The sequence below is a fragment of the Haliotis rufescens genome, unplaced genomic scaffold (genome assembly GCF_023055435.1).
Source record: "Haliotis rufescens isolate VD_foot unplaced genomic scaffold, xgHalRufe1.0.p SCAF_11, whole genome shotgun sequence".
Taxonomy (NCBI): Eukaryota; Metazoa; Mollusca; class Gastropoda; order Lepetellida; family Haliotidae; genus Haliotis; species Haliotis rufescens.
In genome coordinates this window covers 18,766,968-19,006,729 of record NW_025963791.1, presented here as the reverse complement: position 1 = coordinate 19,006,729, position 239,762 = coordinate 18,766,968, and the positions used below count along the sequence as shown (strand labels likewise).

The 239,762-nt window shown below is 42.5% G+C and overlaps 9 protein-coding genes and 1 long non-coding RNA gene across 12 annotated transcripts in view; 8 read left to right on the top strand and 2 right to left on the bottom strand.

Moving 5' to 3' along the window:
• Positions 1 to 1,449: 1,449 nt before the first annotated feature.
• Positions 1,450 to 18,673, top strand: LOC124120476. Its single transcript, XM_046483307.2, has 5 exons — positions 1,450 to 2,332; positions 8,107 to 8,142; positions 8,595 to 8,704; positions 16,417 to 16,473; positions 17,117 to 18,673. Exons 1-5 carry the CDS (start codon positions 1,822 to 1,824, stop codon positions 17,810 to 17,812), a joined length of 1,410 nt encoding a protein of 469 aa, XP_046339263.2. The 5' UTR covers positions 1,450 to 1,821; the 3' UTR covers positions 17,813 to 18,673.
• Positions 18,674 to 21,593: 2,920 nt separating this feature from the next.
• On the top strand, positions 21,594 to 25,508 carry LOC124120464 (caspase-3-like). The gene is made up of 2 exons (XM_046483286.2): positions 21,594 to 21,899; positions 23,549 to 25,508. Exon 2 carries the CDS (start codon positions 23,566 to 23,568, stop codon positions 24,880 to 24,882), a length of 1,317 nt encoding a protein of 438 aa, XP_046339242.2. The 5' UTR covers positions 21,594 to 21,899; positions 23,549 to 23,565; the 3' UTR covers positions 24,883 to 25,508.
• Positions 25,509 to 34,199: 8,691 nt separating this feature from the next.
• On the bottom strand, positions 34,200 to 37,260 carry LOC124120462 (dextranase-like). The gene is made up of 2 exons (XM_046483285.2): positions 36,323 to 37,260; positions 34,200 to 35,335 (listed from the first exon to the last, which is right to left on the bottom strand). The coding sequence occupies exons 1-2, from the start codon at positions 37,226 to 37,228 to the stop codon at positions 34,808 to 34,810; spliced, it is 1,434 nt and encodes a 477-aa protein (XP_046339241.2). The 5' UTR covers positions 37,229 to 37,260; the 3' UTR covers positions 34,200 to 34,807.
• A 3,310-nt stretch (positions 37,261 to 40,570) lies between these two features.
• LOC125377985 lies at positions 40,571 to 42,775 on the bottom strand. The gene is made up of 2 exons (XM_048392378.1): positions 42,641 to 42,775; positions 40,571 to 41,263 (listed from the first exon to the last, which is right to left on the bottom strand). Exon 2 carries the CDS (start codon positions 41,216 to 41,218, stop codon positions 40,730 to 40,732), a length of 489 nt encoding a protein of 162 aa, XP_048248335.1. The 5' UTR covers positions 41,219 to 41,263; positions 42,641 to 42,775; the 3' UTR covers positions 40,571 to 40,729.
• On the top strand, positions 42,454 to 45,643 carry LOC124120479 (dextranase-like). The gene is made up of 2 exons (XM_046483315.2): positions 42,454 to 43,396; positions 44,642 to 45,643. The coding sequence occupies exons 1-2, from the start codon at positions 42,485 to 42,487 to the stop codon at positions 45,179 to 45,181; spliced, it is 1,452 nt and encodes a 483-aa protein (XP_046339271.2). The 5' UTR covers positions 42,454 to 42,484; the 3' UTR covers positions 45,182 to 45,643.
• A 2,953-nt stretch (positions 45,644 to 48,596) lies between these two features.
• LOC124120461 (NADH dehydrogenase [ubiquinone] iron-sulfur protein 6, mitochondrial-like) lies at positions 48,597 to 53,265 on the top strand. The gene is made up of 4 exons (XM_046483284.2): positions 48,597 to 48,743; positions 50,012 to 50,065; positions 51,090 to 51,209; positions 53,003 to 53,265. The coding sequence occupies exons 1-4, from the start codon at positions 48,621 to 48,623 to the stop codon at positions 53,135 to 53,137; spliced, it is 432 nt and encodes a 143-aa protein (XP_046339240.1). The 5' UTR covers positions 48,597 to 48,620; the 3' UTR covers positions 53,138 to 53,265.
• A 5,747-nt stretch (positions 53,266 to 59,012) lies between these two features.
• LOC124120480 (D-beta-hydroxybutyrate dehydrogenase, mitochondrial-like) lies at positions 59,013 to 109,333 on the top strand. The gene is made up of 5 exons (XM_046483316.2): positions 59,013 to 59,390; positions 87,784 to 87,996; positions 91,379 to 91,561; positions 103,211 to 103,343; positions 104,449 to 109,333. Exons 1-5 carry the CDS (start codon positions 59,180 to 59,182, stop codon positions 104,828 to 104,830), a joined length of 1,122 nt encoding a protein of 373 aa, XP_046339272.1. The 5' UTR covers positions 59,013 to 59,179; the 3' UTR covers positions 104,831 to 109,333.
• A 6,144-nt stretch (positions 109,334 to 115,477) lies between these two features.
• LOC124120465 (zinc finger ZZ-type and EF-hand domain-containing protein 1-like) lies at positions 115,478 to 227,850 on the top strand. Of its 3 annotated transcripts, none has more exons than XM_048392376.1 (76): positions 115,478 to 115,614; positions 117,490 to 117,526; positions 122,588 to 122,672; positions 124,475 to 124,556; positions 125,198 to 125,269; positions 126,523 to 126,667; positions 127,141 to 127,205; positions 128,373 to 128,496; positions 128,663 to 128,771; positions 130,583 to 130,648; positions 131,418 to 131,564; positions 132,812 to 132,864; positions 133,000 to 133,078; positions 133,732 to 133,863; positions 134,750 to 134,866; positions 135,386 to 135,489; positions 136,110 to 136,190; positions 137,157 to 137,261; positions 144,592 to 144,677; positions 145,061 to 145,116; positions 147,166 to 147,255; positions 149,312 to 149,374; positions 149,627 to 149,669; positions 150,044 to 150,160; positions 150,966 to 151,064; positions 152,392 to 152,489; positions 152,988 to 153,081; positions 154,999 to 155,104; positions 156,100 to 156,170; positions 156,310 to 156,417; positions 157,589 to 157,811; positions 158,570 to 158,640; positions 159,302 to 159,358; positions 161,354 to 161,482; positions 162,806 to 162,910; positions 163,088 to 163,155; positions 169,871 to 170,033; positions 171,271 to 171,382; positions 173,183 to 173,316; positions 174,345 to 174,430; positions 175,931 to 176,055; positions 176,974 to 177,047; positions 178,511 to 178,571; positions 181,272 to 181,345; positions 181,533 to 181,604; positions 181,841 to 181,917; positions 183,500 to 183,608; positions 184,358 to 184,539; positions 184,834 to 184,900; positions 186,485 to 186,548; positions 186,866 to 187,020; positions 187,855 to 187,996; positions 188,611 to 188,665; positions 190,895 to 191,008; positions 192,234 to 192,277; positions 193,896 to 194,114; positions 194,957 to 195,084; positions 195,688 to 195,758; positions 197,266 to 197,347; positions 199,378 to 199,490; positions 199,588 to 199,759; positions 200,310 to 200,441; positions 201,798 to 201,909; positions 203,059 to 203,246; positions 210,020 to 210,313; positions 211,537 to 211,637; positions 213,449 to 213,490; positions 215,161 to 215,274; positions 218,046 to 218,394; positions 221,110 to 221,303; positions 221,427 to 221,545; positions 222,360 to 222,510; positions 223,559 to 223,675; positions 224,880 to 225,048; positions 225,283 to 225,354; positions 225,802 to 227,850. In XM_048392376.1, exons 1-76 carry the CDS (start codon positions 115,579 to 115,581, stop codon positions 225,898 to 225,900), a joined length of 8,271 nt encoding a protein of 2,756 aa, XP_048248333.1. In that variant the 5' UTR covers positions 115,478 to 115,578; the 3' UTR covers positions 225,901 to 227,850. The 3 variants fall into 3 exon arrangements, with proteins under 3 accessions (XP_048248333.1, XP_046339246.2, XP_048248334.1); XM_046483290.2 differs by having other exon boundaries at positions 115,478 to 115,635; XM_048392377.1 differs by lacking the exon at positions 213,449 to 213,490 and having other exon boundaries at positions 115,478 to 115,635.
• Positions 227,851 to 228,002: 152 nt separating this feature from the next.
• Positions 228,003 to 230,598, top strand: LOC125377984. Its single transcript, XR_007219951.1, has 2 exons — positions 228,003 to 229,573; positions 229,679 to 230,598. It is a non-coding gene; the product is annotated as an uncharacterized LOC125377984 (long non-coding RNA).
• An 8,094-nt stretch (positions 230,599 to 238,692) lies between these two features.
• LOC124120477 overlaps positions 238,693 to 239,762 on the top strand; it is a 5,946-nt gene continuing 4,876 nt past the window's right edge. The window contains exon 1 of the mRNA XM_046483309.2: positions 238,693 to 238,781. The gene's annotated coding sequence lies outside the window, so the exon portion shown is untranslated. The remainder of the gene's footprint in view (positions 238,782 to 239,762) is intronic.

Sequence of the window (239,762 nt, the reverse complement as noted above, 5' to 3'; positions counted from 1 at the left end):
CAGACCGCACTGTAACGGCGACACCACAGGAGAGATTGAACTACCCGGGCTTTACAATTCCTATATATACCCCTCAGGGTTGCGCCCTCTACCGTGAATAACCTCCCTTTATATCTGGCTTTACTTTCAAGAGAAATCAATTTCAGTCTAATTCACTCCGTTCAACCGAATGAAATTTCATTGAGTATAGTTGAACGCCGCTTTGAGCAATATACCGGCAGCATCACTGCTGGGGGAAACAAGAAATGTTATTCACATATTGCACCAATGTGGGCAATCGAACACGGTGTGCTCGGCATAAGGAGCTAACGCTTTACCCACTAGGCTACCACACCACTCTCGAGATACAGTCAGTACAGGTGGATTAAAACAGGTGTCTGAATTCTTTAAAAAAGGCGAGATCTTGAATATACAATATTTAGATTCAAGTGAATGAATGAGTAGGTTTTACGCCGCTTTTAGCAATATTCCAGCAACATCACGGCGGGGGACACCAGAAATGGGCTTCACACATTGTACCCATGTCGGGAATCGAACCAGGGTTTTTCGGCGTGACGAGCGAACGCTTTAACCACTAGGCTACCCGACCGCCCTTAGATTCAAGGAAACCAAAACATAAAGGTAGTTGTAGGAGCCAAGACGATGGAACAATACGTGTTGGAGGCAAAGCTGAAGCTGATAAACAGAAATTCGCTTCCATACGAAATTGAAAATTACTAACGAGTTTAGAGCCAAAAAGGATTGTATTCATTAATTGTGGACTACATGGTAAGAATGTGTAGACAAATGCTTCAGATGAACGTCGGGGCTGTGGGGTAGCCTAGTGGTTCAAAGCTTTCGTTCGTCTCGCCGAAGACCCGAGTTCGATTCTCCACATGGGTATAATGAGTGAAACCCGTCTCTGGTGTCCCCCGCCGTGATATTGCTGGAATAGTGCCAAAAGCGGCGTACTCACTCACTCACTCACTCAGATGAACGTCACATGAAGACAGATAACCAGTCTATCGTTACCATGTCACGCAATGAACAACGGTCTTCATCACATCACCGACATGAAGATTCGTAAACAACCAAAATCGTTTAACCAGGGAGCCTATACATGTATATAATTTTTTGTATGGTCTCCCGGGTTTAACAGTTAGAATGAATTGATTTTTTTAGAAGTGAAATGTTTATTATTTATAACAACCCTTTCTGTATTGAATGAGCATCGAGGTACAGTGTATAACTGTGGACCTTAATCATTTCCTGGTTGCCCAAACAATTCTCACCGCAAGTGCTAGCTACAAACATGTTTTGTTAATACTGACCAATCAGATTCAGTGATAAGCGATATTACAGATTCCACATTATAGGTGTAATGGCCTACCAGTCCATGCACGCGGTCAGGCGACACAGCCCTGCACCCACCAGGCATGATGCCCTTTGTAGATCAACCATGTGTCGGTGATTCTCCTGTACGAGTAGACGAAGGAAGTGTTTTATTAATAGATTTTTGAGTGAATTACAGGGCAATTTGATGTTTTAAATTAGACGACGTGTGAATACATAAATATCCGGATCGTGATGTCAGATTGCACAAGACTGCCACCGCTCAACAGATACTTGAACATGACGAGGGTTCAGGATATCTAAAAACTCGACAGATTCCAAGACCATCGAAGGACGAATTTTACAGTCTCAACTCTGTATGGATCAACGCTTGTGGATTTTACCACGTTTACCAGTACTGACTTCCCAGGTGGGCCCAAGACGAGTATTGCAAACCTATTCGCCGAGCAGACGACATTCTCTGACAGTGTTTTCATTACCGATGTGGCAATGGCAACTCTTACAGTCTACCTCCGCAAATCAGGAGACAGTGTTATTCCTCAAGGAAGGGATCCAGGACATCAAGACAGTCAGGGCAGTAAGCATGTTCCTAGATCGTTGAGCGACTCGAAACAGTTCCACGCCTACTTCTGTCAGGATAATCTCGATTCCATTTGGACGAGAAAGCTCATTGATGAATTGGAAGGGAGTCATGGCTTTAAATGTGCCGAGTACCACAGGGACTTGGTGGTAGGAGAAAGGGTTCTAGATTTAATGACTATGTTCATTTTCACATCGGATAGAATCGTCTTTATTCTATCTGAGAATTTTCTTAAGTCGAATTATGCCATGTATCAACTTCAGCTGGCCGTGCAGTATGACATTGACCACGACACAAACAACATAGTGGCACTCCACGTGGACGAGTGTAGAGTGCCGTCAGAGCTGTTGACATTTCAGATCATTGACACAAAGTCTGACGGGTGGAAGGACATATTTATGGACTATTTGAAGAAACCGGGTAAGTCATCCTACCTTTAACACAACACGCACTGTACACCAGGTTAGTTCGCTGCTCAGTGAAAATACTCGAACATCGATATAAGATTACATTAACATATTTAGACCTATGCATTGATACATTTAAGCAGTGTTGAGTAATTGAGTAAAGATTGCCAGGAAATCAAATATATACGTACCCTACTAATCTATGCTATACAATATACACAAGACGTTTTACTCTATATCGTTCACACAATATACACAAGACGTACTACTCTATACCGTTCACACAATATACACAAGACGTATTCCTCTATACCGTTCATACAATATACACAAGACGTATAACTCTATACCGTTCACACAATATACACAAGACATATTACTCTATACCGTTCACACAATATACACAAGACGTATTACTCTATATCGTTCACACAATATACACAAGACGTATTACTCTATACCGTTCACACAATATACACAAGACGTATTACTCTATATCGTTCACACAATATACACAAGACGTATTACTCTATACCGTTCACACAATATACACAAGACGTATTACTCTATACCGTTCACACAATATACACAAGACGTATTACTCTATACCGTTCACACAATATACACAAGACGTATTACTCTATACCGTTTACACAATATACACAAGACGTATTACTCTATACCGTTCACACAATATACACAAGACGTATTACTCTATACCGTTCACACAGTATACAAACGACATATCCTGTTACTCTGTGCTACGTACCCGTGAAGATCCGGGGTAGAACAGGTCTTCAGCAACCCGTGCTTGCCGTAAAAGGCGACTATGCCTGTCGTAAGAGGCGACTGAGGGGATCGGGTGGTCAGGCTGATAACTTGGTTGATGCATGTCAACATGTATCAACATTGCGTGGATCGATGCTCATGATGTCAAACACTGGATTGTCTGGTCCAGAGTCGATTATTAACAGACCGTCGTCATATAGCTGGAGTGCCGCGTTAAACAACAAACAAACTCTATGAATGAAAGCTAACCACGATTGAACATACATACTCGCATAGAGCAAGGTTATGAAAAAACCGCACCAAAACATTATCTAATTAATGTGTTTGTTGTTTAGCGCCTCACTCAGCAATATTACAGCTATATGGCGGCGATCTGGACCATACAATCCATGGATTAATATCATGAGCATCATTCAACGCATTTAGGATAATATGACGTGTATGCATGAACCCAGTCAGCGAGCCTGACCACGGAATCCCGTCAGTCGCCTCTTACAAGTACGGGTTGCTAAACACAAGTTCTTACCCGGATCTTCACGGGGGTATTTTATCATACTTATCCAGGTAATTTCATTGGTTCATTCCAACACTACATGGGAGCCTTGCTTTATATTTATATCATACGAAATAACCAAATTACTTCCTTTTTGCGGGAAAACACGATGCGGGCGGAAAATAGCCGACGATCAATAGTTCATGAACAAGACACCCTCTCTGGATGGCATAATAGACAGTCATGGCAATGAGATGTTTAAGGTTTTAACTGAAATCATATATAACTAGTTCATACTATTTTTAATAGTATGCTAACCAGGCCACTTGTTGTTTTAACAGCTGGTGATCCATTCATATAGTTTTCATAATTATTTTGCCTTTTACGCCCAAAGGTGAGGTGAAATGGGGTTAACGTCGCGTCCAAGATTATTGCACTTATATAGCGACATGCATGCACGTGTGTGTGTGTGTGTGTGTGTGTGTGTGTGTGTGTGTGTGTGTGTGTGTGTGTGTGTGGCTGCTTGTACTAGTCCGGAGTGAAGCCGATTTATAGTGCTAGCCCACTGAGATACCATGCCGCAGTTTAACATGAATACCCCACTCAGACACAGTATACTGACTCCGAGCCGACCAGTCCTTCTTTTAGCCCCTTAATGCCGAGCGCCAGACAGGGTAACAACAAGTACCATCTTTTAACGTTTCTTGGTATGACGCGGTCGGGGATCGCTCTACCACTAGACCACGGAGGCGGTCCTACGTACAATGGAATCTGTTCAGCACATAATTGACTGTTTATTCTCTGGCGTTGACGTTTTTATGTAGTGGCATTTTCAAACAGTCCAGGTTGAGATGAACTTTTATTACCCTCAAGCATGCTGACTATTTACACCAATATACATAGGAAGCTCAGAGTGTGTTGGGCATTATTCGTTGTCCCCTGTCTTTTCAAATAGTTTAAACCTTGGTACAGATGTCATAATCAAAGGTCAAGGTTCCCCGCATTCATCAGTGAACTGACTACGCTAATTACGTCAATGCAGTATACATTCGGAAGTGAAATCTGCAAAAATCTCCCTTTAGAGAATTGTTTGGTCAGTGTGCAGTGAGTGTTTCAACTAATACTAAGGTATAGCCCGAATGCGTAATGTGAGAGAGTGAGTGAGTATGGTTTTACGTCGCTTTTAGCAATATTCCAGCAATATCACGACAGGGGACACCAGAAATGGGCTTCAAACATTGTACCCATGTGCCATGTGGGGAATCGAACCTGGGTATTCGGCGTGACGAGCGAACGCTTTAATCACTAGGCTACCCCACAGCCCTCAATACGTAATGTAAATCATTAAGTTAATGCGAGCATGAAATTAATGCGAGAAATACGAGTGGCGCATTATCATGCCGCATTGGACGTATATGCACGTGAGTCCTGCAAAACACACAAACATATATAAAATCTTTGTTATGGTAATGAAATAATATGATAATAAAAGCGACAAAGCCCTTTCTATAAGAAATATCTGCCAAAGTCAATTTACGATTTACTATATCATGATCACGTGTTCATGAATCACTATCAAATAGTGATGATGCCAGGTGTTCGCGAAAAGGTGAGCGCATCCTGTGCCACCAATGGCACCCGTCACAAACACATGCAAAGGCAAGTCAATTCTTCACCTAATAACACAAGAAGATATGGTACCAAATAGGGAATTGCATCGGACATAATTTGTGTCACTGATCCGTCAATTTTGGAAATGTCCTCCACATGTCTACCTTAAAGGGCAAGTTCACACGGAAATTAACCTATTTTGTACTTTTTCCACATTAAAAGTGTTAACCTAGAAGTGTCATAGACAAAAATATAAAAATATCACAATTAATTAACATATTTATCGCATTAAAACGATTTATATTTTTCACATTTACCAAGTGTTCTATTTCCACAACAAAAACACCATGGCTTATGCCCCTTGCAATATGACGTCATTGGTGCCAATTAATAAACATTATGACGTCATCATGCTTTGTTAGAGCCGCTTCACGTGGTGTAGGTCTAGGTGTGTGATTCTAGCGTCTCAGATGCCAGCCAGCATAGTGTTATGCTGAGTCACCACTGCGCCGGAGTGTGTCGTAGGCCATGTTGTTTTACCGCAAACTGGTACTTGATATCTTTTGCGTTGAGAATAGACAGGGACCCAGTTGAATTGGCACCAATTACGTCATAATCTAAGGGGGATAACTCAGGCCTGTTTAGCTCGAAAAACGAAGGCCTCATAACGGCATATCATTTTCACACTATTGTGAGCTTCCTACTTTCACTGTGAAAAAAATGAGTGTATACTAATACTAATTAATTCTAAAATTGCGTTTTGTTTAGAAAAAGAAAGAAAGTGATTTTTGCGTGTACACTTCCCCTTTAAAACATTTTGAAAGCTTTACTGAGGCCTGGAATGTTGTGATGATGATACACCTTCTGAGCAAGAGACGTTTGACGCTCTTTGAAATCTTGGTAGAAAGAGCATGCTCGGTTGTATCTCAAAAGTTGTGAAATGTAGACTCCAAGGGCTGGAGCTTCAGGAAGATAGTTCGACATAAAGGAACGTTTACCATTGGAAATTTGCACACCCTTCTTGTCACACAGTCTTGTGGGGAGGGTTTTGTCACTCCGAATCTTTATGCATAGATCTAAGTATGAAACAGATGAGGCGGTCTCACTGGTCTCCTTTATTTCAAGTTCAGGTGGGTAATAACGTGGAAAGGAATTGGCTATTTGATGGTTATTGAACGATATCAGATTATTAATATTCTGATTTGCCATTTCAAGCAGAAATTCTGAAATGCCTGAAATTCTGATTGGCGCCCATGGGAATGCCTACTTCTTGCCTAAATGTCTTACCCCCAAATTTTACATAGATAATATCAATGTCCAACATTTCACAATAGTGTTTTCTCAGTAAACGTCAGATGGCATTTGCTTTCATTTTGGACAAATTGACCTGAACCTCTGAACATAGATAACTGTATGTATGATCACAACGGTTTGTGAAAAAAAATCCCATGGCCCAAGGAATGAAATTTCCCCTTAAGTTTGTCATGTGGGATAGTGGTGTACAAATTTGAAAAATCAAATGTTTCGACACAATTGAATCCGGTTCTTTTTTGAGATTGTGAAATGGCAAGCAAATCCTTTGAGTTTTTGAGAACCCACGTGGTATTAATTCCACTTGTCTCAGATACTCTCTGACCCGTAAAGATCCGCGGTAGAATAGGTCTTCATCAACCCATGCTTGCAGTAAAAGGCGACTATGCTTGTCGCAAGAGGCCACTAACGGGATCGGGTGGTCAGGCTCGCTGACTTGGTTGATGAATGTCATCGTATCCCAATTGCGTGGATCGATGTTCATGAAGTCAATCAATTGATTGTCTGGTCCAGTCTGGATTATTTACAGACCGCCGTCATAAAGCTGGAATATTGCTGAGTGCGGCGTTAAACAAAATGAAACAAACAAACGAAAACAGATACTCTCTATAAAGAGTGGTCTAGTGGTAGAGCGTCCGCCCGGAGGGGTGAAGGTCCGGGGATCGATCCCCGGCCGCGTCATACCAAAAGACGTTAAAAGATGGTACTTGTTGTTACCCTGTCTGGCGCTCGGCGTTGAGGGGCTAAATGTGATGCGTACGTAAAATGGTTATGATACTTTGAGGCCTTGTCAGTGGGAGCAACTACAAACTTTTCATGCTGGGCAGAATGGGTTTTGTTCCATTTTTGTATCCTCTTTTGCACTTTGTGCATTCTACCTAAAACAACATCACGCACTGACTTAACCATGGTTTATTTATTCATAATGGCATCATAACAATGTGTAATAGTTTGAACATGTACGGAAACGCATTTTGAAAACTGATACCATTACTTATTTTGACATTTAAGCGATACTGATTTAACAATCCTCCCTGTACATAATAAATCATTTCTCAAGACGCTTTGTAACGCCGTTTGACGCGTACTGAGACAAAAGGAAACCAACACCTCACATTGTCTATTCCTTTCAAACTGCTTTGGGAACAATAACCAGACATCTCACCAAAGCTTGTGTGCAGAACATAAAAACTGCAAGAAAACACTTGTTTGAATTAAGGTAGATATGTTTTTAGTAATACAAAAATTGGCATCTTCAGAATACTTCCGCGTCTTTATCCTAATTAAACATCAGGTCTTTTAAAATCATGGAATGAGGTGCGTCAAGTAAATATGTTTAGGAAGAAGGCGATCACAGTTACGTTTGCCTTTTGATATGGTTCATGGAGTGAGTGAGTGAGTGAGTATGGTTTTACGCCGCTCTTAGCAATATTCAAGCAATATCACGGCGAGGGACACCAGAAATGGGCTTCACACATTGTACCCATGTCGGGAATCGAACCCGAGTCTTTGGCGTGACGAGCGAACGCTTTAACCCTATGTTACATGGAATGTGGATAATTGTAGCGTATATTATGTTCCAGCACCGATGATGCCAGCCAAAATATGCACTAATGGATGTGAGTAGACATTTTACGATGTGATTTTTCTTCATATATATCTAAGGCCACACATTTTTTTATTTTTCGTTTCACGGGCCCGCCGCTCATACTGAAGAGCAACCGGAAAAGAAATCAGTTATACATAATTTATGTTTAATATATCTCCCGCTAGTAATATAGAACCTCACTAAAAAGATTTTCTTATATAAATTCCATGTTTACATCACTATCGGTGATTCAAGAAGCCAGCTGCAGTAACTCCACAGCAGAATGATTTTCATATAAATAAAAAAATAAATGATAGGCATAGCTATTTAATTTTTCTTGACCGATCTTGTGTGGAAAAGCTGGAATAAATCCGCGAAACATATAATTTAAAAGGTGTGGCCTAAAAGTTATAAATCTTAATTCACGCCATTGTTATGTATGTAGCACACCCCTCTCAGGTGTAATTCTTTTTATCGTTGTAGCACATGTCAGTGTTACAGACTTATGCAAAACTAATAGGTCAGTGATGTCAGAACCACCAACGCTGAGAGCAACTCTCCGTATCCCTGACAACATCAGACGTAGGATCAAGGTATGGTGCCAAATAACGAGTAGTCATCAAATACACAAGTCACACATATTGCGTAAAAAATGTATTTGCTCTTTGCTTTTGTTGCCATCAGTCACACACCGGTACATATACTGTTGTATCATTCGCCTAACCTACCAAATTATATCTTGCATAATATCAGTTTTATTCACAGTACTTATAGGTGTCCGCCACATTTGATTCTGGATAGCATTGCGTGATGAATATTCATTGAACGTGTGGGTAGTGTGAACTAATTATTTGTGAGTCAGTACGGTTTTATATGTAATCTTACGTACCAAGAAACACTGAGCAATGGACTCGTATCTATATTATGTATAGCCATGTAGCAAAGGATATGACACTTGTTTACAAGATTAAGCGTGTATTACTTACGTAGTGCGTTCTCCATTGAAGTTCACATTTAATAAAGAAGTTATTAAAGCTGCTCTAACGTCTTGAAATCACGACGTTTACGTTAATCACATTCGGATCTGTTCTACCGATGTTATTAATTTGGGGAAAATTCATATGTCGATCCTATTGATGTTGTGAAAATGAAAGTTACATAGCTGCACATACGCGTTGAATCCTGTGTAAGAATTCTTTGACAATACTGACAGATAGTGTTGTGTACTGTTAGATGTTATTTCAGTCAAAAATGTCATTGTATTCTCAAGAAGAAGATTGCTATAACATCGCTTTGTACAGCGCTGTTTTAATATCAGAGCAATATCATACCCAGCATATGAAGCATGCATATATAAGGGTGTAATATTCTTTGGACCTCCTCCGTAGTGTAGTGGATAGAGCGCTCCTGGAAAGCGGATGGTTGGTGGTTCGATCCCCGGCCTCGTCATACCATAAGACGTCAAAAGATGATACGTGTTGTATTCCTGCTCGGCGATCGGCAATTTAGTACTCAGGAATTTGAGTTGAGTTTATGGTGACACACAACATTTGCTATGACATGTATGAGTACGTACCTTAGGATGGCATGTGTCTTTTATACACTGCATCTAGTCTTTATTTATTGTTAAGTATGTTTCTTACAGTTACAGAGTCACGCAATTAGACTATAGTAGTTATTTTTAGAATGTAAGGGCAGTAACTCGCACTGCACACCTCATCTGCGCATTGTGATGCGCAGGTTCCTTAGTGGTTTTCGTGCACAATCGCCATTGTTTCTGTTGACATCGTAAGCTACGTTAATCGACTTGACACACTCACTACGTCAGTTTCGTTTGCTGTAAGTCGGCTGGAACGATCTTTTCTCGTCAAAGATCATTTTCATCGAATGATCGTCACGCCATGGCTACTCGTCGTCCAAAGAGACATCGAAGCAGAAATAGGTCATCGGCGCACACTACGGACGACATTGCGATCCAACATGGCGGCCCTGCTACTTCCGACCACGAGCAAACATCTATCGACAGCGCACAATCTGTAGACGCAGAGACTTTCCGTGCGAGGTATCGCCACGAAAATCCGGGGATTTACGACGGAGATCCCAGGAACTGGTATGTGTCCCAGCTGAGGGCACGAATTGCCAGGGACATCGGGATTCAACATCTTCCCCCGAGTCTCACCAAGGCTCAACTTCTGGCGTTGTATTTACGCAACCGCCCATCAGAGTCGGCACGGGGACAGTCAGGAGAGCCTGAATCATCGGATGCCACTGAGGTGCACAGGACTCACTTGCCTAGTAGGACTGTCTCCTCCAGTGCCACCATTACCTCAGATGACCACAATGGGCCCAACTCGTGTGTGACCGACCTTCAAGGTTTATCCATGACAGTCAATCAACTGGTGGCAACAGTGGCTGCACTAGCAGAGAAGGTCAATTCAACCACCAATAACCATGCCAATCTCACTGTGCCTCCAAATATCATAGACAGCCAGTTTTCTCTGCAGACTGCCTTACATGACAGACTTCAACAGGGTCAAGGGCCACCAGGCTTCTCCACCTCACGTCCCTTCACCCTCGATACTGTTTATGACAACACAGCCTCAAGCACTACCCATCATGTTACAGGTAATTTTGGCTTAGACCCTAATTCCCTTCCCCGTATAGATACAGTGTCTGCGAGTTTACGTCAGCACATAGTGGAAGGTAGAGATGTCAACCTAGCACTGCTACTAGTTCCAGATGATATACCCACTAACCCTCGTACAATTGAACTGGGGAATGGTGAATTACGACTAAAACCAGCCGGAGATCCCAGACTACAGAAAACCCTCAGTCTCAAACACTTCATCACTGCTTTCAATCGCTACAAGAGAATTATGTTGACCCGATGGCCTCAGAGAAGTGTAGAATTGGACAGATATCTTGATCTTATTTTGGGCCTTAGCAACGAAGGTGAGGAAAGTGATTTCTACACCTACCATAAGATGTTTTCAGCCAAAGCCGCTTCAGCTCTTCTGCAGTCCAATGTCAAAGTAGATTGGAGCAAGTTGGATCAAGAGTTATACCTAAGAGTTTTCAATTCTGACAAGAACAATAGGTGTCAACACTGTCATGGAATCAACCACCCCACAGAATTCTGCCCTTTAGCCATCCACCAGGCTAGTGCCAACAAACGAGATAAGAATCTCCCACATATGTTCAATCGTAGCCAAGCCCGACCTCGAAACCAAGATGCTCAAGGTCGTCAAATTGTGTTTCATGAAGGACGTCCAGTGTGCAATAATTTCAACTACGAATCGTGTGTACGTCCGAACTGTAGATTTGCTCATGTCTGTGCTGGATGTCAGAAGAATCATGCAATCAAGAAGTGTTCGAAGACATCAGACAAATCAACACGTTCCAAGTGACTACCCCTTAATGCAGTCATATCTCCAATTAAGGTAGACGTGTTACAGCAACAACTGGGAAAACATCCCGATAAACATTTCGTGCAAGAACTGGTTTCGGGGATATCAGATGGGTATTTTACAGGCATAGATCACCCCCCCTACTAGGACATATGAGTGCAAGAATTTGTTATCCACCAGAGGACGCAAGAAGTCGGCAGCTGTCGACACTCTTCTGCAACAGGAACGAGACAGGGGCTATCTCATTGGTCCGTTTGATATATCACCCTTCCCAATTCACCGCATCAACCCCATTGGACTGGTCGAAGGGAAGTATTCCAGAAAGCAGAGACTGATTGTGGATATGTCGGCTCCTCACGACGATTGTGTGAATCCCAGCCTCAATTCCTTGATCGACAAGGACAAGTATTCCTTGTCATATGTGACAGTGGATGATGCCATCAATGTCATCAAACAACTTGGGCCAGGATCTGTTATGTGTAAAACTGACATCACAGATGCTTTTAAACTTATACCCATCCACCCTGACCTGTGGCATCTTCACGGTATTAAATGGCGCCAACAGTTTTACTACTTCACTAGACTAGTGTTTGGATGTAGGTCCAGTCCAAAAATATTTGATCAGTTGTCCATAGCCATATGCTGGACAGCCCAAAACTGTTACCAGATACCACTCATTCTTCATCTGTTGGATGACTTCATATGTTTCGCCAAAGACCATTCTCTTGGACAGACTATTATGAACAATATGCTCACTATGTTTCATGACTTGGACATTCCCTTATCTAAAGCTAAGACAGCTGGTCCTTCGGAATGCCTAGAATATCTTGGCATCACCCTGGATTCTTCTCGGATGGAGGCCCGCCTGCCTACGGAGAAAGTGCAGAGAATTGTCACCTTGATCGACCATATAATCAAGAAAACCCATGTGACTAAGAGGGATCTCTTAGTGATTCTGGGACACATGAACTTTGCCATGCGCATCATTAGACCAGGCAGAAGTTTTATTGGATACCTATTAGGGGTAGCTCACTCGGTTTCCAACCTACGGGACATTGTGCATCTCTCAGCTGACTGCCTGCTGGATTTCCAAATGTGGCGCTACTTTCTTCAAAATTGGAATGGTGTCTCCATGTTTATTACAGACACTATCAACTCACCTGATTTTCAGTTGTACACAGACGCGGCAGCATCTCTTGGATATGGGGGTTTCTTCCAAGGCAGATGGTTTTCATCCACCTGGTCCACAGAACTGTTTAGTTTGGCAGGAGTAAACTTGTCAATAGCACTCTTGGAGTTATTTCCCATTGTGACAGCTGCCCATTTATGGGGACCCTTGTGGTCAAATAAGTGTGTGTGTTTCTACTGTGACAACCAGGCCACTGTTGCTATCATCAACAAAGGCAGATCCCCTATCCCTCTTATCATGCGTTTTATGAGACAATTAACCTTACATGCTATTCAATGGAATTATGTGTTTTGTGCTAAACATGTTCCTGGTGTGGATAATGCTATAAGTGATGCTCTCTCACGATTGCAGATAGCCAGATTTCGTCACCTAGCACCAGATGCAGAGTGTCACCCAACCCCGTGTCCTCAGCTGACAGACCTGATGTACCCGTAACCCATGGAGGAAATATCGAGGCAGACATCGAACTTTTGTGGTCATCAGCTGTGTCTACCAGAACATATCAGGTCTACCAATCAGGAGTTAACGCATTTCTCACCTTCATGACTATGCAGGGGTTCGTGTGGACTACTACTTTACCTCCTATCTCGGAAGACATTCTCATTAGATTTGTGGCTCACTGTTACCGTAGAATGTTGCTACGATATTCTACCATTAAATCATACCTGTGTGGCATTCGGTTTAGGTATTTACAAGTAGGTTTACCTAACCCTTGGACATCCGGTTCTTTAATTCGGTTGCAAACTATTGTGCAGGGGGTAAAAAGACATCAAGGGCTGTCCACATCACCCCGCTTGCCAATAACAACTCCTATCTTAGCTAAGATTGTTATGGCTCTAAATCATGGTGTTTTTGATCCCTACACCTGTGGACTATTGAAAGCAGTGTGTTGTCTGGCGTTCTTCGGCTTTCTCCGTTGCGGAGAATTTGCTTGTGACACTGACAACTTTAATCCAGTTTACAATCTTACCCTTAGAGCTGTGCAATTCTCCAAGATCTCGGCTTCATTCACCTTGCTGTCGGCAGCGTCAAAGACAGATCCATTCCGGAAAGGAGTAACCATCACCTATACAGCCACGGGCAATTGTGTATGCCCTGTAGCTAGTATGCAAGCCTACCTCGTTCAACGCCATCGCTATGCCGTGCATAGTGCTGATCCTTTATTTGTTACGGTAGATGGCAAGGTATTATGCAGGACATATTTCATCGTGCAACTGAAGAAACTATTAAGACTGTGTGGTTATGATGACAATGCCTACAATGGTCATTCCTTTCGAATAGGAGCCGCTACATCAGCAGCCAGTGCTAAAGTACCAGATCACCTCATACAAGTCCTTGGTCGGTGGTCATCTTCTTGTTACACCAGATATATACGTACACCTCAAGATGTTTTGTGGCGGGCTCAAAAAGATATGGCCTTTTCTTTGTTAACATTGGCCATAATACCCTTCTCCACAACGCCCAGTGTATATATTCATGTTAAATTCATCTGTAAACCTTTTCTTCAAGTGTAATGTATTATCATGATTATTTAGCATATTTCTTGACTCCAATACACATGTTAGTTCACTACATATTCTTATGTTTGTTGTTTGTTCTCTTGGATACAGGTTAGAAATAGTTACCACCTTGGTTATAGGGCATACATTTGTTACATCCTTGTACGACTATGACCAGTTTACTTCTGTGTAGTTAGTTTTGGGGGGATTCTCATTTAAAAATTAATCATAGGCATATTTCTTAATTCTTTCATGTTCATTTGGCAGAGTATCCGCCGGTAGTTGCGGATATTCATGGCCCCAAAATGTTAGTATTTTCACCACTAGGCCTGGTCATCTCAGCACTTGACACTGCAGGGCGTTTCCCCTCAGGATGGGGTCAAGTGGTTTGCTGTATTACATAAGTAATGGGAATCCCCCAGCCCAAAATAAATAAATCATTATTATTTGTATGTTGCTGTTCTGTTGTGTGTCAGTATAAATTAGTACTCAGGAATTTGAGTTGAGTTTATGGTGACACACAACATTTGCTATGACATGTATGAGTACGTACCTTAGGAAGGCATGTGTCTTTTATACACTGCATCTAGTCTTTATTTATTGTTAAGTATGTTTCTTACAGTTACAGAGTCACGCAATTAGACTATAGTAGTTATTTTTAGAATGTAAGGGCAGTAACTCGCACTGCACACCTCATCTGCGCATTGTGATGCGCAGGTTCCTTAGTGGTTTTCGTGCACAATCGCCATTGTTTCTGTTGACACCCACCTCCATCCCCTGCTCCACCAGTTCTGTGGTAATCAGATCTTGTCTACTTAGTATAACAACTATTAAACATGCATGTATAAGGCTTTATACTGGGGATTCCCATTCTTGTGTTAATATATTATCAGAGTTAATAATATATCTCATCAATTACTTAAACACTCTGTCCATGTGCTTATATCCATTAACATTCACCCATGTAACTTCTTATTCTTATTTAATATTTGTCATGCTAACCTCTTTTGCCCAGCGCTTGGGTACTATAATACACTGTCAAGGAGTTTCCCTCCATAGTTATGTATTTTCAAATCACCATGTAATGCATTTTCCCTTCGCAGCTGTTATAGGTAATCTACTGTCGAGGCGTTTCCCTCCAGTTTTATCTGTAATCCACTGTTGAAGGCGTTTTCCCTTTGCAGCTATAATCTGTAATCTACTGTTGAAGGCGTTTCCCTTCACAGCCATAATCTATAATCCACTGTCGAAGGCGTTTCCCTTCGCAGCTATGTTATCGTTAATCCACGGTTGAAGGCGTTTCCCTTCACAGCTTTATCTGTAATCCACCGTTGAAGGCGTTTCCCTTCACAGCCTTATCTGTAATTCACTGTGGCAGGCGTTTCCCTTCACAGCTTTATCTGTAATCCACTGTTGTAAGCGTTTCCCTTCGCAGCTATTTTATCTGTAATCCACTGTTGAAGGCGTTTCCCTTCTCAGCTACATCTGTAATCTACTGTTGAAGGCGTTTCCCTTCTCAGCTACATCTGTAATCCACTGTTGAAGGCGTTTCCCTTCGCAGCTATGTAATCTGTAATCACTGTTGAAGGCGTTTCCCTTTGCAGCTATGTCATTGTAATCTATTGTTGAAGGCGTTTCCCTTCCCAGCTATAATCTGTGGCAGAGTATCCGCCGGTAGTTGCGGATATTCATGGCCCCAAAATGTTAGTATTTTCACCACTAGGCCTGGTCATCTCAGCACTTGACACTGCAGGGCGTTTCCCCTCAGGATGGGGTCAAGTGGTTTGCTGTATTACATAAGTAATGGGAATCCCCCAGTATCCGCCGGTAGTTGCGGATATTCATGGCCCCAAAATGTTAGTATTTTCACCACTAGGCCTGGTCATCTCAGCACTTGACACTGCAGGGCGTTTCCCCTCAGGATGGGGTCAAGTGGTTTGCTGTATTACATAAGTAATGGGAATCCCCCAGCCCAAAATAAATAAATCATTATTATTTGTATGTTGCTGTTCTGTTGTGTGTCAGTATAAATGGGGGATAAAACAATGACTGGTCGGCACAGGCAAGGACGCACGCACGCCATATAAGTGCAATAATCTTGCTAAAAAGTGCAATAATCTTGAACGCGACGTGTAACCCCATTTCAACTCACCACAACTTCCAATGGTTCTCTAGATCCTGGGTTCTGATGTTTGATGCATGTATTACAGATCTGGCACAGATGCCAGGCCCTGGACGACACCCAGCTGCGGAAAGCAACAACCCAAGTGAGTATTCTCATCAGTTGGGGTAAGTGATTCATTCACGTGTAACTATTCCACATATCACTTCAATCAAAGTCTACAGAGTCATGACACGGTTGAATTGTAACATGTCCCAAGCGCTCTGAACTCAACGGATTTCGAGGGGTATATAGTGTGATGTACCCCGTGCGTGATCCCATGTACCCCGATCCGTTAGGCGAGGGTACAAAGTCTCACACACAGGGCACATCACATCATATGCCCCGAGAGATCGGTCGACAACGAATTTTTCTCCCCAACATTCATTCAAACAGGTCCGGAATATAATTTTGTTCCCAGTTTCTCCGAGTTAGCAAAACCCGTGTCAGACGAAACGAGTAACTTCCCTTTACCCAATGCATTCGGATAAACATCGGTTCATTTCACCTGTGGGCTGCACGAAAAAGGCAAACTTCTACGACCTGCATCGAAGTGACGCACCTTGATATAACTGCAATAATGTTGCATCCTCACTCGCTACTCTTTTAATGTGGACTTAAACAACGCTCAAAGTAAAGCCTGACTTCTAAAGTCAACAAGTAAACCCATGGGAGCTGAGATATTACATTTTTTGTAGAACAAACTGTAAACGTCCCCGCATGTACTGACCACTTATCTCATTTATCAGAGTAGCAGCCCTGTCAGCCTGACCACTGAGAGCAGTACCGACCTAGACGATCAACAGATGGAGGATGCTGTGTTAGTAGGAGCTGAGGATACCGTGAATGTACAGTATTCCTTGAAGCGGGTGACCAAACCACAGGCTACATTGCTGCATGCCCTCAACATACGCGTGAAGGGGGGATTCGTGTACGAGGCGAGAGAGTCACGGCTGACTGACAATGAGGATGAACTTAACGTTGAAGAAGGAGACGTGTTGGAAATGTTACACGATGAACCCACTCATGGTAATATGTACAAGTGTAAAAATGCTCATGGACATGTTGGTTTTGTGCCTAATTCGCTGATGTCGCCATCTTTCTATTTGCTCCCCTCTCAAATTGTAAAACAGTTCAAACAAACAATATCAAATTCTGAAAATGAAATGTTCAGAAAGGAACTTGAACGACTTGGAATTTCCTACTTCGTTGCCACCGGGGAAAATCGGGGGGATGCTGTGTACTTATCTGTCAAAAGGAAGGATGTTTTGTTACAAGTAGCAACAAGAAACGCAGGTCGAGCTGTTTTCAAAAACTGTAGAAATGAAATGGGTTACCTACCCATTTCGCTCACTGAATACGTAAATGTCGAAAAACCCAACTTAGAGTTAGGAATCTCGGCTCTGTTCAACATGGGAAGGGAGAGTTTTGAATCAGAGGCGTAACACAAGAGGGACAGCATAACGAATAGCTGTGCCTCGTGCCCATCTGTGTTACGATGGAGTAGAGCTCTGCTCCTGGTCAATCTATTACGATGGGACATAGTTGTGCCTAATTCTCATAGTGGTACCATGGTTCATAGCTGTCTTCTGCTCAGTGGTGTTACTATGGCACGTGTCTGTTCCTCGTGCTCAGTAGTGTTTTCGTGGCACAGTTTGTTGCACTTATGATATTTGTGCAGCTCTGACAAAAGCTTTTTTCCTGATTGAAAATACACCGACTGTCAAATCTGATGATGAGAATGGCAGTGACAACTCTCCCACCTATAACATCTGCAAATTAGGAGAAGTGTTATTCCTCAAGGACATCAATACTGTCAGCGCAATAATCATGTTTCTAGATCGCTAGACGACTCGAAATGATTCATTGCTTACGTCAGTCAGGATACTCTCGATTGGAGAATTGGAAGGGAGTCATGGGTTTTAATGTGCCGAGTACCACAGGGACTTGGTGGTAGTAGAGAGAGTGTTCTAGATTTAATGACTATGTTCATTGGATTAACACGTAAAGATGTCTTGTGCTTGTTCTATCAGCGTGGGAGAATACCGCCCGTATCATTACGCTCTCACTGCCATATCCATCGATCTCTCGAATGCGGTTTGCGGAAAAACGTTCATGGCGCCGTCGATACACACTGGCCCTAAAGTCAGATCTTCGAAATCCTGGAGTTGTTGCTGTATGGCTTAGCCAAGGTAGATGATGTAACTCTTTCGCATATTATTTATGTGTTAATGTCTTTCATCTTATTTTTCGCAGGGGCATATTTTGACAGTGATCAATGAAGTCATCCGTTTATAAGAAATTCGAAAATAACAAAACTCATAATTGCACAACTACTGTTCAATAAATACGTCATTGTATTCCGGTATGTTTGTTCACCTATACTTGCCGACCCGTGAAGATCGGGGTAGAATTGGTCTTCAGCAACCCATGCTTGCCGTAAAAGGCGACTATCCATTTTAGGTATATCAACCGTGAACTATGCAAAATACATCCGGCGACTAACGGGATCGGGTGGCCAGGCTCGCTGACTTGGTTGATGCATGTCATCGTATCCCAATTGAATGGGACGATGCTCATGATGCCAATCACTAGATTGTCTGGTCCAGATTCGATTATTAACAGACCGCCGTCATATAGCTGGAATATTGCTGAGTGCGGCGTTAAACAACAAACAAACAAACCTGTACTTGTCACCAGTATGTCTAAGCGACCGCCTCCGTGGCCTAATAGTAGAGGGTCCGCCCGGAGAGCGGAAGGTCGGGGTTCGATCCCCGGTCGCGTCATACCAAAAGAAGTTAAATGATGGTACTTGTTATCCTATCTGGCGCTTGGTATTATGGGGTTAAAACAAGGACTGGTCGGCTCGGAGTCAGTATTCTGTGTCTGAGTGGGGAATTCATGTTAAACTGCAGTATAGTGTCTCAGTGGGCTAGCACTAACGCGTGCATGCACGTACATATACTAACATAACGTTCCCTTCCATAAATACGCGTATATCTTTAACCATCTGTATAATTTGCTTCAAAATACCTCCCTTGTCCAAACGTGTGTCCTTTCTATAATTTGTCTGTAATTCTTTAATTTGAAACATAGAACGGATATCATTTGTAATAATAAACAAATATTCCAGTTTTCTATTTATTGGTATGATGAAATATGTATGATAAACCACCACTGGCTCAGGCTGTTCGCGGCGGAAGTGTTGATTGTTTTTTATCTGTGAGCTCAAAGAAGTAGAAGTGAACACAATAAAAAAATAATACCGTATTCGACGTAATAAGCGCCCCGCTCTAATCAGCGCCCATGGCGATATTTGCTAATATATTGACTAATGAACAATCCCATTTAGCACCCCTTCGGATTGATCAATGTACACAAGACTTATTTATTCGCGTATAATACGCACTCGTGTGTTATATGCACCCTTAATTATAGGCAATTAAATTCTGGAAAAATATATATGTCGTATATAAACATTTCAGGCTGTCAGCATAGACCACGAAATTTATTTTTCAACTCGGTTTTTTCCATTAAAATAATATTCTAATAAGAGCCTCCTATTTCTAATTTTGAGAGTGCCCTGGGCGCTTATTACGTCGAATACGGTACCCCAGTGTTGTTTCGTCAAAACACACTATAATGGGAATGACTGAGTGAGTGAGTGAGCTTTAACCTGTATTTCAACACTATAACACCTGAAGACACGTCTCTTCAAATAACCGAAACAACAATACATGAACCCAATTATGACAATCGTGGGGTGGGGGTAGGGAGTTCGAATTCGCGAACGAAGTATTATGATCCACCAGGAGACGCAACTCAGCACAAGGAAAAACGACCCCCCACGCTGGTATGCTTTGCACTATTAGTCCCTGCATGCAACTAAATGATGAAGTTCTGACAGTTTTCAAATTTGATAAGGAGCCACACATCTCCCGTATGACTAAAGACATATACACGCCCACTACCATATTGCTGTTTCTTTTGCGCCGGCGATTGGCCAACTTCAGCAATGGCTGACCAAGGGTCAAGGACATTTGTAGTGTGCAGGCGTCCCGCATCATCACGTGTTCCCGGAGTCTTACGTCTCATCTTTTCTTCAAATGACTGTGGCATCAAAACATCTGTTTGGTGATGTGTGTATTGACTTTCTGGTTTCCCCCTTACAAAAACAAATAGTACCGTCTTTGTTTGTGTTAAGATAATCCCGTAAACTGACTGTTAACGGCAAGAACCGTGAATATCCGGGGTAGAATAGGTCTTCAGCAACCCATGCTTGCCGTAAAAGGCAAGGCTCGCTGATCTGGTTGATGCATGTCACATATCCCAATTGCGTGGATCGATGCTCATGATGTCAATCACTGGATTGTCTGGTCCAGTCTGGATTATTAACAGACCGCCGTCATATAGCTGGAATATTGCTGAGTGCGGCGTTAACAACAAACCCACCAACCAACTGTTAACGGCAACACAGGTCATCATCATCTACAGAATAACATGTGACCAAGCATGAAATAAGGGACCTTATAGGTGAAAAATCACATTTTGTATTCTTACTATATTTTAAAACTACGGTATCGTAGGACCATAAAAATACAGTTGATAAGCTTTAATTAATATATATTACACATATACATGCCATCACATATTTGGACTCATTTCCTGCAAAGTCCCAATTTTCAGACTTATAATGTTCATACCTGTCTGGGCTGTTCAGTTAAATCACCCACCCTACAGACCAGACTTAGCCCCCAGTGACTCTTTACTGTTCCGGCAAATGAAATCTGCCCTACGTGGAAGACGCTTCCAGGATGACGAGGACATAAAGGCTGCCACAGAGGCGTGGTTAGAGGGCCAATCTGCGGATCTCTATAAAAGTGGTATTAAAAGCTTGAAGGACAAATGGAATAAGTGTATTGAGGTGAATGGAGATTATATTGAAAAATAAAAGTGCAAAAGATATGCTGCGACTTGGTCTTATATTGAAGTTGCAAAACTTATTGAACGCCCCTCGTTTATCTCATGACTTTATATGCCAGGGCTTAATAACGGACCTTGCTACTCTCATGACGTAACAGAGCCAGGTCAACATGACCTAGCATGCAGCCCCCTCTATTACCCGGAAATGTTCCTTCGCTTCATGGTGTTCTTTGAAGGGAAAACACATCAGCTATTTATAGATTGTTATGTGTGTAGTGTTGCGATTGTTTAGGAAGCCGTAAACTTCAATCTCAAGTGTCTCAGAACATTTGGAAACTACATTCAGTATAGCCACTAGGCAAAACAGTCAAAATAATAGAAATAAGGTAAGGATTGACTTCGTCAGTTCATAGTGAACATCATCTATTCATGTACCGTTTGTGTCTATTATCAAACGGTACAGCAAAAACGCAACCAAGCAGCCATTTCAGCCAACAAGGACGGGATTGTGACCATTCTCGCAACAAACCAGCTTACAATCACAGCAGACAAATGATAACAGTTCGAACGAATACCTGACGTTTGGTGGATAGAACAAACACCAGTTTTGTGAGTGAAATACTTAATAAATTTTAAGTAAGGATAAGAATTTATGGATGAACTACTCAAGCAAGTGATTTTCAGAGTGTGGTTGGCAAGTACTTGGTTACTTGCCAACCACACTCTGTAAATCACTTGCTTGATAACGGTGTTAGAACCTACACCGAAACGTTGCTCTTAATTGTAATAAAGAAGTTGTTCATCCATAAATTCGTATCCTTACTTAGTACTCCAACTTCTAAATGCCTATCAAAGAAGTTTATGAATGTTGTTTGGCCACATTATCCCTTCATATCTTGAAATGAAAACATGTGAGACCTGGATCTTGTTTGAGCAGTCTAGTATCCAAGTATAAGGCTTGTATCTACAAGTCATACCCAATAGTGTCTACCATTTACCAGAAGTAAAAAAACCCGTCTAGGCTTTATATGTGGAATCTTTGTTTAACATGTGCCCTATTTTTAATCGTGGCGGGGGGCACGGGGGGCCAAGTCGTCTAAAGCGCGGCGATTCGGCGTGCAGCGTTGCGTCCCTTGGGCACGCCAGAATGCTGGTTCGCCCCGATTATGTTTCTAGGTTTGTCAGCACCATACCCGAGCTCGTGGGTTTCACCGAAGTGGTTAACGTCTGAGACCTGCATCACTTTCTCACACATTAAGCGGACACGCCGTGATATAACTGGAATACTGTTAAAAGCGGCGTTAAACCAAACTCTCACTCACTCACTTTAATCATGGCCTACATTTCGCTTCACAATTGAGTATGCTTGTCATCGTATCCAAATAGCGTAGAAGGATGCTTACTGGATTGTCTGGTCCTGTCTCGACTTCATAGCTGGAATATTGTTGAGTGTGGCGTTAAACGACAAGCAACCAATCAATCAACAATAGAAGGGGAGTTTTAGGTTTTCATTTAAAAAACTAGATTTTGACTTCTAAAGGAAGATTTTACATGTTTACAACGGATTATCATTAGTATTTGCAAAAATATATTCGTAAACAAAATGCAAGTTACAAACATAGGGTCGGCAGGGTGTTTTGAGTAGTAAATTTCCATAATTCCTTTTTTCCTCATTCCGATTTATGACAATAAGTAAATAAAAACGACAAAACCCCTTCAAAAAGCAAAGTCGATTGAACGATTACATAAATAATTAGCATGTGTTTTTGAGTCATTATCAAACACTGATGGTCTCCTGCCCCACCGATGACACTCGTCACAAACACATGCAAAGGCAAGAATTGTTTACTTGAAAAAGATTAGCAGATTAGCTGCGTATTTGCGTAAAAATGTAGTCCTATTCCGACTGTTCAAGACCTCCATCATTGCTGCTTTAGCCAGTTGGTATTCGTTCATGAGTAGATAAACTGTAGTAATTTTGAGTATAAAAACCCCAATTGATAATGTTTATTACTGAATCTCAAATCCGGGTATGGATGGATGGATGGGTGGGTGGATGAATGGATGGATGGATGGATGGAAGGACAGACGGACGGATGGATGGATGGATGGATGCATCTATCCATCCATTTGGGTGGGGAAGGCGGTCGAGATAATGATACTCTTAGGATGATATTCTGTGACTAGTTATGATGCAAATGTCAATAAATTGACCATGTGTTCGCCTTGTCAAGAACTATCTGACCCTTATTTTGTAGGTCCAAGGAGAGGTTGTATGATCCTGATGGCCGAAGGTAGAAGGGTTGTGTCCCTGCATGTTCTCGGATCTAAAGGATCGGGCAAATCTCTCTTCATACGACAGCTGGCTGATACACGACACTGCAAGAAGCTCAAACTTGGTAAGAGGTGTTATGTTGTGGAACTGGATCTAGAGAATATCATTGGAGTTCCAGTTCTTGTAAACATCACGGAGTACAGAGGTGTGAAGTCCAATGGAGCTCTTGCCTTTGCGTACCATAAGGCAGATGCGTGTTTACTGTTCTATGACAGAGAGGAAGCTTCTAGCTTTGATAGAGCACAAATGGGTTATATCTGGTGTCATTATTTCATGATAGGGAATCCAAATACTTTTGTTGTGGGAAACAAATGTGATAGGTTAGACAGGAACGACGTTCGACAGGAGGCTGTAGATGCATTCATCAACAAGTTCGGACCAGTTAAGGGCCACTTTTCTGTATCAGCTAAAACTGGCTACAATATCAAACCGATGTTGGTTGATGTTCTTCAACAAGTTTTGGAAGAACGTTTTGTAATCAACAGTAGCCCAGCACAGCTAGAAGTGGCCCTTCGGAATAGTGATCCCCACTCGGGAGTACAAATCTATCCAGTTGAAGAAACAGCTGGTTTGTGTGTTATTGTTAACAACGACACTTTTGAAAACTTGCCGTATCGAGACGGGGCTGTTAAGGACGTAGAGAACATCGAATCTACATTTGGACCACTTGGATTTGATATGAGGTACATTGAGAACAAAGATGTTTCATCACTCATCAGGAGAATGCACGATATATCTAAAATGGATCATACAATGAACAGTATGTTTGTCTGTTTCATCATGTCTCATGGATCACGCAACAGTATTCTGGGAGTAGACGGCCTGACAATCGACCTTGACAGACTAACATCGTTGTTTTCTGCCCAGCACTGCCCTAGTCTAGCGGGGAAGCCCAAGCTGTTCATAATTCAGGCATGTCAGGGTTCCATGGTCCAATCACCAGCAAACGCTCATTCAGACTCTGCAGCAATTCCTGAAGTCACTCGAGAGAGCCCAACTGTGCCGGAGTTTGGAGACCTTTTAATAGCACATTCTACTATTACAGGATTTGTTGCGTATCGTTACCCGGACAGAGGTTCTCCGTTTATATCGACGCTGTGCAACAAAATTCAGAACTTTCCTGAGAATCACATGGTGGATATTCTGACCATGGTTAACGGGGAGGTTGCTGCTATGAATTTTGGTGGGTCATTTAAACAAATGCCAATGTTCCAGTCACGGCTTCGAAAGCGCCTGTACCTGAAGAGGTTGTCATGAGATGTGACAATGATGAAATTGGAAATATATTGTCAAGGCAACAGACACCCATGAATGTCTGTAATCTGCGAACGATGAAACTTGGTGTGTAGTTAGATACGTGTGTTGTCAAGGGAACATGAAACAATGACCGACTGTAATCTATGGGTAGTGCCCCGTACTTCAGACACCGCGAAGAAACATGTGCAGTGACAAAAAGTACAGGCAGTTATGAGATAAATGTCCAGTTACACGTTTAGTTACCGGCACAGGACTTTACAAGACTTAACACATTTCATGGCAATGTGTCTCTGTAGTTTCCCTATAGCTTGAATGTAATTTAATGCATCGATATTCTATGATTATGTTAAGGTTGAACGAGTCAACCGAATACATTTACAGAGATGTATATTTGTATCATGACTGCCTCTATTATTATAAAATCCTGAAATAATAAGGGACATTTGTGTCTCGCCATTTCCATTCACGACTGATGAAAAAGATGTAACTATATCTATGATGAAAACGTTTAGTGACAAATGTTGCATGAATTAAGAATGTGTTTTTCCCGTTATGTTTCTCGTGTGGGATAGCTGTGTACAAATTTGCAAAATCAAATGTTTTGGTTATTATCTGAGATAGCAAAACAAAAAAACAACAACAAAAAACAAGCAAATGATCTGAGTTTTTGAGAATTCACATGGTATTAATTCCACTTGTCTCAAATACTTTCTGTGAATACTAAGAAAGTATTTCCTTGATTGTATTAAGGATTATTATTAATCTTCGGGAAAGGGATTTGGTTGTACACATGCTGGGCCTAGCAATATATCACTCTTTGTACGGATACATTTATTTATTTTACAAAGCACTACATTTCAGAAAATAAGAAAATATTGTTGTATATCGTCATATTTTTCTAGGCTGAACCCCTTTAGTGAATCTAGATTAATTCTACAATCTCAGTTGTGTTGTGAGATGAAAGCTTTCACTGAGTTAAATCCAGAAGGGAGAGTACTTATCGTTTCAAGTGAGTGAGTGAGTTGGGTCTAACGCCGCTTTTAACAGTATTCCAGTTATATCACAACATGTCAGCTTAATGTGGAAGGAAAGCCCGGAGTGATGCAGGTCCCAGACGTTTACCACTTCAGTGAAACCCACGAGCACGGGTATGGTGCTGACAAACCTAGAAACATAATCGGGGCGAACCGGGATTCGAACCCACAATCATAGGTTTCTGGCATGCCCAAGGGACGCGACTCTGCACAGCGAATCGCAGCGCCTTAGACGACTGGGCCACCAGTGCCCCCTCGTTTCAAGAAGTCAAGAATATTCATTGGTGCTTGCAATGTTGAGCCTTCTCATTATTTCATAATTTTGGGGCGGTCGGGTAGCCTAGTGGTTAAAGCGTTCGCTCGTCACGCCAAAGACCCGGGTTCGATTCCCGACATGGGTACAAATGTGTGAAGCTCATTTCTGGTGTCCCCCGCCGTGATATTGCTGAAATTTTGTTAAAACGCGGCGTGAAATCAAACTCACTCACTATTTCAGAATTGTGAGGCTTCATACATACTGTTGGAGGCCAGAAGGGTTCTACTGAAATGTGGAATGTAACACATGTAAACTTTGCTGCCCACCTTAAGTGCAGGTATGAACCTGGGACACTGAGTGCTATTCAAGATTCTTTATTCAGTATTTTGGGCCTAGAGTACAATTACAATTACAATATTTGCTGCGTCACGTGATGTCAGGAAAATAAATAAAAGTAGTCTTATTTCACATTAAATACATGATTTAAGTATAAGGCCAAAGCCTTTACAATGTTGATATTTTTGGAGTTGAGTAGATTACATAAACTGTGATTATCATGATGGACATTGGATGACCAAGGCAAATAGTGGTTTCTGACAGAAGAATATTTTGAACATATAAACAAAACATGAAATTCATCCTCTAATTGCCTCCCTTTACAGTGGGTACACAGATATAGACTCAAGTCTTCATTTGTATGTTTTGACTTTCGTAGCATGTTAATCTTAAAACCGTGTAGCGATATTCTGAATTTACAATATGCTCTCCTGAGTGATTTATTCGTGAGAGTACTGATGTAAAATTCTGGCTGTAAAAGTGATTTCAAATTTGCATAATGTGACAGATATTTTGATGAAGAAATCGAGTCATGCCACTCTTGAGAATACATATCACTCAGCCTTTGTTTTATTTTTAGCAAAAATAGATTTTCATCGCCAATATGTTGAGAGATCCATACAAATGAAAAGCCTGAAGAAAACAAAATATATCTTACATCAGACACCCAGGTGTGTTTATCATTATCATCTAACTGTTTAAGTAGATTGTAACATTGTTTTGGATATCGACATTGATTCATACGTAGCAATCTCAACCAGTATTTAAGTACCCTTATTTTGCTAAACACGAACATATTTAATCGCCCAGTTTCACCAAGAATAGCTTTATTAGAGGCATATTTTCCGATACAAAGATAATTTTTAAAATAGGACGTATGTACTTTTTTTATACATTCATAATATTTTGCCCCCCAGATTTCAGCCCCATAAAGTAATATAGGAGCAATCTTACAATCAAACATTGTACAAGCTGTTTCGAATGTTATATAGCTATTTCTTTTGAAAACATGATAAATGGCTTTAGAAACCTGTGATGCTAGGCTTTTACAGGCCATTGACCAGATTAGCCTTGAGGGGAAAAATACTCCAAGATACTTGTAGTAAGGGACAAGTTTTACATTTATAGAACCATAGAACCATTTTTCATTTTTTCGTATAATGCCACCGTTTCGGAAAACAATTGTTTTTGTTTTATCAAGATTCACACTTAGGCCCCAGGTAATGCAAAATTTTCTTAAGATATCTAATTGTCTTTGTAGACCAATAACTGTATATGAGAACATAGTCACATCGTCGGCAAAAAGTAGTAGCATAATATCTTCAATACTTTCTGAAACAAACACACCATGACAGCACGTTTTATAAATGTCAGTTACAAGCTCATTAATAAAGAAGATAAACAGAAGTGGGCTTAAGATACAGCCTTGTCTTACACCGGAGCTAGTTGTAAACAAATCTGTTCTGCCTTTGTCTGTTTTTACACAAGCCTTAACAGCAGAATACATACTAGCTAAGACATTATACAACTTGCCATGGCAACCTTTTTGTAAGAGCATATATAATAATTTTTTCCTTTCCACAAAGTCAAAGGCTTTCTTGAAATTAATGAAAGCACAATAAAATCGCCCCCCTCGCTTTGATAAATATTTAGTACAAAGAGCCTGGAGTGTGAAAATGTTGTCTGTTACTGAATAGTTTGATCTGAATTCAGCTTGTGCTTCATGTATTAAATCGTTTATATCCATCCATGATCGTAGTCTTTTTTCAAGTATTGACGTGAATAATTTCCCAGTTGCATTTAGCAGGGATATTCCTCTATAATTGTTGGGGTCAGAGGTAACACCAGATTTATGTATAGGTATTATAAGTCCAATGTTCCATACTTCAGGAAATATACCGGTATCTAATATTTTATTAAATAAAGGTCTCAATTATTTAATAAGAATTGTTTCTGAAAGTTTAAAAAATTCTGGAGGGATTCCATCTTCACCAGGAGATTTCCCGAGTTTTAATCTTTTGAACGCTTCAGCTACTTCATCAGTAATAATATCTGATAACAACTCATCTGTAATGGGTAAGCTATCACAATTATCACAAGAGTGACTGAATTCATTTACAAGTACATTAAAATCTTCATTCACTTCTGTTTTGTTAGAGTTTAACAAATCTTTAGAATATAACTGAATAGCATCAGGAGATATTGCACATTTAGAGTGTTTGCTACATAAAACCCGTTTAAGGGTGTTCCAAAATGTTTTACAATTACCATGTTTTGCAGCATCTTTCAAATCTTCAACTATTTTACCATCAAATTGTTTCTTTTTCTGACCACAGCATATTTTGAATTTTCTTTTGGCTGCAACATATTTTTGCAAATTTTCATTACATTTGAACTGCTTAAATAAATTAAGATACCTATATTTTTCCTTTTTCAGTTGAGTACATTCATGGTCAAACACTGAGTGCTATACTACTGTTGGACTGCTATACATGTTGCAAATCATGCAGTGAAAGCAGTAGACATATCTGAATTGCTGTCTCACGATTTATATTTTGACATTAAACTGTAAATATGATAATTGTTTGCCTATGTTCGTTTGTTTGTTGTTTAACGCTGCACTATTCCAGCTATATGACGGCGGTCCAGTGTTTGACATCATGAGCATCGATCCATCAATTGGGATACGATGACATGCATCAACCAAGTCAGCCAGCCTGACCACCCGATCCCGTTAGTCGCCTCTTACGACAACCAAGGGTCTGTTTGCCTGTGAAGTCTACTCCTCCGACATCAGCATGGATGTAAACTGTGACAGCAGATGAATGAAATGATATTTCACTTTACAATAAGTAAAATTACGTGGACCAAGGGTCGTAACTCTGTAAAGAAAAGTAATTGACGGGACTAAACGGACGGACGGACGGACGGACGGACGAACACTTCGTGACGGGGGGGATTTAGGATGACAACAGTGTTAAACACCTTTCACTCTTGGACACGAGACGTATTACCATTGGAAACTGTTTTCAGGAAGGACATGTGATCGTCTGTATGAGACAATAATTCTGAAATGGATAACTTTTCACGTCAGGGACTATCATAGGTGTAGAATGACACGCCATCCAAGTCCAAGATCCCTAAATTAGTCCACTACGACAAGCATGATATACTAGGGGCCTATTCTAAACTGGCCTCCAAAAGAGTGGTAAAAGTGAAAGAAGACTGCACAATCCTGGTGCAGTAAAATCAAGGAGAAAGATTGCACCGTATTCAGAATAACGATACAACAGCGATATAGGACAGCCAAGCGTATGTCTGGAAGTGTGGTCGATAGATACATTTGGGATATCAAAGTTATCATGACGTCAGTTACCTCCTTATTAGATACCACGATAACGATACCACTTGCGTTTACATAGCATAGTAGGGTTATATTCCGGCACAAAGGTCATAACCGGTACAAAGGTCACGGCTGGAAACCTTGTGTTTACCAAAAACTGACGTGAACATCAGCGAACAGAATATCTGGCGACTGACAGTCTCTAGCCTTTGACAGGTGAGGTGAGGTAAGTGAAGTCAACTATCAACCAAGTCAGCGAGCCTGACCACCCGACTCCCTTAGTCGCCTCTTACGACAAGCATAGTCGCCTCTTACGGCAATCATGGGTTGCTGAAGACATATTCTACCCCGGATCTTGACGGGTGGTGTGTTAGTTACAGAGTGGATCTCCGCACCGAACTGAGTAGCCCCCCCTCGGTACGCGTTCTGCCACGCGATTACCAACGTGTACCGTCCGACTCAGCCTTTATCAGCCTTAACAATAAACTGGCTTGCTGCAATCTTAAACTTTACCCCTGAGTTTTGTCCTCCGCCGTCAACTCTGAGCTACCACCCGAGGGCACTGATTCCCTTGGGTACAAGGGTACATGATAAGGTCAGCTGCACTGACAACTAGTATCAAGTCAATATTAACATCACAAACATCTTTCACTATTAACAATAGTGGGTGTATCAGTTCGTTTCTAGCTAATTTAGGGGCGGTCCGGTAGCCTAGTGGTTTAATCCTTCGCTCATCACGCTTAAGACCCGGGTTCGATTCCCGACATGGGTACAATGTGTGAAGCCCATTTCTGGTGTCCATCGCCGTGATATTGCTGGAATATTGCTAAAAGCGGCGTAAAACCATACTCACTCACTCACTCTAGCTCAAATAAAAAAAAATGATACGAATTTTCACATGGTTTGCCACATCGGTATTTTAGATCCTCGTTTATACCGATTGAATTTTTAATTCACTGTCACGATGCCCTTATTTTGTATGTATTATGCTATAATCAGATCATATGAGAAATAAGATGGAACTGTAGATTTATCAGTTGTTAGACCGGATTTATATCTGGAAAAGGCTTCAATATTCCGAATTACAAGTTGCAACATTTGTTAGGGTAGAGCGCTAAATCTACAATTTGACATGGCAGCCACGATGGTACACAATGTAACGGTCGTTATGTATATCACATGCTTAATGCATACCAACTTACACAATGATGAAAGCAGACGTGGCTGAGAAAGGGACACTAATGTTATTTTCCGACATCATAACACAGAAATTCAGCTTCATGGACGATGGCTTCAAGGCATAAATCGTTCATTCATGTAAGAGAATAACCAGTCTAGATTATCTACCATTTAGCGCAAACGGGCAAAGTAGCTGTGCAAAATATGTGAATGGACCACTGAAAATCAGAGATGACACCAGGTATCGCGAAAAGGTAACGATAAAGTTATGATAAACGTCTTATTTTTTGCACTTTACACAAAGAGTGCCAAAATCTATTGGAATATCATGTCTGTGTTTTCACATGTCATTTAAAGCCAATAAAACCTTAAAGCTAAAACACATTTTTGGAAAAGAAAACAACATCAGACAACCTATTTAACACTAGGGTTTGCCAGCCATTACACGAATCTGTTTCTTACAAGACAAGGCGATTATTGGACACATCTTTGGCGTCTTCCCGAGGCAAGAGAGTTAACTGACTTTAAAAGTCAAGTTCCCACCCTTGCCAAACTAGGCTGGATTTCCAGGGCTCGATCGTAGCGCCACCAGTGGCTATTACGAGTTATGTCCCTTCTATGCCTGTCCTATTGACCAATCAGATTCCACCTCTCGTATCACTTGCGTTTGCTTCACACAAAATGGTGGCACCCAGTCAAAACGATCTGATCGATAATCAAGATCTATATTGTGATAGAACGGGTCTTACATCGCGAAATGCATCAAATCACGTGAGCACCTCGATTAAAAACATGAAACGATTTGGAAAATATCAACTGACAACAAGTTGGCGGTGCACATGCTTTGCAAATCCTGCAATCGACCAAAATCAGCACGACAGTTTACGAACCGGATTTCGATTTCGGTGCGCGAATTTGATTGGACTATGCATAGACTCGTTGGTCCAGCCAATATGTAACTCCATAATACCAGCCTAGTTCGGCAAAGGCGGAAACTGGACTTTTATAGTCAGTTAACTCCCTTGCCTCGGGAAGATGCATCTTTGGTTGTTTTTTATATAACTTCCTTAGATCACCGTAATGGTCAGGCTTGCTGACCTGGTTGATCCATGTCATCGTATCCCAATTGTGTAGATCGTTGCTCATGATGTCAGTCACTGGATTGCCTGGTTCAGACTTGATTATTTACAGACAACAGTGATATAGCTGGATATTGCTGAGTAGGGCGTTAAACAACAAACAAACCACAGATATATTGATACAATGTCATATGTCAAGACTTACGTAACTGTAATATTTCATCCAAGCCAGTGCCTTGTATCAGCTAGCACATGCCTTGCAGAATCACATTCACGTTTCTTATCTTTCCTATCTTTAACCTGTCAATATAAGTAAAGAACTCACCACTAACCCCAGAAAGTAGAATGTCAACGATCGCTAGCACTATGCCCAAATTCCGGAATTTAGAGTGAGTGAGTGAGTGAGTGAGTTGGGTTTAACGCCGCTTTTAACATTATTCCAGTTATATCGCGGCGTGTCAGCCTAATGTGGGAGGAAAGCCCGAAGTGATGCAGGTCTCAGACGTTTACCCCTTCGGTAAAACCCACGAGCACGGGTATGGTGATGACAAACCTAGAAACGTAATTGGGGCGAACCGGGGTTCGAACCCACAATCAGGTATCTGGCGTGCCCAAGGGACGCAACTCTGCACAGCGAATCGCGACGCCTTAGACGACTGGGCCACCGGAATTTAGACACTCGTGTCGTAAACATAGTATGACATGAACACTCATATAATATCCTAATATATATATGTCACAAAAGATATGAGATACAAAACCACAATCAAGCCCCCACTAACATTGTGAGGCGACGTTCTGATCAAACTATGACGTCACACTTAGCAAAACACTCACAACAAGAACAAGTCTGGTAAACGTCACATTTGATTTCAGTTTTATCAAGGCATGCTAACTTTGATGATAACCACAGACATGAATAATGAGCATTGTGCTGAAAAACAAGGACCAACACGAATATCGAGTTCGCTTCAACGATCAGCAGATCCTGACACGAATAAGGGACGTAACTCTTAAAAGTGAATTCCGGCGCCGTCAACAACTGTGTGTTATGTGCCATTCACCGCAAAAAGGAGTTTACACTTGACAGTAAGTATTTCGGTACAATATTATAACGAATATTTGCATGTTTGTGCATCGAATGTTGACTGGGCGGTGGGGACACTCGTTGTTATAACGTCGGCTCGTTTAGCCGGAGACCTGAGGTCGTTACCCTGCATTAGTAGAAAACAAAGTTGTGTTGAACTCGACAAATCGAAAAACGTGCAGGCCAATATAGTCACCGAACTGTCTCGCACATATCCTCTTCCATACACTTCCAACGAATGGAGTCGAGCAGACTAAACTAAATATGGGAGTGGCCATAACGATGACTCAAAAACTTATTCTTGTAATTATGCCTTTTCATATCACAAGTCAAAGATCTGTCGCACCTTGTGGAGTTCCAATTCGTGCAAAAGTTACATAATTCTAGGTTGTATAAGCAATACAGGTACAACAAGTACCTGGTCCACCATTACTGGTCACGTGACTAAATATTGTGCAGGACACAGATAACATATACTTACATAACGGCGGTCATATAGGTCGCAACAGGGGTTGGGGTGAGGTGAGGTGAGGTGAGGTGGGGTGGGGTGAGGTGAGGTGGGGTGAGGTGAGGTGATGTGAAGTTGGTGGGATGGGGTGAGGTGAGGTGAGGTGAGGTGGGGTGGGGTGGTTTATTGCCGAGTAATACGTCTTCTGGTCAGCAGGCATATGCTCTGTGTGTGTGGTTGAATATGAAAGGCGTTAGGGTATTTAGCTGATTGTGCACCTTGGCTTAATGGAGGTACTGTCGGACAGATCTGTCACTGTGCCAGCACTCCACTGCAGATGGAAATCGGCTTTCCCTGATTCTATAGACAGACCTGGGCTGACAGCAGCGTGATGCTTATGGGTACATATAATATTTACATATGTAATCATATGAAGAGAATGTATTCCTAATCTAGTTCATTAACATGCTTATCCCAATGAGAAATAGAATGACAGAGAATATTGAATGTCACTTCTCTCTTAACGTTACTCGATACATGACAAAAGCCACAGCATGATTGTGGGAGCAAGGTCTTTATGAGACATCAGCATCAACACACACAAGCTAAACTGACCGGCAAAAAAATTATACCGAGTTTGTTTTTTATGTAACTTAAAATTAAAAGAACTGTTGTTAAATTGGATTATGTCTGATCAATCGTTCCTGTAAGTTATCCCCTACCATGAAATGTAAATTTGTGCGAAAAACTATAAAATATAAGATGTCTAAGATACCCATCGGCAGTTGTCTACTATCCGAATTTTGTTTCTTAATTTAAGAAAATTTAAATCAAATTATTGTAAAAAAAAATAAAAATCATCTAGAAGTATTCTTTGAGTGCTGACTAAGCGCAAATAAAGTCACCTTTTTATATATAATATCACTAACTAGAGATATTAATAAATGAAAATCAAACATATAATACAATTGAGAGCTATAGTTTCTTTTGCCCCACAGTTTATATGTAAGAATAATTTTAATGATGGTTTATTAAGGCCACGTTAAAAAAACAGTATTAATTAACATGACATGCGAACAGAATCAACAACTATACGCCTGAAACACGTCTGGATTATTTGTATCATCATTTCTTTTAATCATTTCTAATTCTAAGTAGCATGTCTAACACGAAAACTTAATATTTGATGTTGTTGAATTATCAATTACGAATCTCCCAGCGTTAGGTGTAGCAATACATCGTCCGCTTACAGACAAATTAGCAAATAGCCAATCGGACACATAGCCGTTGGGTTTATAACCTGATATTTCATTCATGAGCTGGCCACTACTTGGCTGTGAACCAACCGAGACATCTATAAATCGTACATTGGATGAAGTTCCATTGATCCCTGCCGGCATGGTCCAGAAAACAAAACGAGGACAAAAACCTTCAAGACGAATGTTTTGAAACGACACATTATACATGTTGATGACCTTGACGTTTCCAGCCAGATCGAACACTGCATTGTTTCTACTAAGCATACCACAGTCGGGGTCGTGGAATGTACACCAGTCCGTGTGAATGACGTCGATGTTGCTGATGCTGACTCTGTGAAGGTCACGTTCCGTCCACCAGCCGGTTTGGAATACGGCACCATTTTGCATTTGCCAGATGACCACTCTCTGTATCGTCATATCGTTGTTGTACACCTATAAGGAAAACTAACATTAAGTCGTTCCAGATATTCAAGGAACCATCGAGCAAGACTGGAATCTCTGAAGTAAAACGTGACTTAGCGTCGTACGACTCTTGCTCAGAAGTTGTTTGATCACCGTTACAACATTCAAGGATTCAGTAAAACTTTCAAAAAGGTTTATGGAGGACATTTCCAAATTTGACGCATCAGTGACAAAATTGATGTCCGATGCAATTCCCTGTTTTGACTTGTTCCATATGTTCCCGTCGTTTTCAGGTGAACAATTGACTTGCCTGTGCATGTGTTTGTGACCGGTGTCACCGGTGACGGGTGCCGCAGGATACGCTTCGCGAACACCTGGTATCATTACTATTTGATAGTGATTCACAAATACATGCTTATGTTGTAGTCGGAATCGTACAATCGACTCTGTTTTATGCGGAGGTTTCTATTGGATATGGAAAGGGTTGTGTTGCTTTATTTACATGTGCAATCGATAACTAAGTGTGCGATGGTCTTTGAGTGAGTTCAAACTAATCCTAAGAAACCAATTCTGGATTATACTTAGATTATAACGTTTGTTTGTTTGTTGTTTAACGCCGCACTCAGCAATATTCCAGCTATATGACGGCGGTCTGTAAATAATCGAGTCTGGACCAGAAAATCCAGTTTTTGACATCATGAGCATCGATCCACGCAATTGGGATACGGTGACATGCATCAACCAAGTCAGCGAGCCTTTCCACCAGATCCCGTTTGTCGCCTCTTACGACAAGCATAGTCGCCTTTTACGGCAAACACGGGTTGCTGGAGACCTATTCTACCCTGGATCTTCACGGGTCAGATTGTAATGGTTTTAGGGGCTACAGTAATGTTTAATCTCTAGAGCTATTAACGAAACTAAGACATAAATAATACAGATGGAATTGATGAATTGATAATTGATAAGCTATCATATCTGAAACACACAGAGTTGTTAAAGGTTAAAGTCTGGCATTACCTTGAGTGAGTCGTCATTGGCCATAATGAACACGTCCTCCACCAAACCACCAACGCCCATCTCAATACCGTCAGTATTGTAAGGCCAGGCGCCCACCATCTTGACCTGTTTAATGATGTTGTTGGGACTTTGGGCGAATATGAAAAACTGTTGGGGATCACTTAACGTTATGCCTTCAATTGTGTGATTAGTGCCTTGTGCAGTGTTGATCAACGACCACTGAAATCGCTTGTCATGAAATTTGTACTTGCGGCCTGAACAGATCCCTCTTCCATGGAACTTGACCTTTGTGTTGTCCGTGGTGATGAACCCTCCATCAACGAAAGCTCCAGCACTGATGTAAACTTCTTTTATACTCGAGTTTAATCTGACTTGACCGTCAAGATAATGCACACCGACGTCAAAGAACATTACCGAGGGGTCACTCTTAGAAGGAACATCTCTCTCCAAAGGTTCTGCAAATATCAGCAGCTTGTCGACTATGTCGGACTTCCAACTGCCGTAGTCATTATCAAACTCTACAGACATCATAGTAGAATTCCGAGTCACTGTAAACCTAGCCGTCTTGTTCCCCACCCTACTGCAGGCGTACTTGTAACTTACCGGGCGAACCAGACACTGACTGAAGTCCTTCTGCGTCCTGACCTCAACGATTACCGGACCACGACTGAATGCAAAAGACGACCAGGACACGGACCGGTTGGGATGGACGTAGTGGTTCTCGATATGTCTGTGGTTCGAGGTCGTCTTGTAAGTGAAGGTACCCAATAATGGATCCCCGAGACCTACCAATACCTCATACTTATCTGATGACTCCATGGTCGGAGGTGCAGGGTATATGACCAGCTCGGCCATACATCCGCCCATCATTGTCATTACTAGGTAGATGACTGGACACACTTCCATGATGTTTTAGTACACTATGGTGAATGGCTACCTGTTATGTTATTTATCAAACGTTTACACTCCACGATAGCTGTTATCGTGTTGCTTGATATTGACAGGATCAGATAACGAATATATCATGTCATATATGACGTACATTTCAACATCTCAAATGTACTGTGTCTGTTGATAGGATATGAGACATATGGGTATATCTCGTCGGCCAAAATGTTTCGTGGGCTCCTGGAAGAAAACAAGACACAAAGATCACACTGTCAATATTTGCTAGATTTGAAGACGTGTGTGTTGAAGCAATATCCTAGGATGGTTGGATAATATTCTCATTTATTAAAAGAAACGTTGTTCCCTTCGCTGAAACCAAAGAATATCAACACTGAATGAGTTGGTTTAGATTCAACATTTTTAGCTATACTGGAAGGCAAAAGAAAGTCGCCATGGGCATTAATTTAGCATATACCTAGCCGTAGTCTGAAAGCTGTTTTAATGTACAGAGAATGGTCGATATGCGTTTTGGCGACCTGTTCAGAAATGATTTCTGGTGGTATGACCTTGGACATTCACACATAGTGCAGTTCGAGCAAATCATGAAAAATGCGCATGCAAATTGTTGCTTAGCCGACATGCTTTCTCTTGTGTTCACATCCAGCAGACAGTTGAGGCAATAGCTGCCAATGATGCTGGCTGCTGCACTGCCATTGTATAAACAATGTCATGTTTGACGGCAGTCTGCAAATATTAGAAGTTAGTCCGTATGGTTGATTCCTTGCTTCTATAGTCGCAGTTGTCATCATATTCCAATTGCGTCGATCGATGCTCATGATATCAATCACTGGATTGTCTGGTCAAGACTCGATTATTTACAGACCGTCGTCATATAGCTAGAATATTGCTGAGTGCGGCGTTAAACAACAAACCAACCAACCAACCATAGTCGCACTGATATCCTGATGGAGTTTCTTTGGGTGACGATTTGGGCTGTCATGGGACCCCTGTCATGTAACCTGTTACCGTACAATGCATTGTAAACTCTGTCTTTGTTCTGATCTCGACTGTCACGGAACTGTCTGAGAAAGACGATGTCCTATTATTATTAACAGACTACGCATCTTTCACTCTGTAATATAAGTGAATTGTGATGCATCGACGTGGACGTTATGACCCAGGGACGCCAGATGTGGATGGGTACATATCTAAATCGCAAACGGTTTCGGAAATGTAGATAACTAACATCAAAGCCGTGAACGTGTGACAAAGAGCAGCCATTGCATTGGGAGGGATCACACGCTGTCATAACTGAAATTGCTCGTTGTCTCAACTGAAAAGTCTCGTCTGCCAAAATCATACATCGGTACTATCCACTTTTGACATGACTCTTTAACCTGAAGATATGTCCATGACATGTACTGGATTCCAAAGCTCCATAAAGATCCGTACAAAGAGGGGTATATTGCTGGGTACAACAAATGTACCACCAAATCCCTGTCTCAACGATTAACCACAATCCTTAATAAAATCAAGGAAGGACTTTCTTTTCATTCACAGAAAGTGTTTGAGACAAGCGGAATTAATACCATGTGGATTCTCAAAATCTCAAAGGATTTGCGTGACTTTTTACAATATCAGAAAAGAACTAGGTTCAATTATGTCAAAGCATTTGAGTTTTCGGTGGATGACTTTGTGTGCTGGCGATTGGTGCCTCAATCTGGGAGTTTGGGTTCGAATTCCGGATGGGACTCAACCACAAAAAGTGCTAGAATTTGTACTTCACTAAGGAAGTGTTATCCCAAATATCACAAATGTTACCTATGACGGTCGTACAAGGCGACTGAATAGATTGTATGGACAGGTTCAGTGAACTGGTTTGTATTGTGTCATCGTACCCAGACAGCTTGGATCATTACACTTAATATCAATCACTGGACTCTCTGGACCAAACTCCATTATTTACAGGCCGTCGTCACACAGCTGGAATATTGCTGAGAATACGCACTCGCTACAAACAATAACTATAGTTTAGTCATCTGTGATGGCTGAGACGACGAACGTACAACCTTCTGTCCGTAGTGATCACAACCCAAGATCTACCCTGACCTTCAGTCTGGCCTGCCCTTGCTCTAGTATCCTATATCTCAACCCTAATCACTGTGGCCTTAACGGTTGTATCTGTGTTCTCTCTGATGGCAGTCTGTAGTAAACCGGACATTACTGTTCATCTTTATGTCTTAGGACCTGGCGGTCGGATAGCCTAGTGGTTAAAGTGTTCGATCGTCACGCCGAAGACCCAGGTTCGATTCTCGACGTGGGTACAATGTGTGAAGCCCATGTCTTGTGTCCCCCGCCGTGATATTGCGGGAATATTGCTAAAAGCGGCGTAAAACCATACTCACTCACTCACTTATAGTAGGACCGTATAAGTGATGTGGCTCAATATATTCTTCTGTATACTATAATGCAGAAGTCATACCAGAGTGTTACATTACAGTTTATAAAGAATAACGGGTTAAAAGGTGTTTCATTTCCATGTTAATGCGGAAAATATCATCACTCATAACATGATTTTAGTCATGAAGCCTAACATGACAGAGGTCGGCATCCCATGGGAACCATTGGTTACTGGTAGCCTATCGCCGATGTTTGCAACTTTATAGATAATATTGTCTTGCCCAAATATGTTTGACAAATTTGGTTTTAAATAGAACTGTGTATTCATTCATGACTCACTTGTGTATATATCAACTTCTTCTCGTCGCTATATGGCTGAAATAATTCCTATGCGACGTTAAATTATAACTCCCTCACTAACACATGGGCAACGTTTGTGCTCCCCATCTTTATACATATGAATCGGAATTTCTGCTCGGATTGGAAACGTCAAAACAAGGGAATCTGGCCAAGATGATTATCTTAGCTTCAGGTATATCGGCGATCTGATATCGCTCAATAGCCATCATTTAGCCTGTTCCCACCACCGATTTACCCACCTGAACTAGAAATAAAGGGAGCCAGTGAAACCGCCTCATCTCTTTCATATTTAGATCTATGCGTAACTGTTCTGAGTGACACAAAACTATCCACAAGAATGTATGACAAGAGGGATGACTTCAACTTTCCAATGGTCAACTTTCCCTTAATGTCCATCCTTTAAAGAGCGTCTTACGACTCTTGGTAAACAATTTTTATTCGGTGTCAGCATTCAAAGCCTCAGCAAAGTTTTCAAAAAGTTTTATGGTATACATGTGGAGAATATTTCCAAATGTGACGTATTAGTGACAAACTTAATGTCCATATTTTGACCTGTACCATATATTACCCTGTTTTGTTCAGATGAACAACTGACTTGTCTTTCCATGTGTTAGTGACGGGTGCCACGCGTGGTATCATCACTATTAATATCGATTCATAACACATGCGGAATTGTACAGTGGCTCTGCTTTTGCGACTTTTGCAAATATTCCAGTGTGTTTTGATGTTTTAAACGACAGTGTGTACTTTCCATTAATATCATCCAATGATAGGACCAGTACCGCATACAAAGTTGTTGTGTGTCGTATGCGAGTCAACCGAAAAGTGCCCTGCACCTGCGTTACAGACACAGTGGCCGCCATACCGGAGATTGATAAACTGCCAGTTCTGGATATGAGCTCCTGGTGTGCCTGCTATAATGTTATGCATGCTGCTCGATACGGATCCAACATAGTTGTTCTCGAAACGCAGATTGCTAACTTTTCCCACAGCTCCGTTGTAGAGTTTCCGCTCTACCAGTCTCGGACATTCTCCCTCAATTCGGATCTCCTTGAGAATGATGTCATCAACGTGAAACTCGTGGGTGTGGCCGGACACCGTGAAGACAGCAGCATTAGGCTGAAGATGACAGTTATCTCCCTTGTACGCGCACCAATCCATATGTATAATGTCCACGTCGGAGACCCGGATGTCATGAACGTTCCTGGACTTCCACCATCCCAACTGGAAGATGGCTCCGAACTGCATCTGCCACACGACTGTTCGCCTGATAATCAAGCCGGTATGGAACACCTGAAAAAAATGATATATATGATAACAAGATGACTTTATCATGATCTAAAGGCAAATACCTAAGGGGTTTTTAATCAGGCACACTCGCCTATTGATAAAATATGTTGTAGCAGGCCCGTGAAGATCCGGGGTAGAATAGGTCTTGATGAGCCAAGTTGATGGTCAAGGTCGTCTCCAAGGTCAGCCTGAAAACAGTTTGTTTATATCTTAACTCGACAAGGAATTGACTGTTAACAATCTTATGATAACAGTAGTAGGTTATGTTGAGGTCATGCAGCATGTGCTGTATTTACATACGTTGCTATATTGCCCTCAGGAATGTTCTTGAAATACTTGTCATTGAGTTTGGAAGGTCGGATTCACGCTCAATGTCGTACACTCAAAAATGAACAATTTTCATAATAACTCAACAACTATCTAGAGTTTATTTCAGTCCGATCAAATTTAGTAAATACCTTCCTTAGTGTGGGGCATCGACTCTGCTTGGTTTTAAGAGGCCTTCATTCAAAATCAAGGCCACACGGTGATGACATTAAACCGGACGTGCATATAACATTCTTATTAATGTAGCTAGCGGTATGGGATTTGCTGTTTTAAAGTCGTCATAGAACGTGTGGGATGAATTGAAACGACGTTTTCACCGTCTTCGAAGTCGTGTGATGTTGGCCAAGCTGCAGCAGGCAAATCTGGAATGACGTCCCCGAGGCTTCCTGAATTCTCTGTTTTGTCCTTATTCGGAGTCATTGCCAGGCAAATGTCTTTGCAAATGGTGGTCACTTTGACTTTGACTTGTTAACTATCCGAAACCTACTTCGAAACCTTGGTCGTGCACGTGCACCTGAGTTCACATTCTTATTCCGATATCCTGCTTTTTGAATATTACATATTGATATGACTCAATAATCGATGTGTTTGTTTATTCATTTCACTTGGGTATCAGTGATGTATGGGTACTTTCTTCCAAAATTAGACCACCCTCACGTACCACGTGACAGTCGAGACAGTAACTATATTTGAATAGAAAAAGTTCCGTTTATCAGACAGATAGAGCAAAGTACCAGATGTTTCTTTTTATCTCTACAGAATGTAGAGACAATATGTTTTGAATAAGTGAAAAAATGTTATGGTTGCACTGATTAGAAGGGATGGGTCTCATGCGTCACAATCTCTGCCGATTCATATTAAGTTATTAGTGCCACAGTCAGCCGGTGCCGCCACAGCATGGTCGGTCTCTGTGTTTGGGTCGTTCTCGTCATCCTCGCCAACGAGGCGACGGGAAACGTCATCATATACCCACACGCCAGTGGTCCCCCAGCTTCCAACAAATTCAAGGTGTATGTGAGTCAAGGTGGAAGAAAACATGACAGTTTCACTTACATTACCACCTCTGACAAACGTTCCCACGAAACATCATCTGCACACCCAGGACGATCGATGTCGTTCACGTCGTTTTCCTTCACTGGCGGTGCCGTGACAGTGGAGGTCCACACCCAGCGCGACTTCCACAACTGCATCGTCAGACCCAAGAGCTACACCTACCACTGCCGCAGAACAGGAACCAAGGTTGCCCAATTCACCGTGTCCAACACCAAGAAGTGGATGTCCGTAGAATTTGACTATGACTACGGCAGCAGTGATGGAGGCCCAGACATAACAGACAGGCTCCTTGTGTTCGCAGATCCGCCTGAGACACATAAGCCAAACAAGAACGACAACTCTGTTCTGTATTATGACGTAGGGATACACAATCTGCATGGCCCAAAACAATTGGATTCTCACATAAAAGAAGTATATTTAGCACCAGGGGCGTATGTTCAAGGAGGATTTAAGACCACCGGGAATCAACCAGTGAAGATCTATGGCAGAGGAATACTCTCCACTGCTACATACACGTGGCACGATCCAAGATTTCAGTGGGCCATGATCGACATTGATAAGGGACATTCTCACGTAGTTGAGGGTATCATTATGGTTGATCCTGTGAAATACTTCTACCGCGGACTGAGCGATCACAATACCGTCCGTGATGTGAAGATGGTTGGGTCGTGGGCCTATAATTCCGATGGTATTGGTATTGGTCATGATGGACTGGTCGAGGACTGCTTCATCTCGGCAAACGATGATGCCCTGAAGGTTTGTGATTTTTGTTATGTCGACATTTCTTGGATCTCTGCTTGAGCAGTAAATTAGCATTGGCAATACCGAAGGGGCGTTGATAGGTGTCTCTCTCACATAATGCAAATCGTGTTCTGTTATCAAAATCAAACAATCTCGGGAATATGTGATAGTCTGGAGACTCAGAATTATGAAGTAGTGTGAGAAACTTTTACATAATATTAAATATCTATTTTGTAGCGATGATTGGTGAAGTCGATATTTTAACGTATAGATAAACAGGGTTTTACTTGAAACAGTACTGACGGATCAACATGGGTTTTCTGTTAAAAGTACTCACCAAGTGAACCTGGTTTTACTGGGAAAATAAACGACAGGTGAAAAGGGTTTTACTGGGTAAATAAACGACAGGTAAAAAGCTTTTTAATGGAAAAATAAACGACAGGTCAACAGGGTTTTACTGTGAAAATAAACGACAGGTGAACAGGGTTTTACTGGGATAATAAACGACAGGTGAACAGGGTTTTTTTTTGAAAATAAACGTAAGGTGAACAGGGTTTTACTATGGAAATAAACGAAAGGAGAACATGGGTTTAACTGGGAAAATAAACGCCAGGTGAACATGGTTTTACTGGGAAAAGTACTGACGGGTGAACAGGGTTTCACTGGGATCGGTACTGGTGAATAAACATGGGTTACTGAGAACAGTAGCGACAGGTGAACTGGGTTTTACTGGGAAATAAATGACAGGTGAAGAGGGGACGTACTGGGAAAAATAAACGACAGGTCAACATGGATTTACTGGGAAAATAAACGACAGGTGAAAAGGGTTTTACTGGGTAAATAAACGACAGGTCAAGAGGGGACGTACTGGGGGAAAAAAAGACAGATAAACAGGGTTTTACTGGGAAAATAAACGACATGTGAAGATTGTTTTACTGGGAAAATAACGACAGGTGAACACGTTTTTACTAAGAAAAGTACTGATGGGTGAACAGGGTTTCACTGGGAAAAATAATGACGGACAAGGATGGTTTTACTGGGATCGGTACTGGTGAAGAAACATGGTTTTACTGGGAACAGTAGCGACAGGTGAAATGGGTTTTACAAGGATAGGCACTGTCAGGATGACCAGGGTTTCCCCTATCTTCAATTAATTTCAATTACACCCAACAAATAATCTAGAACATGGGATGGTGTGGCAAATGTAACTCCCATTCGAGTAATTTAGAAACCAAACTGGAGCGTGCTTATTGTATTCAGGTATATACAGACAACATGGTGGCACGGAGGGTCGTCATCTGGCAGATGCAGAACGGGGCTGTCTTCCAGAACGGATGGTGGAGCGGCAGAGATATGAAGAAAGTCAGGATCAGTGACATCGACGTCATTCACACCGACTGGTGCACTTTCAAAGGTTCCAACTGTCACATCAGCGACAACGACGCAGTCTTCGACCTGGCTGGTAACACAAAGCATTTCGCCATGAGTGATATCGTCTTCACCAACATTAGGGTAGAAGGGTCTTGTCCACGTATTGTGTATTGGAAGATGGCCAACGGGGCATCGGGGACGGCTTCCAACGTCCACATTATAAACCTGTCTGTGGACTCCCAGCCTGGCCACGACAGTCTCCATAACGAAATAGCAGGGAATTCTGGAGCCAGAGTCACCAACTGGCAGTTCAACAACTTCAAGATTGGCGGCAAATGCATCTCCAGCGCAGCTCAAGCAGACTTTCATATCGATGCCCACACCACCAGCAATATCCGGTTTAATTGCGGGGGAGCTATCATTGGATAATGAGATGATGGTAATGAAACAAGGTTTGAATACATTTGGCTGCAACATTTCAGGCGTGAGTAAAGCTTTCAAAAAGTGTTACGGAAGACGTGGAGGATATTTCCAAATGTGTCGCATCAGTGACAAAAATTATGTTCGATGCAATTCCTTATTTTGATTTGTACCAGGTGTTTCCGTGTCTTTCCAGGCGGACAATTGACTTACCTTTGCATGTGTTTGTGTCGAGTGTGCAACCGGTGGACAGGATAGGCTCACCTTTTCGCGAACACCTGGTATAAACACATGCTTGTGATGAAAACAATGGTCAGAATTATACAATGGACTCTGCTTATAGCAGAGATTTCTTTTGATTATGAAAATGGCTTAGTCCATTTTTATTTATCTGAATATAGAATTGAATATTGAAACCTTAAAATTGAACTGTTTCACTAGTTTGAGTAAAGAATTATGAGGTTCGGGTTATATGTCATCGTTATTACTTTACAGGTTTGTTTACACTATGTAACTCCGTGAAATATTGATGATGGTTGACATTGAATGTCACAGAGTGGCATTAGAAGGCACAGTGCACCGCCAGTACATTGAAGTAATAAACATATAAGGAGAGATTAAGGACCATCCACCCTGTGGGGATTCCTGGTCAGAAAATGCCCTCGGTGCTTCATGCTGTCCATGATCAGATGGACAGGTTCTGTTGCATGCCATGTAGCTGGTCATCGTGACCCCCGCTGGCGTGGAGTGTTGCTCAAACTTTCAATCACTGGTTCGTCCTGTCCACACTCGAATACTTACAGACCGCCGTGATATGACTGATATTGGCGTTAAACAGCTTTCACTCACTTAAACACCAACTACCTTATTGCATGTGAACTATTTCATTTTTATGTTGTAAACACTGAAAAAAATCTTACCAAATCGTTTATCTCATAAGGCTTTTTTGAAAATTAACTTCTGAAGCATAATACCATGGTGGTCTTTTGTTTTCATTTCAAGATGACAGACGCCTGGTCAACAACTCATATAACGTTTTCAAACACTTCCGTCAGGCGTCCAACGTCACACGAATTTCTAGGAGTGAGTGAATCGGGTTTTACGCCGCTTTTAGAAATATTCCACTCAGGTGTCGCAGCCTAATCATGACATATTGTCAATATATAGTTTTCAATTTAGGAGTGCTAAGCATTTGCTAAGGCGTATAATAGAGGCGTATAGTGAGGTGAAGGTAAAATGGGGTTTTAACGTCGCGTCGAAGATATTTTCACTTATATAGCGATGTGCATGCTCACGTGTGTGTGTATATGTGTGTGTCTGCTTGTACTTGTCCGGGCTGGTGCCGATTTATAGTGCTATCCCACTGAGATACCATGCCTCAGTTTAACATGAATACCCCACAGAATACTGAGCCGACCAGTCCTTGTTTTAGCCCCTTAATGCCGAGCGCCATCTTTTAACGTCTTTTGGTATGACGCGTCCGGGGATCGAACCCCGGACCCTACGCTCTCCGGGCGGACGCTCTACCACTAGACCACCGAGAACCCCGAAGTGATGCAGGTCTCGGACGTTTACCACTTCGGTGAAACCCACGAGCATGGGTATGGTGCTGACAAACCTAGAAACATAATCGGGACGAACCGGGATTCGAACCCACAATCATCGTCTTTGCACATTGAACAATACCTGAAGCGAAACAAATTCATATTTTTCAGAATTAATGACGATGAAGCCGACAGAAAGTGATGGCTAAGTGTCGGGTGTTTTGTCTGTAACATTTTCTGTTTTACCTCTATTGTGTCGCAATATTACGATGTCGATTCATTCTGGCTGTGCCTGGTATCGTTATTTTGGACACACAAGGGACCATTATACTTGGTATCTTTACTGATATATGATTATGATATTATGTAGTATTTCATCAAAACTAGACAACTTTCATTCTTCAAAATCATAATGGTTCGTAAAAAAATAGAATAATCCCCGGTTTCACCCGGGATGCGCACGTAAAATCACTATATGTCTGCCTGTTTAAAATCGTGTTTAATTATGAAATTCTCATCAATATCGTTCGTCGTTTTGAGAATGAAAGACTTCTAAATTATTTCTTACCAGATGTTAATATCTCTTTACGGATAGGGGATAGATTCCACACATTCCTTCACCAGCCTTTTTAAGGCAAGTTAATAAAATTAGCAAAGTAACATGACATTATGCGTGTACATGTCAATAATACCAGTTAGCGTGTTTTATGTGTAAGCGTGTTCATCGTTAAATACTATTCCTAATTTCTCTTTTTTTTCTAGATATTGGAATTAAATTTTCCAATGTTAATTTTTATCATTGTAATTTTAAACAGATATATCTAGAAATATATCTTGGTTCAATAATCCCCATAGACCATGCTAGTGTTGGCGCGGCTAGCTAGGATGGAGATAAAATGTTGCTTATTTTAAAGGAGCCCTTGAAATACAATTCGGAAACAAAGATGGGTGTGTGCTTGGGTGACATATTATATTAGACTGGTTCCCGGATCCTCCGCTTGGTGTCGCTGCACTTGTTCCGCTTTTCAATCAAAGGAACGAACGGGAACCAGTCTACATATTAGATAAACAGTGTCACTAAACATATTACATCATGTACACGACACAATACTGCATATCCTACACCTACAACCATGACAATACATACAATACAAGAGATTATACAGTTGGTCGTGGAACATCAGGGTGGCGAGATAGTTCTTGTGGTAATGGCCCCGTGGAGATTCCAGATTAGATGGATCCCCAGCTACTTACATTATTTTGTTTGCTGTGCGAGGTAACGAAAGGGATATGGTTGATTGTGTGTCACTATGCCAACACGGTGTGGGTTATTGCTCCTAATATCAATCACTTATTGTCTAGTCCTGACCTGGCTATTTACAGACGTCCTTCAGTCATGGCAATATCTGGAATAGTATCGAGTGCGGCGTTAAACATCAAGCAAGCAAATATGATTCTGTGAATCTTCCCTTCAACTAGTGCATGTAAATGTGCTAAATGAACATATTGCTAAGTAAGTAAACGTCTGCATTGGGCCTGTTCAGCCAGGATATGTATTTCTGCTTCAAATATAATATGAAAAGGCCTAAATTGAGCTATTAATGCAGACGACAACAGAGCGTGGTGGTCTGAATCTTCACATTTCTAGCAGCACCGATATGAAAATACAATCGCTAAGAACATTGAATGGTACATTTGAACTTTGATAAACATTGTAAATATCCGTATGCTTATCTACTTTTATTGTTTTACACACCCCATACAAAAATGTACCATAAAATATTGCGCTTGCTCTTTTGTTGTCACCCGATTCGAACCTGAGATTACATTGGCTTGCTCGGATGAACAAAATACGTGTACATTAAGAAATCAGAGTTACTCCCCTTCGTTTGACTGCATTCAAAATGGCTGCCTTGTCAAGGGCAGGACTGAATGTCGGTCGACAAATCGTTTGTCGGGCATTCTCATCCACTCCAAAAACTCTCGGATCTCAGTCTCACGTGGATGAAAAAACACACACAGGACAGGTATAATGAATACGATATGATCTTAGATATTCATTTGTGAGAATGCAAACGTTCCAGTAACAAGTCAGGTGAACTGGGTTCGAGAATGTCACTGTTCAGTTTATATATTCTGATTTTAGTTTATAACCTTTTAACATTTAGCGTATTAACGTATACGTGCATTCACACATGTTCAACTCCAACATATATACATAGATATAATTAAATGAGAATGTATAGCTAAAACTAAGCCTGTAAACATGGTATTTGCTAGGTTTTTAATTTCTAGCTGTTTCTCAGCGAAATACATGTTTACACAAACTTCTATGTAAAAAACCTGATTGAAATATTTACATTGTCCTTGGAATAAAGTAGGTACTAGAGCTGAAATTCTCCACACAGGAACTAAATGCTGTCAGTGGTTACCCAATAGAATATGACCCTCCAACCTCATTCTGTAGAGGGAGTTTTTAATTGAATCACCAGTCAGCTTTTAGGTGATCTGGGTGATTGTTCTGTCATCATCCTACACCAGTGTCATGGGATGTTGCACTGTCAGGGTTAGAACTTAGAGGGACAGGACGTCAACCGTTCTGAAGTTTTGTTTGTAAACTAGCCAATAACCCCTCCTGGCCACACTGAACTCTGGGTAGGAAAGTGATTGGCTTCATACGACCAAAGCATATTTTAATTGTAACCTGGGCTTCAATACACACTGGCACTTACACATGTTACAAGCTGACATTTAGTAGTTTTGTAACTCAGACATAAAAAAAACATACACAAGCTTTCTCTTCGATTTGCCTCTATTAAAAAACAAGACTGAAGCCAGTTTACTCTGCACATCGCTCTATTGTTTTGGAATGAGAATTGAACCAGGCATGTGACATCACACTCAGAAATTATTTCATGCATGATTTGGTAACTAACACAACCGTTGATGTGCTGTTCCTTTAACACTAGCCGTCTAACCCGCGGCTAGGTACAAATTGCTGCAGGCTAGTACAAATTTTCCCATTGTTTTAACACAATATGCATTCACCGAAGATTCTTGCATCAGTGATTACATGTATTGTGTCAGTATGTCTGCAATAATGTCAGTGTATTCATCATTCTTCAGATTGATATTCGTCACGATATGGCTAAAATATTGCCGATGTGACGTTAAACTTTAACTCACTCACTCAGATTGATATGGTTTAGATTTGTTTGTGGTACGGATATGTTTAAGACCGTTCCTTGAGCATATTTAGCCATGTTTTTGTTCAAGACAGTGTTGTATGTTTCAGGTATGGGAAAGGGGAGACTACCGGCGTGTGAGATTTGTTGACAAGGACAAGATGGTAAGATAGAGAAAAATCAAACATTTAATTTCTGTGAGTTGACACTTAGCATGATGTTGTACCTTATGCTACACTCTTGCTGATATAAACTGATCTTGCTGATTACAATACATTGAGCATGTGATCGGTGATACACAGTTAAAAAGCTTACTGTTGAAAAGAAAAAAAGGTAAAGAATATGGTATGGTAGAAATATAGAATGAAACAATGAAATCTTTCTCAAGTGGCTGAAACTGATCAAACTGTCGATTGGTGCATGGCATTTATCCGTATCATGATGATTTGTAGTGTCATTTTGTGAGATACAAATAGTATTTGAACATTTTATAGCATATCCATATGTATATCTTCAACATTTTTCTCTTTAATTCATAAGTAAACGACGAGGGGGAGCGTTTATTGTACATTGAAACACTGCAGGGAGAATAAACCATGAGGGGCACAGCCCTCAGTTGTTTATTCTCCCTGCAGTGTTTTTTTGTATGATAAACAACGACCACGAGTCGTTTCTTCCTTACAATTATGTACAGCCCCCCTGAATAGAATCTGACCTCGGACATGTCAGACAAGTCCATATTACCAACAGGGGGATTATGTTTGGTATTTCCTGCATATTCTCACAATCCTCACGTCGATTATCTGTACCTTTTCTCCTAATACCAATTGTCAAATCTCTCCCACTTTGGGATGCGATTGTACGGCCACTGTGTTATACACGTGGTGCAACTACACCTATGGGGAACAACTTACCAGATACTTCCCTCTCAAAAATAACGTCATCCAATATATGGCGTCATCAAGTTGCAAGCGCATATTTGAATCTGTAGCAATGAGGTCATGATGGTCATGCGGTCACAATGTTTTATAGTGAAATAAACCATGCTTTGTTCTTTATTGTTCTTTACAATGTATCGCATAGCTATCTAAAATTGAATATTAATAGAATTGTTGAGGTCATTTTGAAAATCTGTCCTATTTAGCATGTTAAGTGTTGAGTGGTGCACTTCTCTGTGTATATTTCCAGGTGAATGAGCAGTTCGCTGTGAACCTGATAGCGGAAGATCCTGTAGTGGTGGTGGAGGCACGCAATGTGTGGAGCGACAGTGGTGGAGCACTGGGACACCCCAAGGTCTACATTAACCTGGTCTGTGTTTCTGGTCTTTAGTTATTCTCATATTAGGGATTCAAGGTTAGAATAGGTCCCCAGCAATCTATGTTTGTTATAAGAGGCGACTAAATGGAGCGTGTGGTCATTCTTGATGTCTTGTTTGATTTTGTGTCATCGTGCCCCGATGGTATGAGGCATTATAATAATATTCACTGGTTTGTCTGGTCCAGATTTGATTACTTACAGGCTGCTGGAATATAGCACAGTACAGTGTTAACGAAAAACAAAGAGCATATTCTTCTCATGTTATATTTCTTGTAATCATATTGGGATAACTGGGCAGAATAGACTGGGACCCACTTGCACAAAGCAATCCTACTGCTAAGATGATCGTAACTCCCATACTTTAACATAGGCTTACGATAGTCTTAGGGCTAAAATGTCTGTGCAAGTGGGCTATGTTGGTCTGACGTCTTTGTCACGCCCCTGGCATGGCATCTGTCATCACAAACCTGTATAGTAGCTCATGCTATCAACCTATGGTTTGCTTGCCCCAACTAACGATGTACCAGGTTTCATGATATAGTTCATAAGTTGGAACAGTGTGATGAAAGACAACATTCGCTCACACTTACACTACAAGAAGGGGTGATTTGACTTGCTGTCATGGGAACATTGAGTGAATTTGAGTTCACGTTATTTTGTGGTATTGGTGGCAAGATTGTGAGAAATACTTCAATGCAGGAAATGAAATAAAGTCGGAAGTATTTAATAGACCTTTATTGGTCATTCCCAGTTTCTACATAGACTCTTGAAAACATTATTTGTGATATTTCTGGTCCATTTTTATGTGGGCCAGTGAAACCTTGGAACTATCTACTTCATTGGTTTTGTGTGCAATGTTTGAAATATGTTTAAAACCCCAAAATACGGTCGTGCAGGTGACTGACCCATAAGTGTTGCCTAACCATCTTCAAACTAACCTGGGGGGCACGGGTGGCCCAGTCGTCTAAGGCGCCGCAATTCGCTGTGCAGAGTTGCGTCCCTTGGGCACCCCAGAAACCTATGATTGTGGGTTCGAATCCCGGTTCGCCCCGATTATGTTTCTAGGTTTGTCAGCACCATACCCGTGCTCGTGGGTTTCACCGAAGTGGTAAACGTCCGAGACCTGCATCACTTCGGGCTTTCCTCCCACATTAAGCTGACACGCCGTGATATAACTGGAATAATGTTAAAAGCGGCGTTAAACCCAACTCACTCACACACTCAAACTAACCTGCCCTCATTCAGACATTATTAATATTGAAAGATCGCCACCAGAAATAAGAGGTAATTCACATCTTGATTCAGTTGAAATAACACAAACAATTACTTGAGAACCTACAAGGAGTTATAATAAAACTGAATATGTAAATAGTCTTAATATTATCTGCCAGAAAGGTTGAGGAAGATTCCATGCAGCCTGGCAGAAAGGTTGCAAGCCACAGGCAGGCTGGCAAGCAGTTCTTTTCGGACACTGTATGTGTGTCATAGGTACTGGTTACTGTATAGCACATTAGGAGTTACTGTTACTGTTGCCTTTTTGCAGTGTTAGAACATGAATTGTATATAATTTTTATCATACAGTAACTGTAGGAATACAATATCTCAATGGAACACCCCATGTATAATATAATTCCAAATTATTTACAGCCATATTTGTTTGCCATAAGCACTCATACATTGGAAAGAACCTATCAAATGTTTTTCATTTGCATAATTTTTGGATGGTGGTTAGATTGGGTTATATTACACAATCCACTATATGGTAAGTCTTTATATTTTTGCAGGATAAGAATGAATTTGGCGTGTGCGGCTACTCGGGAAGGAAGTTTATCCAGAAGAAGTTCTATGATCCGGCCAAGCATGGTCCCAGTATAACATATGCAGAGTACCTGGCACAGGTGCAGCCCAGCAGTGACTAGTGTGTGTGTGCGTGTGTGTGAGACTATAAGGAAGCCCTCTTCCTATCTGTGAATATGATGTGTAGATGAACATTGAACATTGATGTTCTCTCCTTGTCAGGAGAAAATAAACCAAGTGTTAAGTATCACAAGTTTTGTTTTTTATCTTTGCTGGAGCAGTCAGAGCAACGCAATATTAACCATATGTAATGTCAAATTACCCTTTTCAATGTGGGGTATTTTGTGTTTTACTTGATGCAAAATATTACGTTTCACACCATTCAAACTGGGAATGGTACTTCACACTAATGGAGCACACCAGTATTGCTATTTGAATAATTATACCTATCAAAACTGTAGATTGCATGTTATGCATCAATGCATAATGCAGATTCTGGTAAGCAATACTCTAAAAGTTCATAGTGTCATTGCTTAAATGTCTTCAATCTAACATTGAAATGCCCATTTATGGTAGGTTTAAGTCTTGTCCAGGTGCAGTGATATGAGAGTAACATTCTTGGAAATTAAGTGAAGCATGTCACATGTCACCATCCTGGCAAGGGCGGGAGTATATAGTTATACAATGGAATTATGTCCATCCTTCCGGGGACATTTTTGTGTGCAACCTATAACTTGAAAACTACAGCATAGAATCTTTTCAAACTTGGTGAACACTTTCTATATCAATGGGAGAGGTGCAGTGCCAAGTTTGATTTGATATGTGGATTTTCTGAGAAAATAATATTGCTGGTGAAGCACCACCGACTGATAGAACAATGTCAAAGCTACCAACATGGGCTGGTGTAGCACTACCCACCGATAGATCAATGTAAGCGTTACCAACTTGACTGGTGAAGCACCACCGACCAAAAGATCAATGTCAGAGCTACCAACATCGGCTGGTGAAGCACTACCGACTGATAGAACAATGTCCGAGCTACCAACATTCCCTAGTGAAGCACCACGGACTGATAGAACAACGTCCGAGCTACCAACATTCCCTAGTGAAGCACCACGACTGATAGAACAACGTCCGAGCTACCAACATTCCCTAGTGAAGCACCACGGACTGATAGAACAACGTCCGAGCTACCAACATTCCCTAGTGAAGCACCACGGACTGATAGAACAACGTCCGAGCTACCAACATTCCCTAGTGAAGCACCACGACTGATAGAACAACGTCCGAGCTACCAACATTCCCTAGTGAAGCACCACGACTGATAGAACAACGTCCGAGCTACTGACATTGCCTGGTGAAGCACCACCGACCGATAGAACAAAGTCAAAGCTAAAGTCTCAGAGCGGAGACAAGGAGCCCGGCCCTTTGTACGTCTGTCGAAATAATGCCATTGATCAATTCCCACGAAATATTCTGTTTTTCAAAACCCACGAGATTTACAGATGCGGACAACGACCCAAAGCAACTAAGATGAAACTCAGTAAACTTAGATTCTAGAGCCTGACCCCATTGGACTGAACACAAACGAATGTTGGATTCTTTTCATCCATGTTCTACATCTTCCCGAGACAAGGGAGTTATAACTGACTGTAACAGTCCAGTGTGGAAACAGGACTTTTATAGTCTGTTAACTCCCTTGCCCCGGGAAGATGTCAGTTCTATTACTCTGTAACTTGGCTCAAAGCAGTTAAGTCCAAAAAATGCTCAAAAATATGCTTTTGATATTTAACATTATAAACACATAAAAATGTGTTAAACGTCAAGTGCTTATCAAAAAGGGTAAACATCACTAAAAACATAAGTGCCCAACTTTAGTTGTGGGTAGGCATTTATCGAGAAGGATACTTTGCGGTAAACAAACCAACATATCGCCTATGCAAGCAGCTCAACGCGAGATCACAGCGTGAGGTGCTATATAGACAAGAAAAGGACAAAAGCACTCAATATGATTATCCATTTTGAAAAAAAGCGTTAAAACCCCCCAGACAATTAATGTTTACAGGAAAAAAGCCTGACTGCTACTCTGTTTTGCTCGCCATTGGTGAATGTATCAATATATAATTGTTGTTATCGTGTAATGTATTAATGTCGGTTGATTGATGTAGGTTTCTAGATACAACCCGTTGGGTACAATCCAACCACGGAGGAAGGGTCATGAAAAAAATCATGTGATTCTTATTTGAATTTTCAACCAGTGCTTTTTTCATTATCCCAAACGTGAAGCACATACTTCGTTCAATATTACATCGTTAACTTGACGGAGAAGGCTGGCGGGTCTCCGTATTGGCTGACCGATGTGATTCCCCCGTACGTGTAGCCAGCCCCCTAGCAGCATTGGGCTCCATAATGGTACTGGCCAGTAGCGCCTGCTTCAGTGTCTAGTATCACGTTAAGGAGAGTCTCCCGACCAACCGGGAGATATCCTTGTGGAGTAAACGTGGAAATCGTTTAATGAAATCTGTTGTGCGAGAACAAGTACCCTTCTCACCCTCGGGTTGAACACATCCGTTCAGATGAGGTTATTGCGGCTGGACGGTGATGTTCATTCTCATATTTGGAAACAGGCGTTATCGGATTTGAATCACCTTCACGGTATACAGTAACACCATGTTTTCGACAAAGTGTTTTCTCTTTGTGTTTCAGTTCTCCTTGATAATGTGAGGCGGTGGGGTAGCATAGTGGTTCAAGCGTTCGCTCGTCACACCGAAGGCCCGGGTTCGAGTCCCCACATGGGTATAATGTGTGAAGACCATTTCTGGTGTCCCCCGCCGTGATATTGCTGGAATATTGCTAAAAGCGGCGTAAAACCATACTCACTCACTCACTCACTAGGGATAATGCAGTGACATGAGCAGGTTGGTGTTATGCCTTTTTCTGCAAGTACTTGATCACTGCTCGTTTTTCAAGTTTGTCCATTTTCCACAGATTCTTGCTTATTTTACTGTCGCAGCGAACAATTTACTGAAATGACTAACGATTTTGTTGATATGCCCCTATGACATCATGTAATGTCGATTTTCACTATGACGCGATTCCTTCTATGTGAGGTTCAGAAAATATCGATCAACCCCATGGTATCAACATTTCACTCCAGTGAAATGACATGTTTGTATTATGGTTTTGTTTTCTCGTGATCTGAAAAATGAGAAATACAGATTTTTGGTTAGATATTCATGTTATTATATCAGACAAAAATATCCTCTATATATTTTGAAATGAAATTTGTTCTAAAATCTTGAAATGAGGAAAAGATCGAAAATATAAAGGCATGATTCTTCTATGGTTAATAACGCCTTTATTGTTTGTAACGGCGTTTCGGGGTTACTGCCTGTGCCGTCACCACCACTGAAACGTCGTTAACTTCTGTTGGTCAAAGACAGCATAATATAAAGTGCGCTGAAACTAATCGAAGCGGCATGTCAATCACGCTAACTTTCAAGCTTCTCCAGGATGTCACTAAATCTTGTGTATCGTGGTCCGTAGTGAAGGTAACTGGCGAAATACACATCTTATGGGAACATAAATTAATACCATGATAGAATATGTCGATATCACGAACATCAAAAGATCTACATGATATATACGGTGTATATGAACTATATATCATAATGTACACGGCTGTGGTCTGACACATGATGATGCTAGTTGACATCCCGGACTATTATAATGTACTAATATGTACATGGCAGTGTGTGTGTGTCTAGTGTCCGCTTATATGGAAGTGGAGCTACTGTTGGAACTGCACCTCTGAATACACCTCCGGTTAACTGGTCTTGTCCTCGCTGTCGCATCCTCGCTGTCGCATCGGACAGAAAATCCCAGTCAGCTTTAATTTCGTGTCTCAAAACACAGCAGTGCACTTGACTAATAAACTATAGCTAGATCAAATAAGGGACGGTGCTCAGTAGGTTGTATATAATCTTGCTTCAGTCAGTTTATTTACTTTCTTTGTGAATGTCTTTCTCTAGGCGGATTGTTACCTTGTATGTTGACGAGCAGGATGATGAGTCGGTTGCAGTGGTGGTGAAATGGGGTTTAACGTCGCGTCCAAGATATTGCACTTATATAGCGACGTGCATGCCCGTGTGTGTGTGTGGCTGCTTGTACTAGTCCGGACTGATGCCGATTTATAGGGCTAGCACACTGAGATACCATGCCGCAGTTTAGCATGAATACCCCACTCAGACACAGAATACTGACTCCGAGCCGACCATTCCTTGTTTTATCCCCTTAATGCCGAGCGTCAGACGGGGTAACAACAAGTACCATATTTTAACGTCTTTTGGTATGACGCGGACGAGGATCGAATCCCGGACCTTCCGCTCTCCGGGCGGACGCTCTACCACTAGACCACGGAGGCGGTCGTTGGTTTCAGACGGGCAGCCAATATAAAAATGCAGATCGTCACAAATTTTGGAATTGTAAAGAGCATACCCACATGGATGAGAAGCACATGTTGATATGACTTGTGAAATAAAAATCACAGATCCATGCGGGGAAATGTTTAAAGTTAATGTTTTACAAAATCGAGTGCTTCAAGCTGTGGTAGCAATCTGAAACACGTGTATGTATATGCAGTACACAGCACATGACGGATATGTAAGTAGTCGTCTAATGTGTTTTAATCAGTGTTTTATTACTATTTTATTATGCAGTGTCTCATGGGCATGGTGCCTGGAAGTCCCCGTTATTTCATGCTCTTTTATCTGTGATTTATGCAATGGGTGTCTTCTGTGGCACACACATAAACCAGATTTTTTCTTAAAACACAATGTTTTCGCATAAGCCTGTATTGTCCACGGATACGGATGAGCGTCGTCGTTTCTCCATTACCCCTGGGGTGTTACTGCACATTAGCAGTTAAAATATGCGGCCTGTAGCACATCTCCTACATACATCGTGCATATCAGAAACCAGTACCAGTTTCTCTCTCTCTCTCTCTCTCTCTCTCTCTCTCTCTCTCTCTCTCTCTCTCTCTCTCTCTCTCTCAATGATTAATACTGATAACGTTTCTAGATTTGTTATCGCTCTTTCTCTCTCTTGATGATTAATACTGCTTGCGTTTCTAGATGTGTTATCGCTCTCTCTTCCTCTTTCTCTCTCTCTCTCAATGATTAATACTGATTACGTTGCTAGATGTGTTATCGCTCTCTTTCTCTCTCTCGATGATTAATACTACATGTACTTATAAATATACGTTTCTTGGTGTGTTATCGCTCTCTCTCCCCTTTTCTCTCTCTTACTCTCTCTCTCGATGATTAATACTGCTTACGTTTCTAGAATTGTTATCGCTCTCTTTCTCTCTTGATGATTAATACTGCTTATAAAATATACGTTTCTAAATGTGTTATCGCTCTCTCTTCCTCTTTCTCTCTCTCTCAATGATTAATAATGATTACGTTGCTAGATGTGTTATCGCTCTCTCTTTTTTTTTCTCTCTCTCTCTCTCTCTCTCTCTCTCTCTCTCTCTCTCTCATTTAAGACATTGCTCAATCGTATGCTCCACACCTTGTTGTGACAATGCAGGTGCGGACGTTTAGGTCCGAGTTCTATTCTGTTGTTGACTTTCCTACTATTGGCTTCGGGGCATCAATGACGGGAGTGTATTAGAAGCCTAGTCCGGTATCTACGTCCACGTTGGTAGCGCTCCCCACCGTGTTGTGCCTTTATGTGCAGTCAAGCTCGGTATCATTTATCAAAGACTTGCACAATCCCCCTTTACCACGAAGACAAATAAGGATACCAAACTTCCCTCGGCATAATCTAGCACGTATAGGTACTAACAGGCCTTCCCAATACATCAGATGCAGGGATAATTCCTTGTATTTACTGCAGTACTAAATAAATGCCTCGCGAGGCCCATCAACCGTGTTGAGTAACGGTAAACAACCTTCTCACCCCACCGCAGCTAATGGACTCGTCTTAAACCTAAACACAAGCGTCAGCTCTGTAGTCCCATTCATGAACGCTGTGATCACATTCTACAGTTGTCGGGAGTTGGGGGAACGGATATAAATAGAACTCTACACTTACTTAAGACCCATTTCTCAATAGTATACAAACATTTTGTTGAGCGCTGCGATACTGTACGGTGCGTCCCAATGGAGAACCACACACTTCTTGGACTGATTACTGCAGCCTTTGGACTGCTAGTATATATGGTTCAACCTGAGCCCCTGCGATCTGTTGTGTTAACGAACGAAATTACTTCAATTGTTTTCTATGTTGCGATTGTGGCGCTAACGCTTGTATTGATGAGGAAGGCCCCGGAAGAAGATGTGGACAGCGGGGGAAAAGCAGTTTTCATCACAGGTGAGTGGACTATTTTGAACGCAGGACATTTTAACCACCCAGGTGTTTTAACTATCAAGTAGATAGCTAGGTAGCTTCAGGTGACGTTTTAGACCCCGGCTTTGCGGTTGTGGTCTAGCGATTTCTTTCACTGAGAGGTAAATGCTGTCATTACACGTACACTGAAGCAAGCCTGTGTGTAGCCCAAGGGTTTGTTATGTCAGCCATCTGCTACCTCCTGTGATCATTAAGCGGTTTAGTTTCATATCTAAGTTATAAATCAGTATGTACATATGTACTATTAAAATAATATTAGCAATATTTAATACCGTTACTTCATATGAATCGCCATCACCAAATCAGACGATTATTTACTGTATATAACACTGCGGGGTGTTTAAAGAAAAATCAATCATCCTTTTTTTGTATCCTGGGTCTTTTTCTTCTTCTCCAAAAGAAAAAATACATTTTGTATAAAACGTATGTGAAATAATAGGAAATGAAAATCAATAATGAACTTCTGTTTTGCTCGTTGATTAGACGTAGCTTATGACACATGTCAAACTTCACCTGTCATATGAAATGTATTACGACCAGGCATCTAGGAAGTTAAACCATTTATACAACATATGTGCAACACCTCGTTTATAACACGGGGTTCATTTACACACGAGCTATCAATAAACGTGGACTTTTGACCCATATCAGCCTCGACAGATATCCCTATAACGACATCACCATACCACAGATATATATATTGCAAACTGGTCCAAACGTATGTGTTGAATGTTGTTAATCTATATTAGCCTGGGGCCTCTCTGCTCAGGACTACGGGCCACGGTCATTAGACCCAATGTATTTTGAAGTAATTGACATATATGTTACGACATTCTGCCTGGTATCTGTGATATCGACAACAGATGGGCTTTTGCTGAATAGCTGGAACGAATTGGGTTAGCCTGGGTACGGGTGTGTCAACATTAGCCGTTGACCCACTAAGAATGGGCAAACATTTGCAAGCTTTTGTAATGGTAGTTTACGAAATTTGTGTACGGTTTACAGCGTCAAATGTAAAACTTATTTAACTATAGCATCCTGCTTGAAAAGCGCACACCATGTCCCACCTTGGAGGGGAAAACAGTGTTGGGTTGACCAAGTTTCAAGGTCGTATAGCCCGTATTGTTAATGTATGTGGAGTTTTAAAGTGAAAACCGATAATGGATGTCCAACTGCAAGGTATTAGAGTTGGGTTCTACACAGTTTCCCTGCTTCTGTTGCCATGTCAAGATCTGACTATTTCCCCATTGTCCACAACGAAACTGTTTCCTCGTTGTACACAACGAAACTGTTTCCTCGTTGTACACAACGAAACTATTTCCCCATGGTACACAACGAAACCGTTTCCCCATGGTAAACAACGAAACTATTTAGCTATGGTACACAACGAGACTGTTTCCCCGTGGTCCACACTTAGATTGTTTCCCATGGTACACTACAAAACTATTTCCCCATGGTACACAACGAAACTATTTCCCCATGGTACACAACGAAACTGTTTCCCCATGCTACACAACGAAACTTTCCCCACGGTACACAACGAAACTGTTTTCCCATGGTATACAACGAAACTGTTTCCCCATGGTACACAACGAAATTGTTTCCCCATGGTATACAACGAAACTATTTAGCTATTGTACACAACAAGACTGTTTCCCCGTGGTCCACACTTAGATTGTTTCCCATGGTACACTACAAAACTGTTTCCCCATGGTACACAACGAAACTGTTTCCCCATGGTATACAACGAAACTATTTCCCCATGGTATACAACGAAACTGTTTCCCCATGGTATACAACGAAACTGTTTCCCCATGGTACGCAACGAAACTGTTTCCCCATGATATACAACGAAACTGTTTCCCCATGGTACGCAACGAAACTATTTCCCCATGGTATACAACGAAACTATTTCCCCATGGTACGCGTCGATGAGCTGTTACCACGGCTGTTGTGTCGTTATTAATGAAACAAGTCTGCAGCTATTCTACCCCGCATCTTCACGGGCCTCGACACACGTGGTTGATTACGACGATCCTTGGCGTCTCGGTACAATGACAAACTATCATCCTGACTACCAATTACCACCTTAGTGGGCTCTTTTGATAAACGTGAAGTACCGGGGACCTCTCATCCGGTACCCAACGGAGACTCGAATATACGTGCTGAGGTGCCGCACTGCTCCCAGATCCCTATGGGGTCTCAAGTCTTTTTGAAACCAAACAATGTTATACAGTCAACTTTATTTGATCAGATCATGGGTTCGAATCGCGGTTGGATTATGTTTCTTTGTCAGCACCATACCCATGGATCTCACCCAAGTGGTAAACGTCTAAGACCTGCATCATCATTTCGGGTTTTATTGATCAGAACAGCGTTATTCATAGAAGTACACGTTCCGGTGTCTCTGATTTATCCCAAGTTTCATATTTTACACCCTGCGACACTCTTAATTCTCGACCAGTGATCACCAATACATTTAATATATCCAGGAACCACCACTGTCTAAATGAATACCAGCTCACTGTGGTATGCCCACATGCACGTTTATTTATATCTATGTAATTTCTCTTTGTTAATGTACACATTGGCGTTATAAACATGTCAGCCGTTTTGTCGTAAAACTGAACATCCAGTTTCTGTGGCGTAATTGTTGGTCGAAGCGTTGAATAAATTTAAATTTGAATTGTCCTGCCAGGCACAGGTTCCTTACTGCTAATTTTGTTTCTTGTTTTGTTGTCCGTCACGGAACACCAGACACGATCATTCTTTCAAATAAATTATGTTCAGTGCACACGGGTCTTACAACGGAGTATGTTACAAAGGTAGCAAGCACCCTTACAGCACAGCTTATACACGCTATGCAAGAACACACGTGGGTATATTGCTGTCAGTTGTTACACAGCACCATGTACAGATATGCTCTTGTGTAGTGCTGTCGCGCTGTCCCTACAACATCAGCGGAATGGTCAGGTTGAAGTAACTGACAATGTTCAGTTACAGTATCACGATATCAGTTTCAGTTGTAATATTCAGTTACGGTTTCAGAATCGTGTGCTATTCAGTTACAGTTTTAGAATCGTGTGCTATTCAGTTACAGTTTTAGAATCGTGTGCTATTCAGTTACAGTTTTAGGATCGTGTGCTATTCAGTTACAGTTTTAGAATCGTGTGCTATTCAGTTACAGTTTCAGAATCGTGTGCTATTCAGTTACAGTTTTAGAATCGTGTGCTATTCAGTTACAGTTTTAGAATCGTGTGCTATTCAGTCACAGTTTCAGAATCGTGTGCTGTCCAGTTACAGTTTTAGAATCGTGTGCTATTCAGTTGCAGTTTTAGAATCGTGTGCTATTCAGTTACAGTTTTAGAATCGTGTGCTATTCAGTTACAGTTTTAGAATCGTGTGCTATTCAGTTACAGTTTTAGAATCGTGTGCTATTCAGTTACAGTTTTAGAATCGTGTGCTATTCAGTTACAGTTTTAGAATCGTGTGCTATTCAGTTACATTTTAGAATCGTGTGCTATTCAGTTACAGTTTTAGAATCGTGTGCTATTCAGTTACAGTTTTGGGATCGTGTGCTATTCTTCAGTTGCAGATGTAATAATCAGGTACAGTTACACAATCGGGTGCTATTAAGTTGAAGTTACAGTGTCGTGTGGTGATATCCACCAACAGCGTCGTGTGACAATATTCAGTCAGTGTGGTTACAATCAGGTACAGCGTCGTATCGTTATTTTACGTTACAGTCCGGTGGAAAGCGGGACTCGAGATATGGTTAGAATATTGTAACATGGTTGTTCAAACCCACCTCACTCCCCACCATCGTGTCTCACCTTACAATGTAGCATAGCGCCCTATTCTGTCATACACATCGGTTTGGTTGACCCGCCACAGACGGCATTGCATCTTGAGTAGATACAGGTTTTCTCAAGGAGGATTTTACTGTCAAACAGAACACATTAAATACATGTGAAATGCTCTATGCCGGTATACCGCGGTCTGTGCAGCGACTCTCAGTAATTAAAGGAAAACCTGCAGGAAGAGAGTAGAGCACTTCCGATACATGCCTACGGGTCTGTCTGTGGCGTGTTCTTGTAGGGGGATAAGAGAAGAGCTCTTTGATTCTGTGCATGAATACAATATCAAGCCTTTTCCTGTTCTTGCTCCAGCGGTAGAACTTCCTGGTGTGTGTGTTCATAGAACAATCCGATCTACCTTGATATATCTCTACATGCGATGCACGTGTAAACATTGATATAGTGGAGTCGTTCCCACGACATTTAACAGAAGCTTAAGCCAAGAGAGCACATAAGTGACTACTATTTCATTTGATGTTAACTCGGGGCGGGTCTCCACACTAGATTGGTCGACGCTTTATGCCAGTGTGTTATTCTAGTTGTGCTATACATACAGACATGACGAGAGGTATTCAGGCACACTGTGACGGTGCAATGTCAACGAGAACACCGACATAAGCCAATGCTCCTCTGTACTTGCGAGGCTCCGGATCAAAGGAGAGAAGCCATTGCGCTTACGGTGTCTCGACTCAACTGCAGCAGCCATATGTTGCAGTATGGGATTACACCGACTTCAATTCAGCGAGGATATTTTTCATGAGAAATATTAGAGCTGGCTACGAATTGTTGTTATCCTTTTCATGGACAATCGCAGTTATTATACATGAAAATAGAAAATCAGTTTAGAAAAGCTTTCTTCTTAATTACACGAATACGTGAGCTTAAGGACGCCATAAGGCCAAGTACAGACGCGTGTATACCTGTATTCACAACACCCCTAATATTACGAACTCTACCCAAATAAATCAGACCGGTTCCTTTTCATTCATCGAACTGAACAGTTTGCACCACTGCTCGGGGATTACAGGTGTGTTCGGTATAGCCAGTGTTTTGTTATAGCCGGAGTTGTAAGTAATGTATTATTCATACCTGTATGGTGCCATGAGGATAAAGGTACATGTAATACTGTATGGGGATATAGGGAAATGCCATACCTTATGGCGTAAGAGCGTAGTGCCCCCGCCTGCTACCGTCACACTCCCCCAACCTCCATGTTGGATGTTATAGTGTAAAGACCAGATGGCTGCTCTTTTGTTGGGTGCAGCGGGAACACCAAAACCTGGAACCAATATCCATAAAAAATGAAAGGTGAAAATGGCTGAATAACAATAAGCAATGGATAGAATAAAACTTGAACCTTTTACCAACCTATTTTTTTCTTCGGTGTTATATCATGTGGATGTTTGTATGTCTATGTCAAGGTTCTATAAGATATGTTTTATGCCTTACAGTAAGTAGTTGCAATTCAGATAAAATTCGATTGTAAGAAATACTGCGTGAGCCCAAAGCCGTTCGTAGCAAATCGTAATGCTCAATTGTGTCTTTGTTTGTTGTTGAACGCCGAACACTTTAATAGTCTAGCTATATGTAGGTCTTTCATAACTTATGTTAAATTAACTTTTAACAAAAATATTGTAAATTAGTTTTTAAAATGCGTTTTCACATGGTACCGTCAAGAAACTTTGACCCAAATAATTTAGTTATCCTCGAATCTAAACATATTTATCCTCGTTATCCTTGACATCAAAAGCAAAAGTAGTTCCACCCGTGTCTCAGTATGTGAAGTAGACATAACAATAAGTGAACAATGCGACCGCTGATGTGAATGTTTGTGGTTAACTAGGGGTGTAGGTGTGACCCGTTGTGTGCACAGGCGGTTAAGCTACCGCAGCCAGATAGTAATGTCCACTCAACTCTCTCGTCGTGCTGGGGCATTCGTCACCACTCGCCTATTTCCGTAACCTGCAAGAAGATCGGGAAGGTCACGAATGAAACCGAGTATGTATAGTTTCATAACGATTCTGCATAAACAGTATCAGACGTAGTCGTAGTGTATGGCATGTCCTTATTAAATATACATGTATCACTTTGTATCGCGATGCATCCAGCCACGTGTTCCCCACTGTCCTCTATATCACCATGGCAACGTTTCAGTACACAACAACACATCCATGAGATATCTTTATATCCTAAACTCTTTGACATTCAGTTCTGCAAAAGAGCAAAGAATGGGTTTCGATGTACCAAAGCAGGGAAACGAACGCTTTAACCACAAGGCTATCTGATGTCAGTTTGAATGTGTAAATAATGCGTGGGCTATCATACTAGATACTGTATCCATATGCATTGGTGAATGTCATTTATTTTGAGCTCATATCTTATAAAACTTCTACTTATTATGAACAGGGGACACGGGTGGCTCAGTCGTCTAAGGCGCCGCGATTCGCAGTGCAGAGTTGCGTCCCTTAGGCACGCCAGAAATCTATGATTGTGGGTTCGAAACCCGGTTCGCCTCAATTATGTTTCTAGGTTTGTCAGCACCATACCCGTGCTCGTGGGTTTCACCGAAGTGGTAAATGTGACCTGCATCACTTCGGGCTTTCCTCCTCACATTAAGCTAACACGCTGCGACATAACTGGAATAGGGGGCACAGGTGGCCTAGTCGTCTAAGGCGCCGCGATTCGCTGTGCAGAGTTGCGTCCCTTGGGCACGCCAGAAACCTATGATTGTTCGGTTCGGTTCGCCCCGATTATGTTTCTAGGTTTGTCAGCACCATACCCGTGCTCGTGGGTTTCACCGAAGTGGTAAACGTCTGAGACCTGCATCACTTCGGGCTTTCCTCCCACATTAAGCTGACACGCCGTGATATAACTGGAATAATGTTAAAAGCGGCGTTAAACCCAACTCACCCATCCACCCACCATGAACAGGAAAACAACAGCACCTACTGACACCTACTACAGTTTAATATACGAGTGATGATGCAGTTGACTACTATACAACTTATTGCGACATAGCTTTGTATTGTATACAACGTTACCGTGGTTAGATGTCACCCTGACCAATTTGAAAGCAGAATAAGGACGGGGGGTATTTGAACATTCGAACGCTGTGTCATACCTGAGTGAGCTTCTTGGTGTACGCTGGTCCCAAGGCCAGTGCTACTGCGCATGTCGGCCGTGTTAATACTGGTATGTGTGACGCAGAAATTGTTGGTGAAACATCGCTTGATTAAATATGCTATAATTAGATCTCTCTTTAACTTTAATTGAACGTGGAAATATTATCGTGAAAGAGGCAAATGCACCTTGAAAATCAAGAAAACACATTTTAATTTAAAATTTAAAATTTAAAATTTAATTTATGAAGTTCGGATAGGTTAACATGAAAGCAGTCACGCGTCCTCTCCAGATTAGAAAATTTACCTCCTTTAATTTGGGAAGATAGGAAAATAGTTTCTAGGTAACGATTACGTTTTAATTCTGGTTCGTTGCTTTAGAGTAGAGTGTGAAGTGTGGTGGTGAAAGACTCTCTGCAGACACGTGCCCGCATCACGGAATGTACTTTCACGGCTTGAAGACCTCTGCTATTAAGGCAACATGAGATTTTAAACTGAACACCTCTTAACGTGTTATACTCACAAAAGTAAAATTTTCGGAATTTGGGGTAAATGAATTGCCATGCAGAGAGAAAACTTGGAAAGTTTGTTTTTTTATTTACCTGTCATCTTCTGGTAATAGGCCTTAGGAAAACACGTTTAAAGGCGAATGAGTAACGTGTCAAGTAGTTTTTAGCAATCTTAATGTTTATTCAGTAGTGCGCTCATGAACAGTTATGAAGAACGCACGCACTGTTTTCAGAGAACATCGCGATAATGGGACCGGCTGGCAAATTTTGCTTCGTGTAAATTAACCAGAACGTAGACTTCAGAAGGTCGGTTTCTCAGCAAAGCAGAATTATTCATAAAAATCCTCTTTCATACTAACATGTCAACAATCCTTGTATTCATCCACATTCATGATCATCGCCGTCATATAAACCCATAATCATTATCATCATCACCATCACCACATCCGACATCCCGATACAAACGGCCGGTGACGATTCCGGGGTAGAATAGGTCTTCAGCTACCCATGCTTGCCGTTAAAGGCGACTATGCTTGTCGTAAGAGGCGACTAACAGGATCGGATGGTCAGGCTGGCTGACTTGGTTGATGCATGTCATCGTATCTCAATTGCGTGGATGGAAGGTCATTATGTCAATCACTGGATTGTCTGGTCCAGACTCGATCATTTAGAGACCGCCGTCATATAGCTGGAATATTACTGAGCGCAGCGTTAAACAACAAACAAACAATGTAAACAACATTACCATTACCTATCTCTTCCCAATCACCATGACCATCAGTGTCACGACCACAAGGATCATAATCGCCCACCCCGCAATATTGATCGTCCGAAATTCTTTTATTTTTATGATCATAATTTTATATAATCCGAGTGTACAACCCCGTGAAGATCCGGGGTGGAATAGGTCTTCTGGGACCCTGCTTGTCGTAAGAGACGAATATGATTGTCGTAAGAGGGGGGTAACGGAGCGGAATGACAGGCTCGCTGACTTAGTTGATGCATATCATCGTATCCCAATTGCGTGGATCGATGCTGATGATGTCAATCACTGGATTGTCTGGGCCAGACTCGATTATTTACAGACCGCCGTCATATAGCTGGAATATTGCTGGGTGCGGCGTTAAACAACAAACAAACAAGCCAATAAACAAACGAATGTATTAACACTCGACCGTCAGTCACTTATATATCTTGTGTCGGTAAGTTAAGACCCGAACTAGAACCAGACAGCGATCTCTAAGTTGAGTAGTAAGATTAGAACGGCTTCCGGAAGTGACCACCGGAAGTGACCATCGGAAGTGTTTAACCAATATGTACATCTTAGTTTACATGCCGTAGCTGTTGGAGTGATTAGTAATAGATATGTACTTATTTGTATATGAACCGTGAGAAGCTAATCGACACGCTTCCGTATGCATGACCAGTAACATTCCACTGAGCGGTTGTTAGCAAGCGTCTGAGGTGACTTGTGACCAGATTGCTGTGTGCCCGTGTCTCGCCTCTGTCTTCTACAGTCTATGTCATCAGCTCCCGATAACTAACTCTCAATTTGCCAGACTCAATTGCGGCCAAGGGGGAGAGTCTGTAAAGGGATGTTAGAGGTCAAGATAAACTCATTCGCTCATTTAATGAGCTGACAGACATTTGAACTACGACCCCCTGCCATAAGGACTGGTATTTTGCATGGAGACTGGATAGTGTTTCAGCTACAGCAGACTAACACTTAGTCAATGAATTCATGCCTTTTAAAAAATTCTTCGAAAGAACCTTTCCTCTTCTAAGCAAACTAGACTTGGTTAGTTTGATCTAGACTTGCCTAGGCTTTTAGTGATTTTTTAAATAAATTCCACAGTCATGGCGCAGGACTACAGCTACAACTGCAAAACTAGATATTGTTTTCAAATTAAAACTAAGTCGGGCCTCCCATGGGTAAACATTATTTGTTCGATGGAATCGAAGCCTTCTTTTTTTACAGATATGTATTTTTCTAGTGGTTTCCTGACTATGAGCATATTGCTGGGTTTTTTTTCAAAATTGCCTACTTTGTCTGTAACGGCTTACAGATATCATGTGACATAAGAAATAAAATATTTCAAAAGTAAAAGAAAACAAGACCGAAAATCTTGATCAATTTTATTGACAGACAGACAGACAGATAATTTATTAAAGTCACACCCCAATAAAATACAGCAATATACATACACCAGGTAGGGCCACTCTATATAGAGTTACGAGAGACTGTAAAATACACACACACACACACACACACACACACACACACACACACACACACACACACACACACACACCTCTCTTATGCAGACTTTTTGCTGTATCGACCAAGCTCGATGTTTATTGGGGCTGTTCCACTTCTAAATTTAGAACGTGCACTCCTGTGTGATCTGGGCTTCAGGCGCGTAGTATTGGCATATGAACGGTATTCATGTTTAAAAGTACAATATAATTTTAACTTATTACCCCCCTTACCCCAAGCGCTATGTGATTGTAAATTAATATGTTTCCAGTCAGTTTTAAATCTATTAAATATCACACGTTGTACTTCAGCTGTAATAAAACATATGTTAAAATATATTTTATATTACTTGTATAAACATCATTATCTGCAAAAAGAAATACACAATAATCGTTCAATCTAAGCAAATCATCCATATTCTTTAGTGAAATAAAACATAACCGTCTACCGTAACTTCAATGTGGATGAATATTCGTACAACAAATAATAAGTTTGGAGTGACCTAACTCCTATAAAACCTTCTCAAGAACTGTGTACTTTAGTCTGATACGGAGATAGCCGAGTCCCTGGGGTCACTCGTGTCACGTGACAAACAGTGTAAGCCATGAGACCAATGGAAGTGTGGTTATCCGGGCGTTTGACCCCAAGATAAGCGGAGTCGCGAGAAAAGGGGTGTGGTGGTGATATATATAGGTGTAATCCGAGTGTTTGGTTGATCTGCTGAACATACCGTAGATCACCGTCATGGAGGCACAGAGAGTGCACTATGAGGTATTCCTCAGTGATGGCGTAGGACGGACGTCGTCGTAGCAGCAGGACTACTTCATGCATGCACTTCAGTCTAGTTTATAACAAACAATGGTATAGTAATATGAAGTTAACATACCAATTACGAGTGCTTTCTTCTAGAGAAGAATACCAAATACTAGACTGAGTGTTTTATTATAGAGAAGAATACGAATTAGTAGACTGAGTGCTTAATTCCAGAGAAGAATACCAAGTACTAGGCTGAGTGCTTTATTCCAGAGAAGAATACCAAGTACTAGACTGAGTGTTTTATTATAGAGAAGAATACGAATGACGAGTGCTTATTCTAGAGAAGAATACGACTTACCAGACTGTGTGCTTGATACTAGAGACAAATACGTATTACTAGACTGAGTGTTTGATTCTCGTGGTTATTCTGAAGTAAACGTCGTGTGTTTAGGCATTGTCTTGTTTCCGTTTAATTAACCTTACGATATTAATGAAGTGTTAGCCCTCGTGTTGCTGAGTGTCACCATAAATCTCCCCCTCTTACCATCTGACCTTCCTCGTCGTCCTGGAGACAAGCCGGACGCACGTAGCAACACTGGAATTGTTAACGTGAGGGAGTTTTGTCAGCTGATTCAGCATAAAAAGCCCTTATCGTCATTATTGACATCCAACCAAACGTTTGTCATGACTATGCAATACATTAAAAGCTGCAAGAACACAACTATTTGATTCTCGGGGGAAGGTGTGTGTGTGTGTGTGGGGGGGGGGGGGGGGGGGGGGGGGGGGGGGTCTTTAAAAACAATACAGTACAGGAAAATATATGATGTGCCCTTTCTCGCGGACAAGTGTAAAAAAATACAGTTCTTTATTTTATTTTTTTTAAAACCAACACAATAATTGAGCACCTGTTTTTGTGGACGAAAACCCCAAACCACGCCCCTATCCCCTCCATCTTGCATTCACATTGTTCATAATCTGTCCGTTTTATATCACAATGAATGACCTAGTCCTTTTTAACTATTTTCGTTTCGTTTTTTCGTTATCGACAATCGATAAATCTGTGTTTTTGTACACTCGATATGTTGTGAAATAAATAATGTATGAAAGCAGAGCCGACGTGCGCCAGGGGAATATAAGCAGCCATTGTATGACATGACATTGGTGTCGGCAGCAGGTATCAGAGGTTGTGTTGGATATTTCACACCATTCTTCCAAGTGTCTGGAGCCCCAAACACTGATACAATCCATCTAGTTGCGGTTTCACGTTGACCGGTTGCCACTTTGTGACTTTTAGCGGTTGTCCCCAAACAAGGACGTAACAAGGGATGTCAGGTGTTAATCAGGATTTGTCATAACGCCTCATAAACCGTTACTGAAGCGTCGATTATTGAGATATAAGGTTTTAGTGACTAGCTTATGGCTGCTGGGTTTACAGTTTGTCAAAGCGTGAATCTGGCCATTCCAACAACAATTGAAATGAACCCAAATCAAGTCTAGAATCATTTGGCAAGTCTTGATTGTTGCAGCTCTAGGCCAGAAATCAAGCATTGTATTGGGATCCATTTGGATTTTAATTATTATTTAGTAGATATAGAGTTTTAGGTAAGGTCATTATATTTTTGGGACTAAGTGTTACTGTATTCCCATTGTACCTATTCTCAGCACCAAAAAGCAATCAATGGCTTCTCTGTGTACGTAGACACAATGCCTCAAGTGAAGAAAACTGAGTCATCACAACATCTTGATTTACATTGTAATAGGTATATCATATAAACATCCTCTGGTCACTCCAAACATCCGGGCTCGATTCCCCACAATGGACGATTACTGGCCAAGCGTCGTCGTATTGTTACAGTGTTGCTAACTAACATAATCTCACACGGAGGGTCGTGATATCCTGAAGTAGTGTGGGGGCACGTGACCATGTGTACAGGTCACAGGTCACCACAAAGCAGGTGCAACGTCGATCGCGAATGTTGGTTGGTTGTTTTGTTGTTTAACGCCGAACTCAATAAGCAATATTCCAGCTCTATGACGGCGGTCTGTAAATAATCGAGTCTGGACCAGACAATCCAGTAATTGATATCATGAGCATCGATCCAAGCAGTTGGGATCGATGACATGCATTAACCAAGTCAGCGAGCCTGACCACCCGATCCCGTTAGTGGCCTCTTACGACAAGCACGGTCGCTTTTTGCGGCAATAAAGCATGGGTTGCTGAAGACCTATTCTACCCTGGATCTTCACGTGTCAGACATTACAATGGAATACAAGGGCTTAAAAGCTTTCCCTGACAAAGGTCTACGCCGTGAAAATGACAAGCAGCCGTTACACTATTACTGTGTATCAGGACATGCAGTGGCTCAACTGTGTACTGTGTTGTAACTATGTACAGGTGTACAGATAGCACATGACACAATGATACAAAAGTCCCTCTTATTCCACCGAAGCACGGCAACCTTTTACGGCAAACACAAAGAATATTATGTAGCACATGTGGTGTCTTCTTATGCAAGTGACTGTTCGAAATATGCCTCTGTCTACCAAGCCGTGAATGGGTACCCGGTAGGATGGGATGAAAATGAGACTGTGAACCTAGCGACTCACATTCAGCTTGAGCTATATGATCCCTAGGGAGCTGAGAATGAAAAGCGAATGTATACTGATTCATTGACCGGGATCAAACGACCGTGAGCCATACCTTTTTAATAAATTATATATATTGTTTGTTATTATTTGTTGTTGGTTAGTTGTTATTACTAGACATCATTGTGTTAAAATGTACCAAAACTAAAGTCAGTATACTAGAACATGTCATATCCCTCGCCTACCCTTGCCTGATCAAGATGTTCTACATGAAGTGTGATGCATGTTTGCAGTCATGGTTGTTAGGGCACGTATGCATATATTAGGGCTGAAATGAAAAGCAAGTGCTCTAATAAGCCGTCGGAGAATGCTTCATTGACATTGACAGAAACGCCCATATGAAATGACTTTCGGTTGTTTTGGGGCGTGTGCTTGAAACTTGAATGCTTTCAACTAATCTGATTTATTTTGTCTAATGTATGTGTGGATGGCTATTACGAAGGTACAAGATGCTATATGTGCACGCAGGGGTGGGGTGGGGTGGGTGGGGGGTGGGTGTGTGTGGGGGGGGGGGGGGGGGGGGAGGGGGGTGATCTCAATACATGAAAGGTGATTTCATTATTATTTTAACATAATTTGCTGAAAAGGTCTCAAGCTGAAAGCCTTTGTATTTGACGTTATGCTGTGATGGGGTCGATGCTTGTCGAGACTACATACTCACACTTCCTCCCAAAGCACAAGCCCCAACCATACCCTATCACTCCACTAGGTTTGCCCTAGTCAAGATTCGCGTCCACAACACCTGCTCCCCTGGGTCGGCGTATGACCACCACCACCCTGACCCACCCGTCCACCTCAACCCTACATCTTACCTCTCCTTACACAGCTATACCACCCTGACATCTTACCTCTCCTTACCCAGCTATTCCACCCTGGCATCTTACCTCTCCTTACCCAGCTATACCACCCTGACATCTTACCTCTCCTTACCCAGCTATTCCACCCTGGCATCTTACCTCTCCTTACCCAGCTATACCACCCTGACATCTTACCTCTCCTTACCCAGCTATACCACCCTGACGTCTTACCTCTCCTTACCCAGCTATACCACCCTGACATCTTACCTCTCCTTACCCAGCTATACCACCCTGACGTCTTACCTCTCCTTACCCAGCTATTCCACCCTGGCATCTTACCTCTCCTTACCCAGCTATACCACCCTGACATCTTACCTCTCCTTACCCAGCTATACCACCCTGACGTCTTACCTCTCCTTACCCAGCTATACCACCCTGACATCTTACCTCTCCTTACCCAGCTATACCACCCTGACGTCTTACCTCTCCTTACCCAGCTATACCACCCTGGCATCTTACCTCTCCTTACCCAGCTATACCATCCTGACATCTTACCTCTCCTTACCCAGCTATACCACCCTGGAATCTTACCTCTCCTTTATATCCACCCTGTCCCACCCGTCCACTACCACCATACATCTTACCTCTCCTTACCCAGCTATATAACCGCCCCCCCTCCACTAAAACCCTGCCCCACCCGTCTACTACCACCCCAACGCCTCCCACTTCCCACAATACGCTATCTTCCTCCCCTCTTATTTAAGCATACTTCGTGGTTTTCTTGCCGCCTCGTATTGCCGCCCTTTCCACATAGCATCCCATTATGTCGTCAGTATGTGAATAATGCGATCACAACACACTTAGGGAGTTGACTTCTGAAACACAGAACGAAACTAAGGCCATATGTGCCTATACGGGGGATATAAATACATTCTTCTACCCACCAGCTGATTTGTCCTCGTACTTGACAGTTTTGGCGTAGTTTCACGTATCGCCCGTATTTTCTGAGATAACACTTTAGCCACTGTATGTGTATTTTCTTTACAAATCTAAGTGAAACATGACGAGGGTCTATCACTGAGAGAGTGGGCAGGCAGACAACAGAGAGAGATAGGGGGGGGGGGGGGGGGGGGGGGGGGGCAGATATGTTCGAGCTGAGGGACAGGGTAGGGTTAGTGCAGAGTGTGGAATCAGCACGCATGCCAATTGTAATTTAAAGGTCGTGCTCTTCTCTGAAGAAAGAATGTCGATGACTCGTTCATGTAATTGAAAATCATGCATCAGTTAACGTCTTGCATATATTCGTTTGACTACGGAGTTAGGACTGGCAAAGTGTTGAAGTATCGTAAGCGTCATGTTATCGTACACTCCGTAGTGCTAGTATGTGGCTATGACCAGTGAGTCACAGGTATGTATACAGTATTACGTATCAGCCTGTTTGATATAAGTAAGGTAACAAAACTTCCTGTTTGTCATTGGTATGTGGGGGCACGGGTGGACCAGTCATCCAAGGCGCCGCAATTCGCTGTGCAGAGTTGCATCCCTTGGGCACGCCAGAAACCTATGATTGTGGGTTCGAATCCCGGTTAGCCCCGATTATGTTTCTAGGTTTGTCAGCACTAAACCCGTGCTCGTGGTTTTCCCAACGTGATAAACGTCTAAGACCTGCATCACGTCGGGCTTACCACCCGCATTGAGCTGACACGCCGTGATATAACTGGAATACTGTTAAAAGCGGTGTTAAACCAAACTCACCCTCGGTGTTATATAACAACACGAACATCTATTTATTACTATAAAAATATTATAGTCCTTATTCCATGGAAAGAAGAACATCCGTGTATTGTTATTAATGTGGTTTCACGGGTAAAAGGTCCGATGATAGAAAGTATAGCCGTACACTAACATCTAGTCTCTGAAATGAACATATCGTACAGAAAAAACAGTTGTTAAGTTATCTTAATAAAAATATAATAAAAGGGAGCCCAGTGACTCTCTTCACTTCCTGATGCTGAAGTAATCTAGACTTGCCAAAAATTATAGACTTGCATGGGCTGTATTTGATATATATTTGTATCAGGGTCTGTAAGACAGACTAGTATAGCCGCAGCACCATGCAGTGATCATAGATATATATATGATCAGTGTACTCCTATAGCTACCAGCCCCTGTACAAGGCCAGGTCGTGGCGCTACTCTGATCAATAGCGCCTGTAGCGAACATCACCAAGACTAATCAAGCCCTGTCAGTGTTCGGCACCCACTTACCGCAATTTACGACGTCACTGTCAGATGGGCCCATTTGTAATAAATCTTGTTTACTCAGTGACACATCATTACTGCGCTGAAGTAGCTGGTGGATTGGTGTCCCGAGCATGGCCGCGGTCGCTGTCTTGCCTTGACCATGTACTTGACCTACTGCCTGACATTTCAACAGCGGCATCACAGTGATGCGTGTCCACATACCAAATACGTGGTGTCATGTGTCTATACAATAAAAACATCACTTTATTGTGAATGATCTTAAGATTTATGTTGTCAACACGGCAGGGATATACTCTTTGTTATTTGAAGCCACAGAATTGCTGGCTTGAAGACAAAGCGTGTTCTTTTGTAAGGTGGAGGGGTATACGAGCGAGTCGCGTACGGCAACCTTTGAAGTATCTCTTCAAATATGTGATGAACACCCACTCCCAATCAGAATGTCATCAGTTTTTCGATAGTCGTACATAAACACATGCTTATGATATCGTCGAAATCCAATAGACCATTTTCATAGATTGTTTTTGTGAAAAGGTTTTGTCGCTTTTAATTACACATATAGACCGATATATATTATCCCGGACGGGACTCAGCCCAAAGCGTACGAGAATTTGTACTTTACTGAGAAAGTGATATCCCAAATATAACATGTGTTACATTTGACCAGTTTCTAAATGGTATAGTGTGTTCATAGCTTTCGGCAATGGGTGAGTGAGTGAGTATGGTATTACGCCGCTTTTAGCAATATTCCAGCAATATCACGGATGGGGACACCAGAAATGGGCTTCACACATTGTACCCATGTCGGGAATCGAACCCGGGTCTTCGGTGTGACGAGCGAACGATTTAACCACTAGGCTACCCGACCGCCCCTTCGGCCATGGGAGCCATGCCAATTTACGCTTGTCAGAGGGGTACACTAAGTATGTGATCTAGACTACCTGTTGTCGGATTTCCATTTTTTTGTGGAAGCTTCGGTGCCTGAGTCAGTCAGACTTTGTGTGCTGGCAAGTAGGTGCCTCACTCTGGCAGTGTGGGTTTGAATCCCGGACGGGACTCACCCCCAAAAAGTACGAGAATATGCGGTGACATGCACTCGTGTGCAGTAGCACATATGATTACTTCTCCTTGAAGATAAAGCTGAAACGTGCAGGAGAACAATCCGTGTTGTGCCATTATTTTGTGAATGTCTTTATATATGTGCTACTGTACACAAGTGCATCTCACATATGTATATGATCCGGGGTAGAATAGGTCTTCACCAACCCGTATAAGGCCACTATGCTTGTCGTAAAAGGCGACTAACGGGATCAGGGGGTCAGGCTCGCTGACTTGGTTGATGCATGTCATCGATCCCAATTGCGTGGATCGATGTTCAGGATATCATTCACTGGATTGTCTGGTCCAGACTCGATTATTTACAGACCGCTGGAATATTGCTGATTGCGGAGTTAAACAACAAACCAACCAACATATGTATATGGTGAATTTTTTTGCAATTGAATAATAACTAAGTGGAGTTTAACGCTGTGTCTTTAGATTGGGGCCTTTATTAAAAATCAGTTTGATGGAGTAGAAGAAGAAGATGGCAGGTACTGAAACTGGAGGCGGATGGAGCCTCCATTACAATGTTTATGGCATCAGGGCTGTGTTAAATACACTGACTTGCAATGAATGGTATCACGGCGACTTGGACTATTCCGCTCACGGCTATGAAGAAACGTGGTTATGAAAGTCAATACTATTCGATAACAATCCACCGCATTCCCTTGAGTCTCTCATTCCGAAAATAACCGAAGACTATACTGAAAGTTCACCCCACAACCGCGACAGGCAATAAAGTGATACACGGATGACGTCCTCTGTGGAGACCAAGTCATGGCTTGTCAGAACCTAACCAGATTCAAAAACAGCCGAATTCAACATGTTTATGTTGACATACAGTGATTATCTAGGAGTTGATCCCGTGTACTTACATGTGGCAAACGGGTGACGCTTTCTTCAAGTGCGATGTGCGATGTCGGCGACGCATTACTAGCCTTGTTTCAAGGCTGTAGTGGAAGATAAGTCCATGGATGTGTAGTAATTCCATCCTGCTAATAGGCAAGTCTAGATATGTAGACTTCAGTCTTATTGGGACAACTTATTCTTATTATTTACATAATCTAGAAATCTAAGATTTAAACTAATAATTATTGCCTTAGAGACTTGTGTAAGTCTAACGCATTACGTGCGCTGGACTGGGCTCGTGGTCACAACACCTGTGCGTATGAAAATTGTGATATACATATAGTTAGTAAGCATCATATAAACTAAATGATTAAAATACCCTGTCATTGCCTGTCATAGTCATGAACAGAAGACACAAGTTGGGAAAGTTTCAAAATCTTAGCAATGGACTGGATCGCTGTTATATCCGACACTTAATTGTAGTACTTATACTTAGCTACGCGTTGCTCGTACAATAACATTGTGTTTTTTTCTGCTTTTAAACTGGACTGTCCCGAGAGACGTTTCTTTCATTTCCGTTGGTACATATAGGTGCGTGTGGTTGATGACAGTCGCTGGGGCCTAGGAAAGTCTCTGGGGTCTAGGACAGTCTCTGGGGTCTAGGGCATTCGCTGGGGTCTAGGACAGTCTCTGGGGTCTAGGACAGTCACTAGAGTCTAGGACAGTCAGTGGGGTCTAGGACAGTCACTTGGGTCTAGGGCATTTGCTGGGGTCTAGGACAGTCACTGGGGTCTAGGACAGCCGCTGGGGTCTAGGACAGTCTCTGGGGTCTAGAACAGTCACTTGGGTCTAGGACAGTCACTTGGGTCTAGGACAGTCACTGGAGTCTAGGACAGTCACTGGGGTCTAGGACAGTCACTGGTTTGACACATGGGATGCGGATGCTGTGCGGCTGGTGATGTGGTGTCTGCGATAAGGAACTTGACACGTTTCACTATCGCAGCCTTGGTCGTTGTTGGTACAGTATTATTTACACTTGTCATGCCACATCAATCTACATTGAAACGTCACTATATGCAATAAACCAGAAGTTGTAATCCATAAAGTTGTACGTTTGCATGTTTGTGTATAGAAGAATACATATGTACACTTTTGGGACGCGATAGATACTTCGACATCCACATATACTTCGAGAAAGATGGAGGTAAAAGTGCTGTGTAAGGCCGGGTGTTCCACTGGGGTAGCACGCGCTGCGGGCGTCGCACCAGGTGCTGCATAACGTGTTGACTCTGTGATACCTGTAATTGATTACCACGGCGTGTTTACCTTGCACTAACCACGTGACGGGCTACAGGCGGTGTATTTCTCTGTGCTGTTGGTGACAGGTAGTCGGTGGTACATTTGAAGGATCATGATTGGAACATTTCGATTTTCAATTAGTAGTGTAAACATAGAATGGCTTAACATGGGCCAGAACTAATGAAAACCATTGTCAGACATAAGGGATATGATTTAAAGAGGAAAATCAAATAAATCGTTGACAGATCTTCATGTCTCGTTAAAGACGACATCTGTCTTTAATATACAGTAAACTACGGCAATAACGGACACGTTTATAACGAACTGACGGATATTACGAACTTATTTTTTTGTCCCGAACTTTTGCTGTACATGTGCTGTATATGCTTATAATAAACTACGGTTATAACGAACAGACATTAGTGGTCCCTTTGAGTTCGTTATAACCGTAGTTTACTGTACATGCATATAAGTTTATGTATTGCTGTGTAAAATGCTCCTAAGTGCTAGTCGTGGTACGGACGAAGCGTGAAGGAAGGGTATTCAAACTAGTGGTACATTTGCTCACCTAAGAGATACACTGAGTGACTGCACGTGATGCACTTGGACTCTGTTCTCAGTTGCACTGGATCTATTGTCAAGAACATACATTGAAAAAACACAGTTCAGTTCGACTTTGTTCCTTCAAGTACCTGTTCACCTTTATTCAATACCCTACAGCAGCGCGATGGAGAATACCCAAGGGATAACTTTATTCCTGAACATGGATGAGTTCATTTTCCCATAGGGGTGTATGCATGTCATTGTAATGCAACCACGTGACAGATAGCATGGCGGACACGGCCTACTTCTGATATTGACTTGTACCCAGATAACGAATGACAACGTCCATATGGTTTCACATACTTGTCCAGGGCTCATAACTCACACCACGTGGCCCAAATCACGGGTGGCGGCCATGGCATCGAAAGTCAGTGCTGCTGTAGGAGTGGATTAACTGGTGTGTAAATTATCGATTTCCTGAATTGATCTGTCCCGAGGTGATCGAAATAAGTAGTGACAATCGAGGACGATGGGTGGATATCCCTAGGTGTTATTTGTCCCAGTGTAGAGTCTGAATGATGCGGAATCCAAAATGATGATTTGAATATGTTGGGTTGAGCCAGCAGTTATATCTGTCTTACTACAACACTGTATCCTGCCTATCGTCACTACATAACAGTGCCATGTACAAGTAGTCCTACCTACAATATATTATCCTGCATTTACTTCAGCCTTAATTACTTCTTCACTACAATAACGGTAGTCCGGCGATTCAGTGTATCGGTGTCCTTTTATTTCAAGGTGGCGCGGTCGGGTAGCCTAGTGGTTAAAGCATTCGCTCGTCACACCGAAGACCCGGGTTCGATTCCCGACATGGATAAAATGTGTGATGCCTATTTCTGGTGTCCCCCGCCGTGATATTGCTGGAATATTTCTAAAAGCGGCGTAAAATCAAACTCACTCACTCACTTATTATTTCAAGGTACGATATATACGTCCACTGGCAAGTCCTATTGGCTTCCAATGCCGCCAGGCTTACCACTATATGGGCACCAACGATGCCATTACACCGAGCGGGCAGTCCAACCTGAACTACACCCCCATTCTCCATTTATGCATTTATGATGTTATTCAACAACGACACAATTCAGTAAAGTAGATTAACTCCTCAAGATTTGAATAACTTCTAGGGGCCTACTGCCTCTTGACCTTGAAGTTCACCTTCGTCCTCACCGTCTACTGATATGACAAGACATAGTCACCCGTTTCGTAATCATTGTAACTTTAGAGTGGTTTGTTAGAGTATGGTTATTTATCGTTTTGGGTTTCAATTCTGTTCAGAGATTATTCAGGCAGGATATTATGGCAGAAATCCGAATATGAAAGCGCCTGGGTCATAAAGCTTTTAATTCAACGTGTTTAAGCAACAAAAGACTAACATCTAGTCTCTGAAATGAACATATCGTACAGAAGAAAAACAGTTGTTCAGTTATCTTCATGAAAATATAATAAAAGGGAGCCCAGTGACTCTCTTCATTTTCAGATATACTGATACTGCAGTAATCTAGACTTGCCAAACATTAAAGACTTACATGGGCTGTATTTGATATATATTTGTATCAGGGTCTGTAAAACAGACTAAAGCAACAACTGTCGCAGCAAACTAAACAGATATCCTGAACAACCTGCCCGTGTTGTCAGTATGTGCACCGTTGTGTAGCCTAGTGTTTACAAACAGGCACCATAGCTGAAATACTTCAAGTAAAGAAAAAACATTTGCAGACGGAGCACGTTGGACGTGTGTGGAAACATACACCTGTACTAGTAATCTCCCACCTTTTTCATGTCTGTTAACATCACCAGCGAGCTAACGAGCACAATCTGTACCGTGTACTCTCGGTGCAACTAACCCGTTACTTGTTACCCATGCTTCCTTATAATGTACTCTCGGTGCAACTAACCCGTTACTTGTTACCCATGCTTCCTTATAATGTACTCTCGGTGCAACTAACCCGTTACTTGTTACCCATGCTTCCTTATAATGTACTCTCGGTGAAACTAACCCGTTACTTGTTACCCATGCTTCCTTATAATGTACTCTCGGTGCAACTAACCCGTCACTTGTTACCCATGCTTCCTTATAATGAACTCTCGGTGAAACTAACCCGTTACTTGTTACCCATGCTTCCTTAGAATGTACTCTCGGTGCAACTAACCCGTTACTTGTTACCCATGCTTCCTTATAATGTACTCTCGGTGCAACTAACCCGTTACTTGTTACCCATGCTTCCTTATAATGTACTCTCGGTGCAACTAACCCGTTACTTGTTACCCATGCTTCCTTATAATGTACTCTCGGTGCAACTAACCCGTTACTTGTTACCCATGCTTCCTTATAATGTACTCTCGGTGCAACTAACCCGTTACTTGTTACCCATGCTTCCTTATAATGTACTCTCGGTGCAACTAACCCGTTACTTGTTACCCATGCTTCCTTATAATGTACTCTCGGTGCAACTAACCCGTTACTTGTTACCTATGCTTCCTTATAATGTACTCTCGGTGCAACTAACCCATTACTTGTTACCCATGCTTCCTTATAATGTACTCTCGGTGCAACTAACCCGTTACTTGTTACCCATGCTTCCTTATAATGTACTCCCGGTGCAACTAACCCGCAACTTGTTACCTATGCTTCCTTAGAATGTACTCTCGGTGCAACTAACCCGTTACTTGTTACCTATGCTTCCTTATAATGTACTCTCGGTGCAACTAGCCCGTTACTTGTTACCTATGCTTCCTTATAATGTACTCTCGGTGCAACTAACCCGTTACTTGTTACCTATGCTTCCTTATAATGTACTCCCGGTGCAACTAGCCCGTTACTTGATATCTATGCTTCCTTATAATGTACTCCCGGTGCAACTAACCCGTTACTTGTTACCTATGCTTCCTTATAATGTACTCTCGGTGCAACTAACCCGTTACTTGTTACCTATGCTTCCTTATAATGTACTCTCGGTGCAACTAACCCGTTACTTGTTACCTATGCTTCCTTATAATGTACTCTCGGTGCAACTAACCCGTTACTTGTTACCCATGCTTCCTTATAATGTACTCTCGGTGCAACTAACCCGTTACTTGTTACCTATGCTTCCTTATAATGAATCGGCGATCGAGTAGTTACAAGGTTTAATCGTTGGTACGTCACAGGTTCTATTCCCTAGGTACAATGTGTGACACCATGTCTTGGTCTTCCCGTCGGAATCAGGCGCCATTGGTAATGGCGACGGAATATTATTTTCACTTACTCACCCTTCAGTAATCCAAACTTCGTAAAGGATCAATACGACTTCGGTAGAAGGGGCACAGATGGCCCACTCGTCCAAGGCGCCAAAATTCGCTGTGCAGAGTTGCGTCCCTTAGACGTGCCAGAGACCTATATGATCATGGGTTCGAATGCCAGATTCGCGTTGATAATGCTTCTAGGTTTGTCAGAACCATACCCATAGATTTGGGAAAGGTGGTAGGCATCTAAGCATATTCACTTGTAGAGAAGAAGTGTTTGTACAAGTGTGCTGATGTCACCAAACGTCTCCACACCAATGTCTCTATCCCTAGGTTAACATTAAACTTAACCGATCTAAATATTATTACTATTGTGATTCTGCGCGTGGCTGAATGGCATGGTCAATCAGACATTCAATATCCATAATCGGATACATTGAGGTGTCCTGTTGATTTACTTTATCAAATTCAAGGGACTGAAAAGTGCAGATTCTATATGTCGACAACGAATAATTTTACAGCAGTAGAAACCGACGGTATAAGTGTCCATGTTTTCCTGTTGGTACACTGTTCCGTGTCCGCGTTCGATGTCCTTTCGCTGTTATCTTATCTTGTGTAAATCTCTGGAATGTCGTCAGTAGGTTTAAGGGACCGACCATTTGATATTCTTGGGGGAATGGGTCAGCGATTAAAATATATATCGTGATAAAAATGATTATGCTTCAGACTGTTGAAAAAAAAGAAATTGCCTGTCACAAAAATAACATTGTTTCAAGGTGTTTCTCTTATATAAAAAATCAGGCTAACAGATCTAAATAAAACAATATCTGATTTTGTAGCTGTAGCTGATAAAATATCTTATCTCAATACAAAATCCCACCCCATTCCCCCAGAATATAAAATGGCCTTTCCCTAAGAGGGAATATTCGTAATAACCCTTACTGCTTTCTTTTCATGCAATGTAAAGTCAATATGATGACGTCAAACGTCATTCGTCTTGGTTTGTGAGACATGCACCTGATGTTTAACTAATACACTTTTTGTATGCTTGGTGTACCAGACCCGGTTTAATGTACGTTGAATATATCATGCATGTGTTGGGCTTTCGTGGAAAGGAGTAATCGTGACGAAGATGTCCCCTTTGTCAAACAGTATCAAGAAAGGATTGGCTTCAGGAGTCACCCAAACTGCCACGTAGACACCCCTTTGGTCAAGGTCATTGTAGCACTTAATATCCTGTTCACAACATTTCCATTTGGATCGATTTCATTCACAACTACTTAATTCGTGAACAATTAGGCGTTTAGAACGTCATGATTACGTCACAGTCGTTGACAGGACAAAATAGGAATAAAGGCTTATTTATCCATATATAGAGGCGAGGATTGCCGCCAAGTGCTCCTGTGTGACGTGTGTCTGACGGCGGTGGTTGCGTCTGAGCTATAAACAGCGGCCAAGGGGTCAAGTGCCCGTCAAGGGGAACTGTCCATTGTAGATAAGGGAATGTCGTCTAATAGTAAAATGTCGGATATCATCTCCTTGTGCAAGGGAGCACTGCTTCGGTGGAATAAGAGGGACTTTTGTATCATTGTGTCATGTGCTATCTGGTAATGTGTTTTAACAGGGCCGTCCTGGCATACAGCAGAACAACACCTATACATCATTAGTACATAGTTGAGCCACTGCATGTCCTACACCACAGTAATAGTGTAACGGCTGCTTGTCATTTTCACGGCGTAGACCTTTGTCAGGTAATGCTTTTAAGCCCTTGTATTCCATTGTAATGTCTGACACGTGAAGATCCGGGGTAGAATAGGTCTTCAGCAACCCATGCCTGCCGCAAAAAGCGACCGTGCTTGTCGTAAGAGGTGACTAACGGGATCGGGTGGTCAGGCTCGCTGACTTGGTTGATGCATGTCATCGTATCCCACTTGCGTGGAACGATGCCCATGATGTCAATCTCTGGATTGTCTGGTCCAGACTCGATTATTTACAGACCGCCGTCATATAGCTGGAATATTGCTGAGTGCAGCGTTAAACAACAAACAAACAAACATTATGTTCTTCAGTGCGGGGCATGAGTGAAGCCCAAGAAACTCTCAGGAGTCAAGCAGCCGAACACAGTCACTGATTCGCGACCGCCGTCATATAGCTGGAATATTGCTGAGTGCGGCGTTAAACAAAAAAACAAACATTGTAATGTCTACGGTTATCCGACGACACCGTGTTCAGTGAGTTCTACACCGGGGGAGAGTTAACGGGGAGTCGCCACACAGTACAGGTAGGATGTGCAGGTTGACTGGAGCAGGTCCGTCACGAGTCCAGTCATCACCTTAGCACAATGAAAACATGCTATTAACTTGAAAATAACACCCATGGTTTGACAGGAATGTTCCGACGCCCTGCCTGGCAATGTTGCATATGAAATACAGCGGCGTGTTGCTCCGTCAGTCATTCCTGGTCAGGTAAATAGAAAGAATTAATGTGATTTAACGGTCATGCTTGGATATTGTGGATATGTGCTACATTCGTTGTACAATTGTATTATACTTCGTAATGTATGTTCTCTTTTCGACCATTGTGTGTTTTTTTTAGAATAAACCCTGTTCTGTTCTGATATTGGCTATGTTAATTTGAAATATTGTTATGTAAGCAATTATATTTTGTTTGAGAAACAATATTTATTTCATAAATAGGAGAAGGGCTAGCACAGGTGGTGTTTATCGAACGTTGGTGTCAACGATTGCAAATCTGACCTGTTTTTTTCTGAGCTGTTTGCCTGTGTGTGTGTGTGTGGGGGGGGGGGGGGGAATATAGGAGTGAGTGGGTGTACTTTAACCCCATCCAGCAATAACCAGTACCACACTCAATCATACTGAGTCACCAGGTTGGGAAACAAACCCGGGTACGACGAGCGAGCGTTTCAACCACTGGGCTACCTTAGCATCCCTTGGAATGAGCAATACACCTTCAGTCAGCAAACCCTTCAAGTCCCCACGTGTGGCTATTCTCGACCTCTCCATTCATAAAACACATCGCAAATGACGTACATCTGTTTAAAAAGAGATATTTGATATTAAGCCTACATATGTTTCAAGGAAGAATTACAAATAGAACATAGCAATCTTCGAAAGAGTAGAAAAAGGGTATGTGGCATTCGCAAACCTCAGTCATATGACACTGTATTCTTAATGTTAGACATCAATGTTAGGGCGTCAGTTATTTCGAGACGACAGTATCACATCCTAGCACCTGCAGACCAGGCGAATGTCTGTTGAAGGTGACGCAAAACAATATTCCTCTGTCAAGCAGTCACAGGAATTAAGTGTTTCTTTCTAATGTGATTCATGTTTCCTCCAACTAAGTGCTCCTGTGGAGCGGGGCATGAAAACATGTCATATCTAATTAAAACAGTTTCATCTTCAAGTAGCAAAGTGGGAGCCAGGGCAATTGTTGTGGTTACCGCAACACCGAAATAAATGTCTGCTCATTATTATTAAGATCAAATTCAGTTTCATGTTCGAATTTCGTCATGAATCGAAGATCACCGGGAGCGAGTTTTATTACTAACCGTTACTGGATGCTTCGTATTTATTACATCCCGGGTCTTAGCTGTTTATACTTAAATATAAACACAGGTGCGACCTGGTCATACACCGGCAAAAAATACACCTACAATTGCTAACTTTTCTTTGTAACAAAACATTCATTTATAGAAATTGACCCAGAATTGAATTGTTTGATAGGCATGACTTAGAAGTTGACGGATGGCAAAACTTTACTTCTTTAATACTGTAACGGCGACGTTTGGGTATAGATCTTTATACCGTTGTCAAGCAAGACTAATAATGACTTACTTACTTACTTACATTGGAGATTTAACGTGCGCTTTCCGACTGATGCGTATTTCGCACACGGGCCCGGCCAGGCCATTTTATGTGTTTCCGAAAGGGGCGAAAGTGGTTTGTGCAACCCAAGAGTGGGGCTAAATAATGGGCATGGTACAGAATATATATAGTTGGTGGAGGATTAACAGTAACAACAACTGCTTACATCAGAGAGATTAACGTGAGTAGGTTAAACAATGACAACAGAAGGATAAAACTGTAACACCATGATGGACAGAGAACACGTGATGAGGAAGCCAATAACACAGGAACCTAATGGAACAGGATCAAGTGTACATAGGTGGGGTGCTTATTGCTTTATGAGTTCATAGTAGGCGGATGGGATGAAATAGCCTTGATCTCTGTTGATTGGCAGTTTGAGGTGGCGAATGTGGACTGCTTCTGTAAGTTTTCTTTTAGTGAAGTCATGGAGGTTGTTAGGGAGGATTTGGACGTCTTCCCGGTTGATGTGATTAGGGCAGTTGCTGATAAGGTATTTGCTAAAGGAGTAGTTTATAAAATTGACTGTAACTGTGGAAATCCTACGTTGGTGAAAACATCCCGCCCCATCAACACCAGAATCAAGAGAACAAAACGTCAACCATCAAATCAGACAGTAAATCAGCCATCTCAGACCATATCAGCAACTGCAATCACAGTTGCTGTAGGGCCATTGTAGAAATATACCCACAATTGCTATCTCTTCATTGTAACAAGACAGTCACAGATGCTGAAGGGTCATTGTAGAAATATACCCACAATTGATATCTCTTCATTGTAACAAGACAGTCACAGATGCTGAAGGGTCATTGTAGAGATACAACCACAATTGCTAACAAGCTATTCCTTGTAGAAATATAATCACGAGTGCCAGATGTTCTTTAAAGCAACAGCCAGGCTTTCCTCTCAAGCCAAGGTGACACACCGTGATTTAATTGAATTACCGTCCACAGCTGCGTTAAAACAAACTTATTCACTTTTTCACAAATACGTCGATTGCAATGACATACCAATGTACCAAATTCACCACTAAAATTACAACGACACGATGCTAGGTTTCCAAGTTACACAATCACTCAATACAGGTCCATTATTTGCATACCGTGATGAGAAATCACTTGTAACTGGCGTTATTATAAAAGGGCAGTATTTGTTCTTTAGATTAGAACCTCTCCCTTCCTCTTCCAGGATGTGACAGTGGGTTCGGCTACAACCTAGCAGTCAGGCTAGACAAACTGGGCTTCACTGTGTTCGCGGGGTGCCTGATGCCCGACAGGGAGGGTGCACGGCAGTTGAACGAGGACACGTCGGACAAACTACACATCGTCAAGGTTGACGTCACTGACGACTGGCAGGTGCGCGGCGCCCTGAAATACGTCAAAGAAAACCTTAAGGAAAATGGTAAGAACATTAATGGGAACTGTATACATTGCTTAAACTAACATCTTGTCTTTGAAATGAACATATTTTACTGCAAAAATACAGTTGTTAAATTGTAGTTATGAAATATAATAAAAAGGAGCCAAGAGACTTTCTCCATTTTCAGACATTGCAGTAATCCAGACTTGCCAAATATTATAGACTTACATGGGCTGTATTGAATATATTTGTGTCAGGGTCTGTATGACAGACTATTCTTTGCTATAAAACCTGTGTATCATTTGTAGCTCACGTGACTGAAAGTCATTAACTTGTCAGCATCTACTCAGAAACTACAAGTCACATGGAGCTGAAAGTGTGAATGAATGATTCTAAGCTATGATGCGTCTAATACATGCTCACAGAAACCGCGATCACGTTTGAAACAGGGCCGTCATGGCGACCATATTCAAAGTGTCATTTTTTACCATTACTGGAATCATATATAATGATTTTTTGGCATAATATAATTATTTTGTATCCCGCTGCTATATTTTCTCGCGTCCTCTAAATTTTCAAGGCCTATGAGGATGAAGTTTGCAAGAATAATCTTAGTTTAGGTGCTCACAAACAACCAATCCGATCTTATTTAAAACCCATCATTGGCTTTTAAAAATAGTTGGTATATCAAAAGTGAAAATGATATCATGGGTTATAAAAATCAATGTAGGTGCAAAACTGGAAAAAAACATACCGTAGACTCCATAGCACACTTACCTGCCACCATATTTCATCAAATTATCTGCATCCATTTGGATTCAATGGCAAAAAGTTAAAAAAAATTGCATGTGGTTGCCATGGAAACTAAACTTGACGTCGAAAAATAATGATTATACCCCCATTAGGAGAAGCTGTATGTAGGATTGTCCTGGCAAAGTCTCCGAAACCCTTTTAAATAGTAGAATATAGCAACACAAGTTCAAGCAGGCCCAAACCTCCATGGAAGGTGGGCCAGCATATGGCGTATTTTGACTAGTGTGCAAGCTACCCTTTGAGCGGCCAAAGCCAAAACAGCCATTGCTGTGGCCCTAGAAGCAGGGGCATGTGACCTGTATTACTTAGTAGATATCTTTCTTGTGACGGTTCACTTAAATGGTACATGACTCTGACCCCAGAAACCCGATACTGACCGTTGCAGTCGTTAGTGAGTGAGTGAGTGAGTATGGTTTTACGCCGCTTTTAGCAATATTCCAGCAATATCACGGCGGGGGACACCAGAAATGGGCTTCACACATTGTTCCCATGTCGGGAATCGAACCCGGGTCTTCGGCGTGACGAGCGAACGCTCTAACCACTAGGCTACCCGGCCGCCCCTGCAGTCGATAGACATTTACACCTTTACGTTGCCCTCAAATATTTCTCCTCTGATACTGCTTCCCCGATGAAGCTGAAATTTGGCATGCAGGTTCCTCCTTACGAAGACAAAGATAAAATACGATTCTATTGTACCACTAATTTAAGTTCGTAATAACCGTAGTTCGTTATAAGCATATATACAGCATGTACACAACAAATGGCCAGGACTAAAACAGAAGTTCATTGTATCGGCCAGTTCATTATGAGCGTGTTCGTTATAAACGTAGTGTACTGTATTTTAAATGTACAACACGTTAAAATATCATATTCTTAAGCAACCCTGTGCTTTAGCTTTGTTCCAATGTAATGCAGGAATTACACCGGGAACACTGGATGAAACAATTTTTTACAATTATTCAGCGTATACACGTCAGCAGTGAAATCAACGGACACAACTGACAATAATATCCAAGTTTGTTCTAGGCATCACTATATAACCTTTTTTCTTTTTCCTAGAATCTTTGTAACAACTTTTCTTTAACTAAGTAAAGATGTTTCTTCCATAATTGGGTGGAAGTGTCATACAATTATGTCTCCGTGCGTCAGGTGAGCTACAGTGCCCCGCGGCACTGTCTACAAAACCACACATAAACATGCTTCAAGTGACGACCACACAGATCGTGCCTCAAGACATATAGACCTTGCTTCAAGGAATACTTGTGTATACGTTGGTCTAATCAAACTTTTACAAGCCTATATAAAATGTAACATGATGCTTTCAACTTTGTATACATTTGGAACATGCGCTATCGTCCCATCTAATGCTGAAGGTGGTCACGTGTATCCTGCTCTAGCGTTACCCTGTGCACTCGGAAACTGCATATTCTATTCAACGTTGACCTAATCAGAACTTTTAACACAAAAAACACTATTGGTGGATGTTTAGCTCGTTCTTCAAAAATTGCGTACAGTCATGATAATATCGGTAAGAGCTAAATATAACGAGCCAAAATAAACAACGCCGAAAACCGAGCGATCCGGCATTGCCAACGAACCCATTCCAGCAGTCGTTACACAATAATAAGACGAGTATGTTACTACCAGGCCAAAACAACCGAAGTTTATGCGCTAATGAAGCTATGCGTTCATGATTCCAGTTCCGCGAGACTCCAGACCTAGACCAATTGTTTGAAATGTTTCAGATTGTGTTCGCAGGACGTACATTACTGCGATATTTCCTGTTTAAAAGACCACGTTGTTAAAAAGAATGGAAAACACGTGGTCTAAAATAGTGTTATCGACGTCAAGCATAAATGATCCGATGAAACACTACTGTAAGATTGTATGTTTGTATACTCACGATGTGACATAGAATAGTATGTCGGGCTCTGAAATGTTTTTATCACTCCTGGTTATTGATACTCAGAGAAGTAAACAACTGTAATTAAGGTATAATTTGTTTGTGTGTTGTTTAACGCCGCACTGAGGAATATTCCAGCTGTTTGACGACGGTCTGTAAATAATCGAGTCTGGACCAGACAATCATGTGATTGACATCATGACCTTCGATCCGTGCATTTAGGATACGATGACATTCATCAACCAAGTCAGCGAGCCTTATCACCCGATCCCGTTAGTCGCCTCTAACGACAATCATAGTTACGGCAAGCATGGGTTAGCGAAGACCTATTCTACCCCGGATCTTCACGGGTTAATTAAGGTATAACAGGCGCATAACACGACGAGATTAGGCGATTGCGTGTGTTTTTGTAACTTCTGAAACTGTTTCTAGTGTGTGCATATTCCATAGTCTGGTAGTTCTCTGTTGGATTTCTTTGGTAGGCCTGGGTTATATATACTGACCATTAATCTCCTGTTATTTTGAACCATATTACTATTAATCTATGATCAGATATTGTGCATGAACACAGAGTTATCGGGCATTGAAACATATTTTGCAAACACATTGGTTCTTTGGCCTAGTGTAAGGGAATAGCTGACGAACCTGCCCCACTTTCTACTTTGTGCAGGAAATTGTAACACATTGTTTCGACAAATCTGGTTTCAGTGCTGTGGGCCCTGGTGAATAACGCTGGCATCGCCGTGTTTACGGAGATAGAGTGGTGTTCCGTGGACCAGTTTCAGCGGGTCATGGACGTCAATGTGTTTGGCGTCGTGAGAGTCACCAAAGCATTTCTACCTTTAATACGTCCGTCTAAGGGACGAGTGATTAATGTGGCCAGTTTGGCAGGTAAGTGATTTAAGACAAATATTGATACAGACTATAACCGTGGTATTAATTACGCACGATACCCCCAGCAACTGGTGCAGCAGCTTCTTTGAAATATTATTTTTCATATTCCAATAAATTGGTTACTTATACTGTGTATATCACAGAAAGTGAATATTTAGATGCAAAATAGTTGTTACATAAAATACACAAACTGCGTATAAGACGTATACACATGGAAATTGACCAAACAAATACAAACGTTATCAAAGCCGTATTAGTCTGAAAACAGTTGCCGAAACACTGCAAGCTTAAAGACCAATACACTACTATGATACCCGCTCAAATACATAACCATCGAAGAAACATTTTTTTAATAGTATATACTTATAGAGAGTCTAGGGAAACGTGGTGTTCGTTCACCTTATGGCGTGTATTAAAACCGACATGTGAAAATTGCAATAGTGAGTGAATGAGTATGGTTTTACGCCGCTTTTAGCAATATTCCAGCAATATCACGGCGGGGGGACACTAGAAATGGCCTTCATGCATTGTACCCATGTCGGGAATCGAACCGGGGCTTCGGCGTGACGAGCAAACGTTTTAACCACTGGTTCGTTTTTGGAATATATGGAGAGGCAAGGTTCTGAGTCACCTTCTTACTTATAAAGTTTGAATTTAGCTGTCAGAAAGCACTTTGGAAGGTGTGTTTTTCTCGGTTTGTTGTGCTTGTTGCACAGTGTGATATTCAGATGGGTCTTTGATGAGAAGTTGAGTAATTGCTTTAAAGTAAAAAGTGTAAAACTAAGATCATGCACCTGCCAGATGTTAATTTGATCTCACGCGCATGCCGCGTTGTTGGCAGACCGTCATACGCTGTCTCTTGAACGTAGAGGTTCATCAATCTCGGATTTTCAAAGCCGCCAACACTTATAACACAAAAACACTCCATTCGGAGTATTTCATGGACTTTCGGTGTATCCAGTTGTTTCGCGCATTAGTAACCGGTATTGTAATTGTAAGTTTGAGTTTACATGTGTCAAGTTCAGGTGAGGTGAAGTGAAATGGGGTTTAATGTCGCGTCCAAGATTATTGCACTTATATAGCGACGTGCATGTACGTGTGTGTGTGGCTGCTTGTACTTGTCCGGACTAATATTGCAACTATAGTGCTAGCACACTGAGATTCCATGCCGCAGTTTAACAAGAACCCCACTCAGACACAGTAAACTGACTCCAAGCCGACCAGTCCTTGTTTTAGCCCCTTAAAGTTCACTCAACACGAATGTCTCATGAATGTTCTAATAAATAGGGCATTCAGAAAGAATGAAAAATGATACCTGGTGTGTTTTAAATACCATTAATTCTTTAATTAAAGTGCATTAACTAAAAGAATTTTAAGAAACAATTTGCCTTGAGAGAAATGCCCCTCCTAAAACGAACTACAGTTACTGAATAATTCATTCCGTTATCTAAGGGGCGGCGGGGTAGCCTAGTGGTTAAAGCGTCCGCTCGTCACGCTGAAGGCCCGAGTTAGATTCCCCACGTGGGTACAATGTGTGAAGCTCATTTCTGGTGTCCCCCGCCGTGATATTGCAGGAATTTTGCTAAAAGCAGCGTAAAACCCTACACTCACTCACTCCCATTATCATAATTACCCTTTACAAAGATATGTCAATGATTCCATTATCTAGGAAGATATTCTTCATGCAAACATTTCACAGTCGACAGTGTTGTATTATCAGGCTTGCCTTTGCAGAAATCTTATCGTCTCTGCAGGTTTTACGGTTTGAGATAGAGAAATTAATATGATTTTACCGTTTGAGATAGAAATATTATGATTTAGCGGTTTGAGATAAGGATATCCTAGTTTTATGATGCTCTCGAGAAGCTGGCAGTCATCAGAACACTGATTACGACACATAGTTACCGGTATTTATCACGGAATATATTAGCAAGGGAACTAGCCGGAATATTTCGTCTGTTGAATGTAAGCAGTGTGGGATTTATCAGTGCCAAATGCTTCATAACTGGTTACATGTTGACAGGGTAAAAGTGTGTTTTTTTGTGTTCAAACAAAGTCAGTAAATGGGTTACCGTGTGAATGTATTCCTGGTCCATCACTTGATTGTCATGTGACACCGTCACATGGTGTCACGTGGTGTCAGGCAACAAACACATGCTTATTTGTGCAAATTGTGTGAGTGGCGAGTGCTTCCGGTAAGGTTAGGACATTCTTACCATTTTCGTGAGCACCTGGTGTCGTCACTGATTTTGAGTGATCCATTCATGTATTTTTCACCGCTATTACGCCTTTGGCGCCCGGTATGCTTCGTTGGATAATCGAGCCTGCTCGTTCTTTGATGCTGACGTTTTATTTTTGTATATGTCGTAACTGATGTGTATATACAATATTTGAGTGTAAAGTTTATTGCTTTTGATAATCATGTCTCCAAAACAATTTATTTGTTTTGTTATAAGATATTATTTGTTTGTTTGTTGTTTAACGCCGCATTAAGCAATACCCCAGCTATATGATGGCGGTCTGTAAATAATGGAGTCTAGACCAGACAGTCTATATGATATAAGATGGATTGGCCATATGGTAACACCGGAAACTACTTCCTAGTTCGTTTAATTACTGTTGGGGAATATATGGGTTCTTCATGTTCTGCTTTTGGAAAAAGAACATTATTGTTATTTTATACAATGGCTACTGGAACATTGTCGCTTGTCCATACAATGTTTTCTCGAACATCATGTGTATAATTTTGTCATAAATACATATTTACAGGTAAAAGTGCGATAAACTTAGAACAAAAACAGTGGTGTACCAGGGTGTATGAAATAGACTTTAATTACCGGTGACAGCAACACTCCGGTGTCCTGACACCTGACACGTGCACAGATGACCCAGATATAACCACAACAGTCGATGCATTGGGGAGACTCTCAAAACATCAAATGCAAATTTTTCACGTGAGGGGTGAATGGGAGTGAAGATAGAAAATATGAAGTTATGATTTGAAAGTGTAAACACTGTAGCCCTTGAAAATTGGTCTACGCCAATAGAAAATTGTACTTTATCTTAATGATAGGATAACGTATTGTTCTTGGAATATTCAGTTACTGGTTGAATGAGTAATGTGAGATTTCATTTGAAATAAGCAATATAGTTTCAGTTCAAAATATTAACTGCTCCTATGTGATATGTAGAAAATCAGATAGCATAAAATTAGCATAACACGTCTTGAAATATACATTGTACTTTTAATACTGACGCCAGAGCAAACGGTTTCCTTTGGGCGGAACTGAACGGACAAAGTTCCTTTCAATCACACAATTATCACTACAGCTCAATATCTGATTCGTCAGAGGAAGAATGTAGCTCGGTCGTAGTGCAATCCAAAGAGATGATGACTGGGGCGACGAGGCTGGTATAAACACCATCACATTTGCGGTACTGATGTTCAGTGTCAAGGATCTTCAACCTTTTGCCAAACTTAGGAGTAATTCTTGCAAAAGAAGTATAATGAGGGTTTTCACATCCTTCAGCTTGAAGGTTGTGTTATTCTTAGCTATAACCCCTTTGCAGTTGGCCCAGATGAGCTATCGGATTGAGCTCACGGTGTCTGACGGGCGAACGTAGGACGACGTGGCCATGATGCTCTACTAGTTTGTCTACCCTGTATTGAAAGGCAGTATTGTTCAGTCGGATCTTTTCCCTAACCTGTATCTTGGTATCAGATGGTTAACATGCGTCATTACAAGAAGTTAGGTAACTGCGTGCAAACAAAGTGCTCATGGCTGGCGTGCCTGTACCGTTCTCGCACGTTGTGATAACTGGCGTCATCAAGGACAATAACACTGGGGTTATGCAGATTAGAGAGAAGCTGGTGTTCCATCCGCTCTTATAACATCCCCATTCATTTCCTGATGATAATCGCCGCAGCCTGTTTAGTCTCAAAGACTGAGTCACACTCGTCAATGAGGCCTTTCTCACGGGTTCCAGCCTGCAATACAAAGACGTTTACCTTCTCATGACGGTACCATGGGTGCGTTAGGCCTATCTGACGGTACCCCCATGTAATCAGTAGAATGATTCTTGTTGACCCGTGGTCTAGTGGTAGAGCGTCCGCCCGGAGAGGCGGAAGGTCCGGGGTTCGATCCCCAGCCGGGTCATACCAAAAGACGTTAAAAGATGGTACTTGTTGTTACCCTGTCTGGCGCTCGTCATTAAGGGCCTAAAACAAGGAATGGTCGGCTCGGAGTCAGTTTACTTTGTCTGAGTGGAGTATTCATGTTAAACTGCGGCATGGTATCTCAGTGTGCTAGCACTATAAATAGGCATCAGTCCGGACTAGTACAAGCAGCCACACACACATACACGCGCATGCACGTCGCTATATAAGTGCAATAATCTTGGACGCGATAGTCATGAATAGTACACAGATAATTTGAACTCATGGATATTATAGAATACTTATAGAGAAATATGGGAAAAAAACAAAAAAAACCAACATAATTATGTATTATGTATTACGTCACATGTCATGGAATAATTGTATAATTATGAATTGTGTGAGATCCACAAGTAAATTGGATATAAATATATTGTACTCTTGGCCACGAAGCCTCCAATACTGAAAAAAGGAATCTTGTAATCTTGAATACTTTTCCCTGAACACCCCCTTGTCGTCCACGCGTGCGGTGTTATAGAATCCAATCTCATGTTGAGCTATGATGTGCGTAGTACGTGAAACGTTTCTCTAATTTCATATGGAATCCGTTTACATGTCGGAGGAACCCTCTGCTCGCACAACTGTAGACCGTGCGTCTTATCAATCCCTTATCAAAACTATCACGTTTTTCTTTTTCTACCAGATGAAACTTTTGATACGGACCCTACCATCTTTTATTTATTTATCAAAACATAGACTTGTTGGTGTGAGATTCCAAGTGCTTGGTATGCTCGGCAGTACACCCATCAACACTAATCAGGGGTTTACCCGTCTCTCTCCTTTACAAAATACTTGTAAATGTTTGCCACTTTCGACTCTGAGTCATGAACCATGATTGCGCTCTACACGTGCAATGCTATATGCATCATGGGAGTTGTATTCAAATATTACCTGATGTAATTAAACACAAATACCTAAATATCATCATGTTATACCAATTCCATCGCAACATTCGTATTAACAGGCATTAATATACCATTAGGTTCTCAAATTTTAATTATGGGATACAAAACATATTTGCATCATACAACATAGTATGTTTCTGATTTCCTTCATTGGACACGGTAAAAATAATATAATGTCTATTTGGGATGAAATTACCCTGTAAAATTGCATATGGACATATTTAAATTATTCAAACTCTACCTTGAGCGAACCTTTATAATGAGGTAGTTTAATAAAACATCTTTATAATCTGTTTTATTAATATTTCACGGCAAAATATCAATTTCCCAGCATTTCCGACAGTATTATTTTTTTTTGGTAGTTATTTTTCACAATGCTAACAGGAACAGTTTCCGGCTGATTGACAAGCTAGGCGTGCTGGAGATCAGAAGCTGAGCGTCATACAGCAGTGTCTAGTGTAACTTCATTCTTTACTCGGCCGAACACGCGTGCAGCAACAAAGTGTTATTGTAACTGAAGCTAGTAGATAGACCACCAGGCCCCTGCAGGCGGGAGGAAACGACTTATTATAACAAACAATTGGCTAAATGGGATTCCATAATCACGGAAGTCTGGTATACAGAGTATTTTATGATAGTATGGTCTACTTATGGCCAATAGAAAAACGTGCTTGAAAGGGAGACAGGCTCAGCGTAGAGGCAACACGTTCTCACCAGTTTACCATCCATTATTCAAAGCTGTATGATTAGATCTTCGTTAGTTCTTGTTTTGCTTGGATGATGTGTGTCTTTTCGAGAGTGATGTAATCACAACGTTCGTTAAATATTGATAGCGTTTTTAAAATAGGAAGTATTTCTGACGCTATTTTCTTCACCTAGCGAAGAATGAATTTTGTAAGAAATACCGACACAAGCGGTCGGTCAGAACCTGACACACAAATTCACAGCCTTGATATTTCAGCGCGCTTGTGTTGGCATCAGACAAGGAGGTATAGCTGTAGCGTGGGTTTTTAACGCACAGACAGGCTGACTTTTTTTAAGCTAGCATAACGCGAAAGACTAGACTAACATAGTTGTGTTTTGGACCTTAAGTTTGCAGTGTTTCGGGGACTGATTTCAGCCTAGTCACGTTTTGATACCGTTTCAAGTGTATACTTTCTTATGCCCGGCAGTTTGTGACAACACCCAGCCTGGTCATTCCTGGGTCTATTTTGCCATTGCAGTATATCATTCATATTCACCAGCCAGTGTGCCTCCTTGATACCCGTTTACATTGCCTCTTCGATAAGCATGTTGAACTTTGTTCCCCTTCTGTCCATGGAGTTCCAATACGTCTGTTGTGTGGTAAATGTGGAGGGTATTATTTGTAAAGCACATACACACAGAGGAGGTGTTGGCATGTGGAATGTTGAATGCCTCTCTAACATTTAAACATGGGATAAATGTAGGGTATAACATTTTATTTTGCTCAGTTGCCGTGGTTACATATACACGACTCTGGACATTCGTGACTACTCGTTTCATTCCGAGACAAGCCGAATGTCCTCTCGCAGGTGATAGGAGCGAGTGGTGACGAATATATTAGGGCAGTATGTTTGGAGATATTGAAACAATATGTATAAGAACTAAAAGTAGTTGACAGTTGACCTATATTGCAGCTGTCTCGCTGTAGTTGTACCTGTATTGTAGTAGTCTCGCTGTAGTTGTACCTGTATTGTAGTAGTCACGCTGTAGTTGTACCTTTATTGTTGTTGTCTCGCTGTAGTTGTACCTATGTTGTAGTAGTTGTACCTGTATTGTAGTAGTCTCGCTGTAGTTGTACCTTTATTGTTGTTGTCACGCTGTAGTTGTACCTATGTTGTAGTAGTCTCGCTGTAGTTGTACTTATGTTGTAGCAGTCTCCTTGTAGTTGTACCTGTATTGTGTAGTCTCGCTGTAGTTGTACCTGTATTGTAGTAGTCTCGCTGTAGTTGTACTTATGTTGTAGCAGTCTCCTTGTAGTTGTACCTGTATTGTGTAGTCTCGCTGTAGTAGTACCTGTATTGTGGTAGTCTCGCTGTAGTTGTACCTGTATTGTAGTAGTCTCGCTGTAGTTGTACCTGTGTTGTAGTAGTCTCGCTGTAGTTGTACCTGTATTGTAGTAGTCTCGCTGTAGTTGTACCTATGTTGTAGTAGTCTCGCTGTAGTTGTACCTTTATTGTAGTAGTCTCGCTGTAGTTGTACCTTTATTGTAGTAGTCTCGCTGTAGTTGTACCTGTATTGTAGTAGTCTCGCTGTAGTTGTACCTGTATTGTAGTAGTCTTACTGTAGTTGTACCTGTATTGTAGTAGTCTCGCTGTAGTTGTACCTGTATTGTAGTAGTCTCGCTGTAGTTGTACCTATGTTGTAGTAGTCCCGCAATACAGTTGTACAAATTACCAAAATAGTCATCCATGATATTAACCAATTTTCAGACATTGCAACACGTTTACAAATTTCATAACTTGTGAGTTTTATAATACATTCCCATTAAAGAGTCAATGATAGTCATTTGACATTTGTAGGAACATGATACACTTGTTGCACTGGTTCTAGTATGCACACGGTGTAGTGTTGCTGAAACACAACCATGTTCGTCAAACAGGAAAGCGTGGGCCAAGAGCCCCCAGTTGGACTCATCCAACGACAAGGGCATGCCGCGTATCCCTTCTCATTATATGCCCACGCACGGGACTTGACATCTGCAGTCATCATAAACATCAAGAATTGAAAAGCTCGATGCAAGCGCTGAAATCACGACAAATCATGACGAAAAAAATCTTCACACAAAAAACTAGATATGTGTAGGAGTCTGGTTTTCTATAAAGTTTCTTTTCCACTAGTGCATTAATTATAGTGCTGGGACTGCGCGAGGACACCTAGCATGTAGCTGGACGTGTTCTGTGAACAGTGTTTTCTATACGTAAACCCACACACTTGACGTGCTAGACAAGTATTGAGAATGTCAGCGTCGAGTATACATAATACTTCAAGTACCATACACCGAGCATGTGAAGGGTTCAGTCAATAGAACCTGAACGTTATTGCTTGTGCTATATTTTCAACCGTTCATGTGGCGCCAAGCACGCCCTACGTCCATTGTTGTTGCATAATACTGCAAAACTGTCTGCAACTTTATACATGTACAGTAAAACTGTCTGCAGATGAGATGCACAAGTTTATACATGTACAGTAAAAACTGTCTGCAGATCAGATGCACAAGTTTAAACATGTACAGTAAAAACTGTCTGCAGATCAGATGCACAAGTTTAAACATGTACAGTAAAACTGTCTGCAGATCAGATGCACAAGTTTAAACATGTACAGTAAAACTGTCTGCAGATCAGATGCACAAGTTTAAACATGTACAGTAAAACCTGTCTGCAGATCAGATGCACAAGTTTATACATGTACAGTAAAACTGTCTGCAGATCAGATGCACAAGTTTAAACATGTACAGTAAAAACTGTCTGCAGATCAGATGCACAAGTTTATACATGTACAGTAAAAACTGTCTGCAGATCAGATGCACAGGTTCATACATGTACAGTAAAAACTGTCTGCAGATCAGATGCACAGGTTCATACATGTACAGTAAAAACTGTCTGCAGATCAGATGCACAGGTTCATACATGTACAGTAAAAACTGTCTGCAGATCAGATGCACAAGTTTAAACATGTACAGTAAAACCTGTCTGCAGATCAGATGCACAAGTTTATACATGTACAGTAAAACCTGTCTGCAGATCAGATGCACAGGTTCATACATGTATAGTAAAAAGTGTCTGCAGATCAGATGCACAAGTTTAAACATGTACAGTAAAAACTGTCTGCAGATCAGATGCACAAGTTTATACATGTACAGTAAAACTCGTTAATCCAGACAGTCCCATATGTCCGGATAAATGGAGCATGGGTAAGGAATAATATCGCCCTTTTTGTTTGTCTGTAGATTCTCCTAACAGTTATCATGTTCTTGAAATATATCGTATACTAGTATCATACCCCTGAAATATATCATATATCCCTGTAATACTGAGACCCTGATTTCTGAAATGGGTCAGTCGTTCAATTATAGTGATGAGTTTGTGTTTTACCCCGCTTTTGGCCACAGAGATACAAAGTATGGGCTTTACGTGTACCCGTGTGGGACATCGAACCCGGGTTGTCAGCGTTTTGTGATGAGTCATCGCCTTTACCACGAGGCTGTTCCATAACCCCTCTAATAGTTAGCTATATGATAATGTTGGAAATCACAGTTTAACTAACCTAGCAGACAAAGCAAACAAGCCGCACTGGTGAAAACGAAGACCCTATACAGTCGTGTATGAAGTGCTGCTCAAACAATATGCAACCCTCTAGTCCTGCGCCATGACCGTGGATATTATCGCCTAGGCAAGTCTAGATCAAACTAAAACAAGTCTAGTTTCCTTAATATGAAAACAGCAGAAGAGGAAAGGTTCTTTTGAAAAAAAAAGTTACTTATTTTTTAGAAATGTTTTCATAAATGTGTGTTAATCTAGCCAACCTCCATCGTTCGTCCCTTGACATCCCCAGTCTTCCAGGGATCGCACCACCAACGACATGACGCTGTGAGATACAAGTGTTTGAGACATGACGTTAGGAGATACGAGTTTTTGAGATATGACGTTTTGAGATGCGACTGTTTTAGACGTGAAGTTATGAGACACGACTGTGTGAGACATGATGTTATGATACACGACTGTTTGAGATATGAGGTTTTGAGATACGACTGTTTTAGACATGATGTTATGATACACGACTATTTGAAATATGACGTTTTGAGATACGACTGTTTGAGACATGATGTTATGATACGCGACTATTTGAGATATGACGTTTTGAGATACGACTGTTTGAGACATGATGTTATGATACACGACTGTTTTAGACATGACGTTATAAGATACGACTGTTTGAGATATGAAGTTATGAGATACGACTGTTTGGGACATGTTATGATACACGACTGTTTGAGATATGACATTTGAGACACAAGTGTTTGAGACATGACGTTAGGAGATACGAGTGTTTGAGATATGACGTTTTGAGATGCGACTGTTTTAGACGTGAAGTTATGAGAAACGACTGTTTTGGACGTGAAGTTAGGAGATACGATTGTTTGAGACATGATATTATGAGATAAGACTGTTAGACATATGGTTTTCTACAACCTTCAGCAGTCCTGTCGACGTCTGACATTCCTCGGCACAAACGGGGTCTCATTATCTCCCCGATTCCACTGTTAGTATACAGTTACAACAACAAATTCCCGACCTTCTCCCTCTAGAGAGCTTCTCGCTGTACCGGGGAGGCATTTACTACATACTAAAGGAAACTTGTGACCTACTGACCTTGAATATATCATAAGAAGAAAGTACTATCCAATCAACTCGTAGCAGCACCGTGTTTGTATATTCACGCGATCATGTAGATCCAGTGAAACATTTTTGTGGAAGCATTGGTGGTTATTAGTGTGTTAGATCGCTGACTGTGCTGGCGATTAGGTGTCACTCTGGGAGTGTGGGTTCGAATCCCGGATGGGACTCAATCCAGGAAAGTACTAGAATCTGTACTTAACTCAGAAAGTGTTACCCTGAATATAACATTTGTTACATATGTCCACTTTCTAAATGCCATTGTGTATTCAGTTGTGGTAATGGTTGATGTCACCATTCTGCCATACCAATAACCAATAACTAGAACAGATTGTATGCTTGCCGGTGTGTTCCCATTTTGTAACCATTGCGTTGATCAGTAGGAGCTGCCGCGCGGCATTCCTGCGTGGGAACATGTATTCTGAATAGTTAAAACGGAGACATGGAGGCAAATATGTGGCCCTTCACAAAGAGACTTAGATGAAATGACTTCACATTCAACCTTGATTTTTTACCTCTAGGTCATTAGGACCAGCGCTTACATGTCGATTTATCCGTACTGAGTGATAAGCAGTGTAGCCCCCGAAGACCATGGTTCCCTCAAAGATTCACTCGGGACCGTAACGTTACATCGCCTTGAATAACATACCAGTTTATGAAGAGCGCGCCGACGAGTGGTTACTGTACGCCTTTTTATTAAATTCTGAATTATGAACTTTGTTCAATTTCCTGTTTGGAAAACATCCGACCAATGACATAAAACACTTTTGTGGATAACCTATGTTGTTGTACACTCGCCTCCCCTACACATCTTATCAGCCAGTGTCAGACAGTGGGTTCCCATGTTATCAGTATATAACAAGCTCGGCCTCAGCTTTCTGGAAATGTGGTGCACCTAGCTTACAACGTTAAGATGAAAGAATGTGAAAGCGCATTCATCGGGAATATGAGTCAATCAATTGTTGTTTTTTGTTGAAAACATGTCACCCAAATGATTGAGTTAAATGTTTCTATACGTTTACATGTAAAGTATGTTTGAAAACGGGTTGAGCATCCTGCACCCCCTGGGTCCGCGTATAGTAGGCCTAATGGTGTCTGTCTGTTGCAGGTCGCTTCACCCTCCCAGCCTTCTCAGCCTACTCCATGTCCAAGAAGGCTTGCATTGCTTTCTCTGACGGCCTGCGTCTTGAGATGGCCAAGTTTGACGTCAACGTGATCACCATCGAGCCCGGCTTGTACAGGTTCGTCCGACATCTACAAACAGCATTGCTAGCTCAACTACACTATTAGGTTTCCTCGCGTTATAAGCCACCTGGCCTGTTACTTCCGGTAGAGCGGGTCCTACTGGTAGAACAAATATGGTTACTCTTGCCGCGAACACCTGGTGTCATCACTGCTTTTCACTGCCCCATTCATATCATTTTCACCACTATTTGGCCTTTTAGAATTGCGTCCAATGGAATATGTTTTGGCAGATATTTGAAACTAATTATTTTCTGGCGTTGTTATGTGTTATATTTTCTACAATTATTATAAATTAACATTCAGTCTATAACTGGCATTTTTATTTCACAATTGATTTTTCGGTTTTAAAAAAAAATGTATAATGCCGTGTAAATTTAAGCCTGAAATTTAATTAAATACAGATATTACACAGTCATTGGGAAGTACTGCTTCTATGGCTGTACATATAACGACATGTGTCGTTGTTAGGCTGTCTCAATGTGCCTAGTGACATGCTCATTATTGTATGGCAAGGGCGTAAAGGTAGGACATTACCCTATTACCTGAAGTAGATTCATATGACACTTTTCAAACAACGTATTACCGAGGACCAGGAAGTATCAAACATTCTTCTACAAAAATACACGTGATATTTTTGTGGCGCAATATAAACAGAGAATGTCGTGTATATGTAGCCATTTATGTTTCGAGTATTATTTTTCAAATGTTGAAGGTCAGGTATATGTTGAGATAAGATATAAAATAACGATACTGATAATCATAAATAGACGTGGGTTATGTCATATCATTTATGTATGCCTCAGCATTATAGTATTGCTGTTGCTTATGCTGCTGGGGACATTATGACATATATATATAGATCATAATGTCCCCAGTTCCATAAACCAATATACTCAAAAGGGTTATGTGTTTATATATATAAATATAATATTCTGAAAAGTCGTATATCATTTTTGCTCTCTCTTTCTCCCTATAAATATTATCCAATATTCTGAAAGTAGTATTTCTTTTATCTCTCTCTCTCTCTCTCTCTCTCTCTCTCTCTCTCTCTAAAATCCAACAACCAATGTTCTTAAAAGCATTATTTCTTCTTTCTTGCAGAACGCCTATCGCTAGTGAAAATTACTTGATTGATATGAATCGCAAATCGTGGGCAGAAACTCCGAAGGAGGTGAAAAATGACTACGGAGAAGAATATTTCGACGCCTTTTTGGAGAACATAACACAACAAATGAAGCGGGCGCGACCCAACACCAATGAGGTCGTGGATCTCATGGTGAAAGCTGTTACCACCGCCAAACCAAAACAACGCTATGTTCCCTATTGGAAGTCAGATGTGCGCGCGCATATTTTGATGTCACTTCCGGGGTCCATCACTGACAAACTATTCAAAGCGTATACTGTTAAAGTTGAGGTGGAGTCTAAACGGAGAGCATCTGACAGGGAAAAATCTAACGGAACACCGTCACCCATTGCCAAGTGAGGAAGGATTTCCCAGTTCAACAATAGATCGTTTTGATAAGAAGCCCTCGCGCGGCTCCTTAAAGGCGATGCGTCAGTTCTGGCGAGAACCGATGACACTGATTGACATTAATACCTCAGCGAAGTGTAAGGCAATCAGAGACAAGTGTCCCTTTAATATGTGTAAGAGTTCAGGTATTGAACAGCCATTGTGCAGCGTGCGTAGTGCATGTAATGCGCGTAGATGAACAAACGAGGGACACTAGAGAAATTCTATGATTGTTTCTACTTTGCAGAATATTGTCGAAGAAAATCTATGCTGTTAAGTGATGGATGTTGTCCAATGAAAGTGTAAATTGAACAGCTTTGACAAATTGCGACTCTAAAACGTTCTTCTTTGTCAGTGATGTTAAAGACAGCACTGTGACATATTGATCCATTCTCAGTGCAGGATTCTGTCGTGCGATGTTTCACCATTGATCTTTTGAACACTACATATTCGAGAAATTAATTAACAGACCCTGTATGATAAAATGTAGCTGGAAAGAATAAGGATCGATTGTTGCTCAGCTTCAGTGATTTTATGCTGTATGACACGGGTACTAAAAATGCCAAATGTGTCAGCAAGTTTGAAACGTAACCCTCTTGTAAATATGTCCAACATAGTTATCTCCCTTTATTAGATGCATTTGTCATTTGCTGTTGCATAGAAGGACGCCGAATATGTAATTCCTCTCATCAATTGGATATCTACATTGTTTTATCATTTCAATATTACCGATTTGCGTGTTGTCAGTACCTTGGATTTTTTATGCTTTAATAGTAATGATGATACGATATCTCTCTGTGAAGAGGGCCGGTCCGGTAGCCTGGTTAAAACGTTCGCTCGTCTCGCCGAAGACCCGGGTTCGATTCCCGACATGGGTACAATATGTGAAGCCCATTTCTGGTGTCCCCCGCCGTGATATTGCTGGAATATTGCTAAAAGCGACGTAAAACCATACTCACTCACTCATTACGTGAAGACATGAGGATACCTCTATAGAAGGTCACATCAGGTGAACGTACAAATCAGCCAATCAACGTCGAGGCTTCTTAATTCTCGGCACGACTAAGTCAAGCAACCATGCAGGTATATCTGATTTCTGTATCTCAAAAACGAAAACAATCGGAGAAATCCGAAGGCAAAATAATAAAGCCGAGGAAATATATTTTTGTGAATATTTTATCAATCCTGTCGTTTCTGAGCGCCATGCATCTACACCCTATACAATTACGGGTACACTTGTGTTCAGTGGTGGTATTCTTTTGTGAAGATCGAAATTATAAAATTGAGGCGGTAAAATAACGCGACCTTCTATGGAGATGTCGTCAGATCTTGACGTAGAGAGGTATTATATCTGTGTAAAAGATCTGATTTTAATGAGGACTGGATGTTAAAAAAAGTTGAAATGGCAGCCTTAAGTGATTTAAAGCTGTTGCCTGTGTATGATAATTTCGCCTCCCGCGACAAAGATGATAGATTTAATAAGAGTGTTTTAGATTTAACATACTCAAGCTTCACCTCGGTACGATTGTAAATACATTGACTCGGAGGTCAATGAATATGCACTTGATTTAATGCAGTGGTCGATGTCCAATTGACAGAAATTTTAATTATTTTTGTTTTTTGCCATTCAATCATAATAATAGTATATTGTTGTTACATCTTTGTGTGACTGTATTGTTGTGAATTATGTTAATCAGGGATTATCTTAAAATCTTATTCGCGAGATATTTTTTGTCACTTATCTACTTTTATTATTACTATTATTACAATAATACTGTCATTGTTATTATTGATATCATTGTTTTAGACACATCCTAATGTCTCGGTAATCCATGGTTCCGTGTTGCAGCTACAGGTTTCAATGCTATTTTCTGCTGCACAGAAATGGTCAGGTTCTTGGCCACCGTGATACTAAAGGTTACAGTCGGTAAACAGAGATCACCAATGAGGTCAAGAAATAAATATGTTATATGCCGAATTATATCTAACCAAAATACCTGTCTATGCTTAATATACTTCGAAGCACACGAAGCTGATCAATGAGTTCATATTTCAGTGAGCATTGAATAATAGGAAGTGCAAGGGTCCATTAAAAATGACAAATATATCCCAAATCCCCTAATAGTGAGGTTGGTTTACGGTCGCTTTGAAAGTCTTTCATTTGCGTCATGGCGTGTCAGCTTGGTGTAAGAGGAAAGCCCCAAGCCAATGCAAATCTTAAACGTTTGAACCCACTATCACTGGTATGGTTCTGACAAACCTAGAAACATAATCAGGGTGAAGCTAGAATGGGAAGCCATGGTGATAGGTTCCTGGAACGCCTAAGGTAAGCAACTCTGCACAGCGAATTGTGTCACCTTGGACGACCCCACCACCTGTATCTACTGGGCTCCACAATTTGTGCATTAGAAGCTGCTTCCCGCTGTTCCTTACACCCGACGTCATCATGATGAGAGGGGATAGATATGTTTTTGAGGATTCACACTCTCAATGTACAAATAGTGCCTGCAACGTGTGAACTATTGATTCATCTTCAAAGTGTCCATTTATCAAAATATTGATTCATCATCAAAGTGTTCATTTATCAAAATATTGATTTTTTTCAAAGTGTCCATTTATCAAAACATTGATTCTTCTTCAAAGTGTTTATTTATCAAAATATTGATTCATCTTCAAAGTGTTCATTTATCAAAATATTGATTCATCTTCAAAGTGTTCATTTATCAAAATATTGATTTTTTTCAAAGTGTCCATTATCAAAATGTTGATTCTTCTTCAAAGTGTCTATTTATCAAAACATTGATTCTTTTTCAAAGTGTCCATTTAACAAAATATTGGATCATCTTCAATGTGTTCATTTATCAAAATATTTTCCGCAATTGTTCTGTATTTTTGTGAATGCGTGTTTCCCAAATAATACAGATCATTAGAGTATCATTATTGATATTATTACCATCTTTGTAATATAATCGATATATTAATCGAAACGAAAAACCAATCCGATCACGATCCGAAAAATAAATATATACATATCATGTAGATGAACTACTTTCGGCAAGCTCTATACATCGATGCTATGCCTAGTAGCTACAAACCGGTTGTGTGAGTGCCTGGGCGGTTCACACAGGCATTGTATTCACACAGGCATTGTATTCACACAGGCATTGTTAAAGAACATATCTTTAACTTCAATTATTTCAATCGATAAAGAGGTTATTAGCCGAGTGTGTTTTGTATGGTAAATGTAAATCAAGAATAAGAATTCATTTGTATATTCGAGCCTTTGGCGTTTATCGTACCTTTTACTTTTGTATTTGGGCAGTAGGGGACCAATACGCTCATCAGTGAGCAGATCTGTACTATTGTTGTAATTGTAACTAACTGTTCATTTTTTATTTATGTCAGTCGTGCAGCAAAATCTTATACCATCGTTGTTACTTAAGTTTGTGTCTACTCGTGGTTTTTCCGGCACAAAACGAATGAATCATCCGCACTCGCGCCTATCCGTAACCTGCCATTCGGCATGTCACGGAACCTCACGATTCCGTCACCCGAGAAGCGTATGCCACACGGGTGACTTTAACACAGGTACACACACGTCTAGGGAGTCTTTGAATAGGTATGATAATAGTGCTGAATATATATTACATATTTGGTTTAAGTGAATGGTATTAGTACGTCAAATGGATAGGATTATATTGCAGTTTGTCATCCAAAACTTGCTCCCGCGGGAGATATCTCTTGGTTGAGATCAAGCATTGCATCACAATGCTTTGCAGACCATTTTGACTTGATTGGTTACCATGACGTCACTCAAATGACATCACTAATGGCTCTGCCACTGAAGCTGTTAGCAGTACTTTTTACACTTAAGACACTGCTTATTACTGTCTGCAAAAAGTTGTAAGAATGATGTTGGATGATAAGTAGAATCTCACCCTTGTGTCTTTTGATATCAAATATATCAACACTCGTCGATAAAAGTTTAAAATCCCTCGGACAGCCTCGGAGTTTTGAACTTTTATCGACTCGTGTAGATATATTTGATATCAAAAGACACTTGGGTGAGATTCTCCATATATACATATGTAGAAGTGCTTGGGAAACAGTTTGCATAACAAGAAGTAAATATGTATATTTAAGTACCTGTTGTTAGTGTTCGCGGGGCCATTTTACTGGTCTCGGGTAGATGCTCACAACACGATATTGTGTTGTAGTTATTGGTTATTAATTTCAATATTATTATATAGCATGTAATACTTAAGCATTGGTTGTGTAATTATTGCCTGTACATTATTATTGTGACAAACAAATTTGTTCTATATGTAGTTGCATAATCGTAATAGTTTGTAAAAAGTGATTACGTGAATAGCATACAGTTATGTTTCTGCTCCAAGTATACGATATGTAATACTGTAATGTGTTAATGTATTTGTTATTTTTCCGCAAAATAAATTACAAGTTTATTCAAATAAATTATGTTATATTTTTGTGTGAATAAAATTACAGTTTTTCAAAGACGTCATACTTGTTGAGATTGGCGGAGGGTTGCTCTGGACATGGGGCTTACGGATGTGAGTACAGACACGGCCCAGGGGAAAATGGATTAAGGCTATAAATGTCATAATGTGAAATGCTGTGTTAGACAATGGTACAACTGACCGCTGTTACGCATGGATAACATCATGTTAAATAGTCCAGATTTCCTAAACGATATGTTCTCAACACTATACAAAAGGGATATTGTTCAGAAGCTACAATTATTTAACATTGCGTTGTCCAGAGTGCTGTTAAGTCACTCTGTGACATGACCAACGTTCAGATGATGGCGGATAGAACTGCCTTATGGCCAACGTTTAGATGATGGCAGAAAGAACTGCCTTATGGCAAACGTTCAGATGATGGCGGATAGATCTGCCTTATGACCAACGTTCAGATGATGGCGGATAGAATTGCCTTATGACCAACGTTTAGATGATGGCAGAAAGAACTGCCTTATGGCCAACGTTTAGATGATGTATATAGAACTGCCTTGTGACCAACGTTTAGATGATGGCAGATAGAACTGCCTTATGACCAACGTTCAGATGATGGCGGATGGAACTGCCTTATGACCAACGTTCAGATGAAGGCAGATAGAACTGCCTTATGGCCAACGTTCAGATGATGGCGGATAGAATTGCCTTATGACCAACGTTTAGATGATGGCAGAAAGAACTGCCTTATGACCAACGTTTAGATGATGGCGGATGGAATTGCCTTATGACCAACGTTTAGATGATGGCGGATGGAACTGCCTTATGGCCAACGTTCAGATGATGGCGGATAGAATTGCCTTATGACCAACGTTTAGATGATGGCGGATGGAACTGCCTTATGACCAACGTTCAGATGATGGCGGATAGAATTGCCTTGTGGCCAACGTTCAGATGATGGCGGATAGAACTGCCTTATGACCAACGTTCAGATGATGGCGGATAGAACTGCCTTATGACCAACGTTCAGATGATGGCGGATAGAATTGCCTTATGACCAACGTTCAGATGATGGCGGATTGAACTGCCTTGTGACCAACGTTCAGATGATGGCGGATAGAACTGCCTTATGACCAACGTTTAGATGATGGCGGATGGAATTGCCTTATGACCAACGTTCAGATGATGGCAGAAAGAACTGCCTTGTGACCAACGTTCAGATGATGGCAGATAGAACTGCCTGTGACCAACGTTCAGATGATGGCAGAAAGAACTGCCTTATGACCAACGTTCAGATGATGGCAGATAGAACTGCCTTGTGACCAACGTTTAGATGATGGCGGATGGAATTGCCTTATGACCAACGTTCAGATGATGGCGGATGGAATTGCCTTATGACCAACGTTCAGATGATGGCAGAAAGAACTGCCTTATGACCAACGTTTAGATGATGACAGATAGAACTGCCTTGTGACCAACGTTCAGATGATGGCGGATAGAATTGCCTTATGACCAACGTTCAGATGATGGCGGATAGAACTGCCTTGTGACCAACGTTTAGATGATGGCGGATAGAACTGCCTTATGACCAACGTTTAGATGATGTATATAGAACTGCCTTGTGACCAACGTTTAGATGATGGCGGATGGAATTGCCTTATGACCAACGTTCAGATGATGGCGGATGGAACTCTTATGACCAAACTTTCGATGACGATGGAGGGAGTTTCATTATGACCAACCTTTACAGATTGACGAAGGGACTTCCATTCCTTGAAGGTTGGATCAGTTCATGTTAAATCGTCTGAAAACTCTTGTTTTAGGATTCAGCTTAAGCGAGCAATGAAATATTACCCTAATTTAGCAACATAATGTTTCGTTTGACCTTCACTGTGCATGGACAGCAGGAGAGATGGTATAATAAAGGGGTGGTCTGACGACCGTGCAAGTTGCCTACTTGTTACAGACCCCCAATATGGAAACATGACAGTTGGTATGGTGGATATACATAACAGCTCACTTCAAAATGGGAGGTGTGTGTGTGTGTGTGTGTGTGTGTGTGTGTGTGTGTGTGTGTGTGTGTGTGTGTGTGTGTGTGTGTGTGTGTGTGTGTGTGTGTGTGTGTGTTTGTGGGGGGGGGGGGGGGGGGGGGGGGGGGTATTTTGTTATCACAACTTAACGATTAATGCGAATAGACCGCGAATTATATATGAAATTTGGAGACCCAAATTTTTTTGTTATGGGTAACCACTTCTTTATTCTTTACAACGTTTCAGGGATACTTCTTGCCCCTTCATCGGTATTCAAAGACTTTAGAATTGTTAGCCATAAAAATGTCACGTCTATATGTTCTTACAACTTCTAAATACCCATCAAAGACTTGCTAGATATGATTTATGGTTCTCACCAAATGAGTTCTAGTGTTGAAATACGTATATCCGAGAGCCTATACAAATCCCTCGTCTGTGTGTGCGTTTGTCCACTAGAACAAGGTTATGACGGCGATATAACTGGTTATGACGAATATTTGACGACACGCGACTAACCTACTATTTTTTATCATGTAAACTTCTCAGGTTTCAACCTCAACAGATAAAAAAGTCAATATTATCTTGTGTGAGTAACGAACTCATTTACTGTCACAAAACAGTCCGTGTGTGCGTGCGTGTGTCTGTATCGTAGAACATGGTTGTAGTGATGTGTCTCAGAAAGTGGGACATGGCGGTATTTTACATGACACAACATTCATGTCATCTTACAACAGTCGTGATAGTAGCAGAAAGAATTGAGAGGATAAAGCCAAGAATATATTATTTGACACTTGGGCCCCCATGCCACTCGTCCACATCGTCTGCGTATTACATGGCGTCAGGAGTGAAACGGGATTGGACCTTTCGGAAGTTAAGTTAAACATGATTTCATACACTTTTATATGACTGTTAGAAATTGATTGAAGCAAAAGTGTGGTTTTGCCCGGATGTTCGCAAAAAGGTTATAATAAACGTAACTGAGAGTGACATGGTGGATGTTCTAAAAATAATGTACTTGATGATGTGTGAATAGAATGTTTGTCTGGTAATGCAAAGTTCTCTCCACCTATGTCATACGCGAAATGTTACGTTTCAATACAAATGGTATTCCAATGTCGTAACCCGTATAACCAGCCGTACTCGTGTTTTTTTGTTTGTTCGTTTGTTGCTTAACGCCACACTATATATATCGACGGTCTGTAAATAATCGAGTCGGGGCCAGACAATCCAGTGATTGATATCATGAGCATCAATCCACGCAATTGGGATTCTATGACATGCATCAACCAAGTCAGGGAGTCTGACCACCCGATCCCGTAAGCCGCCTTTTGCGACAAGCATGGGTTCCTGAAGACCGATTCTAACCCGGATCTTCACGGGTCATACTCATGTCACGCACCTTTATACCCCATGTCACACCAGTGCCATATCAATGCCATTGCGGGGAGGTCGGGTAGCCTAGTGGTTAAAGCGTTAGCTCGTCACGCCGAAGACCCGGGTTCGATTCCCGACATGGGTACAATTTGAAAACCCCTTTTCTGATATTGCTGGAATATTGCTAAAAGCGGCGTAAAACCTCACTCACTCACTCACTCACTCACTCACTCACTCACTCACTCACCCACCCACCCACTCACTCACTCACTCACTCACTCACTCACTCACTCACTCAATGCCATTGCCATGTCATCTCCATGCCATACTCGTGGCACACACATTTGATACTCATGTCATACCAATGTATAATCCATGTCATACACATTTAACCCATGTCATCTCCATACACATTTGATACCCATGGTATACCATTGCATTATCCATGACATACTGATACTCATATCATACCAATGCCATATCAGTGTCATACTAATATCTTCCAATAGCATATCAACGTCATATCAATGTCTTCCAGTGGGCATGGATGGCCCAGTCTTCTAAGTTGCCGAAACTCGCAGTGCATAGTTGCGTCCCTTGGACACGCCCCAAACCTAAGATTGTGGGTTCGAATCCCAGTTCGCCCCGATATCAGCGCCATACCCGTGCTCGTACTTCAACTGCAAAACCAGATGTGTTTTTTTTATTGAAAACTGTGAGCCTGAATTATTTTTAAGATAAACACCTTGCAACAATGCATTTTTTGTGGCAGGAATATTCTGTTCAAAGGTGTGAATAATAATTATCAAAAAAAAAATTTCGATAATTAAAAAAAATAAAATGAATCACGTCACTATATAAGTGCAATAATCTTGGAGGCAACGTTTAACTCCGTTTCACCTCACCGCGTATGTGTCTCCCAATAGCGATTCGAGGGATTCTGTCCCAACCCCCTTGCAGCGCCTGTCCAAGGTCAGCCCACGGCCTGTGACGTTGACGCACACGTCCCCCTATCATGCATGTCCCAGACGTGTTCAGTGAAAGAAAGGTCTGGGCTCATTGCTGGCCATGTCATTCAAAGGATTTCATGGTATTCTATGGTTTCGGGTCGATCGATGGCGTACTCTTGTCGTTGACCTGGGACGCCCTGAACGGGGTCGATCGTCAACAGTTTGGGTTTGTTGGTACCTGTTCCATCGTCTTCTAATCACAGACTGTGACACATTGAACGTATTGCCCACTCCAGCATGCAGACGCCGCATTGCTAGTTCATACGCAAACAATCAATGAAATCAAATAAATCACAACTGTATGATAAGCAGAATCGATAAGATTGAAATAATAATGTTCCACAAAATCAGGAATGGCACGTGTTTGGTGCTACTGGGTGAGGCTATAGGATATGTTTTAGTGTTAGTTTAACAGACAACATAAACGTTCTTGTCGTCATCACATATGTTTGTTATAATACTTGGTATTAACATATATATTTCATGATCTTCTACACTTTTGAAGACTATATTTACCTACGACAAAAGCATATGCACGGACCGCAGGCGTTGTCCAAGCAACAGCCAACCGCATGTTAGCATGTTGGGGGCGGTAATATGTAGGAATTAACATGATGCAAAAATAAATCCATTTTATGCTGTTTTAATAACATGGGAATACGTAATAAAAGGTTATAAATAATAGATTTATGATTAACGTGGTACCCGCGCAGATACAAACATGTTTAAACAGTTTAATGTCACTAGCCCCGACTAGATTAGGTGAGTTAGGTTTAGTGCCAGTCTGTGGAATATATACAGGTGTTCAAGTGTGTCCATCGGACACGTTGCCCATTAGGCCACCCTAGCCCACATCTGGACGGTGGGGGTACATGCTGCGAACGCTAAAATGTTACAGGTAATGTTATCAGTCACATGATATTCGTGGTATTTTTAATATTTCATAACACAATAAGACCTTTCGATTCCTGCTAGATGATGCTTTAATAACAAATATTATAAATCATGGAAGAAATTCGATTATAAATAATATATAAACTTATTAATTGCAATTTGTTTCATGGTCGAAAGTCAAAATGATAGAAAATGCCATTTCGCACTTAAGTGAACTTTGGTAACGAATTGGTAACGAATTCTTTTGCTTTATCGAATGTGAATAATTTAACTTAAAACCCGTGAAGATCCAGGTTAAATTAGGTCGTCAGTAACCCATGTTTGCCGTAAGAGGCGACTAACGGGATCGGGTGGAAGGGTGTTTGACTTGGTTGATGCATGTCATCGTATCCCAATTGCGTGGATCGATGCGCATGATGCCAATCACTGGATTGTCTGGTATAACTCGGATATTTACACACCGCCGTCATATAGCTGGAATATTGCTGAGTGCGGCGTTAAACAACAAACAAATTAAACAACGGACTTATGGTTACTGAATAGAGCTTCTGTGATTTATGACTAACGCTGAAATAGCATATATCCCCGTGTCTTCCCCGTGTTGTTTTATTCTGAATTGGGCGGTATGAAATAGAACAGCAAAAATATGTTATTGCATTGTAGTTTAATTTATTTTATATCAAGTCAGAAAGTATATGTTACATCATTAAGATATGATACATGTCTACGTGAAACAAAAGTAGGAATGAAGACGCGTACAACAGAATCGTAATTCCTTACAGGCAACCAACGCGTAGTGTTTTCAGAGTTGTCTCCCGTTCCATACATCTTTGTTGGTGGAGATTCATAAACCCGACTCGTTTTCCAGAAACGATATTGCAAGCTTTTATCATAAAACAAATGAAAAAGTTACATTTTGTTGAAGTTTGATCCACGAAATGGGCAACACTGCCAGTAGTGACAGCGAAGATGAAGTACGTGTTGACAACAAAGAGGTTTGACAATTTACACGCTTATTTGTATACATTAGTGGACATAACGTAAGTGCGAGTTGCATGTTCTGACGAGGAAGTTCCGGAAAAGTTACATGAAAAGATTAAGATCTGCAGATTCTGACAGGTTTAACTCTAACTTACATATTTTTTTAAATCAAAGGATTAATTACAGACATTATGATAATGTTTTACGCAGTGAATTAAGGACACATTTGGCATTATGAACGCCAACAAGTTGACCATCTGAAATATGAGTATTTTCATGATTATGATGACATTGTTACACAAGATTGACATGTCCATTGATTGTTAGTAGTTCAAAGATGCATTTGATTGACAGGGATATTCTGTGATTTACTGTTTCTTGACAACTCTAGGTATGGTTAGGCATGAAATGCCATGGATGTTTATTTATAGCTGACTGTCTGAACCAAGTCACTTGTCTTAAGCCTGAGTCTAATGTAATTTTGTTTTGTCTAGTGTTATCAGTTAATAATGATCCATATATTAATACTACAGCCTTCTGAAAGTGATGCTGAGAGTCAATGTTAGGCACAGACTGCAAACAGGCAGTTCATCAATAGGTCATGTTTTTTTGGTCATGTTCATGATGTTCCTGTTCCTGCCTGTTCATGGGAGAAACTGGTGAATATGAGCATTGTAGAACGGCCAAAGCGGAGTTAAGACTTGTGAGATAAAACATCCAAGTTTTGGGAAAAACATCCTAGTTGTGCTGTAATGAGAAAACAGTCAACATGGTCAATGAGTATGGAGAAAAATTGTCACTAGTATAAATTCATTTCAATCAGTGATCAGTATGTATGATATGGATAAGATGACATCATGGATATATTTGTATAAATATGACATTACCGGACATCGTTGATCATGTTGATTGTTTTTGCCTTCAATAAGATTGGAAAAAAAATATTGCTTGTATTTAGAATTGGATACTGTTATGTTATCCATAATACAGAATACAAACAATGTTTATATTTCAGCAGGGACAGGCCTCAGCAGTCGGTTTTCATTAATGATCACTGCTGCACCCATAAATGTAATTGATACATTGGGGCACCATGCTGCTTTTCTCCTGAAAGTGGTCAAAATGCATGACACATGCGCAGATGCACTTATGTTCAGGACTTCCATAGTCGGAAATAGAAATCAGCTGTACACACATTTTCAAAAATTATGTTTTTCCTGTTTCTAAGGCAACAAGTTTGACTTTGACAGTGTTCTTTGTGGTGTGTTGGTCTGGACCATATCTCTAAACCTAATTGGTATCCTTTCTTGAAACTGTGCATACACAAAGACCAGGATGTCAACTGGTGTCTTTTGCTATTTAGGGATTTTTTAACTTATATTTTTTACGTTTAATATTTTATTAAGAAACTTTGCATGTATATCAAATACATGATGAACTGGTGCCTATTGGTGTTTTGGCATTTCTAGAAACAATTTTTTTAGTGTTTCCATAGCAACAAACCGAGCATAACATGGAAACCGTTTAATATTTTAATAACAAAACTTTGCATATGTATCTTACACATGCTGGACTGGTGCCTTTTGATATTTTGGTATTTCAAATGTTTTTCGTTGTGTTTCCTTGTATTCTAGAGTTACCCTCACTTTCTCCATGCTTTATATTTTGTGCATCCTGTCAGCATTGAGGTAAATACCTCAAATTCTAAAGTGCCCCATGCATGCCATGGCGGGGGATGGTGATAACGCTGTTTTCATGTCATCATGATTATTAGCCAATCAAATTTCTGAAAATTACATAGAATGTATTTATAAGAACCTGTTAGCCCAGGCTCAGTGTTTACGACTCTGCTTTTGTTCTATCTTTAGGTTGATGATGGCTATTCTGACAGTGAAGCAGAAACGGGTGAGTAGACGCCATTTTTCTTTTCACGTCCTTAGAATAATCATATTAAGAAACATTTATTGTCCTATGCGAACACATTCAGGGGATTTCTTGTGTTAAATCTACATGTGACTTGATCATGTTGTTCCAAACATCATCCTTGATTATCCAATATAGTATCTCCTTTCTGTGATAAAAACCCCGGACCCAGTGACCATGCATAGCTTATCATGCTTATTGTTTGTATACTATTTTAATGACGTAGAACACATCAGGGTTACATACAAAAGTAAGAATGTGTGCAGTTATAACGGAAAAGGATTACTCTCGTAACACTTATGATGCGTATCAAATATATCTCCTTTATCATGTTTATAGCCACGGAGAATGTTTTTGCGACACTGATTTATCACATCAAGGGTCAAGGTCAAAACCTGGAAAAAATTACCACCTATCTCAAGAAACATTGCAATAGTTAATATTTCAAATGGTTAATATGCTTGATCATGTTGATATTGTAGGTTATATTCACATTCAACAAGTTTTTTTCTGTAATTGGACACCATTTTGTAATATCATCTTTACGTGGGGTGTCATCGTGTTTGAAGTAAGATTTTGAGTGACCTTCATTGAATGTAAGGTAACTGGAATGGTCATTTGTGTTTACTGCTTTTTCCTTTTTGTAACTTAAACTTGTACAACTATATACGTGACATGTGACACACTTGAGGCAGTAGACAGGTGTAGATTTAACAACAAATTTGTATGTAGCCAGCAGGGCTTGCTCCCTTTAAACGTTGCTTGCCCTTTTCCAAACTAACTGGCTCAAAACTAAGTGTTGGAGGCCACAACTGAGTTACCCAGGGAGCTCCAAAAATTGTAGAACTCCTCACACCTAAAACGTCATTTCCAGCACTTTGAGATTAAATCTTGGCTTCCATTTGCCTCATTTTTGTGACAATTTTATGAGAAAATAAAGATGTTGTTGTTGTACAGAACATTACAAAATGGCAACCAGTTGTGTCCTTCTACCGAGATGATCTTTGTCATCCCTCCTAAATATTTTCCTCATCAACATTACGTGATCCACGAGCAGTGTTCAATTAACAAAAGTTAACCATACACAGAGAAGGAGTGAAATTTTGACTAGCCAGATGGGCCATCTACTTTATGTTTCAGCAAGCCTTTCATAATTTTAACTGTCTACAGGCCAACGGGCCAGCAGTTACATTGACCCCTGAGTAGATGAATATAGCTGGTGGTCAAATGAAACATGTTACATGTTATGAGAAGAATTGTTTTTAGAAGATATAGCATATTGGTTTAACATGTTTACTACACACAAAGATTGGACCAAAAGGGGTAAAAATATTGAATACCCAAAGGAAAATATGAATATCCAATAAGAATGATTACATGTAAGTACACTTGGCTGAAATATTTATCTGGAGTGCTGGATAATAGATCTTAACTTCAAACACACAACATATTAGTTAATAGTACAATAAAAGTTAAACGTTTTTGTCTTATCCCAATGTATCAAAGAATATTTATATACTTTTAAAAGTATCAAAACATCCCTGGAGACCATGCAGAAGCATCTGTAACCATGGTAACCTGTAATCAATGGTACCAGCCAACTGACAAACTGAAGCATGCCTGTTTTCATACTTTGTAACAGTATCTCAAATAGGGAAGGAGTCCATGTTGTTTGTAAGTACTCATGCCTCGCCTATCTCATTTGCATATTAGTGTTATCATTGTTATCATGATAATGTCAAGCTTATTTCATGGGGAAATGCTTCAGTTAAATGTTATGATTGAAATATGCAAAGATTTATATTATGTAGGGCTGGGATGGGTAAATCGGGAACCCGGACACTTGGGTTGGGTCACAGGATTACCCGGACACATGGTTAGTCATGCGATATGTTGTTCAGTGACAATAACAATAAGACTCTTAGGCTACACTTAGGCTTTCTGACTATGCACACCCTCCTTCTGACTTTTATATGTCTGAGTAAAGATAAAACTTCAGTCAACTTCAGTGTGAGCACAATCAGATCGTTTTATGCATGTATGTACAGAAAGAAAGACAAGTTCTATGGATGAACAACTTCTTTATTACAATTAGTGCGATGTTTCGGTGTACTAATTGTAATAAAGAAGTTGTTCATCCATAGAACTTGTCTTTCTTCATCACACCAACTTCTAAATGCCAGTGAAAGAAGTTATGTATGTACATAGTTTTTGCCAGGGCTACGGTTGAACAATTTCCAGTCAGTCATTTTTTCCCCAACTCGATACTTACAGCAGGTACCCAGGTAGGGTCAGGTAATAGGGGGTCGGGGACCTGCCCTAGTATTATGTAAAGCATGAAGCAAGGGAAGACGTGTGAAGCCCATTTCTGGTGTCCCCCGCAGTTATATTGCTGGAATATTGCTAAAAGCGGCGTAAAACCATACTCACTCACTCACTCTACTGCAAACACTGTATGCATTTTTACATGTTATAAGAGCATAGTGCACTGTGTATGCATTATTACCTGTAATAAGAGCACAGTACACTGCATATATGATATCTAGTAGAGGATCAGGATGATATATATGAAATTACGACACTAAGTGTTATGAGCCCAGTTTGATATATATATGGGCATGTTGAACTTTATGCTGTATGTTAGCTGGTGGCGACATGTCTTGGTATTGACTTGACATGTCCCATACATTTGACTTGCGTATACATGATGATGAAAATTAGTCAGTGTCATTATTTTTTGTCATTGTATGAGTGAACATTCACCTGTTACATATTTTGTGGAATTTATCAATTTTACCAATCAATTAATGCATATTCTATTGACCTGGAAGTTTCCAGGTTACAGTAGCTCTTCAGCAACCCATGCATGCTGTAAAAGGCAACTATGCTTGTCGCAAGAGGCGACTAACACTAACAGTATTGGGTGGTCAGGCTCGCTGACTTCGTTATGCATGTTATTGTATCCCAATTGCATGGATCGATGCTCATGATGTCAATCACTGGATTGTCAGGTCCAGACTTGATTATTTTCAGACCGCCATCATATAGCGGGAATATTGCTGAGTGCGGCGTTAAACAACAAACAAACAGACATCATATTCTATCATCCTTGTCAGAACACTGTAGTTGTCTGTTTATTTTGAACGACAACTTGGTCAATGTTAGTTTATACTAAATTCTTCTTGTTTTGCTTCCACTTCTTCAATTTTTGAGTATACTATGGTTATAACAAACTCAAAGGGACTCCTAAGTTCATTATAAGCATATATACATCATATATACAGCAAATGGCCAGGACAAAACAAACCAGTTAATTATATTCATCAGTTCGTTATAAGCGTGTTCATTATAAACAGACTTTACTGTACTAATATTAGAACTTTTTATGTTAAAACACAGACCACTCAGCATGTTCATTATAAACAGACTTTACTGTACTAATATTAGAACTTTTTATGTTAAAACACAGACCACTCAGCGTGTTCATTATAAACAGACTTTACTGTACTAATATTAGAACTTTTTATGTTAAAACACAGGCCACTCATTATGTTCATCTGCACAAATTTTCCAACAGTTTGTTCAGACAGCTCAAGTAGTGAATTCAAAGTGTGTGAAGTTTAATACTGTAATACAATCCGTTTTGTATGCAGCCAGTTATTTATTAATGAGGTTGATTTCAACATTACATCGACCGCCTCTGTGGTCTAGTGGTAGAGCGTCCGCCCGGAGAGCGGAAGGTCCGGGGTTCGATCCCAAGCCAAGTCATACCAAAAGACGTTAAAAGATGGTACTTGTTGTTACCCTGTCTGGCACTTGGCATGAAGGGGCTAAAACAAGAACTGGTCGGCTTGGAGTCAGTATACTAGACACACACACACACACACACACACACACACACACACACACACGTTGCTATATAAGTGCAATAATCTTGGACCCGACGTTAAACCTAATTTCACCTCACCTCACCTCACCATTACATCATGATAGCCTTCATGTAGATGCTGTCTGGGCTGATGGCAGCAGATTTATGATGTTGAATGGCGTTTATCAAGTGACATGATCAATATGTTAGTTGGGTGCCAGCAGTCATTATAGCTGTCACCAAGTGCTGATACTGTGGAACAGCTGGTTGTGTTGCCATGGTTATTGTTGTCAGATATGAGTAAGGGATGTTATTTTGCCTGACTGCCTACAGCTAATACAATAACAATACAGATTAGAGAACTATCTGCTGAAAGTCTGTGGTCGGCATTTAGAAGTTGGAAGAACATGAACACATGATAACATAAGGAAGAGAATAATATTGAATATTCAAAGACCTGACATGATAACAACTGGATAACAACTTCTTTATTGTTTGTTACACCGCTTCAGGGCTACTTCTTGCCCCTTCGGGGGACATGGGTGGCCCAGTAGGCTAAGGCGCCGTGATTCACTGTGCAGAGTTGCGTCCCTTGGGCACGCCAGAAACCTATGATTGTAGGTTCGAATCCCAGTTCACCCAAATTATGTTTGTAGTTTGTCAGCACCATACCCGTGCTCGTGGGTTTCACCGAAGTGGTAAACGTCTAAGGCCTGCATCAGGTCACAATAAGCTGACACGCCGTGATATAACTGGAATACTGTTAAAAGCGGCATTAAACCCAACTCTCTCACTCACTCACTCTTGCCCCTTCGTCAGGTGAATCCCGGGTAAATGTACTGATATGATAACTATGCTTGTCATAAGAGGCGACTAACGGGGTCGGGTGATCAGGCTCGCTGACTTGGTTGATGCATGTCATCGAATCCCAATTGAGTGGGTTAATGTTCATGATATCAATCACTTGAATGTCTGGACCAGATTTGATTATTTACAGACCGCCATCATATAGCTGGAATATTGCTGAGTGCACCATTAAACAACAAACAACCAAACTATTCATTATGTTTGAAATATAATTCAAAGTCACTATTATCAAGGAAGTTATTTGGTAAGTTTTGAAAACATGTAAATGAATTACTGTTTTCAATAGCCTGCATTTGTTTGTTTTAAAGGGGACAAAGATGGACCTTCCCTGACAGATCTCCATGCTCTCTTCAATGAGCCAGGGCTACTGCGATCAGTCGCCTCCAAGATAAAGTAAGCTGAGAAAATATGGCATGATAACCATGATAACTGCGTCATTTTCTCGGTGCAGACTTTTTCTTTTTCTATTACAATTTGATACTCTTTTACCATGATTACATTATGAATTGTGCTTTTCTGGGGATTTTGTGTTGAAATTTGCTGAACATCACGTCGATGCACTGTTAGCTATTTTATGTCATGGGAACTGTGGTGATGGTGGAGATTTGTCTAATCAGATGGCTGGAAGAAAGATGTTCAGTAAAAATATAGTCCTCTTCCAGGAAAATGATAAATTTCCTTCTGCATGTTCGGCTTTTGTCTGGATATAGATACAAGGGCTGATTGATAAGTTCTGAGCCTCACATAGAAGGGATTTTGTAACAGTGAAATCTTTTGTTTTGGACATAACATAAGTCATGGAGGCATATCCACAAACATTTGACTCAATTGAGCATATTGTTTTGCTAAAAGTCAGTAAATTAGCAGGGTGCCGTGACCTTTGGAAAATGGACAAACATGCATTGATCAAATACATGCAGAAAAAGAGCTTAACGCCAAAAGGCATCCATGGAGATTTGAGTACAACACTATGTTGCCCCTTCCAATGCCACTGTAAAGAGGTGGGCAGCAGAGTTTACACGTGGCAGGTAGAGCTGTGAAGACGACCCCGTCCTGGAAGGCCTGTCAAGTCAAGTAATGATCCCGAGAATCCATGTTATGGTGATGACCGACTTGCGAAAGAGGGCAACTGATCCAAAATGCACCAGACACATCATGTCTTGTGATTATCTAGTTCTGTTTGAAGCTGATCAAGAAAGGTTCTTGCAACAATTTGTGACTATGGCTGTAACCTGAGTTCGATCTAAACATTAGACATGTTAGACATCACCACCACCAAAGAAGGCAAAGACTGCCCCATCAGCTGGAAAGGTTGTGGCCTCCATGTTCTAGGATTCCGAGGGTGTTGTCATAGCGAACTTCCAAAAGGCCAGACAATAAAATGGAGCATATAATGCTCCACTTTTGATGCAATAATGAGATGAAATTAAGAATTGTGAAAAGGTGTGCTGTTCCATCAGAGCAAAGCCAGTGCACAAATCATGGCTACAATCTACAAGTGTGGCTTTGAACACCATCAGCACCCACCTTCTTCTCCTGGTCTGGCTTTGTCAAACTTTCATCTCCACCAAAACATGAAGAGAGTTCTAGCCATAACCAGTTTGCCATAGCAGCTGTGGAGAACGTTTTGGACAACCAAACTTCTACAAAACTGGGATGAAATCCCTTCAACATCATTTCCAAAAGTGTATCAGTGTGGACGGGGATTATGTTGAAAATTAAATCGTATTAATCGCTCTTGGTCAAGTCTGTCTATGTGAAGACCAGAACTTGTAATCCTTGTAACATAAGCAAGTGAAGATATTCCACTCTTACTTTTATCATGGGGAAAGTGGACTAGTGCCTGATATTGACCTTAGATTTTCAGCCTGCATTCAGAAGAAAATAGTGTGTTACATGATTGCCATGTGCTCGTCGTTAAGGGGTTAAAACAGGGACTGGTTGGTCCTAGTTGGTTTAATGTGATTTGGATATCCATGTTAAAACTGTGGCATGGTATCTTAGTGGACTAGCACTACAAAACCGTCATTAGTCTGGACTATTAAAAGCAGCTACACACACATATGTGCACAGACGTCACTATATTAGTGCAATAATTTTGAATGTTGAGTTTTACCCATTCCCCTGACCTCCCTGTATGTGACGGGTTGTGTTTGTTGTTGCTTGATGCAGTGAGGTTGTACTGCCTGTTACAGAGACCCCATCCCTGACAATGTGATCCACCAGTACCACGGCCACATCATCCGGTGGCTGAGAGAGAGGCAGGACAGGATGGAGGTGGGTTGTGCACTGGGTACATGGTCAGCCGATTGTCAATTTAACAAATAATAATAATAATAATAATAATAATAATAATAATAATAGGCTATTTCTATTGCGTACATTTCCACACCACTCAGGGACATGCTCAAAGCGCTATTATTACCCCGATTGCTAGATTGGTGTGCACTCAAGAATCGTTCTCATCTCCCTGGGGAGTATACAACACAAGGTGCCTGTTAGGCACTAGAAGGTTAACAACCACTTTGCCATCTCATCCTACCGAGTCTCTGAGTCAGCAGAAGTACTCTTCTTTAAACATCCTTTTGATAGATTCAGAACACTTTTCCAATATAAAAAATACCTGCTGTATCCTTATACTGTATGAGACAATGTAAGAAGCAGTATGTTTTGTGGTCTTTTTAAGCTTTAAATGTAATGTTTTTGCTGACTAAAATTTCTTTGTAGAGAATAAGACTGTATACTTTCCTTGTGTTCTAAAAATTATGTTTCCATTGTATTCAGTCAAAAGATATTTTAATAATCGGTTACATAACACACAGTGAGAATAGCAAATCTTCTCTACAACAGTCTGCAAATCTTAGTAATGATATTAGTTTTTACTATGTCATAGTATATCGGCTATTGTACGTTTGCAGGAGAATGTCACGTTAAGCCAGTTTTGTGACATGCTGATGGCAAAGGGAGTGTCCAGAAATGAGGTTGTGAAGGTAAGCAAAATGAGTGAGTGAGAGAGTTGTGTTTGAAACCATTGACACTTTCATCACCTTGGTAAAACCCACATGTATAGGTATTTAAATAATCTAATAATATGAACAATATATCTGTAATATTTTATTAAGTTCTTATTTGATGTTTTTCTGATTATAATCACCAAGATCATATAGTCATAAGAATCATCCATGCAAGGTTCAATATCTGTAAAATCCATTTGCATGAGGTTGTTAAAAAGAATACAAAGTAGATAATCTCATTGACACCGATGTTGTCGTACTGATAGAGTGTTCCTCCCTGACCTCCCAACCCCCATGTGGTACTGATAGCGTGTTCCTCCCTGACCTCCCAACCCCATGTTGTCATACTGATAGCGTGTTCCTCCCTAACCTCCCAACCCCGATGTTGTCGTACTGATAGCGTGTTCCTCCCTAACCTCCCAACCCCATGTTGTCATACTGATAGTGTGTTCCTCCCTGACCTCCCAACCCCATGTTGTCATACTGATAGCGTGTTCCTCCCTAACCTCCCAACCCCATGTTGTCATACTGATAGCGTGTTCCTCCCTGACCTCCCAACCCCCATGTTGTTGTACTGATCATGCTGATAGCGTGTTCCTCCCTAACCTCCCAACCCCATGTTGTCATACTGATAGCGTGTTCCTCCCTGACCTCCCAACCCCATGTTTTCATACTGATAGAGTGTTCCTCCCTGACCTCCCAACCCCATGTTTTCATACTGATAGAGTGTTCCTCCCTGACCTCCCAACCCCCATGTTGTCATACTGATAGAGTGTTCCTCCCTGACCTTCCAACCCCCATGTTGTCATACTGATAGTGTTCCTCCCTGACCTTCCAACCCCCATGTTGTCATACTGATAGTGTGTTCCTCCCTGACTTCCCAACCCCCATGTTGTACTGATAGCATGTTCCTCCCTAACCTCCCAACCCCAATGTTGTCATACTGATAGAGTGTTCCTCCCTGACCTCCCAACCCCCATGTTGTCATACTGATAGAGTGTTTCTCCCTGACTTCCCAACCCCCATGTCGTACTGATAGTGTGTTCCTCCCTGACTTCCCAACCCCCATGTTGTCATACTGATAGAGTGTTTCTCCCTGACTTCCCAACCCCCATGTCGTACTGATAGCGTGTTCCTCCCTGACCTCCCAACCCTGATGTTGTTGTATTGATAGAGTGTTCCTCCTAACCCAGAAGTTGTTATATTAATGGAGTGTTCCTCCTGGGCAGGCGTTCCAGCAGTTTGACACAGATGGCAGTGGTGTCGCAGAGGTGTCAACCATGATGGATGCCCTGTCCACCTTCTCGTCCGGCAACGTGATGGGAGAGTTAGGGAAGAACATCCGCATGCTCCAAGCCTGCTCCCTCACTGCAGGTTAGACATGTTAGATACATAGACTGATTTGATCCTATGATGCACTGGTGACTGCTCATTGTGCAAGTCCAAACTGTAGGATGCTCTCTTTCCATGTGCCTCTGTTTGACATTTATGTTGTATCTATTTTAATTTCATTCACGTCCATCTTGGGAAGAAAATAGGATTCACAAATGTACAGCTGCTTGATTGAACTCAATATAGTTTACAATACACTTGAGCAATGTATGTTTTAATGATCTGCACATCAGATGGTCCATAAAACCGGTACAATGGACATTTTGATCTAATAGAAAGGTTGAAAGTAATATTCCGATATTTCAAAATGAGAAAAAATAAAAACATGTTATTTTCTCTGAAGTAGTATCTTGTGATAGTTATCTCATGCACATAGTATTGCAGAATATGTTGTCTTTGATGTATCCCATCTTTGTCACTGTAATCTGGTGAATGAGACGTCTGTCTGTGTGCAGGGTTTGTGGATGTATATGCTGGAGACAAGAACCCGATGAGCCGGCATGGAGAGAAGATCCTCAAGGTACACAGCAACACCTAATGTCGTCCTAACAATTAAAGACCTCCGTGATCTAGTGGTAGAGCGACCGCCCGGAGAGCGCAAGGTCCGGGGTTCGATCCCCAGCCGCGTCATACCAAAAGACGTTAAAAGATGGTACTTGTTGTTACCCTGTCTGGCGCTCGGCATTAAGGGGCTAAAACAAGGACTGGTCGGCTCGGAGTCAGTATACTGTGTCTGAGTGGGGTATTCTTGTTAAACTGCGGCATGGTATCTCAGTGAGCTAGCACTATAAATCAGCATCAGTCCGGACTAGTACAAGCAGCCACACAAACACACACACGTACATGCACGTCGCTATATAAGCACAATAATCTTGGACGCGACATTAAACCCCATTTCACCTCACCACCTAAAAATTAAGCTTGTAACTCAAATGTTAAAGATCAAGCATCTTCAGCATGTTCAGGGTGTGCATGATGCAAATACTATACAGGCAGACCATCAGTACCCCCACCCCTGTAACATTTTGAGATATGGGTGCTGGGATAGAGTTGTCTCAACATCTTTATACATGGCTGTGACCTTTGAATACAAGAAGATGTGATAAAGCTGCTTTACTGTTAGAAGAAGCATAAAAACATCAATCATTTAAAAATAATTGTTTACGGAAACTTTTTCAACAGTTCTGATTGGTTAAGTTAAATCAGAACTGTAAGTCTCAAGGGAGACAATAGATGTTTGGTCTCAGTAGTCTAGCTGAACGTGATGTAGTGTTATTATAAAAATCTGTCAATTTGTAATTTAGGTGTTTGTAATGCAGCTTTGAACAGTATTCCAGTTATATCACGGCGTGTCAGCTTGATGTGGGAGGAAAGCCCGAAGTGATGCAGGTCTCAGCCGTTTACCACTTCGGTGAAACCCCGAGCACGGGTATGGTGCTGACAAACCTAGAAACATAATCGGGTTTAACCGGGATTCAAACCCACAATCATAGGTTTCTGGCGTGCCCAAGGGACGCAACTCTGCATAGCAACTTGTGGCGCCTTAGACGACTTGGCCACCCGTGCCCGTTAGGTGTTTGTAGTAAATAGGGGAAGACTGACCTTGATTATGGACCATTCTATAGGCATTTGGCCTCATAAGAATCATTAATACAGATTGATTGATTGATTGTGGATGTTATTTCAGTACTTGCTGCGGAACCGTGCAGAAACATCCTCCCTTCCGTTCCCTCATCTTAACGGCTTTAACAACACCAGCAACATGCGCATGTCAGTTCTCAAGTCTACCTTCACGTCTCTGAAGGATGCTGGTGAGCGCCGTTCTGTTTTATTACGGATGGCTTTCCATTCATGTATATATACAGCTTCAGTGTCATACCCTACACTTTCTCAAAATATAGTAAAGTATTATTGTTGCTGCTTCAAATGTGAATATACAGGCTAACCTGCCCTGCTACTTGCTGCTGTCTGTTGCAGCCAAGATGGAGAATGAGGAGCAGGAGCTTGCAGAAGGAGAGGAGCTGAAACCCATCACCAAGTGCTTCAGTGCCATGGAGGTCTCCACAAACTCCTCTGATGCCTACAGGTAGGTCTCCACAAACTCCTCTGATTTAGTTTGTATGTCACACAGTCCTCAAGTACCATTGTTTACATGTTAACTTATATGTATGTTTGAATATGTTATGTCAGGATGGATGATTAACACAATATCAAACAAACATTAATCTGTTTTCTTTTCAGCTCTCTGAATGTTTATGCCCTTTCTACCTTTAGATCCTAATATGTTGCTTTGTTCCTTTGTCACAAGTGTTAACACTGTTATCAATGGTTATTATGTTCTGTTGTCACGAGTGTTAACACTGTTATTATGTTCCTTTGTCACAAGTGTTAACACTGTTATAATGTTCCTTTGTCACAAGTGTTAACACTGTTATAATGTTCCTTTGTCACGAGTGTTAACACTGTTATTATGTTCCTTTGTCATGAGTGTTAACACTGTTATTATGTTCCTTTGTCACAAGGGTTAACACTGTTATCAATGGTTATTATGTTCCTTTGTCACAAGTGTTAACACTGTTATTATGTTCCTTTTGTCACAAGTGTTAACACTGTTATTATGTTCCTTTGTCACAAGTGTTAACACTTATTACCCTATTTTCTTTAGTATAGTGCGCACCCATGTATAATGCGCACCCCCCTCTAACGGATTCAGTATTTTGGAGAAAAAAAATTCGAATATCAAGCGCAGAAAAAAATTACCCCTTCAGCGAATTTCGGTAAACGAACGGGTGACAAGAAACTGGGTCAGTACACATTCGAAATTTGAGATAAAAAAATCACCAGACAAGTTGATTTAACGTTTAAATTGTATTTTTTATTCTGCTAGGCATTGTTTTACATCCAGGGATTAAGATTACCTTGTGTATGTTCTCGTAAACTACGCCTGAAACAGCAATCAGCTGTACACACGTTTTCTTGGAATCTACCGGTGATTTTGTCAAGACACACCCAATGATATAACTTTACAGGATTTTAATGCAAGGATCGGCAAAAATTGTATCTGAAACTATTTTTTATCAGGAATAATATATTCCAATATCTTGTTAATTTAATTGCAGCTTTTACTAAACATATAAAATAATAATAACCCTAAGCGAAGCAGCTGATCGCTATTGCCGATCGCTATTGCCGGTTATTATTTTTCACATGGAACCAGTCTGACCAGTCACCGTCAAGGATTCCGCGCACGTGATCGCATGATCGCGAGAACTACGTGTTGACATAGAATCGTCAAACTATAACAAATATGACTTTTAACGAGTCAAAGTATGGCATTTATGATATATGTATCCCTTTTCTGTCGACTAAAGTTTGTTTCAAGGCGTCAATAGCAGTAATCTGACCATGCTTGCTGTTAATAACGGTGAGGTGTGCGATCTGAAGATCGCTTCACACAGGATTTCGCCGAAATTAATTAAAACATTATTGAAAGGAATTTTGAATAAAATTAATGAAATAAGTTACAAATATAAGTCCAGATATACAAAGAAACTTTTTATAGCCAGACAGTGTAATTACATGATGATTTTGCGTACTTCAGTATGGATTTGTTGACATGGTATTTCCAGTGTTGCGTGCTCACGGTAATATCTTTCCATTAGGAAAAACCCATCAAAACTCATTATTTCGTGTATAATGCGCACCCCCTTCTACACGGCTGTGTTTTTAAAAAAAGAAGTGCGCACTACATGTATACTCAAGAAAATACGGTATGTTCCTTTGTCATGAGTGTTAACACTGTTATTATGTTCCTTTGTCACAAGTGTTAACACTGTTATTATGTTCCTTTGTCACAAGTGTTAACACTGTTATTATGTTCAATATTTCATGTTTCAGATTAACTAATGGTGACCCATATAGCTTCTGGCAGTCAGACGGAGCTGCTCGGACCCACTGGATCAGGTGTGTATCACTTTTATACACACTCAAGCCCTGTTAATGCAGCATCCTTTATAATACATGTGACCCAGTCAAAGAAATTGTAACTGGCTGTGCAGAGATGTGTCTTTTAACTGAAGGAATGACAGCTCAAATCCTACATTTCCCTTGCTTGTGATCCAGCCTTGCACTATAGTGTCCTGGTTATACTGATATCTTTGGGCTCTAGCCCTCTCCACAGTTTGGCTGGTGGAGTAAAGCTGCCCTGGTTGAGTGAAGTGACCTCCTCATGGTTTAAAAATATCCTTGTGATTAGTGACCCGTGAAAATTCCGGGGTAGAATAGGTCTTCAGCAACCCATGCTTGCCATAAAAGGCGACTATGCTTGTCGTAAAAGGCGGCTAACGGGATCGGGTGGTCAGGCTCGCTGACTTGGTTGATGCATGTCATCGATCCCAATGGCGTGGATGGATGCTCATGATATTAATCACTGGATTGTCTGGCCCAGACTCGATTATTTACAGACCATATAGCTGGAATATTGCTGAGTGCGACGTTAAACAACGAACCAACCAACCTTGTGATTAGTGAGCATGGAGCATGACAATTTTAGAAGTATATTATCAATATTTATGCTGTTCAGTGTGTGATCACGATAGGTCAGCACTAGCAGTCCTGAAATCCTTTGCTATGGAGGAGGTTTTCACATGGTACCAGTGGTACCTATTTTGATCATCACATGGTTTGAATGTGGTATGTTGAGATGTAGAGTGTCAGTTTATTTCCTTGACAGGCTACGGATGAGGAACAATGTGGTGATCAAACAGCTGTCGGTGTCGGTGGCATCATCCGATCAGAGTTACATGCCGGAGCTGGTGATGGTGTCGGCAGGCAGGAGTCCCAGAGCTCTGCGGGAGCTCAAGGAGGTCCGCATTGCTAGGTAGGAAACTCAGCTTCCTGTATGGCGTACCTCACAGTGATACAGACTTGAGAACTTTCCTCGGATTCCCGCAATTCTGGGATTTTTCCTCTCAGAATGATTTAAATTTTCACCAAAAAATCCCTAGATTGTTGATGTTTCTCAAAAAAACCAAGTTTTTCTGTTCTCATATCTGGTGACCATTCACTCTGTACTATCGCAGCAACCAGTAAATAGCTCCCCATTGTGCTAGGCACATTGCAACCTTGCATGGAGTTAACTCCCACTTGCATGAATGTTATGTTCACAAACAAGTAATGACCCTTTTCCCACTTAACTTATAAGATATTCCTAAAGACATGCACAAAAATATACATGTCGCAGCATTTGGAGTTTGAGGGAAATGTTCCAGATTCTTGTCATGGCTTCTTGCACACTGTTGGCTTCTCCCTATGTCTTCAGTTGACTTTAATGGTGTTGATTATATATGAGGTGACTTAAAGAGTCAGGTGGTCAGGTTCGATGACTTGGTTGATAGGATGTCATTGTCCTCTCACATAGATCACACTTTCAACTTGGGGCACGCATGGCCCAGTCCTCTAAGGCGTCGTGATTTGCTGTGCAGAGTTGCGTCCCTTGGGCACGCCAGAAACCTATGATCGTGGGTTCGAATCCTGGTTCGCCCCAATTATGTTTCTAGGTTTGTCAGCACCATACCCATGCTCGTGTGTTTCCCGGAAGTGGTAAACGTCTGAGACATGCTTCGCGTTGGGCTTTCCTCCCACATTAAGGTGACACGCCGTGATATAACTGGAATACTGTTAAAAGCGGCTTTAAACCCAACTCACTCACTCACTCACTTTTAACCACAGATTTGTCTGCTACAGGCTTGATTATTCACAGGCTGGCATCATATTGCGGGAATATTACAGTGTGGTATTAAACCACAAAGAAACAAACAATGTACTTATATTCCTTCAGTGCACTTTTGGAATGGTGAATGTGTGACATCATGGAGGGTTTCCTTGGTGTTGTCTACGTTGATAATTGTCTCCTCACTCAGTGATACAGGCAGAGAAACAGCTCATTGACATTGTGTAGCTGTGGTGGTGTCCAGGATCAGGCTGGTTCAGTTTGTCCCGATCAATATGTTGACAGCGAAATAATAACAGGTTGTGATTGTTTTTGATGTGTTGATGTTTTTTGTGAACCTTTTATGGAATACTTGATCTGCTCTGGAATAATATTGACTCATTTATTTGTTTCAGTCATTTTACTGGAGATGTTGTGCTTTTGAAAAATGCCAAGGTCTTCTACCCTAGTAAGTAAACATTACTTGAACTAATTTTCTATCAAGATCGTTAAGGTGGTACCATGTGAATCATTGTTTTGCGTATATAAAAGAAATAATGTTGGTTTGAGATGCAGATAAGATAATGTTCTCTTCGGTTTCTAGTCATTCAGATTAACATCAAACGGTGCCACAGTGATGGCTGTGATACTAGGATACATGGCATCAAGACAGTTGGATACAGGTAACCATATTTATTTACCACAACCTGATGTTGTTGTTTTTACACTTCCAGAAGATTACTGTTGAGAAACCAAATGCTTACTACCAATATGTAATCTGTCCTGTTAAATTAAATTAATGCCGACTCATTTGACTTGCTCACAGTAATGCCTTTGTGTTGAGGAAAAAAATCAGAACTCTTCAACCCTTTGTATAAGACAACCCCCCTTGAAAGCCCCTTATTCTAGGTACGAAAAACTCGCCTTTTACACACTGATATCCGGTATACAGATATACAGAGTTGTACAGACCTTTATCGTTGCAGGGGGCGGTCGGGTAGCCTAGTGGTTAAAGCGTTCGCTCGTCACGCCGAAGACCTGGGTTCGATTCCCGACATGGGTACAATGTGTGAAGCCCATTTCTGGTGTCCCCCGCCGTGATATTGCTGGAATATTGCTAAAAGCGGCGTAAAACCATACTCACTCACTCATTATCGTTGCAGCTTAATTTATGCCAAGGGACATAACTCTGTACCCATGATCCACATCTTGAAATTTGTTAACCCAGACAGTTTAACTTGGACTTGTCTGGGTGAACAGGGTTTCACTGTACATGTATTGCTTTATTATATGTTGCCTCTATATGAGAGGCTCACAAGACTATGTTTAACCTCAGAGTTGTCCGAGAGCCCGGTGTGACAGTGATGGATGCGACGGCGATGTGGTACCTGCAGATCCTGGCGTCCACAGTGTCTGCCACTGTTCCTCAGTCTCCACAGCTCAGACTGCTGGTCCTGCAACATACCAAGTAGGGATCTCTCACACTTTACTCCACAATTATTTCATTCCTGATATCTAGAATTGTTTGGGTAGAATATCTTAAAGAAACATGCAGATGTGTCTTAATTTTTCATGCTGCTTTTCCGTCTGCATGTCCCTTGAGTTTTCACTACGAATCTACTGTTTACTTTTCTTCACTGTGTCTACACGGATGAGTTAAGTGGTAAAGGTTATATTATTTAAGTGACAAGTTCTTGTAAAGATTGATTTCTCCTACCATGACCAGTCCTGTGTTAGCTTGTTCTGGACCCGTGAAGATCCAGGGTAGAATAGGTCTTCAGCAACCCATGCTTGCCATGAAAGGTGACTATGCTTGTCGTAAGAGGCGACTAACAGGATCAGGTGGTCAGGCTTGCTGACTTGGTTGATGCATGCCATCGATCTCAATTGCGTGGATCGATGCTTATGATGTCAATCACTGGATTGTCTGATCCAGACTCGATTATTTACAGACCGCCGTCATAGCTGGAATATTGCTGAGTGCGGCGTTAAACAACAAACAAACAAAACAAAAGCTTGTTCTGTTAAGCTGTTTGGTTCAGAGTGTAGGACTTTGGGGATTTCTGTTGCTTGTAGACAGTTCAATGTTATGATGAAAGCCAACCATGTTCATTGGACCATGAAAATAAACTGAAGTTATCTTAACCGTATGTTATCTTTTTCAAAGATCTTCTTCTATGCTGCTCCATGTACATGTGTCAGATAATAATGATAAGAAGAAGAAGAAGAATTAGATATGACCTTTTTTTTGCTTAGTTTTATACCTTAAATTAAGAAAGTGTAATTTATTTTGATGGTGAAATCTGTTTTGTTGTATCAGTGACAGACAATGATATGCATGGGTGTGCTTGTAGGAAGGCCCTGGAACACATGCCGCCGCTGTCCCTCAGCCTGGCCAGCACTGACCGTCCCCAGTTCCTCAGCAAGCATGTGATGCAGGAGATGGAGACATTCATCACGGAGCTGGCAAGGTGGGAGCCAACATCTTATATAGGGAAAGGGGGCACGAGTGGCCCAGTCCTCTAAGGCGCCACCATTTGCTGTGCAGAGTTGCGTCCCTTGGGCACGCCAGAAACCTATGATTGTGGGTTTGAATCCCAGTTCGCCCCGATTATGTTTGTAGCTTTGTCAGCACCATACCCGTGCTCGTGGGTTTCACCAAAGTGGTAAACGTCTGAGACCTGCATCACTTCAGGTTTTCCTCCCAGATTAAGCTGACACGCCGTGATATAACTGGAATACTGTTAAAAGTAGCATTAAACCCAACCCACTCACTTATATAGGGAAATGAATTGGATTACTTCATGGAAATCTGGGCCAGTTAGACCATGTCTGTAAATTGTGTTAATTTGCCATTCCATGATAAGATTGAATAATCATGTTGAACATTTTGACTGACATCATGTATATACACTAATATATGTGTGGGGAAAATGTGCTATTGAAATGAATATGTTTTCTCATTGTTATTTTTCCATGTTGTGTTTCAGTAAAGGAGATGAGATCATCCCCGAGGGATTACACCTACTGCTGGGGCTCAACTTGGCCAGGGGCAACGTGGCGGGCCTGCTGAAAACCCTCAAACACTTTTATAGTAAGTGTCAATGTCAGCCTCAATATTGGCTCTTCACTTTGGACTTACTTCCCACATTCAGCTGACACTATGAGAGGACTGAAATACTGCTCACAGCACACTCGCTCTTGTTGTTCATGATATAGATGATGATAACAGCAGCAGTAGAACTAACAGTTTTAGTCCACTAGCCCTATGATAACATATAGCAAACCCCGTAAAAATGGCAAGTTTCTACTAGTCCTTATGATACCTTGCAGCAGTAGAAACTAACAGTTTTAGTCCACTAGCCCTATGATAACATATAGCAAAACACTTAAGAATGGCAAATTTCTACTTGTCCTTATGACACCTTGCAGCAGTAAAAACTAACTTTTTTAATCCACTAGCCCTATAATAACATATAGCAAAACACTTAAGAATGGCAAATTTCTACTAGTCCTTATGATACCTTGCAGCAGTAGAACTAACAGTTTTAGTCCACTAGCCCTATGATAACATATAGCAATACACATAAGAATGGCAAATTTGGACTAGTCCTTATGATACCTTGACTATTGGGCAGGACTAGTGCCAATTTCTAACCCTGTAACAGCTATTGTTCTGTTTACCAGTGTATTATGTATCCGTGTTCTTTGCAGGAAATCCTGAGTTAACCCTGCCGTGTTCAGGTCTGCTGCTGAAGATGATAGATGCCAGGAACTCCTGCTGGGAGAGATTAGGTCAGTAGCATTATGTAGCTGTGGTAGTGGGCTGGCCTTGGGGATGCAGTGTGCTGTCATCCATCTCCATTGCTTGCTCATTCCTGTTGAGTTTATACAAGTTGTATTTATAGGTGATGAATTACTTGCATGCCATTGGAATACTGTAGTGGTCCTAGGGGCAGAATACGTCCCTACACTGTATCAGTGACTTGTTGTGTCGTCGTAACTCAGCCAGGTTGGATTTGCTCATTATATCAACCACTGGTTTATCGAGTCAAGATTTGATTATTTACAGGTCACTGTGATAAAGCTGAAACATTGATATCTCACTCATTCACTTTATGTTTGTGCAGTGATGAAACTAACAGTTTCAGTCCACTATTTCTTATAATGATAACATATAGCAAAATACTTACAAATTTCAAACTTCTACTTGTCCTTATGATACCTTAACTATTGGCAGTTTGACAAGGACTTTAAGACTAGTGCCAGTTTCTAACACTGAGGTGCCTTTGAAGATCTGGGTTAGAATGGATCTTCAGTAACCCATGCTTGTTTGTAGGAGGCAACTAATGGGATCGGGTGGTCAGACTCACTGACTTGGTTGATGCATGTCATCATATCCCTGATGCGTAGGTCAATGCTCATCATGTCAATCACTGGATTGTCTGTCATAGAATTGATTATTTACAAGCCGTGTCATATAACTTGAATATTGCCGATTGCCGCGTTAAACAACAAACAAACAAACAAAATGTAGCCTATAGATTCACAGTGGCAAACTCAATTCACTAACTTATGAAAGAACTGATGCATTCATCCATGGAGAACATGGTACTCAACTTGCACACACACACTCCATTTAGGAGAATCAACTCTTATGGTCTGGCAGCTTTTGTGGTTTGGTTAACATACTCCAGACTCTAGTGGTCCTTGTCAGACTACCTGTTACCATGGTGAACTCATGCTGGCTGTGTGTTTCAGAGAGCCCCCTGCAGTTCAGCGTTTGTGGATGTGACGGGGGTCAGAGTGATGAGACATCAAGTGCCGAGAATGTCACCCTGAAGCCATCGGGCAATGCGCCACAACGTAAGATTGGCTGTTTGGGTGAAACTTTGTAGCCCTGTGATTCCTCTCTGGTTAGGTCTACATTGTTTCTATTGTTTCTATTGTTTCCATCATCATCCCATCCCAGTTACAGCCATCTTTCCACGGGAACCTTACATTTTACCAGACCAATTGCTTCACTGGACTTAGCCTACAAGTTGGATAATATCAGAGTATGTGGAAGGGGAGCCACAAGCTGTCATGTTTTAATCTCATTTGGATGTTATACTCAAATGGTGCAACCCTGTGGGATTCACAGATAGAATAGGTCCCTGTCAACCTATGTTGGTCTCCATTTGGGATTCACGGATAGAATAGATCCCAGGCAACCTATGTTGGTCTCCCTGTGGGATTCAGGGATAGAATAGGTCCCTGTCAACCAATGTTGGTCTCCCAGTGGGAATCAAGGATAGAATAGATCCCAGGCAACCTATGTTGGTCTCCATTTGGGATTCACGGATAGAATAGATCCCAGGCAACCTATGTTGGTCTCCCTGTGGGATTCAGGGATAGAATAGGTCCCGAGCAACCTATGTTGGTCTCCCTGTGGGATTCAGGGATAGAATAGATCCCAGGCAACCTATGCTGGTCTCCTTGTGTGATTCAGGGATAGAATAGGTCCCCAGCAACCAATATTGCTCTCGCAGTGGGAAGCAAGGATAGAATAGGTCCCCAGCAACCTATACTGGTCTCCCAGTGGGAATCAAGGATAGAATAGGTCCCCAGCAACCAATATTGGTCTCCCATTGGGAATCAAGGATAGAATATGTCCCCAGCAACCTATACTGGGCCCCCTTGTGGGATTCAGGGTTAGAATAGATTTCCGGCAACCTATGCTGGTCTCCTTGTGGGATTCAGGGATAGAATAGGTCCCCATCAACCAATGTTGGTCTCCCTATGGGAATCAAGGATAGAATAGATCCCCGGCAACCTATGTTGGTCTCCTTGTGGGATTCAGGGATAGAATAGGTCCCAAGCAACCTATGCTGGCCTCCCTGTGGGGATCAAGGATAGAATAGATCTCCAGGAACCTATGCTGGCCTCCCTGTGGGGATCAAGGATAGAATAGATCTCCAGGAACCTATGCTGGCCTCCCTGTGGGGATCAAGGATAGAATAGATCCCCGGCAACCTATGCTGGTCTCCTTGTGGGATTCAACCAATGTTGGTCTCCCTATGGGAATCAAGGATAGAATAGATCCCCGGCAACCTATGTTGGTCTCCTTGTGGGATTCAGGGATAGAATAGGTCCCCAGCAACCTATGCTGGCCTCCCTGTGGGGATCAAGGATAGAATAGATCTCCAGGAACCTATGTTGGTCTCCCTGTGGGATTCAGGGATAGAATAGGTCCCTGTCAACCAATGTTGGTCTCCCAGTGGGAATCAAGGATAGAATAGATCCCCGGCAAACTATGTTGGTCTCCCTGTGGGATTCAGGGATAGAATAGGTCCCGAGCAACCTATGTTGGTCTCCCTGTGGGATTCAGGGATAGAATAGGTCCCGAGCAACCTATGTTGGTCTCCCTGTGGGATTCAGGGATAGAATAGGTCCCAAGCAACCTATGTTGGTCTCCCTGTGGGAATCAAGGATAGAATAGATCCCCGGCAACCTATGTTGGTCTCCCTGTGGGATTCAGGGATAGAATAGGTCCCGAGCAACCTATGTTGGTCTCCCTGTGGGATTCAGGGATAGAATAGGTCCCGAGCAACCTATGTTGGTCTCCCTGTGGGATTCAGGGATAGAATAGGTCCCAAGCAACCTATGCTGGTCTCCTTGTGTGATTCAGGGATAGAATAGGTCCCCATCAACCAATGTTGGTCTCCCTATGGGAATCAAGGATAGAATAGATCCCCGGCAACTTATGTTGGTCTCCTTGTGGGATTCAGGGATAGAATAGGTCCCAAGCAACCTATGCTGGCCTCCCTGTGGGGATCAAGGATAGAATAGATCTCCAGGAACCTATGCTGGCCTCCCTGTGGGGATCAAGGATAGAATAGATCTCCAGGAACCTATGCTGGCCTCCCTGTGGGGATCAAGGATAGAATAGATCCCCGGCAACCTATGCTGGTCTCCTTGTGGGATTCAGGGATAGAATAGGTCCCTGTCAACCAATGTTGGTCTCCCAGTGGGAATCAAGGATAGAATAGATCCCCGGCAACCTATGTTGGTCTCCCTGTGGGATTCAGGGATAGAATAGGTCCCGAGCAACCTATGTTGGTCTCCCTGTGGGATTCAGGGATAGAATAGGTCCCCAGCAACCTATGTTGGTCTCCCTGTGGGATTCAGGGATAGAATAGGTCCCGAGCAACCTATGTTGGTCTCCCTGTGGGATTCAGGGATAGAATAGGTCCCAAGCAACCTATGTTGGTCTCCCTGTGGGAATCAAGGATAGAATAGATCCCCGGCAACCTATGTTGGTCTCCCTGTGGGATTCAGGGATAGAATAGGTCCCGAGCAACCTATCTTGGTCTCCCTGTGGGATTCAGGGATAGAATAGGTCCCAAGCAACCTATGTTGGTCTCCCTGTGGGGATCAAGGATAGAATAGATCTCCAGGAACCTATGCTGGCCTCCCTGTGGGGATCAAGGATAGAATAGATCTCCAGGAACCTATGCTGGCCTCCCTGTGGGGATCAAGGATAGAATAGATCCCCGGCAACCTATGCTGGTCTCCTTGTGGGATTCAACCAATGTTGGTCTCCCTATGGGAATCAAGGATAGAATAGATCCCCGGCAACCTATGTTGGTCTCCTTGTGGGATTCAGGGATAGAATAGATCCCCAGCAACCTATGCTGGCCTCCCTGTGGGGATCAAGGATAGAATAGATCTCCAGGAACCTATGTTGGTCTCCCTGTGGGATTCAGGGATAGAATAGGTCCCTGTCAACCAATGTTGGTCTCCCAGTGGGAATCAAGGATAGAATAGATCCCCGGCAACCTATGTTGGTCTCCCTGTGGGATTCAGGGATAGAATAGGTCCCGAGCAACCTATGTTGGTCTCCCTGTGGGATTCAGGGATAGAATAGGTCCCCATCAACCAATGTTGGTCTCCCTATGGGAATCAAGGATAGAATAGATCCCCGGCAACTTATGTTGGTCTCCTTGTGGGATTCAGGGATAGAATAGGTCCCAAGCAACCTATGCTGGCCTCCCTGTGGGGATCAAGGATAGAATAGATCTCCAGGAACCTATGCTGGCCTCCCTGTGGGGATCAAGGATAGAATAGATCTCCAGGAACCTATGCTGGCCTCCCTGTGGGGATCAAGGATAGAATAGATCCCCGGCAACCTATGCTGGTCTCCTTGTGGGATTCAACCAATGTTGGTCTCCCTATGGGAATCAAGGATAGAATAGATCCCCGGCAACCTATGTTGGTCTCCTTGTGGGATTCAGGGATAGAATAGGTCCCCAGCAACCTATGCTGGCCTCCCTGTGGGGATCAAGGATAGAATAGATCTCCAGGAACCTATGTTGGTCTCCCTGTGGGATTCAGGAATAGAATAGGTCCCTGTCAACCAATGTTGGTCTCCCAGTGGGAATCAAGGATACAATAGATCCCCGGCAACCTATGTTGGTCTCCCTGTGGGATTCAGGGATAGAATAGGTCCCGAGCAACCTATGTTGGTCTCCCTGTGGGATTCAGGGATAGAATAGGTCCCAAGCAACCTATGTTGGTCTCCCTGTGGGAATCAAGGATAGAATAGATCCCCGGCAACCTATGTTGGTCTCCCTGTGGGATTCAGGGATAGAATAGGTCCCGAGCAACCTATGTTGGTCTCCCTGTGGGATTCAGGGATAGAATAGGTCCCAAGCAACCTATGTTGGTCTCCCTGTGGGGATCAAGGATAGAATAGATCTCCAGGAACCTATGCTGGCCTCCCTGTGGGGATCAAGGATAGAATAGATCTCCAGGAACCTATGCTGGCCTCCCTGTGGGGATCAAGGATAGAATAGATCCCCGGCAACCTATGCTGGTCTCCTTGTGGGATTCAACCAATGTTGGTCTCCCTATGGGAATCAAGGATAGAATAGATCCCCGGCAACCTATGTTGGTCTCCTTGTGGGATTCAGGGATAGAATAGGTCCCCAGCAACCTATGCTGGCCTCCCTGTGGGGATCAAGGATAGAATAGATCTCCAGGAACCTATGTTGGTCTCCCTGTGGGATTCAGGGATAGAATAGGTCCCTGTCAACCAATGTTGGTCTCCCAGTGGGAATCAAGGATAGAATAGATCCCCGGCAACCTATGTTGGTCTCCCTTTGCGATTCAGGGATAGAATAGGTCCCGAGCAACCTATGTTGGTCTCCCTGTGGGATTCAGGGATAGAATAGGTCCCGAGCAACCTATGTTGGTCTCCCTGTGGGATTCAGGGATAGAATAGGTCCCGAGCAACCTATGTTGGTCTCCCTGTGGGAAGCAAGGATAGAATAGATCCCCGGCAACCTATGTTGGTCTCCCTGTGGGATTCAGGGATAGAATAGGTCCCAAGCAACCTATGTTGGTCTCCCTGTGGGATTCAGGGATAGAATAGGTCCCGAGCAACCTATGTTGGTCTCCCTGTGGGATTCAGGGATAGAATAGGTCCCAAGCAACCTATACTGGTCTCCCAGTGGGAATCAAGGATAGAATAGGTCCCCAGCAACCAATATTGGTCTCCCATTGGGAATCAAGGATAGAATATGTCCCCAGCAACCTATACTGGGCCCCCTTGTGGGATTCAGGGTTAGAATAGATTTCCGGCATCCTATGCTGGTCTCCTTGTGGGATTCAGGGATAGAATAGGTCCCCATCAACCAATGTTGGTCTCCCTATGGGAATCAAGGATAGAATAGATCCCTGGCAACTTATGTTGGTCTCCTTGTGGGATTCAGGGATAGAATAGGTCCCAAGCAACCTATGCTGGCCTCCCTGTGGGGATCAAGGATAGAATAGATCTCCAGGAACCTATGCTGGCCTCCCTGTGGGGATCAAGGATAGAATAGATCTCCAGGAACCTATGCTGGCCTCCCTGTGGGGATCAAGGATAGAATAGATCCCCGGCAACCTATGCTGGTCTCCTTGTGGGATTCAACCAATGTTGGTCTCCCTATGGGAATCAAGGATAGAATAGATCCCCGGCAACCTATGTTGGTCTCCTTGTGGGATTCAGGGATAGAATAGGTCCCCAGCAACCTATGCTGGCCTCCCTGTGGGGATCAAGGATAGAATAGATCTCCAGGAACCTATGTTGGTCTCCCTGTGGGATTCAGGGATAGAATAGGTCCCTGTCAACCAATGTTGGTCTCCCAGTGGGAATCAAGGATAGAATAGATCCCCGGCAACCTATGTTGGTCTCCCTTTGCGATTCAGGGATAGAATAGGTCCCGAGCAACCTATGTTGGTCTCCCTGTGGGATTCAGGGATAGAATAGGTCCCGAGCAACCTATGTTGGTCTCCCTGTGGGATTCAGGGATAGAATAGGTCCCGAGCAACCTATGTTGGTCTCCCTGTGGGAATCAAGGATAGAATAGATCCCCGGCAACCTATGTTGGTCTCCCTGTGGGATTCAGGGATAGAATAGGTCCCAAGCAACCTATGTTGGTCTCCCTGTGGGATTCAGGGATAGAATAGGTCCCGAGCAACCTATGTTGGTCTCCCTGTGGGATTCAGGGATAGAATAGGTCCCAAGCAACCTATACTGGTCTCCCAGTGGGAATCAAGGATAGAATAGGTCCCCAGCAACCAATATTGGTCTCCCATTGGGAATCAAGGATAGAATATGTCCCCAGCAACCTATACTGGGCCCCCTTGTGGGATTCAGGGTTAGAATAGATTTCCGGCATCCTATGCTGGTCTCCTTGTGGGATTCAGGGATAGAATAGGTCCCCATCAACCAATGTTGGTCTCCCTATGGGAATCAAGGATAGAATAGATCCCTGGCAACTTATGTTGGTCTCCTTGTGGGATTCAGGGATAGAATAGGTCCCAAGCAACCTATGCTGGCCTCCCTGTGGGGATCAAGGATAGAATAGATCTCCAGGAACCTATGCTGGCCTCCCTGTGGGGATCAAGGATAGAATAGATCTCCAGGAACCTATGCTGGCCTCCCTGTGGGGATCAAGGATAGAATAGATCCCCGGCAACCTATGCTGGTCTCCTTGTGGGATTCAACCAATGTTGGTCTCCCTATGGGAATCAAGGATAGAATAGATCCCCGGCAACCTATGTTGGTCTCCTTGTGGGATTCAGGGATAGAATAGGTCCCCAGCAACCTATGCTGGCCTCCCTGTGGGGATCAAGGATAGAATAGATCTCCAGGAACCTATGTTGGTCTCCCTGTGGGATTCAGGGATAGAATAGGTCCCTGTCAACCAATGTTGGTCTCCCTATGGGAATCAAGGATAGAATAGATCCCCGGCAACCTATGTTGGTCTCCCTGTGGGATTCAGGGATAGAATAGGTCCCGAGCAACCTATGTTGGTCTCCCTGTGGGATTCAGGGATAGAATAGGTCCCGAGCAACCTATGTTGGTCTCCCTGTGGGATTCAGGGATAGAATAGGTCCCAAGCAACCTATGTTGGTCTCCCTGTGGGAATCAAGGATAGAATAGATCCCCGGCAACCTATGTTGGTCTCCCTGTGGGATTCAGGGATAGAATAGGTCCCGAGCAACCTATGTTGGTCTCCCTGTGGGATTCAGGGATAGAATAGGTCCCGAGCAACCTATGTTGGTCTCCCTGTGGGATTCAGGGATAGAATAGGTCCCAAGCAACCTATGTTGGTCTCCCTGTGGGAATCAAGGATAGAATAGATCCCCGGCAACCTATATTGGTCTCCTTGTGGGATTCAAGGATAGAATAGATCCCCGGCAACCTATGCTGGCCTCCCTGTGGGGATCAAGGATAGAATAGATCTCCAGGAACCTATGCTTTTTGCTACAGGCAACTAAATGGATCAGGTGGTCAGACCCGATGACTTGGCGTATTATTATACCTTGATGAAATGGGCTGTTGCTCATAATATCAATCACTTAATTGTCTGATTCAATTTTTTTTTAATGGGCTGCCATCATGTAGCAGGAATACTGCTGAGTGATTCAATAACAAACAAACAAACAAATAAATCAAATGAGTGATGTGTAGTACATGATATTTTATTAAGAGTATTATAGAAAATCTCATTCATAGAGCTACATAAGGTTGTTATAGTGTTTGTAATTGTGACATAGTAAATGTGGATGGTTCCACATATTAACTGAGTTTAATAGTTTAATCTCATGCTTTGAATTGCTATTTAGTTTTGTCATTGCTTACTGTGGTGTGTTCTTTCTACAGCCTACCTGTCCGAAGAAGGCAAGACAAAGGTGAACATGTTCTTTAAGGCCCAAGAGAACATTCAGCTCACCAAGCTCAGAATAAAGGTAACAACATGACTCTGGCTGGATAATCTGTGCTCATAGCTGTGTGATTTCTGTGAGAAATGTTCAGTGAAACTTACTGATGGGAATGACTGCAAACATGATAAGGACTGTTGATCCTGACATTTGTGAACCTGGCAGAATCACTGGAATGATACTGTCAGGATTAGTGGCTTGCCTGTATAGTCTTATTGAAGTTATTTATGGCATTGGACAGTATCATGGCTATATACATTGGTCGTTATAAAGCATATTGGGCTAGAGTCAGCTGCATTGTATGTAATGCAAAGTTTTATTTCTGTATTATTACCAGGTTTGAAAAACCAAACCTTTTCACTGAGGTGACATTGGCAATGTTTAGACATGGTTTGTGTATTTTTCATCAGATAACCCCTGGCGGTCGTGGACCACGGAGAGGACTGGTGTTTGTGTTCAGAGAGAGGTAGGTTGTACACTGTAGGGGCAAGTTGTATATTGTAGAGGAAAGTTGAACATTGTAGGGGTAAATTGTACATTATATGGGTAGGTTGTCTATTGTAGGGGTAAGTTGTACACTGTAGGGGTAAGTTGTACATTGTAGGGGTAAGTAGTACATTGTAGGGGTAAGTTGTACATTGTAGGGGTAAGCTGTACATTGTAGGGGTAAGTTGTACATTGTAGGGGTAAGTTGTACATTGTAGGGTAAAGTTGTACAAGGTAGGGGTAAGCTGAAAACTAGGGGCAAGTTGTACATTGAAGGGGTAAGTTGTACACTAGGGGCAAGTTGTACATTGTAGGGGTAAGTTGTACACTAGGGGCAAATTGTATATTGTAGGGAAAAGTTGTACACTAGGGGTAAGTTGTACATTGTAGGGGTAAGTTGTACTTTGTATGTGTAAGTTGTACACTGTAGGGGTAAGTTGTACATTGTGGGGGAAAGTTGTACTTTGTATGTGTAAGTTGTACAAGGTAGGGGTAAGTTGTACACTAGGGGCAAGTTGTACATTGTAGGGGTAAGTTGTGCACTAGGGGCAATTTGTACATTGTAGGGGAAAGTTGTACATTGTAGGGGAAAGTTGTACATTGTAGGGGAAAGTTGTACTTTGTATGTGTAAGTTGTACACTGTAGGTCTAAGTTGTACACTGTAGGGGTAAGTTGAACACTAGGGGCAAGTTGTACATTGTAGGGGTAAGTTGTACATTGTAGGGGTAGGTTGTACATTGTAGGGGTAAGTTGTACGTTGTAGGGGTAAGTTGTACATTATATGGGTAGGTTGTCTATTGTAGGGGTAAGTTGTCTATTGTAGGGGTAAGTTGTACATTGTAGGGGTAAGTTGTACATTGTGGGGGTAAGTTGTACATTGTAGGGGTAAGTTGTACATTGTGGGGCTAAGTTGTACATTGTTGGGGTAGGTTGTACATTGTAGGGGTAAGTTGTACATTGTGGGGCTAAGTTGTACATTGTAGGGGTAGGTTGTACATTGTAGGGGTAAGTTGTACACTGTAGGGGTAGGCTGTGATTGTAGGGGTAAGTTGTACATTGTAGGGGTAGGTTGTACATTGTAGGGGTAAGTTGTACATTGTAGGGGTAAGTTGTATGTTGTAGGGGTAGGTTGTACATTGGAGGGCTAAGTTGTACATTGTAGGGGTAAGTTGTACATTGTAGGGGTAAGTTGTACATTGTAGGGGTAAGTTGTACATTGTTGGGGTAAGTTGTACATTGTAGGGGTAAGTTGTACATTGTAGGGGTAGGTTGTACATTGTAGGGCTAAGTTGTACATTGTAGGGGTAAGTTGTACATTGTAGGGGTAAGTTGTACATTGTAGGGGTAAGCAGAACAGTAATAAGTAAGGGTAAGATATATGGATGAACAACTTCTTTATTACAATTATGCGTGATGTTTCGATGTAGGTTCTAACACCGTTATCAAGCAAGTGATGTACAGAGTATGGTTGACAAGTATATATACAGGTAGGAGGCAGTGTTTCTACAGTAGAGTAGATTGGGATGTATATACACTGGAGTAGCCTGTTATGATCACAAAAGGGTAGTTAACATATTGACCGGTGAAGCCAGTAATATAAACAAAAGAGTGTTAGAACCTACACCGAAATGTCGCTCCTAATTGTAATAAAGAAGTTGTTCATCCATATGTCTTAACTTACTTAGTAGTCTAACGTCTAAATGCCGGGTGGTCGGGTAGCCTAGTGCTTAAAGCGTTCCCTCGTCACACCGAAGACCCGGGTTCAATTCCCGACATGGGTACAATGTGTGAACCCCATTTCTGGTGTCTCCCGCCGTGATATTGCTGGAATATTACTAAAAGCGGTATAAAACCATACTCACTCACTCTAAATGCCTCTCAAAGAAGTTACTGAACAGTAATGGTGTACCTCAGTAATCCACAATCAAATGAAACTAAAAGCCTTTCTACAGATAACAGTAATGTGACAGATGTTGCTCATGTTGTAAGTCCCTGCTGTGAACATGCGTGTGTTTGTGTGTCTTCCAGCAAGGAGTTTAAGCTGGAGGAACAGATTGAGAGGTTCAACTTGTATGATACATGGCATGAACTCGAGTACAACTTTAGTGTACAAGTCAGGTAAGTCAGTTGAATGTTGCTCCAGTCATTATAACTCTAGTCACAAAGGCCTGGGGTTGTGAGTAAGATGTAGGTCCCCAGCAACCTCTGCTTGTCGTGAGAGGCAAGTGGTCAGACTCAGTTGATAGTATGCCATCAGATCCCAATTGCATGGAGCACTTCACTGGATTGCCTGGTCCAGACACAATTGTTAACAGTCCATCATGGTATAGCTGGAATACACAGTTAAACAACAAACAAACACAAAGTCATGGATGGGTATTTACTATTGACGTCACTAACATGCTAGACAGCATTTACCAGATCCAAGAGTACCTGCTGATGTCAGTGTGTGTGGGAGTGACACTACTACTGGTATGTGACTAGCATCACCATCTGTGCATGCAGTGTGCTGATGTCAGTGTGTGGGGGGGTGTCACCACTACCGGTATGTGACTAGCACCACCATCTGTGCATGCAGTGTGCTGATGTCAGTGTGTGGGGGAGTGTCACCACTACCGGTATGTGACTAGCACCACCATCTGTGCATGCAGTGTGCTGATGTCAGTGTGTGGGGGAGTGTCACCACTACCGGTATATGACTAGCATCACCATCTGTGCATGCAGTGTGCTGATGTCAGTGTGTGGGGGAGTGTCACCACTACCGGTATGTGACTAGCATCACCATCTGTGCATGCAGTGTGCTGATGTCAGTGTGTGGGGGAGTGTCACCACTACTGGTGTGTGATTAGCATCACCATCTGTGCATGCAGTGTGCTGATGTCAGTGTGTGGGGGAGTGACACTACTTCCGGTATGTAACTAGCATCACCATCTGTGCATGCAGTGTGCTGATGTCAGCGTGTGGGGGAGTGTCACCACTACCGATATGTGACTAGCATCACCATCTGTGCATGCAGTGTGCTGATGTCAGTGTGTGGGGGAGTGTCACCACTACCGGTAGGTGACTAGCATCAACATCTGTGCATGCAGTGTGCTGATGTCAGTGTGTGGGGGAGTGTCACCACTACCGGTATGTGACTACCATCACCATCTGTGCATGCAGTGTGCTGATGTCAGTGTGTGGGGGAGTGTCACCACTACCGGTATGTGACTAGCATCCCCATCTGTGCATGCAGTGTGCTGATGTCAGTGTGTGGGGGAGTGTCACCACTACCGGTATGTGACTAGCATCACCATCTGTGCATGCAGTGTGCTGATGTCAGTGTGTGGGGGAGTGTCACCACTACCGGTATGTGACTATCACCACCATCTGTGCATGCAGTGTGCTGATGTCAGTGTGTGGGGGAGTGTCACCACTACCGGTATGTGACTATCACCACCATCTGTGCATGCAGTGTGCTGATGTCAGTGTGTGGGGGAGTGTCACCACTACCGGGATGTGACTATCATCACCATCTGTGCATGCAGTGTGCTGATGTCAGTGTGTGGGGGAGCGTCACCACTACTGGTATGTGACTAGCATCACCATCTGTGCATGCAGTGTGCTGATGTCAGTGTGTGGGGGAGTGTCACCACTACCGGTATGTGACTAGCATCCCCATCTGTGCATGCAGTGTGCTGATGACAGTGTGCTGATGTCAGTGTGTGGGGGAGTGTCACCACTACCGGTATGTGACTAGCATTACCATCTGTGCATGCAGTGTGCTGATGTCAGTGTGTGGGGGAGTGTCACCACTACCAGTATGTGACTAGCATCCCCATCTGTGCATGCAGTGTGCTGATGTCAGTGTGTGTGGGAGTGTCACCACTACCGGTATGTGACTAGCATTACCATCTGTGCATGCAGTGTGCTGATGTCAGTGTGTGGGGGAGTGTCACCACTACCGGTATGTGACTAGCATCCCCATCTGTGCATGCAGTGTGCTGATGTCAGTGTGTGGGGGAGTGTCACCACTACCGGTATGTGACTAGCATTACCATCTGTGCATGCAGTGCTGATGTCAGTGTGTGGGGGAGTGACACTACTACCGGTATGTGACTAGCATCACCATCTGTGCAAGCAGTCTTCTGGATGTTGTTACTTGCCATCATGTCAATCCTGTGGACTGTTTCAGAAATGTTGGTATTGGAGGAAAGCCTGACAACCCTGTATCCTTCTTCATGTTTGATGATGACTGGTATGTTGTTGTTTTTAAATTTCTGTGATATTTATTAATATTAAAGATTTTTAGGTTTTTCAAAAGCATATCATTGACAAAAACATTAAGTTAACAGAAATGTGTTGGTGCGGTAAATGAATCATGGAAAACTCAATATCATTTTGTCTTTGAATGTTTATGGGTGTTAGAAGAAAGAAGACTTTGTCACAAGCGTAATTTCAACCATGTTCAGTGATACACTCTGTGATAGATGTATACTGGTTGTTTCAGTGATGAAATGGACGTCCCTGTCAGCTGGTACCCTACAGGCCAGGTATGTCTACATTTTCCTTCCTCAAATCAAAGATACACGTATCATTGTCTTACCTGGTGTTAAAAAACTCGTTTCGATTGGTTACTGAATGGACAGTTTGTTCCTGCGATTTCAGCCCTACAGATGAAGACATTTCAGATAAACAGGCGAAAGTATGCCAGTTAGATAAATTTTGTCAACTGGTCTCTTGGTGTAAATGATGTGATATGGTCTTGGGGTACATAGGCTCTAAAGACATGTCGACAGCTAATACTATGGCTTGCATATAAGAAAATATCTTAGGATGTATATGTTATTAAATTACATTACAACATGTTATGAGCGTTGCCATCTTGAGACTGGCGTCCAGCTGTTCATTGTGATCTGCTTCCCAGTACGTCTTGATCAAGTTCCTGGAGCCCCGACAGGAGAGTGCAGGCAAAATAGGCGTCATCTCTATCAAGTTTTATGGATTTGTCAGGAAGTCTCCATTCACAGAGGAAGAAGTTGAGGTATGTGGAATGTTTTACATGCAACTTCGCAATTCATGCTAGTCTGCCAGTCTGAGACTACTTAGTTGTGCTGAGGAGGTGTAAATATCCAGTGATAAATGTCCTCATTCACGAGTAGCACTTGACATCTTCCCGAGGCAAGGACATTAACTGACTATAAGAGTCCAGTTTCCACCCTCTTTTCCAGGCTCTTTCATAGCGCCACCAGTGGCTATTATGAGTTATGTCCATTATATGACCATCCTATTGACCAATCAGATTCGTTCCCTCATTCCACTTGCATTTGCTTCAAACAAAATAGCGGCACCCAGTCAAGACGATCTCATTGATAATCAAGATCAATATGGTAATAAAATGGGTCTTACCCTGCGAAGTTCATCACTTCACTTGAGCACCTTGATAAAAAGCATGGAAAGATTTGCAAAATAACTGTCCACACCCAACTGATGGTACACATGCTTTGCAAATCCTGCAATCGACCGAAATCTGCACATTGAAATCCATGTTCTTTACAAACCAGATGTCAAGCTGATTACGCAATTTTGTTCTGATAATGCATAGACTCATTGACCAATCGGAATCAAGTAATTCCAAATTCATGGTAGAATTGTAAATGAATTCTTTAGCGGGTATAATTAATATATCCTTATCTTTGATACAAACTTTCTTCTCCATGTGAGTGAGTGAATCCTCCGTATGGGGTCTTACCTGTGATAGCATCATTCAGGCATGAATATGTTCAGATGAAATATGTTTACCAAGGAGGTTTATGATGAATGTCTGCCATCTGCTGCTGTCTGTTTAGATTGTCCATCCACCCAACCCTGAGAAGCGCCCCGAGACCCAGAGTCCCGAGATCTCCAAGTGGGTCCTCACGTTCCTCGTGGACCTCGCCCAGGATCAGGTACCATGTGGATGTTCATTTGAACAAATACGTTCCTTGTGCCAGAATTAGTCCCCAGTAGCTTATGTTTGCCATAATGGCCAGCAGTACTCCCTTCAAGGGGCGGGGGATATAGAAATGGGTTCCGTCCGTGTGTGCGTGCGTGTGTGCGTGTGTGCATGTGTGCGTCCCGAAGCTCAGAAACCGTTAAATATTTCTCTAAGAAAATTTGCATGTCTATCAGACTCATGCTGAACTGGTGCCTTTTGCTATTTAGGAATTTGATAAATTTTTATTTTTTACGTTTCCATGGCAACAAGTTGGACTTAGGTTCTATAAGGGTGCTGTTCGTTTCCAGGGTGTAACTCAAAAACTGTTAAATAATTTCTTATGAAACTTTGCATGTTTACCAGACACATACTGAACTGGTGCCTTTTGCTATTTAGGAGTTTTATAAATTTTTATTTTTTACGTTTCCATGGCAACAAGTTGGACTTAGGTTCTATAAGGGTGCTGTTCGTTTCCGGAGCGTAACTCAAAAACCATTAAATACTTTCTTACAAAACTTTGCATGTTTACCAGACACATACTGAACTGGTGCCTTTTGCTATTTAGGAGTTTTGTAAATTTTTATTTTTCACGTTTCCATGGCAACAAGTTGGACTTAGGTTCTATAAGGGTGCTGTTAGTTTCCGGAGTGTAACTCAAAAACCGTTAAATAATTTCTTACGAAACTTTGCATGTTTACCAGACACATACTGAACTGGTGCCTTTTGCTATTTAGGAATTTTATAAATGTTTATTTTAGAATTTCCATTGCAGCTATTTTGACATGGCCTAAGAGAAATGTTGGGTCAGTTACCTGGTTTGGGACCATAACGTATTAAAACGGCGGGGGATATAGATGACTTCGTCGACTTTACGCTTGTTTATTTTAAGATATTGAAAGTGACAGTAAATGAGGTATTTTTTTCACATTTGACTTATTTCTGGTCAGCGGTATGACAAAAATACTGCTTTTCATTTTTCTTTTTTTTCTCATTTAAATTTTTTGGGAGGCGGTGGATTAGTAAACAAAGTTTTAAAAAAGTCTGGCATTAGCCACTGATGTACAGACTCACGACCTGTTGACAATAAGTTTGTAGAATGCCATCATCCAGCTGTAAAATAGCTTGTTTTTCATTTGACCTGGACCGACTTGGACATTAATTACTAGAATATATTGTAATTGTTACTTATGCATGATGTTAGAAACATAGCCAAATTTTTCTTGTTAAAAAAGAAAATATTGTTCCAAATGTGTTGTTCATGGAGTGTTTATGCTTATTCATGACTGTTGTTGATTCAGGTTCGGAAGAGGGGGAGATCTGCAAAACCCGAGTGTCTGGATTTCTATGATGTTCAGCTACAGAATCTCTGGAATCTCTACAAGAACTTCATATCAAGGTGAGTGAAAGGATATTCTGCCATGTGACTGACCTAATCTACATAAATAGTACAGGATAAAAATAAATATTGGAAACCAGTGTTGACAGATCATTATTTTGTGAGGCTGTTTTACATGTTGTTTAAAAAGGTCACTGATTCATGAGTGTATTGCCCCCGTGAAGATGTGAGATAGAATTAGTCTTCTGCAATCCGTTCTTGTTTTAAGATGCGACGAACAGGATTTGGGTGGAAGTTGCTGATTTGGTTGATGCCTGTCATCGTATCCCGATTACTTAGATCGATGCTCATAATGTCAATCACTGGATTGCCTTGTCCAGACTAGATTATTTATAGACTGATGTCATATAGCTGGAATATTGCAGAGTACGGCGTTAAACAACAAACAAACAAACATAAGTGTATTGACTGCCTCTTTGACATACACAAGAGTAAGATATTTTACAATGTTTGACTTGTCAACTTTATCACTTAATCTACCTGTACCTCGTATTCCAGCAAGGATGAGAGATGGCGGGAGTGCAGCCTGTTGCTGCTGCAGCTGCTCCACAGTCTCACGCCCACGCTCTCACCACTCAAGGATGAGGATAAGGTGAACCAGCAGCATTGAATCTATGTGTGGCAGCATCTGATGAGATATACCGATTTTTGGGGGGGTATAGTGCGCACCCGAGTATAATGCCCACCCCCCTCTAGCGGATTCAGTATTTTGGAAAAAGAACCATTCGAATATTATGCACAGAAAAAATTACACCGTACCCCTTCAGCGTGTTCCAGTAAAAGAACGGGTGATGAGAACCTCGGTCAGTACAAATTTGAAATTTGAGATAAAAAATTGCCAGACATGTTCATTTACTGTTTAAATTGTATTTTTTGTTCTGCTAGGCATTGTTTTACATCCAGGGATTAAGATTACCTTGTGTATTTCCTTGTAAACTTAGCCGAAAACAGCTATCAACTGTACACTCGTTTTCTTGGAATCTACCGGTGATTCAGTCAAGACACAACCAATGATATAACTTTACAGGATTTTAATGCAAGGATCAACAAAAATTGTATCTGAAACTATTTTTTTATCATGAATAATATATTCCAATATCTTGTTATTTTAGTTGCGGCTTTTACTAAATATATTTAAAATAATTATAACCCTAAGCGAAGCAGCAGATTGCTATTGCCGGTTATTATTTTTAACATGGAACCAGTTTGACCAGTCACCGTCGAGACTTCCGCGCACGTGATCACGAGAACTACGTGTTGACATAGAATCGTCAAGCTATAACAAATATGACTTTTAACGAGTCAAAGTATGGCATTTATGACATATGAATCCATTCTCTGTCAACTAAAGTTTGTTTCAAGGCATCAATAGTGGTAATCTGACTGTGGTTGCTGTTAATTACGGTGAGTTGTGTGATCTTTCGATTGCTTCACACATGATTTCTCCGAGATTAATTAAAGCAATGTTAAAAGGAATTTTTAATCAAATTTATTAAATAAGTTACAAACGTAAGTCCAGATATACATAGAACACTGTTTATGGCCAGACTGTGTAATTACATGATTAATTTGCGTACTTCAGTATGGATTTGTTGACATGGTATTTCCGGTTTTGCGTGCTCACGGTAATGTCTTTCTGTTGGGGGAAAAAACCATCAAAACTCATTATTGCGTGTATAATGCGCACCCATTTCTACACGACTGTGTTTTTTGGAAAAAAAGTGTGCACTGTACTCAAGAAAATACGGTATTCAAAATGAGAAAACATAAAATCTGTATGTGTCAAGTGGTACCATCGGATTGAGATATATTAAAAACGAGAAAACATTAAGTCTGTCTGTGTCACATCTGAGGAGAAATATTCAAAATGAGAAACTTCAATTTCAAAAGGTTTTTAAATGAATGTACAAATTAAAAATGATTAGTTCTCAAGGTAGAATAGTTCCCTAGTTCCTGTACAAGATGTTCGATCCCAGTAGTTACTGAAACTGATGGTCATGTTTGCAGCATCTACATCACCTCATGGGCGGCTACCATCTGCGAGACCCGTGACGATACGGGGTAGAATAGGTCTTCAGCAACTTATGCTTGCCGTAAAAGGCTATTATGCTTGTCAAACGAGGCGACTAACGGCATCGGGTGGTCAGACTCGCTGACTTGGTTGATGCATATCATTGTATCCCAATGGCCTGGATCGATCCTCATGATGTCAATCACTGGATTGTCTGGTCCAGACTCGATTATTTACAGACCGCCGTCATATATCTGAAATATTGCTGAGTGCGGCGTTAAACAACAACCAAACAAACAAACCATCTGTGAAGTTTGTCTTTGAAGCTGTGACCTTACATGTTACCTAGCTGTTACTTTCACTGGTCTAACTACTGCTGGCCAAAACACAGTTAGCAGGATCTGATTGTACAGCAGAGAACTCCTGTAACTCCATGTATGCCTACATGTTGTTTCAGCTAGATACAGGAGATGTATTTTAGTCACTTCTGTGTTGCAGGCCACTGCTGAAGAAATGTTCCAACACCTTTGCAAAATGATTGACACCCCAAACACTGACCCCAAGAGCAAGCCATACAGGCTGGCACAAGAGCTCATTGTTGATGGTATGTGCTCCACATCTTCTCGAATAACTGGACTTATGTTAATAAAAGTGGGTGTGTCTCTTTGGCCAGTAGGAATTAATTGTTAGATTGTTGCACTAAATTTGGTTCAGATTCAGTACATGTGTACCAACGTGACCAATTAAATGATCATGTTCTCTTGTTGTTTTAAAACAATCTCTGTTCTCTTTTTTGAGGCGGTCGGGTAGCCTAGTGGTTAAAGCATTCGCTCGTCACGCCAAAGACCCGGGTTCGATTCCCAACATGGGTACAATGTGTGAAGCCAATTTCTGGTGTCCCCCGCTGTGATATTGCTGGAATATTGCTAAAAGCGGCAAAAAACTATACTCACTCACTCACTCACTCTTTTATGAGATCAAACAAATGTTTTATACCAGTCTTACTCATATACGGTATGTATGGTAGTGCTATCTTATGTCAGGGATACAGGTGACACAGTGGTCAAAGCTATTCACATTTGCCGTCTGGTTGCCTCACTTTGACATGCCAGGATCTGCAGGTCTTGGTTTTGAATCCCAGATTCGCTTCATGATCCTTGGTCTATCAGGACTATGCTAAGCTTATAGTTTTCACCAATGTGGTAAGTTCTACATATGGAGCCTACCCATGAAGATCCGGGGTAGAATAGGTCTTCAGCAACCTATGCTTGTATGCTTGTAGTAAGAGGTGACTAACAGGATCAGGTGGTCAGACTTGCTGGCGTATGTCATCGTATCCAAAATGCATGGATCGATGCTCATGATGTCAATCACTGAATTGTCTGGTCCAGATTCGATTATTACAGACCCTTGTCATATAGCTGGAATATTGTTGAGTGCGTCATTAAACATCAAGGAAAGAAACAAACAAAACAAACCATATGTAGCCTACAGATTCACTGTGGCAAACTCAACTCACTAACTTATGATACAACTGATGCATACATCCATGGAGAACATGATCGAGTACAGATGCTACATATATACATCTTGTTGCAGGTGCATCCCTGTTCTTCCCTGACAAAGAAACAAAACGACAACGCCTCTTCAACATGATGAACAACGTAGATGTGAGTGTCATATATTTGTATCTATTTGTGTTTTGTTTCTCCACTCATTCAGGACATTCATGAGTACATGGTGGTCATTACCGTTGATTGTACACTCACATCCTCAGACTCCTCAGTAATGGCTGTCTGTATGTTTCAGAATCTGGCCACAGCACCCTCTGTGTCCCTCGTGTTCCAGTCTCTGTGTCAGTTCTTCAGCTCCGTGGACCCGAGAGGACTGCTGGACCTCCCGACAGCATCATCAGAGGTAACATCATGTCTTTGTGTCTTTGCGTCTCCGCGGTGTAGTGGATAGAGCATCTGGCTGGAGAGCGGAGAGTTGCTGGCCTTGTCATACACACAGACATTAAAAGATGGTACCGTATATTGCTGTGTATAAGGCGAGTTTTTGGTACCTAAAATGAGGGGGTTAGGAAGGGGGGTCGTCTTATACACGGAGTCAAAGATCTCACATTTTTTTCCAGTTGTTTCACTTTCTTATATGTTATTACTTCATAAATGAATTTTATTTTACTGGCACCAATTTGGTGTCGTACCGTGTAAACACAAAATGGCAACATGTGCTGGAGTTACACACGCGACCAATCATTGTAGAAAAAACAACACAAGATAAACATATTTTTATTGCACATATAAGGTTTGTGTGCGCACTTGTGATGTGATTCATTCCAGGTCGCTTTATACACGGAGTATAGGGTTTTGGGTTGATTTTGAAGGCGTGTACAGGGGGTCATCTTATACGTGGGGTCGCTTTAAACACAGCGATATACGGTACTTGCTGATACCCAGATACCCTGCCTGGTGCTCAGCTTTAATAGGATAGAAAAGGACTGGTTGGCTCGGAGTTAGTTTAAATGACATGACAGATAAACAATAGTCACATGAAACATTGCATGTTCTTTATCTTTTGAGTAGTATCTTGGTTGAAGAATATGATGAGTGAAAGGACAACTGTTAGGATCAAGATTGATGAGGTGTACTGATAATGGGTGATCGCCCCTTGTAGCATCAGGTTGTGGAGATATGGAACTTTTAATTCCTTTATACATAAATTGTAAGGGATTTCGTGGCCACTGATTGGCTAACCAAGCAAACGCTTTTGCGTCTTATGTTTCCAAAAACTAAACAGAATTTGATCAAGCCCACTAACGGACTACTGTTTCCTGATTGGATGATAACAGAATGGGTGGGGCTGGCTGTGCATCCAATGATGTCACTGTTTTGATATTGTCTACAGATTTTTGTGTGTTGGTGCTTATATTAGCAGTCTGTAAAGATGTTATTGTTGACGTACTGATTTATGAGAATTTACCCCTACACAGATTTACACGGTATGCATATTTTTTGTCGTTAATACACCTAAAGAAATATCGAAGTCAGTTCCAAGTTAAAGATGTGTGATGATGTTCATGTTGCAGAAGTTTGATGCCAGTCACGTGATAGAAGTGATGCAGACACTGATTGTAGTAGCAGGGCAGGAGTTCGAGGCTTCTCTCGACTCGGCGGAACAGAACGAGAAGCTGACGTACCTGATCCGCCTGACCGGCTCCCTGCAAACGTCCCTCCTGACCTGGTGCTGGCAGCAGATGATGGACGGGGACGACGCCATGAAGCTCACCGCCGTGCAGACCGCCCTCAAGTGTATGTAATCAGTCATTTCATATTATGGAATCTAGCTACCTGATTGTAAATATCCATTCCATTCGGCTGACCAGCCTCTACAGATATCATGATGTCATTTTTTATGTGACATGACTTGCTCGTCATATCACTATTGACCCATTCTCACTTTAAGGTTCCATGCTTAAAGTCTGATGGCAGTAACAAGACAGATCTAATTGTCACATACAAATATTTCACCTAAAGTATCTCTGTAAATTGTGAAACTCTCAATGATAAATATTACCCATAAGGTTAGAAATAACCATGTTCATAAACATCGTATGTGCACTAGTCCAAAAATCCACGCAATTGGGATACAATGACATGCACCAACCATGTCAGCAAGGCTGACCGACCGATCCCGTTAGTCGTCTCTTACGAGCAAAGTCACTTTTTACGGCAAGCATTGGTTGCTTAAGACCTATTCTACCCCAGATCTTCACGGGTCTCATTACTGTAACATGGAGCAATATGTATTCTGTTTCCAGACTCTATCCATGTTTCCGTCCTTCCCTCTCTCCTTCACAGGTCTCGAGACTGTAACATGGAGCAATATGTATTCTGTTTCCAGACTCTTTCCATGTTTCCGTCCTTCCCTCTCTCCTTCACAGGTCTCGAGACTGTAACATGGAGCAATATGTATTCTGTTTCCAGACTCTTTCCATGTTTCCGTCCTTCCCTCTCTCCTTCACAGGCCTCGAGACTGTAACATGGAGCAATATGTATTCTGTTTCCAGATTCTATCCATGTTTCCAACAAAGGTGTGGAAGCACTCAAGTTGTTCAAAAGACAACCTAAGGAAAAGATTGTGAGTATGAAACAAAAGTGCCAAGGTATTGTCAGCAGATGTAGTTTGTTATTGCTATGACACTGACATGTCAGACACACTTCTCTCATGGTGTCAGCTACTCTTGTTGTTTGATGTTGGTAAAATAACTGAGGTAAATGTGTGCTCTTTTTGTAAGGTGGAGAAATATTGTTCATGTTTTTTTTATCATGCATGTGTCAAATGATTCTGGAATGAATTGACTGTCTACTAAAATACACATCTGAATGTAAATATAGTTCTTTCAGAAATTACAATACTGTTGGGACCTAACTTGATATACATGTCTATATTAACCATGTGGTTTTAGATGCTAATCATCTTTGGAAACGTTTCTGAAAATTATCAAGGATATAGTGATAGTAGAAATTTTATTGAAGTTAAAATTTTAAAAGGAAATTGACCTCATGGTTAAAGCCAATGCAAATATTAAATCCTCTTGATGCTACTTTGAATAACCTGTGCATACAATGTTTATATGCCTACTGGAATGAAAAAAGGCAAAACAAAAAGCAACAAGTTGTTTCTTTGTGATGTAAATCTTGTGAAAGCATCAGCCATTGTGTTGGGACTTGAGGAGATTTGCAATACCTGTATCAGACTGTTTTCTCACTGACTGCTCTAACTGTTTGTATTTTTGTAGGAGCAACTAGTCAAAGCTCTCCAGCCAGCTTTTCTCTCATCTGTGATACGACAGTTGGTAAGTTGTCCAGTCTAAACATGCTACATTGGGGCAGTCGGGTAGCCTAGTGGTTAAAGTGTTCGCTCGTCACGCCGAAGACCTGGGCTCGATTCCCGACATGGGTACAATGTGTGAAGCCCATTTCTGGTGTCCCCCGCCATGATATTGCTGGAATATTGCTAAAAGCGGCGTAAAACCATACTCACTCACTCACTCACATGCTACAGGTATTACATGTAGGTGTGTACATGTTCTATCGATGTTACTGAACAAGCGTCACAATTCTTTGTTTTTCCTTAGAGCAATGTCTTCTGTAGAGCATTGTCTTCTGTAGAGCATTGTCTTCTGTAGAGCATTGTCTTCTATAGAGCATTGTCGTCTGTAGAGCATTGTCTTCTGTAGAGCATTGTCTTCTGTAGAGCATTGTCGTCTGTAGAGCATTGTCTTCTGTAGAGCATTGTCTTCTGTGGAGCATTGTCTTCTGTGGAGCATTGTCTTCTGTAGAGCATTGTCTTCTATAGAGCATTGTCGTCTGTAGAGCATTGTCTTCTGTAGAGCATTGTCTTCTGTAGAGCATTGTCTTCTGTAGAGCATTGTCGTCTGTAGAGGATTGTCTTCTGTAGAGCATTGTCTTCTGTGGAGCATTGTCTTCTGTGGAGCATTGTCTTCTGTAGAGCATTGTCTTCTATAGAGCATTGTCTTCTGTAGAGCATTGTCTTCTGTAGAGCATTGTCGTCTGTAGAGCATTGTCGTCTGTAGAGCATTGTCTTCTGAAGAGCATTGTCTTCTGTGGAGCATTGTCTTCTGTAGAGCATTGTCTTCTGTAGAGCATTGTCTTCTGTGGAGCATTGTCTTCTGTGGAGCATTGTCTTCTGTAGAGCATTGTCTTCTATAGAGCATTGTCGTCTGTAGAGCATTGTCGTCTGTAGAGCATTGTCGTCTGTAGAGCATTGTCTTCTGAAGAGCATTGTCTTCTGTGGAGCATTGTCTTCTGAAGAGCATTGTCTTCTGTAGAGCATTTTCTTCTATAGAGCAATATTCACAGGTTCCACATGACGACAGCAATTGTGATAATATGATATCTACTGTGATGTCACTAAATCTCATGTCACCATTGATGTCTGTATTTTGTTGTAAATAAACTGAATTAGCACATGAAAGCATTCTCCCACTTAGCAGTGTGAGTGTGTCAATAGGTCATGGAGCAGACACAGGACCTGGCTTCTTGACCAGGCAGTGGCAGTCAATGGGCTGTGATCAGGAGGTGCAGGACACAGTGTTATATATATTTCCCTCCCTCCTGCCCTCCTTCCTCCTTCCCTCTCTCCCTCCTTCCCACCCTCCTTCCTTCTCTTCCTCCTCCTTCCCACCCTCCTTCCTTCTCTTCCTCCTCCTTCCCTCCCTCCTTCCCTCCCTCCATCCCTCTCTTCTTCCTTCCTTCCTTCCCTCCCTCCTTCCATCTCTTCCTCCTTCCCTCTCTTCCTCCTTCCCTCCCTCCTTCCCTCCGTCCTCCTTTCCTCCTTCCCTCCTTCCTTCTCTTCCTCCTCCCCTCCCTCCTTCCCTCCTTCCTTCCCTCATTCCCTCTGTTCCTCCTTTCCTCCCTCCTTCCCTCCTTCCTACACCCTTCTCTCCCTCCTTCCTCCCTCTCTGCCTCCTTCCCTCCTCCTTCCTACAGCCTTCTCTCCCTCCTTCCTGTTCTTTCCCTCCGTCCTTCCTCTCTTCCTCCCTTCTTCCCTCCTTCCTACATCCTTCTCTCCCTCCTTCCTTCTCTTCCTCCCTCCTTCCCTCTCTTCTTCCTCCTCTCCCTTCTTCCCACTCTTCCTACTCCTTCCCTCTCTTCCTCCTTCTCTCCCTCATTCCCTCTCTTCCTCCTCCTTCCCTTTCTTCCTCCTCCTTCCTTCTTCCTTCCCTCTCTTCCTCCTCCTTCCCTCCTCCTTCCCTCTCTTCCTCCTCCTTCCCTCCTTCCCTCTGTCCTTGTCTCTGTAGACACTAGAGTGCACGTTGGTGTTGCAGGTGCTGATATTGACTTACCTGTGTGATCAGTTTGACTGCCAATCCCGAGTATCTCTGTTGCACAACTTTCAACTGCTGTCCCAGGAGCTTGTGTCCATGGCTTCCACGTTCCCTGATCTCTTCCCCAAGGTAGGTCGCATGTTACTAGTCAATATCCATGAGTGTTCTTGTTAGTCCTGTTGTTAACCTATCAGGCCTCCCATGTCATGGCCTGGTTTGTGAGTGTATCCTGAAGGTGTGGATCGCTAGTCATGTTATCAATATGACATATGCATGCACCTTGGTGAAAAATCCAGCTGACCTTTGCTTCACACACAGGTGACCGCCTCTGTAGTCTAGTGGGGAAGCGTCCGCCCGGAGAGTGGAAGGTCTGGGGTTCGATCCCCGTCATTATCATACCAAAAGATGTTAAAAGATGGTACTTGTTGTTACCCTGTCTGGCGCTCGGCATTAAGGGGCTAAAACAAGGACTGGTCGGCTCGGAGTTAGTATACTGTGTCTGAATGGGATATTCATGTTAGACTGAGGCATGGTATCTCAGTGTGCTAGCACTATAAATCGGCATCAGTCCGGAGTAGTACAAGAGTCACACACACAAACATGCATGCACGTCGCAATAAAAGTGCAATAATCTTGGACGCGACGTTAAACCCCATTTCACCTCACCTCACACACATGTCTGATCAAAGTCACATGGTTGGAGTCAGCAGCATCTGTCACAGTAATGCTAGAGACAGATAGGTACACAGATGGCCCTGCCATAAAAGGCACAGCAATTCTCTGTGGAAAGTGGAGTCTGTTAAGAGGGTCGGAAGCCTATGACCTGATCATGTTTCTTGATTAGTCAGCACTGTCCACAAACATGGGACCCGTGAAGATTCCGGGGTAGAATAGGTCTTCAGCAACCCATGCTTGCCGTAAAAGGTGATTATGCTTGTCGTAAAAGGCGACTAACGGGATCGGGTGGTCAGGCTCGCTGACTTGGTTGATGCATGTCATCGATCCCAATTGCGTGGATTGATGCTCATGATATCAAGCACTGGATTGTCTTGTCCAGACTCGATTATTTACAGACGGCCGTCATATAGCTGGAATATTGCTGAGTGCGGCGTTTAACAACAAACCAACCAACCAACCAAACCACAAACATGGTTTTCACCATGATATTTGTCTATGACCTGCATCAATTCCAGCTTTCTTCCCTCACCAAACTGACATACTGTGATATAACTGGAATACTGGTCAAAGTAGTTAAACCTCACTCACTCACTCACTCACTCACTCACTCACTCACTCACTCACTCACTCACTCACTCACTCACTCACTCACTCACTCACTCAACCACTCAACCACTCACTCAACCACTCAACCACTCAACCACTCACTCAACCACTCACTCAACCACTCGACCACCCACCCACTCACTCTATGATGTCACGGTTGTTTGTCAGATCACCAGTGAGAACTGGGGCGACATGAAGGCTGACGACATCGTGCTGCGGACGTGGAGCATGGAGTCTCCTCACAACTACGACAACAACTCCTACATCACACAGGTACGGAAACTGCTGAAACAGTTTGAACATGATGGCTCACAGTTAAATTGGTATGGTGAAGAGGGTTTGGCTCTTTCAATTTTATGTGCCATTTTATGAATACTTTTTGATAATTTAGTTTATACTGGAGTGGAGAATAAACAGATGGGTATATTTCACAAGTTTGTTCCATTGCAGGTGTTCTCCTGTCCCGGAGCTACCAAGTTGATTGTGGACTTTGATCCTAGATGTGAGACTGAGAGAAGGTTTGTGCTTCACTGTTTCTGTGTATCCTCATTACTGATTGTAGATGTTCATCTGTTGGTGACTCGGACATCTTTTTTGTTTTTTTGTTGTTTAATACTGCACTCAGCAATATTCCAGCTATATGACGGCGGTCTGTAAATAATCGAGTCTGGACCAGACAATCCAGTGATTGACATCATGAGCATCAATCAATGCAATTGGGATACGATGACATGCACCAACCAAACCTGACCACCAGATCCCATTACTCGCCTGACCCGTGAAGATTCCGGGGTAGAATAGGTCTTCAGCAACCCATGCTTGCCGTAAAAGGTGACTCTGCTTGTCGTAAAAGGCGACAAACGGGATCGGGTGGTCAGGCTCGCTGACTTGGTTGATGCATGTCATCGATCCCAATTGCGTGAATCGATGCTCATGGTATTAATCACTGGATTGTCTGGTCCAGACTCGATTGTTTACAGACGGCCGTCATATAGCTGGAATATTGCTGAGTGCGGGGTTAAACAACAAACCAACCAACCAACCATTACTCGCCTCTTACGACAAACATAGTCGCCTTTTTCAGCAAGCATGGGTTGCTGGAGACCTATTTTACCCCGGATCTTCACGGGTTGACTTGGATATCTAGTGTGTCTACTTCAAAATCTCTTCCTGCATCAGTCTATGAAGTGCATCCACTGTGTTTTCTGTAAATATCACTAAACCTGTTTTTTGTTTCTGTTGGGCAAATGTCTTCCAATGACCATGTGACTCAATTACATTAAGTAATACGTTACCACTGTTATACCGAGGCTGTTGTCTCCCACAACTGCTGCTATAGCGAAATCTACCACAGAGATCTCAATTACCTCATGCAGCACGTGCGTAGCCACCTAGCTGCCATGTGACACCCTTCACTCTTGTCTCCTTCGTCTGCTTAGCAAGACGTGTTTTCTCCTGCTGAAGCGTTCCTTGAAGATTTGGTGATATTTATTATCGTTTATTCTCTAATAAACTGTGCTTTTATGGGGCGTTGCGGTAGCTACGCTTGGTTATAATTTTCCCGCCAAACGGAAAATTTTTCCCGCCCTTTTTTCTATATACTTGCGGGGTTCGCGTATGCACGTTGTGTTTTACGTTTCCCCTGTTCTTGTATGTTTTGGGGGTTAACATAACTTATTTCTTTAGTAAAAGTTATATGTGTATGTTATATGTTCACATTGCTCGTTTATTTTCTTGTGAAAATGTTCGTTTGTGAATCATTGTGGTGCGTGCGTTGTAACCATGTTTTGTTCTTTGTTTCTAGAAAACAATCAATGTCTGACATGGATATGTCCCCTGTCTCCACCCCCTCTACCCCTGCTCCTCGGAGTTGTGGGGTGTGCAGAAAGTTTTTGTCGTCCCGGGATCCCCACGATCGTTGCCCGCGGTGCAGGGTTCCTTGCGAGGAAACCCGGTGCACCCTGTGCGAAGGTCTGGGACCTGCGGAGTTTGAGCGGTACCGGCTGTGCGCGCAGTCCGTTTCCACCCCTGTGGTGGCCGGTTCGTCCGGTCGGGGCCCCCGTGCGGGCACCTCCTTGTCGGCTGCAGCGGATCCCCTTGCGGCCCTCGGGCTGTCTGGGGCTTCCGTCGCCGCATTGTTGTCGCAAATTGTGGACTCCAAGCTGGCGGCCTTATCGCAAGATAGGCCGCTGGCTGTTCCGTCCCCGGCCTCTTCGGTGGCCGCGGGTTCGGACGCGGGGTCCACCGGTACGGCGCCGGCTGCCGTGGTTGCCGGTCCTTCCCCCGAACCGTTGCTTCCGCTATCGGTTAAGGACCGCGTGGCCATGGTGTATGACCTCTTCGAGGACATGCCAAAGCCCCTGCCGATACCGCGGGGTATCCACGGTTCCGTGGGTTCCTCCGAGGTATACGACGAGTCGTCCGACAAGGCTTTCCCGGCATCAACCTTGCTGCGCGGGATTAAGCCGTCTTTGGAGAAAGCCTTCACGGCTGCCTCCGGTCGGGGTCTCCCGTTACCTCCCCCGTCGTGGAGAAAAGGGTCTTTCCCAGTTCATGACCTTGCCTTTCCCGAGGCTGGTCCTTCTGCGGAAGCCCATGTGGAGCGTTTGGGGGTCCGTGCCCCACCGGTTGCCACGGTACCGCAAGGTACCCTGCAACAGCTGGACACCCTCGCTCGACACTCCATGCTGGCTATGTCTCACGGAGACACATACCTGGCTGCGGCGGCCAGTCTGGTCGAAGGTTCTCCCACGGACCGTGACCAGCGCATTTACAACTGCTTGCTCGGTTTGAATGCTTCCCTGGAGTACGTTGCCGGGGCTTCGGCCTTTGTTTCCGGCACGTGCCATTTTCTTCGGCGCCAGTCGTATCTGGTTGCTTCAGGGTTGGACGCTGCCAATCAGGAGGTGCTCCTTTCGCAGCCTTGGTCTGCTCGGACCCTGTTTAATAACAAGATCCCTGGGGTTCTGAAGGAACAACAGGCCGCTGTGTCTGCCGAGGCCTCTCGGCACACACTGGATCTTGTGGGGTCCTTGCATAGGCGCCTGGGTGCCGCTCCGAAGCGGAGCGCGCCCCAGGTTGCTGCGTCCGGCAGGCCTAAGGGGTCGGGTCCTTCTTCCTCCGGGAAGAAGCCCCGCTCTGAGGGCTCCGGTAAGGGTTCTCAGCAGCCCTTTCGCGGGAAGAAGGGGAACTTGGGGAAGCCCAAGTCGTCTTAGGACGGCAAGGGCCCCTCCAGGTGACTCTCATTGGAGGGGTTCGTATGCCAACAGCGCCAACTTCGGTTGGCCCGTAGGCGAACCCGAGTCACACGGCCCTGGACAGTTGCGCCTGCCGCAGCCCGTCCGGTCCCCCTCTCTTTCCCCAGTGGGAGCCAGACTCCAGACTTACTGGGAGAATTGGGAACAAGTGTTCGACGACCCGTGGGTGGTCAACACGATTTGGTACGGCTATCGGCTCGATCTCAAAGCGAATCCGCCGCTCACCGTTGCCCCGTCGGCAGGTTTCTATTCGGAAACCGATCTTCCCTTCCTCGCCGATGCCATCGGCAGGTTGGTGGAGAAGAGGGCAGTTCGGGAGTTAGCTCTACCAGAAATAACACCGGGGTTTTACTCCAGGATATTTCTCGTTCCCAAGAAGGACAGTGCTGAACTCAGAATGATTCACAACTTGAAATCGTTCAACGAGTTCTACCTGCGCAAGCCGCCCAAGTTCAGAATGTTGAGCTTGACGGACCTGAAAGCACTGATCATGCCGGCCGACTGGCTAGCTTCGATCGACCTGAAGGATGCTTATCTGCATGTTCCGATTCACTCGGATCATCACAGGTATCTCAGGTTTGTCTTTCAAGGCAGGCACTACGAGTGGGTTGTACTCCCATTCGGTCTTTCGTCCGCTCCCTGGCTGTTCACCCGGTTAACCACCCCCATAGTGGGGTTCCTCCACCGGAGGGGTGTCCGGTACTTCGCGTACCTGGACGACTCGCTAGTAGCAAATCGAATGTCGGACACCCTGTCACGCCATCTCGTTTTCGCACATCGGCTCTTGGAGCAATTGGGGTGGATTGTCAATCTCCCCAAGAGCGAGTTAACCCCTTCTCAGAACTTGCAGTTCATCGGAGGTCGGTTCAACACGGTGTCCCATCGCCTATTTGTCCCCCCAGACCGGTGGCACAAAATTCAGGCGATGATTGCCAAAGTCTTAGCGGTGCAACAGACTGTTCACTTTTGGGAACAGCTGTTAGGGCTACTTGTGTCAGCCCAGGACTGCACCGTACGGGGTCGTCTCCAACTCCGCCCGCTGCAACGGTTTTTAATCCAGTTGTTAGCAACGGAGGTGAACAGTGCGACCGTCGCCCTCCCGGATCGGCTCCGACCGCATCTGGAGTGGTGGACGGTCCCTTACAATGTCTTATCAGGAGTCTCTATGCGGCCCTACCGGGCCACGTTGAACCTGTATACAGACGCCTCTCTAGTGGGCTGGGGCGCCCATCTAGAGGGGGAGGTGAGCTCGGGGCTGTGGTGCGTAGACGAACTAGGTCTTCACATCAATTGTCTCGAGTTCAAGGCAGTGATCAACGCAGTCAATCACTGGAAGCATCGTCTCGTCGACGCCCGGCTCATGCTGGCGACCGACAACACGACGGTAGTGTCCTATGTGAACAAACTGGGGGGAACCCACAGTCACTCGCTGCTCGATCTCACGTTCGAGTTTTACGCTCTGGTGGACAGTGTCCCGTGCCAGATACGCGCCCGTCACATCCCAGGTGTGCGGAACGTACTGGCCGATGCTCTATCGAGGCCTCGGGATCCGAGCCCCACAGAGTGGATGCTGAACCCAGTAGTGTTTCAGTGGCTGTGCGAACGTTTGGGTCGTCCGATGGTCGACCTGTTCGCAACGCGGTTCAACAATCAACTCCCGTTGTTTGTATCACCAGTCCCGGACCCGAGGGCCATCGATCACGATGCTCTCGCGTTAGACTGGACGGGCTTTGACGCTTATGCTTACCCGCCGACAGCGTTGATACCACACATTCTAAGCCGGCTTCGAGGAGTTCGCTGTCGAATGTTACTGATCGCGCCCATGTGGCCGAACAGATCGTGGTACCCCGACTTGCTGACCCAGGTCACGCAGTCGCCACTCCCACTGCCTGTGAGACCGGATCTCTTGATCCACCCTCACACCCGTCAGCTTCATCCAAACGCAGGGCAGTTCAATCTGCACGCGTGGATGTTGTCACCGAGCGTCTGAGGAGTAAAGGTTTTTCTCGCCGGGCGTCTCGGGCATACGTTAGTATGCATCGTGATTCTACCCAGAAGGTGTATAATGCACGTTGGGTTATTTTCACGAAGTGGTGTTGTAAACATCACATTCATTCGCCAGATAAGGTATCTGTGCAGGATATTGCTCGTTTCATGTCTCACTTGCGAGAGACCCGGAAACTCTCCGGGGGTTCCATTGCCAACTATGTCTCGTCCGTTGCTACGGTACGGGACGTTGCTATGGGTACCAGTCTCTCCAAAGAGCCGGTGATACGGGGTATTATCAAGGGTTTCAAACAGCACGATCTTAAGAAGGGCCGCCTTCGGGCACCGGCCTGGGATCTTTCCCTAGTGTTGCAATCACTTACGGAAGCTCCGTATGAACCCTTGCATAGTGCTTCGTTCCGGCATGTGACTTGGAAAACAGCATTTCTCCTCTCCTTTGCCACGGCGGCACGTGTATCCGAAATTCATGCACTCGATGTCGCCAAGGTACGATTCGATAGGGGTGACGAAGGAGCGGTCCGCCTGGGCCTGCTCATGGGCTTCGTCGCCAAGAATCAGAGAGTCGGGCAAGCGGAGAGAGAATTCACTGTAAGATCACTCAAAGAAATCTTACATCCTGCTGATACTGAGGACAGAGCGCTGTGTCCGGTTAGGGCCCTTAAGTATTATCTTAAGGCTTCGAATGAACGTAGACAAGGGCGTGACCGTCTGTTCATATCGTGTAACCCTAATCGCACGGTTGACATAACTCGCAACTCGATTGCGTTGTGGCTTCGTTCTGTCATCAATCTGGCGTACCGGTCTCGGGGGTTACCGGTAGCGGGGTCAAACCCGCACGAGATCAGGGCGCTAGCGGCAACATTTGCCCTACACTCGAATATCTCTGTTCACAGAATATTACGAGGTTGTTACTGGCGTTCTGACTCGGTTTTTGCCAATCATTACCTCAGAAAGGTTTCTGATGAAGACGTGGAGGGGGTGCACCGTCTTGGGCCGCTGATCGCGGCACAAGCGGTCATCTAGGGGGTGTGTCCAGCGCAATTTCAAACTCCGCAGTCGTCAGTCCTTGCACGGTGGTCAATCTGGGTCGTCTCCAATGTTCCCACGCCGTGGGTACAGGAGTGGGGGTCCTGCAAACCAGCGCACTCACACCACAGGTGAGGCGGCTTTATGTGTGTTTTGTCCTTATTTGTATTTTGACAATTGTGCATTTAATTGTCTGTCGTGTATTCCAACCTTGCGATACATGCTTACGAATACTGGAATTAGGTCACGCGCCTAATGCATACTTTCAGTAGGCTTGCTCTGGGATATACGGTCTGAAGGAAATTAATTTCCCTCTTTTCGACTGTTTAACCTGATCTAAGATTTAGCTCACGCGGATACAGTGTTCTCATCCGCTGCGGCGATGAAATACCTATCCAGTGGGGCCGTTTGGAGTCACCAATCGTTTTGGCAATGACGATTGAGCCTTACGGTATGCGCATGACAGTGCTTTGGTATTCCTATAGGGTAACGCCTAGCTAGGTGCATGCGCATCGAGTGCTTCCGCCTTGGTGTTTACTTCCGCTGGTCGGAAGGAACGCTAGCAGTCAGGATTCGGGTTGTAGGTGCTCCCCACCGCCTACTGTGGTAGTCAGCCTCGGTATAACAGTGGTAACGTATTACTTAATGTAATTTGTAGAATTTTCCTATTTGGAATATTCTATAAGTAATACGTTACCACTGGGCTGCTGCCCGCCCGTCCGTCCCCCGAGCACTTGCTCTCGCAGGAGACAAGAGTGAAGGGTGTCACATGGCAGCTAGGTGGCTACGCACGTGCTGCATGAGGTAATTGAGATCTCTGTGGTAGATTTCGCTATAGCAGCAGTTGTGGGAGACAACAGCCTCGGTATAACAGTGGTAACGTATTACTTATAGAATATTCCGAATAGGAAAATTCTACAAGTTTTTGTGATACATTCACTAGGTATGATTACTTGGAGTTCACGGATGCAAAGGGCCTGAAGATGAAGTTTGATCAGAAGGTTGGCACACCAAAATGGCAGAAGCAGGTTGTGTTCAGTGGCCCACATCTCCACTTCCTGTTCCGGTCAGACAGCAGCAACACAGAGTGGGGGTACAAGTTTCTGGTGAGTAGGCTACAAGTTTCTTATGAGTGGGGTACAAGTTTCTGGTGAGTGGGTTACATGTCGCTGGTGAGTTGGGGTACAAGTTTCTGGTGAGTAGGTTACAAGTTTCCGGTGAGTGGGGTTCAAGTTTCTGGTTGGTTGTTTGGTGGTTTGTTGTTTAACGCCGCACTCAGCAATATTCCAGCTATATGACCGCGGTCTGTAAATAATCGAGTCTGGACCAGACAATCCAGTGATTGATATCATGAGCATCGATCCACGCATTTGAGATCGATGACATGTATCAACCAAGTTAGTGAGCCTGACCACCCGATCCCGTTAGTCGCCTTTTGCGACAAGCAACAAGTTTCTGGTGAGTTGGGTACAAGTTTCTGGTAAGTTGGGTACAAGTTTCTGGTGAGTGGGGTACAAGTTTCTGGTGAGTGGGGTACAAGTTTCTGGTGAGTGGGGTACAAGTTTCTGGTGAGTGGGGTACAAGTTTCTGGTGAGTAGGTTACAAGTTTCTGGTGAGTGGGGTACAAGTTTCTGGTGAGTGGGGTACAAGTTTCTGGTGAGTGGGGTACAAGTTTCTGGTGAGTGGGGTACAAGTTTCTGGTGAGTAGGTTACAAGTTTCTGGTGAGTGGGGTACAAATTTCTGGTGAGTAGGTTACAAGTTTCTGGTGAGTGGGGTACAAATTTCTGGTGAGTGGGGTACAAGTGTCTGGTGAGTGGGGTACAAATTTCTGCTGAGTAGGGTACGTGTTTCTGGTGGGTAAGTTACAAGTTTCTGGTGAGTGGGGGTTACACGTCGCAACACCTCCATTAGGGTAGAAACGATACAGCAAGGTCACGATACGATACGTATCACAATGTATAGGTCACGATACAATACGTATCGCAATACGCATATTTATGTCAAATCATGTGAATACTTCTTGACTAGGAATATTTCAGAGCAGGTTCAAAAGGAAAAGCTAGCTGTAGACACATGTTCATAGCAGGTATTTTTAGTAGTTACCTTGAAACCCTAGTTACAACACATTTTGTGATATTTGACTGACAAAAATACTGGATGTCATTAAATAAGTAGTAGGTAAATTCTTTAAGCAAATGTATCGATAAAGTAAAAAACATATCGTGTATCGTATCACAATGCAAACTCACAATGCACCGGTGCACCGATGTATCGTTTCACCCAAATCGTCCATGTGAAATGTTCAGTTACAGTGAAGCTGATTTGACCGTCTCTGTTTCCAGGTGACCGCTAAGGGGACTCCCGACATCCCCCTTTCCTGGCCCTACGATCTACAGCTGGGTCTGGCCAAGTTGTTCGGCAGACTGTGTGGTGCTACTCTCAGCTCCAATCCAAGTAAGATCTGTGTAGAGTAATGGAAGACTTTGTAATGTACATTGTGTATGATGTACCTTGACACATGTAGTCCTTCTTTGACATCAACTCATGTATTGTCCTGCTTCACTTCCTTCTCTGTCGAGAATGAAACATATGAAGAACAATGATGCCATACACACAAACAGGGTGTTTACAGTTAGTGTGTCTGATGAGAGGTGGGGATGGGTCTAAAGGGTTACAGTTAGTGTGTCTGTGTTGCCGTCCTCCCCAAGGATCGTATTGCTGATGAGAGGTGGGGATGGGTCTGATGGGTTTACAGGTAGTGTGTCTGTGTTGCCGTACTCCCCAAGGATCGTATTGCTGATGAGAGGTGGGGATGGGTCTAAAGGGTTACAGGTGTGTGTCTGTGGTGCCGTCCTCCCCAAGGATCGTATTGCTGATGAGAGGTAGGGATGGGTCTAAAGGGTTACAGGTTGTGTGTCTGTGTTGCCGTCCTCCCCAAGGATCGTATTGCTGATGAGAGGTGGGTATGGGTCAAAAGGGTTACAGGTTGTGTGTCTGTGTTGCCGTCCTCCCCAAGGACAGTATGGCTGATGAGAGGTGGGGATGGGTCTGAAGGGTTACAGGTGTGTGTATGTGTGTTGCCGTCCTCCCCAAGGACAGTATGTCTGATGAGAGGTGGGGATGGGTCTGAAGGGTTACAGGTGTGTGTATGTGGGTTGCAGTCCTCCCCAAGGACAGTATTGCTGATGAGAGGTGGGGATGGGTCTGAAGGGTTACAGGTGTGTGTATGTGGGTTGCCGTCCTCCCCAAGGACAGTATTGCTGATGAGAGGTGGGTATGGGTCAAAAGGGTTACAGGTGTGTGTATGTGGGTTGCAGTCCTCCCAAAGGACAGTATGGCTGATGAGAGGTGGGGATGGGTCTGAAGGGTTACAGGTGTGTGTATGTGGGTTGCCGTCCTCCCCAAGGACAGTATTGCTGATGAGAGGTAGGGATGGGTCTGAAAGGTTACAGGTGTGTGTATGTGGGTTGCCGTCCTCCCCAAGGACAGTATTGCTGATGAGAGGTGGGTATGGGTCAAAAGGGTTACAGGTGTGTGTATGTGTTGCCGTACTCCCCAAGGATCGTATGTCTGATGAGAGGTGGGGATGGGTCTGAAGGGTTACAGGTGTGTGTATGTGGGTTGCCGTCCTCCCCAAGGACAGTATTGCTGATGAGAGGTAGGGATGGGTCTGAAGGGTTACAGGTTGTGTGTCTGTGTTGCCGTCCTCCCCAAGGATCGTATTGCTGATGAGAGGTGGGGATGGGTCTGAAGGGTTACAGGTTGTGTGTATGTGGGTTGCAGTCCTCCCAAAGGACAGTATGGCTGATGAGAGGTGGCGATGGGTCTAAAGGGTTACAGGTTTGTGTCTGTGTTGCCGTACTCCCCAAGGACAGTATGGCTGATGAGAGGTGGGGATGGGTCTGAAGGGTTACAGGTGTGTGTATGTTGGTTGCAGTCCTCCCTAAGTACAGTATGGCTGATGAGAGGTGGGGATGGTTTGATGGGTCTGAAGGGTTACAGGTGTGTGTATGTGGGTTGCAGTCCTCCCTAAGTACAGTATGGCAGATGAGAGGTGGGGATGGGTCTGAAGGGTTACAGGTGTGTGTCTGTGTTGCAGTCATCCCAAAGGACAGTATGGCTGATGAGAGGTGGGGATGGGTCTGAAGGGTTACAGGTTGTGTGTATGTGGGTTGCAGTCATCCCAAAGGACAGTATTGCTGATGAGAGGTGGGGATGGGTCTGAAGGGTTACAGGTGTGTGTCTGTGTTGCAGTCCTCCCCAAGGACAGTATTGCTGCTGTGGAGGAGAGTGCAGAGCAGGATGTCCTCCAGAGCGAGCTTTGGACGTCCTTATTCCGTGGAGGCTACATGGTTGGCAAACTACAGAGGTCTCTCTCTGGGCGGGTGGTGAGTACACCTCTATCATCGTGTCCCAACTCAAGGAACAGCTGTAGGACAGTTGGACAAATACCTTGGTGCTCTGGAGAAATGTACTTAAATAGTAATCACAAGCTATAATTTAAAATCAGTGATTCACAAGTGGAAATTATGAAACATCATGCTCCTTATTTTGTTTTCTTCACTGGATAGAAAGGACAGTTTCATCCAGAATTAATGCTATGTGATAGAGTGGAAAATGATAATGATTGATTAAGAATTCATTTTGTTGGCACAAAACAGGTCCTGTTGGCCACCCCACACAATATTTTGTTGAACACTGAGAAGTGTATAGATGATGATGCCCGGATACATGTACCTCATCAGCAGACCTGTTTACTCCTACGGTTTCTCCGTGTTTCTGACAGATTTGGAATAAAAAATAATTACTAAAAATCCAGGTGAAAAAAAAATCAGATGTTGACAAAATCATATACCAGTATGTCAAGTTCTTGACTGAGTAATTGATATTACTTTGGGTAATTTGGAACAAAATAAGTTGATACCTGGAAACAAGTGTGTAACAAACTTTATGTACATAAATTTACAAATTTGTATTGATCTTGTCTGTTTTGCCATGGATGCTGTCGTCTTTGAACCAACTGTGCATGACGGAATTAGACCTGTTGCATTAGTGGTAGTAAATATTGAGCAGACGCTTGGAATGATTAAATGAAAGGCTAATGACCTTGAGCAGTCAATGTCTAATAAGTATAAGCAGTTAAAACTACTTGTTAAATCAACACATTGATACAAGGATTCATGCCATGAGATCTGGCCCTGTCATACTGCCTCAATGAGGGGACAGTCATTCGTTCATTGTAATGTGTCTGAGGTCAACTTCACCTATTTGCATGTTGGTAAATCTGGCTACTGACAAATGGCTGGAACTACAAACAGATTCTTTGTGAACTACTGGTTGGCAAGTTAGGGTAAACAGGTCTGCATTGGGGGAATGATGATGATGATGATGATGATGATGATGCAATTGTCTGTAGGCTACAGATGAGGCTACCACTGTGCTTGCATTTCTATGGAACATGATAAATGGCCAAGCAGAATTAGCAAAAGCATTTCTTCAAAAGTAAGTATTTTTAATCACATCGTTCTTTTGTGTGGCAGCAGGAAATAGTGTTTCTGTGCCTGTTTCCCATCTGTGAGGTAACAAGAGTGTGCCAAATAGCTGCCTGCCTGCTACCCTGTGGCCAGCAGAATGTCGAGTCTATTCCACTCACTGGATGACAGTGATTCACTTCTTCCCGAGACTTGTTCCCTTCATGATGGTTCTGTTGCCAGAGGGGCGGTCGGGTAGCCTAGTGGTTAAAGCGTTCGCTCGTCACGCCGAAGACCCGGGTTCGATTCCCGACATGGATACAATGTGTGAAGCCCATTTCTGGTGTCCCCCGCCGTGATATTGCTGGAATATTGCTAAAAGCGGCGTAAAACCATACTCACTCACTCACTCTGTTGCCAGAGTCTCGCAAGGCACTATCTAGGTGCCATATGTTGCATGTCAGTGTCCCTCCAAACTAGTACTGCCTCCAACCTCAGTGAATGTCTTATGTAAGTTGGGTGTAAATATCTTTTGACAAGGCTCAGTGTATTATAATAGATATACTTTCATAACACAATTCAAATTTATGTTATGTTTGGCAAATTGGTCACAAACTTCAGATTGAGTTGTTCTGTGTATTTACACATGAAATGATCAAACACAACAATATCGTCATACAGGTTGGAATCTCATTTGATGTGTTTCAAGATGGTGGGTGGGTGAGTTTGGTTTAACGCCGCTTTTAACAGTATTCCAGTTATATCGAGGCGTGTCAGGTTAATGTGGGAGGAAAGCCCGAAGTGATGCAGGTCTCAGACGTTTACCACTTCGGTGAAACCCACGAGCACGGGTATGGTCCTGACAAACCTAGAAACATAATCGGGGCGAACCGGGATTCGAACCCACAATCATAGGTTTCTGGCGTGCCCAAGGGACGCAACTCTGCACAGCGAATCACGGTGCCTTAGTTGACTGGGCCACCCGTGCCCCCTATTTACACATGAAATGATCAAACACAACAACAGGTTGGAATCTCATTGGATGTGTTTCAAGATGGACTTTAGCACATTGTGTGTCAGTATAATTTGTTTGACAGGTGCAACATGAAGCCTAACTTGAGTGATCTACCTACAGACATATTGATGTGGAAGTTATACCACCTTCGTAATCTCAAAACTATATGTTGTCTCCGAACTGTGCATTTGCCCCTGGACCCATGAAGATCTTGGTTAGAATAGGTCTTCAGCAACCCATGCTTGCTGTAAGAGGTGACTAACGGGAACGGGTGGTCAGGCTCGCTGACTTGGTTGATACATGTCATCATATCTCAATTGTGTGGACCAAGCTCATGATGACAAACACTGGATTGTCTGGTCCAGACTCGATTGTTTACAGACCACCATCATATTGCTGAAATATTGCTGAGTGCGGCGCTTAACAACAAACAAACAAACGTTTGCCCTTGATCTGAATTCTCCATCATGTTTCTGTAAAGAGAGGATAGCACTGTGAGTTGTGTGTTTGTTTCAGATGTCGTGATCTCAAGGTGCGTGTGTCGACGGTGGGTGGGGAGGAGGTGGATTCTGCTGTCACAGCCATCTTCGCTGCCCTGCTGTGGCACACCCAGCAACTCAGGGAGGAAGTCGACAGATATTGTGAGAAGCTTTCATACATTTAGTCACACGAATATAGTTTGTGTAAATTATATGAGAATGGTACTTACTGGAAATTACAATCAATGGTATTGGTGACATCATTATGCTGGTGAACGCCTCCACACTCAAGTACAGTAAACTATGGTTATAACGAACTCAAAGGGCTCACTAATTTTAGTTTGTTATAAGCGTTGTTCGTTATTAGCATATATACGGCATATAGACAGCAATTGGCTGGGACAATAAAAAGCAATTTGTTAATCCACCAGTTCATTATAAGCGTGTTCGTTACAAACGTAGTTTACTGTAGATAGAGCGTATGCCTGGAGAACTGAGGGTCGGTCGATCCCCGTCTTCATCCTCGTTATTCCAAAAGACATTAAAAGATGGTACTTTTTACCCTGCCTTGCGCTCGGGTTTGCAACAAAAACAGATAGGCTTGGAGCCATTATACTGTGTCTGAGTGGTGTATTTATTTTAAACTGCGGCATGGGATCTCAGTGAGCTAGCACTATGAAACAGGCATTAGTCCAGACTAGTACATGCAGCCACACACATGTGCACACACGTCGCTGTACGAGTGCAGCAGTATGATGTTTAACCCCATTTCACCTCTCCTCACCGTAATGTAAACACAAGCTCATCAATCAACCATGGTGTAGCGTGGTCGATGATATTCCTAGTTGTACAGAAGTGTACAGAAGAAAGTCCTTTGTGTGATATGTTAATATCAACTCCTAAAATCTTCGAAAATTTTGTTCATGTAGACTTTTGGCAGCCAAATAAATGCAGTTTAGCAGATCAGACCAACTGGATGATAAAATATTTTTCTTATTCATTGAACACTGATTGATTTAATATGAAGACCTTTAAAATATGAAGTGATATTTGGTGACCTGAATGCTTTCTCTGTTTCAGGTCAATCGAAAGGCAGCATACATGATGGTATTGGCCAGGCCTATGCAGCTGCCGAATCTCTGAGAATGATGCTGGTAAGATGGGATTTGACTTTTATTTGGCCATGCCTTTGTATCTGGACAATGGAAGATGTTTCTTCTCCTGGTGGAAATGTCTAACATAATGTTGTAACATAATTAATATTCAAAGACAGCTTCTTCAATCTGTCCAGGTGTTTCAGCTCTCACTTTGTTTTTGGGATAGGCTAATCTCTTCTTGACATCTCTTGTATCAGTGCTCTAATTATTTTATTCACGGTGTGACACATGAGCTCTCATCGTCGGCGAGAGACATAGCTGCTTTCACTGCCACCTTTATTTCAGTTTCCCCTCTGGAAGGAATCTCAGTTTCCCCTCTGTATTAAGGAATCTCAGTTTCTCCTCTGTAAGGAATCTCAGTTGCCCCTCCATAAGGAATCTCAGTTGCCCCTCCTTAAGGGATCTCAGTTTCCCCTCTGTAAGGAATCTCAGTTTCCCCTCCGTAAGTAATCTCAGTTGCCCCTCTGTAAGGAATCTCAGTTGCCCCTCTGTAAGGAATCTCAGTTTCCCCTCCGTAAGTAATCTCAGTTGCCCCTCTGTAAGGAATCTCAGTTGCCCCTCTGTAAGGAATCTCAGTTGCCCCTCTGTAAGGAATCTCAGTTTCCCCTCTGTAAGGAATCTCAGTTACCCCTCTGTAAGGAATCTCAGTTGCCCCTCGGTAAGGAATCTCAGTTGCCCCTCCATAAGGAATCTCAGTTGCCCCTCCTTAAGGGATCTCAGTTTCCCCTCTGTAAGGAATCTCAGTTTCCCCTCTGTAAGGAATCTCAGTTTCCCCTCTGGAAGGAATCTCAGTTTCCCCTCTGTAAGGGATCTCAGTTTCCCCTCTGTAAGGAATCTCAGTTTCCCCTCTGTAAGGGATCTCAGTTTCCCCTCTGTAAGGAATCTCAGTTGCCCCTCTGTAAGGAATCACAGTTTCCCCTCCGTAAGGAATCTCAGTTTCCCCTCTGAAAGGAATCTCAGGTTCCCCTCTGTAAGGAATCTCAGTTTCCCCTCTGTAAGGAATCTCAGTTTCCCCTCTGTAAGGAATCTCAGTTGCCCCTCTGTAAGGAATCTCATTTGCCCCTCTGTAAGGAATCTCAGTTTCCCCTCTGTAAGGAATCTCAGTTGCCCCTCTGTAAGGAATCTCAGTTGCCCCTCTGTAAGGAATCTCAGTTGCCCCTCCATAAGGAATCTCAGTTGCCCCTCCTTAAGGGATCTCAGTTTCCCCTCTGTAAGGAATCTCAGTTTCCCCTCTGTAAGGAATCTCAGTTTCCCCTCTGTAAGGGATCTCAGTTTCCCCTCTGTAAGGAATCTCAGTTTCCCCTCTGTAAGGGATCTCAGTTTCCCCTCTGTAAGGAATCTCAGTTTCCCCTCTGTAAGGAATCTCAGTTTCCCCTCTGTAAGGAATCTCAGTTACCCCTCTGTAAGGGATCTCAGTTTCCCCTCTGTAAGGAATCTCAGTTCAAGTTATGTGTTTACAGGCAAGCCAAAGACAAAGTGCTTCGGCCAAGAAAAGTAATTTACCCGAAGATGAAAACCCAGGTGAGAGCCAAGAGGGATTTACCAGTGTAGTAAATTTAAGGAACCCCAATTATTCAGGTGTTCTTTAACCTCTTTTGTATAATATATGAACATGTTAGTACTGATGGTATCAGGGTTTTTTATACTTATGTCCATTAAAATATTTTGAAGTCACATTCCTGCAATATGTAATGAACTTGAAAAATATGTTTCAAAATTTGTTCATGAAGCTAGCTTTGAGGGTTGATCAATGATGCAAGTGTTGTTGAGGTCTCAGTAGTATTCAAGAAGCAACTAAGGTTGTCCATGAACACACAATGCCTTTTAGAAAATGGTCAAATGTAGCAAATGATATATTTGCGATGACACTTTCTTAGTGAAGTACAAATTCTAGTACTTTGGGACTCAACCCCAAAAAGTTTGTATGAAAGTGTCGTCCCAAATGTAACACTTGTTATGAGGTGATGCAGATGATGTAACCGCTGACATTTAACCTCTAGTGGTCAGTAACCACTGACATTTAACCTCTAGTGGTCAGTAACAGCTGACGTTTTACCTCTAGTGGTCAGTAACAGCTGACGTTTTACCTCTAGTGGTCAGTAACCACTGACATTTAACCTCTAGTGGTCAGTAACAGCTGACGTTTTACCTCTAGTGGTCAGTAACAGCTGACGTTTTACCTCTAGTGGTCAGTAACCACTGACATTTAACCTCTAGTGGTCAGTAACAGCTGACGTTTTACCTCTAGTGGGCAGTAACCACTGACATTTTACCTCTAGTGGTCAGTAACAGCTGACATTTTACCTCTAGTGGTCAGTAACCACTGACATTTAACCTCTAGTGGTCAGTAACAGCTGACGTTTTACCTCTAGTGGTCAGTAACCACTGACATTTAACCTCTAGTGGTCAGTAACAGCTGACGTTTTACCTCTAGTGGGCAGTAACCACTGACATTTTACCTCTAGTGGTCAGTAACAGCTGACATTTTACCTCTAGTGGTCAGTAACCACTGACATTTAACCTCTAGTGGTCAGTAACAGCTGACGTTTTACCTCTAGTGGTCAGTAACCACTGACATTTAACCTCTAGTGGTCAGTAACAGCTGACGTTTTACCTCTAGTGGGCAGTAACCACTGACATTTTACCTCTAGTGGTCAGTAACAGCTGACATTTTACCTCTAGTGGTCAGTAACAGCTGACATTTAACCTCTAGTGGTCAGTAACAGCTGACATTTTACCTCTAGTGGTCAGTAACAGCTGACATTTTACCTCTAGTGGTCAGTAACAGCTGACATTTTACCTCTAGTGGTCAGTAACAGCTGACATTTTACCTCTAGTGGTCAGTAACCGCTGACATTTTACCTCTAGTGGTCAGTAACCGCTGACATTTAACCTCTAGTGGTCAGTAACAGCTGACATTTAACCTCTAGTGGTCAGTAACAGCTGACATTTTACCTCTAGTGGTCAGTAACAGCTGACATTTTACCTCTAGTGGTCAGTAACAGCTGACATTTTACCTCTAGTGGTCAGTAACAGCTGACATTTTACCTCTAGTGGTCAGTAACCGCTGACATTTTACCTCTAGTGGTCAGTAACCGCTGACATTTTACCTCTAGTGGTCAGTAACCACTGACATTTTACCTCTAGTGGTCAGTAACAGCTGACATTTTACCTCTAGTGGTCAGTAACAGCTGACATTTTACCTCTAGTGGTCAGTAACAGCTGACATTTTACCTCTAGTGGTCAGTAACAGCTGACATTTTACCTCTAGTGGTCAGTAACCGCTGACATTTTACCTCTAGTGGTCAGTAACAGCTGACATTTTACCTCTAGTGGTCAGTAACAGCTGACATTTTACCTCTAGTGGTCAGTAACAGCTGACATTTTACCTCTAGTGGTCAGTAACAGCTGACATTTTACCTCTAGTGGTCAGTAACAGCTGACATTTTACCTCTAGTGGTCAGTAACAGCTGACATTTTACCTCTAGTGGTCAGTAACAGCTGACATTTTACCTCTAGTGGTCAGTAACCGCTGACATTTTACCTCTAGTGGTCAGTAACAGCTGACATTTAACCTCTAGTGGTCAGTAACAGCTGACATTTAACCTCTAGTGGTCAGTAACAGCTGACATTTTACCTCTAGTGGTCAGTAACAGCTGACATTTTACCTCTAGTGGTCAGTAACAGCTGACATTTAACCTCTAGTGGTCAGTAACAGCTGACATTTAACCTCTTGTGGTCAGTAACAGCTGACATTTTACCTCTAGTGGTCAGTAACAGCTGACATTTTACCTCTAGTGGTCAGTAACAGCTGACATTTTACCTCTAGTGGTCAGTATTCACCATGATAATTGTAGCAGTACCAACATGCTCCTTGTAATGTATCCAAGATTCAACTCTGGAAGTTGAAATAAACTCTGCAGTTCCCAACAAAGAACTAAGGTTAAACACAAGGCATCCTTGTACATGTATTAAGATACTATATCATCGTACCCAGGCCTGCTTTTGTATATGATATATATTACATGTATTAAGATACTATATCATCGTACCCAGGCCTGCTTTTGTACATGATATATATTACATGTATGAAGATACTATATCATCGTACCTAGGCCTGCTTTTGTACATGATATATATTACATGTATTAAGATACTATATCATCGTACCCAGGCCTGCTTTGGTATATGATATATATTATGCATATTTCCTCTTTTCAGTGCATATATGTAAAGAAAAGGCTCTGTATCTGCTGAGATTTGCTGGTTTAACCAAAGTCCAACTCAGGCAAGACGTGAGTGCATTTTTAATGATAGCTATATTGAAATATTTTATGTAAATAGATACCAGTATAGAAACCTTAGAAGTACAGTTTTGTGGTAAGTTTCAGTAATAATTGATAAACATTTCCAATAATTTTCTGTCTCATTTTATCTAATATGTTTTGTACCAAATTCTATAACACTGCATGTTTGTTTCAGATGAGAAGTAAAGCCAACAAGCACCTGCTGAGAAAACTAGGCAATAAAAAGTCAGATAAAAACCTGCTGAAGGTATGGTGCTAGTTTCTTTAGGAACAAAACGCACGAGTGTTAATAATATTCATCTCAGGAACCATTTATGGGCCATAAAAATATAAAACACCTTTACACACATTTTTCTGAAACTCTAATGTAATCATTACGTGGGATTCAAGTGTGGAGAAGGACTGGGTTCCAAGTAAGGAGGATTGTGTTTCATGATATTCACAGCCAGGGTTATGTGTTTAGTGATGTTGCCTTATTTTCAGCCTGACCTGTCTGACAAGTACCCATCTTTCCGCCTTGTGATGGAGTTTGTGCAGGACCCAGCGTGGACAACGGACAGGTCGGATACTACGTCACGATCTGTTACTGGAGTGTAGGCTTCATACATGGCTGGGGGGCGGTCGGGTAGCCTAGTGGTTAAAGCGTTCGCTCGTCACGCCGAAGACCCGGGTTCGATTCCCGACATGGGTACAATGTGTGAACCCATTTCTGGTGTCCCCCGCCGTGATATTGCTGGAATATTGCTAAAAGCGGCGTAAAACCATACTCACTCACTCACTCACTCATACATGGCTGGGGACCCTGTGGGGATGCCAGGGCCTGACTGTGTCCCCACAACCTGCTGGTCGGAAGAGGCAACCAAATGGTTTGGGGTCTTCAGCAACCCATGCTTGCTATGGTTGTCGTAAGAGGCGACTAACGGGATCGGGTGGTCAGGCTCGCTGACTTGGTTGATGCATGTCCTCGTATCCCAATTGCGTGGATCGATGCTCATGATGTCAATCACTGGATTTTCTGGTCAAACCTTGATTATTTACAGGCCACCATCATATCGCTGGAATACTGCTGAGTGCGGCGTTAAACAACAAACCAAACCAAAACCAAACGGTTTGGGTTGTGTGGCTTGGTTACTTGGTGATTGCAATGCATCGTACCCCACTGATGTTGTTTGAGGTGGCAATTGCTGGATTTTCTGGTCAAACCTCGATTATTTACAGGCCACCATCATATAGCTGGAATACTGCTGAGTGCAGCGTTAAACAACAAACCAAACCAAAACCAAATGGTTTGGGTTGTCCGGCTTGGTTACTTGGTGATTGCAATGCATTGCTGGAATATTGCTGAGTGTGGCGTTAAGCAACAAACAAACAGAACAAATATGGCTAGTGACATGTATTTAGTTATGGGCCATTCCTTCTGAGTGAATCATGCTTGTAAATTGTAATGTTTGGCAAGGGACAACATTGCCTCTAGGGGGAATTCATTATTCTGAGAAGTTGAGGGTGACATTATATTTATTTTCTAAATAATATTGATCTGAACAGGTCTAAATTCTGAAGTCATTTAGACATGTTCAGATCAATATTATTCAGAAATTATTTCAAATTTCAGAATAATTTCTCAGAATAATGAATTTCCCCGACAGCCAATGTGGAAAGTCCCTTGCCCAAACCACTGTTCTCGCTTTACTGATTTGTAAACCACGTTTAACATGGTTAACATTCTGAGTCATTGCTTTTCCTTTAAAAATCTGAAATACCAGTAATCAGAACTTCCAAACCTGATCCTGTCTGTACTGAAAATGACAGCTTATGTCTCATGAATGCTCTTAGTTTCAAACAAACAAACTGTATGTATGATACTGACACAAGAAGGTATGACCAGTTGAAATATGCAGGTTTAGGGCTAAAATCACTTAGGTCGAGTTAGGAACTGGGTGTGTAAGAGGTTTTCTTTGTGTGAACTGAGGATGTAAGTTTTGATAAGCCCACGAAACTAGTATTGGTGATGTCTGTGTCGTGTGGTCTGGAGGAAGTGAAAGTGACGTATATATGTATATATTATGATGTAGTATGACACTTTGATTGACATGGCAGATTTACCAGTAACTGTTAACCTCTTCGTTTCCTCCATGTTCCCAGGGTGCACCAGATGCTGCAGGAGCGGTCACAGTACGCCACGGCTGTCAGTGACGTGCACATGTTCTCTGCGGAGTTCGTAAGGATCATGTCTGGCAATGATCCCTTCCAGGTAGTACTTCCCAGAGAAATACATAAATAGAGGTTGGAGCGTCAGTGAGTTTGGATTTGTCTTAATGCAACCAGTGCTCAATAAAAATTATGAATATCATAAACAAATTTTCAGAACAATATCAGTCCTACGTTCCATGATGGTACTTTCACAGAGAATTATATAAATAAAGGTTGGAGCGTCAGTGAGCTGGATTTGTCTGAATGCAACCAGTGCTCAAATCAAAAGTGCGAATATCAGACAAATTTTCAGAACAATATCAGTACAAATAAAAGTCTGGGTCGGCAGAGCAGCTCTCTTTTACATTATGGTTAGATCTCTATCATATATTCTGTTCAACAAACACACATACGGGTAAATGTTCCCAGTGTAACATCTTCCGGGGTTGAATAGGTCTTCAGCAACCCATACTTGCCGTAAAAGGCGACTTTGCTTGTCGTAAGATCGGGTGGTCAGGCTAACTGACTTGGTTGAAGCATGTCATTGTATCCCAATTGCGTGGATCGATGCTCATGATGTCAATCACTGGATTGTCTGGTCTAGACTCGATTATTTACAGACCGCCGTCATATAGCTGGAATATTGCTGAGTGCGGCATTAAACAACAAACCAAGCCAACCAAGTGTAACATCTGCCTGATATGTTAAGTTTGTCCTTTCAGTAACCCTTGTCTCTGTTGGACAGTGAGTCTCTGTGTTCTGTATGCATTCCCTGTCAGTTGGACTGAACTGTGTGTGTGTCCTCCACAGATACCTATAGTGCTGTTCCTGCAGGAGTTGTTCAGTTACCAGGACAAGTTCGCCAAGCACTATGCAGACGGCCTGGATGGATGTGGTCTGGAACAGGAGGCCAAGGTGCGGAGGTCCTACTACACCCTCGTACGCCGCCTCGTGGAAGGCTTTCAGAGGTTTCACCATCACGAAGTCGACGAGTATGTACCTGGGGACCTGTCGTTTACAATCAACTCTTGAGATGAGAAACTTCAGCTACAAGATGGCTAAAACCAAAGTTAAAATCTTAATTGCTATTGTTCACATGAAAGACCAAAGGTTTGGACAATAGATAGAGCTGTTATATTCTGAGTTGTATTGTAGAGAGTGGAAAAATGTTTGACAAGGTGACAAAATTTGTTTGCTATTAAACTTTGATATGTAGATGAAATTAAACCAAAAGTGATGTGAGAACTCTACTGACAAGAGTTAAGAATATGTTTTGACCATTTCAGGAAAGTTGTTCCGGCCTATGACTTTGTCCAGGCCTGTCTTCTTCATCTGCTGGACACACAGTGGCAGGTTCGTTATTTGCTTACAAGGTGGGGGTGGGTGGAGCTGGTGCTGGTGCTGGTGCTGTATGTTTACAGTGGGAGCTATGGACCCTGAGATGGGGGTGGGTGGAGCTGGTGCTGTCTGTTTACAGTGAGAGCTATGGGCCCTGAGATGGGGGTGGGTGGAGCTGGTGCTGTATGTTTACAGTGGGAGCTGTGGGCCCCGAGATGGGGGTGGGTGGAGCTGGTGCTGTATGTTTACAGTGAGAGCTATGGGCCCCGAGATAGGGGTGGGTGGAGCTGGTGCTGTATGTTTACAGTGGGAGCTGTGGGCCCCGAGATGGGGGTGGGTGGAGCTGGTGCTGTATGTTTACAGTGAGAGCTATGGGCCCCGAGATAGGGGTGGGTGGAGCTGGTGCTGTATGTTTACAGTGGGAGCTATGGACCCCGAGATAGGGGTGGGTGGACCCAGAGCTGTATGTTTACAGTGGGAGCTATGGACCCCGAGATGGGGGTGGGTGGAGCTGGTGCTGTATGTTTACAGTGGGAGCTATGGGCCCTGAGATGGGGGTGGGTGGAGCTGGTGCTGTATGTTTACAGTGGGAGCTATGGGCCCTGAGATGGGGGTGGGTGGAGCTGGTGCTGTATGTTTACAGTGGGAGCTATGGGCCCTGAGATGGGGGTGGGTGGAGCTGGTGCTGTCTGTTTACAGTGGGAGCTATGGACCCCGAGATGGGGGTGGGTGGAGCTGGTGCTGTATGTTTACAGTGGGAGCTATGGGCCCTGAGATGGGGGTGGGTGGAGCTGGTGCTGTATGTTTACAGTGAGAGCTATGGGCCCTGAGATGGGGGTGGGTGGAGCTGGTGCTGTATGTTTACAGTGAGAGCTATGGGCCCCGAGATAGGGGTGGGTGGAGCTGGTGCTGTATGTTTACAGTGGGAGCTATGGACCCCGAGATGGGGGTGGGTGGAGCTGGTGCTGTATGTTTACAGTGAGAGCTATGGGCCCCGAGATGGGGGTGGGTGGAGCTGGTGCTGTATGTTTATAGTGGGAGCTATGGACCCCGAGATGGGTGTGGGTGGACCCAGAGCTGTATGTTTCCAGCAGGAGCTATGGACCCCAAGATGGGGGTGGGTGGACCCAGAGCTGTATGTTTCTAGCAGGAGCTATGGACCCGAGATGGGGGTGGGTGGACCCAGAGCTGTATGTTTACAGTGGGAGCTATGGACCCCAAGATGGGGGTGGGTGGACCCAGAGCTGTATGTTTCCAGCAGGAGCTATGGACCCCAAGATGGGGGTGGGTGGAGCTGGTGCTGTATGTTTCCAGCAGGAGCTATGGACCCCAAGATGGGGGTGGGTGGACCCAGAGCTGTATGTTTCCAGCAGGAGCTATGGACCCGAGATGGGGGTGGGTGGACCCGAACTGTATATTTACAGAGGGAGCAATGGACCCAATAGGTGTATGAATGAGACAGATTGTGTCGAAAAGCTAAAATAGAGTTTTGAAATAATTTTTGGTGTTTGATTCTTTGAAGATAAAATTCACTCATAATGAGTCACTGTTCATTGTTTGATGACTGTTGTTCTTATCAGTTCTGCCTGTATGTTTCAGCCTTACGACCTGTCATTTGTGGCAGACATCAAGCTTCCAGAACTATTCATCAGTATTGCTAAAGGTGGGTACACAGAGGCGTATCCAGATCGATACAGGAATCCTTGAAACATTTACGGGATATCAGGCTGTTGACAAGTTACAACTTAATTTCATTTGGTTCAAAAACTAAAAACAGTTGATTCTCAGGCAGTGACAGTGATGGCCTGTTCTCTGGAGGCCTTGAAAAGGATACTGACAAGAATTTGTGTTTTTACTCAATACTTTCATGCAAATGAAAACAATAGTAATATTTCAGCTCAATGAATAGTCTGGAATTACTGAGGTTGAAGAATGCTGCAGAGTGCAGTTGTTGACATGTCTCCCATGTTGCGTCGACAGAGACAGTGAAGATGCGGGACCGGCTGATCGGGAAGCAGGAGGAAGAGGAGGAGCTCCGGGAGTACGACCAGTACATGCACTGGTTCGAGGAGAGCAGTCGGGGATTCTCCAACTGGTACAGGCGCAAAGAGGATGCTTCAAAGGAGGAGAAGAAAGTAGGACACTTTGCAATATTGAGTCTTTAAATATTTAAATATACTTTCTCTAGAATAGTCTTTCCCCGTCGCTATATGTCTGAAATATTGCCGATAGGATAATAAATATTAACTTACTACAGTCCGCTTGGCTCCGAATGAAAACAATGAATTGCAAAATAACTCAAGATCGGGAAGAGTCTATTAAATGTCAATACGGTACATGGCAATGAAAACCCTGTACCCTACGTCTGTTGTTTGTTATTTTTATTCCGAAAACTAGAAAAGTTGTTTGAGAAACTTTCATGTTGTTATGTGTACAAGTTGATATCTTCAATGGAGGGGGGCACAATGGTAGGAGGAACAGCACAAACGCATCTGTAACTGATGTTTCTTTCATAAATATTAGGGGGGCGGTCGGGTAGCCTAGTGGTTAAAGCGTTCGCTCGTCACGCCGAAGACCGGGTTCGATTCCCGACATGGGTACAATGTGTGAAGCCCATTTCTGGTGTCCCCCGCCGTGATATTGCTGGAATATTGCTAAAAGCGGTGTAAAACCAAACTCACTCACTCACTCACTCACTCATAAATATTAAGTTGCCCCTTGATGTGATTGCATTCTGATGTTATTGGTATTATCCCCGCTCTGTGACCATGGTTTGTTATAGGAAACCACAAGGTATTGAGATGTCTCAGGGATATATTGGAAGTGTCTCCCTTATAGGCTTGATGAGTTTGTTTTGACACATTGATCATGTATCAGTTAAAACTCTCTTGCAAGGTCATACCCTCACGATATGTGATAATACAAGAATGGTAGGTGAGGGAAACATGGACCTCCTTTTGTTTGTGCAGGCTATCCAGATGTTTGTGGCCCGATTCTGTGATCTGTTGGACGTGGAGATCTCCTGTGATGGGTGTGGCGCCACTCTCCCTGGCAGGAGGTACCGCTGCCTGCAGTGTGTGGACATGGACCTCTGCACCACCTGCTACTCAGGTCAGTCACCTCTCCCCATAGAGATTCTGAGGTAGAATTGGTCCCCATTTACTCTTTGTTCCCCATAAAGATTCTGAGGTAGAATAGGCCCCAGTAACTCTTCGTTCCCGATAAAGATTCTGAGGTAGAATAGGTCCCCATTTACTCTTTGTTCCCCATAGAGATACTGAGGTAGAATAGGTCCCCAGTAACTCTTCGTTCCTGATAAAGATTCTGAGGTAGAATAGGTCCCCATTTGTCTTTGTTCCCCACAGCGATACTGAGGTAGAATAGGTCCCAGTAAGTCTTTGTTCCCCATAGAGATACTGAGGTAGAATAGGTCCCCAGTAACTCTTCGTTCCCGATAAAGATTCTGAGGTAGAAAAGGTCCCCATATCTCATGCTTGTCTCACAAAGGTGATTCTGAGGGAGAATAAGTCTCCGGTACCTTTTGCTTGTTTTTTTTTCTGGCGGGTCTAAGGCATGGTTTAGGTGTACACTTCTCATGCGGAAACCCAAGATTCCGTTCTCCACATTGTACAGGTCCGTCTTACCCCAGCAATTGCCACTACATCAACTTGTAGCCATCACCAGTGTTGATGTTGTGCTCATGTCTTCTTGACTGTCTGTTTCAGGAGGTGTGAAGCCCCATGGAGAACACAAGGACGAGCACGATATTGTCCATCTAGTGTGAGTAGCCTGACTAGCAGTTCTATGGACAGTACAACTAGGTTTCTGTGTACCAAGCTGTGTGGACAGCTACATTTCTGTAATATGAAAACTACCGCAAGGGAAATCCAAGGACGGTGTCTAGTTAGTGACTCAAGTTTGAGTTGTCAGCTTGAATTCAGCTTCTGTTTCCTATTGCCATCTGTCACACAAAAACAAAGTCTACTTTAGATCATGTCACTTGGTGAATCATGAATATATTATGTCACTTAGTAAATTATGAAAAGATTATGTCACTTAGTGGAGCATGAATAGGTTATGTCACTTGGTAAGACTTGAATAGATTATGTCTCTTGGTGAGACTTGAATAGATTATGTCACTTGGTGAATCAGGAAGAGGTTATGTCACTTGGTGAGACTTGAATAGATTATGTCACTTGGTGAGACTTGAAAAGATTATGTCACTTGGTGAGTCTTGAATAGATTATGTCACTTGGTGAATCATGAATAGGTTATGTCACTTGGTGAGACTTGAATAGATTATGTCACTTGGTAAGACTTGAATAGATTATGTCACTTGGTGAGACTTGAATAGATTATGTCACTTGGTAAGACTTGAATAGATTATGTCACTTGGTGAGTCTTGACTAGATTATGTCACTTGGTGAGTCTTGAATAGATTATGTCACTTGGTGAGACTTGAATAGATTATGTCACTTGGTGAGACTTGAATAGATTATGTCACTTGGTGAATCATGAATATATTATGTCACTTGGTGAGTCTTGAATAGATTATGTCACTTGGTGAGACTTGAATATATTATGTCACTTGGTGAGTCTTGAATAGATTATGTCACTTGGTGAGACTTGAATAGATTATGTCACTTGGTAAGACTTGAATAGATTATGTCACTTGGTGAGTCTTGAATAGATTATGTCACTTGGTGAGTCTTGAATAGATTATGTCACTTGGTGAGTCTTGAATAGATTATGTCACTTGGTGAGTCTTGAATATATTATGTCACTTGGTGAGTCTTGAATAGATTATGTCACTTGGTGAGACTTGAATAGATTATGTCACTTGGTGAGACTTGAATAGATTATGTCACTTGGTAAGACTTGAATAGATTATGTCACTTGGTGAGTCTTGACTAGATTATGTCACTTGGTGAGTCTTGAATATATTATGTCACTTGGTGAATCATGAATATATTATGTCACTTAGTAAATTATGAAAAGATTATGTCACTTTGTGGAGCATGAATAGATTATGTCACTTGGTGAGACTTGAATAGATTATGTCTCTTGGTGAGACTTGAATAGATTATGTCACTTGGTAAGACTTGAATAGATTATGTCACTTGGTGAGTCTTGAATAGATTATGTCACTTGGTGAGTCTTGAATAGATTATGTCACTTGGTGAGTCTTGAATAGATTATGTCACTTGGTGAGTCTTGAATAGATTATGTCACTTGGTGAGTCTTGAATAGATTATGTCACTTGGTGAGACTTGAATAGATTATGTCACTTGGTGAGACTTGAATAGATTATGTCACTTGGTGAGTCTTGAATAGATTATGTCACTTGGTGAGTCTTGAATAGATTATGTCACTTGGTGAATCATGAATATATTATGTCACTTAGTAAATTATGAAAAGATTATGTAACTTGGTGAGTCTTGAATAGATTATGTCTCTTGGTGAGACTTGAATAGATTATGTCACTTGGTAAGACTTGAATAGATTATGTCACTTGGTGAGTCTTGAATAGATTATGTCACTTGGTGAGTCTTGAATAGATTATGTCACTTGGTGAGTCTTGAATATATTATGTCACTTGGTGAGACTTGAATAGATTATGTCACTTGGTAAGACTTGAATAGATTATGTCACTTGGTGAGTCTTGAATAGATTATGTCACTTGGAAAATATTTAGCTCATCTGGTTTGTGAAGTTTTGTACCATATGACAACCATATTTAATATATATTTGCTACCGTGAAAAATTCTTTTGTGAAAGTGATGTAAAAGTTAATATCTGGCCACTGTGTAACCAAAACATTTTTGTTGCCTATTTAATTTGACGCTGATTAGACATTCAAATTCTGGATTTCTCACTCGGATTTACTTAGTTGATGTCTGAATATATTTCTGCAAGGACTGCACACGACTCAAGCATGTGAATTGTCAACATGGCTGTATCTGCTTGTGTGGGTGTATTGTTGTGACAGGAGTGTTTTTGTCACTACAGATACAAGTGTAACAAGTGCCAAGCATTTATTGTGGGGACCAGGGTGCACTGCAATGCATGTGATGACTTCGACCTGTGCCTCGGCTGCCACAAGAAGGCCAAGTTTCCCTCAGGGTAAGTCCCGGCATTGGCGATTCTAACATGAGTGATTTCAGCCCCAATATCAGTCATACACTTGTGGGTTTTATGATGACATGTCTGGGTGACTTTCACTAGTGAAAAACAAACTAGGGATAAATGATGTCAGGAATTCACACATTCAGGTGTGTTGTATGCCACACCAGTGTTGATGGGGATATTGTAATTTTGCCATGATACTCAAAACTAATTCTCACAACATGTCAAGTTCATGTTTAAATACATGTAGAATAAAGTATCTGATTATCCCTATCAAAAGTTGAGTAGTATATGTAAGACCTCGTGTAGACTTGATCTCTGAGGTATTTGTTGACTACTATATGTAAGATCTTGTGTAGACTTGATCTCTGCAGTATTCGTTAACTACTATATGTAAGACCTCGTGTAGACTTGATCTCTGAGGTATTTGTTGACTAGTATATGTAAGATCTTGTGTAGACTTGATCTCTGCAGTATTCGTTGACTACTATATGTAAGACCTCGTGTAGACTTGATCTCTGAGGTATTTGTTGACTACTATATGTAAGATCTTGTGTAGACTTGATCTCTGCAGTATTCGTTGACTACTATATGTAAGACCTCGTGTAGACTTGATCTCTGAGGTATTTGTTGACTACTATATGTAAGATCTTGTGTAGACTTGATCTCTGCAGTATTCGTTGACTACTATATGTAAGACCTCGTGTAGACTTGATCTCTGAGGTATTTGTTGACTACTATATGTAAGATCTCGTGTAGACTTGATCTCTGCGGTATTCGTTGACTACTATATGTAAGACCTCGTGTAGACTTGATCTCTGCGGTATTCGTTGACTACTATATGTAAGACCTCGTGTAGACTTGATCTCTGAGGTATTTGTTGACTACTATATGTAAGACCTCGTGTAGACTTGATCTCTGAGGTATTTGTTAAGAAGTATATGTAAGACCTCGTGTAGACTTGATCTCTGAGGTATTTGTTGAGTAGTATATGTAAGACCTCGTGTAGACTTGATCTCTGAGGTATTTGTTGACTAATATGTAAGACCTCGTGTAGACTTGATCTCTGAGGTAATTTTTAAGAAGTATATGTAAGACCTCGTGTAGACTTGATCTCTGAGGTATTTGTTCAGTGATCAGGACCAGTAAGTGGACATTTGTTGCTTGTCATTGAAATGAATTACACTAAACTTACATATTACTTCATTTGTTTTGGTTTCAGACATCTGGAAACCCATGATATTACCATGATACCTCTGGTTAAATGTAAGTCCAGCAACATCTTACTCCTGTATCATCCAGACTTACCCCACTCAGGTGTCACATGTGTCATCCCTTAAAAGGCGACTGTGCTTGTCGTAAGAGGCGACTATGCTTGACTATGATTTCTCCTACCATGACCAGTCCTGTGTTAGCTTGTTCTGGACCTGTGAATATCCGGGGTAGAATAGGTCTTCAGCAACCCATGCTTGCCGTAAAAGACGACTATACTTGTCGTAAGAGGCGACTAATTGGATCGGGTGGTCAGGCTCACTGACATGGTTGATGTATCCCAACTGCATGGATCGATGCTCATGATGTCAATCACTTGATTGTCTGGTACAGGCTCAATTATTTACAGGGGAGAATCTTTATCGAATTTCCGCAAATTTTAATGACCACAAATTTCTTAAGATTTCATGGCTTCCCCCAAATTATGGACCACCCTCCATTGCAAAGAAGTTTCCAGGGAAAAGGAACATATCCATTCTCATCCCGGTATTTACAGATCGCTGTCATATGGCTGGAATAATGCTGAGAGCGGCGTTTAACAATAAACAAACAAACAAACAAAGGAAGGATTGCTGTGTTTGCATTCTGAGCTTACCTTCCCAGTACAACAGTGTTCCTCCTCAGTCAGCAGGGCCATGTCCCTCAAGCAATCGTAGGGCTAGGACGATCTTAGCTCCTATACTTTAACATAGACCTACGACACTCACTTTATTGATCTCCATGTATCTCCATTCTGTTATCATAAATAGCCTGGCTCCATTCCCAAACTAAGTTTCGTTCCAATGTGACGTCATTGTTTTGTACAACTGCACCCTTGGTATTTGTTATAATAAAAAGAAGACATTATACATCAGATGATCCTATGGCCTGGTACTGTGAGGAAATTTAAGATATGATGGCAATAATTTTTGTTTTATATTTTATACACAAAATTATACACATTGGTGTTTATAGAATTTTTTCAGTAGTTTGGAATTCGTATAAAAATCATTCACAAAGAATATTGTAAGGCTAATGCTATTCTTTAGGCTATATCAGTTGTGGGTGATGGCAATAATAGCTTCTATATTACCAAGGCTAGGGCTTATGAAAGACTACCTTTCCACTTTATTTTATCTATTAACATTTCCTTACAATATGGAACACATAGAAGGAATTATCTGCTTGTTAATATCAGAAGCTGTAGGAGAGCTTCATAAACTGATTGTAAGACCTTATTGTGTTGTTCCTGATGACATGTTGTTCCTGATGACATGTTCCTGATGACATGTTGTTCCTGATGACATGTTGTTCTGATGACATGTTGTTCCTGATGACATGTTCCTGATGACATGTTGTTCCTGATGACATGTTGTTCTGATGACATGTTGTTCTGATGACATGTTGTTCCTGATGACATGTTGTTCCTGATGACATGTTGTTCTGATGACATGTTGTTCCTGATGACATGTTGTTCTGATGACATGTTGTTCCTGAAGACATGTTGTTCTGATGACATGTTGTTCCTGATGACATGTTGTTCTGATGACATGTTGTTCCTGATGACATGTTGTTCCTGATGACATGTTATTCTGATGACATGTTGTTCCTGATGACATGCTTGTCTGTCCAGTGAAAACCTCCCAAGCCACAGACTCCCTCATCCAGGCCTACATCCACCAGCATGTGTGGCTGCTTTTCTCCGCGCTGACGATGGGACTGGGGGATGTCATCTACAACAGCAGCAGTCAAGCTGTGGACCCCGACTATGTGAAGCTGGCAGCCCAGCAACAGAACCAGTGCATCACACTCATCACATCCTGCCTGGAAAAGGTGCCGGATGATGCGGATGGTAGGACAAACTTTGTGGCAGTCTCTGAAATAGTACATGCAGTCACACACACACACATGCATGCAAGTTGCTCTATAAGTGCGGTAATCTTGAACACGATGTTTGACCCCTTTTCAATTCACCTTTGTGGCAGCCTCCGGACTAGTACAAGCAGCCACACACACCATGCATGCATGTTGCTACATTAGTGCAATAATCTTGAATGCAACGTTAAACTCCATATATTTCGAACATATGTGGACCTGTCACAGCTATTTTGATTAAATCATGTTTTTAATTTGGCAATACCATTTTTGGCGAGTCAATATCCCATCTTCATACAAAACGCTAGTGAGATAGACTAGACCCATACTTTAGTATGAGTCCTGCTTGGACAAATCTGATTTGTTATTTGGCCCAAGAATGTGTATATTGTTCATTTCTCCATAATCTATATACGTAGGTACTGGTAATACCGTGGAAACTGTGACTGTGAAATACATACATGTCTGTTATGTTTTATTCACTTCAGGATCAAAGACTCTATTACCATCTCATTCTGTATGTTCTCTTACCAGTGCACTAAAGTTAATTCTACCTGATAATGTTGTGCATTTCAGTGTTGTGTTTTGTGCATTTCAGTGTTGTGTTTTGTCAACAACAGTGTTATGTTTTGACTACAACAGTGTTGTGTTGTTTCTACAACAGAGTTGTTTTTTTGTCTATAACAGTGTTGTATTTGGTCTATAATAGTGTTATGTTTTGTCTACAACAGTGTTGTGTTTAGTCTATAACAGTGTTATGTTTCGTCTACAACAGTGTTATGTTTTGTCTATAACAGTGTTGCGTTTTGTCTACCACAGATGGCAGTAAGAGGCTGCTACAGGAAGAACCAAGGCCTCTGGAGAGTCGCCAGGAGGAAGCATTTGCCATCCACTCACAGGAGAGGATAATGGGATTGTTGGGAGCCATGATTCCATCAGAAAACAAAGTAGGTACACTGGACGCAAGCTGGTCTTGACTTGTGTACAGAGAGATCCGGGCAAAGATGGCAGACATTCATTTTTTTGCCTTCACAATTCTGTGTGCAGACTTGTGCCCCTTAGCCATGCCAGGATCCGCTGGCTGTCGGTTCAGTCCCAGACTTTCTCTGATTATAAATCTTGATTTGTCTGCATTGTACTGTACTCATGGGTTTCACCACATACAGTAACACATATCTAGGACCTGCATCAATGCAGGTTGTCCACACTTATTCAGATGACATGTCTTGTTTGACTGAAATACTGTTGAAAGGCGTTGTAACACCAGCTCAGTAACTGCTATGCATAACTAATGTGACTGGGCCCTTTATGTGGAACTTTCAAATATTCCAGAGATAAACCTACACTTGCCTATACATCACAATGTTAAAATGCCCCATTTTATTTGAAAATGTGGGCCTTTTTTCAAATTTAGGAGCTAAAAGCACAAGGCCCCACCCTAGAATTATCCCTGGTACAGTATTAGAATTCTTGCAGTGGGATTATCATGGTCATTGCTTTGATAGTATGTTTTCTAGAGAACCTTCATGAGAGCTTTTGTCCTGTCACAGGAGTCCCTGACTGGGGAGACGTATAACTTCACCACAGGCAGTTTCCTGGACATGCTCTTCAAGATTGCCAAGTAGGTCTTCTGTTTCTTTATTCAGTCCTTGTCTTGTATTGGGACCACCTCCGTGGTTCGGTGAATAGATCATCTGCCTGGAGAGCAGAAGGTCGTTGGTTCATATCAAAAGATGTTGAAAGATGGTACTTGTTGTTATCCTGCCTGGCGTTCAGCATTAAGGGGAGTCTGTATACTGTGTCTGAGTGGGGTATCCATGTCAAACTGTGTCATGGTATCTCAGTGGGCTAGCATAATAATTCCTGCATTAGTCTAGACTAGTACAAGCAGCCACAAACACACACATGTTCACGCACTATGTAAATGCAATCATCTTGAACGCAACATTAAACTCATTTCGACTCACCGGTAATGTATTGTGTTATTGATGTGTTTCTAATCCGCCAGATACTATTACATGGTTTTCGATCATTCAGAAATCCTGAGCTTTAAAAGCAAAATCGTTTTTGAATTTGTGAAGCTAACAATGTTATTAAGTTATTCTATTATGAACTCCAGGTTCCAGATCTGGTTGATTGCATTCACGTAATTGCACAATGAGGTGAGATGAGGTGAAATGGGGTTTAACGTCGCGTCCAAGATTATTGCACTTATATAGCGATGTGCATGTACATGTGTGTGTTTGTGTGGCTGCTTGTACTAGTCCAGACTGATGCCAATTTATAGTGCTAGATCACTGAGATACCATGCCGCAGTTTAACATGAATACCCCACTCAGACACAGTATACTGACTCCGAGCCAACCAGTCCTTGTTTTAGCCCCTTAATGCCGAGCGCCAGACAGGGTAACAACAAGTACCATCTTTTAACGTCTTTAGGTATGACACGATCAGGGATCGAACCCCAGACCTTCTGCTCTCTGGGCGGACGCTCTACCACTAGACCACGGAGGCGGTCTGCACAATGAGAATGGTTGATGGTGAGGTTGGTTGGTTCCTTTGTTGGTTTGTTTTTTTACGCCGCACTCAGCAATGATGGTCAGGCATCCTACATCCTTGGTATTCACCATCTCCACGGGGCCGGTGGTGTAGCCTAGTTGTTAAAGCGTCACTCGTCACACGCCGAAGACACAGGTTCGATTCCCGACATGGGTACAATGTGTCCAGACTATTTCTGATGTCCCTTGCCGTGATATTGCTGGAATATTGCTAAAAGCGGCGTTAAACAATACTCACTCACCATCTCCACAGAGTAGACATGATGTTAGGACGTGTGATTTAACCTGACTGCCATCAGTGAACTTATTTGAAGCAATATCAATAAAATTGTGAAAATGGATATCCTGTCACCACAGTTACCAGATACCTAGACAGACAGGTTTCACTGCGTGTGAATTTCTTGGATATCCAGGTACTAGGGGTATGCATGGTAAGGGCTCCTCTCTGCTGAGAAAGTGCACTATTAATGACAGTTCCTCAGCTGGACCAGTCAATAACATTTTCTCCTTACTATTTGTCTCCTTGTAGGCATGTTTATACTAAATATATGAACCTTGTGTCCCATGTAGGGGTGAGAGCGGCCATGAGCTGAACACACAACACCTGGCCATGGGGCTACTTGGGAGGTTGCTGGCAAAAAGTTCTACCAAGGTAAACCATTCTACAATTAACATGCAGGCTATGCATACTTTCACCGACACTCTGAACCAAGAGTTGCCAAATTGAAATATTGAAATAACAGTTATTTGTTCCAGAAGTTATTGTTTCCATCTCATTAAGCAGCCTCTATGTCATGAAGCAGGGAGCCTGCATGTCTTGAAGCAGGGACCTGTATGTCTTGAAGCGGGGAGCCTGCATGTCATGAAGCAGGGACCTGTATGTCTTGAAGCAGGGAGCCTGCATGTCTTGAAGCAGGGAGCCTGTATGTCATGAAGCAGGAAGACTGTATATCTTCAAGCAGGAAGCCTGCATATCATGAAGCAGGGACCTGTATGTCTTGAAGCAGGGAGCCTGTATGTCATGAAGCAGGGACCTGTATTTCTTGAAGCAGGGAGCCTGCATATCATGAAGCAGGAAGCCTGTATATCATGAAGCAGGGAGCCTGCATATCATGAAGCAGGGACCTGTATGTCTTGAAGCAGGGACCTGTTGTCTTGAAGCAGGAACCCTGCATGTCATGAAGCAGGGAGCCTGTATGTCTTGAAGCAGGGAGCCTGTATGTCATGAAGCAAGGACCTGTATGTCTTGAAGCAGGGACCTGTATGTCTTGAAGCAGGAAGCCTGCATGTCATGAATCAGGGAGCCTGTATGTCATGAAGCAGGGACCTGTATGTCTTGAAGCAGGGAGCCTGTATGTCATGTAACCTGTATGCCATTAAGTAGCCTCTATGTCATGAAGCAAGAAGCCTGCATGTCATGAAGCAGGGACCTGTATGTCTTGAAGCAGGGAGCCTGCATATCATGAAGCAGGGACCTGTATTTCTTGAAGCAGGGACCTGTATGTCATGAAGCAGGGACCTGTATGTCTTGAAGCAGGGAGCCTGTATGTCATGAAGCAGGAAGCCTGTATGTCTTGAAGCAGGGAGCCTGTATGTCATGAAGCATGGACCTGTATGTCATGAAGCAGGGACCTGTATGTCTTGAAGCAGGGAGCCTGTATGTCATGAAGCAGGGAGGCTGTATGTCTTGAAGCAGGGAGCCTGTATGTCATGAAGCATGGACCTGTATGTCATAAAGCAGGGACCTGTATGTCTTGAAGCAGGGAGCCTGTATGTCATGTAGTCTGTATGTCATTAAGCAGCCTCTATGACATGAAGCAAGAAGCCTGCATGTCATGAAGCAGGGACCTGTATGACTTGAAGCAGGGAGCCTGTATGTCATGAAGCATGGACCTGTATGTCATGAAGCAGGAAGCCTGTATGTCATGAAGCAGGAAGCCTGTATGTCTTGAAGCAGGGAGCCTGTCTGTCATTAGAATGTATGTCATGAAGCAGGAAGCCTGTATGTCATGTAGCCTGCATGTCATTAGACTTTTTGTCTTGAAGCAGGGAGCCTGTATGACATTAGACTTTATGTCTTGAAGCAGGGAGCCTGTATGTCATTAAACTGTATGTCTTGAAGCAAGAAGCCTGTATGTCATGAGACTGCATGTCATGAAGCAAAAAGCCTGTATGTCATGAGACTGCATGTCATGAAGTAGGAAGCCTGTATGTCATGAAGCAGGAAACCTGTATGTCATGAGACTGCATGTCATGAAGCAGGAAACCTGTATGTCATGAGACTGCATGTCATGAAGTAGGAAGCCTGTATGTTATGAGACTGCATGTCATGAAGCAGGAAACCTGTATGTCATGAAGCAAGAAGCCTGTATGTCCTGAGACTGCATGTCATGAAGCAAGAAGCCTGTATGTCATGAGACTGCATGTCATGAAGCAGGAAGCCTGCATGTCATGAAGCAGGAAGCCTGTATGTCATGAGGCAGGAAGCCTGTATGTCAAAAATTGCTGCATACAAGAATAGGTAATGCTATATTGGTTAAAAAACATGCTTATGCTTTTCCTGGAAATGAAAGAATACTAAGGGGGATCACCAGAAGCTACTGTAAGTCACTGCCTTAGGTGTCCTTGGGACATGTTCCTTTTTATTCTGTGTGTAAATTGGAGACTTCACTCTTGTTAAAGGTTGCTGATGAATCGGTGAGGAAGGTGTTGACGGCCGGAGTGAAGGAGAGTTCCACAGAAGGGGAGACAACTGTCAATCACCTGTTTAGATTTGGAGCCTATTGTCTTGAGAGGTATGTCAAAGGGCTCAAACTGATATTCTTTGATGGAGATGTTGACCAGTGCCTGCCACCATGGTGATGTGAACTCTGATGTGTTCTGTTCCTGTAGGAGTGGACTGGAGTGGGCCTGCTCCATGGCTCGGATCCTGGGGACACTGTCCAACTCGGACCAGTGGAAGTCTGTTGTCCACCATCACATCTCATCCTGTGTCCAGAGTCTCCGACAGAAGCCAGAACTATCCTCCATCTTCGCCATGTTCGTGATGGCTGGCTTTCCTGAGGTGTGTCTCTTGACATGGTGAAGCGTCTCCTTCATGTGTTCTGAATACTGAGGTGTTTCTTGCTTAGGCTTAAAAAAATAAAAGCATAGGTTCTGAGACAATGACTTTTGAAAAAATAGTGCGGGCGGGTGCTGTTTTTTTGGTTTGTTTTGCTTGTTCACACTAGTATTTGACGAAATCAGCAGTTGTGTACCATCAACCTGGGTAAGGGCCTCCCCACATAAACAAGCATTCAAACTTCTATTGCCGCCATGACCATAACACAACATGTGCAGTAAAGCAGTGCATATGTAAAGGGAAGTAACTGTGTGCTATATTGGATTGCATTTTTGTAAAGTATTTTGATGTTTTGATTTTTTTTTAAATGGAAAATAAAACCGAAACACTATGATCCTGTGGGCGGTGCCTGAGAACCAACACTATTATATTTTTTAACCTTAGTACATGCTTGTGTTACATCATGAATTTGTCTGTGGGGTTTGTATGGTATTGGAGGCTGTATTACTTGCACATCCATAAAGCTTGTGTGATGATGTTGATTGTTTGGCAGGTGTTGACCATGGGGACGCTGGTCCACTACACACACACCACACTGGAAGCCAAGAATGGAGTGGTCATCAAACACTTCCCTGACAAGTATCGCACTCTGGTTGTTGACCTGAAGACAAGGAAACGGCATATAGTATGGATTTACTTTGTCCCATGCCAAGTGTTTAAGCTGGAAGAGATCTCACTTTAATCAAATACTTTCTCTCATAACCAGATGGTTAAATGCATGTAAAACTGTTTCAGTATCTGTCATTGATAATATGTTCCTTGCATATATGCATAGATGCATCTGTCGCAAACACTCTCACATGTAACAAGTTCCTCCCCTGATCTGATTCATCCCTTGCAACAAGTCCCTCCCCTGATCTGATGCCTCCTTTGCAACAAGTTCCTCCCCTGATCTGATGCCTCTCTTGCAACAAGTCCCTCCCCTGATCTGATGCCTCTCTTGCAACAAGTCCCTCCCCTGATCTGATTCATCCCTTGCAACAAGTCCCTCCCCTGATCTGATTCGTCCATTGCAACAAGTCCCTCCCCTGATCTGATTCATCCCTTGCAACAAGTCCCTCCCCTGATCTGATGCCTCCTTTGCAACAAGTTCCTCCCCTGATCTGATGCCTCTCTTGCAACAAGTCCCTCCCCTGATCTAATGCCTCTCTTGCAACAAGTCCCTCCCCTGATCTGATTTGTCCCTTGCAACAAGTTCCTCCCCTGATCTGATTCATCCCTTGCAACAAGTCCCTCCCCTGATCTGATTCATCCCTTGCAACAAGTTCCTCCCCTGATCTGATTCATCCCTTGCAACAAGTTTGTCCCCTGATCTGATTCATCCCTTGCAACAAGTCCTCCCTTGATCTGATGCCTCCCTTGCAACAAGTCCCTCCCCTGATCTGATGCCTCCCTTGCAACAAGTCCCTCCCCTGATCTGATTCATCCCTTGCAACAAGTCCCTCCCCTGATCTGATTCATCCCTTGCAACAAGTCCCTCCCCTGATCTGATGCCTCCCTTGCAACAAGTCCCTCCCCTGATCTGATGCCTCCCTTGCAACAAGTCCCTCCCCTGATCTGATGCCTCCCTTGCAACAAGTCCCTCCCCTGATCTGATGCCTCCCTTGCAACAAGTCCCTCCCCTGATCTGATGCCTCCCTTGCAACAAGTCCCTCCCCTGATCTGATTCATCCCTTGCAACAAGTCCTCCCTTGATCTGATGCCTCCCTTGCAACAAGTCCCTCCCCTGATCTGATGCATCTGGGGCGGTCGGGTAGCCTCATGGTTAAAGCGTTCACTCGTCACACAGAAGACCCGTGTTCAAGTCCCTACATGGGTACTATCTGTGAAGCCCATTTCTGGTTTTTCCCACATGATATTGCCTGAATATTGCAAAAAGCAGCGTAAACCCATACTCACTCACTCTGATGCATCTGTTAGTAAACACTCTTCACTTGCAACAAATCCCTCCCCTAATCCAACTGATGCCTCGTCTATGCAGGTCAAGGATCAGTATGTGATGTGTGTGAGCGAGACGGCCGAGGCCTGGGACACGGAGCACATGTCGGAGTTCACTGGAATCATCATGGACACCGTCACCAAACTCAGGGCAGGTATGGACCTCACTTCACTGACTCTGCTCATCCCAATGCAGCTTCAGGTTATAAGGCTGAAAATAAGCAATTGCTTGCAGAGTTTGCAGCAGAGATAAGTAGTGTCTTGTGGGGGTGTTTTACTGATCTGGGTTGTGCTTGTAAAACAACTGTGTTGTTAGATTTTGCTGCTCATTAATACAGTGATGGACATAATTCATCAAACAGACTTTCGAGACTAAAGTGGGTGGTTAAAACTTTCTACTCCATCAAACATTGCTAAACATTTGTTTGAACACTGGAACCTTGTTTATCAGTATTGCCTGGTTTCTAAATACTGTAAATCTTGAAATTAACACGGGCGGGCGGGTGGGCGGGTGGGCGGGTGGGCGTGTGTAAAATAGCAATAAGAAATGAAACCTTAATATGTCTGTATTTTAGGCCACGGGCCTCTATACTGAATAAAAATTATCTTGTCTTGCTTATTACCCCCTGCCTCCTGTTTGCCCATTGCCTATTATCAGTCGGTGATAATTCAAGTCCTGCTATCACCTATCAGTGCTAATTAACTGTTAAGTGTTAGCTTCCATTTGTCCATTGCTAATCACCTATCAGCACCAATTAACTGATGGCTTCCCTTGTTAAGTTTCCACCTTTGTTATCTTATTACTTTTGTTGTTCTTACATATATTTTTTCTCTGATTCATAGCATAAATTCACCTGATGAAGGAGTAAGCATATACTCCAAAACGTTGTGTCACTCTTAATAAAAACATTGGCATCCATAAATTTTCTTCCTTGTGTGGGGGGCACGGGTGGCCCAGTCGTCTAAGGCGCCGCGATTAGCTGTGCAGAGTTGCGTCCCCTGGACACGCCAGAAACCTATGATTGTGGGTTCGAATCCCGGTTCGCCCCAATTATGTTTCTAGGTTTGTCAGCACCATACCCGTGCTCGTGGGTTTCACCGAAGTGGTAAACGTCTGAGAGCTGCATCATTTCGGGCTTTCCTCCCACATTAAGCTGACACGCCGTGATATAACTGGAATAATGTTAAAAACGGCGTTAAACCCAACTCACTCACTCACTTCCTTGTGTGCATCACTTCTAAATGCCATTCAAAGACCCAAATAGTGCTTGTTCAACTTTTGAGCCAATGTCTGTGTTGTGAAGGTGAAGAGAACAGTGTGGAGAACATGTGGGTGCTGTCCTTGGCACTGAAGGTGCTCAACAACAGTCTGAAGGCCGGGGAGAAATGCCTGACTCACAACTTCTTCAAGCCTGAGTTCATCCAGTCCCTGGTGTTTGTAGCCAGCAAGGGCACCGGCTTCAGCCAGCAGTGGCTGCTCAAGGATCTGGAGGTACTCCTGCTTTGAAAATAGCTTATTTTTTAACTTATCCTGCATTACTCCGTATTGCATTTGCTGCTATGTTTGACAGAGAGACGAACTGTGTGAGATCCAGCTGCTGAAGAAAGTTGTCCCAACCAGCCCAGGAGGCAGCGCCCTCTCACAGTCGGCACGTGACCCGGAAGTCATGACGTCACACCAAAAGACATAACTGCTTTGTCACCTCCACGGACGGACGTACTTTGTATCCCTTGTGGAAATTAAAGCTTATTATTTGTTTTTTATATTTTGCGTGTTTCTACATTCATTATATGCTGCTACATTGTTACCTGTTATGGGCCGTGACCTTAGGGTCTTCCCATTCGTAAATTGTAATGTTTATCGCTCGTCTGTGGCTCACGTCACAGTAATTTACGGGCGCAATGTTGTTCCCGCCATTTTGTTTTCTTTCCCGCCATTTTGGCCATTCACCACGAGGCCACGTAATGTCGTGTTCTGCGTTTTGAATTCTCTCTTTGGCTTGGGTAATATATTACATTTATGTATGTTGTTTGGTGTGCTTAAAGCCTTGCCTTTTCGCTACCGCTCAGCGTAATTGTTTCTTCTCATAAACTTCAATATAATACGAAGTTTATGAGTTACATTATGTCTCCCGTACTCTGTGGTTTTGCCACATGGTTACGTGTTTGCTTAAGGCTTTGCCTTTTCGCTCCCTTTTAGCGTACTTGTTTATCTCATAAACTTTAATAAAATATACTGTTTTTGAGTTACTTTATGCTTCCCATACTTTGTGATTGGCCACACATTATGCTTCCCGCACTTTGTGGCTTTGCCACATAGTTATGTTTTGCTTAAATTCCAGATTTTCTGCCTCGCTGCACTTGTTTCCGCGGGAACAAATCTGGTCGGGGCCGCCCCTTTCTGCCGTGATTGTACGACGCCCTGTACTTTCACAAGGCAGTGCCGATGTTGCAGTCATTCGTCGCTGTGATCCTTCAGCTCATGCGAGTATCCAGGACACACCTCGCTCAACGTGCTCGTCGACCCCCACCTACGTTGACGGCAGCAGCGCTCAGCGGAGCTTCACGGCGGCTCCCAACGTAGAGTCTGCCTCCCATGGCACGACATACGACCGTTCACGGTCTCCTACTCCACTGGCGGCTCCAGCGCTCCCAACGTAGAGTCTGCCTCCCATGGCACGACATACGACCGTTCACGGTCTCCTACTCCACCGGCGGCTCCAGCGCTCCCAACGTAGAGTCTGCCTCCCCTGGCACGACATACGACCGGTTACGGTCTCCAACACCGTCAACGCTGATGTCTCCGGCGCCCCCGGCGCCTCCGATGACTCGGCGCCTCAGGCGCCTCTGGCACCTCTGATGACGCGGCGCCTCCGATGTCTCGGCGCTCCCGGCGCCTCTGATGACGCGGCGCCTCCGGCACCTCTGATGACGCGGCGCCTCCGATGTCTCGGCGCTCCCGGCGCCTCTGATGACGTGGCGCCTCCAGCGCCTCAGATGACTCGGCGCCGCTGATGTCTCGGCGCTCAACAAGCTTCATGACTTGTTCATGAAAAGCTGATGACTCTGCGTCGCTTATGTCTCAGCGCCTCCGGCGCCTCTGATGACGCGGCGCCTCTGATGACACGGCGCCTCTGATGACACGGCGCCTCTGATGACGCGGCGCCTCCGACGTCTCGGCGCTCCCGGCGCTCCCGGCGCCTCTGATGACGCGGCGCCTCCGGCGCCTCTGATGACTCGGCGCCGCTGATGTCTCGGCGCTCAACAAGCTTCATGACTTGTTCATGACAAGCTGATGACTCTGCGTCGCTTATGTCTCAGCGCCTCCGGCGCCTCTGATGACTCGGCGCCGCTGATGTCTCGGCGCTCAACAAGCTTCATGACTTGTTCATGACAAGCTGATGACTCGGCGCCGCTTATGTCTCGGCGCCTCCGGCGCCTCTGATGTCTCCGCGCTCCGGCGCCTCCGCATCCTCTGATGTCTTCGGCGCTCAACAAGCTTCAGATCAACAAGCTTTATCAAGCTCAGATCAACGAGCCGACCATCCGATCTTCTACTGCGGCTTAAGGGGCACCATCGGCAATCGCCTCCCCGGCGCCACTGCCCTCTTCTCTTGCTGCCGTCTCATAACTCGTCACACGGAGAAGCATGGTGAAACAACTGTCGCCGCTCCTTTCGCTACTCTCCCGTGGGTCTTCGGGATCGTGACTATCGTTCTACTTCCTGGGTGGAATCATTTCAACCAATAGACAGTTGGTCTGATTCAACTTGCCCACTGAGACGTTATCCATAATCCCGTCGTTTAAAGCGCTATGATTCCGGAGAGATGACCTGCGGGTTTCCATCGAAACAGAGCGTCATGTGAACAGCGTCTGTATCAGATTCGACGACGACATCCACTTACAAAGAGTTTACTTCGTCGACATCGCAGACATCAACGCTGTTCTACCCTACCCTAGCGCCAGCGTTCCTGAGAGAGACTCTTCCTCGGCGCTCCCCGGGTTTTCCACGACGCCCATGGGGTTCCGTGTTTCATCGCAAAACTCGGGTACACCACTTGATCGTCTCTCACACAGTTCATTGAGGATTGTCTGTGTGTGGAGTTTACACCTCAGTTCCGACTCCAAGGCGGTTTTCTCGGCTACTGCGCAGAGTGATTTACATGTCACGTGTCAAGTACTCGGACTGTCAACAACTCCGACCGGATTTAGGTCAACTTACCATGGCAAGGGGTGCCATGTATTTCTACAGATTGGTTTCCATGTCTACCTGTACGCTTGGTGATACCACTCAACCAGGCGCCTGTCGCAGTCCATCCATGCACGGATGTTGGAAACAATAGACCTCCTCTACCAACACGGCTGTCACGAGGAACCTTGTTTCATCAACCCTTCGCTATAAGAACGATAGCGCCTATAGGCGTTCAAGGGATGGAAAAGATCGCCTTCCTTCGTCCGGTTTGATCTTTTCGACTACGACACCTTCCTATCTTCCGCCTTGACTACCGGACACAGTGTCGATTTGATACTTAAAGTCCCTCGGCCGTCCCACTGACCCCTGTTGCATACCTGCCTCGTATCGTGTTGTCGTCCTCCATCGTCACCTCGATATAAGAACAGGAGTACTTATACGCCGCTTCAGGGATGAAAACGATCTCATTACTTCGTGCAATGGCCATATTGCCTCGACTTCCTACTACCCGGTTACGTCGATGCCCCGGCGGTCGATTGTGAAGCTGGTTTACTTCGTCTACTTGAGATTGGCTCGCAGGCGATCACACCTTTTTCCGAATCGTACCGACGGTACGCAATCGCAGACCCCTGTTGCTGACGACCTCCCCTGCCACCTTGTCAGTGGCTAGTGGCCCACGCCAGCCCACATTGTGACCACCTGTGATCCAGAGATCAACACCATTGGCACAGCAACAGCCTCGAGATAAATGCTTATCCAGGACGGCACTTGCTGATAGTGCATTCTCGGTCACGCCCTGTTGATCGTGTCCACTGACGACGTCACCGTAGTGTGGTGTTTGCGGACCCAGAGTTCTCGCCCCTCTCCCGGCGCCACAAACTCGACCGGCGCCCCCGAGAATCACCATCTTCGGCGTTCCAGGCGCCTCAAGCTCTCCGACGCCTCACGCTCTCCGGCGCCTCGGGCCAGACTATGTGAAACGGTCGACACCCCAACCCTAGATCTGTTTGCCTCATATCTGAATGTGGCCAGCTGTCGTCTTCCATTCCACCTGTGCCGGATACGACCGCTGTGGCAGTCGAAGCCTTCCATCGTTCCTGAGAAGGATTACGCGCGTACGCTTTTCCGACTCCGGTTCTCCCTCCCACGGTTCTTCAGAGATCCAGGCCACTCGACACCTGCCATTGACTTTGGTCTCGCCTTATTGGTCAGCCAGAAGTTGGGTTATCGACCTCCGAAACATAGCCAGAGACAACCCCTGGAACTTCCGGTGTGGTCCAACCTTCTGCTCCATCCACACGGTCTGTTGCCACACCCTCATACCCGCATGTTATCGTCTGCACGCCTGACACACATGCAGAAAGCCAAGGGTTATTCGGCTAGAGCGACCAAGGCTATTGCTTCAGCCCACCGTCCATCTACAGGGGGACTGTATGCTGATAAATGATGCTTGTTCCAGGCATTTTGTTCTGACAAACACCAGGATCCGATGACAGCATCACCGCAGATCCTGGATCAGTTCCTTCTGTACTTGTGTAGCACCCATCGGTTGAAGGGCTTACCACCCCCACATACCTGGTCGCCATCTACTCCTTTCTGGCCATCCCGGACGATCGGAGAAAGACGAAAATTCCCGACCTACGGGCCTGGCTGCGCTCGTTCAGTCTTGAAGACCTGAAGACCAAGTTCGGACCGCCTGCGTTGGATCTGAATGTGGTCTTCAATGCCCTTCGAACCACTCCCCTCGTCTTCCTTCTTCGACCTTAAGTAGAAGACGGGTGTTTCTACTGGTTTTGACTACTGCCGCTCGAGTCCATGTACAGCACGCCCTCGACGTCTCCCATGCCCGGTTCGAATGCGGTACCCAGGGCGCCGCGTTCATCCTGGACCGTACTGGGACGTCAGCGTAAAGACTCAACTCCCAGGACAGCCTGATAGATCATTCCTTGTCCCCTCCCCCCTCGTCCAGTGTGGGTGCCGAGGATGAGGATGAGCGTCATTATGCCCAGTAAGGGCACTGAAGGTTATTCTACGATCTAAAGACTGCCGCAAGTCTAGGAAACACCTTTTTCTGCCGGTCTCCCCTTCGTCGCTGTCGTTGGTCAGCCGGAATACTTTTCCCTGTGGCTCCGGGCGGTCATCCTTAAAGCGTATGAGCCGCCGGATTGGACCCTCCCCCCAAAGGCTATTACCTGAAATAAAATGAGATCAGGGCGATCGTATTTACACTGGTTCTTCACGGTATACTGTTCCATCCCGTCGTTCAGGGAAGCCTGTTCGTGGCGATCGGACACCGCCTTCACCAACCACTACTTCCGTGATGTAGCCTTGAAAGTTGTCGCCGGCGTTCACAGTTTTGGTCCCTGGTTGTAGCCCAACAGGTCATCTATCTCCGACGCCACTGATTCTCCGATACCCTGAGCGGGGCCCGTCGACCTTTCTGGTGTTTATCACCCCAGACGAGACGGCTCTCTTGCGTTCCGCATTCGCTCTTAGGTCAGTTTTAGTTTTGGGTTACCCGACTCATTCTATTGCTGTCACCTATCCGGGTTTTACTTTTTGCATCAACTCTCGTTTCCTGACGACAGGAATGGTCGTAGATGTGGACACCGGCGCCGACGCCAACGCCGCTGCTTCTCTGGTACCTGAGCGGTGCCCGTCGACCTCACCGGTGTTCCTTGCCTCCAGCCTAGAGGGCTCTCCTGCGTTTCGCATTCGCTCTTGGGATTGGTCGTAGATTTTGCCGCCGACGCCGCTGATTCTTCGATTCCCCGAGCGGGGCCCGTCGAACTCTCTGGTGTTTATCACCTCAGATTAGCTCTAGGTTCTACTGCGTTTCGCTTTCGCTCTTCGGTAAGTTATATATTTTGGCTACACGCCTCATTGTATTTCGGTTACCTATTCGGGCGTTTCGTTTTTGCATCGACTCTTGTTTCCTGAAGACAGGAATGGTCGTAGATGTTCCGGTCATCACTTGTATGCGGTGCGGATTCATCGGCCCCTGGCGAGGGTTTAATATGGTTCACATCTGCAAGTATGCCCACCGGCCAAGCCGTCTGATAAAGATGCAATACGGAGTAATGCAGGATAAGTTAAAAAATTTAGTAAAATCTAAATATTTTTTACATTTGTATACTTATCCTGCATTACGAAGTCTAAGTGCCCTCCCTTTCGCTACGCTACCTCCCCACGAAGTTTCAGATGTTATGTTTAAAGCAGTTATGTCTTTTTGTGTGACGTCATGACTTCCGGGTCACGTGCCGACTGTGAGAGGGCGCTGCCTCCTGGGCTGGTTGGGACAACTTTCTTCAGCAGCTGGATCTCACACAGTTCGTCTCTCTGTCAAACATAGCAGTAAATGCAATACGGAGTAATGCAGGATAAGTATACAAATGTAAAAAATATTTAGATTTTACTAATTTTAGATTTGACTACTGTCCAGATTAACTTGGGAATATGAAGGTACAATATGTGAGGCCTTCAAATACCCTACCTCTATTATATCATAGCAAATAATACCTGTACTTTGGCTGTAATCACACTTAAAAATCCTTAGGTTTTCAACAGGTGTCCTCTTCACTGACAGCCATCCCAACCAGTTGTACGGCAAACCATACCTTGTGCAAGAGCCTTTGCACACAGCAGGAAACATTACTTCTTTCCTGTATTTGCAAGCAACAATACATGAAATGTTTTTCTCACTCAAAAAGGTTGATTGCATGTCTTTCTTTTCGTAATTGCATCGAGTGACTTGATTATTTACAGATCACTGCCATATACAGTCAACTATGGTTATAACAAACTCAAAGGGACCACTAATTTTAGTTCATTATGACTTTAATTCGTTATAAGCATATATACAACACATATACAGCAAAGACCCGGGTATATAAAAATAAACATATTCGTCAGTTCGTTATAATCGTGTTCGTTATAAGTGAAGTTTACTGCAGCTGGAATAGTGCTGAGTGAGGCGTTAAGCAACAAGCATGCATGCATGTACACACACATATATCTATATTGCCCTGATGTGACCTGACATGACCTGACATGAGTTCCATTGCTGCCTCCAGGTCCTGTCACTCATGCTCTACACCCATGACGGGTCAGCAAATCCTGTAAAGAAAACGAAACTACCCGGGTGCAAGGACGATCCCAGCAGGAAGAAAGACCCAGTGAAAGATGACAACTCCAGTAAATGCAGTGACGACGAGAACCGCAATGAAGACGATGACCTTGACGAGGAGCTGAACTTGTCTTCCTCCTCTTCCTCCTCCTCGTCTTCCTCTGACTCAGACACATCCTGGGAGGGAAACGACAAGGAGGTGTTTGGCGTCATGGACGAAAAGACCAAGTCATTGTTTGAGGTCAGTGCCTGTGTATATCATGAAAATATTCCATATGTTCTCAGTGATGTTGACTCTATATTAGGTCGTATATTTAGAATTTAACAATTTAGGATCATGGTTCTACATGTGAGTTCCAGACTGAATCAAATGAAAGTCTCAAAGAGTTTTGTGGGGGAAAATACAGGTGAAACTTGTTATTGAATTTTTGTATTAATTGGTAACAGCAGTTGGCGGGGGATATTGAAATGGGTTCCGTCCGTCCGTGTGTGTGTGTGCATGCGTCCCGAACTCGTTTCCGGAGCATAACTCAGAAACTGTTAAATATTTCGCTACGTAACTTTGCATGTCTATCAGACTCATGCTGAACTGATGCCTTTTGCTATTTAGGAGTTTTAGAAATTTTTAATTTTTTCGTTTCCATGGCAACAAGTTGGACTTACGTTCTTTAAGGGTGGTGTTCATTTCCGGAGCGTAACTCAAAAACTATTAAATACTTTCTTACAAAACTTTGCATGTCTACCAGGCACATACTGAACTGGTGCCTTTTGCTATTTAGGAATTTTATAATTTTTTATTTTTTATGTTTCCATGGCAACAAGTTGGACTTAGGTTCTTTTGGGTAGAGTTCGTTTCCAGAGCATAACTCAAAACCCATTCAATACTTTCTAACAAAACTTTGCATGTCTATCAGACTCATGCTGAACTGGTGCTTTTTGCTATTTAGGAATTTTAGACATTTTTATTTTTTATGTTTCCATGGCAACAAGTTTGACTTAGGTTTTATAAGGGTGGTGTTCGTTTCCAGAGCGTAACTCAAAAAACGTTTCTTACTAAACTTTGCATGTCTACCAGGCACATACTGAACTGGTGCATTTTGATATTTTGCACTTTTAGAATTTTTTATTTTTTACGTTTCCATGGCAACAAGTTGGATTTAAGTTTTAATATAGGGTGGGTTCACTTATGGAGTATAACAAATAAACTGTTAAATATTTCCTTGCCAAACATTGCATGTCTGTATATAAAGCACATACTGAACTGGTGCCATTTGATATTAAGGAGTTTTAGAAATGTATATTTTAGAATTTCCATTGCAGCTATTTTGACATGGGCTAAGAAAAAAGTTGGGTCAGTTACCTGGTTTGGGACCATAATGTGTTAATATGGGCGGGGGATATAGAGGACTTCGTGGACTATACGCTTGTTTCCAATGTTTCTGTATACGCGGTGACTTCTTTCAGGCTCTGCACCATGAGTTGAAAGTGCCTTTGTCCGTGCTGCGGGTGATGTTTGATATGAATGACGGGAACCTGGAGGCGGTAATGAAAGCCATTGTAGAGAAGTATGTGCCATACCATTATTGCTTCTTCATATTCACCTCAAGGCCTCATCATCTGGCTGTTGCTGACAGTATTCTAAGATGGTATCTTCATCAGCATTTTATGCTGTTGTACATTTTGCTACTTTTCTGATTTAGGGAAGTTTGAGTTTTTCATATTAATTTGATGCAGCTAATGAATTCATCACTCCTACCCTGATAACTCTGCTATTGCTTTCTTCCGTACAATGTACGGATATCTCACAGTACTATTTGAACTTACCCTCATCTTTATGATAATGATTATTTAACATGTTACTCATGTATATGCCTTATTAGACAACAAGCTGATAAGTATTTTCTTAAAACTCAGTATGTAATGCAATATAGTTCGAAAATGTTGGTATTATTTTGTGCTTATGAAGTGTGAAGCTTGTGGTGAAGCTTATGTTTCATGTGTTACAATGATATCAAAGTTTGACCTATGTCACTGAAGTTATCAATATTGATTTTAAGAATTCTGTCATTTTAATATCATCATTTTGATGACCATTCTTTTCCTCCTTCTCTGTTACTTACCATCACATACAACTCCCCGCCCAATACTTGATATAAGCATCACAGCGTTTCCACGCCCCAGCCTTAACACAACACTGAGCATGGTGCCTGCCCAGCATAGTGACAGCACTGAAGTCCCTGGCCCACCTTCACCAGTCTTTGTGCCCGCAGCATTTCCGTATCGTTGTTCCGATCCATAACCGCTCATCCCTGCCCCTCCCTGTCTTATGAAACACTCAATTCCTTCTCACTTTTAGACCAATCATTCCAAGGACTGGAGGCAGTTTTTGTTAATTTCCATGGCCCAGTTTAAGATTGGCCAATCATTCAATATACATGTCCCTTTTGGACAAGTCATTTACCGTCCATTTGGTCAGCATCCCAACCATTTGACCAATCATACCCTGTCCATGTTGGACCAATCATTCCCTGTCCTGTGTGGACCAATCAATCCCTGTCCCAGTTTGACCAATCATTCCCTGTTCCAGTTTGACCAATCATTCCCTGTCCTGTGTGGACCAATCATTCCCTGTCCTGTGTGGACCAATCATTCCCTGTCCCAGTTTGACCAATCATTCCCTGTCCTGTGTGGACCAATCATTCCCTATCCCAGTTTGACCAATCATTCCCTGTTCCAGTTTGACCAATCATTCCCTGTCCTGTGTGGACCAATCATTCCCTGTTCCAGTTTGACCAATCATTCCCTGTCCTGTGTGGACCAGTCATTCCCTATCCCAGTTTGACCAATCATTCCCTGTTCCAGTTTGACCAATCATTCCATGTCCCAGTTTGACCAATCATTCCCTGTTCCAGTTGGACAATCATTCCCTGTCATGAGTGGACAAATCATTCAGTGTCCGGTATAGACCAATCATTCCCTGTCCCAGTGTGACCAATCATTCCCTGTTCCATTTGGATAATCATTCCCTGTCCTGTGTGGACCAATCATTCCATGTTCCAGTTTCACCAATCATTCCCTGTCCTGTGTGGACCAATCATTCAGTGTCCTGTATGGACCAGTCATTCCATGTTCCAGTTTCACCAATCATTCCATGTTCCAGTCAGACAATCATTCCCTGTCCTGTGTGGACCAATCATTCCCTGTCCTGTGTGGCCCAATCATTCCCTGTCCTGTGTGGACCAATCATTCCCTGTCCTAGTTGGACCAATACATGTTCATCCCTCTATTTGTTTGACCACCAACTTGTTTGTACATCATCTCTTGCTGCGTCTGCTTGGTCAACTGTAGACTGATGTCGCAATTACAACTGTTTCAGTTTTGAGGGGTCGGAAGAGGTAAAGGCTTTCATGGAAAAATGGTAAGCCTTAGTGTGGGGGTACTTCCTGTTACTTGTGGCATGCTGGTGGTCCAAAAATTGAAGAAACTGAACACTTTGTATTGTCTAATCAGTTTACAATGTTTCACCGGTACTTTCATCAAAATCATCTTCATTGTGTGTCCTTTTTTAGATAATCCATTTCATGTGTGGCTTATGTAACAAATGGGATATTCTCCATATTTGTGGGGGTCTCCATTATACTAAAAAGCACTGCTGAGAATGCACTTGATATAAACTACTGCAGCAACCATACCCTGCTTTGTGCTTGTTTGATTTGCATGCAAAGAACATTTTGTACATGGCTTGGCAAGATGGAGCAAGTTGTCAATCTGATAAATGTTTTTGAGAAGACATTTAACATGATGTTTTAGGTGATTCGTACTGAGGAAGAGTTGTTGTTTATCAAGTATAAGTGTCACTAATCTGCCCTTTTGTTCACCTACCCTCGTTTTCATGTGTTAGATGTAAACCAGGAGTGACACCAGATGGATGGTAGAGTTGACCCAGAACACCCACAGACAGGGCACTAGTAAACCAGCTGGTCAATTAGGATGTATGTCGTTTCAATTATGTTGGCATACCTAGAAACACTAATATGGTAAAACAGTTCATTTTGCAAGCTTCTTTGTTTCAAAATATCCTGATGTGGGCTGGGACCCAACAGTGTTCCCGTTTACCGGTAAGATAAGGGTTGGACTGGTAATTCATGTGGCTGCAAGTCCCTGTGGACTGGTAAATAACATACCTTATAAATTTTTGTTGTTGAAAAAAGCATTGACAATATTCATATAAGTACATTTTTCGAACGAAGTCAGCTTGTCTGTTACCATCAGGGTTTAACCTTGTCTATATTTGGTGCAAGGATATAACATTTCGCTTTGCTTCAAGATTAATATACAATTATAGCGACTTCTTCTCATATTATTTGAAAAGAAAAGAGAAAATTATGACTGAACTTTGTGTGAATGACATGTAGATCTAACTCAGTTTCTTTAGATATTACATCATTGCATTGAACATGATGTTGAAAGAATTAAAACCAGGTAATTTTCATACGTTTTTTTTTATTTGTTGAAAGTTGGGACTGACAAGCAGGGAGAACTTTTTAGAATTTTTAGAGTTTCAAAAGCCAGCTGGAACACTGACACAAGTTGTCCTCTCTGCTCTGTTGGGGGATTGTTTTTATCATTGGGAGTGATTTTCCTCCGTCAGCTCCACAGTGAAGAGTGATTGGCCATCTAGGAACCTGCTTAAGAACATCTTTCCCCATGTTTGGTTTATGTATTGAAGGAAGATGTCCTGGTTAAGAGCTGGAAGCAAATCCTTGCTTGTGCAGTGGTTAAGATCAGGTTTATGATTGGAATAGTTAGCTGCAGAATACAGTGTTTTGACTGAGGTTTCTGAGGTGGCAAAGTCCATGTTGGTTTACACTATAGTTAATGCTTGGTTGTTGGTCCTTGATTACTTGGGTGAGCTTATTGATCCGTGGGTTTAGGTTTTTGACAGTATATTCAGGAGCTGGTCCCTTCAGAGTTGGAGGTTTTGCTCTTCAGTCAATGCAAAGAGGGTCGCCGAGGGGTTTCTGAGTACAGTAGTTGAGGGGAGAGGTGTCAGCTCTGTAAGCCAGTGCCTGTCTCTGTGTGTTCCAGGGAAGGAAATGCGGACGTGAAGGCATCGGTGAAAGCCCTGCACCTCAGTGTAGGAGCTGAGAGAGTCATCGACACAGGCATCCACTTCCACCCAGCACTGAAAGGCACACCCAGGTAGGAATGGTAGACACTAGATGTAGGTGAGACTGCGAGAGACTAGATGGAGGTGAGACTGTGAGAGACTAGATGGAGGTGAGACTGCAAGAGACTAGATGGAGGTGAGGCTGCAAGAGACTAGATGTAGGTGAGACTGCAAGAGACTTGATTTAAGTGAGACTGCAAGAGACTAGATGGAGGTGAAACTGCGAGAGACTAGAGGTAGGTGAAACTGAGAGAGACTTGATTTAAGTGAGACTGCAAGAGACTAGATGGAGGTGAAACTGCGAGAGACTAGAGGTAGGTGAAACTGAGAGAGACTAGATGGAGGTGAGACTGCAAGAGATTTGATGTAGGTGAAACTGCAAGAGACTAGATGTAGGTGAGACTGTGAGAGACTAGATGTAGGTGAAACTGCAAGAGACTAGATGGAGGGGAGACTGCAAGAGACTAAATGTAAGTGAGACTGTGAGAGACTAGATGTAAGTGAAACTGTGAGAGACTAGATGTAGGTGGGGCTGCAAGAGACTAGATGTAGGTGGGACTGCAGGAGACTAGATGTAAGTGAGACTGTGAGAGACTAGATGTAAGTGAGACTGTGAGAGACTAGATGTAGGTGGGGCTGCAAGAGACTAGATGTAGGTGGGACTGCAAGAGACTAGATGTAAGTGAAACTGCAAGAGACAAGATGTAAGTGAGACTGCAAGAGACTAGATGTAAGTGAGACTGCAAGAGACTAGATGTAAGTGAGACTGCAAGAGACTAGATGTAAGTGAGACTGTGAGAGACTAGATGTAGGTGGGGCTGCAAGAGACTAGATGTAGGTGGGACTGCAAGAGACTAGATGTAAGTGAAACTGCAAGAGACTAGATGTAGGTGAGACTGCAAGAGACTAGATGTAAGTGAGACTGCAAGAGACTAGATGTAGGTGGGACTGCAAGAGATTTGATGTAGGTGAGACTGCAAGAGACTAGATGTAGGTGGGACTGCAAGAGACTAGATGTAGGTGAGACTGCAAGAGACTAGATGTAAGTGAGACTGCAAGAGACTAGATGTAGGTGGGACTGCAAGAGACTAGATGTAGGTGAAACTGTGAGAGACTAGATGTAAGTGAGACTGCAAGAGACTAGATGTAAGTGAGACTGTGAGAGACTAGATGTAGGTGGGGCTGCAAGAGACTAGATGTAGGTGGGACTGCAAGAGACTAGATGTAAGTGAAACTGCAAGAGACTAGATGTAGGTGAGACTGCAAGAGACTAGATGTAAGTGAGACTGCAAGAGACTAGATGTAAGTGAGACTGCAAGAGACTAGATGTAAGTGAGACTGCAAGAGACTAGATGTAAGTGAGACTGCCAGAGACTAGATGTAAGTGAGACTGCAAGAGACTAGATGTAAGTGAGACTGCAAGAGACTAGATGGAGGTGAGACTGCAAGAGACTAGATGTAAGTGAGACTGCAAGAGACTAGATGTAAGTGAGACTGCAAGAGACTAGATGTAAGTGAGACTGCAAGAGACTAGATGTAAGTGAGACTGTGAGAGACTAGATGTAGGTGGGGCTGCAAGAGACTAGATGTAAGTGGTACTGCAAGAGACTAGATGTAAGTGAAACTGCAAGAGACTAGATGTAGGTGAGACTGCAAGAGACTAGATGTAAGTGAGACTGCAAGAGACTAGATGTAGGTGGGACTGCAAGAGACTAGATGTAGGTGAGACTGCAAGAGACTAGATGTAAGTGAGACTGTGAGAGACTAGATGTAGGTGGGACTGCAAGAGACTAGATGTAAGTGAGACTGCAAGAGACTAGGTGGAGGTGAGACTGTGAGAGACTAGATGGAGGTGAGACTGTGAGAGACTAGATGTAGGTGGGACTGCAAGAGACTAGATGTAAGTGAGACTGTGAGAGACTAGATGTAGGTGGGACTGCAAGAGACTAGATGTAACTGAGACTGCAAGAGACTAGGTGGAGCTGAGACTGTGAGAGACTAGATGTAGGGTGGACTGCAAGAGATTTGATGTAGGTGAGACTGCAAGAGACTAGGTGGAGGTGAGATCTGTAGATGCTAGGTGACAGGGGTATGTTTGAGATTTCGTGAAGGTTAGCATGTTATTGGCTAGATGAAGATTGGGTGTATTTTGGCATTAAGAATTTTCTGACAAAAGATTAATTGGATCATATTCATAATCTGATCTGTTTCTTTATAGCTAACTATATCTTTGCAAGGATACATTTTCTTTGTTTGTTTGCTGTTTAACGCCGCACTCAGCAATATTCCAGCTATATGACTGTGGTCTGTAAATAATCGAGTCTGGGCCTAACAATCCAGTGATTGACATCATGGGCATCGATCCACGCAACTGGGATACGATGACATGCATCAATCAAGTCAGTGAGCCTGACCACCTGATCCCGCTAGTCACTTCTCACGACAAGTATATAAGCATGATGGGGACCTTGGAGTCATTAGGGGTGGTCGGGTAGCCTAGTGATTAAAGCGTTCGCTCATCACGCCAAAGACCCTGGTTCGATACCATGGATACATTGTGTGAAGCCCATTTCTGGTGACCCCGCCATGATATTGCTGGAATATTGCTAAAAGCAGCGTAAAACCATACTCACTCACTCACTTGGAGTCATTGCAACATATTAAGATCATCCCCTCAATGAGTTGATGCTTATTCACACATATTTGCAAAACATCATAACTATGAGGATGTAGAGCCCCCTTATAACCTGAGAGCCATAGTGATTATGAGTTTAAGCACCCTGTATGTGTGTATTTACAACAGGACGATAGACAAGGCAGTGGAAGAGTCCGGCCAGAGCAGTGAGAACTTGATACAACAGTCAGACTCCCTCCAGGGAGACATCAGTGAAAAGTCTCGCAGCAAAAGTGCAGAGCTGCTCAAGAAAGAACTTGAAAAACATGGACGTGTGGGATCACGGGAATACTTGGCCAAAGTGAACATGGCTATGGGTATATTGTATGCCCGACACTTGCTGACTGGACTGCTTGCCTATTGGCCAGAATATGGTCATGTGATCAATGCTTCACTTCTGGGATGTAAGGAGGTGCAACAGATTCCGTGTGTGCTGGATCTGTTGTACAAGACAGACAATCGCAACTGTTTCAAGAAAGTGAGTGTCATCAGTACTTACATGTCAGCAAATCCGGCTATTGTGAATGAGCCTAAGTACTTTGACTGAAAGTTTGCTCATTGCAATCCCTTGCTTGTTAAGTCTTTATATATGTATAGGGGGGGAGGAGAGTCTTCTAAATTTATCACAACTATATGGGGGTAGTAGCATGAATAAATATCACGGTTCTAGTGTGATACCTGCCAGATGTACTGCTAGTGTGACACCTGCCAGGTGTACTGCTAGTGTGATACCTACCAGGTGTACTAATAGTGTGGTACCTGCCAGGTGTACTGCTAGTGTGATACCTGCCAGGTGTACTAATAGTGTGATACCTGCCAGGTGTACTGTTAGTCTGGTACCTGCCAGATGTACTGCTAGTGTGATACCTGCCAGGTGTATTGCTAGTGTGATACCTGCCAGGTGTACTGCTAGTGTGATACCTGCCAGGTGAACTGCTAGTGTGGCACCTGCCAGGTGTACTGCTAGTGTGATACCTGCCAGATGTACTGCTAGTGTGACACCTGCCAGGTGTACTGCTAGTGTGGTACCTGCCAGGTGTACTGCTAGTGTGACACCTGCCAGGTGTACTGCTAGTGTGATACCTGCCAGGTGAACTGCTAGTGTGACACCTGCCACGTGTACTGCTAGTGTGATACCTGCCAGGTGTACTGCTAGTGTGACATCTGCCAGGTGTACTGCTAGTGTGATACCTGCCAGGTGTACTGCTAGTGTGATACCTGCCAGGTGTACTGCTAGTGTGACATCTGCCAGGTGTACTGCTAGTGTGATACCTGCCAGGTGTACTGCTAGTGTGACATCTGCCAGGTGTACTGCTAGTGTGATACCTGCCAGGTGTACTGCTAGTGTGATACCTGCCAGGTGTACTGCTAGTGTGATACCTGCCAGGTGTACTGCTAGTGTGACATCTGCCAGGTGTACTGCTAGTGTGACATCTGCCAGGTGTACTGCTAGTGTGATACATGCCAGGTGTACTGCTAGTGTGACATCTGTCAGGTGTATTGCTAGTGTGATACCTGCCAGGTGTACTGCTAGTGTGATACCTGTCATGTGTACTGCTAGTGTAACCTGACTGATGTAGTGTGACCTGACTGATTTTCAGTGTGACCTGACTGATGTACAGTGTGACCTGACTGTTGTAGTGTGACCTGAGTGATTTTCAGCATGACCTGACTGATGTACAGTGTGACCTGACTGATGTAGTATGACCTGACTGATGTACAGTGTGACCTGACTGATGTACAGTGTGACCTGACTGATGTACAGTGTGACCTGACTGTTGTAGAGTGACCAGACTGTTGTAGTATGACCTGACTGATGTACAGTGTGACCTGACTGTTGTACAGTGTGACCTGACTGATGTACAGTGTGACCTGACTGATGTACAGTGTGACCTGTCTGATGTACAGTGTGACCTAGTGCCATACTGCCATAGTGGTGACATAGTGTCGTACGTTTTAGGTGTTTTAGTACATGAATACTGCTAGTGTAACCTGACTGATGTAGTGTGACCTGACTGATTTTCAGTGTGAACTGACTGATGTGCAGTGTGACCTGACTGTTGTAGTGTGACCTGAGTGATTTTCAGCATGACCTGACTGATGTACAGTGTGACCTGACTGATGTACAGTGTGACCTGACTGATGTACAGTGTGACCTGACTGATGTAGTGTGGCCTGACTGATGTAGTGTGACCTGACTGATGTACAGTGTGGCCTGACTGTTGTAGTGTGACCTGACTGTTGTAGTGTGACCTGACTGATGTACAGTGTGACCTGACTGTTGTACAGTGTGACCTGACTGATGTACAGTGTGACTTGACTGATGTAGTGTGGCCTGACTGATGTAGTGTGACCTGACGGATGTACAGTGTGGCCTGACTGTTGTAGTGTGACCTGACTGTTGTAGTGTGACCTGACTGATGTACAGTGTGACCTGACTGTTGTACAGTGTGACCTGACTGATGTACAGTGTGGCCTGACTGTTGTAGTGTGACCTGACTGTTGTAGTGTGACCTGACTGATGTACAGTGTGGCCTGACTGATGTACAGTGTGACCTGTCTGATGTACAGTGTGACCTGACTGATGTACAGTGTGGCCTGACTGATGTACAGTGTGACCTGTCTGATGTACAGTGTGACCTGACTGATGTACAGTGTGGCCTGACTGATGTAGTATGACCTGACTGATGTACAGTGTGACCTGTCTGATGTACAGTGTGACCTGTCTGATGTACAGTGTGACCTGACTGATGTACAGTGTGACCTGACTGATGTACAGTGTGACCTGACTGATGTAGTGTGACCTGACTGTTGTAGTGTGACCTGACTGTTGTAGTGTGACCTGACTGTTGTAGTGTGACCTGACTGATGTAGTGTGACCTGACTGATGTAGTATGACCTGACTGATGTACAGTGTGACCTGACTGTTGTAGTGTGACCTGACTGATGTAGTATGACCTGACTGATGTACAGTGTGACCTGACTGTTGTACAGTGTGACCTGACTGATGTACAGTGTGGCCTGACTGATGTAGTATGACCTGACTGATGTACAGTGTGACCTGACTGTTGTACAGTGTGACCTGACTGATATACAGTGTGACCTGACTGATGTACAGTGTGACCTGTCTGATGTACAGTGTGACCTAGTGCCATACTGCCATAGTGGTGACATAGTGTCGTACATGTTTTAGGTGGTACAGAAGGTGATACAACACTGTGATAAGTCCAGCTTGGTGCCCATAGCATACACAGCATGTCAGTTCATGGAAGAGGTGACGTTGTCGGCGGTGGCGAGAGAGTCGGACCACAACTACAAACTGGAGAACAAGGAGGAGATGATCCCCCTGCCTGGAGCTTCCTTCCTCACCATCACATTCGACAGCAAGTGAGTCCGACACATGGCGTCATCATATATTTGAAATAATTCAATTTAATCCAGTTTTTGTTATGAGGGTCTTAAGAGAGGGATATATACTGGTAGGTAAAGTAATCCCTCTTTCACCTGCAGATGTGCAACCAAAGAAGACTACAGTGAGCTGACATTCAGCACCAATGAGTCATTGACCAAAGACGTTCATTCCTTCTCCGGGACATCCAAGTCCAAGTGGAGCAGCTTCCAAGTGCCAGGTTGGTTCTGTCTCCGCACCATATTCCACAGAATAATACGAGAAGGCATAATACTTTGCCTCCTCAAAGTTGTTACCAACTAATGAGCAAGACTTTTCAGTGAATACCCACAGCTAGAGCTTGGATGATACAGGCTCCAGCTCTTTAAGCTTGGATCTGGGATCTGATACGATCCCTCTCTTCGTGAAGATCAGGTGACCTTATTGATCAGCCAATCAGCATTGATGCTGGCATGACTGAGCTCATATCTAATTTATTTATCTTGAAAACGAATATAATTTGGAAGTTCTGAACGCAAATTGATACATTTTGTCGTTTCTGAGCACCATTGCATCTATACTCAAAGGGTGTACTATCAAGGTTATATGTGTGTTCTATGTTAATTTTCTTTGGCTAAGATTGAAATTTCCAAATAAAAGTGGTAAAGAAATATACCTGACATGTGATTGGCTCAAGAACACACACTTCCTTCATTTTGATTGGGTGGTCAAAATTTGCTCAGTGTTCTCCAGACACAACCTGCCAGGGAGGTGTCATCACATCTTCACACATAGAGCTTTCATATCAAAATTAAAAGTCTGATTTTAAGAACATTCATGCAGGTTACGAAACTTGTCCTGTGTCTGGAAGTAGAATAGAAATAGCTGCATTTTCGTCCTGTCTGTGCAGATATTTGTCTAGACCTGCTCATCGGCCGATATTCGGCCCCTAGTGTACAGCACGTGGTAACTGATGCAAGAGTGAGTAGACAATCCTTGAACAACTTCTCAGAATGCTAACAAGAAGCTGTTATGAGACTGTGTGTATGCTACAGGTGACACAGTGTACTACAAGTTCACCTGCAGTAGTGACGATGGTCCTCCGGAACTGTGGGGGTACAAGTTCACCATCACCGCAGGGACCAGGGACAGCTTCGAGACGGGACACACCATCCTGGAGTCTGTTCTCTCTTCCGATGTCGCCTTGTGAGTTGTCTGCCCCTGATGCATCCAACATACACATATTTTGCTGCATATTGACTTAACAGATAATAATAATAGTAATGATAATTCATTTCTATAGCACCTAGTCTCAGCTGCTCAAAAGATTCTTCTGAATATTGTGTTCCTTGAAATAAAGGTTGAGAATCAAGTATTTCTAAGTTTACTGATACAGACAATTTGACCTTACTGACATGATTGTCAACAGTTCTTTATGATAAATATCACTGATATATGTGTTGAAAAAAGTGACTCTTCTTGTTAACACAGCTTCCATGTATCTTATTGCAGTATCTATTTTGAGACATTAACCTCACTTTGAGAAGTCAGTAGATGAACATTGTATGACCCTCCAGATGTCACAAGTACTGGGTCCTGTCTTTGTCATTAGAAGCAGAGGAAGCAGAAACAGTAGTCAAATAATTATCTATTGCCGTGGAACAATTTCAAAACATGCCATTAGATCACCTTTTGAACAAAAAGAAATGTGTTTAAGAAAAATTTAAGAAAAATTTAAATGGCTATTTTTCACAGAAGTATACTACTCAAAAGAAGTTAAGGAACACTCAATTCTTAACAAAAACAAATGTGTTTAAGAAAATAAGAACATTTAAATAGCTTTTTTACACAGAAATATACTTCTCAAAAGAATTAAGAAACACTCAACTCTGAACAAAAAGAAATGTTTTAGAAAAATAAAAACATTTAAATATTTTTTTACAAAGAAGTATACTTCTCAAAAGAAGTTAAGGAACACTCAAATCTGAACAAAAAGAAATGTGTTTAAGAAAAAAAAGCTTTTAAATGGCTATTTTACACATAAGTATACTACTCAAAAGAGGTTAAGGAACACTCAATTCATTTTCATTACTTTGGTGAATCTGTCATGGCATGATAAGTTAACTACAGTAATATGAAACAATCGGGTGGTCGTTAGCTTCTTTTGGGTAGTATGCACAGGAAGTAGTGCTTAGCATTTTGCAGTTGTATATAAATAGGGTGCGAAGATTGAAAGTGAAGTGTCCTTGTGTAGGTGTCTGCCGCTGTGTGACCTGTGGTCAAGTCTGGTATACGTGGCCTGCAAGCAGACCGGCACACAGAGACTCAAGGCCATACAGCTGCTCCTGAAGATTACACAGACACAGTTCAGGTAGGTGGAGGAGGTGGAGTCATATGTTGTGTCAGCTTAATGTCGGGGGATAGTCCAAAGGTCACAACACTGTCAGACTAAGAATCAGTATCAGAGGAATCTGGGATTTGAACCTACAGTCAAGTCCCGTTAATCCGACATCGATGGTTGCACATGATTGTGTCGGATTAACGAGTATGTCGGATAAACGAAATTTAGTAGTATCAACGTTCGTGATCGAAAATCGGACAACTACACGATAGATAAGGATTCAAACACGTTATAAAAAATATAAAATATATATTCATAGTGTTATGTTAAATTATTGGCGGAATATGTTTTCTAATCATTCAACCTCTAAAGTTTAACACAAAACAACTGTTACGGACTGTTTGACAGATTCAAAATACTTTAAAAAGCATAGTCTGGAATGGAAGTCGCAACTTTGAAACTGGAACCCAAAGCTTAAGAAAGCTGCTTTCTAAGTGGCTAACGTCGACTTCCTGTTGGTCATTTCATTGGTAGGTCATAGTTCGCGAAAGGTTGTTCTGACGTGACTTGTAATGGGATGTCCTCGTCGATAGCAAGAACTTGTATCTGATTTTAATAAGATTGAGGTAATCTAAGCATGTGAATTATCCTGTTTTCTTTATTTAAAGCATTAATTGTTTATTGTTAAGCAAGTTTATCGCTGCAGCTTTGTAATATGCAGCTACCAGCTGACTCGCCTCGCATCAAAACTCTGGCTGTGTACTCGCGGGCAGATGACCACGGAGTACGCTGATCACTGTGTCGGATTAACGAGACTGATTAATGAGTGATTTCGGCAATTCGTTGCAAATTAGGTGTGTCGGAGTCGGAGTGCGAGACTGTCGGATTAACGGGTCTAAATAGCACTGATTTAATCGGTTCCCATCATTAGTGTCGGATAAAGCCGATTGTCGGATTAACGAGTGTCGGATTAACGAGACTTGACTGTATTTGATTTTAAGGGAGACGACTGTCCGCAAAGGGAGACAACTATGCACAGCTAGATGCAAGGACTTAGACCACTGTGACCCAGCTGATACACTTGATTTCAGGGTTAGAACTTAACATTAGCCTGCTAGCCCAGCAGATATGATATGTCCGTTTAGTTGTGAGTGGGGCAGGGATGATTATCTAGCAATTACTTTATTTATGGCCTTATGGATCATACTGACCTATTCTCTCTGTGTATGTTCAGGTGTAGACTGGGGACAGACCAGAAGCCCTCTGTTGATCCAGGGCTTCTCAAGCCACTATGGTTCCTCTACACCAGTCTCACCAAAGATGACGCAGATCCAGGGAATGTCCTGCCGCCGGTTGTCCGTGCTCTGTCCGAGCTGTTCTTGCAAGTGGAAAACCTTGTCATGGTATGTTCGAAGACCATTGTATTAAAATGGGAAACTGGTATTATCATGTTGAATAGAGATCTTTTTACTCAAATGCATCATTAAGTTTACAAGATTTCATTATATATTATGAGTTTCTGCATCAAAAGATGTGCCCCAAAGTATGCATGACTGCGTCATGTGTTTTTTCTTGTGTGAAGTCAGACTGTTATATATGACTTGAAATGCTGGTGTTATCATAATTCTTGTGTTCAGGAGTGGGACATGCATGTAGACTACTTGGTGGCAGTGCAGGATATTGAGGACATTCGCAAGGTGGTCGGACAGGTGAGTACACAGCTACAACATCTGTGCCTGTCAGATCTTACACTGTATGCTGCGATTGCAAAGACAGAGATAAAGTCACAACAGTTGTAACACTCAATGCAGTGATTGCAAACATGGAGATAAACTCGCAACAGTTGTCACGCTCAATGCAGTGATTGCAAACACGGAGATAAACTCGCAACAGTTGTAACACTCAATGCAGTGATTGCAAACATGGAGATAAACTCGCAACAGTTGTAACACTTAATGCAGTGATTGCAAACACGGAGATAAACTCGCAACAGTTGTAACAGTTCTCGCACATTTCTGGCTGAAATAATGTTGATGTGTAAAGTTGTCACACTGTTCTTAAGCTTACCTCAAGATGATGTATGAAATGTGCAGTATGGATGCAAAGTCTACTCTCTAATAAATGGATAGTAACAGGATTGATTCTCTTTACCACAGGGCCTCATCAACATTGCTGCCATTGGCCATATGATCGGGTACAAGAACTCTGCTACGGAGCTGGCACTAGCTGTCAAGAAACGAAGCACAGCAGTTTAAAGTTCTCAAGAAAAATAACTCTGCCAGCTTTTAGGATATGTACAGTAATGATATGTTTCATGTACAAATGCGTTCATTATGTACAATATGTATTTTAATTTGTAATATAATTTGTACATTTCTAATAGTTGTTTTATGTTTTGAGCTTTGCACCAATGTTTTTGTCAACAGTCAACTCTTCTGTGATTCTTGCCATAATTAAATACTGACTGCCTAAATAGCATGAACCAGTTCAAGAGAATCTTTCTTTCGAAGAGTTAGTTTTTCGTCCTGCAGCTACAGGTCATCAGGTTGTCCTTTCTTCACTATACATTTTCTTTATATATAAATCCACTGATGCTTGAGAGGAGGGGGGTGTCGCACTCATAATGAGTCGCGATTTTGGCAAGGGACAGTGGTCGCATTTCTTTTGGAGACACATTAATTTCACGATTTACAGTAACCAATTGTCTGCCTGCACTGTTCATGTTAGCCAGTAACATGTTGCCTGGACCAGTCACCACTAACATGTTCTCATAGAAGGATAAGGGACAGCTGTAATTATGGAGATATATCAGGTGTTCCCACGTTAACCAATCCAAGACGAAACTGATCACAATATTGATGGGACAATTGTTACTTAGGGTGTCTGTCAGTGTTAAGACAATTTTTCACATGTATAGTGCTGTTTGTAGGCAGGATAACGATAGGGTTTTGGCTGACCCAAGAATATTCTCAAGTATGGGTGACTAGTTACGAGCTTAGGATCTCTCATCAGACTGTTTATAGGCAGTTATCCATTTATGTTCACATGAGTCTCTTTGCATGGAAGTGACTGTTACCCAATCATGAAGTATTGTACTTGAAGATTATGTCTGTCTCTTGATCTCGGCAGTTTAGCATGTATTATTTGATTGAAGCCAAATTTGTTGATGATGCTAATTAACTACATGTGTAAGTATTTGCTCAGTAGCACCACTTTAATTCATCATAAATTAAAGCTATCATCAGTTTGTGGTGCTTTTGCAGCAAATGCCTGTTCTGTGTATTGCATGTTAAAGTAACACATCAGAGTATTTTATATGTGTGTATAAATCACCAACATATCTGCACTAGTGATAAGTAATTAAGTTATATATGGATAAACAGATGTTTTGTGGTGTCAATATTTTTTTTCAGTTATTGTTTTCTTTAGGAATGTGGCCTCCATTTGTTATATGTGAAATGTTATGTATAATTTATCCTGTCAATTTCCTAACGGTGAGTCTATAAATATGTTACTGGTTAGGCCGTCAGTGTTTTCCTAAGCATGTTGTTTCCATGTGAATATTACAAATTGTCAAATGATGTGTTCATAATTTACAGTCATTTTCTCTATGTATGTTTAACTATATGATAAAGTGGTATATATTTAGCCTGTTTAGGATCTCCACGATATATCTTTGCTTTGAATTATATTCTCCTGACAGTCTAAAGTAATTTAATTACTCAACAAGTCAGACTTTTGAAAATATTTTCAATATTATATCAATAAAATATTACTTTAAAAAGAATTATTTTAAGATCTGACACATTATTTCCTATTTATGTGAAATGTCTTAATATATATCAACTGTATAATGACCTCAAATAATGGCACAAGTCACTTATCACTATTTGTGACAAGACCTTGGTGAGGACAGATCAAGCAATTACCGGTAATGTCAAGTGACAAAGTTTTGATGTGTTTGAAAAGCCAAATATCAAGAATAGGTATGAAAGAATGAAACCATACCCTCTGGCCCCACTCTATGGAACATATACTACTCAGTAAAGTTAAGGATCACTCAATTCTTTCACATTACTATAGTTAAGCTGTCATGACATGACAATGACAAGAATGACCTGGTCATTTTTACTTGTTTTGAGTAGTACCGTATTCAATGTAATTAGCGCCCCGCTCTAATAAACGCCCACGGCGATATTTGCTAAGATATTGGCTAGTGAACAATCCCAATTAGCACCCCTTCCGATTGATCAATGTACACAAGACCTATTTATTCGTGTATAATACGAACTCGTGTGTAATATGCACCCTCAATTATGGGCAATTCAATTCTGGAAAAATATATCTCTCGTATATAAACATTTCAGGCTGTCAGCATAAACCACGGAATTTATCTTTCAACTGTTTTTTTCACCAAAATAATATTCTAATAAGAGCCCCCTATTTCTAATTTTGAGAGCGCCCTGGGCGCTTATTACGTAGAATACGGTATACATGATAGGTCAATGGAGTTATAGAAAAAATCAAACTATAAAATGACAGATATTTTTTTGTACCTTTTTTATTTGACAAACATGATAGGTCAACATTTCAATACATGATCTGTGTGTGCACTGTTCCATTAAGATGGAAGATTGTAATACAAAGATTATTTAAGAGTTTTGCATCACTTATGAGATGTCTATATCACCAATATTTACAATGCTGTTAAATTCAAGTGAATCTTTTCCTGTATTGGAATTTTGTGAAGATATATAGCAGCGGCAGTTTGTCCCCCTGATATGCTGGTAACACTCGTGCCCTGTGATACTCCGCGGATGTACATACTGTACAGACACTAGGACTGTGGCCACAGTATTTATCTGTCATGTATATAAGTCAAGTCAGTTGTACATTCTGTGCATATCTGTTGACACTGATCGTTTTAAGTGCTATTGAATATAGTGGAAAATAGTAATATAATTTTCAGTTGATTATGTGAGTATTTATTTGTTTGCATATCCCTGGTTGTTGAATTTTGGATATTTCTTACATGTTTTCCTAACTACTTTATTTTGTGAGTTTATCGATCATTTAGAATCGTAGAATCTTCCTAGATCAGTTAATGCGTAGCGCTTCTGTTTGATGGCACAGCATGGAAATCATGATTTGTAAGAACTGAAAATGTCAGCTGGAGAACTGGCAGTAGTAAGGTAGGTTCTATAAAACACAAACAGATGAAACATCACGGAAAAAAGTAGCTGTAAATCCATGGTTGTGGATTGTTTTTTTGTGAATGAACAGACCTGACTAAGTAATGGCTGTGTATGGCTGAAACATGTTCACTCATCTGTTATATGTATTTAGCTTGCAATTGTTGATGTAAGATCATGTTATACATCACTGATAAAGAATAAGAATAATGCCCTGTTTGTTTCCTAGATGTACAGACAGGTACACATAAATGCATGCGCTCTCTTTCGCTCTCTCTCTCTCTCTCTCTCTCACACACACACACACACACACACACACACACACACACACAGAGGCTAAGGCACACTCAGACAATACGCACAGATGGAGGCACACAGAAAGTGGAAGGGAGACACACACAGGGCAATGTACACACAGAGACACACATATAGGTACACACACAGATAAAGGTACACACTAACAGATGAAGGTACCGGTACACACACACAGATGAAGGTTCACACACTGAGACACAAAGGGGTTCACACACATATAGGTACACACACAGATAAAGGTACACACTAACAGATGAAGGTACCGGTACACACACACAGATGAAGGTTCACACATAGAGACACACAGGGGTTCACACACATATAGGTACACACACAGATAAAGGTACACACTAACAGATGAAGGTTCACACACACAGATGAAGGTTCACACACAGACACACAGGGGTTCACACACATATAGGTATACACACAGATAAAGTACACACTAACAGATGAAGGTACACACACATAGATGAAGGTTCACACACAGAGACATACAGGGGTTCACACACAGGTACACACACAGGTACACACACACCCAGAGACACAGATAATGGTACACACACATACACAGATAAAGGTAGAGACACACAGATGAAGGTACACACACACATACATACACACACAGAGATGAAGAGATACACACAGAGAGACACACAGATGAAGGTACACACACACACAGATGAATCTACACACACAGAGACACACACACGCAGATGAAGGTACTCTCACACAAAGATGTATGAGCGTGACACCAAAGCGTTAATGTTTTAAATTAAAGAACAGAAACATCCGCATAACTAAGACAACAGTTGACATAATATGTTACATAGTTATATATGTTGCGGAGGTCTGTGAAGCAGTTGAACATCTATTTTGATAAGATTCAGCATTTCCATTTAAAAAATGGAGTATCAATCAAACTGTTTGCATATGTTATGTGCATTTGACCAGTGTCAGTGTACCTTATCAGAGTGATGTGGCATTGAGTTGCTCTGTATGCTTGATTTCTTGATAGCTGAAACAAAGTCTGAGGTACATTTTGAGCTGTCATTTCTCACAATCAAACAGTTAAAACCAAATATTTAAAACCTGTGACAGTATATTGGAGCTTGATTGTGATGTAAGCTGCCAACAATCAAGTTATGCATGAACGTCAAAAGTATTGAATAATTGTTCTTTTCAGTAAGATAGTGTTCATCAAGTATGTCAGCTGTAAATGTTATGTTTTGTTATTTGATGCGCTCAAACTCTGAGATTGTGTTCTATTGTCCTCATTTCGTAATCTGATATGATATTATGCCCATGCAGACCGAGTTATTCTGTGCCTTCTGTTTGAGTGGTGTATCTGTTGACTGTGAAGCTAGGTTGTCCTGTACGCTCTCTGTGCACTGTACACTGTACATATTGCTCAACTGTGTCTTTTGTAAAAGATTATGACATCCACTCATTGTTTTCTTGTTTCTTCACACCAAGGGATTTTATATTCAACCCAGTTTAGAACACAAACATGGGATACACTTCGTGGAGCATTGATGACAGCACCAACCTACTCTTGTCCATGAGAGATGACGAAGGAAAATCAACCTGCTTGGAGAGAAGACAGCTCACTGATCACTGAAAAGATGACTTGATGGTTGTCACATCATGCATATGTGCACCAGAGATAGGCTATTTTAGGGCAACATAACATTGTGGAAGTAGACCATGAGTGACTGGGTTTCATCTTGTTTGTTTGTTTTTAACGCTGCACTCAGCAATAATCCAGCTATATGATGGCGGTCTGTAAATAATAAATAAGTCTGGACCAGACAATCCAGTGATTGACATCATGAGCATCAATCCATGCAATTGTGATCGATGACATGCATCAACTAAATCAGCGAGCCTGACCACCCAATCCCGTCGCCTCTTACGACAAGCATTGTCGCCTTCTTACGGCAACCATGGGTTCTCTTCATTAGAAATACACATTCTTTGTATTAAAACAAGAAACATAGGTTTGTAAGCAGAGAGACCCGTGAAGATTCCGGGGTAGAATAGGTATTCAGCAACCCATACTTGCCGTAAAAGGCGACTATGCTTGTAAACGGCGACTAACGGGATCGGGTGGTCAGTCTTGCTGACTTGGTTGATACATGTCATCGATCCCAATTGCGTGGATCGATGCTCATGATGTCAATCACTGGATTGTCTGGTCCGGACTCGATTATTTTACAGACTGCCATCATATAGCTTGAATATTCCTGAGTGAGGCGTTAAACAACAAATAAACAAAATGTAAGCAGAGAATCTCTCCAGTCCATCATCCTTTCAACAGTCAATTTTAGTCCAGAAGGTCTCATCTTGCTTCCCTGGACGCCTGGGATACATCCATGTCTACCCCAACATTTTATCAGGGTTTTTCATCATCTACTGTACATTCAACGTTCATCAGTTTTAAATATTTATGGGTCGGTAACTGAGCAATCTGTGAGAGATCGGACCTGAAATATCCCGTATTCAGGTAGAATTAAAAGAACAACATATCGAAACACATGGAAAATACAACCGATCCCAATTCAAAATACATCAACAATTAATTAGAACAAGGATAATTATTTCGCATTTCATTTACTTCTTTAGATGTCATTACTTTTTCTGTCCTTCATAATTACATCTTTATCGTTGTGCCTTGTAGAAGTGTCAAAGATGTCGAAGAGGGATATTATAGAGGACAGTGAAGTGATCCGGAGTCGGATCGCCGTAATCCAGCATCTGCCTCCCAGGAGATACACGGAGATAAAGAGAATGGCAAAACGTGTAATACGGAATGCGCAGTTGTAGAGTGTAGGGAAGAGAAACTCTACTGTCGCTATTTACATTTAGCGACTGGTCATAAATTAGAAGGTGTTGGGTTGGGTTGAGGTGTCGAAGGTGAAGGAGGTGAGATTAAGGGTACTTGCATGGGAAACTATTTGGTTTATTTTATTTATTTTTATTTTGTTTGAAGGTGTTACATAAAAAATCAGGGGTCAGCAATATTTGATACATTTCTAAGATATATTTAGGATAACGCAAACTGATAAAAACGGTTTCCGCGGGGTCATGTATGGATAAGATGCAAATGTGAAATATCAGGCAGATGCTACTTTTTTTAAAATACCGAAAATTACTCCTTAACTGGAACGTAGCTGAGGCCTTTTCTAAGTTTGGAGATATATTGCGAAACAATTTATAGCAGGGATACTAGAGCTTTAAAGCGGGATCATCTGTGCTTGTAGACCTCTGCGTTTTGGGGCCTTTTCCGGAAATTAAAACAGTTGGATTTGGCCAAAATCTGTCCGAATTGTTACCTTGTTCTATTTTGTCGCTGAGGATACATCAGACTGCACTTCGCAACGTAATGACTGGACATCCACGCTCTAAAGAAATGTGGTGTCTCATAGACTAGGGTTAGAATATCTTCCTTTGATAAAGGGCAGTTACTCTAGCGGACAGACCGATGGATTGCCTCGAAAGGCAACTTGAAGCAATTTGTGTAAGCTATTGCTATTTCGTTTCTATGTGGTTACGTCACTGTCCAAGAAAAAGGTTTCAGTTGGAACTATATCGACTCTTGTCACTGACATTCTGACGTAATATATATCAATGCGCACATTCCAGGAAAGCTTGCAATGGTTAGGTATATTTGTGAGAGATGAGAACAGAGGTTTCGACGACAGAATTTAAGAATGACATTACATACCCCTATCAGTTAAGCTCCCTCTGACAATTAGAGAACAGTGATATACCGTATTCGACGTAATAAGCGCCCACGGCGATATTTGCTAATATATTGGCTAGTGAACAATCTCAGTTAGCATCCCTTCCAATTGATTAATGTACACAAGACTTATTTATTTGTGTATAATACGCACTCGTATGTCATATGCACCCTTAATTATGGGCAATTAAATCCTGGAAAAATATATCTGTCGTATATAAACATTTCAGGCTGTCAGCATAAACCACGAAATTTACGATCTTTCAACTCAAAATAATATCCTAATAAGAGCTCCCTATTTCTAATTTTGAGAGCGCCCTGGGCGGTTATTACGTCGAATGCGGTAGGCCTAAACGTTTATAAACATTCAAAGTTTCATGATACTCATTCATAGGACGCATGGCTAACTTCCTGTGCCGCCCAAACACACAGACATATTAACATAAAGCATGACACCCTCGAGTTTCAGAAAAAGCATTTCGATATTGATGCAAGTAAGGGTATATAAAGTGGAAATTAACCGATTGTTTAGTCAGCTCATGTATACTTAACATGCAGAAGGCTATCAGGGGCACTCGGTTGGCAAACTAGTGTTATGCATGACACAGATATGTCATACAGAACCATTGGACGTCAACTTGGTTGTGACCATACTGTCATCAGCAGACTCGATAGAAAACACCGACAGACACGTGAAGTGAAGAACCGTCCACGACCAGGGCGATCCCGAAAGACAACTGTACGGGAAGACAGGGCCCCTGTACGTCTTGTGAGGCGACATCCCATTGCTACAGGTAATGCTCTGAAGAACAATAGCTTCCCAACATTTGCATCTGTCCACCAGAATTGTCCGAACCCCGCTAAAATCATTTGACTTAAAGTCACGAAGGGTCATCAGACGTCCCTTGTTAACTGCCCATCATCAAAGGGGGCGGTCGGGTAGCCTAGTGGTTAAAGCGTTCGCCCGTCACGCCGAAGACCCGGGTTCGATTCCCGACATGGGTACAATATGTGAAGCCTATTTCTGGAGTCTCCCGCCGTGATATTGCTGGAATATTGCTAAAAGCGGCGTAAAACCATACTCACTCATCATCAAAGACTTCGAATGGCTTGGTTTATTTCTCGACGTTACTGGAATCCGAGGACGTGGAAAAAGAGGATCCATTGGTCTGATGAAAGCAGATTCTTGCTGCACGTCACAGATGGGCGAATGCGGGCTGGAGACACAGAAACACTGCTATACCCCTTGGAACATTGTACCAGCAGTCCGTGTGGTGGAGGCTCCATAGTGGTGTGCGAGCAATATCTCATGACTGTAAACTTGACATGGTAACTATACGAGGCTGATGTGCGTTTTAATCATAAAAGAGAGCTGAGATTTTTCCAGTCGCAATTCAAATTATACATATGGACGGAATGTTCAAATTTTCTCACTATCTACTTACAGTACTTAACAGTACAGGCATATGTGCTTTTATAACAATCCACGTTTTTCTGCGTAAAAAAGAAATTGATTGATTTATGGCCCTATTTAGCTATTTGATCCCCCGCCCCCGGGCCAAATTATCAAAACAAATACCAAATAACACCGCTCAATAGCGCTGAGTGGTACGTACTTCCTAAAAAACAATAGTGTTTTCTTAAAAACAACGCTTATGTCAATGCTTATTCTGTTTGCGGAGTCGATGTCATCAAAGTGGAAGTTCTCACCCAAGCAATGGTAATACTACCGGATGTCCATTATGTAATTTCTATTTTTTGGATGACATATTGTTCTCAGTAACCATAATGTGGAAATAGATAGTTGATTGGTTTTATATTCAAGTTGGTATTTCCGCTATTCAAAGTGTTCAGTGAGGCCGTCTTATCAACAGTCATTTCTGAGACATAAATGCAAAGTATAATTACCGTATTCGACGTAATAAGCGCCCCGCTCTAATAAACGCCCACGGCAATATTTCCTAATATATTGGCTAGTGAACAATCCCAATTAGCACCCCTTCCGATTGATTAATGTACACAAGACTTATTTATTCGCGTATAATAAGCACTCGTTATATGCACACTTAATTATGGGCAATTAAATTCGGGGAAAATATATCTGTCGTACATAAACATTTCAGGCTGTCAGCATAAACCAAGAAATTCATCTTTCAACTCAACTTTTTTTCACCAAAATGATATTCTGATTTTGAGAGCGCTGGGCGCTTATTACGTCGAATACGGCAATTAAGTCTACGCTAATTTGTTTGCATTTATAATTAACTCTAACGTTAATTTCAAGATTTACAGTACATACTATTCAAACGAAGTTTAAAAACACCCGATTCCTTCATGGTTAGACTATGGTTAGTCATTAGAGTGAGTGAGTGAGTTGGGTTTAACGCCGCTTTTAACAGTATTCCAGTTATATCACGGCGTGTCAGCTTGATGTGGGAGGAAAGCCCGAAGTGATGCAGGTCTCAGACGTTTACCACTTCGGTGAAACCCACGAGCACGGGTATGGTGCTGACAAACCTAGAAACATAATTGGGGCGAACCGGGATTCGAACCCACAATCATAGGTTTCTGGCGTGCCCAAGGGACACAACTCTGCACAGCGAATCGCGGCGCCTTAGACGACTGGGCCACCCGTGCCCCCGGTTAGTCATTAGAGGAAGCGATAGAGCGAGAAAGCGATAGAGCGAGAAAGCGATAAAGCGATAGAGCGATAGAGCGATAAAGCGATAGAGCGAGAAAGCGATAGAGCGAGAAAGCGATATTACCCATAATGCCGTACATTAGAACGGTTTTTGCCAATATTTAGTGATCCATTCCTGTAATTCTCACTGCTATTTTGCCTCTTATGATTAGATTTTTTAAACATCATGTAGTAGATTAATATGTTACAAAATACACACGTATTTTTTTCTCGTTTAGCTTGTATATTTTCTTGTAGTGTAATAAATAAGCAAGATTCACAGAATACAGATAGTCACTGTTCATATTTTCATTTTGTTCATAGTATCCCCCCCATTCCTCCATCAATCTTAAAACTGATAAAAAAGGAGATGACAAATAATTTTCAGTTTTATTAGCTGTAAAATATTAGGTTTTGTTTGATAAATTCTGATGGTAAACAGAAGTCGTTCATGTAATGTTATCAGTGGTTCGGAAAACGTTGTTACGTAACGCACGTGCAGTACGTGCTCGGGCTTGGCTACCGATTGTCACTTGTCGTCTGATGAATAAAGGAAGTGGGAAGTTGGCAGGTTGTCTCTTGGGTATTGAAAGAACACTACAATTTTGGCGACGAGGATGGGATTCTACATGTGTGGTACCAAGAAGACCAAGCTGTAAGTTGGTGACGAACATTCGCTCTGTGTTAATGGGACTGATAGCGCTTGTTGTAGTGTGCGCTGTGCTGTTAAAAATGGCGTTCTCGACATATGGTCGAATGGAGGAATTTTCAGTGTCTGAAAATGCAGACTAGGTTGAGTATATTGAAAGACTTAATCAGTATTTCGTCGCTAACGATGTTGAAGATGCCGGGAAGAGGAAAGCGATATTGCTTACCGTAGTAGGTAAGGAAACCTACTTCCTCATAAGGACTTTAGTCTCACCGGCAAAACCCGCTGACAAGTCATATCCAGAATTGGTTGATGTCGTTTAAAGCCATGTGAATCCCAAACCATTAGTTATCGCTGAAAGATAAAAGTTTTATCAGCGAAAACAACGCTCTGATGAATCAGTGAGTGCATTTATGGCTGAACTACGCAAACTGAGTGAACATTGCGATTTTGGTGGATTTCTTGATGATGCAATGAGAGACATGTTTGTGTGTGGACTCGCTTCAGCAGCTATGCAGCGTAGATTGCTTGCTGAGAAGGATTTGAACTTAAAGAAATCAATGGAAATATCTTTGAGTATGGAAGCTGCGAATAAGGAGACCAATGAGTTTAGTCATAAAGTGAATGTACTAGTGAAGTCTGACAAGAACCGGAAGTATTCAGATAAGCCAGTTGGATCGATGTCTCGGGATAACCGTGAATGTTGGCGCTGTGGAAAGAAAACCCACAACAGTGACAATTGCTATTACAAGAAAATCATATGTCATATCTGTCAGAAGCAAGGGAACATTAGCAGGAGGTGCCACGAGAAACAAGATTGTATTGTTAGCAACGTCCAAAGAATTATTATGCTCGTCCGATTTCGGGATCACAATTATGTTCATTAAGTTGCATGTACATTATGCAAACAAAAGTTGTACATGTACACAGTTATGTTTCCCCTACAAAATACAGATGAATTAGATATATGTCTCTACCTTAAGTCACATATACGACTTTCGAGAGCGTCATTAACCCGTAACCCCATTCCTTGGACAACAGAAATGAAATGCGTTGTAAATATTTTTTAAAAACAGCTTGTTTCTTATAATGACTTTCGATCAAACTGTCTTCGGGAATTATATGTGCAGTTTACACAAGTACATATATCAACTGTGGTAACGCCACAGCGATGGGGGCAGTCGGGTAGCCTAGTGGTTAAAGCGTTCGATCGTCAAGCCGAAGACCCAGTTCGATTTCCCCCATGGGTACAATGTGTTAAGCCCATTTCTGGTGTTCCCCGTGATATTACTGGATTATTGTTAAAAGCGACGTGAAACCATTCTCACTCACTCACTCACAGTGGTGTTTATCAAATTACTATATGCAAGTACATATATTTGTAGATTTGCACAAGACAAGAAACACAATTCAAGTTAAACATACATCAAATGTCAAAAAGAACATTTACGGACAACCTTATGACACACTGTAACATCATATACTACCGAAAACAAGTTATGGAACACCAACAATTATAAGATTGTATTTTTGCAAAACAATCAGCCATGACTAATTAACCATAGTCTTCTTAACTTATATATATATATTGTATATATTTAGATTTTAACCTGATTTATTTAGAGCGTATTGCCATGATCTGCCACGCGCTTTCGGCGTGATGATCACATACAACTGAATAGGGCCAAAAATAAATCAATTACATTTTACGCAAAAATCGGTGGATTGTTTTAAAATCACCTACGTCTCTACAGTTAAATTATGTTTTAAGTACATAGTGAGAAAAGTTCAACATTACCTCCCAATTGCAGCAGATATGACATGCGGCCCCTATAGTGGTCAAGAGGGGATATTGCTTAACCGCGAGAAAGCGATAGAGCGAGAAAGCGATGTCCCCTCTCGGCCACCATACAAATGTGCTATTAATTGAATTGCAATTAAAATATTGAACATTTGCATCATTCTCTGAGCTTTCATTAGTCAAGAGTATCATCTTACACAATTAATTCTCCACCATAGCTCAGGCTTGACGCGAGTCATACCTTGTTGTTGGTCATATATGGTCGCAAACACACTCTCGTGATAACTCCTATCTCCACAAACCCATAACAAACCATGATGTTGTTTGTTTTGTTTGTTTGTTGTTTAACGTCGTTTAACGTCGAGTCTGGTCCCAGACCATCCGGTCACTGTGAGTTGGCCCACTATATGTACACAAAGAGTCTGTGAACTAGCACTGTCTGCAGTTGCATGTATGGAATAATTTGTTTATATGTTGTTTAACACCGCACTCAGCAATATTCCAGCTATATGATGGCGGTCTGTAAATAATCGAGTCTGGACCAGACAAGCCAGTGATTGACATCATGAGCATCGATCTATGCAGTAGGGATACGATGACATGCATCAACCAAGCTGAAAGCTTGCAGATTTCAAAAAATTGAAAAACAATTGTTTACTTGCAGGCTCTGCAAAAGGAATTGGATTCAAAACGAAATAAGTGTCGAAATATGGAGAGACAGTTGCAGAGGTTGGAGGCAGATCAAGAAGAAAAGGTGAGGGTGAACAGGGAAGTGGGATGATGGGTTAGAAGGTGGGGATGGATGAACAAGAAGCTGACGTGGTATGATGTTGGTTGGTTGGTTTGTTGTTTAACACTGCACTCAGCAATATTCCAGCTATATGACAGTGGTCTGTAAATAATCGAGTCTAGACCAGACAATCCAGTGATTGATATCATGAGCATCGATCCACGCAATAGTGATCGATGACAGGCATCAACCTAGTCAGCGAGCCTGACCACCCGATCCCATTAGTCGCCTCTTACGACAAGCATATAGTCGCCTTTTTCGGCAAGCATGGGTTGCTGAAGACCTATTCTACCCCGGAATCTTCACGGATCTATTATATTCAGTGTATGGATTTGGATTTGTATGACAAGAACAGTTTACATGTATATACATATAAATATTTTTTAAAGAATTTATAGATGTGATAGATAGTTATCACATGAGCAAGATTGGCATTCATCTCGCAAACACATTTGACTACACACTGTTCAAACATCTTTTTGTGGCTGAACCATACATCATTAATCAACATTCTAAGAATATATAACCATAGACTTTAGATTATGCCACATAAACTAAGGGTAACGACTGGTAGATACATCGGGAAAACAGGAAGTATAGACTGTGTGCTTTGCTAATGACCCTGTCACACTACGACGTATAGCAGTAACGTATGGCGACGTATGAGAAGTTTTGCCAAAACGCTGGCAACGCTGAAACACGCTATGGATAAGTTAGGTGTAAGTTGTATACGTTAAAAGCACGCTGGTATACGTTGTAGATGACATATGTCGAACATGAATTATTCACCCATTTGTAATATACTGATGGGGAAAAGAAAGTATACCGAGTTTTTATTTTTTATGTAACTGAAAATTGAAAGAACTGTTGTAATTTTGATTATGTCTATTTAACCACCCCCCATTCCTGCAACCGTTTGTAAAAATAATCTGTGACTGGGTGATT

What these genes read in the sequence shown, in the direction of transcription:
- LOC124120476 (XM_046483307.2), top strand. Translation starts at nt 1,822, where the DNA reads ATGGCAACTCTTACAGTCTACCTCCGCAAATCAGGAGACAGTGTTATT. An exon ending in CAAAATATGCACTAATGGAT is followed by an intron (nt 8,143 to 8,594) that starts GTGAGTAGACAT and finishes TTATCGTTGTAG; the next exon opens with CACATGTCAGTGTTACAGAC. An exon ending in ACATCAGACGTAGGATCAAG is followed by an intron (nt 8,705 to 16,416) that starts GTATGGTGCCAA and finishes CATGTATTACAG; the next exon opens with ATCTGGCACAGATGCCAGGC.
- LOC124120464 (XM_046483286.2), top strand. Translation starts at nt 23,566, where the DNA reads ATGATCCTGATGGCCGAAGGTAGAAGGGTTGTGTCCCTGCATGTTCTC.
- LOC124120462 (XM_046483285.2), bottom strand. Translation starts at nt 37,228, where the DNA reads ATGGAAGTGTGTCCAGTCATCTACCTAGTAATGACAATGATGGGCGGA. An exon ending in CCAATGACGACTCACTCAAG is followed by an intron (nt 35,336 to 36,322) that starts GTAATGCCAGAC and finishes TTTTCCTTATAG; the next exon opens with GTGTACAACAACGATATGAC.
- LOC125377985 (XM_048392378.1), bottom strand. Translation starts at nt 41,218, where the DNA reads ATGCAGTTCGGAGCCATCTTCCAGTTGGGATGGTGGAAGTCCAGGAAC.
- LOC124120479 (XM_046483315.2), top strand. Translation starts at nt 42,485, where the DNA reads ATGGTCGGTCTCTGTGTTTGGGTCGTTCTCGTCATCCTCGCCAACGAG. An exon ending in CAAACGATGATGCCCTGAAG is followed by an intron (nt 43,397 to 44,641) that starts GTTTGTGATTTT and finishes TATTGTATTCAG; the next exon opens with GTATATACAGACAACATGGT.
- LOC124120461 (XM_046483284.2), top strand. Translation starts at nt 48,621, where the DNA reads ATGGCTGCCTTGTCAAGGGCAGGACTGAATGTCGGTCGACAAATCGTT. An exon ending in TTGTTGACAAGGACAAGATG is followed by an intron (nt 50,066 to 51,089) that starts GTAAGATAGAGA and finishes GTATATTTCCAG; the next exon opens with GTGAATGAGCAGTTCGCTGT. An exon ending in CCAAGGTCTACATTAACCTG is followed by an intron (nt 51,210 to 53,002) that starts GTCTGTGTTTCT and finishes ATATTTTTGCAG; the next exon opens with GATAAGAATGAATTTGGCGT.
- LOC124120480 (XM_046483316.2), top strand. Translation starts at nt 59,180, where the DNA reads ATGGAGAACCACACACTTCTTGGACTGATTACTGCAGCCTTTGGACTG. An exon ending in AAAAGCAGTTTTCATCACAG is followed by an intron (nt 59,391 to 87,783) that starts GTGAGTGGACTA and finishes TTCCTCTTCCAG; the next exon opens with GATGTGACAGTGGGTTCGGC. An exon ending in AGAAAACCTTAAGGAAAATG is followed by an intron (nt 87,997 to 91,378) that starts GTAAGAACATTA and finishes ATCTGGTTTCAG; the next exon opens with TGCTGTGGGCCCTGGTGAAT.
- LOC124120465 (XM_046483290.2), top strand. Translation starts at nt 115,579, where the DNA reads ATGGGCAACACTGCCAGTAGTGACAGCGAAGATGAAGTACGTGTTGAC. An exon ending in CACGATATTGTCCATCTAGT is followed by an intron (nt 188,666 to 190,894) that starts GTGAGTAGCCTG and finishes TTGTCACTACAG; the next exon opens with ATACAAGTGTAACAAGTGCC. An exon ending in GAGCAGCTTCCAAGTGCCAG is followed by an intron (nt 221,546 to 222,359) that starts GTTGGTTCTGTC and finishes TGTATGCTACAG; the next exon opens with GTGACACAGTGTACTACAAG.